Source organism: Thermobia domestica, chromosome 11, assembly GCF_964235325.1.
Source record: "Thermobia domestica chromosome 11, izTheDome1.hap1.1, whole genome shotgun sequence".
Classification (NCBI taxonomy): domain Eukaryota; kingdom Metazoa; phylum Arthropoda; class Insecta; order Zygentoma; family Lepismatidae; genus Thermobia; species Thermobia domestica.
Genome location: NC_137464.1, coordinates 17,699,002 through 17,917,370, shown reverse-complemented (window position 1 = coordinate 17,917,370; position 218,369 = coordinate 17,699,002). Strand labels below are relative to the sequence as shown.

Below are 218,369 nucleotides of genomic sequence, written 5' to 3'. Positions count from 1 at the left end.
TTGACTATCCTTAGCCGTGTATTTAAAAAAAGAGAGAGAGAGAGAGAGAGAAAGAAATACATTTAAATCTGCTTTACAAAAGAAGATAATATTCAGTTTTTATAAACAAATGTGATATAGTAATATATTAAAATGATATTCTTAGGACAAACGTTCTTGGGATTGAATTTCAATAGTACTTAAATATGTTTCGGATGCAAATTTAAGTCTACTATCTTGTGATAATAGCACTGACTTCGTTTTAATATATATAAAAAAATAAGTAAGAAATAAAACAATGAAAGAAAGCTGTTCGCTTCCTTCCATTGCAACAGGGAAAAGTTTAGCCCGTGTAAACTAGAATTTCCGAAGCGAAAGTTCTATAGTTGTATGCTCACGAATAAAGCAATTTTTAATTTTGCATTGTAGCATTATATCGCATCTATATAAACACACCTCGTGATTAACTATTAAGAAAATGCCGTCTGTTAGCGCTTGCCTTAGCTTTTTTATTTCGTTATTGAAGGAAAGCTTGTAACTGCTGCCATCTCGTAGGTGTAAACAAAATTGTAAAGAAGACTTTGAAAAAGAAGATATTTTATCATCCATTGAGTGCAAATAGCAGTGTGTTATGCATTTGTGAATGATAATTTCTGCGTAAGTTTTGCATGTTGCCTTGTTTTGTTATTTGTTGTGATTGTTGTGTGGAACCGTGCATGATACATCGGCCTACTGATGGCCCCCACAATTCAATCCAAGGTCTAGATCATGAGTGTACGCCCACCGGCGGGATCGTAGTTATTGTAGTAGGGTATTACGTAAATGACATAAAAAATACATAATGTAGAGTATTATATTTTTTGCGTAATACCTCCGTATTATGAAGAAACAAAATTAGAAGCTTATCTTCGTTAATTAAACATGTGTATAAATATAGTACAAGAAAATGTAATCGTAATAGCTTAAAAACAATAATTACGCTTGTTTATGAAGAAATCTTAGAAGTTGGCCAACGATCGAGAATTTAATTTTCAGCCGAAACAGAACAGAAGGTTAATTAATACAATTAACAGACGTCTTTGGAAGAATGATTTATGCATGGTACATAAAAAAGGATAAAGTTGTTGGCAAATTTCTATAGTTGACATCTTAAAATATCTCTGATCAAAACTGCATTTATGCTATGCAGTATTTTTTGTGCAAATTGAGGATATCCAGGCTGCAAAAACGGGAAATTTACAAAAGCAAATAAATGACCCTCAGAATGAAAGTATTCAATTGAAATTATTTTAGAATTTTGGGTGTAGCTTCCGCAGATGTGAGTCAAAACTAAAAGAAAAATTACACGAGAAACGGAGTAGTGGATCAATTTCGGATATTAGCTACATCAGTTTGTTGTTGTTCACCATGGGGTATCTAAATTCAAAATTACTCTTTTGCAACATCCTCTTTCATGCGCATACTCGTCGTTGCTTACGCGCCTGATCTCAACGTCAACCCCCAGCGCGTGCCCACTTTCTACGCCCCTGCGCTGACTAGGTTAGATGCTATTCGTGCTTTATAGTGTCATACAAATTGATCGGTGTTTTTGTACTAGATTTTACAGTGTATGTTCTGACACTGCATTTACACACAGAACTGTTAAGCCCTCCTAAAGTGAATCTGAACAGGGTATGCAGGATAGCAACTTCCCCAAAAAGAAATAATTTATAATATATTAGATGTGCATTTTCTCGTCAAAGAAGTAGCTGTATAGATCATGAATTCATGAATGGCTCACATCTCCATTCTCAATTTGCACATTAATTCATCATACGTCCGATGAAGTTATGCTTTTACAAATCATTTAACAGTAATATAGTCTGATGCCATGTAGGGCTGCCATTCGTCCGGCTTTTGCCGGACATGTCTTAATTTTATAATTTTTCACCACGTCTGGTAGGCGTTTAAACTATTCGTGAATTGTGCAGCGTTATAATAACAAAACGATGTAAGGTCCCACTACTCCTTTCTCCCATAAAATTTTCATTAAAAAAAATAGTACTTCTGGCTCATATCTGTGGAAACTAATCCGGGCTTTTCAGTAGTATACCTGAAGGTGTAAACATAGACACAAACCACAGTGTTTGTGCCGCAGAGTAAGTCCTAAATATTAAGACTTAGGTTTGTTATTTCTGAACCTACTCTCCTTTTCTTAATCCGACATTACTATGGTGTAAGGGGAATTGGCATCTGAACTGCTTGGGAATGTTCTAGAACACATGTCCCTCCGCCCCATATCGATTAGTAGCTAGGTTGGTTCCTTTCTGTACCAAAGTTTAATATTTAATTCACATAGTATTGCCGAGCGAGCGTTAGCAAGAACGGTGGGTCAGATTCCCGCAGGGCTCGGTGTTTTCTGTCTTTAGTACAATTAAATGAGAAGGGGGATGTGTTCTAGAACCTTGCCGAACTGTTTTAATCGATTAACTGCACATACTGCAAGTGCACCAGAGTCTGTTAAATTACGTGACTGTAAATGGCATCCCTCTTTGCGTTTTGGAATCTCCATCCATATACAAGGGTTTGTGTTCCAACATTTCCCGTTGGTTCTCAATAGTGTTGTAAGGGGTCGGGGTGAAACCAAAAAAATTTTTTAAAAAGTTTTTTTTTTTTTTTTTTTTTTTTTAAATATTTTTAGCAGTTCTTTGTTGCACACTCGTTGCGAAACTAAATGTGAGTAGCAAATTTGATATCCTGTATTTATTGTACACTTATTGCTGCCAGGTGTGGAATTCATTCTGAGTGTGCACATGTTAACAAGATGAACAAATAATTTGTAATTTACACGAAAATCGGTCAGACAGTTATAAGGTAATAACATTTTGCCATTACTAGGCATATATTCGTTGTGTACGACACACCAGAATTACTTAACTCTAGAAAGTCATTGCTCGCATCTTCTACATGAACGACCAGAGGGGAAGGGGGTCAGATTTGCCCGCGCTGGTTTTAAGTAGCTTTCATAGTATATTTGTTCAATTTGAGTTAACGTGTTAAACTAAAATTCAAAAAGGAAACTTTTCAAGGAATTGTGCCTTTTATTTGTAAAAAACGGGCTCAATACAATGCGTAAAACTGTTTATATATTATACCGAATTTCTTATAATACTATGCAGAAAACCAGTATTATAATTAACACTCGGGAAGTTCTATAGAAGCCTAAGTGTTTATATACAGGAGAAAAGTAACATTTTTAAAAGGTAATACGTTTTAGATATATATACATATATAATAAAAAAACAAATTAAAGGAATTTTGGGAAAACAAAAATGGGTAGCACCTATTACCAACGCGGGGTCAAAACTGCCCGCACATGTTAAAAAAAAAAAAAAAAAAAAAAAAAAAAAACAGGAGATGCAGTATATTCCAGTTGAAAAAAAAGCGAAAATGAACCTTTCATCAAAAGGAACAATAACGAACAGAAAAAAGAAAACAATCCTGAATACATATTAATCCATATAAACTAAATAAAAAAGAACTCGCGGGCAAAATTGAATGCACCCCTCCCTGGTGTTAGTAGCGTTAACTTTAGAAGTCAAGTCTTCTTCAAAAATTCAGCACCCACCTCTAGTTTTTTTCTTTTTTTATGTACTGTCATCATTTCAGACAAAAATACTATAATAACTCTATATACGGCTCTGAGAACAAGCCCTTTAAAGAGAAATGCGTGGCTACTTTTTATTTGAATAAGATTGTAAATAATCTCTGCAGTTATGCGAAGAATCTGGATTTTCACAATATTCTCCTTTCCACTCCCCATAACATACACATTCCACTTGGTTAAGCTAGATATAAACCATCTCCGTTTTCTAGCTACCATAGACTAAAACATCAAACTACATGTAAAACTAACTGGAAGCCGGCAAAACTTATTCCGCATCTGTGTTCTTGCAACAAATGCTTATCCTAAGCAATAGCTTGTGTGCAGTACCTTCAGTGCAGATTATTTCTTTTAGCCTTCCATTTGTCATTGTTGAGGATACAGTGTCTTAGTAGTAAAGCATTCACCTCAGGTACATCGAGTCCCTGATTCAATCCCATCTCGTGAAAACGGGCTTTGTGGTGGCCATGTGCGTGATATTTTTTCCAAGTTCTTCCCTTTCTCCCCACTTTCTACATTCCATTACCTCATTCATTCACATCATCGTCTCTTTTAGCCTGCAATAGCGTATTCGTGGAATGTAAAACTGAAACATTTCGTTTCATTTTCATTTAGCATTACTTTAATAACTATTAGGGGTCGTCCACATACTACGTAACGCGGCAGAGGGGGGCGGGGGGTAGTTCGGCCTTGTGTTACGAAGTGTGACTTCGAAAATTGCGAACATATATCCTATATACATTGAATCATACAGAAGGGATTCGAAGATGCTACTAGACACCAGCATGATTGGTGACGAACACTTCCTGAATTAAGGGGCCGCGGTGGCTCAGTGGTAGAGCGTTCACCCTGGTACTTGGGGTCCCGGGTTCGATCCCAGCCTCCGCCAAGTGAACTTTGTGGTGAACAAACACCGTGTGCGTGGGTTTTCTCGGGGTTCTCCCGTTTCCTCCCACTTTCTTCATTCCACCATTTCATTCATTACTTATCACCACCGTCTCCTTTAGCCTAGCCGGCATAGCCGTGGGACGTTAAACTGAAAGATTTCATTTCATTTACTTCCTGAATTAAATTACAATAAAACTCCGTTTTGTGGCTATTGAAGCATTGCATTTACGGCACACGCTTTTGTGGAGTTAGTTGTTAGTGATAGTAGCCACCACTTGAAAATGACCTCGCGTTCCCACTGGTATCGCTGTTTCTGAGAATATTATTTAAAACTCAGATTTGAATCAGTATCCCACTCTATTCTTCTAACGGGTTTTGTATGTGAATCAAAAGAAACTCTTTTTCGTGAAATAATACTTTCTGCAACGGAACGATCCACGATTTGGAGCAAAATAAGATATTAGAAACCTAATTCGTCAGATATTCATCTCATACTTTTTTTTTTTTTTTTTTTTTTTTTTTTTTTTTTTTTACTGTTAGATTTGAATATTTCTTTTGGAATCGGGTTTATTTAAATTCTGACACTGATTTTGGACAAGAATAATTTAGAAAGGGGTAAACTGAAGTCCAAAATCCAAAGAAGATGCTCGAAAGCTTCTCAGATGTTCCTTCACGTGTGCAGTCACTTCGAATGTGGAAGAGAATTACTGTGCATCGTCGACACTGGCGAAATTCAAATACACGAAGCATCCTGGATCCCAGAAAATGAGATCGATGTCAGTTATTTAGATCCTGTTTCACCTGCATTTACCTGCAATATTTTCTCTTTGCCAATCATCGATGACCTAATAGGATGGTACGATCTCCTTAGAAAAACGACAGTATGCAATTTTGAAGAATTAAAACGTTAATTAAACAACTTTATGGACTTAATAAAGCATTTTGTAAAAATAAGTTTTGCCATTAAATGTAGTTTTTTTTTCTTTCTTTTTGGTAATAACTCGCAAAATAAGCAAAATTGTTGAAAAAACAAAAATCGAAAAGTGTTACGTAACAACAGGGGAGATTCCGCCCTGCGTTATGAAGTGTGACAAGGGGGGGGGAGGGGGTAAAAATTGGTCAAAGATTTCGTCACGTAATATGTTTACGGCCCCTTAGGCCTAATTATTTTCCCGACTGCGGAAAATATGTGCTTTTTATTCATTTTAGCAAATCTTACTTTCAAGTAAATACGGGCTGTTGTAGCAAAATGCCATAAATGACATACTTCGAACTTTTTACAAGAAATTGTGTGGATAACTGCCATTTATTGTACACATTGGCAATATTTGCGATTTTCTTCGTAAGTAATGTTGACCTTTCTATCTGAAATTCGTCACATTACGTGGCATTATTGTGGAATGCATGTCACCTGTGAGATATGAAATTTAACGCTCCTGTCCGGATAAATCATTGTTAGTCAAACAAATGCATACAAAGCACAGTTTATGTGTTGATATCAATTCCAAGGTTGTGGCTAGTTTCAAATATACTGATAGATGTTGAACGATCATTTTTCTGGCCTGAAACGCATCTTGACGGGCTTATCAACATGGACACCCTGAAGAAAATGCTATTATAATATGATGCAGAAGTGGACTAGATGTTGAATGACATGTCTGCTTGATTAGCTGTCAATGTATGATTCACCTAATATCAAGAGAATATTTTTTAAACGCTGTATTTGGTCATGATATTCACTTGTATATTTTCTCTGCAGTTTCATAGGGTGGGGGGGTTCACAGTGGCTCAGTGGTTGAGACCTTACCTTTGATGCGTGAGGTCCTTGGTTCGATCCCCGGCCAAGTAAATTTATGGTGGACAACATCGTGTCCGTGGGTTTTCTCAGAGTACCCTCATTTCATCTTACATTCTCATACCACCATTTTGTCCATTACCATTCTCTTACCTTAATCATCTGTCTCTCTTAGCCTAAAGGACATCATCGTTTACACTGGAAGATTTTGTGGTTTTATGTTTGATATTAACTTCTACGGTTAATATATTTCTCTCTCTCTATCTATCTATCTATTACGATGCATTTTGGTTATTAGTACTTTCAAAGTCATAGTATTAACTAGTTCTTTTAATAACCCCTAATGTAAATTAACGCATGTAATGGGAGCTTTTAGCAACTTGGAGGCTTAAAAATTCGATGAATATATCCATTTTTGCAATATAGCCTAACTAACTAACTCTTTAGCGTATGAAACTCGGAGGTTTAATGTCGCGTTCACAAAAGCTCTCTATTAACTTCTAGCCTTAGCCAACTGAATCCAGTTTCTACTTTGTATTCGTATTTCTGCGAGATATATCTTAATATTGTCCTCTCATCTAGGTCTTCCTAATGGTTGTTTTCGGATTTGACTTTCAGTTAAAACTTTGAAAGCATTCCTACTTTCTTCCATTCTGGTTACATGATCTGCCCACCTGAGCCTTCTAGATTTGATGATAAATTTAATTTAAAATCTGAAAGTTATAAAATACTGCGGATAATATTTGTCATATTGAGTGTGGTAAATGATGAAAACACTTCGATATAAGGTGAACAATCTATTTGTTCCAGAATAATGTTTACATCTATTGCAAATCATAAATAACAAGCAGAATGTCCAATCTCTATATGGGAAGAATAAGATTTATTGAAAGTATTTCAGGGATATATATATATACTTTTTTTTTTTTTTTTTTTTTGTGAAGTTTTCATAATAGTTTATGCAAATTCAATTTTATAGGAGTTTGGCTACGGACATATAATTTGAAGTACTCACAAACTACTTCTATAAAAAATGTTGCAGGATTCTGAAACGGATATTTGGATAGGGCACATACTAGTTCCTAAAGTGAAGTCTTGGCCCGACTACGGTAGGTCCCATAGTTTTGGAGCTATGGGCCTTTAAACTTAATTTTTTCATGTTTTGGCCAGCCTATAACTCCGAAAGGAAGCATTTGTGCACCCAAGTTGTCTATACTCTTTGTCTTATCTTAGTTTCAGAAATCACCTCTCAAACGTTGTCGGTGTTGTTTTGAAACACTCTGTTTAAATGCTAAGGCTTGCGGTCGTTACGCGCGATGCTGTAGATTTATTAGATAAATGTGACTGACGCAGGAAACACAACGCAGAACTTCTCTCTGGGAACGGCAGATCCGCTATCATAGTGAAGTCTCCATCGATGGAAAAGCAAATTAGAAATCTACGTTTTACTCTAAAAAGATGTTTCAGACACATCACTCTTTTGAATATTATGATTTGTTGTTTCTTTCGCTTTATATCGCAGATACACAATGCACATAACAGCAGTAACAACAGCTTTAGAAATGCCAACATTGAATCATGTCGACAAACAGAACTCAGTTTCTTGATAGTAAAATATTATATCTACTAGTGAGGCCTTAAGAAAACTGTTATCATTAGAGTTCACAACCATTAAAGGTTGAAGCTTCAATATCTGCGTAACACTATGTACAGAAATCATTTAACTTTTTCCAGCAATGACATTTTAAAAAGAAAAAAGGGGAAGAAATAGCAGTTGTTTGTGTTTTTGCTTAAACTGTGTTCCGTATAAATATAACAGATGTACTAGAATAGTGTTGTTGTTGAATAGGTTGAATATCCGATGGCAGAACTTTCTTTGTCTTTCTGCAGTAAGCTTTTGTAAGTCAAAGAATTTCTGCAGAAGAAACAATTGTGATTGTTAAAAATACTCTTTATGCGACGTAAAAAACAGTTCAAACTATATTTATGCGAGTAGTCCGTCCATTTAAGACATCTACACATGGTAGGCACGGTTTTATACATTTTTGTTGGCTATTTTTTTCTCCTCTGGCAGATTTTCTGTGATCACATCGCAGATCGCGGCATGTTCTGCTATAGGTATTGAATATAGCCGATTTTCGAAAAAGCAGAATGCTTGAAGAGCCTCTAAAAAATTTAAAAAAAGAAAAATGAGAACCAGGTATCAAACTGCTTTAGGAAAGTAGTATACCACGAAACTATACCTAGAAAAATCATTAACGGTGAGAGTTATTTTTTCCTTGAAATTTTTAATTTCTAAAACGACAAATTACTTTTTCTTGTAACTTTTAACAAGTTTTTAAAGGTATTTGCAGTGCAGTGCACACAAAAATTTATTATAGGTTGGTCATAAAAATAGTGCATCTAATTCTCTTTAAAGTGGTCTTTGTTTAAAATCAATATATTCAAAAGGAATGGTGCTACAAGGTGTACAGGACACTTTTGTAAACTGCAAAATATGCTGCCATACAAAATGACCACTCAAAAGAAAGCTGAGCATTAAAAAAAAAAAAAGTGTTTTTTCAACTCAAAAAAAAAAAAAAAATCATGAGCAACCTTTTAATCTGAAATTGGTGATTTCAAATGGATTGATCCCTAAAGAAGAAAGTAAATGATTGTGAAATTAAATTGTTTGTGTTCCTCCACCGGTATCATGTGGACCAAAGGTGTATGCGGAAGCCAGTAGGTAAGCGGGACCGTGAATCGAATCCGGAATCACATACGCTGGGAGCGCAAGTTCTAGCCACTAGAGCAGCGAGAAGGTCTACTATAATTACTGGGCAAGGACCTTCTATAAGTACAACTATCTGATGAAATACTGTGCGTAAGACAATTACTTGAATTTATATGTCAACAAGTCTGAAGACGCGTTTTATTGACGCACGACATAGGAGATCTTATTTACATCTTGGAAGGATCAGTAAAAATCAAATTTCTGTTTATAGTAATACCTCGACTTTACCCTGCTGTAGTCTTTTTCTTTAACTTGGATAAACGAATTTATCCTTTTAAGCAAAATCAAAGGCAACAACAATAATCTAAAGAGAAACACTTTCCATAATTGTAAGAGAATTGAGGACTTTTCGGAACCCGACTGTAGTTTAAAAAATAATAATAATAATAATAATAAAAAGACGCGAATTCGAAAGAAAGTGACTAATCCAGACGTCTCGTACCATTATATAGCATAATCTTTTATGAGAGACACTTATTGATATAGACTTCTCACAAGACTTCGTCAAAATAAAGTTCCATTATGTACGAACTGGTTGGTGTTTATGATAGGTATACAATTCTCAGAAGTCTTTCACATGTTACAAAATATTTCTTCTCTTAAAAAGTTGTGTTTTATTGCTGATTGATGCTAAAAGACGCATTTCAATATTTAAAAAGACCAAGACACCTTAACGACCCTGTACTATTGTGTGTTTCAAATGAGAAACGACATGGCCTTGAGTTGGCTTCACACGGCGTCCAATTGGCTTTGAGCGGTGTTGACAGTTCGCGACAAGCAGTTCTGCACGCTGACTTCTCGCGCTACTGCGAATCTTGACAATATCAGAAGCACTACTTACAAATATTGTATTAGCACATTAACTGCTCACTTTAGAAAGTAGAGAAAAGAATTACGAACACATACGTGAAAACTACATCTTTCTATGTCAACTGGTTGTCATGATACACGCTTTGAAATGTTTCCATATAAAACAATTAGTAAAACGAGCGTTGAGTCCCAGTGGATTTTGAGTCTAATTTCCAGTGGATTTTGTTTCGATTTGCAAATAGAACTCACAACTTTTGTTAGAGGATAATCAGGAGTGTAGCCAGCAGGTTGTTCTAGGGGAACATTACTTTCAGGGGGAGGCAAGGTTTTCACATATTAAAAGCAGAACAAATTACTTCTTTCATAACATGAAAGCATTTTAACTCACCATGCATACATACTATACACATATTATATTTTCACAATGCTACCTTATCAAAAGACGGATCTTGACAGTACTGAAGTTAAAAACCGGATTGTAAGAGATGAATCAATAAGCTGTTCATAAGAAAACAAATACTGTTTATGGCAATCTGTTTATGTGACTTTGTGTTTATGTGGGTTAAAATAGTAAAGAAAAAAACTCGAAAAAAATATCAACTCAGATATTATTATGTAATAATATAAAATTCACACGGTGTGCACCCATGGGAAATGAAAATGTAAAACACATGATTAATTTTAGCTGTTTTAATTAGGTACAGAAACCGTACTGATGATTTCTTTTTTTCAATTTTCATGTTTTATAATAAACGTCCCTCATTTACATTAACTATTAAGTAAGTTTATTAAGCATATACCAGACGAACCTCATTTCGGAGTTGGAAATAGTTTGGAAAGACAGGGCCCCGTTTTCCCCCGTGGCTACTCCTGAGAATAGTAAGCGAGCGAATTAAATAATATCAAGCCTCTCTGATTTATATATATGAGAATCTCTTCATATATGAATGTTAGGCATATATATGTTTAGCATCGTAAGAACAAAGTATGGGAAGTTCGTAGTATTGGTTTCAAGTTCACTTCCAGGTAGATTCTTCCTTATTCGACAGAAAACAAAGCAGTATGCTTTGTTTAATTTTTTCCCTCCACGTTTCACTGCGTTACATATGTGCGACCACTTATACCCTCTTTTCCCCTCCAGCAGGGATTCAAAAGCACCAGGTGTCTGAATGGTGTCGTAACTTATCGTAACCCAAAACAAACTCGATCATATGGACTGGCTGAGGAATTAGACGGATTGTTTTTGTGAGACCTAGACCAAGGCCAAGAGTGTTAATTGTTATGAAAACTGATAAGGAACAAAGGGGCTAGTTGTGTAGGAACGCAACTTCTCTTCTAGTATAAACAGAATTCATCAGTATCTGGGTTGCTTTCTTTCGTGGTAGTTCGTTTGTTCTCCGAAAACTAGAATTGACAATGTCTTTAAGCAAACCGAGTTCAAATGCGGGGTTTTCTAAAAAGGAAGTGCTTCGAAGTCAAGCTCGGAGAATTATTTTTTGTGTTTACAATTTTTTTAAGAAGTACTCGTCACAAGAAGAAAGAGAGAAACTTAACTTCAAAAAGGGGGAAAGCCTAATATCACGAGCTTGCGGGATAAATCGAGCCACAGGGTCACGAATCTGCGTGGAGGCAAGAAAGCTGCCTGCCAATAATATTCCAATTTTTCTGTCTTCTAGAAAACACAAAGGACCTCCCAAAAGGCTCACAAACCTTAATGACTTTGACAAGGGCGTAGTACGCAGGACTGTTTTTGACTTTTATGACCAAGGCGAATTTCCAACTTTGCAAAAAATCACAAATGCTTTGAAAAGTAAAATTTCCTTTACAGGTTCCAAATCATCCACTTACAGAATACTCCGGGCTTTAGGTTTCAGGTATAAGAAAACAACCAATGGACGTAAGTTTAGTGGTGAGGAGTTATATTGTGGCGGCAAGACTAAAATTTCTTCGGAAAATGCATGAAATTCGGACTTCTGGCGACACAAGACCAATATTTTACTTGGATGAGACTTGGGTAAATCAAAGTCGTTCACATAAGTCGGTTTGGCAAGATTCCACAAAAAACGGTGGATTAAAGGTGCCTCCGGGAAAAGGAAGCAGACTAATTGTCATGTGGGATCTGCAAAAACTGGATTTATACCTGAAAGTAAGTGGATATTTCGGTCTAAATCAACTTCCGACTATCACGAAGTAATGACAAGTGCTACATTTTAGGATTGGTTTTTGAACAGATTTATAAATTATTTAGAGGAGGGTAGCATTATAATAATGGATAATGCCCCATATAATTCGGTCGTCACAAATAAAATTCCAAATTCTTTAACTAGAAAAGATGCTATTGTTGAATGGTTACAACAAAAAGGTGTCGAATTTTCGCCAACAGAAACTAAGGTTGAGCTATTGCAGCGCGTAATACCGTTCAAAAACCAATCTAAAATGTACGAACTAAACGAAAATGGACACGAGATAGTACGGTTAGCATCGTATCACAGTTAATACAGCCCGATCGAGCTTATATGAGCTCAAGTAAAGAGAGGAGTTGCAACAGGAAATAAGACATTCAAGTTGACAGACATTGAAAAACTGATAAACGAAGAAATTGATAGCATAATGCAAAACTACTGGCAATCTTGTGTAGAACATACGGACAAATTACAAGAAGATGACTTCATGAAAGAAATAGGTCGTGACAAAATTTTGGAACCCATAATAGTAAATTTACAAGACTCAGATTCAGACAATGACGAAATATTAAGTAACATAGACGATAGTGAAAGCAGTGGAGAAGACGTGTCTTTAGCAGCTCCACTGGAGTAAGTTAACAGTTAAGTAATTTAGTTGCTATATATACTTCTAGGATGCACAGTCAAAATTGTAGATTTTGCTGGAATAATATTGTTACATTGTGAATAATGTTGCAAATTTATGTGTTATAATCTCAGCTGGAGGAAGAGCGAGAAGGGAAAGAGGAGTTCGCAATCCGGCAACTCCGCGCGAAATATCGGGCAGCGTTGGCTACTGCCCGTGATGCTTTACATCTGAAACACACAGTAGTTTTAGTACAGACAGTTTCAAGACTTCTCGGGCCCTTCTTTAGTGTGTAGTGTTTCGCTTCTATAGTGCTAAACTTCAGATATGATGAATGGGTTTTTCCTCTGGAGGATTCCATAATTCGAATAAAATGAAAAAAAATACCATTACATTCCACACCTCTATGTTGTGTATGACAAAAATTGATGAAATATTCTTTCTGAAATCTTTACTGAGTTGTTCTGTTTTCGTCTTTTTGCGAGGAATAATAATTATTATAAGTCGCGGCTTAAGTAAGCTAAGTTGACTATATCGCTAAAGATTGTTATAATTTAAAATAGGTTTTACTACACACTTGAGGAAGGGTCCCAAGAAGCCATGAAACTGTTTCTGTTTAAAATTAATACAAGGATGTATTATATTAATACAAGGATGTTTTTAAATATTATATTTTATGTTTAGAAAATGAGGGCACGTTTGTGCTCAACTTACACATTTATGCAGTTCGTAAATAATACTTACACTTCCGAGCTTTCTGCTCTCTCCTGGGAGTAAAAACAGAAAGAAAAATAAAAGAATCAGGAACATAAATGAGATGAACTTAACAGAGTAGAACAGTGCTGGAGACACTTTTGCATTTAAACGAATTCAACACAGGACAGAACATTTAAAAAAATATTAGGAGTTGAGAATGAAGTTAAATACGCTCTTTTTTGAATACTTGTTTATTCATTAAGAAAAAAAAAAAAAAAACGGACACAAGATAATTAAGTTTTGAATAGGGATGAATAATATCAAAATTTGTACAGCATTGGCATAGCACTAAAAATACCAACATTAGTAGAGAAGCTTCCATCAACGAACAAAAGAATGCGCAAAGTAACTTATCAATATTGCAGTCCGCGTTTGCATTGCTTGACGTGAACCTTTGGTTTTGCCGAAGTGTTTCTAGCATTGCTCCATCTTTGTTTCTTTTTTTTTTTTTTTTTCTCTTCTTGATGATTTTATTTTTTTTTCCTGTTTTTATCTTCCGCGACTAAGGTTCCGAGAGAGTCGAAAGCTCGGAAGTGCAGTTATTATTTAGAAATTGCATAGATCTGTAAGTAGAGTGATAACACTGGCCAACAGTGAAAATGCAACTGGAATGAAATAAATGTTTTTTAACTATATCGACCACGCTGATAACGAAAACGGCAATGAAAAACTCGAATTAGCTCTCGTTTGCACGTTAAAGAGGGGGTGCATTTAATTATAAGTTATATATTATTAACATTCGTTGTAAATCCCTTCCCATATAGACTTCGATATCCCGTTGATGGTAGACATAATGATTAAGTTTCCTGCAGGCAACTATAGCTATGTGTATTTTGTCGCTATTTTTAGCCTGGGCTTATAGCAACAAGAGGGAGTGGAAGGGGAATAGGCAGGGAGGAACGGAGCATGTTTCGTTTAAGCATAGTTTCATTTTGTTACAAGCTATATTCTGTTCTTGTGCTGGAAGCACGTGTTATTGAAGTGTAGTTAGTACATGTGGTCATTGTAATTCTTGTGATTCAATATGCCTTGCAAATGCTTAAACAGTGCTGACAACTTTTGCTACATTTGCGGACAGGCTACATTAAAATCACGAAGGAGGCCAATATATATGTTAAAAAAGGCGTACAGACTGTACTTTGGATGTGGAATCGGGGACCAGTACAAGCTCTGGCCTCCTCATGTATGTTGCTTATCTTGTGACTCGAGTCTTCGTTTGTGGTGGAAATGTAAAGGATCTTCCATGGACTTTGCTATACCCATGATCTGGCGAAAACTATCAAACCATGTGCATTATTGTTACTTTTGTATGACAACTCCATTAACTCATGGTATTTCCAAGAAGAAAAAGTCTTCCTTGACATACCGTTGGCCATCTGACTAGTGCCTCACGGAGACGGACTGCCTGTTCCTGTCCCACCTTTCTTTGTTCAAATGTCAACGAACTTTTTAGAAAATAAGAGGGCAGAAAACTAAAAGGATCTTGTTAGTGTAATCTTCTGCATTGCTACGATAGATTATGGTGTAACATGTCCTTAAAGTTACATTTCTTAGATTCCCACTTTTACTTCTTTCTTGACAACTGTGGTGTTGTAAGCGACGAGCACGGGGAACTCTTCCACCAGCAAATTTCGGACATGAAAATGAGACACCAGGGAAAGTGATGTGCATCAATGTTATTCGATTACTGATGGACATTAATCAGGGAATCACTAGCAGTAAACTACAAACGCCAGGCAAAGAGGTTGCGCCTTCACTGACCTTTCTCCGAGGAAAAACAACAAAATAAGTACATGTAGAAGCTTATATAGGCTGTACAGTAAAGTTGTCATAACTTCAAAACGAGAGCTAATCTTGCATTTTCATTAACATTTTCGTTTTCAGCATAACCATAAACATAAAGATTAGCTGTTTTCATGCCAGTTACAGAAAAAAAGTAAAATTTTGTTGGCTAGTGTAAATAGAATGAGCGTGTCATTAGAATGTCTTAGGGCAGGTCATTTAAATAAATGTAGGTAACAAATTTTTGTTGATTTTTAACAATTTTGGCACTTAGTAAATACTTATGTGTCCATATACATGTCAGTAGAAATAAATTGGGGAATTTCCCGTGTCAGTTGTTTTCAGAAGAAAAAGAAAGTTGGAAAAGTAAGAGGTTAAAACGGAAGTGTATTCTGATTACTTCCTAATTTCAATGCAGTACCTATGATTTACACAGTTTGGTTGGATTATAAATTCATCGCTAACGACACGTTCTCTACAAATCAGTGTTTTTGCTGTATATATATATATATATATATATATATATATATATATATATATATATATATATATATATATATATATATATATATATATATTCAAGTTTAAGATAAATTACTACGTTTGAGGTAATAAAATATAATTAGTTCTTATTTAAAAATCACATTTGCTTCTTTTATGAAATATTATACAAAATAGTAATAAAAAAAATACAAAACTAGCAAATGACCTGCGCATTATCGTGGAAAATACTTGGCCACATTTTTATAGTACACATTTTTCACGCGCGTTATTCATATATTTTTCACGTGCGTCCGTGTAAGTGAATATTATTCGTATTATCTGAAACATAAAGCTTCCAAGTACCGAATTTTGTCTCTTTATGTTCAACTGTTCGAAACCTGTAATATTTCTAAAAGGAACTTACAGAATTCCGTACAGTTAAAGTTTAATTTATTTATTACAAGTTAAGACACATCTATATCGCAGTAGCTTTATTGTATACGTAAACGTAGTCACTGCAATTGATGCTGTAAAATCACCGCGTTTCATGGAAATCGTGAGGTCACACATTTTATACTTGGTCAGGTCTTCGGTCGCAAAAAGAGTCATTATAGGCAAATTACTTCCCAGTTATGAGTAGTTGTTCAAATTAGTTCAGTAGTTTGGAGAGTTCTTCAGTTTCACGTTTGGAGAGTTCTTCAGTTTCACAAATTTAGCTTTACCATATTAGTGTAAAGCCACCGTGTCATAGATATCTTTCTGCAAAATGTGGACTAGTTAAATTTACCACTTTCGTGTCATGCTGTAATTTTCCTAGACAGTTTCCGCAAATTCACCTGCCATTGTCGGTAGGTTAAGAGTCCTTTATTGGAAAATTACCTATATCATAAAAGGAAATGTCATCTTGTATGTACAGAATTGATGATGAAGGATGAGATAAGAAATCTTAATAAACAAGGTTATTGTTATAACAGTAGAGATTGCGAGCAGTGATAATAATCACCATAATAAACAAAAGAAAATTCGTCATACACACCGCATTGATTCTGAAGACTAAGGAACGTTTTCGAGCGTCACGGGCCTCATCATCAGCGTATTTTCAAGTTTGAAGAAATTTAAAAAACGGGAAGAAAGAAAAAAAAAATGGAAAAGGTGAAGGGATAAAATAAGGTAAACTCGAAGCAACTATACAACTTCACCTCATGGAACACTACGGCAAAGTAATCTGACATGAAGTGATCTTTTTACTACATACCGTCACTATTTGTAAAGAAAGAACAATAACAACAATGAACAGTGACTAACTGTACAGTAATCAATGATGGTTCATTTGCTGTAAGATTCTGTGACGCGAAGTTATCTAATTGCTTCGAATTACCTTTTTTGTTCCTTCATCTTTTCCACGTACTTTTTTTTAGTTTTTAAAGCTTTTTTCAGACTAAAAGTAAGTTCATAATGAGGACCATGATTCTCGAAAATATTCCTTAATTTTCACATCATTGCGGAGAGTATGAGGCATTTTCTTTTGTTTATTATTAGGGTATTATTCTTCAAAAACTTTTGAAGTGGAGTACGGCTTCCTGTAAAAACTTAAGAAATCAGAATGTTATAAAACTCAGAGAAACATCACTTCTGTTTTCACAACTCAGATGTACTACTTGTAAAATCTTGCAATTGCGAATACCGCACTTTTACTATTGCATGTAGCTAGAAGTATACAACTATATTTGTTTCGTACGCTTTTCTTTTCTCCAAACACTTGAATCTCTTCCAACGATTCCTATCCAACCTTGTGCAAACATCAATATTCATCCCTCGCTAGATAACATTTTCACATATATTATAACCACGTGAAGGAAGCATGTATAGGTTCCGATACCTTTAAGCGTGAGACAAAATCTAAACACACAACTGGAATAAAAATTCAGCGTGGAACATAATAAATATCAAAAGCCTGTTTGTGAAGTTACAGAAAATAATTATACAATAACACTTATATACGTGCAAATCCAGAATAACGTAAAAATACAATGAAGTTTTGATCTAGAATCCCGCCAGGCAGCTATAGAAGTATTAAACCTTCAAACATTGCACCAATTTCTATGTAAATACAAAAACACAATAGAAAAACTAACATAAAACTGGAATAAAGAAAACAGATTTGGCACAGAAGAATTTTATTGGGACATGTCATAAATTACAAATCTCAAGTTGTGGGGTAAACTTCAAATTTCGAAAAATACACAGTATATATATATAAAATTTTAAATCGCATAATTAATTAGGTTAAAACTGTACAGAGTTATTTCCAGCAACACTCTTTAAAGCACACCTCAGGACAGCCCGGTGTGTTGGTATAAAGAGAAAACATATTATATTTGAATGTAACTTATCAATAAATTATCGAGATAAACTGTTATCGACTTCATATAATGTACAAGGACCCATACTCTACAGAAAACATATCAGCAATAAATAATGAAGAAAGGAAAAGAAAATATAAAAAATGAATGAAGAACAAACACAAAATTACACAAGTTCGAAGAAAGAAAAAAAAAGCAAATTGCGTCACGAACAGAAATTCGCGTTAGTAAAAGCTTTTTCTAGGTTCCAGAAGAAAAGAAGTTGTTATAAAGGCCCAAAACCTCCATATTTATACAATTAATATTCATTTCCTTAAACCTTTTACCTTGGGTACCTCACCCAAACCTTCATAGAAATTAAATAAATATCCTTATAGATTCTTCAACAATAGGCATAGGCCAAATCATTTTCTTTGTTAATTTCAACTGAGGTTTTATATCTAAGGGCTGGACGCTTCGACCGCAGTGATTCCTGCAGTCTGTCTAGCTGTTGACAGAAGTTCGCATTAATGATCTGATTAAATTCAAGAACCTCACAATGAGTTATGCCTTGAACATCCTACCACACACTCAACAACATGGATGAAGTTCTTGTTTGGATGTCGATGCAACACACAGTCCTGCGACGCTTCACGTTCCAGTACATAACTCGCTTCTCATCTCTCGTGACATCCGTGTCAAGAAGGAATCATTTTTGTACCGGGAATGCAAGGAAACACATACAGTGATTCACCCCTCTGGTCGAGTTGCACTTATCTGACATGGATCGAACTTAGTGATGAAACCCAGCGCCACAAGCCTTCTTTCTACAGTTGTCATGTATACCTGCAAGGTTTCTGCCAATTCCTCTACAGTTGGATTCAGACTGATTGTTATGGCTTGATCCAGATCCTCTTCGGGAAACACTAATGGGTACCAAGAACGTGGTTGATTTTGAAAGCTTTTGTCGCCGTCCCTGAATTTTCGAAACTAGCGACGACATGTGCTTTCGCCAAATACATGCTCATCATACACTTCCCTAATGTTGTTACAGGCCAAAGCGCACTGCTGTCCTCGAACTCAAATAGTAAACAGCAGGGTTGGCAAAAACCATGGTTTTTATTGAAAAAAAAAAAGTTTTTTTTGGTTTAAACCAAGTTTTTTTGGTTTAAACCAGGTTTATTTGGTTTAAATAATTTGCTCTATATATTCATATCATATATGGACAGAAATAAGTTTGTTTCGCCTTGATGTTATTATGCAACAGCCGGGTTATGCTGGAAGGGGTCACATAAGCTTAAAGCGGAATAAAAACTGCTTCTCGAGTTACATCCGAGAGAAATTGTCCTCCATTTGAACTCGGAACCAGGACTAATTGGCCACAAATGCGATACGTCTGCCGACTCACTCACGAAGAAATCCTGATAAAAATACGTTGTACTGATCTTTACATGCTTCTTATTATAGCTCTCAAGAGTCATTTCAGAAGGACAAAAAGATAAATAGTCGCACAAGTGAAACCATTATACTGAATTACATATGGACAATTTCAAAGTATTACGGAGAACAGAAGAACTAATTTAATTCAAGTTAGTTAACAACGACTTTTATTGGTCCAAATTAAAGGAATACAACGACTTAATTTGCATATCACAAAGATACGAATTATTTGAGTCCACTTTGGCTCAGACTCATTTATACATAAATAGATATCGAAGATACTTCTCATTTCACTAAATGCCTCTTGTGGGGTCTGTATGACCCTCCCCCCCCCCACACACAAAGTACGGCATTTCGATGTATTTTATCAATAGTAAACATTGAAACAAAACAATATTTAGAATGTTTCTTTGATTGCAATTACATAACAGTAATAACTACAAAAAAAATCACAAAACAAACATTTATAAACTTACATAAAAAAAGTAGCTTTTGTAGTATAATCTTTTTGAGTAATGAATGGGGAATTTAGGTCTGAATATAATACGAATAATATACGGGAGTGAAACGTGACAACCCACAAATGTGTGTTCATTAAGATTTTACAAACATTAACATTTATTGAACATTTTCGTTTTTGGTTTAAACCAGTTGGTTTTTTTGGGAAAAAAAAAAAAAAAAAAAGCTGGTTTAAACCTTGGTTTAAACCAGCCAACCCTGGTAAACAGTGTCTCATTTGTTTCTTATTGATCTCCGCTTGATCGGTACAACATTCTCCAGTTACGAGTCTTTAGTGCACACTCACTATCTCCTCCTGCGGTAATGTTCTCCCGATAACATAACCACTGATTCCAGCTCTTGATGCGCCATCTCTTTCACCAGCGACCTATCACAAACGGGTAGGACTTTTGCACGTACTCCATAACTTTTAGCAACTAATTGGATCTCGGTTTTGTTTTTTTGAAAATTATAGCGAGATGTGAACTACTTTTTAAATAACAGTTGTATTTAGTTTGTAATAAACAAAATAGTTTTAACATACAGTGATTAAAACTAAATAATAATGTTAATTAAAAAGTAGTTCACAAGAAACCAAAACAACATGATACGTAATCAAATGCAGTTGAGTTCGTTCCTCTACTCGCTGCATTAACTTAGATTTTAGGGAAATTGTTTTTCTGGCAACACTGTAATTTCTATGGATGGCAACACTGAACATTCTTCAGGTTCATATTTTCTGTTGTAGAATAACATTATCTATGATTGTGGTAAGTTGCATTTCATTCTCTCCTTTCACTGATGAATAAACAAGCAAAAGAAAAATGGTAACTTTTGTATTATTTTTAGTAAGGCAGGCTCTTAAGTGGTAAGTTTAACTATTTGTGTAATGTCTTGTCGTTTGGCAAGTATTGTATGGAATAATTAAATAGTAAATAATGCATAAAAACTAACGAATATAAATTACTTATTTCTCGCTTTTGACCAGCTTCCTACTTTCAAAATGCATGATGATAGGAAGCTTATAATACAACAGTGAGGGCAAAAGACATGCTTTGGAGTGATTAAAGAATTATCCTAATCAATCTAATAGTTTTGAAGATTGTCTGAAGCAAGCTGTTTGTGTATTACATTACTATAAATATTTACACTTTTTTGTTTATTAATTTAGTAAGTCTCACAGATAGAGCTGGAGAGCTATTTGACAATATAGATAAATATGTTACGGTTGTTCCATTACAAATATTTATTCAGGAATCTACTGCACGTAAACAAGAGTATTTACTACGGTGCCGCACATTCACCGGTTGCCAAATTGGTGATTGAAAGGAACAGGAGTCTACATATTATATTTAGTTTTAAACTTAGATGGCGGCTATCAGAGATTATGATATGTTGCAAGTAGTATCCGGTAATAAATCAATGAGTCGCGCACGACCTTTCAATGGTTTCCAATTTTCAAACTAGAATAATGTATATGGAGGAATATCCCGTTTCTCAGTCTGAATGAGAAGGTCAGTGCTCTTGTGAGATCCTACCGTAGACTGAAAGTCTGTGAAATTGCTGGGACTTCATCGACTTACGTCAGCAAACCTTACACAAACATTAGGGATGCGGCAGTTCATGCCAAGGTTTTCATAAAAGAGCAGAAAGAAACTCATGTCACCATCAGCAGGAAACTGTGGAGACAGCTATCAACTTTCCGACATACCTGGCCAGTATTATAACAGAGGATGATTCATGGATACAACCCCGAAACCAAGGTAATGTCATCCCATTGGAAGTCAGCTGGATCTCTTATGACCCTAAGAACCCAGACAAATCCAATCTGGAGCAAAAGTGCTACTGTTTTTAATTTTGACATGTTCAAAATCATGCGTCACCAATTTGTTCCATGTGGCTAAACTGTCAATAAAGAGGTCTGCACGGCTGTTCTGTGATTCCGTTGGTCGTGAACGGCCGGATAAATGGGCATTTGGACGGTGAACACTTCAGGGATGGTGTCCGACTTCTTGGGCAAAAATAATATCCCCGTCGTACACTACCCCCTCTACTCGCCAACTTTAGTTCCCTTTGACTGTTTCCTGTTCTTTACGCTGAAATGTATTTTAAAAGGGAAATGATTTGACACCATCCAGGAAACCCAAGCTAACACGGCAGAGGAACTCCGGTGCATGCCGCAACAGGTTGGAGGACCGTTTCCGTGATGGTGACAACGTTGAAATCGGTGTATAGATGCAGCAGGAAACTACGTTGAAATGTTCAAGCATTAATAGATGGTAAGTCGTAGCCAAGATTTTGTCTAGTACCTACCACTCCGGGAATTAAATGAACAATCTTGCAAAAAATAAAAAAATAATCTTGCACTAATTTTATCACGGTCTTAAAATCGAAGCACCTGCTTGGTTACAGCGAAATAATACATATTTTATATGCAAATTCTCTAATACTCAAATTGCTGGTCATGTTTGGGCTAAGCACCATAATAATAAGTGTACATATAACTGAAGTTAGACTATAAATACAGACCTAAATCGCACTGTTTTCTTGCTTGTTTTTTTTTTTTATTTTCTTTTTTTGTAAAGTTCCACAATTATGCTCGGAGGCCGCGGTGGCTCAGTGATAGAGCATTCACCTCTGGTGCATGGGGTCCCGGGTTCAAACCCTGCTCCCGCCAAGTGAACTTTCTGGTGGACAAATACCGTGTGCGTGGGTTTCCTCGGGGTTCTCCCGTTTCCCCCACTTTCTTCATTCCACCATGTGATTCATTTCTCATAACCATCGTCTCCTTTAGCCTATCCGGCATATTCGTGGGACGTGAAATTCCAAAATTTCATTTCATTTTTCATTTCACAATTATGCTCCGAGTCTGGTGGTGATAAGAATGAAATGGTGGAATGAAGCAAATGAGAAAGGGAGAACTTACCCCGCGTATAGCTTATCCAGACTTTAAGAGTGGACTGTTGGTCTTATGGAAACAGCGATGCCAAGTTGAGCATTAAAAACAAATGCAGAACAGATTACACTTCTATTATACTGCCGATTGATGTTGCCAACTCACGTAATAATAATAATAATAATAATAATAATAATAAAAAAGTCCACCACCACGACGATTAATAAATTGATTCAATCGCACTCCAAGCGATCAATTCCTTCCATATCATCATCATCATCGAAAATTTCAGACGATTCTTCTTCAGAGGAGTCTTTACCCAAATGAATAATTAACGGCTCAACGTCATCTTGCAGCTCATTTGCTTTCCAGATATCACTTTCGATGTTCATCACATTGCCTCACGTACTTCTGCCAATTTTCTGTTGTTACATGCTCAAACGCCTCATGAATTATATTGTCAACGTCTTAACTTTGAATGTTGTATTATTTGCCCCAACGTATTGTTTTACTTGACCACACGAGTTCAATAGGGTTAGCTCACAGTGATAAGAGGGTAATCGGAGAACACTATGTCCTAGTTCTTAAGTCCATTCGTCAGTCTTGTATTTTTCATATTTAGGACGATGAATGCTTATTAGATCCATCAGATCTTTCTTTAACATATCCTCATCATACTCAATATTATGCAAGGTTAACCACTGCCGCATGTTGTTTTTCTTCCAAGATTTGGTTGGCAGTGGCTCCTTGCGGCGACTATGATAAGATGCATTGTCCATTACGATAACTGACCCTGGAGGAAGATTTGTGAGTAACTGATTTCGGAAGTATTCCTCAAACAAATCTCCATCCATTTCATCATGAGCGTTAGCCGTATTTTTCTTAAGAAAACCAATTTTGCCCCAGCTATTATGCCATCCTGTTCGTTGTCAGCATGAACCAAGGTATATCGCGGTCCACGACCTGTTGGATGTTTAAGTCCGCAAGAAAGTCTATACAGAAAAGCTTGTCTTGCTGTTTTAATTGTTTTGTCTTTCCACTCTTTATCCACGGCTATCCCAATATTAACCCACGATTCGTCCATGTATACTAGTTTCTATTTTAATTTCGGAATTTTCTTATTTACCGCAGATATTTGTGACGCAACGACACAATATCCTCTCTCTATATAAGCATGGCTTTACTTTGTCTTTTCTCGTAAATAAATTCAAGTTCTTTTAGAAGTACGTTGAACGTGGATCTTTTAGATTTCGGCAAATCAGGATCTGAATTTACCTGTTTGAGAACGGAATTGAGTGTTGATGGCAAATTTGTAAAGAAGAACTCATGGACCTTTTGTCTTATCACACTCCTAACAAATTCATTATATTTTACAAATCGACTGTTCTTTGCAATTTTCTTTCTTAATCGCTTCTTGTTCGGTATTACTAAAGGTCCACGTGATAACTCGCTTCAAATTTTAAAAACAATTGTCCTAGAAATTTTCGTGGCTTCAGCTGTTTCACTCGCGACCCAACTTATACTTTTACCCGGGTTTTTCTGCTTTAAGTAATTAAACATGTTCATGACAATTGCCCTTTCTTTGCTCTTCAACACTTGACCACTCTTACGCTTTAAAAGAAGTGCTGGCTATAACTTCTTCCATTTTAATATATTAACGCACACGCACGCACCTATGAACACACAGACACACGCGATTTTGTTCCCAGAACAGCACAGTACGCAAATGAACACCATGAACAAAATGCCTAGACCACACTCTGCACAACAGCAAAGACAAAACAGAGAATTTTGTCTGGGGTTTAACCTGAGTCATCAAGCGCGACAATAGACGATACAGTAGGTAAGCTATTGGCCCCACCCACCGCACCAAACTGTCGCCCTATTTCCTGGTGTAGTTTTAGAAACCAATTCTATTATGAAACACAACAGAAATCACAGTCAGTTATGAACTCCCAAAGAAATTTCAATGCACGAAAGATAAAAGAAATGTGAAATGTGTCCTGTAGCAATTCTCGCTGAAATTTCCTTCCCGACCAAGGGCGCACATGTTGTGGTTTCCAAGGAGGGGAGGCAAGTATAAGCAACGCTTCAAATATAGTTTCAAATTTTGCTGTAACTAATGTAAAAATTCTATTGGGTTTTCGATATTTCCAAGTACAATTTCCTCTTGCTCCACCTTGCCCCCCCTGATGGGCGCCCTTGTTCCCGACGAGGAATATATCTAATTAAATAATCGAACTCAGTTATATCGAGAAAAATTTCGTGAATCAGTGTTTGGCCTAAGCAGTTTTACACTTAGCGTTTATTTTTAATACAAATAAGTCAATAGTTTTGGAGAGATATGGCTGTAGCTTGGTTAAATAATAATAATATACCTAATAAAACTGAACTACTTGAGATGGTAATTTCATACTTGAAAAATCATCCCGCAGACCATCCCTTGAAATTATTACTGCCTTTTTATTCACAGTGCCCCCCTCCCCGTGAATGAGTGGTTACGCACGTTGCGTTGTAATCAAAGGGTCCTGGGTTCGATTCCCTATGGGGGCACAAGTTCGGATCTCACGTTAAGCTGCAACCACTTTTCTGCTCTCTTTCCTTTTTTGATTAAATTTTTTTGGGGTTAAGATAGAAAAAAAGATGGAAAGATTTTTTAAAATTTTTTTTTTCCAAAAATCAGAAAGATTTCATTCATTTCTTTCTGGCCGTACTTCTATTCATTTTTAGCTACCTTTTTTCGTACTTGAAATCAGTGGAAGTGACAATACTAATAAGCTTACGGATGTAAGTTGACACTACGGTAAAATTGGTCGGCAGTTGGCAATGCTATCTTTTAGCAGACAATTTTAGTCACGTACAAATGCAACGGCAACCAAGGATGTTATAAAATAGGCCCTTACAACAAAATCTTGAAGCCATAGGTCACAGTTTCGCCACCCCTACTCTGCCCAATAACATAGTAATGTTTTGAGCCAACAATCATGGCGGAAACGGAAGTAGCCAATCAGACGTTCCGATGCTCGGTTGTTTTTTTGGAGTAATAGGATGAAGATACTTATGGGCAGATCCTCTATTTTATAACATCCTTGACGGCAACGTTCTACGCTCATCATGTCTTCCTCCTCCAAGTTCAAAAAACAAAAAAAAAAAGCTGTTAAAAGCTAATTAAATACTTTATAAGGAAAGGAGACGTTATAAAAATCATTTTTGTATCGTCGGTAAATATTTAACATTTTCAAATATAAACTACAGTAGTGAGATCTGTTCTGTTTTAGGGGGTAAGTACGCTGAAGTAATAGTGCATAAGCAGCCACAGTTCAGACCAAACTCTGGACGAGCAATCACTAACGCTTTCACCTTTGATGTGAGCGGTCCGGGTTCGATTTCCGGTGGCAACAATTGGTCGAAAAATTGTAAAAGCTTTTTCAGGCCACCTGTCCTGAGTAAGGTTTTCCTCATTCACACTAGGGTAATGCCGGGAAGGTACTTACTGTTAATAATAGTCTCACGTCGCTTCCTTCCTTCCCCATTCCTTTCTTCCTATTCAATTCCCTGGGTAGTGTGATCGCCGAGGGACGTCGTCCTTCACACGTGACGAGGTAACATTGTTATAGAAACATTCCTAATCCTAGTACTAAGAAACTGAAAACTATGAGAAGACTCACGCACACGGTGTTTATCCACCAGAAAGACCATTTGGCGAGAGCTGGGATCGAACTAGGGGCCCCACGCACCGCTTGAGGCCTGCGCAACCCAGCTATCGCTGTTCGTTTTAAAATTCACTCATGAGATGTAAAAAAAAAAAAAAAAAAAAAAATCGAATATTTATTATTTACCAGCATCGATTAGCCGCTTCGCTGTTAAAATAAAATTTTACTTGCACAACTCCTTACCTCATATGTTTGGTATCCGTGAAGTATGCTGTTTTTGTTTTTAGTGATATGGATTTAAACGACATCGGAAAGATCACTGTTCATCTCAGCGACCCCGAAGACTTGATTCGATACTAGTGTTGGTCATCTTTGATCATTTTTACATATATCCTCTTCCTCAAGTTGTCTGAGTTTGGATTTAAACAGCATCGTAAGTGGCGCTGTTCTCAGTGACCCCGAAAACTATGGATTCGACACTAATATCGGCCATTTTCGATCATTTTAAAATATCTCCCCTCTCCCAAGTTGCACTGTCAAAATAATATGATAAAAACCATCCCAGGTCCGAATCTCATCTATGTAGAAAATTTGATCGAGATTGGTCGGGTGGTTCAAGAGTTATTAGGTCACAAAGACAATCACTCTCATTTTCATTTTTTTTTTTAAATATATCTGTCCTTTTCCCCTCCCCTAAGTTCTACCGTCAAAGTGAAATGATAAAAGACTTCCCAGGCCCGAAACTGATCTATGTTAGAAATTTAATTAAGATCGGTCGACTTCATGAAATATAACTTAAATCATAAACACTACAAATTACTATTCTTACAGTTTACATTATGGGTAAAATGTACAGAATAAATAGGCCTACACTGTTTCACTTTCACATCACGCACGCGTTTTAAGTTCGAAATATATGCAAAATTTATATGGTGAGTTCTCGTGGAATCATCCTAAGTTACAAATTAAACTAACATAATTTGTTCTTAATTAACCTACCTATTGCTAGACAGATTCGAAAAGAAAATGAATTCTTTCAGTTTTATGTCCTACGGTTATGCCGTGCAAGCTAAAGTGAACAGTAACGATGAGGATGAATGAAATAGTGGAATAAAGAAAGTGGAATGAAACGGGAGAACCCCGAGAAAACTCACGCGCGCGGTGTTTGTCTACCACAAAACTTACTTGGCGCGAGCTGGAATCGTAGCATGAACCTCACTCACCAGAGCTCAGGGTTGGCAAAAACCATGGTTTTTATTTAAAAAAAAAAACAAATAAACCGGTTTTTTTGGTTTAAACCAGGTTTTTATGGTTTAAATAATTTGCTCTATATATTCATATCATATATGGACAGAAATAAGTTTGTTTCGCCTTGATGTTATTATGCGACAACCGAGTTATGCTGGAAGGGGTCACATAAGCTTAAAGCGGAATAAAAACCGCTTCTCGAGTTACATCCGAGAGAAATTGTCCTCCATTTGAACTCGGAACCAGGACTAATTGGCCACAAATGCGATACGTCTGCCGACTCACTCACGAAGGAATCCTGATTAAAAAACGTTGTACTGATCTTTACATGCTTCTTAATATAACTGTCAAGAGTCATTTCAGAAGGACAAAAAGATAAACAGTTGCACAAGTGAAACCATTACACAGAATTACGTATGAACAATTTCAAAGTAGTACGGAGTACAGAAGAACTAATTTAGTTCAAATTAGTTAATAACGACTTTTATTGGTCCAAATTAAAGAAATACACCGACTTAATATGCTTATCAATAAGAAAAGTGAATAAAGATACGAATTATTTGAGTCCACTTTGGCTCAGACTCATTTATACATAAATAGATACCAAAGATACTTATTTCACTAAAGGCCTCTAGTGAGGTCTGTATGACCCCCCCCACACACACACACATAAAAAAGTACGGCATTTTCTATGTATTTTATCAATAGTAAACTTTGAAACGAAACAATATTTAGAATTTTTCTTCGACTGCAATTACATAACAATAATAACTACAAAAAATCACAAAATAAACATTTATAAACTTATAAAAAAAAAAAAAGTTGCTTTTGTAGTATTATCTTTTTGAGTAATGAATGGGGAATTTAGGTCTGGATATAATACGAATAATATACGGGAGTGAAACGTGATAACCCACAAATGTGTGTTCATCAAGATTTTACAAACACTTACACTTTTACGAACATTTTTTTGTTTTTTGGTTTAAACCAGTTGGTTTTTTTGAAAAAACCAGTTGGTTTAAACCTTGGTTTAAACCATGGTTTAAACCACCTTGGTTTAAACCAGCCAACCCTGCCAGAGCTAAACGCTCTACTACTGAGCCACCACGGTTCCCTACAGAGATTCGAAATAAATAAGATCAAAGATTAAATACTAACATGAATTTGATATTGTCTTTGAACAAAGCCTTTTACACCTCTTCGTAAAAAAGTGAAATTAAACTTTTTAGTTTGTCTGCTGAAGATATACCCTTTAGGCTAAAGCAGACGGATGCTGAATGATGATGAAATTAAATTTTATGTCCTAAGCGGAATCGAACCCAGGACCACGTGCACTAGAAGGAACACGCGCTAACTACTAAACAAACGGTGAGGGCTTACTTCTTTCAGTTCAATGCATTCCCTCTCATTATGAGAAGTTCTTGATGTGGGTAAAGCACCCAATATAAAACTTTTCATATTTTCCTCCTTTTATTCAGTTTTTAGAAATCCCCACCCAATATAGACAGCGTCGATCCAAATCAGTGGCGTAGGGAAGGGAGGGGCCAGGGGAGCCGAGCCCTCCAAATGGTTCCGATAACTTATTTTGGTACTTGGATGCTTGTAATTTTGTTTCGAAACAGACAACAGTTGCCTTATATGTACTCTATTTCAATACAAAATATGTCACTAAGCAATTCCTAGACAAGCTCTGTTCCCCAACGTTGTCTTTATTATTTAAATATGTCTAAATTTTGGCCTGTCAGTTCAGATTTATTTGAGTTAGACGTGTTTAGGATGTCGAAATAAGACACAATTGCAATCGCGAAATGTCGGAAAATGTTTCACAAAAGTGGTTAAAAGCAACAACAAGAAAAAAAAAAAAAGACATTTGTTCTAATTTCGGTGAGGAAAATGTGCAAACAAAAAACCAGAAAGCAATGAAGGAAAATCTAAACAATATATTAATTCAGATAATGGCTCGAAAAACGTTTTAGAAAGATGGGTAGAAAAAAAAAAAGTAGTGGTGTTAATTTTGGCGAAGAAAATGTGCAGAAACAGCAATCGAGAAACAACAAAGAAATATTTAAAAAGCCAGCACTTCAGAAAAAAATGTAAGCATTATTATTATTAAAAGTAAATCTTCCGCGGCAAGGCCCCTCTAAACAAATATTCTGGCTACGCTACTGATCCAAATGATGTATGTGCTAGACTAAATAAAGGCGTCCTTTACACTGAGGGTTTGAGTGGTATGATATACTCTCCGGTAAAAGCGGAGACCCTCTTCCTGATTTTTTAAAAAAACAAAATCAATAGTGGTAGTTGTTGACTTGATTTTAATTTCCGTTTGAGCACCGAGGCTATATGAGACGGGACCTACTGATTAACGTGGAATCCGAACTACATGAGCTCCCGCCGGGAATCAAACCATGATCTCCCACGCCGAAGACGCGTACGCTAACCGCTTATCCACGAAGGAGCTCTAGTGGAAACTAGCATTTCAGAGCTATCTGGACGTAAAACAAAGTAAAATAACGCAGTAAAATCACATTTGTTTAGACGAATATTTCTTCCCGATATGCAAGTAGAAAAGATTTATTGCATCGTCGTTTGAACTACCTTGCTCAAAATAAACAAAGTGATCTTCCGTAAAATCAAATTTAGTATTATTCTTTCTCTTTATTTAAATAATTTTCTATAGTCAAACTTTAAACTTTAAGAAAGAAGGGTATATCAATACCGACTAAATTAGCTCGACATATTTCATTTCTTCTTTTTATACGGTGATATTCCCCCGGGATCCTTAAGGCACTGAATTACAAACGACAAACGCAAGTATACTCTCTGAGGTTCCAGGAAGTTTTGTTCGAGATGGAGAAAATGAAGAAATGAGGGGGCTTCACTGGGCTACTTTACAATGTGCCCTGCGCTAGAATGACTGTTACGTAAATGGCACTTTATTTTATCTTCGGTAAATTCCCCAGGAGCTGTAGCATCATTTCAATTTTTGCCAGGGACGGGGCAAGATTGAAAATTAAAATAAACGTTTTACGTTTTTTTTTAAAAAAATAATGTACAATTAATTAAAAAAAATATGAGTTTCTCAAACCTCCTACCATCCCCAAATGACGCACTTGCCAAGGAGATCTAAAAATAAAAAAAAAAAAAAAAATGCTGTAACAAACGTCAATAGCATTTGAAAAATGTCAAAACGCAAAGTTCTGACAACTCATAGAAAAGTAGTTTAGGAATTGGATTCCTAGTGCTTAGATATTCAGTTTTAGCATAATGTATTCACTTGTTTGACTAAATTCTTAAATTAACTTCATGATAACTTGTATTCTGAGTAACAACTTTCTTTTGTGCATGTTGTAACGTAAGTAAAATGATATATCAATTCTATTGAACTTCACAGTCTATGACCTGTAGGCTAAAAGAGAAGGTTGAATAATAACAATTAATGAATGTGAAAGAATAAGTGGAATTAAAATGTGGGAGGAAACGGAAGAACGCCAGTAAAACTCGTGGACTCAATGTTCTCCACAAATTCACTTGACTTCGGATCGAACTAGTGACCCCTTACAGCAAAAGTGTTCATTCTACCACTAAGCCAAAGTGATTCCATGTAGTGATGATTTCAGAAGCTTCCCCGGGGGGAGTTAAAGTACTACTGCAAGAATATTAGTAGCTCATGTTGAGCAGGTTCGGAGATATGACTTGGGGGAATTCAGCTCTGTAAGAAAATTTCCCACGGAAAATTACCCAAATTGTCACTACCCCCGTATCGATTCGAGTAATAGTATAGTCGCTTACTCACAAGACATAGAGTTGAAAAATGTCTTACAACAGTAGCTATTATCACAGCCAGCGGCGCAAATCTGTCTTCAACATTGGGGGGGGACGAGTATATATATATATATAGCGATGTTCAAAATATTTATGAAGTTGAAAGACAAACACAATGCTGTGGAGGATCAGGGGAGCAGAGTTGCCTTCAACATTGGGAGACTGACAGATTTGAGGCTTATTCTGGGGGACATCACTTTCATCTCTTTTCCCTTTGTGGCAATCGCTCACAAATCATCACATTTCTTCCCCCCCCAAGAAAAACATTTCAATTCGGATTATTGGGGGGACAGTCCCAAGACTGGAGGTTACATGTCCCCCTCATCCCCCCGGGATTTGCTCCAGTGATCACTGCAAATTTTACGTTTTAAAGTGCGATATTCGATATACCGTATCATACTGATTTTGCGATATGATGTTAGTGATTGTAATTTAGAGTTTTAACATCATTATCCAGTGTTTTATTAACACATACCATCATAAGGTTTTAACACATTCAGAACTCAGTCCAACGCACATTATGCGTATAGATTTTTTTAAGACAAGTCTATGGCGAAAATAGTGAAGGATAGATAATTCCAGAACTGAAGATTTGCCATATTGACTCTACGTCGTATCATTGTGTGAAATCGAATATAGCAAATTTTGTGTATCCTTTATGTCGATATCGATATGGAATGAGGCACCTCCTTGTGAGAAACGAATGAGCGTATGATTCAAGGGCCTGGCAACTCTGTGATCGTTCTTCATCTGTCTAAGGGATCGTTAGCGGCGACACGGCTAGCACGTTAATAGTTTAGGATTGCTGATTTAAACTTAGTTACCTACCGGTACTTCAGTAATAATGGCGTGGTTACCACCGCTTGAATCTAATCCTGATGTTATGAATAAGTATCTTCAGAATCTTGGAGTTCCGTCAAAATGGCAAATGGTTGATGTATTTGGTTTAGATCCGGACTTACTGGTAACTGTACCTCAACCCGTTCTAGCTGTTCTATTGCTTTACCCAATAAGTGAAAAAACCGAGGCTGCTGAAAAAGCACAACAAGCTGAACTTAGCGAAAAGGGACAAAAAGTAACAGACAGCATATTTTTTCTGAAACAATATGTAAGTAATGCGTGTGGAACAGTGGCCCTTGTGCATAGTGTTGCCAATAATACTGACCAAATTGAGCTGGGTGATGGCGATCTGAAGCAGTTTATTAAAGATGGATTATCTTTGTCTCCAGAAGATAGGGGTAATTTGTTGATGAAAGCAGAGGGCATCATCAATGCTCACAAAGAGTTTGCTCAGGAGGGACAGACTGAAACTCCAGATGCTAGCCAACCAGTCAATCATCACTTTATCGCCTTTGTACACAAGGACGGTTCATTGTACGAACTAGATGGGAGGAAGTCATTCCCTATAAACCATGGTCCAACATCACCTGAGACATTGCTTGAGGATGCTGCTAAAGTATGCAAAAATTACATATCTCGTGATCCAGAAGAACTTCGTTTCACAGTGGTGGCTTTGGCAGCTGCTGAATAAAGAAGAAAAATTGGAAATTTCCCGGTGCCTCGTTGTTCCCTGGCATGTGTTTACATTTGTTTGAAAATCACGAACTAAATAAATATGTTCTATATTCACAATTTCTTTTGTCACTTTGTGTGCGTGTAATCGGTTTTTGTGTGGTAAGCTGTTCCGAACTTTCTGTTTCATGTGACTGTATTTGCTTAAATTTGTACCATTTTGCTTACGAATATCGTGTACTCATTTCTTTCTTGCTCTCTTTGAAATTAAGGTGATACTTTACAAATAATTTAGTGTGTTTCGTGTGTACATTGTGTTTTGAAAACACTGAAAGCTGTGTGAACGATAATGTACCGAGAGTTTTGAGTTAAAATTGTAGGCCTATGTCTGCTTAACCGTGTGCCTTCATCGAATTAAAAATATCCGGTTCAGTGAGTTGTATATGTGCTAGAAGAAAATTGCAAGGCTACTCGTATTTGCTTTGCATTGTGATTCGTGACAACTTTTTCCTTTCTATAAATATATGATAGGTGATTGTTATTCAAAAGATGTTCGTATACTGATGCTGATACTTAAGATATTTGAGTGTGCTTGCAGTCGGCAATTTTGTGAAGCTGTCAGATTTTTAATGTAAAGTAGATAGTAGATGCGAGAAACAGTCTGTGATTACATTCATTGCATTTCTGTATGTCGAGTTGTACACTGAAATTCAATAAATAATTGTGAACATATAACAAATATTATATTAGTGCTAGAGTATAAATTTAGTAACGGGTAAGGATAAGAGTGGATTTATGCAAATCATACATATGTACCAATACACTAAATAGAAATACTAGCAATTACACTCTATTAATTTCAACAAAATGGATCCCTATCACTAAGCTAACCCGACCCTACATAAAGTGCACTCTTGCCAAGAGAAGGGTGCAGTTTGATTGTACGGATCCAGGGTTTGTAAAGTTTACAGAAGAAATTTGTAATAATATTTCAATAGAGTGCTGCAAATAATCAAAATATAATGTATTCTTATCGTGAAATACGTATGTATGTGAAAATACGTTAATTGAAGTAGAGCCTGGTATGCACGTATTTGTACATAACGTTAAGAGGTGATGTATGCACAATTTCTGAAATTTATAGAATAAGTTAGTAATAATATTGTAATAGAACAGTATGCGAATAATCGAAGTACGTTGTGTCTTATGTCCGACAGTTTGCACGTAGAACGAGAGAAATCGAAATGTAATGCACAAACATTCTCCTTTATGTATCTATAGAGCACAGTGTGTAAAGTGAATGAAGGTGGTGCACGGTATACGAAGGTGAAAAGAATCGAAACCATTGAGGTGTTCGTGAAGTTCTGATAAATTTCTGAAGTTGTTACAAATCGTCAACACGAAATAGTGCTAAAATGTGATGTATAGTAGAGTGGAAGGTAAGTTTTTATTTGTAAGGAACTGTAAATGAATGGACCAATCATACATCTTCCTATCGGGAAAGCAGTGGATTTCAACAATTCTTGTTTACGCTATACCCACCATCGCTGACACAAATCCCTACGGATTGGCTACCGCTCGTGCCCCCTGCTGTGCTCCTGCCCTGATTCAGATAACATTCGTGCTATTTAGTAGCTATCTAGCATGGGTTGGTGTTTTTGTAACTTTTAAAGTATCTCTGCACCGGGGAATGCGTGTACACACCTCAAAATGATCGCTGAAGGTCCAAGACGTGAATGCAGACAGGATGAAGTATATATTTCATTAATTTATGTTTGTATACGTACAGTCAATTTGCGCGGTGAAAAGTTAATTTGATAAGTGTACGTAATTCCGTAGGAGTATATTGCAGGTCTTCGTACATAAAGGAAGTGGATATTTTTTCTAAGTATTTCAGGGTATTAATTACTTCGGGTTTTATGTTACTTTTCAACAAGAATTTTTGACAGAAAGTGTGCAATATCCTGAAGTGTACAGTTGGAGCATTTGATTTTCTGAAGCAGTATAATATAGCTAAACTTAATTTTTAATTAGTAATAGCTACATTTTCTAGTTTTTGTTTGTTAGACATTTACTCTAAAGGTACCACCAAAATTTACGTATATTCTAAAAAAAATACAGTAATGCCCGGTACGACGTCACATTTTTGTAAAGTATACTTGTACACTATATTTTGTCGCCTTAGTATTCTAATGGAGGACACAGTGGGTCAATGGTAGAGAACTTACCTGTGGTGTGAAGGAGCCCAAGTTCGATCCCCGCTCAAGTTTGTGGTGGACGACATCATGTCCGTGGGTTTTTTCGGGTATTCCCATTTCCTTTAACATTCTCATTCCACTAATTCTTCCATCATCACTTAAACATCCATAGACTTTTTTTTTTTTTTTTTTTTTTTTTTTTCAACTAATGTCTCTTGCTAGGGAGAAGGTTCTAGAACACAGGTCCCTCGTTATAAAACTAATGAAATGTATTGTACGTGCCTTGTTTTTGTTCCTTTTCGTTCCTTATTCTCTTCCGTGTTCTTTTCTTCCAGTTTTTGGACTTTTTTTTTTTTCGTTTCAGTATATTATTATCGAAACTAAGAACACTGAACTTCAATCTTTGCACAGTGCACTACCATGTTGGTTTACTTAACCACACTAGTGATATGTCGGCTTGTTGTATTATACATAAAGTGATAATAATGTTTTAATTAATTATAATTTTAGATAAGTGAAGTTTTTTTTGAGTTTACATGCATAAATTTTATTTTAGTATGTCTTTTATTTTATTCGAAATTCCATTCAGTTTCGTTTTCGTATTCGGAGTAGATGTTGAATTGTTCATTGGCGCCTTGGCGGTAGACGACGTGGTATGTCATTGTATTGTGTGAATGTGTCGAAGTATTTATATGTTACAATATATTGCTTCACACCTCGTGTGTTCTGTGTACATTTTATACTTTCTTTTAATGTTTTATTTCTTACTTTTTTGTAAGTCCAAGATGGGTGAGTTTTGAAAAAATAAGTTATTCGGATTTATTAATTTACCGAAATTCACTTGCATTGAAGAATTTCTTCTAATAACATATGTTGTAAGGTTGTTATTTTATAATGTAGATTATTGGAAGGAATCCCTGTATGCAAGTGGTATGTTGAATAGGTAACCATTTATTTTGTCGTAATTCACCTACCTTGGACTCTTGTAGTTGCCCTGAAGGCGGACCTGTGTTCTAGAACCTTGCTAATGCTATGTTCCGTGAAAAATGAAAAGATTGGTACCACCTTTGATAGTGTTTACTCTGCGGTTAGGAATACGTCGTTTAGTTTTTTTTTTAATACTTAATCGGCAACAATTGCTTTCGTTGCAGTAGAAGTTCAGTAGATCCGATTGTAGTATTGTATCATATTGGTACTTTGTAGGTGCAGGCTTTAAGTTTAAGAACATCACATTTTGCAAAATTTGCGGAGAGAATTGAACATTGCGTGTAATGACACATTTCTGAATGTGGCAGATTTAAGTAATAATCTAGCTGTTTTACTTGTTCAAGTGTAGGGTTATTAGTAAGTCCGTGTGAAAAGGAGGTATTGAATTTTTTGTCGGTGTACTATTTCTGGACTGTATAGAGGCTTTATTTTATTTTACAAGCATAGCATGAATAGTTTGATACTAATACAAGTGCTGTAAGAGCTCTTATCACTGCCAAAACCTACATTAAGATACTTTCAAATGCGTCATACAAGTAGTAGCCTACCATCCGTAACGATAGAACTGTCCGACAAGTAAGGCATCTAGTAACATGAGAATATTTTGTGTTTACACTAATCTTGCTTACGTGCCTATCCACTCGCTGACACGCCTGCTCACTACCGACGCATCCTCGTGCCCGTCAGCTTCGTTCTACCCTGTCTATATGTTTTATGTATTCTAGATTTGATGTATAAAATATGAAAACATGAAGCCTGCTTAATATAAGTAGTGGTAGTGAAAAAAAAGTTTTCATTTCTGGCTTCTGATTTCTTATATACATTAACGCACAAGTGGTGATCAATAAAAACAGCATGTTTTATAAATAAAGTTAAGGTGATGTAAAAACAGAATAGAATACGAGAGTATTGAAACAGTCAGAGGAAATCAGAACTTTTGTAGGTGAAATACAGCTGAAAGAAAGAATATAGTTACACCACTAAGGCAACACACTTGATTTTTACTGACGTTATGTAGAGTGAGCGTAAAGGTACAGACGTTAACGTATTTAGAATGTTTGAATGGTGAATGTGCAGAAATACAAAATTATCTCAGTCTAGCAATTAAACTTTCCTCGCCATACACACAATGCAAATAATTCATTCTTGAACAATTGGCTGTACTGACGACATGCCTTAATGGCACTTACGTATAAGGATGGAGATCGAGCTTAAATACAATAGTCAGTACCATAAAGAGACGCGTAATTTACCAATCTCTTATTGGTAGTTTTTGTGTCTTTTCGCAGAAATGAATTGTTTGACAGAAATATGTTTATCTGAATTTAATATTCTTTCAATGAACATTTAGGAAATCTAGTGTTTCGTGTTGTGTAGTGAATTTATGTATGTGAGGAACACATTTGCCTCACTAATCTGCTGTTGATAGTGTAGATCTTCTCTGTAAGCCTGAAAACTTTTTGTTCTTGTATATCGATGCATGAGATAAACACGAAGTTCACTGGATTCACTACTATCCAGTACAACTTTAGAATCATAATAAATTATAGTTGAAGAGTTAAGGCGTTGGTCTGCTAGTTACGGGTGACTATAATAGAGACCGAATTATGAAAACTCGGAAGTCTTCAATTTATGTACCACGAAAGATATCGCGCTGAAAAGAATGTGCTTTCAGACATAGAATTTCTGTCCCTTATGCTCGGTGCATAATCGTTGGACGTGAAACTTGAGTAAAAAGAATTTCCTCAAAAGCTAGGAAAATAACAGAAAGGTAATATCTTTTCTAAACGACGCAATTGTATCACAACCAGTTGCGGTATGGAAGAAAAGAATATTAGAAATGACTTCTCCCGAGGCCAGCTTGAAGTTCTTAATGTTGTAAAGTTTGTGAGAATTATCTTTTTTCATGCATTAGCGTCCGAAATAGATATCTATATCACCATGTGAAGGGAAGAGGACTAACAAATTAGTATCCTGTCTCAGAAGATCTGGCAATACTTCTATTCTCACTGCAGTTATTGATGTTGAAACCACCAAGTATGTTAACACACGCTGATTAAAGATGATTGGTTAAAAAGTCTATAAATGTGATTTTGTTGGAAATGTGTGCTGAAATAGTCTGTGGGGTACAATCGATGGTTTGAGATCGTTGATTATTGTCTTCATCTTTGATTCTTTACTCCTTCGCCTCTCGTTCTTGGATTGGAGTAAGCATCGAAGATGACAGTGTCCATGATGTTGCTAATGTACGTGATCACTGCTACCTCGACATAAACTTGACTAGTTCCGTTTGTTTTAGAGATACAACAATGGATTTGGGCATGTTGGAAAGCTTAACGAATATTTCAAGACTTTCCGCATATATTTAATCGTTTCAAAGTTATGTATAGTTAAATCTTAAACCTCCACTTGAGAATACATATTCGTGTCACTTTAAAGTGCTATATTAATGGTAGCGATAGTTTGTAACAAATGTTTTTATACATATGAATGTCTAATGTATTCTCTGTCAAATGGCGTTTCTATCTTGAATTGTTGAGAAGATATGGTGTTTTAAAATTGAAGTGATATATTCTTTCGGTGGTTGGCTTAAAGACGTCATATCTCGATTTCCCCAAGCGGGATTTCTTCGGACTTGAATATGTTGTTCAACACAACATTCGGAACATTTCTATCAATTTTCAGCGAATTATTGTAAAATTCCAGGTTTGAACGACAGTTTATCTAATTGAATTGGTGTAGATGCCAAGACGACTTACAGCAGTTTGTAGTTAACACCTGTTTGGCTTTTGCCCCAAATCATACGTATGAGCAACATGGATTCATATTCAGATGTTGGCAACGCACTAACGATGCTAACTCGTATGGGAAGTGAGTAATATAGAAAATGGACGTTAATCAGACTTCCGCAAGTTCTGGGTTCAACAGGCGAGATCCCGTATAGACATGAGCGTGTTGCTACATCAGGAGTTATTTATAGATAATCATTAAATAGGAAGAACAGAAATACTTGTGGAGTAAGATTATTTATTGTTTCTTTTCATCAGATAAAGATAATCAGGTAACTTCAGGAGTACAGGCAGGTACAAGAACGCATACGACATTGTTTATAATGTTCCTAGAAGGTAACAGCGTACGGAAACGATGTATCTCAGTAATTTCCATTTTCAATTAAAAAAAAAAAAAATAAGTAGTGTTTAATTTATTCGCAGTATCAGAACGTACGATGGAGTATCAGAAAGTTCGTCAATCACCTAGAAGGTGAAGAACTATGAACCCCCGTCGAACATGCGTCTTGTAGCCAGGTCCTTGTATGCTAATCATGCAAATTCTAGAACTTTTTGTTTTGTGTGTGTGTATGTGTAAATCACTGAAGGTGCGATGGTTGATAAGCATGAAGCTTCATTAAGTTCCTCCATCATTAGGGGAAATCAAAACCAGGCCCACGAAAAGATTAATGTCATGTATGGGAACAAAAGCCCATCTTATGAGATAGTATCCAAGTGGAAACGGAAATTCCAAACTGAACACATGACCGCTGGGAACGCCTCGAGAAGACCATCTTTCACTGATGATACCGCCTTAAGGGAGAAAATTCTTAATGTAAGATAGGAGAATAACAATTGAAAGTATTGTGTGGAATAGGTGTGAGCTATGGAGCGTCCTGGAATACTATTCAGAAAGTGTCAGCTCGGTAGGTGCCACGACTGGTACACCTTTCCAGAAGAGAAATCACAAGGACGTTGCAGCAAGAGAAATGTTGCATCGCTATGGGATGGGTGAAAGTTGGGTTTATCTTTATGACCCAGAAACAAACAAACAAACAAACAAAAAAAAAAAAAAGCAAATAATGTAAACGCCCCTCCTTCCTACCCCTAAAAAGGCACGAGTGCAGAAGTTTGCTACCAACGTGATGCTTTTCTGGGACTGTGAGGGCCTCATCATGACAGATTACCTACCACAGGAGCAAACTATTACTAGTACATATTATTCCCATCTCCAACTGAGCTATGAGAGAAACTGAAGAAGAAACGTCGTGGATTGGTCACAAATGGGGTGCTGATATTGTCAGACAATACATCTCATTCCGCCCATGCATCCATGATTAAAGCAGTGGAATTAGGATATGAAATATTGCCCTACCCCCATACACACCAGACCTAGCATCAAGTGGTTTCTTTGTCTTCCGGAAATGAAGCGTCCACTCAGAGGACACCATTTTGACAGTAGGAGTGACGTCATTTCTGAGCTTGAACTGTGGATTCAAATCCAAACTGCAGACTTTCACAAAACTGGCTTATGGAAAGGGAAGAATAATATAATGGCAAAAATGTATCGTTAGGTACGATGACTAAAGAACTACGTAGAGAAGAACTAATACCATCATGGTGCGTGAGTTCTCCAGACTGGATTTCTTCCAGGGAATTGCACGAACTTTTTAATATCCTGGATTTATTTAATCATTCAGTAGTTCGATTCAGCATTGATGTTTAGTTCACTAGAACTAACTAATGACATTGACGATATGTCGACCATAGTCACATTACAACCAGTTGAGTGCCTTAACAACATGTAAACAGAGTACCATAACTATCTTGATTCTATGCACAATTTTGTGAGAGGTAAGCCTAAATAATTCTTGTTACGATTATATTGACATTCCGAAGGAAGAATGAAATATGTTTGCATACAAATTCTCCTTAAACAAATAATATAAATTCACCTTCGATTACATTTGTTTAAATATCACGAACGATGACAACTGTATTAACGGCAAAGCTAAAACTGATTCAAAATTAAACTAAATCACTCGACATTAACTTTTAAACTATTTCAGTATTAAATTCTATAATATTGCAACGATAATGTAAATAATATATCAGAAAGAAAAGAGAAAAAAATATGAAAGTATGAGTATCATGCGAACTAATCTTGAGTTGATAGGTGTCGGTGCGGTACAGCTATACCACAAGGCAACTAATAGACTGAAATAGTGATGTCGTCATTTTTTCCCGTTACCATGGTGATCGCCATGCTTTTTCTATACAAACGCGTGAAGCTAATGGAGCTAAAGAGCTTATTTCAAAAAGCTCCACATCCCTAAGTAATAAAGTAGAAATCGAATAGTTAATGTAAGCACAATTATCATGTAATCCACCATAAGAAGCATTTGTACGCAACATAAACTCCCTAACGTGTAGATTGACAAACTGTCGGCAGAGAGAAAGATGTAAAAATATATGATTTTTTAAAAAGAAGAAAGTCTTTTAGAATAATGTTAATTCTATTGGGGCATTTACACTTCTAATGTCTGCTGTTTATAATGGAAGTGCACAATATTATTTCAAAGTATAGTCTACATTACAAAAGAAAGAAAAGGCTATCCTTTAGAAATATTCAATCCAGACCATCAGTGGATATAGGTAACATCTTTTCTTATATTCTCTATCGACTTAAAAAAAAAAAAAAAAAAAAAAAAAAGCATTTAGAAAACGTACAATAATTACGCATTCAATTATGAATGGTTCAGTATATATTTTAAACAACTCTTAAACAATAATCCTGTTCAAATTTGCAATAGTATATCATACTCATATTACTGAATCAAAAATTTTCCGGAATTATTTAAAGTTAATATCTGATTATGAACAGGGTGAGTACACTTAAGGTTTAATTTAACCTGAAAATATAGAAATTCTCAAAATATACATCAGAGGGAAAATTTCACAAGACATGTGAACTCGCTGATTTAAGTTTCAATGCTTGTCATGCACATAACATTATTTAACATATTTTTTTTTTCTAATTACCTTTTCTACCCTATTTTTCAGTTTCAGTCATTAGATATATTTAAAAAGAAGCATAAGTATTTGTTCCAATCTAATGTTTGCAGTTTCGAAATACTTCATCACTGTTTTCGTTTTGCACATAGGTTCTTTAGGTATTTAGGGTACTTGTTTAGAAAATAAAATGGCGATCACCATGGCAACGAGAAGGATGTGACGTCACACTATTTCAGTCTATTAGAAACATTACAAACAACACAACACAAAGAAAAGAAACGAACAAAATTAAGAATCTGTTACGATCGGTTTAGAAGAACGGAAAGTATCGCACAAAATATTTGCACAGAAATGGTATAAAATGTGTTTTTAATGGTCAGAATGACTTCAGATTTGAACGGAATATACCGGTACTTGAAGAAGGGGAAACAGTATGGTATAAGAACAAAAAAGTTCCAAAGTGATGGCGTTGTAAGAGGCATAACGAAAGTGGATTCGGCTACAAGTGACATTTTGAATCGAAATACGACGGCTTTGGCATGAGTTGCACTTTAAACCAACTGTACTGTTCAACGTGCATGATTGTTTCTGCTTTGGGACGGAAAAAATGACTTCAAGTCATTCAACAGTTGCGGCACTGTTAGTGGAAAGCTCATCCATTTGGTTTTAAATTAATTGGATTTTTTTTTTTTTAAATATATAAATGACTATTTTCGCGTTGAATTACTTTTACATTCAAAGCTAAATTACAGTAGTATCACTAGTGATAGTTATATGTTACGGTTCAAATGTCATGTGGAAAATGGGAATAAATATAAGGAACGAAAAAGAATCAAAATTATGTAGATGATAAAAGTACTATGTTAAGCAAATTTGTTCAGAATAGCTGAGGTCCGACCATAAGAGAGTGAAAGTGTATCTGGATTGGAAACGGACTGGGTAGCGTTAGCACATAGATACGCTAAACCGAAGATGCAGGTGTGCTTCGCAGCCAAGTCATGCTCCTTCAGCCTTAATTCATTGCATTTGTACCTTTAAAGAATGTGATATATATGGTGCAGGTGCAGGTCTACCATAAGAGATATTCAATTCATTGGCAATGTCCTGCAACCGCACTCTTCTGTCTTCACGAATCATGGCATCGACGACAGCCACATTCGTGTCGGTGATGGACGTTGATGGTCTGCCATCATCTGTGACAGTACTCCTACCACTTGCAAATGCGTTACACCACACGTACACTTGTTTCAGCGACATAACACTATCTCCGTAGACCTGCACCAATTCTCGATGAATGTCACATGGTTTTGTTCCCTTGGCCCAGAAAAAACGAATGACACCGCGCACTTCCTCCTTGGTGTAATGTTCCAGTCGTTGCGCCATCTTTGAGTTGCTCTCAGCACCAGACGGCTGGACATAGAATGTTGTACAAGCCGTCACACTTCTATTACCAGATTGCCTGTAACATGGAAAAGAATTAATTAGCTACACACAATACTATGGGTTTGACAGGCAATTTCACCTTACTTTTTGATTTATCCTTGTATATATATATATATGTAATATAGTCTTACCATAAATACTGTTCCAAAGTTTTAAATACATTCATACAAAATGGTTAGACATATTTTAATATTCTAATAACCTGAATTGCTGGCATGATGCATTATAAACCAAAATCACAAATAATTATTCAAAATTGCCACCATTAGCATGCACATAGTTCTTAAGACTGTGTGGCCACTCATCAACTGCATTATGTAAGACATCAACTGGAAAATCTGCAGCTGGCTTCCGAAGAGTCCGTTTCAAACTTTCAGTATTGGCGTCTCTTCGTGCAAGCCGTCTCCTGAAGCTTAGACCACAATTTGTAGTCCAAAGGGGTTAGGTCCGGACTTGTAGAAGGTCAGTCTGAAGTGGAAATGAAGTCCAGGACATTTGCCTCGACTCACTGGTGGGTTCTTCGTGTCTTGTGTACTGGGACTGAGTCCTGCTGGAAGCTCCAGTTCTGTTCATGGAAGAGGGTGTTGTTGAGACTCTTGACTAGGCTCTCAAGCATTGTCTCCTGCTGGCTTTCGTTTTGACTCGCTTTTCACAGAAATGGAGCTCCGTTTTACCTTTGTAGCTCACACTCCACCACACCATGACTGAGGCAGGATGCTGACCTCTCTGCATCCTTGGAGCCTTTTCACCAGATTCTCCAGAGAATGTGACATATATCCTGTCTTTTAGGGCATTGAAAGTCTCCTCAACACTGAAAAATCTTTTCATCAGTGAAAAGGATTCGATGGTGCCCATTTGCTGCGTAACGTTTAAGTAAGAGCTTTGCTTTCAGGAGCGTCTGAAGCTTCAATTTCTTTGTCAGGAGATGTCCTTTGCTTTGTTTGTAAGCATGGAGTCCCAGGTCACTGCTTAATGTGCGAGACAGACATGTTCTATATCTTTAGTTTATGAGCCGTAACTGACTGTTTCTTAACTGGATTTTGTCGGACACGCGCGCCACTTCTTTCACAAGTTTCGGTGTTCGTACTGTGCGTGGTCTTCCTTGCTGCGGGCGATCTTTCGCAGTTCCAGTCTGAACAAAGTGTTGGATAGTGTAGTAAACTTTTTACTAATTTGCAACTTCTGGAGGGTTTTGAAAATGTCCCGTGATGATTTGCCTACCTTCTGCAACGTTATTATGGCCACACTATTTTCATACTCGCCCCATTCCATCTTGAACACTTATAACTGACACCTTTAAACTTCTTCAGCTCATCCACCAATGATTCACGCTTGACGATACCGCTCTTTATGTCGCTCGCTTGTACGGACGGGAGTACAGCCACCCTCAAAAATTGGAACAGTATCTATGATAGAATTACGTATATAGATATATATATATATATTCCACACACACACACAAAATATATGCAAGAGGAAAGGAAAAGAATACTGATGTGTAAGTAGAGGATTCTGTTCTGAGGAACGCCACCCTAGAGGAGGTGGCTGAGATGATCGTTGGAAAATTGGGAACGGAATTAAGCAAAAATGGATGAAAAATTAGCGGTAAATTTAGTAATGGAAAATGAGGTGATATACAGTAACAAATTGCTGAAAATATGATGAGTGAGAGTATTCCTAAGTACTCACTGATCAGATTAAAATTCGAGCCCATCCTTAAATCCGGGAAAAATTTTAAGCGCGAGGAATGTAAATGACAATAATGAAAATACATTTTAATATTCCGTGATTTACCCAGTTTACTACCTTTTGACTGTTAAGTGATACATACATAAAAACATCAATACAAAAAATTTAAGTAGAAAATCGGGAAAATATATAGAAGGAAAATACACACACACATTGGTATATACAATTAGACATCGGCAGCCATCTAATTATATAAATTGTGAGAAACTGAGGCAAGGAACTCGAACAGTGTCTTTTGTCCATTCAACAACGTGGCACTAAGCTTTTCAGTCTCTCTTCCTAAGCATTTTTATATAATATACAGTATGGCGCTAAATTCGTTGTACAAAGGCAGAGGAGTGATTCCTGAGAGTAAAACAAGCAAAAACGTTCCTATAAACATAGGACGAAAACCCCCATCGTTTACGTGTTATAGGCTGCCGAAAACATGAAAAAATGAACTCTAAAGGTCCATAACTCCAAAACTATGGGATGTACTGTAGTCGGGTCAAGACTTCACTTAGGAACTAGTATGTGCTCTATCCAAAAATACATCTTTTAGGATCCTAAGGTACTCACGCAACAATTTGTGTAGAAGTAGTTGGAGAGTATTTTATATCATAGACCCGTGGTCAAACTCCCTCTATAAAAAGTGTTGTGGAAGTAATTCAACGCATATATATTGCTATCCAACGTGGCAACGTGTCGTCGGTTCTTGGCACCTTACCACATGGAAAGGACACTTCTCTAACACAAAGGACAACACTGAACATTTATACAACTGGACGGCATACTATACAAATAAGGTCAATATGGTAATTGGAAAGTAAATGATTGTAACATAGGGAAACACATATGCTTGAGTGTATGTGAGTGTGGTAAATAGCTCTTTGCAAAGGAGTGAATGTAAAGAACATGTAAATTAGTTATAAAAAAAAAAAAAATAAAAAATATACTGAAAATATATTGAAGGAAACAATACTAAAGTCCATTCAACGAACCTTCTGATCCAGAAGTAAACATTGCAGAATGGTATTACTCCGCCAGTCATCGGATGATTGGGTATCGGTCAGCACTCCTTTCGAGAAGCACGTGCTTGTATCCTGTCCGTGTTTTACATACTTCCCTCACGCGGCGCTATTGTGAACTGTGATTCGTGCGTAAGATTGGTCAAAGCCACCTTCTACGCATGCGTATTCTCTTTTATTGCATTAATTCAATTTTGTTCTTAGATACAATGTTGTTTCTGTTATTTAACTGCAAGGAAATTGCATTTCTGATAATGGGCCTTATAAGCAACAAAAACATTAAAAAACAGCTTACTTAACAGTGGACTATTTTCTTCTGCCGCATGGATGTTCCAAGGCTCTTTAACCAATAAAATGAAACTATCACCACGTGTATTTGTTTACATGAGGTACTGAACGTTCCTTGAATAAACTTTATATAAATTGTGTATAATGCTCACATTCATTATTGACGCTTTCAACTCCAAGCAATTAGACATTCGGAAATCGTTAGAAAAATTGCCATATTTGACCAAACTCTACTTTTCTACGAGCATTATCATAGAATGTTAAAAGCCGAATAGACTGTTAAAACAATGAATGATTACGAAGCTTCAAAAATTAACAAACGCCATATTTGAAAATCTATAAAAAAAAAAAAAAATTAATGTGATCAAGAACTGGTGTTAAAAATGGGAGTTTTGACACTTCTTTGTTCATACAAATAAGCACTTACCATATTCCTGGGAAATTGTACTGTATTGATTGTACAGCCTTTCTTTGCCAATTATAACAGTAATATACATTATACAGAACCTGTTTTACATTTCACGTTACTTCCCAAGTTCATACCATTCTTAGTTACATAAAAAATTAGCTCATTTCGTGAGCAGTAATTTTGCCATCTGAAGTCTGGAAATAAGATTCTGCAATGTCAGCATAGAACTGCCAAAAGACGTTGCAGAGAGTTAAATGAAACTGCTACTAAAGGTAGCAGTAACTGACAGAAGTTATATAAGTAACGAATACAGTAGAAACTTACAATGTTTTTACATTCATGTGTCGATTATGTTACATAATGCAAGACGAACCGTGTTCTTTTCAGGCATGAATGAATTAGGCTCCTGAATCGGAAGATGTTTATAACTAAATGGAAAAACTTATTATTCCTTCCTTCCCAGTAATTATTTGTTTGAGTTCGCAGTTAATGCGGCACCATTTAAACTCCAAACATCTGAGGAAAAGATGGAAGAATTCCTTGGTAGTCCAAAACCTTGGCACAAACCGCCCCTAAAATTTCCAGAAACAAAAGTAGCCAATATAATATAAAAAGTCTGTAGCTGCTTCTGACATAACTTCCAGCAAATAATTCGTATCGTTAGTAACTTCTTTTAATGCCAGAAACACTAAACCCTGTCATTTGCAGCAGAATAATCCAAATTATTATTCACTTCTGTATTTTGTTGCAATTTTTTTTTTTTTTTAACATAAACTTTGACTTAAATGGTAAAATTATCTCTGTATTTGAACGTTATTTCGGAGAATGTTCCTAACAGAATTAATAACTGCTCCTTTAGAATCACAGATTGTTCTTCTAGGAGTAGGAAAATAGTTCTTTCTGCTGCATTTCGCCATCAGAACCTGCGAAAGCAAGCAGATGTAAAAAATCAGTTAAATAACATCAATAGTAGAGGCACTAACTAAATACTATATACTACAAATACATACTTTAGATAATAGATCAAATGCCAAGGAGCACACACAAAAGGACACGAAATTTAACTTATAATTTCGCTAGTAATAAAATAAATTTCATTAACTTACTTGTAAGTTGTTGATTCTTTCTCTGCAGATTTGCGAAAACGGCGCAAATAGCTGTTTCATGCACTGAAATGCGAATTACATGGGCATGGTAAACTGTCGTGGCGTCACACTAAAATTTCCATCTATTTATCACTCTTCTGCTGAACTTAGTTGATTTAAGCTAACGTTGGTCAAACATATATGATTATGCTATTTTCTGCCTGCGAACCATCATCGTATAGCAAGAATCATCGGATTGAGCGTTAACAGTTTGTGTTCAATTTCTTGAGGGGGAAAAAATGTAAATACGTAATTAAAACGGTGGTTTTACATGAAGACATTATATGTAATCAAGAAAGATGCAACTTGAGTTGCAAATAAGTATTTCAGCCTCCTGAGGACTATTTATTAATTAATTTTGTAAGAGCTGGACCTAATTTATAGTCAGAGAAAATTTGGTAAAATCAAAATTATGGCCTCTAACCACGGTAATGTTATTCTGATACCAATCGAAATAAAAAGCATTTCAGCAAATTTTATACGAAAGCGTGTTACTAAATAATATGGGTATACCTTCAATCTACCAAAGACGTAGGTTCAGGTGGACGCTTTGATGACTACTGATATCAAATCGTCCTTTTGCAGGATTCTCCTGAAGTCAGAATTGCATTAGCTTCTTCATTAAGATGACAAACAGCCAGTGATCATATGAAGTTGAACTGGATGAGTTTTGTGTGTAAACTTCATTTTCATTTTATTCTTCACACATTCGACTTGACCTCGGTTTAAAGGATGATTATGTTCCTTAGTAAGTTTCGAATTTTCATTAATATTACTTGTAGTCGAAATTGCTTTACGGGTATAACTGTCTCTACACGCATTCAATGTTTTGACAGATAACCGTGTACATTTAATTTTGTGTCGCCTAATTTTCCGCTAATGCTGTGTCACCTAATTTTCGGTCGTCTATCTCGTATACCTATTGAAATATTGATCAATTAGTTAATCACACAAAAATCCATGTAACAAGTTTATTATTTCCGATTTTGCTCATAATGTGTTTTGCAAGTGAAAAGTAGCTGCAGATTTAAAGTTATTAAGTTTCTCTTGGTCTCTCGAGAGTTTTAAACTATAATAGTGAGTTTACTATTCCTTCTATTAAAACAACACTTCCACAGCTAGAAATTTGCTTCTTCAGTCATAGTCAGTAATATCACTAATCAGTGCTTATTGTGATTTCGGTAAATGGAAAGAATGCTTGTCTAAATTATACAGGACCATTAGAAGTAAAATTATCGCACGGTATTAAAATTATACACTTAAGACGCTTCTCAGCAATATCAATCTAACATATTTTAGTTTGCATCATCTTCATCCGTTGATCGCTGACGTATTTTACAATGCGTTTCCGTACAACACAGCTCTTCCCTTGGTAAGTCCGTTCCAATTTTTATTCTTTGATGTTTCTATTCTTTTTCTTTCTATTTTTAACTCCGTGACCAAGACTTCAGAGGGAGAGTCGAAAACTTCGAAGCTGAAAGGAAATTCAGGAATTACAGAAATCTCTAAGTAAAATGTGACAGAATTTCATTTTACATTGAGTGTGGTTTCACATTATCGGAACTGAGTTCCTTTGTGTACCGGCTTTTGTTAAAATTTGTCAGTGAAAAGACATGAAGTCTTGAAATCTAGAAGAAAGAAGCTTAAACTGCTCTTTTAACCCTATGTACGTTTATTTGAAGTCGATAAGTCAAATACTTACCGACATATTCGGAATTTTGTAAAAGCTGAGAATTTTGCGCTGTAGAAGTTGGTAACGCTGTCAGCTTTTACAAAATTCCGAATATCTCGGTAAGTACTTGACTTATCGACTTCAAATAAACGTGAGAATGCCTCTTATGACATACCAAATTGTTCTATAAATTTTAAACCGTAATGTACTTATGGCCTTTTTCGAGTTGTTGCACCATATCCAAACTCGACTTTTGTCTTTTCTGTTATGTCAACACTGTTTAACGGACCCATCTAAACTTGGTGTCAATTTAGACCGTTCTGGCTAATATTTAAATTATTGTGCAAAACTAGTGTGTTCCTCACTTCCTGTGTGTGCAAAAGGCGTTTAAATGTGACTCATATTTAACGTTATTTCTCGAGAAGTTTGTAACACTGACCTGCGCGTGGCATATCTTTCGTCTTCCTTTCTAGTGTTGAATTCAATTATGAAATACAATTTAGGTCGTTCCATTAAAAAAAATCATAACTTTATATAGGGTTGGCAACACTGTTCATCCGGTGATGTCAAATAATACGTGTACCAATGTGCCCCTTTGTATAGTTGCTTCGTGCAAAGTGCAAAGTTTTGCTTCTCCCTCTCTTTTGGTTTCTCCGTCATCAAGGTTTGACATTATAAATGACGCACCCGGTATATATATATATATATATATATATATATATATATATATATATATATATATATATATATAATATAATATAAAAAATATTTTATTGCCAAAGACCCAACTTAGATGTTCATTTTCTGAATATTGAAACCATTTCTATTAGTGAAACTTTGCTTTTATTGTGCATCATAACGTAATTTGCAGAGAAGGAAGAAAAGAGTCATTTGGAACAATGGGCGGCCTATGAAAATGCTTTTTTTAACTATGCGGAACAGGAAGAATTTAGCTGACCATCATAATATATCTAAGTCAGTTAGCCCTTTGGTTATCGAGCACATTCTGCAAGGTAAGGCTGTTGGTGTGAGGCCGACTTTTATAAAAGTACAATTTCATCGAGTTGTTTTCAGATGTTCATTGCTCAGGGCCTAATTGGCCTAAATACACAAAACAAGAAACAGGATAAAGCAGACACTCAGAAAAAGTATAGCCTACGCACATTCAGTGAATTGTAGCCTCTGGTGACAAAGAAAATGGAAAATGACCCCCAAGTATTGTACTTATTTTATCCTGGTCTGGACAGTGCATTATATGTTGACAAAGTTCTTAAAAATCTGGGAATTCTGAAAAGTCAGGGAAAACGAAATGAAGAAGATAGGGAAAGTGATACTTAACCTGAAAATCAGGGAAAATTGGAGATTTTGATAAGGAAATGTTTTTTTCGTTTTTCCTATATTTGTTGAAATGAGCCGATAATTCAAACAGGAGAGCCTTATAAAGCAAATGAAGTTAGTTTGAAGTAGTCAGTCTCAGTAATTGTATTACTCAATATCATTTAATATTATTTAACATAATATCATTTAACGTTCCTCCTACATTTTAATGTTATGTACAATATCACTTTTTTTTCCCATTTAACAAATTTGTAACAAAAGTATTACAGTAAGAAATTGAATAATTTGATGCGAGATGCGGTGTTAGGAAAGTGTGTAATGCTGGTTCGTTTCCTGATTTTCTGCTATCAGGGTCGAAATTTCTTAACAATTGTGTGTATGGAAACTCAATGAATAAATTCTAAAATCATGTAACTATAATTATGAAAGTACTCATTTTATACATCCCATTTTAAACCTACCTTCACGTCTCTAATGCTAAGAACATACCTGCAATTACGTTATGATTTCATGCCATATGATTTGATCATTTTTGTAATCTGTCGCCTGATTAAGAACTTTATTTTGAGATTTTGTTTTTAAATAGAAGTATGTCTCATGTTATAAAGTTAGCTGTATTAATTAAATGAAGATTCCTTTTCATTTCAGGCTGGGATCGAAAACAAACAACGACTTTAAGCGAGTAGAATGTATGCCATGTAACAGTCGCAGTATTGAAGCGAGCAGGTAGGTATTGCCATAGACTTATAACTAACTCTTAACCCTTAGGGCTATGGAACCCGGGGGTTCAATGTTGCGTTCACAAAAGCTCTCCATTAACTTCTATCCTTAGCCAGCTGGATTCAGTTTCTACTTTGTATTCCTATTTCTGCGAGATGCATCTTAATATTATCGTCCATCTGCGTCTAGGTCTTCCTAATGGTCTTTCTCTGATTGCATTTTCAGTTAAAATTTTGAAATCGTTCATACTATCTTCCATTCTGGCTACACGACTTGCCTACCTAAGCCTCCTAGACTTGATGATCCTAACAATGTTTAGTAAACAATAAAAATTATGTGGTTCCTCGTTATGAACCTTCGCCTTTCCCCACTCCCGTTCCTTTCGAGTCCGAATATTCGTCTCAGGATCTTGTTCTCAAATACTTTCAGTCTACGTTCTTCCCTCAGAGTAAGCGACCATGTTTCGTAACCATACAGAACAACAGGCATGATAATCGTTTTTATCGTATTTTATAAAAAATGGTTAACCTCTGTTTTACAATGCTTTGAAGAGGACTGATTGAACTTCTTCATGTTTCATTAATACAATACAAAAGTATCCAGATTCTTACCTTATGAAAAGGTAACAAGCGAAAACAAATTTGAATGAAAAAACGTTCTCCCCTACCTTGTCAAAACTTGAAAGACAAAGAAAACGTTTGCATAAACCAGTGGGTATGAAGTGTATATCTTACAACATTTAACTCTTTTTATTTTGATGAGGACAGGGTGAGGGGGGGGGGGGTTGATATTTAGACGGACACCACCGTTCGTGAAAAGATTATTTAAGGTTTTTATTTTCATATCCATGATACACTTTTCTTCTAACATAGTCTAAATCTTTATGAATACGCGTGGTCACAGTGGCTCAGTTGTAGATCGCTAGAGGCTTCTGGTTCGATCTCAGGTCAATTGAGTGGTGAACAATATAAAGTTGATACTTGTATGATTATCTAAGAGTACTTACACGTTAAAAGCTCAACACAAGTACGGGACCTTCTAGCTGGAATGGCTGCGGTAGGAATGTAGAGATGGGAAACTTGATAAATGAACAAAGCGTTTTATCATGTAATTGCTCATTAACATTGAACATTTGGTGATGTCTTCATTTCTTTGTGCTCACGAAGAGCAACTCTTTCTTTATGTTCCGACGGAGAGCCTCTCTGGCTAGAAAGGTCTGTGCTTTTGTTGGATATATGTGTTAAAGAAAGTTTTTGAAGTTACTTATTTTTAATTTTACTTCCCTCGGTACTGCCAGTTAGGATAAAGGAGACGATAAAAATAGAATGTGATAATGAAATAGATGGTGAAAGTACGATATAATATATATAACAACCATGCCTAAACATAAATCAAATTCCCAACAAATACGTTTCACAAATGAAGGAACCATATGTACAGACATCTAGTTTTGATGCAGAACGATTTTCTTATTTTCCTTTATATTTTATGATTTATTTTAAGAGCTGTCTCCTAACTTTCTGTACCCCACCATGTTTGAACTTTTTTTCACCACTACTCCATCTCACCTTTTCCTTTATCTGGCTGTCTGCATAATCTTTACTATGTTATAATACTGTTGTTATTTCTGAGCACATGTACATGAGAGTTAATACACCTGAACTTTTATTTTTTCCGACGACGAACCATTCAGTCTTGAAAGCAAAGTGTGTATTTATTTTCTTCAGTGTTCATATCTTGTAAGAACCTACATACATGAGACATATATTACGAAAAATATAGTTACTTTGATGCAATTACATCCACTTCTATTAATATATGAATTTTGTCTTAAAATTGACAAAAATGGAATAATAATAATAATAATAATAATAATAATAATAATAATAATAATAATTTGATGTAACCTTCTGAGTGGGCTTTGCTTCAAACCATTTAAGAAAATTCTCATAACGTGTCGAGTGTTGGTCGTCAGGCAAGAAGTAAGAAATTAACAGAAAGATGAGTGAGGGGTCTTCTTGCAATTTGGTTCAGACGATATTCTTGTCACAGTCTTGAAGTTGACTTATTAAAAGCTTGTTTCATGCCTATATATATATATATGGTAGACCTTGTATTGTGATATAAAAGACCTTGATATTATGTTATTGGTATTTATATTTATTGTTATTTCGTATGATTTTATTTCTTTAATTTTCTAATTGTTGTAAGTGGGCTGTGTTGCAAATTTGCGTTGTTATAGTGGGAATCATGGTTTTTGAATATTCAGAGTTCATTGAATTACAAAACGTAGCTATAATTTATTTAATCACTGTAACTTTTCGTTACATGATAATTACCTAAATTCATTTCTACAAAAACATTAAATTTGCATTAAAATAATGGTGTATTATTTTATAATTATCTTTTTTTCTTTCATTGTATCCTTTTTAGATATTTAATAGAGAACTCCAACCATGACAGAATTTTGGTATATATATATATATCCATCAAAATTCTGGAAATAAATTTGATGATTGTACAAAATTGACAAGTGTACCGGTATACTCCAAATGATGCGCAGTATCTAAATTACTTGAAATATTAAACCGGTTTTCCTACTCTAATATATTTGACTACTTTCGAAAGCTATTTTACATATTCAAACGTGTACTAAACTATTTATGAAGTAGGTTTTCTGACTATAAGACCTAATCAATGCGCAAAGCTTCAATGCCGCATTCAGAAAAGCTGTCCATTGATTTCTGTCCGTAACTAACTGGATCCATTGTCTACTTGTATTCCTATTTCTACGAGACGAGATTAATATTGTCCTTTCTTCTACATTTAAGTGTTGTTAATGGTCTTTTTCCAAATGGGTTTCCAGTTAAAATTTTGAAAGCGTTCCTACTTTCTTCCATTCTGGCTACATGACCTACCCATTTAAGCCTCGTAGACTTAATGACGCTAACAATGTAGATAAACAGTATAAATTATGCAGTCCCTGCCATTTCCCATTTCCGTTATTCTTGGGTCCAAATATTCGCTTAAGGGTTTTATTTTCAAATATTTTTAGTCTGCGTTCTTCCCTCAAAGTAAGGCAACAGGCATAATTATGTATTTATATGTTTTAAGCTTCGCATTTTTCGAATTCAAAATTATAAAAAGCGTTTGGACTGAATATAATCACAAATTCCCTGCTTTCAATCGACATTTAATTTCTTCGTGAGCATTGTTTTGGTCTGTTAACGTTGGTTCTAGATATTTGAAAGTGTCCACTTTGTCAAAAGTATTACATGAGTGAAGTAGGTTTCCAGTGTCATAAAATACATATTTGTGACTAAACACACTATTCATTCAGAGTAGAGAAACATATATTTTTCACTTTCATTTTTTTTTAAGTTACCTTTAATTTGTTAGTTGCTGTTGAATTTTCGGTAATCAGAGATCCCACCATCTTCGGAATTTGAACTAGGAGTAGATTAAGGGTTTGGCAAGTTTGAGGTAGTAATGAAAATACCATAATCTAAGCTCTATGTACGATAAATATCTTTTATAAGTCAGCATTCTGATTGGGCAAACAATCACAGAGCTTAGAGCTTGTCTTCATTGTATACACCTTAAATATACGTCAAATTCTAATTCACCGCAGTTAAAAGGTGGTAGCCCCGACTATTAAAATATATATATATATATATATATATATATATATATATATATATATATATATATATATATATATATATATATATATATATATAACAATAATAACTGCTAACTTTGTAAGGATGAGACTTTGTAACAATAATACAAAACACATTAGATAAATTTTGAAACATATAGTGGGAAGTGAAAACGAATTTTGAATAAGGATATCAACCAGAATATATGTTGTACATACCAGATATTCACCTAGTGGTTAAACCCCAGTCAAGCTGGCGGGGCGAGAGTCTAACCCTAGACTTTTTTTTACGTTACCGCATGGTTGACCTGTTCAAGAAACCTGGCGATCGATGTGACGCCCGCTTCTTTTCAAAAGATCGACGATAGAAAGATGAGTATTATACATTTCTAAAGAAGGTTGTATATAAATTCTTCGAGGGAATCAGTTCAGTCAACAACCTTGGTTGTCCATGTATCAATGTGTAGTAGCCATTGCATCGTAAGACTTTGTATTATCGTCTTGGAAATAACACTAATACGTCTAATATATTGTTGGAGGAATTTTATTATCTAGGATGATACAGTAGGCATTTATCGTCTTTTAAAATGAGTACGTGTATATGTGTCTCTGTAGTTAACGCTGCACAAGTCATGTTCCACACTACGAATGTTTTGCTACTTTATCGAAAGATGTGCAATTATTTAGTTAGCATGCTTTCTGCGTAATTCTTGAACCTGTACATTATGATAGATTCCGAAAATGAATGACAAAATAAAATAAAATAAAATAAAAGGTGAATATTGGTCGATGCTGTATAAAATAATGAATATAAAAGAACGTAGATTCGAAAACTGTGAATCATAGAAGGTAATTCAGAATATTGTATTATAAATTAGTGTAAGTACACGACCATCCTTAATGAGGTTTTGTAGCGGTTTTTATTCAATTCCAGCTGACGAATGCCTATTGGCTAAGTATTATTTTGCAGTTTTAACAGTTTTCCGAACCGAAACTGTATAATAACTAATTTGCAGCTGAATTTCAGATTGAAACTAACTGAGCTTCTTCAAAAATCCCCACCAAATTTGTAAAGATTAAATCGATATCGACGTTTTTCTTATAAATACATATTCTCTTTCCGATTTCTATCTTTAAAAAAAAAAAAAAATGTTCTTTATATAAAGAAATAAAATGACTGATACAAGCACAAAGCAAAAATCTACCATTTATTTAAGCATCTATTTCAGCTTCAAGAGAATACTTATCGAGAAGTCTCTGAGATGGTGTTTTCGTTTGAAAATAGTGGTGCAAATATGTATATCTAATGTATTTAGCCTGTTTTTCTAAAATTCATTTTCGTTAAAATATTGAAATATTTAGCAATGTTAAGTACTTTCTAACAAGAATTTGATTATGAGCTTCTAGAACCTCCTTAAGGAAGAATGAAATTGACTGGAAATTTTGTATTGCCAATTATCTTACATAGATCAGTGATCATATAGATCGTTGATTATTTCAGTCACTGGCTGGAACAATTATTCTACACGTATATTAAATTATTTTACATTTCCACAATAGATCGCGTATGAAATTGTTAAGAAACTAAAACCTGATCTTTGGAGTTAGGTACTGGTAATCCCAGCTTTCTGTGCTAAGTCATAGCTCGCTTCTGGCAGCTATTTTGCGGAGCAACGAACTATTACAGGGATACTTTTAGAGAATTTTTCTGTTTTAAATGTGCAATACGAAGAAACGTAAATAATAATTTAAATTTTAAATTATTTCCTTTTCACCTAATGCCATGAAACTCGGTGTTGGAAAAAATGACATCACATGTTTCAGTTGTAGAGCAACCTCAATCTAATGAGAGACTTCGGGGCAATCCTTCAGTTGTCAGATATTTCTTTTCCTTGTACTTATATAGTTTCACAATAATTTAAATAGCAAATGTTTGCTTCTATTAAACAATTAGTATCATTTATATTTTAGAGATAAATTATGGTTGTATTCTCTATGACTTTTTTTTTTTTTAAATAAAGGACTCTTCAGAAGGAAAATGTCATTATACCGCATAACAACGTCACCAAACTACATTAAATGATTTCTGTTATCAAAACCCCTTATTTGAAAATAAAATTTAATATTATTTATGCTTTCACAACGTTTAGAAACAATATTTGGTGTCACATGAAATTGAATAGTAGCAATCAATAGTTCCAACGCTCAATGATAAAGAACGCTCAAAAGTTATCTACTGTACTTGAAAGTTACCACTTATGTCTAACAAGTATATAAAAATGAGTCTTCATACTATGACACGATATTCTTCATAAAATTTGTTGCGCAGTTACCACAGACTCTCGAACATAGACGTTTGGATGCAACTTACACTAGTTTCTAGATAACGCTTTGAACCGGTTGTAATGTGCCCCATAGGTTTTGAGTTATGTTGCTCCTGCGTCAAAAAATAACACCGAAAAGACGAATCTTCTGGTTTTTCATTTTTTTTTTTTTTTATTTTTTTTTCAAATTTCTTTAAATGATGGTTATTTCAGCGTTCCCCATTGTTCAGTGTCGTATAGACAACCGCTCCATTAAAAACGTTAGACTTTATTATCGTATGAAGCATATTTTAAAATTGACAAAAATGAAGATATTATTTGGAGCTAATATTCCAAGTAGACTTCGCTTCTTCGTCAGAAAGAAGAAAGTGTGGTAAAAAGAAATAAACAGAAAGGACGAAATTGTAGCACCATGTGAAGTGCATTTTATATCAAGCAATCATAGGTGAAACGATCTCATGGTATTTATCAAATCATGAGAGATACACATATAATAGCTATGTAAGAAATTATTGCCCATGATAAGTGTTATGTCGATTTAAAATGTCAGTAAGTCTGAAACGAACGCTTTTAGCCTACCACACTTACACTTCTTTGTTTCTGTATTACGGGCAACTTGACTGAGGCAATTTTTTTTTATTATTTTATTTATTTTTTATGGCAAAGAAAATCATACAATGCATCATACCTCATGCAGGAACGCTTCTATTTCTGCTGTTTAAATTTTCAATAGCGTATTAGTCAAAATATTAAGATTTATCTGGCTGATTTTAATATCTGAATAAATTTACATAGTTAAAATACAGTGCTAAAAGCAAACTTGCATGTGTCTTGAATAAAGTAATTTAAGACCCAAAGAAGTTACCAGTATACTGACATAAGATCTAATATCGTTTATTGTTACCTAAATCTGTAAGAAAGAAGCTATTCTTAAAAAATATATGAAATTTTACAAAATGTTTACCACTGGTCTTCAGCTAGTAATTAGTAGACGACGACGACGACTACTACTACTACTACTTATTATTATTATTATTATTATTATTATTATTATTATTATTATTATTATTATTAAAAACTAATGCTATTTTTCAAGAAAATCTAAAGCAATCTGGATATTGGTGCCGCTGCCTAGTATGGTTGACAAGTTTTTTTGTGTATAGAGAGAGTGACACGAAGCTAGATACGTGAAATTATTATTATTATTATTTTTCTGATCTTTAGAACATATACTTGTGCACGATAATGCGGCTACAATACCGTTTTTTTTTTTTTTTTTTTTTTTTTAAATTACTACAGCATTATTTTAGTTATTATGCTTGTAAATATATGTTAAATGTGGACATAAAGTTGTAGTTTCTCGAATTTGGTTATAATTTAAATATAGACCTTTAAGTCATAGTTGTATATCTGTGTAGGCCTAATAGGAAGATTCAGATTAGTCACGTTTTAATTAATTAATTAGTTACCACCGTACCTGTGTACATTAAGAGGTGGAAATTTTGTGCGGAAACCACTGTCCCCCACTTGGGAAGAACAGGTTAATCAGGTTATATACTTGAAAATCGGTTGAGAGAACTTCTTTGATATTTCTGTTGCAATGTTTGAAGGACGTACTAAGACTACAGATGTCGTCAAAGGGCAAAAGTTTGTATTTGCAGATTTAGCCGAAATTGATTTGTTAACGGCAATAAATCACATGACCATGGATCATTAACTGATAAAAGCAGAAAGCTGTGTCTATGGTAGTGACGCCATTATTATGCTAGGCATGAGACTTACCGTGTTCGTAAGTTTGCGGCTTTTAGCTAACAGAAAACTGGGATGTTCTGAAGACCAGTTTTTCAACAGATACAGACTTTTGCATTTGATCAGGTGAAGAAACTAAAAAAAAAATTGCTGTATCTTTTATTTTCGTTTTTAATGGTAAAAGTCAAGACAGAGACATTTCAAATTGTGTTAACTATATTAATGATTTTTGTTAAGTAATACCAGAACTATTTAATTATTCTTATGATGATTTTTTTTTTTTTAATCATCGTATCGTCCAAAGTCCTCTTTCCTTGATTTCGACTAGTCAGGGTTGTTTTAAACGAATACTGAGAATTTATCAATAATGTGACATCACATTAAATGAAAAGAACGAAGAAAATATTGAAAATAAAATACAGACATGTCCTTTTATACAATTTCTGTGCAGTTGAACGAATGCTTGTTAGCACTTGGTATATAATATATATTAATTGCTGGGATCAAATTTGGAATATAGAACTTTTGAGATGTTTGAAATAAAAAGACTCAGTTTTATATAAGGTATGGAGGTGTTACGCAAATATAAAGTAGTCAAGAAAAAAAAGTTATGCGAAACAACAACGGTAGCAGTTAAAAGAATTTTAACTTTGGTCTGATAATTATGCTGACGGACATAGTTTTTTTTCTTTTTTTTTAATTAATTTGATTTTTTTTACGACAGTTCAAGGGCTCGCTCGTGAAAGAAGGGTATATTCTACATTTACAACTTTGTAAAAGAAAAACAGAAGTTCCCCAGTAAGGTAACAATACATGATTCTGCAAATATTAGATAGTAAATTAGACAATGTTTGGCATATCCCATTGCAAAGAAGTTCAAACAACAGATAATAGATGGCACCAGCTTTCACTTAATGCACGGAAAACAATTTCTGTGGAGACCCTTTCTTCACCAAGCCCTTCTATTTGTAATAATTTCAGCAGATGCTCTGGCGAAAGAAAATAACGGAAATTTTCCTTAAAATGTCTATAACTGCTTCATAATCACTTCTTAATAGTTAACTTTTTGTATACTCTTGATCAATGCCCGTGCAATCTTTTTCATATTTTATAGTAATTCAATATTTGTCTTCCCTTTCTTTTACCTTCTCGCTGTCACGACCCTCAAAATACAACCTCTATGTCCTAAAAACTGTTTTTTTCACCTTTAAATCTTCATCCCCTCCTCTTATATCAACATTTTTTTTATTGTTTTTCTTTTCATTCGGTAAATTTTATTAAAAAACTCCTCCATACCTACATTTGAAAGCTGAAAGTTACAACATTACGGATAGATTTATTCATTTTGTATCTTTTTTTTTTTATGTAGTTCCGGGCTCTTGTGTGTTGTATTAATATCACGGGATCATGTTAATATTTTCATAATTCTCATCTGAATTCGGATTTTCTATACTTTTTGGGTTTAAAAACACAGTCACTGAGCTAGGGTATTTATCGTTCATTCTGTTTGAACTGCATCTTGTATGAAATTTTAGTGAAATGAATTGAACGGGAAATACCTCTGTAAGGAATGATGTTCAAAACTTGTAGTGTTGATGTAATTTTCTTTCTCAATAACCTCTTAATTAAATGGCAGGTTAGCGTATAGTGGTGTCTGTTATTTAATAATTAGTTTTTTCTTTCATTGATACAAAGTAATTACGATATACTCCATTCTTCAGAAGTGATTTAAATAAATAACGTTTTGTAGAGAGAATAGACTTGAATTTCACCCACAGGGAATAAAATTAAAAGTGAAGTTTTCGATGTTAGTTCTTATCTGATGTTAATAGGTTTCTCGTAAATAGTACATACATGTGTAGTGACAATTGAGATTTTAAAGCAAGAAAATACATGTGTTATAAAATAGAGACACACATTCTGTTATAGAATTTGCTTTATATGCGTGTTTCAGTGTTTCGGTTGTCTATTTAAACTTTAATCTATAGGTGAGCCCACCTTCAATTTTAGACTTGGCGTCGCCATTGTGCGTAGGAAACAAAAACTTTAGCGGACGTTATATAAGCAAGCTAGCAGTCATTTCCCTAGGCTTGCTATTTCCAGTGTAGTGTTGAAGAAACAGTCGAGGTGAGGAGAGACGGGAGCATGTGACTTCATGTATAATATATACTCAAGGCTAGTGACGTGGCAATTTAATCTCACGTGGTTCACATTCTGTTGTGATATGAAATGTATATGTTGCTATTACTGTTTCTGCATTGAAACTAATTAAGACTATATATAAAAAGAATCACGTTAGATATTGATAAATGATGGAAATTGCATCACTGCTGGGAATAAATTTTACGGTGTTAGCGAAGATGGTAATTATAATGTTACGTTTCATCTAATGATGATTGTATGATTTGTTGGTTCTTTTAAGTACTATAATACCCTGAAAGAAATAGAAGTCTGCCAAGGTTCTGTAAAGAAAATATTTTCATTACGTGGAAGAACTTATATCGTCTATTCTAAAACAATAGTGCTCGACAGCTTGCAAGGTACATGTTGCTCCGTTCCTTCAGATTAACAACACGTTACAAAAGTGTGATATGACTCTGTTGCTTAGAGCAGGGTTCTTAAAACAGAACAAAATTTGTCTACTTTTTTTTTTCTAGAGCAGTGGTTCTCAACTGATGTGTTGCGACACACTGGTGTGTCGCGAAATTTTAGAATTTAAAAATCATTAATTTAATAATAGTTAAAATCGAGACAGATTGTATCGATCAACACCTCCAGCGCAGCAATAATATTTAGTGCTTTATAGAGTCATTATAAAAACTAATTGGTTTCACTATTATAATAGTTAATAATAATAATAATAATAAATATCGAACTAATTTGTCGCGAGGTCTGGACGTTCAGTAAAGTATGTCGTCAGTCAAAAAAGGTTGAGAACCACTGTTCTAGAGAGTACAGTAGTGGTTCGTATTTAATTCTTTCCAAAAACCCAATTGAACTTCGAATTAGCTTTACATGAGAAATCAGGTGATGAATATAATCCATTTTCCTATTTACAATAAATAAATAAATAAATAAATATTATTTAGAAAAAAATATGTACAGTATTTTATTTATTATTATGATACAGGTAATTTAAAACGTTTTCAGTTTTATTATTGAACAACAATGACAATACAAAAATAACATTTATTTATTTATGCGTAAATACCTATATCCGTAAGTATACCATTTACAGAGACAAAAAAAAAAAAAAAAAGGATTCATTGCTAACTACCTTTCGTTTGCTTCTGAGCTTGAGTTGGAGCGTAAGCCTACTTCCATGTTCTCTTTCTTACATGGAGCAGTTTCGTAGGTTTCGTGACAAAATTTTTCTCGGCTGGCACAAAAGTTTCCCTTTTCTTATCAAAATTTCTGTAGTTTGTTGACTGTCCAATTTCTATGACAGAAATGATGTGATCAGATTAATTTAGCTATATTAAAGAAAGTGGCAACTATATTTGTTTTGTTCATTTGCTTGTTGCTTCTATTTTTTTTACTCTTTTTAACTTTTTTGTTACAAAAAGATACACACGAATATACTCAGCCAACAATGGGTGCAATTATGCTACTTTGAGCACACACACCAGAAACTGTTGCTACTGTTTGGTTTATTTCTGAAGTACAAAGAAAAATTTAAGCATTCATATTGGTCAATCAGTCACCGCAAGAATTTCCCTGGGTTTTCACGTTTTATAAAAAATTTCCCATTTTCCCCTTTGCAAAATTTACCTACTAACTTTCCCTAGATTGGGGAAATTTCCCTCTAACTACGAACACTGATACGGAGAAGAACCTGTAGTGTTCGGCACTAACATCGTCATTATTATTATTATTATTATTATTATTATTATTATTATTATTATTATTATTATTATTATTATTATTGGTCACCATTGTCTCATCAGTTTGTCATTGTTTGGTCCCGGCGTAGCCACATTAAAGCTTATAGTTTCACTTCATATATATGTGTGTATGTTGTACTTAATTCCTCGGAAACTACTGCCCGGATCTAAACCAAATTTGGTGGACAAGTAGCCCATAATCGAAGGAGTAAAGATCTCTGTATTAGGTGACCAGGCTCGGCTCGGTCGCCTTATATGTGGTATTTTATTTCTCGGTAACTACATACCGGATCTGAATCAAATTTGGTGGACAAGTAGCCCATTGTATAAGGAATAAATATCCCTGTATTTGGTGGACTAACTCGGTCAGGGATAAGCTTTGCTTGGCTCAGCTTGGCCACAACTTTGCACGCCTGGAGCTTTTAAGTTCGGTTTACCGACTGTGCCAACCACTTGTTATACAATAGCTTGTGTTCTGGCGTAAGTAGATAATATTTTAAGCTTACCATTGGATATGTACCCCTTGGCTCTCTCCTCTCCTGCATAAATTACTAATTTTTCTATCTTTCACACTAAATTGGGTCTTTCTTTACTCTTTCCGGGATATATATTAATCTCCGGCAGAAGATTAATATATATCCCACTGTGTTATTAGTTTTACCCTGAGTGTTTGTATCACTGTATTTGCGTTATTTCTGTCTTGTATTTTCTTTCGTGGCAGACTTGTTACTGAATTTTAGACATTGACGGGTGCAAGTACACCTGTGCAATACAAACCCACCCACGCTCAATCTCTTACTCTACAGAAATTCCTGTAGTCCTGAATGATATAAAATAATAATAAATTAATGTAAAGGTAACTTAATATTTTCATTTCCTGTTAAACTCTAAACATTAATCGGTCCGCGGTGGCTCAGTGGTAGAGCGTTCACCTCTGGTGTATGGGGTCCTCGGTTTGATCCCAGCTCGCGCCAAATAAACTTTGGTTTCTCTCTCTCCCTTCTACACATTGTAGGGTCGCTGTCAGCTCCCCTTACTTTAAAGGGACGTCCAAATATTATCTTTTTTATTAGTTCATTATAGTGTTAAAAAGATTTGGGGGCTCTCACAAACAAACAAAAAAAAAAAATCCGGAGGTTCATGAAATATATGAATGGTGGACGGTCCTGTTGCCAAGTATAAACCCTATTAATAAGACCATCCCATTGTTGAATGTATGACAACCTGCAATTTGTTGCTTGATATAGTCATTTCTTCACTTGTACACTGCACCTGTAGTCATTACTTGTATTTAACAGAAGTTTTTTTTTTTTTTTTCGTCGGAATTTGTGTATTAGCAAAATATTCTTAATTTTGGTGTTGCATGTATATTGCGTTAACTGTTCAGTGAAAGGATGAGAAAAAAAAGTATTTTGAATGTTAACACAGCAAAATTGATATAAATACAATGGGTCTTATGCAGAGCCATTCTGACATGTGATTAGTGCCATACTAAAGAAATCGACTAACATATGTTTCCTGCATAGTCTGGCCTTTAGTATGACGCTAATCATACGTCAAAACGACTCTTCGTAAGGCCTAATATTTTAAGTTGAAACGTAATTTTACTATGATCCTATCGCACAGACGTATCGAAATATCTGATTGGGGATATATCAAAAATATAATAATAATCTCACCTTCTTATTGTATTTCATATTCACTTTATTATTTGACAATGCTCCTCTCCCCATAAATATGCCCTCCTTCGTACATCTTTAGATTCCAAAAGATCTTGGTATCCCGCCTCCTCACTACTCGACCATTTCACTGGAATACGCCAGTTTGATTGTATGTATTGTTGATTTCCATTTTAACATAAAAAATAATAATGGGTGCGATTTTACCCCCTTCCCCTCCACACTTAAAGGATTATCTCCTTATCGCTGGAAAACCGTGAAAATGTATGTGTAAAAAATATTATCTGTGTTCCGTCCAATGCAGTTATGCTGTACTGCTTCATTTTCTTCCAGCTTCGGTTACCTTTCCACGATTAGACAACACTTAAATCGCCAGAAATACCATATGATTACCGTTAATTTCAATAAATAAATAAATAAATAAATAAAATATTCCTTTATCTGCTTGCCTTTCCTGGATATACTCTACCATGGCTGGCCATGACTACCCATTCACGTCTTCTAACCTCTTAAAACCGTCTCCTTTAGCCTAACCGGCATAACCATGGGACGTAAAACTCAAAGATTTCATTTCATTTCATTTCTAAACACTTGAAATTATGTATTACAGTTTAAATGAACGCTTCTCCATACATAAAATGTTATAGTTCCAGGATTTAAGAAAGTTGAAATATTTTCAATTTCAATATTATGTAAAATACTCAAAAGGGCTGCTCCTCTTTCGCTTGGTCATGTCACTGTCGTTATGCAACTGTCGGGTCTAAAACAAATTTCCTGAAGAAAGAGGTAGCGGAAAATGTGAAAACTGCTTCATAAAAATATTTGTTCAATATCCATCTTGAAAAAAGAAAGTGAAAATGTGGCAACTATTTATGTATGTATGCAGTTTGATTCAATAAATACTGTAAAGTGTAATGCTAAGTTAAGTCTGTAAAAAGCAGATCTGTTTGGCCAGTGCTAATTTGAAAAATTCTATTTTAAATAGCTTTTCATGATGGCTACACCATTGTCCTTAGTATATTAGTGTAACTAATATCGTTATAATTTCTTGTATTATTACGCATTCCGTACGGGGCAGAACTATAATTAATACTCTAATGATTTTGTGACCGGGTGCAATCCATCTTAAAGTTGATCCATCTACAATGTTTTGGGGTAGGAATGCAGTATAACAAGTAATTTCTGTTGTCCTTTCTTGAACTTCTCATTTCAAACAGTTCACGCAATAAGAGTTAGGTATGGTAATAAATACTCAAACATACGCAGTTTGTATAAACTGTTCTTAAAATATGAAAGTATTTTATGGGAAAGTGTTGTGGTTGAAAAGCGTTTCTCTGTAATGTAAACAGTGAGTGTAAATTGAAGAAAGCTCGAGAGTCGAGCAGCAATGTAAGTGGCGACACAGGCGGCTAGTGGGTGAACGAGGCAGCAGGATCAAGGCCAAACTCTTGACGGTCAAGTTCAGGGCCACGCAATACAACTTCCTTCTCTTCTCTTTCCTTCGCCATGCTCGAATGCCAACGATGCAGTTGCTGAAGAAGTTTTGTGCCTACGCAAAAAGGAAAAACCACTCGAATTGTTTTCATAAAGGCTAATGTAATGCATTTCGTTCCCTTCCACATCATAGAGCGACGACAATTTTGAATGACATATCTTAGTATCAGAAGATGTTTTAAGTTAATGAATGTAATTTACGTGCTTTAATAATCCAGTTCTCAAACTAGGCAATATTGGGAACTTGCCATTTTATGATTGAATGTTTTTAACATTCCAAATATACGATCTCTTTCTTCCTTTCTTCTAGAAACGTAAATTCCAAATTGCTCATAATTTATTTGCATTTTTGTGTGAATTTTTACTTTTTATAGCCTATTTCCAGATTACATTTCTGAGTTGTCAGAAATTAAAATTTTATATTTTGCATAAGCATGTAATGGTTCAATTGTTGTTTGTGTGCTTTAGTCTTTTATAAAATATTTTTTTGGTGGAAGTTATTCCAACGCGCTTCTGATTAATTATTCTTCAACTTTTCAAGTTCAAAATAATCAAATGAGCTGCAGATAATAAGATAAGTACTGATATGTGATGGTATGTTGCTTATTAACTAGTTTAAGATAAAGAGATTAATTCGACATATTGTTTGTTAAAAAAATTGTCATGTTAGATATAACAAGAATATTAGGAAAACTAAAGATGGATCAAATGATTGAGGTCTCGGGCAATAATTAGTTTTTGGATCAGGGGTCACAAAATTTTTGAACGGCCCTTAAATCGAGTTTTCGTGTTTTCTACGGAATAAGCACATACATCATACTAAGTTAAGCGATAGTTTGGGTTTGGCTACACTATATGTAGTTCTCCAAATATGAGGCCTACAAAAAGAAATTCAATTGAAATATATTGAACTTTTGATCCAATTGGATCAGGTGCCATAAAATTTTTGAACAGAAAATCGAGTTTTCGTATTTTCTACGGATGGGTTTGGCTACACTATATGTAGTTCTCCAGATGTAACGCCTTTTGATTGAAATATATTGGATCTTTTGATCCAAAAATGAGTGATGTAGCCTGTAAGAGAGAAAGATGAGAGCTACGAACACATATGCTGTGCATTGTTTCTGAATCAGATTAATTTTAAATTTATAGAAATTGTTTAAGAATTAATTTTAACCGAAGAAACTTGGAATTCATTGCCGCAGAAATTAAAAAAAAACCCTATTGGATTCCATCTTAGGAGGAACCAATCTAATCATAGTTGTTCTCGTTGAGATTCTGCTTTATTAACCTCTCACTTTACTTATGTACTGAAAAGTTTCTTTCTCATCGGCTTTCCATGTATTCTGTTGGGTATTTCCATATGCGAGCAACGCATCTCTTTCATCTTTATAAGTTCGTGTTCTTCGATCTTCGTTTTGTTACATGGTGGTTTGTAGATAGTGTAAAATACCGTATTGTGTAACGTGTCCCATTCGCTTTTGAACCAAATATTTTTCTTTAAAACAAAAATAATTCGGAAACCCTATTTTACCTGTACAAGTGCTAAATAATAGTTAAAATCTAGGTGGTAATAAATGTAATCAAACAACCTTGAAACAGGATGAGAAGCCTCTATTGATTGTTTGTCCACGTGTCACAGTGTATGTGCCAATCATGTACGGTAGTTAATATATTTTTTTTTAATTTTACGCTGATTCACCTACTTTATTTTGATTTTTTTTTTTTTCGTTAAAGTGGTGGTTATTTCGAAGAAAGTTAACGGACAATATATTTACATATGATGGGAAACAATCAGGATTATGTGATGATCCATCCCGATTTAGACACACAAAGTTCAGTGTGGCCAAGGTCGAGGGACATGTCTTGAAAAAGAAAAAACGAACAAAACAACTAACCATTTTATCCTGGGTAAATTTTCCGGTGGAATTTCTATATATGCAACTTACGGCCTTGAATGTTTCGGTAAATTCTCCTTCGATACATGATTTTTTGACTTTACTTTGAAAATTAGATTTTTCAGCTCCAATTTGCTTTCACGGTAGATCAGCGTTTCTTAACTGTGGTCCTTGAGGTATCCTCATATTGTGCACTTAGATTGAATATTAGTTTAAAAAAAAAAAATTAAAAATGGAAAATAAAATTCAAATGACTTGTTTACCAAACACTGTAATTGAGAATCTCGAACAGGTGCACGTTATACAATTGATTAAGGTAAAGATGATTCAAATTCTAGTAGATTATATAATGTATTATTACAAAATATTCGTGATAACACGAAGTCATTTTAATGTGCATTTTCTTATAATACCAATATAAAATTAAGAATTTTGATTTTTTTTTTAAATATAAATGTATTAGTATAAGCTCCAAACATTGTCCTCACTTTAAAAAAGTTTGAGAAACACTGTGATAGATGATGTCAGGAAATCACGAGTTCTGAAGTTCCTGTGGTTATTTCAAACATGGAAAATGTAATGAAAAAATAGCATAATATTTATACATTTTTTTAAATGTTAAATACCATAATGAGGCCGCGGTGGCTCAGTAGTAGAGCGTTCATCTCTAGTGCATGGGGTCTTTAGTTCGATCCCAGCTTGCACCAAATGAGCCTTTATGGTGGGCGAATACCGTGTGCGTGCGTTTTATCGGGTTTCTTCCTTTCACTTTCTTCATTCCACCATTTCATTCATTTCTCATCATCGTCTCCTTTAGCTTAGCCGGCATAACCGGGGGACGTAAAACTTAAAAGATTTCATTTCATTTTATTTCATTTCAAATACTGTAATAACTAAATCCTAAATGCTTGTATTTATGTAAATCCTAAATTTTCAACTTTGCCGTTCATTACTTAAAGAAAAACTCTGTTTCATGTTGTGTTATAATTTTTAACAGTATATACTCTGTCAGCTTTTATCGTACTTATGAATCAGTGACGTAATGCTAGAACTCGTGGTAGGTATACGTTCGGTCATTTTCAAAAATATAGTGTATACGCACCCCGTACATGGTCGTTCTTTAGTAAGTTTAAGGTGAGTATACGCTGGATTATATAGAATATTAGTTGGATATATGTCGTATATTTCTCATATACGCCCCACTATATCCCTGTTTATAATGCAAAAGCATATCAGTCTATGAGTAACAGCAGTATGCAAAGCTTAAAACATTTAAGAGTTACGTATTGCATAAAAACATGCAAAAATGTTCACAATTTCTTAATCCTTATTATAACGCAAGATTCTGTCAGTCAATTAAGTAGTTCACAGTCTGGCTAATAGTTGTCACTGTCTGGATTGCCTCCTATCTGACACAAAGAAATATCCTAGCGTGCAGACAAGCCGAAGGTTCGGAAGGAATAACTAGCTTGTATTAACTGGAAAAGCATTTTAATCTTCAGATGAGAAGACCATAATGGCAGATAATGTATAGTTGAAACTAAATGGCAGGCAGTATATAGTTAACCGTTTAAACAAATGTACTATATGTAGCCATTACAAACTGTATTCAAAATACGTAATTGGATTTGATTTTCAGCTATAACTTAGCGTTCAGAATCTTTCTCTCTGTTTTAAGCAGGGTGGGAAAAAATCATTTTTTAAAAAATAATTTTTGTTGATTTTTTTTATTCAAATTGATTTTTTGATTTAAATCAAATCTTTCTCTTCGTACAATACAAGTCGCAAATTGAAGAAAAACATTAGGAATTATTATTAAATGTTAATTACGTCATTTAAGTGAAAGTATTGGTTTTTAATTTTGAATTAAACCCCAATTCTTAACCTATTTCATCCCAAACAATGTTTCTTAAGCATTAAGGAAAAAACGTACAGCAACGTTTATCAACATGACACTTTTCCTTTCACTAAAGTTACTGATATTTCGCAGGCGCATATTTTTAAAAAATCGGAACTAGCTAGCGGCACGAAATACATATAAAGTACATGAATTTCGCCTAAAATTAACTACCTAACTCTATGGCTTATGGAACTCGGAGATTCACTGCTGCGTTTACAAAAGCACTCCATTGACTTCTCTCCTTAGTCAACTGGATCCAGTTTCTACTTTGTATTCCTATTTCTGCAAGATGCATCTTAATATTATCCTCTCATCTGCGCCTAGGTCTTCCTAATGGTCGTTTTCCGATTGGTCTTGCAGTTAAGACTTTAAAAACGTTCCTACTTTCTTCCATCCTGGCTACATATCTGCCAATCTGAGCCTCCTAGACTTGGTGATCCTAACGATGTTTGGTAAATCGTATAAATTATGTAGTTCGTCGCTATGAAGTTTCCGCCATTGCCCATTCCCGTTGCTCTTCGGTCCGAATATTCGTCTCAGAATCTTGTTCTCAAATACTTTCAGTCTACGTTCTTCCCTCAGAGTAAGCGACCATGTTTCACAACCATACAGAACAACAGGCATGGTTATCGTTTTATATATTTTAAGATTCAAATACAAAAACAAAACATAACAAATACAAAACATTTGGCTCTCATACGAGAATACGAAAGACTTAAGAAAAGTAACAAAACGTATTCGCGTGGCCAAGATACGCTGGTAAATTTATCATTATCATCATAGGATAAACATTGTTTCAATGCGGCCAACTTCCAAGATCTACAGGTGGCCAACTTACAGAGTAATAAGTAACGAATGTCTTATGGGAAAATGCAGGTTCAAGACGAACCAGGCCAAGATAAGCAGGTGGCCAAGGTGACAGATTTTACTCTAGTAGCGTTCATCCAAAATAACATACAGGGAAGTCAAAGTGATAGAAATATTGTTGTACTATTTGTCATAAATCTTTCTGAACCACAAGAGAAAAGATCTGGCCACCCTACCTCTGTTTGGTGGCTTTTTGATTCAATTAGTTTTATTAGGTAGGTAGACTAGAATCTAAGCATAACACCCAGGCAAAGCAAGACAAGACAGATCAATAACGTTTTGTTGAGTGCTACGTTGTTTTTTGTGAAGGTTTGAACTTCATTGCGTACGATTTTCTGTGTCTGATGGAGTATTTTGAGACATGCCATCACTAAATAAAGCATGGCTAGCGTTCTTTTTTCTGTTCTAAATTAATGAATGAATTATAACCAGATATAATATTTTTTTAATAAAACAATTTACTACAAAACTTGTAATGTACGATATAGATAATTGAGATGAACATCTCCACTTCTACAAAATTAATATCAAGTTATAAAAATACAACTACGAAAATTAAATTTTATGGGCATAGTGATTTTAGCCAGTTTCTTAAGCAGATGACATTAGTGACTAAATCAAAACAAATGAAAAGTGTATATGGCAGCCAAACGAAATATGATTGAACGCACCTGATTATACTGGAAATATTGTGTCCATTTGCTATATTTTCTGCATCATTCGCAGTAACTAGTGCACAAAATTAGTTATATGTTTGTGTGTTTTTTTCATGTGCATGACAGGATCAAATTCCTTTGGTAGGTTATCACCTGTAGGGTGAGCTCCTCTTTCTTAGTAAAAATAAATAAATAAATACTCTACAACCAGATTGTTCGTACAGAAATTTTAATTCCATTATTGTGTTTTATGTTCCTTACATGTTCCGTTTGGTTTGTCCTTTGTATTTTCCATCACACGAATAAGTCACTCCATATACATCTGGATTTTCAGCTGAGGAAACTTTTGGTGTTCTAGGAATAATTTATGCAATATTAGCAATTGGATTCTTAGGATTTATTGGTATATAGCGAATGCTGAAGCTAGTTTTATTTGGAAACTGAAAGATCTGAATTTCGATGGTAAACACTTTACATACGGTACTACATTCCATTTTTATTTTCTTATTCTGATGTTTATTATTATTTTCAGTTACGACAGGGAATTCAGTGACAGTGATGCTGGTGACAATTGCTGAATAGTCTTGAGTTTTCCACTTCGAACTACGAAGTATAATCCAACGGGGTTCCAATCCCTCTGAAGAGCGCCTTCATGTTCATGTTCGTGTCCCTTTCGAGTCTGTAGTCATGAAAACTACAACTAGAGTAAGGAAACAGTTTTCATAATAAGAAAAAAAAACAGAGTGGGAGCTCACTTGTGGGTGAGGGGTTTCTTGTTCGATACTGGGCTACGTGGATTTGCGTGAATTTTCTTAGGGTTCTGCTGTCGTCTCTCACATTACCATTCCACCAATTCGTTCACGATCTTTCATTTTCTTCAATAATCAGTTTTTTTTTAACCTACATGGTATAAAGGTTAAATTTAATTTTATTTTTTTAGTTGGCAATATCACCTTCATTTCATTACTGTCGGTTTTAGTTCTCATATAGATTGTCCTTTTTGTGTGTTACGAGTTTATGACAATGTTGAATTCTAGCTGTTTCTTTATTTTCTTTTCATTTCTTTTATATCCGGTTTTCTTGTTAGTGAGCGTAATACGCTTAGTTCATTTAATACTCTTAGCGTAGAGTATACTCGTAGGTTCTTCTATATTTAAACCCACTGATGTGACAGCCCACGAGAAGCTGTATCCGGTCAGGTGGTTTGTAGCTGGACGATGAATTATCAAAACATGAGTTTCATCACTGGAATTTCTGGCTTTCTATACATGATTTCGCTTCCTCTTAATCCTAATAACAAATGCCAAACGTCTCAGTCTTGCGGGTCACGATAATCCTAATAATAGACAGTGGCACTAATAGATGCTACCTACACTGTTGCTTACCTGCCTTACACTAATAGATTTTGCTACGTTTGCTTGCCTGGATAACGAAGTCCTTAATAACTGGGTATAGACTTAGGGGTTAGTGGGCAAATTCTGAAAATAAATAAATAAATTTGATAAATGTAAGCAAATAGAGTTTTAAATTAAGCAGAATTTTAACTTTAGTGTTGTCCAAAGGCTCGGAGGTAAATATTAGTTTAATTAAATTTCCAATTGCCTTACGGTGTTGTTTTGAAACATCCGATATATATATATATATATAAAGTGAAAATCATATTTGAATTTCTTTTTACATGTTTGAATTTCAATAAATTTGAACGAAGAGAATGAATTCGCTTTCGTTACTGATGGAGTTAATGTATATTTGTAAGTATCGGTGTACGGTATATGTGAAATTGTGTTCTTTAATACTATATTTTGCTAATAGACTTACGTTCATACCGTTATTGAGGTGGACGGCATTGAATTGCTCTGTCCCCTTTAAAAGCTGAAAGATCGATGCGTAATAGCAGTGAGTGAAGATGAAGGCCAAGCAAGGCTTTTGTGGTGGTGCCAGCAAGCGGGAAGCGCGCATATCTTGTTTTATGTGTGGAATCTGGAATGTGGTGTTACGATGATTTCGAGAGCAATGTTTTGTTTAATATTATATTAAACTAGCTGTAATGCCCGTTCTTCGCACGGGGAGAATAGCTTTATGGGAAATATTTGAGTCCCTTTACCTCTTACGTTAGAATTATTTATTTCAATGAAAGTTAATTGTAAAAATATAGATGATATTCTACTTCTCGCAATAGCTCATGTGGTTCGGATTCCACGTTAATCAGTAGGTCCACGTCTCATATAGCCTAGCTGCTGAACGGGACGTTAAACTCAAAATCAACTCAACTCAACTCTACTTCTGGCAAGTTATATGTTAAAAAAAAAAAAAAAAAACAGCTTGAAGGGAGTACTGTCCATCTTCCGAAAGTAACTTCAAACAGGTTAGACATTTCCCGACACCGGAAATTATGAATTTGACACAAATCTCAGTTTTTTTTAAACATTTTATTTTTCACCTCCCCCACCCTCTGCCGATTGGGATGAGCTTGGACTTAAAACGGCATTGGAAGCATTTCTGTTCATTTCAGTGACCCCGAAAACTACGGATTTGACACTAATATTGGTTGTTTTCGGTAATTTTTATATACCACCTCTCCTACTCCCCTAGCTGTGCTAGGGGGTCTTCCCTCACTGTAGAGCTGAACTTGAGAGCTACAAAACTGTCACCAGTCAGCGTAGGAACACCGGACACTATGGATTTCATACTAATATGGTCGTCTTCGGTCATTTTTATATCTCCCCCTTTCCACTTCCCATTGGGTGCGCTAAGGAGGTCTTTTTTAGACTGTAAGTAATATGTATAACAAGTTTGGTATAAGTTTCAAAACAACACCGACAACGTTTGGGAGGTGATTCCTGACACCAAGATAAGACAGAAAGTATAGACCAACCCGAGTGCACAAATGCTTCCTTTCGGAATTACGGGCTGCCGAAAACATGAAAAAATGAATTTTAAAGATCCGTAGCTCCAATACTATGGAACCTACCGTAGTCGGATCAAGACTTCACTTAGGAAGTAATATGTGCCCTATCCAAAAAATACACGTTTCAGAATCCTAAGGTATTCACGCAACAATTTTTATAAAGGGAGTTTGGCTACGGGCATATAATTTGAAGTACTCACCAAATACCTCTATAAAAATTGTCGCGGAAGTACCTTAAGATTCTGAAACTTGGATATTTGGATAGGGCACTATTAGTTCTCAAGTGAAGTCTTGATCTGACTACGGTAGGTCCCATAATTTTGGAGCTATGGATCTTTAAAGTTCATTTTTTCATGTTTTCGGCAGCCCATAACTCCGAAAGGAAGCATTTGTGCACCTAGGTTGGTCTATACTTTTTGTCTTATCTTTGTGTCAGGAATCACCTCCCAAACGTTGTCGGTGTTGTTTTGAAACACCCTGTATATTACTACCTGTGTCTTTTAATTGGTCTAAAATTTTGTAATGGGTGCACGATTTCTCAGTTACGAGTGGTACGAAGATTCATAGTGCGTATCATTGAGTTTAGTCTGGACTCATCAAGTTGTAAATTTTGTTGGAATGTTTGTTGTCTCTCGTTGTTTTAATTCCAATAACTCTTATCATTCACTTGAAATGTATTTTACTAGCCTTCGGCTAGTTGGGGGCTTCGCCTCCAGGCCCCCGATGCTGTTCGGCTATGGCTTCGCACTTGTCATAACCCTAATGTATCACTAATCTTAATGGGATTTCGAGATATAGTCATTTTATTTTAACAGTTACTACCCTGACGGTTTTTCTTCCTATCTTTTTCTACCCTTGTAGGAGGAAACATTTAAAAAATACTGCTGAAACGTCTATAATTATTTTAAATTAAAAGCCTAAAGATCAATTATCATGCCTCTAACCTTAAGGGGTTTCAAGCAGGCCCGTATCCAGGGGGGTCTGGGGGGGGCTAAATTTTTGCTGGCCCCTTTGAAAATTTTACAGTAGGCTTGCAAAAGAACTGTAATATGGTGATGAACTTTCATATGGTAGGATCGGCCCCCTAATTTCAGCCGGCCTCCCCCCCTACATTTTGGGCTGGCTACGGGCCTGGTTTCAAGATATGGACATCTTATTTTAACAACTGTATCTCCCCTCTTTTTTCCTTCACGTCTGTTTTCTTCCGAAGTAGGGAGAATAGCAAAAAAAATTGCTGTATGACGTACCTAATTATTTTAAATTAGAAATTTATATTCCAAATTTCATGTGTCTAACATGCAGGGATTTCGAGATATGGACATTTTAAGGCAATAATTGACACCCATTTTTTCTCTCTTCTCCATCGAATTTCCGTAAATTCTTCCTTAATGGGACATTGCAAATCCTATGTCCTGTCCAAATTTCAATTTTGCTTGGCCTCTGCGTTGATCAGCCAGTCAGTCAGAAATTTCTTTTATATAGAAAATATAGAATTTTTGTATATAGAAATTTCTTTTAGCTTACAGGTCTAAATAGGTTTTTTTACTTGTTTGTGTAAGTTCAGCATTCCTCTTCAGCACCGAGTCTACACGAAACGTGGACCTACATTTAAAGTAGATCACTGTAATGTATTCAAGTTATTAATGCTTTCCTACCGGGAATTGAACCCGGGCGAGCGCTCTAGCCACTGGATCAACGAAGAGAGCTTACGTAGATAAGCGACGTAAGCTTCATTTCGGTTTCAGAAAATAGAAATTTGTGTTCCCAGTTCTTGCTTTCGAATGTGTTCTGAACATTCATCATAGAATAAATTGAAAGTGGTATGCCAATAAGCATGATGTCAGAATGTGTTCTGTTTATATGAAGATTTTTCAGCAGTTCTAATAAACATTTTTTTTTTAAATCAATGAATCTTAAATAAACTGGAAAAATAATTAGTAAGTGTTGGCAGATATTCAGAATTTTCTTTCTGTTGATGAAGTGTGAAGCGTTAAAAGTTGAGATACGCGTTGCTAATAGTGGATGCTATTTAAAAGATCTAAGGGACGGATTGGAATAAGTTTCGATGTTGAAATTTGATTTGCATAAAGTACATTCCATCTTATATCTATATAAGAGCGTGCCTGTGTCAAGCGAAAATAAGCAGTCAGTTCTTGACATTACTAATTTTAGGATATATCATTAGATATGATACTACATAGTCCTCTCATAAATTAGTAGTTGCCATTGTCGTCTTTGATGTGGGAGAATCGGGTTCGATCTTAAATGGGAGCACTTGTGATAGTTTCAAGCATCAATCTTCTTTTACCTCCATGAAGATTGAGTCAATACTAAACCAAGTCTTAATACCATACATGGTTCGGTATAGAGGAGAACTGCTTTGAAAGTTAGCTCGATTTTGGAGGGTATGAAATCGCTTTTAAAAGACCCCCGATGTTTAATAACTTCTTTTTGTTGTTTTGGTAAATTTCTTAGATGTGGTATATAGAGTGTCGCTCAGTTTCAGTTCCGATAATGAAGCCAAGTTAGTTGTACGCACCGCATATATGGCTATACTTCCAAAAGACGGACTTCTATAAACAAGGTCTTTTGAAACTATGGCCACGATTAGAGAAATATGTTGAGAAGTTTCAGGCATATGTTGAGAAATAGCTTTAATATGATCTTTTACTTTTCATATATTCTTGACGTGTTACCTATTATGCTTTTTTCTACTTGAATTGTTGTTCGTTACTTATTGACACTTCCTCGTATTATTTCCTTACTAAGGATCTTCGTTCTTGTAGCGCCTACGGAATCCCCTCCCAATTTTGGCCTGTTGATTGGGAGTGTAGTGTCCAATTCAGCACCGAGACTATAAGAGATGTAAACCTACTTCTCAGCGTAGAATCCAAACCACATGAGCTCTGACCGTAAATTGAGCTCTGGTCTCCCGTGCGCGTTCACTATATAACCATATAGCCGCGACGTGGTTTTCCGACCTGGTATTTGATATATCGAAACAGTAGTAGGCTTTGTAGTTTGTTTCTATAAAATACTATTAACTAACTAACTCTATGGCTTATGGAACCCGGAGGTTCAATACCGCGTTCACAAAAGCTCTCCACTGACTTCTATCCTTAGCCGACTGGATCCAGTTTCTATTTTGTATTTCTATCTCGCGAGATCGATCTTAATATTGTCCTCCCATCTGCGCCTAGGTCTTCCTAATGATCGTTTTCCGATGGGTCTTCCAGTCAAGACTTTGAAAGCGTTTCTACTTTCTTCCATCCTAGCTACATGACCTCCCCACCTAAGCCTCCTAGACTTGGTGATCCTAACAATGTTTGGTAAACCGTATAAATTATGTAGTTCGTCGTTATGAAGTTTCCGCCATTCCCCATTCCCGTTCCTCGTAGGTCCGAATGTTCGTCTCAGGATCTTGTTCTCAAATACTTCCAGTCTATGTTCTTCTCTCAGAGTAAGCGACCACGTTTCGCAGCCATACAGAACAACAGGCATGATTATCGTTTTATATATTTTAAGCTTCAAATTCCTCGACAGAATTCGCGACAAGAGATTTTTAGCTGAATAATAACACGAATTCCATGCTTTTAGTCGACATTTAATTTCTTTGTGAATATGATTTTCGTCTGTTAATATTGATCCTAAATATTTGAAAGTATCCACTTCATCAAAAGCATTATTTAATATTTTAACGCATCTATAATTTGCCGTATTACGGTCCCGACGCACTTCCATGTATTTAGTTTTCTCTGCATTTACTTCTAAACCCATGTCCCTGCAAGCGTTTAATAAGATCTCTGCATTTATTTCTATTGTTCTCCTGTCATCCTCTATTAAATTTATATAATCAGCATATGCCATAACCTGGTGAATACCGTTCAACTCTAGGCCCTTGTTGCTATCTTTTATTTTCCTTATAGCGTATTCCAGAACAAAGTTGAATAATAATGGCGACAACGCATCTCCTTGTTTCAGGCCATTTTCGACGTGAAAGCTCGTAGACACACACACACACACACAAAAAAAAAAAAATATCCTACCCGGTCTTTACTTTGGGATTAATTTAAATATATCTTAATTAATCTAATTAGCTTTCTCGGTATTCCAAGTTGTGTAAGAACGTTGTATAATGTTTCTTTCCTAACTGAGTCGTAAGTCTTTCTAAAATCAATAAATAGTTGATGTACCGGGGTATTGTATTCCCACTTCTTTTCGAGTATTTGGCGAATGGTAAATATCTGGTCGATAGTTAATCGCTTTCGTCTAAATCCGCGCTGATAATCTCCAATAATTTTATCAGCGTATGAAGTCAATCTTGCTAATAGAATATTTGAAAGGATTTTATAGGACGTTGATAGAAGAGAAACGCCTCGATAATTATTAAATCAATTTTTGTCGCCTTTCTTGTGAATTGGAACAATGATTGATTCTTTCCACTCTTGTAGCAGTTCTTCCTTGTTCCAGATAAGGAGAATGAGTTTATGTATCTTGTTCCACAATTTTTCGCCTCCAACTAAAATTAACTCAGCCGGAATTTCGTCTACACCCGAAGATTTGTGTTTCTTTAATTTCTTTATAGCGGTTTCTACTTCTATTTTTCTATTGCTGAACTTTTAATGCTATCTCTAATTTCAATCTAAGTATCCTCAACACTAGTGCACTCCGAGTCTTCTAAGACCCAGAATCTATTCGAAACTTCAATCTGATATTCCTCTCTTCCCTGGCTCTCTTCTAATTTCTTTAAATTAAATCTCTCCGTTTTCGGACATTGAATATTTCCTTTATTCAATGATAATATCTCTTATTATCGCTGCTACCAAGTAGTGATCAGTGTCACAATCAGCCCCTCTAAACGACCGGACATCAATTATGCTAGATTGTCTTCTTCTATCCACTAAAACGTGATCAACTTGATTATGTATTTTTCCATCTGGTGAAGTCCAAATGTATTTATGAGCATCGCGATGTGGGAATTATGTACTCTTCACGATTAGGTTTTTGGATGTTGCAAAGTTCACGAGTTTAACACCGTTGTCATTACTTTCCTTATGCAGACTTTCGTTACCTATAATCGGTTTGAAAATATCCTCTCGTCCTACCTTCGCATTGAAATCCCCTAATAGAATTTTCATATGGTATTGCGGGAGTTGGTCGAATATCCGTTCCACTTCTTCGTAAAAACTGTCTTTTATATCGTCATCCTTATCTTCAGTTGGGGCATGTACATTTAAAACAATAATATAACACCACCGTCCATTAAGAGTAATAAAAGAAAGTCTGTCAGTAACAAATTCAACCCGATTAATTGCTGGTAATATTCGCTGACAAAAGGCAATTACTCGATTAAAAGTATTTCCTGAAATTAGGACATTGTGTTATATTTTAGTATAATTCTAGCGCTCTGATATTAGTTGGATAAATTCCAAAAGCAATGATACCAAGCATATATATGTAGAATTTAAAATAAGCCAGGTTTAGAGCGTGACATAGAAACATTTCAATTTTTTGCTTATTTCATATGTATACGGAGTAGATAATTATTAACCATGAGTGTAAATATTTATTGTAATTAGTAGCGTATGGCACCGTGCATTTCGATCGAAGTATTACTTGTTTGCACATTAAAAAGAAAATAAGAAACGAACAAAAAATACAATAATTAAAAAATAAAGGAATAAATAAAAATATATAAAATAAATGAAGTTCCTTTGCTCAACTAGTCACCAAAATTATTTTTATAATGCACCATCTCTCCGATTTATTACGTACATCCGAGTGTTTCACAATTTTTCTCTCGTTTTATCTACCAACCTAGTTAGTGTGTAAATGTCTCCATATTTTTTTTGTTTAAAATGCCTGATTAAGAATTATTATTTATTAAAAACTGCGTAAGTTTCCACTAGTTATTTAACTCATTAATCCTAATAGAAATCTCTAAATTATTTTATTATATAAGAAATTCACGGTTTTCTTGCTGTGAAAAGTACAGTGAAAACAATACGATTCATTTATTGGAAAAATTTGTAAGCATTGTTACCACGAATATGAGAGACCGTTAAAAGCAACAACATGAACTAGGGTATTAAATGTCAAATCTCTTATAAAACAAATAGGGATGCGCACGAGACGAGACAAGTGATAATTTTCCAGACTAAATTCGAGTTGAGACACAGCTCTTCCAATAGAGAAATATACATTTTTTCGAGTCGAGACATCACTTTTACAGCACATTTTCGAGACGAGACAGCCTCATATGTTGTCTCGTGCGCATCCCTAAAAACAACGTGGCGTGGCTAACGTTCTCGCCTTCGATGCGAGCGGTCCCGGGTTCGATTCCTGATGGGGACACTCGGTCGAAAAAGTGTAGACAGCTTCATCCTTTTCCTGGGTTTTCCTCATTCACACCAGGCAAATGCCGGGGTGGTACCTAACGTCCCAGGACACTTCTTTCCTTCCCCAATCGTTCCTTCCTTCCTTTTCCCCGGATAGTGTGCTCGCCGAGGGATCATCCCTCATACGCGACGAGCTAAATGGCCATAGATGCCGAAAGCCCAGAAATCTAAATCCTAAATCCTTAAAACAGACGATATTGTAGTACATACTCGTCTATCTGAGTCTGAAACATGGATGTTTTTTGTTAAGTACAACCATCCAGTTAACTTTTGTTTGTACAACCATCAAGTTTTGTCAAGTTTTTTAAGTACAACCATTGTTCGAAAGAAAAAAGAAAGCAGTATCCGTTGAAAGAAGATATTTAACTTGTTGTCTTCCAGGTTCATTTCTTCCTTTGGCTTTTCCAGACTTCATCCATTCTCAATTTCATATTAAATGCCACTCATGATATTTTTTTTTTTGTGTAACGTAACACAAATGCATCCGTTTCATTTACTTCTTTTAATGTATCTCTGTTACTTTTCTGTCTGTCGCTTTATTTTTTTTACACATTACATTTCAATTGCCTCCAGCGTTCTTTTTTCTTTAAAAAAATCAATATATAGTACACTCCACATAAAACGATTAATGAATCTTGAATACATTTTAAAACAGAGTTCTAAGAAAATAAGTTTTGTCCACTTGCTTATGTATTTGCTAGGTGATGGCATTCGAATTGCAAAATTGAGCTGAGTCAATCCAACAGAGCACGTGTGTAATACATAATTAAGGTAGCTATATATATATTTAAAAAAAAAATCTGTGGATGGAGTTTTCTGCCTTGCCGAAAGAGGCGCCGATAATCAAGAGTTTGCTAGGAACCATAGTCAGTAGATTTAGCATAGTGTATCTCAGTTGAAAATGTTTTAAAATTTATATGTAAGTCAGTTAAGGTTTAGTTTGTAAACAAAATCTTGTTTCCGTTTGGGAAAGTATCATTTTCTAAAGAAATATTGAAATAATAAGTTAAAAAAAACTTCTATCACACGAATTGTCAAATACATAACATAGTTTAAAAAAACGTTGACTACAGCGTAACCCAACGCTGGGTCACTCGACTTCCCCGTTTGTGGCCACGTTTCACGGGTGGGTCATATTTTCTCCAGTTTTATATGGTAATATAATCTTCGCCGACCTGTAAATTAGTCTGCCCAGATTTGTTTCCGAATTAAACATGTATTTCTTTATTAATCTAAACATAAACATAAATATTTGCGTTCTGCTCATGTGAGGCACGCTTATGTCGGCAGGCAAAGTGTTAATGTGGTTTCTCCTAGTACGAATTAGTTTGTGCATTAACTGAACACATTGTGCTGGTATTAATCATTCTTGATACATCATTCATTGCTTGTTATAGACGTTGCTGATATTACTTATGGAGATATATATTTTATTATTATTATTATTATTAAAGAGTTAATATGCGAGGAAAAAGCGAGAGTTTTTAACATGCTGTCACTCTTGCATAAGAAACATTGCGTGACGCTCTGACCTATCTCTTCTTTCCTTTCTTCTTCAGATGTCCTGGTAGTCTTTTACGCTTGCTCTCCTTTGGCTTGGTTTTAGGATGGCTGTGCCGTAACTGTTGCTTAATAGCAAAAGCCATTTTTATTATTATTATTTTTTATATATGAAGTCTTTTACACGTGGTGTATCTGTGTTATTTACAGATCGCTAATTTATATAATTAGTATAGCTCGTGTTGTTTTGGCCCAAGTATATATATATATATATATATATATATATATATATATATATATATATATATATATATATATATATATATACATACATAATATGACAATAAAATAAAGTTTACATTGATATTTCGTGAAGCTTCTTGAATTTTGTTGTTGGATAAAAGGAAAGACAAAAAGTAATAATTCAAGTTCAAAGAAAGCGTACTTTTAACTATGCTAACTTTACTTTTACACTCAGTTTTTCATAATACCAGGGGCATAGAGAGTCCTTAAGGTTCGGTTGGACTATCCTGGAAATATATAAAGATCATTCAAATTAATATATTTCCAGGATAGTCACTAATAAAATAAATATACTTACATTTTAATATTCTTCACCGTTGGTAACACGCTTTCGCAGCTCATATTGACGAACGTTTTTGTTGAAGGATTATTGTAGCTGTGTTAAATGGTGCTAGTGTTGCATGTACTAGGTCCTTTTAAAAACCGGGAAATCGTATAGAAATAAGTCAGAGCTGTAGGCTGGGTAGACCAAGACCTAGCAATAGAATTTTCGGAGTGTGGCTTGCGTTGTGTTGAATTTATGGCTGTTGCGAAGGAAACAATACCTCTTGGTTTTGATTTATCTCAACGTTGCAAAAATATTAATAGATCGATTGGTTTTGAGGCCTAACTTCATCGAAGAATCCTGTAAGTATAAGTTCACGCAGGTCCGTATTAGGGGGTGGGTGGGCAGGGTCTCAGCTCCTTAAAACTTTCAGTTGTTTAGAAAATATAATGTTCAAGCAGTAAAGAATGTGAGGTGAATTCCTTCCGGGTAAATCTTTCCCTTCCGTGTTAGTGCTCTGACTGTGGACCTGCTACCGTGGTAATCTGTATTCAGTATTTATGTTATCTGCTGATCCATGAATCAAAGTGGTATGAAAGAACCATTCAATTCCGTTACAGAATCCTATTTTAATTGTTTTAATTTGTGTGGTTCGTTTTTCAAAATAACACAAGAACTAGAACAGTTTTACTATTAATTTTAGTTTAATCTCCATCTCCAAAGTGAGGTTTCGGCAGACATTTCAGCACCAGTCGTTGAAGATTATTGAAACGTTCCAATTCTTCGGCTTGGGGAAAAAAGAAAAAGAAAAAAAAAACCTAATGTGAAGACTGTCGGAAAGATAATGACTTCAGTTTTCAGGAATGCGAAAGGTAGCTTCAATTTTCAGAAATGCAAAAGGTACCCCTCTTATTGGCTGTCAATAAAACCATCACTGGTGAATACTATACAAATCTTTTGGACCAACTACAGGAAAAGAACAACTGTAAAAAGGCCGAGTTTATCAAAGAAGAAATTCGTTTTGGATTACTTACAATACCAGCCCCCGATAAAGATAATGAGCTCGGGTATGATTTGGCGCCACATCGACTTCTTCAGCAGATTTAGCTCCATCGGTTTTCCTCTTCTTCCCAAAGCTGAAAAAAATACCTTGATGAACTTCGATTTATTTAACCGAAAGGTTTAAAGTACCAGCGAGGAAGTGTTTAGCTTGAATTAAGGGACATGGTTTGCATAATGACACAAACGCTTTAGAATAAAAGATTGCGTCAATTGCATTAGTGTCAGAGAAGACTATGTTAAAAATAAACACAATTTTTAAGCGGTAAACCAATGTTCTGTACGTTATTCCGAGAATTTTTCAAATGGCTCTCGTATTATCATAAAACACTTGGGTAATGCTGGTAATCATAACAGTCGCCAACATTATTTGGTAACTAATATTTTAAGGTAATACAGTGCATTCCACTTTATATGGCCATGTTCAGACATGAAGCTCGGTCCTAGCAACCAATGGTCCCATTAACCGGAATGGTTCATATTTTGAATACAATGAGAGTAATTTTATAAAGAATCTTGGAATTTGGGGGAAGGTTTAGGCCCGAAACCAGCCACAGGAGTTTGGGGTTGCATAAATATGTTAGGGACAGGGGCGGATCCAGGGGGGGGGGGCGATCGGGGCGATCGCCCCCCCCAGAAGAGGAAACTTTCTTATTTTATATATATAAGTAAAACCCATCCCAAAGTATGGAGCCCTTAAAAGTAGCAGTATGGCAACCCACCGCCCTCCCCCCCAGAAGTCGGTCCTGGATCCGCCCCTGGTTAGGGAGCCCAAGTTTTACGGGCCCAAGTCATTAAGACTTCTCTTACAGATATCTAAATTTATTATTTTTGCATTAATAATAGCATTTTGAAGAAAGTTTGTAAAGTAACGTTTCAAACTAACAGAAATGCGCGGCTTCGTATGGGAGTAATAATGTTTATGCACACTATTTGAAATAAAGAGCTGAATAGAATTCATAATGATAAGCAGTACCTTTGGCGTTGCTCCAGTCAATTCATGGGCCAGTAGACCTACACATTCTTGATTAAACTTAGGTTCAAGTATTATTGGGACTGTCACCAAACAATTCAGCGATCTCCGAAACTATGAATTCGACACTAATCTCCGTCATTTTGGACATTTATTTTTTCATTCCTTCCCACGTCCTATGCCGATGACAAGGACTGAATTTGGATTTACACTGAAGGTCCCACAAGTTGTCGCTAAAATCTGATTTCCACATAGCACATCTGATAGAGCATCATAAGAATTGAAAATGAGCAAATTTAAGGTGCTATGGACCAGAAGGACAGGGGCTACAGGAGTTTAAAATTTGAATATCCAAAAATATTACATCATGGAATTATGTAAGTTTAAAGTAAATATCTTGAAAACTCAATCAAAACAAAAGTTGCACAATATAATGAGAACAAAGTACCCTATCGAAAACCAAACAGTGTTGCCATAGGTGAATCAGTGTTGCCAACTCAGAATTTTTGTTTGTTTGAAATAGCACCATATACAAGTGTGCACAGATTTAAAATGCACTATTATCATTAAACATAACAGTGAAGTGTAGTGGTACAGTGTTGCACACTATTGTAGCTACGTGTACTGAAAATGCTCAATGGAGAAGTCTGATATGTGGCGACAGATGGTAATAAAGGAATGCATTAGAAAAAAAGTGAGGGTTTTGCATTATAGCTACTTCTGTAGCCCCGGTGAATAAGCAGACAACTCGCTAAAACAAAATGATACACGCGAGGAAAGAAACACGTGTTTTCTGATTGTGTAAACTGGTTCTCCAGAGGCAACACTGATTCACCTATGGCAACACTGTTTGGTTTTCGATAGGGTACTTTGTTCTTATTATATTGTGCAACTTTTGTTTTGATTGAGTTTTCAAGATATTTACTTTAAACTTACATAATTCCATGATGTAATATTTTTGGATATTCAAATTTTAAACTCCTGAGCCCTTGGAAGACATCCAAATATATTTTTAGTGAGTTCAGTGACATATTATTTTACTTTCTCTCCTACATACCATGTGATTATGTTTGTACTGTAATATTACCATATTCACTTGGAAATATAATTATTTTATTACTATCTCATTTCGTTTTTAGCCGGCCCGGATAGTCGTGTGGTGTAGAAGACTAGACAACCGACATAGTAGGGATCGCGGGTTTCCATCCCTACTCGGACATGTTTTTATTGTACTTTTCACATTACATTTTATTGTTATCTTTCTCTTTCATAGTGGTTCGAATCCCAAGGTTATGTGAACTTTTTCAAGGTTATGCCATATGTGTATGCCAAGTTGCTTTTAAAAAATGGGTTTACATACTAGTTTCATCTTCCTAATATTAGTAGTTAGTTCGTGAGATACTCTATTGTTGACATTAAACCACCCCTCCTTTGAACCACCTGTTTTCCTAAAGATACACATCAAAAATATTCTAAATAGCCTCCGGTCCTTTCGATGTAGGTTACTTAGAAATAACTGCCTACAGTTACTTCTGAAAGTACATCTACAGTTTGCAAACCAATGATTTAAATTTGTATATCGGACATATATACATACATTCGTTTTTATATATAATATTGTTTTTCTGCACGTTTCTTTTTAACATTTTCTGGAATGTGCTTTCATGCATGGAAGGTTATTAAAATTTGTACCAGCGGAAGGTAATTTCATTGTGTTGAAGGTACCAGCAGTACATACAGATTTTGCAGCTAGATCCTATACTTCATTGGATTCCATGCTAATGCAGGTCATTGTAAATAGCTCGTGTTGTTTCCAGGGAGTTCATAATTGCTGAGGTGTTCGTTGCGATGTCGTCTGATTTCGCAATTAAGTTAAGAGGCTGCTTAATGAAGAACTACTTGAAAATAGTAATTATTTTTAATTGTAGCATTTTGTAATTAAGAAGTAACGTTGTCTTTTAGTTCTCGCAGACTGTTAACTGAAAAAGTAACAAATTTCTTTAAAAGGCTTCCACTAAATTGATTGATTTCAGTTATAAAATATTTATGTACTTTGTTAGCAGCAAGGCTACTAAAAAACAAAGCAAGGCTATTAAAATGGGATCTGAACCACTTTAGTTCGGTTCGGTTCTGTTCCCTTGGGAATCGAACTCTGAATATCCTGCACCAAAGGTACACATGATGGCCGGCAAATCAGCGAGAATAGCTCTCCACTAAACTGAACTCCTTGGCGTAGCCCATAAGGAGCTGTTTGTATTGGAGTAATACGTAGTTGGAGTAACAGTTATATATGGATTTTTGAACAAAAATTCGATGTCTCTTAATTCATTGCTTCCTTTAATTACCTTGCGATGCTGGAGTAATACGAAAGCTACCGTATGATTTTTTAGAAATCAACTGTAGGGCTAAAGTACCTGTAAATATCAATATATTAAAATACTAGGTTTATATGTTTGTGGTCAAGAAAAGTTTATTAGTCCACTCAAATTAGACACACACACACACACACACACACACACACACACACATACATACATACATACACAAAGGGCTAAACCCGAAAAAAAATCATAAGCCGAAATTTGTACATACCTTTGGAAAGGTGCATATAATGACATACTAAAAGTCCGGAAATATCCGGTGATGGGTTTGGCCACCATATTGGAAAATGCCCGACAAAGTGTGGTTTTTCAACGTAAAGACTGATTCTCACTTTAATAGCTTTAATAGTTATAGAACTTTCTTGGTTACTTTTATCTTTCCTCACTTCCTAATGAGGCCAAAAGAACAAGCAGTTCAATATCTTCCCCAATAAAATTTATACTGGATGTGGCTGTTTGAGAGAGAGTTCTATTGCTGTACGCAAATCTGCTGTATGTGCATCTCCAGAGGCTTGAAGAACACTGGTGGCAGCAGCCGTGAGATGATTAGAAAGTATTCCAATAGATCTAGATTTGCTCTTCAGATTCACGAAGAACTTCTCTGGAGATGTGACAGCTAGCGTTGAAGAAGTAAACATAACAGTTGGGGAATGTAGCGTGACAAAATGCCTTATTCGCTCTATGCGTAGTCAAGGAGTAGTACTTAACGAAGTTTTATATGTTGTTATTCCGATTCTATTACTATGATTTAAATGAAACTTAGATGTTATATTGTGTTTATAATGTAAGATTAATTGCTACTCTCAGAGGACGAGATTGTTAACTGATTAAGAAAAAGGAATCTGAAGAAGAAAAGTTTAGGGATTTAAAAAAAAAAATCCTCCGCAACTTCCCTCGTGCGTGGTAGACTGGTAAGTGTCTGTAACCGTAGTCCTTTATTATTAGAATGGACTTAAAGTAACATCAATAGTGCAAATACAATGTAAGTTATAGCTATTAAAGTGAGAATCAGTCATTACGTTGAAAAAACACACTTTGTCAGACATTTTCCAATATGGCGTCCAAACTCTTCACCGAATATTTCAGGACTTTTAGTATGATGTTATATACACCTTCTCAAAGGCATGTACAAAGTTTTAGATTGTTATGCTTTTTTCCTGAGACAATGTGCAAGAAAAATTATAGAAAGAAGGGGAATTTTTTAAAAAGAAACCCCTCTTTTACTTCCCGCATGTATAGTAAATTGGTAAGTGTAATGCATGGTCTGTAAGCGTTGTCCTTTGTTATTCGAAAGAAGTAAAAATAACATCAATAGTGGAAATACAACATGAGTTATAGCTTTTAAAGTGAGAACCAGTAATTACTTTAAAAAAAAAAAACGGTTTGGCGACCATTTTCCAATAAGGCGACCAAACCCGTCACTGGATATTTCCGGACTTTTAGTATGTTGTTATGTACACGTTCCCAAAAGTATGTACAAAATTTCAGCTCATGATTTATTCCCCCGGTTAATGTATATATTAACTGGACTATGTATGTTTGTGGCCAATCCTTTCGACAATGAGATCTCGAAAACTACAAGTGCTGAAAACGTGCCATTTTCGCTTGTCGATTCCAAATTTTTTGTAGATTTGCCAGTTCTCATTCAGTTTTTTTTTAAACTTTATTTTTCTATTCCACGTTTTAGGCGTAGTTTTGGCTCTATTAGTTTAATATTGTCACTAGGACGTTAAGGTTGATACCCTTGTGAAAGGCAACCAGTAGAGGAGCTACGTATAGCGGGTTGATGGACATTTCAGGCGCTTTGCTTTAATATGAATGACCCACAATGAGGCGTACTCGGATATGGAAGTATAAGAAAAATATTTGCATTTGCTATGATCTATCACTTATCCAAATCTTCCACAAACTAACTCCAATATTCTATATATTAAAATACAACATTTATATGTTTGTCTATAGCAATTCACTCCCTTTGAGAATCTTCCTGTCATATACTTGTGTTCGTAAAGGGACTTGCACAGATATAGTGAGAAGTGGGAAGGAGATTGACGCTCATATTAGAACTGTTATGTGCACTGTAGTGCAGATTCAGGTTATAGGAATTGAATTCTATCATTGCTGAGTAGTCAAATACAACGAGAGAAGACAAAATGTCTTTATTTCTCTCTAACTTTGATGATGTGGCATATTGTGACAGAGCTATCAACATTATTAACATTCATTTTTCTTCGTTATGTTTTCCTTGTCTCGCAATTTTCAGAATAACGAACAACAAAGAACAATATCAAAAATTCCTGTGGCTCGATGGGCTCGCGTGAGAGACCTGGGTTCGATTCTCAGGAAGTATAAATATGCTCCTGATTCTACGTTAAGCTCTACGTAAATTTACACTCCATAGAGCGGTAGTGAGAAATGTTGAACGCTAAGAAATCAATATCAATATTGCAAAGTGTAATACTTTACATAAGTGGTTTTCAAGCTAATTCCTATCACGAACCAACTTTATCACATCTTCTTGCCAGTGACCCCCTTTATAATATCTAGTTTGTAAAAAGCTTTTAATATACCTAGTGCGGGGATCTCACGATATCCATCTATTTCTATAACATTCGAATCCATTTCTTGTATACAGCAATGGATACAGTAACTTCCCTAAAACGAAATGAATTAAAACCAAATTTGGTCAGTTCATTCGTCTTCCCTTATCTTCGCGACCTCCTTGAAACCCTCTCGCGACTCCCCTACGGGTCGCGATCCCGAGGTTGAGAAACCCTGCTTTACATAATGCTGTTATCAGTGAGTAATTTATCGTCCAGTAAAATATGAGATCACATAGACTGGGATTACGATCTCCCATTATTTCTTTGTTTCCGAGTATTTTCTAAGCACTAGAGAGTTTCTCAAAATTTCAATTGTCGAATTTGTTGCTAAGTAGTTTTGAAAACTATTATAAATACGCTTAATAGAGTGCGATTTTCTCTCGATATTTCAGTTCAGGGTTAAAAAAAAAAAAAATGCTAAACCTTATTTGTTTGAGTTAACAATACCAAAATATAGATCTGAAAAAGTAGTTTAAGATGGTGTTTGTGTGAAAGAAAATGTGCAAATAGCTGAGAAAGAGAGAGAGAGAGAGAGAGAGAGAGAGAGAGAGAGAGAGAGAGAGAGAGAGAGAGAGAGAGAACCGATACAGGAGAACATGACAGGTATTTATTTGAAATCATTTTCATGCAGAAACTGAAAAAAGCTTGACTGTATATTCTTTCTTTGGATCTTTCAGGCATTAAACAATGTGTGAGGTACACTTGAAGTTTCATTTTATGCTTGAAAGTTGTAATAAACAGGGGTGCCCACAAGGGGGGCTATGACGCAAACTGCGTCATTGAAATATTTGGGAGGGGGTAAAGATCTATATAAATATGTTTGAGGGAGTAAAAATTAATCGAAAAGATTTTTTTTTTTCATGGAAGAACACCTACGGATAGACAATTGAGGGGGGTGCGTCATGGACATGAGGGGGGGGCACCACTGTAATAAAGATGGTATATTTTGTTTGAAAGAATTCTATCAGATCCTAGATACAAGCGACATCAATCAATCAATCAGTAATAATAATAATAATAATAATAATACTTTATATACTGATTACATATGAAATATGTTTTGTTTTATTGACAGCTGTATTCACCGACTTGTCCGGTATGTTGGACGAAAATTTCCATTCAAAATGATCGGCTACGAAATTTAAACATGAGATATTATGACGAGGTGGAAACGTTAACCACCTATCTACGCCACCTCACTTACTATATCATATGTAATATAGAAATTAAATTTCATTTCATTTCATTTCAATGAAGCTTTTATTTATACGAGTGAAAAGTTACATTTTTCTGTGTAATGAATCGTTTGTATCGTCAGACCAATATGGAAGAACGACTTGAGTGGGTAACTTCTATTGCCTTGCCTACATCATTACATGTGGCTCTACATCTCGTTCAGTTCCCTCTCTCTTTTTCTTTCCAGAGAAAAATTAAAAGAATAAAAAAAAAGTCCATGAATGTGACAGCGTAGTATAGTGAATATTGTGAACGAACGTGTACATGTACAGATGGAAACATCAGCTGTTATGGTATGTTGGCTGTTTTCGTTAGTGTTTTGTTGCGGAGGGCGTGGCGCAGGCTCGTCGCCACGGGCGAGCCGAGTTAAGTTGCGCTGCGGTCTGCTGGCGAAGCGGCACAAAAAACAGTCAAGTTCAAGGCCAGCTGAATATAGGTTCGTGCTCACGGAAGCAGAAAGGGATCTAGGTATTCCGCATAAAGAAGAAGCACTAGCTTACTTTATGGAGGCACAATACACGTACAAATACGAAAGCGAAAGTAAATCTAACAGTTTGCAAACCACTTTTCAGGTGTAGAGTATGGCCTTGGGCGTATATAGTACGTAATATAATATGAGTGAAAGTAAAACTAAAATAGCTTTATTTCGAGTATCTTCCGAATTATTTGTTTAAAATTATGTAAATTATTATTCAATGCGTCACATTCAATAATGAGCAATATCAATGTGCAAAGTTCCTTCAAGTTCTGACATTTCACACTACTGTAAGTAAAAAATGTTGTTCAAACTTCAAAAAAAAAAAATATTTAAAGTATTACCCTTTAACCTTTTATCAATATTATAATCCTGATTATATTTATTCCATGATAAGGGAAAGTCTACCTTCTAAATAACCAGAATGCAATACTTAGTTTATGTTGGTGGTAATGTGGTTGCATACCACGTTAAAGTGTAGACTCGTGTCTCAAGTTGGTATGGTGCTCAAATATTTAAACAGCAAATCATAATTGCTCAACTCTGATTACAAACATTATATTGTAAAGGATCGCACTATTCTTAGACCCCCGTCCCGTTGATTTGCGGGGTTAATGATATATTTGAAAATTTCATAATTGTTTAAGTAAATTAGTAACATGCTCCAACTTTGACATTTTCATATCAATGATAATAATATTTCATTGTGAGTTCATTTCGTCATATCAATATTATACAGTGATAAACACACGGGCAGATCCAAGACGGACTCTTAGGGGAGGGGTGGTGAAAGATTTTGAGTTCTCGACCTTTCGGCCCCCCTCTCCAGCTTTTATCCGCCTATGGGTAAAATTGTCTTACAGAATGATTCACCCCCAGATACTTTGAATTTCAAGATGTATTTAGGAATAATGTCTGCTGTGGTCTGGGACCTTTCCAGCTAGGCCTGTAGTTACAGGTTGACCAGGGAAGCTGAATCCCTCTCCGACCACCTTCAGCTGTCTGAAACTTTAAGTTCAGATTTGATTTGAGTTCAGCATTCCTTCCAGCAGAGAGGCTATATGAAACATGGACCAACAGTTTAACTTGGGATCCGAATTACGAGCTCCCGTCGTGAATTGAAGCCGGCACTTTTACCCCAAAGATGTGCACGCTAATCACATAACCCGAAGAGTCCCGGAACTTGGTATGTTGGTGTATATGTATGTACGTGTGAATGAAAAGTGAACTCAATGTAGCCAACTTCTCACTCAGTAAAAGGTATCCCACTCACCCTCGTCCTCTGTTTTAATGTTCTGACCACGAACCTGTCTCCAGCGCAGGGCCTTGGACGACGTCTCCACTTATTCTTCTTTCCTTCGTGTAGATCAGTGATCATTCAGTCAAGATGCTATCCTGAGTTGTCTCTAATGAGAGTGCACAGTCCATTTGTCATACGAAATATACGAAGTACATTTGAGTGGTAGAAATATATCGTGGGCCCTTCTTAAGACGCTCGTGGCTAAATTTTTAGTATTATCGGTTTTGGAATGGTTCGGTTCCTGCTGCGGAGGCTTCAAAATGATATGTACGCATCGAATCACAATTTGAACTTAGTTTAAAAAGACATTAAGACTCTATTTCTACCTTTTAATACAAGGTGACGCAAAAGTAGGTATACAATACCGTACGGATCAGCTCATTGCATTTTATATCATTTCTTATTGTTATCCATCAGGGAGACTTAGTTTCTTTATTATTTGCTTTTCATGTGTTTTACTTATATCTTAAACTCAGAACAGCCGAAACAAATAGACCCATAAACTAGAATGTTATACTTGATCAATGCAGGGATGTATAGCTAATTTTGGGCCACCCTGTATAAAAACTGTCTATGTTAATGTGAGAAGTAAGTCATAACCTTATGTAGTGCTGTAGAAGTAGAAGTGATGTCCTGATATATTCCTATAAATAGAAGTAGGTAGTGGAAGAGCGCTCAGCTCTAGTGGAAGGAGTCTTTGGTTCGATCCTAGATCACTCCAGGTGGGATTAGTGGTGGACAAACATCGTCTGCGTGAGTTTTTCTGAATTCTGTTTCTCCCACTTTCTTCATTCCAGAATTTTTATATATTATCATCATCGTCGTCTCCCTTATCCCCCAAGCATAATTATGACACCTTAAGCTAAACAAATCAAAATATATTGCGAAGAGTATTTTTTAGAAAATAGGCTAAGCAAAAAGAACTATTATTATATAATTCTAATAATCTATAATATGTAAAAGTAGATTTGGCAACTTTCGTTTATGATCTGTCAGTATCTTACTTCCCTCTTCAATGTAGTGTACTGTTTAATATTGTAATTTTCTAAAGTTTAACTTAATAAAAATTGTTTTTGAGATACTACGTATTGTTCATGTATTATATCAGATTATCGTATTTGCCTTCAAATTCTACAGTATTATTGCCGTTTAACGGAAACACAATATCCAAAAGGGAAACAAATACCAATTGATAGAGCTCGTTGCGCTGAACAGAATGATATGATAAGTGCAAAACCTCAAGCGTAATTTTCGAGAAAATGTAGAAAAATCATTAATTTGTAAACCTAAAAATTGATTATGCTGTACATGATTGGTAACCATGTCACTTATTGAGATGAAACTGATGCTGAAATATACCCTTAATTAAGCTACTTATTAGGATACTAGCAAGATGACAGCACATAACCTAAATTTTCAAAACCTTAGTTAAAATAGGAGTAGGGTGATAGTGAGAAGGCGAGTATAGAATGTTCGAAAGATAGATGCTTCAAATATTCGAACAGTGTTCGTTGTCGAATAATCATTTGAACAGTTGTTCCAATAACGAATATGGGAATAATTTGACCAGCGCTACTCTAACTATAACCAGTCCGGGAATACCCGTTTAGATCTTTAAAGTTAGAAGCATTACATTTCGTATTTAGACTTTTCTTTAACATGACGAAACACTTATTTCAGGTTTTCGGCGTTTGACTTAAGAAATGACAAGAAACAGGAGTAGGATTTGCAGTCATTATATATTGAAACTAGCGCACAGTTCTGATATGAGCGTGAATCTCCCTGTCACTTCTCAATATATCTGGCAAAGTCTCTTTACGAACACAAGTAAAGGACAGGAAGCCTCTCAAAGGAAGTGAATTGCTGTAGACAAACATATAAATGTAGTATTTTAAATATGTAGAATATTGGAAGAGTTTGTGGCAAATTTGGATAAGTGATAGATGATAGCAAATGCAAATATTTTTATTTTCTTATAATTCCATATCCGAGTACGTCTTATTGTGGGTCCATAAGCCTTCAAAGTTGCCAGCTTGCAATAGGTTTTGTCATTCAGATTAAAGCAAAGCGCCTGAAATATCCATTAACCCGCCATACATAGCTCCTCTACTGGTTGCCTTTTACAAGGGTACCAACCTTAACGTCGTAGTGATAATATTAAACTAATAGAGCCAAAACGACGCCTAAAACGTGGAATAGAAAAATAAACTTTTTTTTTTTTTTTTTTTGAAAAATTTGAATGAGAAGTGGCATATCTACGTAAATATTCGGAATCGACCAGCTTGTTTCTAGCATTTGTGGTTTTACTGATCTTATTGTCGAAAGGATTGGCCACAAACATATAAACTTTTCTAGCATTTTAATATAGAGATTATTTAAAACACAACACACACTGAGCAAGGCTATGTGAGAATATGTAAAAGAACACAATCACGTAACAGTTTCAACAAAATAACTGTGTCTTCATCAGACTTCCACTCCTTCTCAGCGTGTTGTTGTGTCTTAGTACAAAATGAAAACAAGGCCTGATAGAATAGTTAGGGATTATTTATGGTTAGAGACCTGCAATATTGATATTCGTACTTTTCATTTGTATCTGCATTTGATTGATCTTGATCTAGAGGGGGAGTAAATGGGGCGGGAGCTGATTCGCTAAGATGCCCAGACGAGTTGTTCGAATTTCACTCGAGACCTCGAGTAAAGATAAATTATGTATGAAAGATGCATAAGGAACAACGCAAATATTCGTGAAGACATATGCTCGGAAAGCAATAATGGCTCAGTACTTAATATTCCTTAATATTCTACGTAATATTCCTTATCGTAAATCACAAACGATACTATTCCAAGCCTTTTAATTTGCAGTTTTCTGTGTGCGTTTTTAAATTCACAGATAAAGAAACTGGTAGCCCTATTCATGCTCTATTGGTTTGAATGGCCCCTCTTAGTTACAGTAGATATGCGTTAGTTACTGTATAGTTTGATACATAAATGTCTATCTTAAAATATTCTCGGCAAACGTATTGAATACAAAAACAAAAAAGTTACTTTTTTCAATTTCATTGTGTTATTAACAACGACAAAGAGAGAGAGAGAGTCCCGTCTATTACATAACGTCCACGTCGCTGTAGTAACCCCTGGGAATTTGTCGGAGTCTGCAAAAGCCACGTGACTTAATGGAAGATACGAGAAAGGGGGTTGGCGGGAAGGGAAAGTCTGCTTGCGCATGGCTATTTTTCCTTTGAAGTCACATGTTTATTTCATATTTTGATTGCTTTGGTTGGTTACAGACTGAAAGAGAGAATGATCGAGTTTTGAGAGAATGATGGAAGAGCATCCTTTTTCTTGAGGTGTTTTTTATGGGTAGAATCAACCAAGCACTTGTTATATAAATGATATAAACTATTAATAGCATAAGTTCATCTTCTGAGAACCCTTGAAGGATTGAGGCAACGTTTCTGAAACATATAAAAGTAAGGTTCACTTTTATGTCAGAATGATAACTCTACTCATGTTCTCTTCGAAGAGAAAATTATAATTTTCTTTTTATGTTAATATCAATATATTTGTATTTTTAAAGTAGATTAATTGAAATTCCTTTAATTTTATGTTTTCATTAATAGAAGAAAAGAAATATTTTTTTCTTATAAATAAATAAATAAATAAATAAATAAATGAGGCGTTTTGGTTAGGAAGGGCGTCTCAGCAAAGACTTGTTTTGGAGTCCGGGCAAAATATTTTTGTAACGTAGACGGGCAATTGGGCCTTACCAACTCTTATTAGCCTTACCAACTCGATATGCTCATCACTTTAATTTCGACTAACGATAGAAGAAGTCAGAATTTTATGTCATCGAAATATTTATGGTTATTGAGAAATTCAAAAAAAAAAAAAAAAAAAATGAAGCTACTGGGCCTGGGAGGCCCCGCTTGCCCGGATAAGGGTTAAATCTTTTTCATAAGGGTGAACTCAAACAGAACGTTCCCCTATCAACAGGGCTGTCCCTAGTCAATTTGCCGCTTCGTGCAGTGGCATCATTTGCTGCCCCATTTCTCCAGACAAAAACAGATCTTAAAAGCTACGATTTTAAATATATTATCCAATCATGAACAAGAAGGAGAGGGCGCACTCAGAAAGGCCTAAACACTACAAATACAATCTTGTTGTGTATGATTTTTTTTTCTTTAAATAATAATCTATTATGTTAGTGAAAGATGAAGCAAACACACCTGCAGAGGAAAGATGGTAATCCTTTTTATAGAATTCAATATCGAGCTTCGATCTCAGTATATAAGTTTCCAATTCCAGTGCATTTAGCTCTTTTGTCTTTATTTCTTAATTTTCCTTCTACATCTGTTAATATTATATATAAAAATATATTTTAAAAACTTGTTTCCACCTTCAATCATAAGGAGCTTGTTTATGACAAAATAAGACTACTTTTCATATCAAAACTGTGATAACTAACTAAATGGAACGGGTGTTTGCTATTGTTCGAGAATTGAGTTCTTGCATTTGACAACAATCAAGCATTTCATGCTGGGATTTGTTTCAACATTTGCTTTAGCACTGTCCTTGTGACCTTAAACTAATGCGACTTAAACATGATTTATGAATATAATATTCAAATAGAAGATCAGCTTAGTAAACTTAGCTACCATCATCATGAAGTCTGTTTCCAACAATAAATATTTATTTTAAATAATATAGTTATGGCAGATGTTACCACCCCTCGAAACTTACCGCCCCGTGCATAAGTATGTGTTGCACATATGGTAGAGCCGGCTCTGCATATCAACTAGATGTCTTGAGGAAGATAATGGAATACATGTGCTTATGCAGTTTCAAAACTCTGAGAGTTTCAACTGTAGTGTGTAATACGAAATTCGCGAATTCTATTTATTTATGTATTTATTTATTTATTTTGTCAGTTTTTTACTAATGTTCGATCTAAGAGGATCACAATGGCAGACCTCTAGAACCGTTTATGGTTCACGGATCTTAATTTGAGAAACACCTATCCTGTCTCAGAACGTTTGTTGTGCGTAGGAAGTGACGCATATAAGTATTCTACCATCGCAGGCAGATCACTTGCCATAAATTCTGAAGCTTTCATTTATTACTTGGATAGGACTTGTGCTAGTCTTACGCTTTTCCTGGTATCCTTTCTTTCTTAAAATAATAATAATAATTTCTTCTCAAATATTGTTGTGACAAGAACTAATTCCAGTGCTGATATTCTCTTTCTTAGATTTCCGCATCTAGTTAATATTCTCAATTCTTCTTCATACCCACATCTAAAACATTTACAGTTGTTTCATTTTTTTTTTTTTTTTTTTGTAATCTCTACGTTAATAGGAGATAGTTAGATGGAAAGTTTTGTCCACTTATAGTGTGCCCGGAAAGTTTTTGAGCACAGAAATTAACACCATTTTGAAATGCTTCGTGTACAAAATGTTAAAAACGGATCTCTTTATACGTACAAACAAACCTGTCTGTGTTCATACACTTCTGCGTTTTAGTGTAGCGAAATATCAAATTTGGTTTGCAGAACCACACATAAATTACATAGAAGCATGCATTGATGGTCCATAGTCCTACTTTACAGACACCCTGTATTATGAATGAGGTAGAGTTACATATAAAGAGAGATAACTGACTTATAATGAGAAATAAAGCATTAGATAAAATGTATACTAGTACTGTACCTTGTTTCGAAAAGTATATGTGCAAAATGAACGTCTATTCATCATGAGCACCCGAAGGAAGGGGGGTCAGGGGGCACGGCCCCCCTGGCTCACAGAAATGTATACGTAATATAGCAAACCACATATATTAAACTGACAACACATCATTTCTGCACGACTTGCAAATAAGAACAGAAATAAAACACTGAACTGCTGAACAAGACTGTGCTATTCATAAAAATAAATAGGGATGCGCACGAGACAAGATTTGTGGCTGTCTCGTCTCGAAAATGTGCTTTAAAAGTGATGTCTCGATTCGAAAAAATGTATATTTCTCTATTGGAAGAGCCGTGTCTCGACTCGAATTTTGTCAGGAAATTCCTATCTCGACTCGTCTCGTGCGCATCCCTAAAAATAAATACTTTACATGTTACGTTTCGATCTTCTAACCAAGATCCTCATTAGAGTATATGTCAGATTAATATTAATATTTGACAATTTACTGTATATTTTGTGCTAAAATAACGGAAGTTTTAGTACTGACTTTAACCAGTACTCTGTAGTAATTTTAACCACTAAGATGCCCCATACACTATCAGTTTTAACAGATCAGCCCAACTGAGCTAGAAACTGACTTAACCGATCGTACGATGAACTGAACTGAATATTGTGTGGAGTACCTTCAGTTAATCGAGTTCAGTCCATCAGTTCCTTCAGTTTCATAAGATGTTCTGTGGAGTGCACTTGTAAGTTTCTTGAAATACCAAAGCTTTGGAACGCACACTTCCTCACCTCCAGTCCCCGATTTCTTGGATTCATTTACTTTCCGCAGTTCTTTTCTAAATGCCGACCGTAGGTTGTTTATTTTTTAATAACAGTATCGCGTGTCGCCTGAGGTTCCAACTCTCTTAATTTTGTAAGTAACACATCATACGCCTCCCCTCTTTTATACCTATTCGCATAATGCACGTGTTGCGTGTCCCAAAGTTCGAAATGAGCACGGTAGGCTTCAGTAAGAGCCAGCAATACCTCACCGTTACTAGCAGCAACAGGGCTTGAACTGAGGCAACTGTAAGTTTCTTTCAGTTAATAGCCCAGTTATCGTAGCAAAGACAGTTTGTTTGTTCAGTCTAAAATAACCCATCTTCAGTCCAAATAACCGCATAAAGAACTGACTGAACTGAACGAATGCCTTCAGTTCATACAATTTTTCCTTCAGTTGTGACGTCACGATGAGGTTTCCCTTCAGTTAAACTGATAGTGTATGGGTCCCTTTAATGACTGCGATGATGAGATAGATGATAATGGTGAAACGACGAAAGTGGGAGGAAATGGGAGAATCTCGAGAAAACCCACACATGGCGTTTGTTTACCATGAAGCCTACTTGGCAGGAGCTGGGACCGAACTGGGACCCACGCCCCAGAACTGAGCGCTCTTACCACTGAGCCACCGTGACCCAACCTTATTATTGTCACAGCCCAAAGAAAGGTGTTTCGATAGTAGCTGTAGTGGACAAATAAATAGAAAATTAGGATAAAGGACATCATTGATAATCAAGATCTGAGTGATTATGGTTTCATTGTACAGATATTCACTTGTTCACGTGAATTAATATACATGTGGGTGTGGAGAAGAAGGAGAAAATTATCAAGATCGAACGAAAAACTAATGAGGAGATGTTAGAAATAATAGAGGAGAAAGGAACAATTTTAGATGTAACTGGAGAAAGGAAGAGACACTAGTTGGAAGATTGACTCAGAAGGAACTGTATCATGCTAAAAGGTTTGGTGACAGGGTGAACACGGAGGAGGCGAAAGAGACTCTAGGTCATGGACGGCGTTACTTGAAAGAGGAAATTCCTATGTGAGGACAGAGAGGTTAGCTGTAAACTGTGTTGCATGGAAGCTTCTCATCATGCGGCAGATGCAAGTAACTATGAATAATGGAAGAATACCGATTACTTCTCTATTAACCTTGACTGATTGTGATCATCATTATTGAGATAACTGTTTTACCCAATTTATGAAATATCTAGATCCTTTACAGATCCAAACTGAAATCGTTCTTTGGAAACTAGAGTTAACACAAAAATGCAGAGAGGGAAATCCCAGCTACGTGCTTCCTCTAGATCGAATCCTGGTTTTACCTGCTAATTATTCTACATTTTTTTCCGTTACACAAATGAAATATATATAATATGAAGTTTTGCAAAATTATACAGTGTGCCTGGCTTGTTGCCAGAATAGCGGATGCATTTACCTTCATCAGAAATCTAAGAGTTTAATTTTTGGAAAATCTAAACGTACTTTAAATCTTGCCGCAAATAATTTCATAATCAATGTTGAAAACATTAGACGCATGTAAAATACGACTTCAAACATCCCTACCTGTCCCGGAAGATTAATAAAAAAATATTGATAGAATAGGTTGGTAGCAGTCCTTTCCTGCTCGAAAGTGATACCACATCAATTAATAGTGCTGCGTACTCAAGGTAATTCTCGCTTTTTTTTTTTTTTTTTTTTTTTTTTTCGAAACTGTAAGAACTAAGTTTCTTTTCGTGTAGAGTTGAATTCACAAACTGAGGAGACGACAGCGTTATACTACCTATTCTGTACATACTTCGTTATTTTCGGTAAGGTAAGGAATGACTTAATATCTTCCTTAGGACACACTCGTGTCTAGAGTAACAGTATAGAGTGATTTTTTAACTTTAATATTAATAAATAGAATAATGATCGCTCTCGAGATGAACAGAGTTTTGCCACAGGAATAGTCGTATATGTAATATACTTAGTTGAGAAGATAATACTTACTAAAGAATTTTGCAGATATTTCCCAATTTCTTTGATATTATTTTGTTCCAGATATCTACGAAGCAACAGCTTGTAGTACTGTTAGATTCTACAGTTAATTATTGTAAGAAAAAGAGAAACAGTAAGAATGAATAAAGATGTTAATTATAATAGACTCCATTAAAGATTTTTATACCGTGAAAAAAAAAATTCGAAACATGCTACATGTGTCTCTCTTTGTCAGGTGTAAAACAGCAGGATGTATCTATTTTTAATGAATAAGGTTGGTCAGACGTTAATTAAAGTTTGTATTTTCGTTATTGCATTTGAAAAGACTCCAAAACTTTTATTTTTCGTTTCTTCTTTTGGATATAAATTGTATGTAATCCAAAAGCATAGCATTTCAGACATTTGGTTGCTAACCTGAAAATGGTGTCTGGTCGTGATAAGGAGTAATTTTAAAAACATAACTCTAAGAAATAAAACAATTGTTCCATAATTAATTAATTGTTCAAGAAGTTCAAACCAAGAATGATATTTATAAGCAGTGACCAATTGATACCCATTCGGGATCCCAGGTAGGAACAGTTCATGACCTAAAACTTGATTGTTAAAATGGTGTGCAGTAGCATATACTTACAAATCAAAATACGGGGACGTAAGTTCATGTTTTAATGCTTTGTATTTTTAAATTTACATTAGAAGTTAATCTGAGTACATTCTAAACAACATTTTGTTTTCTGTTTGTTTTTACAGACATTTTTCTTTCATGTATAAAAAACTATTTTTTTTCAAAAAGTGAAACTGCGACACGTGAAATTTTTCTTTTTCTTTCTTTTTTAAAAACGTTTGTTTTTGTAAAAAGAAATATACCTGTTTTTCTATTTACAATTTTAGCCATAACCTATGAGATTTACTGCTTATAGATCAAAATGACGCGAATTTCGCATACTTTAAATTTTTACTTACATGCTTTACTTCGTTTTATCTTTTTCTCGTTCGAAATTCGAAATGAGATTACAAAATTCCTCGAGACGAGACATACTTATGTATATATTTTCGGGACGAGATACACTTATGTGTATATTTTCGAGACGAACACTTATGTATATATTTTCGAGACGAGATGTATATATTTTCAAGATGAGACATGTATATATATTTTGAGACGAGACATACGTATATATTTTCGAGATGAGACACTTATGTACATATTTTTCGAGACGAGACATACCTGTATATTTTCAAGATTCATATTTGTGTATATATTTCGAGACGAGACATATTTATATATTTTTGAGACGAGACACCCTTAAGATCCTCTCATCTTGTGCATCATTCCTATTTTAGACCTGCAGAAGATTTTTTTCTGAGTGTTCAAAAGACAGTTAAAGTGACAATGTTAGGTATGTCATCTTATGTATGTCTATAATCTACGTATTTAGATCAAGCACATTATTGAACATTATAATTGAGCAGTAGCATGCTGTATTTTTCTTCCATCAATAAATAAGCAAATTTAAAATAAATCAATACTGTGTTTTCACTCAATTTATATTGCTGTTCTATTCACAATTTATTTCCATAGTAATATATATTTCATACTGCTCTTATTTATAGCATAATAAAAAAATCAATTTTACAATTTTTTTTTATTTGCTCAGTAGAACATTTAACGTGTATTTCAGCTACAGTGCAAAATGTTTATAATAGGCCTATAATACGGCAGTATGTCAATGCTACGGAAACTCTAGATTAAAGAGGGCTGAGTGAACCGGGTTGCCTGTAGCACAAATCTTGTGAAATTTGTAAATCATTTCCACAATAGTATGTGTCTAAATCTGTTAGGAAAATATCGATTTATTTATGTTAGTACGGTATAATGGTTTTCTACGTTATAAAATTTTAATTGAAAATATAAAAAAAGATGTTTGTAAGATTCTAACAGTTGTATTGAGTAGTGTATATGTTATTAAAAAGAAAAAAGAAAAAATAGTGGAGTGTAGAATGTTATCCATAACCATTGGTCGTTGTGATTACGTTGACAGTTCTTTTTTTCTTTCCTTTTTTTTTTAAACAGCGTTGTTTACTAAGTGCTATGTGTAAATACTGAAGGTTTTGAGAAGCACTCGTTGATCAAGGTCAATCTAAAATAAAAAGCTTCAGATAATTATTTTCCTTCGTGTTACATATTTAATTCTAAATTGATGTGTTTCGAAACAATCCACATTTAGACAAGAATAATTTCGATATATTTTAGTAGTAACAGTAGTAGTAGTATTTTTTATGTTGACTTGTGTAATGGGATGGTTGATTTTTTTAAAGACCCTAGATCCGTCTCCTTAGCGCGTATCGTGTTTGAAATGCTTGTAGACCACGTGGTTCGAATGCTGGCCAGAGTGTTGCTGTGCAGTGTTAGTGCTGGTAGTGTTGTGTACGTGTTATAGTTCGTGGATAGAACAGAGATGTGATGAAGGATGGACACTTGGATGGACGATGTGGTATGTATTTGATGGTGTCCTTCCTCAATCAAGCACTTTGTTTCGAAAAAAAAAGAATGTATCACATCCAATCATGAAAACACATTGTTTGCGGATGATATTTAATATTAAAATACTTCACATAGCCGGTAAGAACTCGGCAGCTGCGATCCTTCCTTTCTTCACAGTCATGTGTTATAAACGAAAGCAAATGGAAATCAGGATTAACAGTTACAACACTCTCTTCTCTTTCAACAATCAACAGAAATCAATGTCACTTTCAATCAACAGCTGAGGACTGAAAAGCGAAAGTGAAAGTAATATAGCACTTCTGCTTCCTATGCAGACTATACTCTATATAAACAACACTGCAGATGTTACGTACTAATTGCAGCTGCTAATTACACTGATATTTGTAAAATTGTAAGCAGACATTTAAACACAAGCATAATTTAATTTTAAAATGAACACAATTTTAAAGTTTTTGAACAATATATCAAACATACAATAAAAAGTTAAGACAAATCATGTACAATCTTGCACACTATGAAATTTTATCATAGTAAATGAAGATATGGTGGCATTTAAACGAAATATAGGACGAATTTTCGGTTCGTTGCAAGAACACTATAACAATTCGCCTCAATGAGAAAGGGGTTAGGGTTAAAATTATTTCCGTACTCAAAGTTCGTTATCGAAGTCCATGGATGTACGTTGCTTTGCTTTGCTCACTGTCAGATAGGATTCGATTGTAGTAGCTTTCGTATGTAACAGTAATAGGTAATCGAGCATTTCAATGAACGCGTGATATTATTTGATTTTGAATTCCACTTCTTTTTTTGCTATCGATTGAGTCTTTATACAAGATAGGCCTATTTTAAGTTTAGGTGCGATTGCGTGTTGGGTTCTTTCTGTGAGAAAAACTTTGATTAATTTATTTTGACTTCTCGATAATCATCTTCCAATACTTTTAAAGCGAGTAGACACTGAACGAGAAACAACTGGTAGCCCTTTTTACTAGAGTTTTCGTCGGTCTCTTTGATGTGGTTTTTTTCTCCCATCTTCGTTTGAAGTCTTTTTGTTAATAAACTTCGGATGCTGGCATCACCGCTCTGCTGAATGTTGGATCTACGTATAAACATCCCACATTAAGTGTTCAATGTAATGGAAATGTTTTGTAAGGAACGAGTTTCTTCATATCAGTCTGCTTTATTGTTATTTTAGACAACCAAAATAATACAGAATTTTAATAACATGGTTCAGAAACGAATGTGCATCAGAAAATTGTATTGAATTTAAGAAATAATTCTGTTTTTGTTGCTACACTTACTTGAGGACATTCCTCGTACTTGTAAGTTCATACAAAAGAAATAAATACAATACAATACAATATTCCACAAGAACGGCCCATATTTATTTATAAATTAGTTTTCGTTAAAGGAATTTAACTATCTAATGGCTTTATTAGAAAAAATCACAAAGTTCATCGCCGCAGTAACAATATTAAATTTTATCCTGTGCCAGTCCAATTCATTGAAGATCGTTGTACACCTCCTGAATGTTCAACCGTATACGCAATGGCGGCGGTAATGGCTTCGCAGATCCCGAGGTGCGGGAAACCAGAATTTTAGGGATTCCTTCAAGTAATGAAATTCAGCTTACATAGGGGGGGACGCGGTGGCTTAGCGGTAGAGCGCAAACCTCTGGTGCATGGGGCCCTGGGTTCGATCCCAGCTCGCGCCAAATGAACTTTATGATGGACAAACACCGTGTGCGTGGGTTTCCTCGGGGTTCTGTTTCCTTCCACTTCCTTCACTCTATCATTTCATTCATTTGTCATCATCACCGTCTCTTTTAGTCTGGCCGACATATTCATGGGACGTAAAACTCTAAGATTTTTCAATTTAGATAGCACTCTTTTTTTAGTTCCGCAAGGAAAAAGTGGGCAAATCCAGTGCGCTGCCATTATGATGCTGTCCTTCCATCTTGTTGGTCCATTTAAAAGATCTTTTTTTCGGGAGTTTCTTACTATCAATTGTGCTTCGAATAATTCATTTTTCGAATAAATCTATTTGCTAACAGCACTAGTATGGACCATATACTATTTACCAAACGAGTGACATGTGTTGCACATCTTAAGAGGCCTCACCCCGGCGAAATTAATATACCGCTAATTTTTCAGTAATTAAGTGATATTTCCCAATAGATAAAAGATAGTTGAAATGTGAAACAAGAGCGCCCTAGACAATATTATTTTGCGTGAGGTACCGTTATTACAAGTCACCTAGTGGCTTTCTGTTTTCAGCCGTTTAGAAACACGAAAATAAATGCCAATTTTCATAATGGCTCGAAATCGAAAGCAGATAAGTGAGTCGTGATAATGTCTAGGGCGCTCTTGTTCCACATTTCGATTGTCTTTTATCTATTGGGAAATATCACTTAATTACTGTAAAATTAGTGGTATATTAATTTCGCCGGGATGAAGCCTCTTAAGTCTCTCACTTTAAGGCGAGAAGCAAGGGCGGACCAAGGCAAAATTTTCACCCGGGCAAAGTGACTTTCTGACGCCCCCTAGTCCTAGCCTATATTTAACATTTTATTACAGTAATTTTAATATTTTAAAATTATTTTTCAAAAAGAAAAAAATAATACATGATGTAGGTATATTCAATGCAGTAGTCCGAAAATTTTCAGAAGGTATACGCTGATTTGTGATCATCTATCATTGTCATAAGACACTGAAGGCATTTTTAATGAACAATGTAAATTGTATGTATTAATTAATTCAATATAAAGAATACGTTATTGTTTTATAGTCTAAAAACATTTCATGCTATTTTCTTGATGACATTCCTTACATAAATCACAGAATCAATAACAAAAATGGGTGTAGATATGGAGAAGGAACCAACTCCCTCCGAGAAGCAACAGAAAAAATCTTGCAGGATGCTTTTTTTTTTTTCATGACTCATATATTTAAACACCTGCTAAAATACAAGAGAAAAAAGGTGATATAGTCACTTTATAATTGGAATAATGGCCCAATGAAATAAATAAATAAATATAAACGAAACTATACACTGAAGCAGAAGGTACACTCTCATGACTAAGATTAAGCAGAGGGTATACGGCGTGTACCGCCGTGTACCCTCGACTACAGCCCTTGATATATTTAGTACTTAAAAAATATATACATGGTATAAATTACATTGTGTTTTTATTAATATTATTTATGTACCGATAAACAAAAGCAATATCGAACAGCATTTTTCGAATACTATTAATGGTGACATGATTACTAGTATATTGTAAATTGTTTTGTAATATCAGTAACATTAGAAGTCATTCTACCATATATCCAACTATGTAACAATCTATTCTAATGACGTGAAATACCAATAAATATATTTCACATATGCTGAACGTGTTTTACGCACAGCAACATAAATAGCTTTTTTATGTAGGTCCTAAAGTCCATAGCATTCATAAAACGTATCTTATGAATTTATGCAAAAGCTGAACACTTACAAGACAAAAGCTTAATAATAGGTTTTATCAAGTATTAGAAATCCTTTAACTTTCGTAAGTTTGATAAGTAACCCATATCAGAGTCAATTTAGGGAACTTTATGAGAAAGCGTCCATATCTTTTTCTTTCATAGAAACAGTACCTTAAAACATAGAATAAGAAATTGTTTTTCTAATTTTGCAACCTTTGGCCTCAGGCGTGATAATTAACAGCATAACAAAACTGAAGAAAGACTAAATAGAAAGTTAAATTCCACTGTTACTGAAAATTAGCAACATTTTTTTTTTTCAGCACCTCACAACAATTAATATATCCCTCCGAGCTTTTTTGTCTGCAAAATCTCTGACAATGACATCTACAATGCCCATTTCTTGAAGAATGGGGGCGCGGTGGCTCAGTGGTAGAGCGTTCACCTCTGGTGCTTGGGGTCCCGGGTTCGATCCCAGCTCCCGCCAAGTGAACTTTGTGGTGGACAAACACCGTGCTCGTGGGTTTTCTCGGGGCCCTCACTTTCTTCATTCCACCATTTCACTCATCTCTCATCATCACCGTCTCCTTTAGCCTAACCGGCATAACCGTGGGACGTAAAACTCAAAGATTTCATTTCATTTCTTGAAGAATGTCGAACTCAATAGACATTATGGCGAATCCCACGAGGCACTCCTGGCACATGGAAGATCTCAAATCATTAAATATGAAAATAAAAAATACTTTTGAAAGAAATTTTAAAATCCGCAATGCGCTCATCAGGGTTCTCATATTCAAACTGACGTTTGGTCTCCCGTGGTCGTAGTTGTAACTCACTTGGAAATAGGGGGGTCGATTTTGAGTTCTGCCATTTCTCTTGCATCCACTAGTAGCTCTTCAAAGCCTCTATCGGTTCGCATTGCTTCAAAATGACTTTTCACTTTTGTGATCATTTCAACTGCTTTTGAAATGTCCATTTCTTCTTTTTGAGGGGGGCGCGGTGGCTCAGTGGTAAAGCGTTCACCTCTGGTGCTTGGGGTCCCGGGTTCGATCCCAGCCCCCGCCAAGTAAACTTTGTGGTGGACAAACACCGTGCTCGTGGGTTTTCTCGGGGTTCTCCCGTTTCCTCCCACTTTCTTCATTCCACCATTTTCACTCATATCTCATTATCACCGTCTCCTTTAGCCTAACTGGCATAACCGTGGGACGTAAAACTTAAGGATTTTTTTCTTCTTTTTGAAGCATTTTGCGTACAAGATTGATTCTGAATATAACTGTATGTCAAAGTACGACACAGTAAATGAACTTGAAACTCTTAATCTTGTGGACTAGACTATTAGCTTTGCTTTTTCCAAACATGTCACTTCTGGGATCAATAGAGAGTGGATATAATGCATCGATATTTCCCCCGCTTGATACCGAATAGCAGTCATTGTATCAATATGACTCCCACCGCGTTTCACTTAAGGGTTTCACCATTAAAGAACTGACATATTCTGTCAGTACTAGTCCACCTATGTGTCGAAGTAGAGAAAAAATATAAATTTTGTGTATAGTGCTGAAGAAGTCAAGAGCATCAGTGCAAGATAAGGCAGCGTCATTTACGACAAGATTAAGAGAATGTGAGCTACACGGTACGAAAAATGCTCGAGGGTTCATGTCCAATTATCCTTTTTTGAAGAACTTGAATATTAGTTCTTCAATACTTTATGATATAAAACAAGTGAATATCCTTTCAGAGTAATAAGATCAAAGATAGAACCTGTTTCTCGGACGCTAAATCTATGTTAAAAAAAATAGCTATCATGCATCCCTTAACTATTTTTTTCTATGGTGTTAAAGGTTAAAATCAAAATTCGTTTATTTCAACCACTTCCGGTTTGAATAGAGGATTAAGGAAGGAGATAAAACACTCTTGAAACGCTTCTCCATATCTCGTACAGTTTTTGTTCTATGAAAATTTGAAACCGGAAATACTATCAGCCATTTCCGGTTTCAATATAGTGTTGTAATGATACTTGAGACGCTGTATCGATTCCAAAAAGCAGCTTGTTGCTTTCTATTACCATTTGTGTTCAATGGTGATAAATTTTGGAATCGGGAAAGGTTAATTTGAAGCTGTAATTCTTCTACCGCTTTTGCTCTATGGAAATCAATTTTGAAACCGGAAGTAATAGTAAATTTGAATAACTTATGGTTTTAGTAAGGTGTGGGTACTCATATGTTGTCTTGTGACGCTGAATCGTTTGCAAAAATCCGCTTCTCGCTATCTGTTACCATTTTCGTTTTATAGAGAGAAACGTTGAAACCAGAAATGGCCAATAATTTATCATACAATTATCCACCAGTTCAGAATGTGCGTAAACACACAAAAAACATATTTCAATCGTTTTAATTTTTATCTGTTTTATCTACAAATTAGATTCGTTTTAAGAAACAAAGGCACTCGCATTAAAGCCTAACACATTGCCTTTGCTGTGAATAAATGTTTCCTTTCTGCTCGCACATTTCCTCCTCGAAAACTGTGTACCTTTCATTCACCCAAAATGCTCTCCCTAATAATATAAAAATGAAGATACGTTCTAGGTTGCAGGTACGGAAACCTCATCTAGACAAGAACGTTCAATGTGCGCTGTGCCCTGAGACCAGGTAAGACTCAGGAGCTTATTCACACAACGATATTTAAGAGGGAATCATGCTGGAGCAAAGATGCAAGCACTGCCAATTTCTTGTTCAACTGTAGGCGCCATTTTTCATCACAGTGCGCTAAAGATCAACATCTCGAAAGTATCCAATCAGACAGGAAAAATCTTCACGTGTATGGCACAAAAGGGTAGGGATTTCCTACGAGATACGTCGTAACATTTATCCTAAGATATTTTCTAGGATTTATCTCATAGTGTATAGCTGGCCTAACAGACTCAACGGGGAGTAAGAAATTGAAGAACAGTGGTTAGTCCTTTAAACCAACTATGATTGCGCTTTTATTTTATTTTATTTTATTTTATTTTATTTATTTATTTATTTATTTTTCTTTTTTGTAACTCCCCAATCTCGAACAAGATCTTGTTTGAGGAAATAAAAAGAACGGGCCTTTCAAATTCGTAGCTCCAGTTCCTTAAACTAAATCTTGTTGTGCTATATTTATTAATGTAATATTTTCTTGTGAAATTCGAACACAATTGCAAGCCGTTGTCGGAGAATCTCGGCCATAGAAAACTGCTCAGGCTCACCAAAAATAAATTACCACCATTTTATTTTCATAAAATGATGATTTTTCCAAAAGAAATTGTTATGCCATATGAGGCGTTGAGAGCACAAGAGTCACAAGTCCAATTACCAAGGATGTGAGAAAAAAAAAGACAAGTTTTTGCTCCGTTTAAATCAGGGATAAAAGTAAGGGGGAACGCGAGAGGACGTCGTCTTCCCACTTCCATAAAATATCTATAGCGGCCTCCCACTTCCTAAAAAACTTACCATGGGCAAAGATAGGCATGGGGGGCGGTGTAACTTCATCCGTCCCTTTACCTTTTCAGATCCACTTTTACCCCTGGTTTCCTCGCTTAGTGGAAAAATGAACACTGTTTCTTGCTTTATAAAATTTATTTACAATATTTAGACATGAATGTTTTAAGTACCGAAAGGAGTTTTAGGGACAGATCTTATTATCTTTATCGTTTACTGTTTAACTGAATATAAACAAACACTAATTATTAACCTTCAGTAATTGGAGTTTTATACTCTGTTGTGTACAAATAAATAAATAAATTAAATATGAAATATGTCAAACAGTGATAATTTCAAGGAATAGCCCTGGGCAAGTCTGCCCGGAACTGCGAAATACACCCTGGAACAATCCTCGGATCGCGCTCAACAAAGGTACCAGTATTTTCGCAAAACTTCTTTAACTCCCTGTATATATTAAAAGCCTTCCTCCGGAGGGAAATCGTCTGTAGTCATCACTGATGGCAAAAAAGGACTTGAATTCCTTCCGCAGTGATCATTCCATATGTTAGGGTTATTAATGAAAGATTTGTTTATAAAATAAGGACCAAAAAAAAAAAAAAACTGTCAGTAAAACTCATCTTCAAGAGTACCCCTGTGGATATTCTCGTGGAAATGATTTGTGCGACATCATAGGAATACGAGTATTAACTATCCCTACTCGATTTCTTCCAGAGGAATAACGTATATCATAGTATGTAGTTATTATTGAAAAACTGATTTATGAAGAATAAAGAAAATCGTTACAACCGTTTTTGAGAAAATAGCAATGTTTGATTTTCACTCTTCAGAAAACAACTTTATTCTTAGAGGTAGGAAAAACATTGGAGAAACCCCTCTGGAGAATCGCATAAAAACGGTTGAGATACAATTGAATGGTATGGCCACTAAGCGAGTGGAATATCAGGACAAACAGACAGACAGATGTCTTGAAATCACTTTTTCGTTATCTATGGACCATGAAACATGTAAATCCGTTGAAATATTGAATTCAATTTATTTATTTATTTTCATGATCACCTTTCTTTCTTTTCTCCTTTTGTCGCTCGAAAGTAAAAAGGGAACTGGATAAAACTGTCTAATCCAGCTTAAAGAAGCTTGATAATAATCTACTTATTTTATCCAGAGTAAAATTAAGAACTTCCGGGAGACGGAGGTTTATGCTCCCTCGTAAGCCTTGGTCTCTAACCACTTCATTTTTTAAAAATAATTAATTAGATATCTTCTCTCTCTTTCAAAAATTGGTGGTTTTAATTGTAGAGCTTGCAGTTAACGTCATTTATAGTTTCAATAAATTCAGTCCCGCGTCAGCTATGTTACTCCATTGTATTTTGTAAAATGGAAAATATATTATACTTCCTTGCTTCCTCTTCCCAGTATTAAATGGGATCTTTCACTAGGGCAACGTTTCTTGTCACAAGGCCAACGTTGTATTGCCAATGGTTGGGGTAATACAATGTTGCATTTCAATTGCTGCAGTGGCCGCCAGACTCACCCGATCTCAACCTAATTGAACACTTTTGGGATGTCATTGAACGTCAGATCCGAGCTCATCGCTCCTTTCCGCGGAATTTACAGAAATAAGTGACTTATATGCGCAGATGTGGTGCACCATTCATCCAGGCACCTACCAAGACCTCATTGCTTCCAATCCAAACCGTATTGCTGTTTGGTGTTCGATAGCTGGTCATAATGATTTGGAGTCATGTATTATATTCACCATATATTATATATGTGATATATAAAATATACCCACTATGTATTATGAGAGTGAGTGAGAGGCCAAACTGCTTGAGCTAGAAACTTGAAATAGTGCCAGTACGTAGGATTTGTAATGTAAGGTACCACTAAGAAAGGATTTTTAGAATTTTTGACGGGGAAGAGGAAAATGGAGGTGGCAATTATTATAGTAAAGTGTCCATATTTCCGAATCTGAAGGGTAAAAACATGAAATTTGGTATATAGACTCCCATTTAAAATAGAAACGAGTTTTGTCATTTCTTGATATTTTCCCTGGAAGGGAAGAAAAAGAGGCGGCAAGGAAAAAGATGAGGCTACAACTGTTGTAACAAGTTGACCGCATCTCCAAGTCCCTTAAGGTAAGGGACATTAAATTTGGCATTTAGATCTTTTATCTTAAATAATTAAAGACATGTTTAAGCGTTTTTTAATGTTTCCTTTAGAAGAAAAAAAGCAGGATAAAAAAGGGTGGAAATCGCAGTTATTATAAGATGGCCATATCGAAATTCCTTAAGGGCTGCGGTTGCTCAGTGGTAGAGCGTTCATCTCTGGTGCATGGGGTCCCGGGTTCAAATCCTGCTCCCATTAAGTGAACTTTGTGGTGGACAAACACTTTGTGCGTGGGTTTCCTCGGGGTTCTCCCGTTTCCTCCCACTTTCTTCATTCCACCATTTCATTTATTGCTCATACATCGTCTCCTTTAGCCTAGCCGACATAACCATGGGACGTAAAACTCCATTATTTTTTTTGAAATCCCTTAAAATTCGAAACATGTTAGGGATAGAAACTCTGTATATATAAACTCTTTATTCAAAACAAGTGCGTATATGTCAAAGAATTTCCGCAAATTCTGCTTTTAGCGAGCGAAGAGGGACAATTTCTGATTTTCTTTCTCAATATATTAAAATGACTTCGAAATGAAATGAAATGAAATCTGGAAGTTTTACGTCCCACGGTTATGCCGGTTAGGCTAAAGGAGACGGTGAAGATGAGAAATGAATGAAATGGTGAAATGAAGAAAGTGGGAGGAAACGGGAGAACCCCGAGAAAACCCACGAGCACGGTGTTCGTCCGCCACAAAGTCCATACGGCGCGAGCTGGAATCGAACCAGGGACCCCAAGCACCGGATGTGAACGCTCTACCACTGAGCCACCGCACCCCCCAAAATGGCTTCGAAGTTGCCAGTTTTATGATCATGGGAAAAGGTGGGGGTAAACCATTTGAAATTTATTTTTGAACACAGCACTTGGGCCGACATGGAAAGCTCTGCATTACATCCTGTCCAAAATTGATGGTGATCTACCAAGTAGTTTTTGAGATTTTTTGTCTCCCAGACGACAGAAAAAAAATATAAAGGAGTTTTGGTAACTCCTTAGTTAATTAATATAACTGAAAATCCGTTAGCAGTGATAACCTCGTTTACATACTTTATTGATCCGATTATCGCGGATTAGATTATTGTGGTAATTTTTGTGGCAACACTAAAATCGATAATTAGGGTATTACTGAATTTCAGCTTCATATTAAAAAAAAAAAAAAATCTTCTGTTAAAATTCACCCCGAAAAGTGAAATTTCTTGTTTAATATTTCATGATTATGCCATGAAAGGAAATGTAGAAAACCCATGGACACGATGCTGTCAACTATAAGCTGAGATGGGCTCGAATTGAATGAGGGACCCTTGCATTAGAGATCAGCGCTCTAGCGCATAGCCAGTTCAACCCGAAGTATTGTTGACTATTGATGATGCATTTACTTATTAAAAGACTTGTTCATTAAAATGGAACCTGTCTAAGTTTGCACTTACGCTTGCAGAGAATATGCACCATTTGTACGAGAAGTAGTCTATGAATGTAGTAATATTAGAGCGGGCTTTAGATTCTGTATCTCCACAGATATGTGCCGGGGCTGGTGGCATGTTGCAGTGACCCAGCTCTTTTGGAGACGAGATAATATGGTGAGGAACGGTCTGTTCTGCTTGATAGTCTGTGCACCAGCTAACTGCACCGGATTCAAGGCCTAGTAGTGGTTCGGAGAGCTCATAACCTTGATGTTGAATTAAGACGCAAAAGACAGAAAAAAATCTTCATAAATACTATATATAGCACAATTAAACAGATTTCCAGATCAGAAAGAGGTCCATCTGAAATAAGATTTTACAACTCTAGTATTGAAATTCATTAGTGATAATTGTAGCTGAGTTTTTCAAGATTTTCAATGAACTTAAAAAAAGTTCGTTACTGAATCCACTACCGCATGTCTGTATGTGTGTCTGTTGTTTGCGATGTTTTCAATTTTGAGCCCTCCTTTCGATAGAGCTTCAGAAACTATCTAAAAGAAGTGATGGAATTTTTAGCTTCACTCTTACCGTTCCCGAGATATTGACCAAAAAATGTCCAATTTCGGGAGATTTAAGGAGCCATATCTCGGGAACCATTAGTTATAGAGAGATTATATTGACGTTGATCAATGCATAAGAGGATGGTGAACATTTTGGTACCAAATAGTACCCAGTGACCACTGTCCAATTGACCACTGGTTTGGCCAGTGGCCACCAGTTACTATTGGTACCAAGATGTTTACCATGCTCTTAGGTATTGATCAACACCAATATCATCTCTCTGTGACTTACCGTTCAACAGATATTGGCCAAAAAATGTTCCGAATGCGAGAGATTTAAGGAGCCATATCTCAAGAACGTTACTCATAGAGAGATTATATTGGTGTTGATTCAGTTTTGAGCTCTCCATTCGATAGAGCCTGAAAAGCTGTTTCAAAGAAGTGATGGAATTTTTCACGTCATTCTTACAATTCCGAGATATTGGCCCAAAAACTTCCGATTTCAGGAGATTTAAGGAGCCATATTTCGGTAACGTAAATCATAGAGAGATGGTATTGAATTTGAATCAATACCAATTATTGAATCAATAATTAATGCGTCATTAGTTGTTTATTCAATAATTGTTGCAGTAGTTAATCAAATAAATTTAATATACAATTTCATATAAATGTCGAATAATGTTCGTTCTGGCAATGCTCTTGGAGAATTTTTTTTTTTAAACCTTTCAAGTAATCTTAAAGTTCAGGGTCCGTTTGTATTAAAACCCATGTATCGTTAGCATGAACAGTTAGTGAATACAATCCAGTATTGATTAATCTCTGTCTGTTTTGTATAGAGAATAATACTATTCAACTTGTGTTAAGAATCGTGTGCTTGTATCAGCAGGTAAAGGAAAAATAGTTTACAAAGTGTAGTTAAATATTTATTTAAGAAAGACAAAAGAAAATCAGCAGTAAAATTTGTAGTTTTGTATATGGATCTTTGTCTCTCTTTCTTTCTTAAAAAAATAAGATCCTTAGAGTCGCAAAATAAAAATTAGTATACGTCATTCATCTGAAAATATTTCATTAAACCATACAATTTATTTTGAAGGCGGTGTAATGGTAACAAGTTATACATGTTTCAATGTACTTTTCGTATCCTTTTACTTTTGTCCTCTGTGTAATACTTTTTGATGTAAGTATTAATACACAATAAAGTAGTTAGATATATTTTCTGGGTTAAAAGTGCTTTTTAGATTCCTTATTATTTATTTATTTATTTATTCAGTCGTACGTTCAACATGCCCGGACATTTTTTTTATATAGTTTTCTCAAAAGCAGCGTTTTTATTAATACTTATTCCAGAATTGCAAAAGCAACCCTGCGATATAGGATAAGAATTTCAGAAGATGTAATTCGCTCTTCGGGGTGATTTTCGCGTTTTCAACCTTTGATAAACGACTAAGACGATTTAATTCTTATTTCATGAATAAATAAATACCTCAACACCAGCTCTATAATGTGGCATAAGTAATTGGTCATGAAGCGTGTGGTCCCAGGCTCGATCCCCGACCAGGGTTAGTTTGTGGTGGACAACATCGTGCCCGTGGGTTTTGTCGGGATACTCCCATTTCCTCCCACTTTCTCATTGTACCAGTTCTTCCATTATCATTCACTTGCCTTAATCATAATCTCCCGTAGCCTAAAAGAGCATAATCGTGGGACGTTAAACTGAAAGATTTAATTTCATTTGTCATGTAAAATTCCACAAGGGATAGTTCACTCTTTGGAATAAGTTTTTCCGCACAGTTTTCTCGTATGTTATAGTGCTGCCGAAATGTCTTGAGCCGTGGCAAAAATGCGAACTAAAACTCACACCCACACACGCCCACGCGTTTAACCAATGAGAGTCCAGCTGTTGCTAAGCGAGAGAGCGGATGACGAAAGGGAGTGGAATTCCTTCAGCCGATAGCAGCGCTTTTAACGGAAGACTAGGCGTCAAGTCAATGTGGTATATCTTTAGGTAATTTTGTTCATATTTCAGAAATTCGTATTCCATTAACAATCTACTTTATAACATAAGTCATTCTTATGAAAGCATCTACAAGAGGTTATTTATGGCAGAATTTGAGCGAATTTTGTTCTCTGACGATTTTCGTTAAAACTAAGCCCATGATGTTACTGTTTTATAAGTATTTATAAAATATTTTATAAGTATAACGTAAATCATGACTTAATTAAAAAAAAAATGAACGTCAGGAAGTTTAGTAACGTGGTTTGTGACTTTTAGTGTAATATATTCCGAAGTATTGATTCCTAACTTCGCTGAAAAGGGGAGAAAATAATGCGTATTAGCACGAGATATTTTCACGCACATTTGTATTTATAGTATGATTGTTTTGCAGATGTATATCCCCTTTCCCCGAATCGTATGTACGCAACTGCATGAGATCCACTGATTCACTTTATTGATTAGAGTCGACCAATGAATGGCTTACGTTAAGTTACCAAATTTATGTTTATGAAATGCGTATTTCAAAACAAGTTCGTAAATAGAAAATTAAAAAAAAAAAAAATAAAATAAAAATATATATCTAGATGAAATGTATTCATTTGATTTAACTGAAGTAATGTATATTTGTTTTATACTTGTAAGGCTGTGCCATTACGCTTGTCTCTTAAAACAAGTAAACAAATAAATAAATAAATAAATAAGGATATGGCAGTTTTTGGAAATTCCAAGATCATTGAATACTAATTAAATATTGCTAAATGATTGATTTGAGTTGATTTCCAGTTTAGCGTCTCTTTCAGCAGCGAGGCTATATGAGACGTGGCCCTACAGCTTACGTTTTATCCTAATCACATGGGCTCCCTGCGGAAAAAAAATCTGCTAAATGAACTAATACTTGTGTTGAAGACCTTAGTGCAGCCGATGTGAATGATACGTAATTTGTAAATGGAGGGCTTATTCTCTGAAACTAATGTTGTCTTTTCATTATCCGCAAAATTAAAACTACAGATAAATGAATAAATAATTTAAAAAAAAAGTTGTGGAACATACGAAATAAACTTAAGTAAAACAATCTAAAATAGCGATTCTTAAATTCGTGAGTCCGTCAGTTAATATAATACAAATCATGTGTAATATAAAATATAATTAACTTTTATCTTAATAATGAAATTTGTTTGTTCAATCTTTGTGATGTTAAGATTGAACCTAAGGTTGTAACAATTTGTATAGTGGAAAAGACATGTGTAAAATAAATGTTATACATGAAAATATTTCATCTTTTATTAAAGCAATGAATAGAAGTACTGGCGTAAATCCCGGGGGGGGGGTATGAGGGGAGCATGTCCCACAATCTTGAAACTGGGGACTGTCCCTCAATAATCGGGTTTGAAATGTGTGTTTTTTTTAGGTTTTTTTGGGGGGAGGGGAGAAATGTGATAATTTATGTCCGATTGCTACAAAGGAAAGTGACATGAAATTGATGTCCCTTGCTGTATAATATACAACAAGTTCATCTCAGAAATCAGATTAATCTACCTCAATATGAATCTCATCTCTCCCCGCCCCCAGAATAAGCCTCAATTCTGCCCGTCTCCCAATGTTGAAGACAACTCTGCTCCCCTGATCTGCCACAGCATTGTTTTTCTACTATCTTGAACATCGGTTTTAAAAAATGGGAACGATCTTATCCGTCTCCCCCATTATTGAAGACAGATTTGCGCCGATGGCACTGGAAAAGTGCACATCATGTGAAAGAGGTCCTCAAAATTACGTAATTTAATATGTGTGTATTAATCAACTGCATCACCATCTTGAACGAGCCTCTTATTTAGATGATGTGATTTTAAAGTTAAGTTTGTCCAGTAAAATAACTTGCAGTTTTACCCTTACAGGGCACTTGTCTTTAATTTACGAGTTAATGCGTTCAAGCCTTCGGTACTCTGTACATTATAGGTTCAAATCGTAATTATTAGAAGCTCTGATCATTTATATTTAACAAATTTATTTTTTGAGCTTGCCCGTCAATTGCCCCAAACCCCGTAACATATTTCTATGTAATTATTTAAGAATTTAGTTATACACAACAGTTCCTCAGGTAGCGATAACTCTTAACGTCAGGAAGCAAGTAGCGACTAGGAATTAGTAGGAGACATGGATATACTTACATTCATTGTAAGGAATTGTTATGTTCCTTGCCTTTTCACAACCAACATTACACGTCCCTTAAGAAGATTGTATAACATTTCAGGATATTAACATTCATCTGATGAGCATACTTTTATTATTATGAATAAGATAAGCCTTTCGATGTTGGAATTGCACGCTTTAATACGATCCATTGATTGCATTTCCTTACTTCTTCTCTTGTTAGTTTCTATTCTTCTACCTACCATCCTTTCCTATCTTACTTTTTATCGCTCGCTTTTTAACACAGTTTTCTTCTCAAATAATCTCCTAACGAGTTTTATATTTTACGTGTCCATTATATTAGTCAATTTTTATTGGGCATTATACGACAAAGGATGACATATTTAGAATCAGATTCAGGACTGAGAGAATAGGAAAGGAAAAGGAAGAAGAAGGAGGTTGGGAAATAGAATAAAGCAAATTTGATAGTGTACGATTGGACAGGGTTCCACGGGTAGTGTATCTGCAAAACCACCAACTACGCTTTTTTTTTATCAGCACTACATTTCATATGTACTCCTTATTCTCTGTGTGAATTACTGGGAATGGAAGCAGGAGACTGTGACGTCTCAGAGCATTCAGTTGGAAATATAGTGTTCTTTCACTAACTCAAACTAATAGTTGATGATAGGTTTACCATTCCACAAACATAATTTTCACCATTCTTACCCACACGTACAGTTCGAATGCTTCCCTCACTCACTCTTCATCACTCGTAATGTCCACGTTTCTGTTCCGTACAGCACAGTACGTCACATGAATAATTTGATAACTCTTTTTCGTAACTCTCTATTTAAGGACCCGCAAAGTACTTCTTCCTAAAGGCTTCTTTCACAATTTGCAGATCTTATACTCATGTTATTTTTGTCCCCACGGTTGTGTATTTCATGGATTTGTGTATTGACTAACATTACTATATAGCGTTTGAAAGAGTAGTTGGATTATTGTACAGTGTTTTATTTGGCATTTTCATAGAGAGGAAGAAATATGCAAAGCCTATAAATAGTCAAGTTTGTGAATTTCTTAAAACAATATTTTCCAAGATACTACCAATCACCATATAATAATAATAATAATAATAATAATAATAATAATAATAATAATAATAATAATAATAATAATAATAATAATAATAATAATAATAATAATAATAATAATATTATTATTATTATTATTATTATTATTATTATTATTATTATTATTATTATTATTATTATTATTATTATTATTATTATTATTATTATTATTATAACGAAACCAAGTTTTTTTTTTTTTAAACCAAAAGGCTTTATCAACTAATAATAAAGCCTAAGTTCTCGAAATATTGATATTATGTCGAACTCGAAAGAGATATCGTAAAATTATTTAAGAAGACGAATTATTTGTCAAGTTCAGAAGACAGGATTAAACCGAGTCAGGGACAGAAGTGTTGAGAAGCGAAAATCTTTGAGGTTTGTTCTCACCCTTCAAATAAATCCCTGGGGAAGGCTTCCTAAAACCTTCTTTGAGTAGTATGTATAATAATGTTCAAGAAAATCTATCCACCCCACCTGCCTAAAGGACATTTTAATACTATTTAGGCTTGGAAAAAAAAATCCCCATCAGCCAAAGAAGATACTCGTATGTTTGGTTTATTTCCACCTACGATTAAAAATACAAGTTTTCCACAGAGAAGTAGGTGTCATTTTTTTTAAAAATAAGATTATACAAGTAGTGTTGCCAACAAAGTTTGACAACTTCTCGATAGATCAGGACAAAAAATCACCAGAATCTCATTAGATACAGATGAACACCTACTATAATCTCTGTAAAAAGAAATACACTCTTTTATTTAAGATTTTATTTGGTTTTATTACTATAAAAATTAATTAAATTTGTACAGTCAGCGACATTTCTTTCCGTTTGGTAAAATTTATTTTTGGAATGACGGTTGTAGGGCTAAGTAGAACGTACAACGAGGGTATGGCCGGAACGTACAGAGGATTCTTAATTTACTGAAAACTAGTCAAATTTTCCTTCCATTCTGAAGTTATTTATGAAGCTAATTTTATCAAACGGAAAGAACTTTTGTCACTTAGTGTACTTACATCTAGATCGGGGCTGGGGAATCTGCGGTCTTCTGGACCTGTTCTGCACAATGTTAAATTATGTAAGAAAATATGAAAAAAAAGGAGAAATATAATTCTGAAGTGAGTATTATATAATATAGTTTTTCCTACACTTTCATGTATATTATTAATTTAACTAATAACTGTAAAATCGGTTCAAAATCTCTTATCGTCGCGAATTCTGTGGAGGAATTTGAAGCTTAAAATATATAAAACGATAATCATGCCTGTTGTTCTGTATGGTTGCGAAACATGGTCGCTTACTCTAAGGGAAGAACATAGACTGACAGTATTTGAGAACAAGATCCTGAGACGAGTATTGGGACCCAAGAGGAAGGGGAATGGGGAAGGGTTAGGGGCGTCAAGTCTAGGAGGCTTAGGTGGGGAGATCATGTAACTAGAATGGAAGAAAGTAGAAACACTTTCAAAGTCTTGACTGGAAGACCAATCGGAAAACGATCATTAGGAAGACCTAGGCGCAGATGGGAGGACAATATTAAGGTGGATCTCGCAAAAATAGGAATACAAAGTAGAAACTGGGTCCAATCGGCTAAGGATAGAAGTCAGTGGAGAGCTTTTGTGAACGCGACGTTGAACCTCCGGGTTCCATAGGCCATAGAGTTAGTTAATAACTGTAAAATAATCACAACAATTATATATGTCCAAAAGTATTATCTGCGGTTTTCTTGGAAAATAGGCAGCTTTTAAAACAAATAAGGTTCCCTACCCTTATCTAGGTATTCACATTACTCGGTTAAATTAATAATGCTGTAATGCTGTGTCCGGCCGTGCAGTCCAATCATATTGTGGAGTTTAACGGTCTTTAACTTTCTGCATTCACTTGTTTGGACATCTCTTTGTACATCTGTTGTTATAAAAAGGGAACATCAATAATTTTTGTCCAGATGAGTGACATTGAAGTCGAGTTTATGTGAAAGTGAGATTCTTTCCGTGTTTTATTACTTCGCTAGGGTTTATTATTGAATCAAAAGATCCAATAGATTTCAATCAAAAATTTTCTTGTACCCCTTATGTCTGGAGAACTACATATAGTGTAGCCGAATAGAAAATACAAAAACTCGATCTAAAGGCTGTTCAAAAATTTTGTGGCCCCCGAACCAAAAACTAATTATTGGCCAAGATCGCAATCTTTGGAGCTTTTTTTTTTATCATTCCTAAAATTCTAGTTATTATGAATTTTTATATTTGTTCGAACCAAAGTATTGGAGTATATTTGGAATTATGCTAGGGATAAGAAAGGTTTATAGCTCAGCTGTATTTGTTTACACTTAATAAACTCATAACACAACAATATTTTGTTTCAGCCTATATACTTCACTTGCAGATTACCTTAACTAGTTTCGAGAGAACCCGCTTACCATTAAAATTTTAAAGGAGAGGCAAGGTCTGTGTATTTGAAATATTACAAAATATATAATTAACATGTACGACCGAATATGCTTTAAAACCTAAGGCAATAAGAAGAGGGTTCGGAAATAGTGTTCAGAATTTATTTTTGATGGAAGATACTCTATAAATATTGTCGGTACTGTTCTGGTTTCGCCGCAAAATTTCGAAACTCTGTAGCGATGTAGACTCGACTTAAGAGAATAGTTTGAAATGTCCATTTAACTTTTACACAGAAAGATGCACATTTCTTCTTTCTTTCTTTTTATTTTTAATTTTTTTACACAACTTTTTTAAAGTGCTGTTAGATAAAAGAATGACGCGAATTGTGAAGCATAAAAATGAATAGAGTACAATCCAGGGGGCGGGGGCGATCGTGCCCCCACAGAGGAACTTTCTTATTTTATATATACATAAAACCCATCCCAGAGTTTGGAGCTCTTAAAAGTAGCTTTAAGTAGCAGTATTACAGCCCCCTTCCCCCCCAGAAGTCTGTCCTGGATCCGCCCCTGGTACACTCACATTGAATGTAAATATTGTCATTCATAAACCTTCGTAAAAAGATAATGGAACGTAGATAGTCGATGTACCTTAGAGAAATTAGTAACGTGTTATTTACGATACTAACTGTAATGACTTTTGAAATACCCAAAGCTGAATCCAGTAGTGAAGAGCTTTACTTTTACCGTTAAAATTCCAATAATCACATAGAATATTCAAATATTTGAAAGAAATAATTATTTATGTCATTATAATTTGAACGTAAGAAATATTATCCAAACATACAGACTTTCTTTGGTATGAATATCAACATTGAAAAAAAATATGTATATATATTTTATTTACGTATAAGTGGAATTAAGCGAGGTAGTGAGACAAATAAATGCGTATATAGATAGCTATAACATATCTAAGAGTATGTTCAATAATAATTACTTAAGGGTCGCGGTGACCCACGGGTAGAGCGCTCACCTGTGGTGATTGAGATCCCTAGTTCGATCCCAGCTTACGCCAAGTGGACTTTGTGGTGGACAAACGTCGATTTTCTTCCGGTTCTGTCTTAGCGTCGGAGCTTAATTGTTGGATATTAAACTAAAGAAGAAGAAGAAGAAGAAGTTACTTTATTACTCATATTCGTAACACTATTATTAGAAGTAGTGTTCGAAGCAAATTAAACTTTTAGATGTGAGGAGAATGTATTTTGTTTCTCGATTAAAGATATTACTGTGCTTGATACGTTTTGGTTGTTCACGGATACACACATTTAATTTCGTTTTATTTTACTCTGATAATATTCATTAAATACGTAGAGCTTGAAGGATCTCATATCGAGTTGCATGTTATAGAGATGTAGAAATATTGTTCTGCCTCTTGGATTTAAAATGTAGTGAACTCTAATGCGATGAAAATCCTTTTTTAGAGCAGAGAAAGAAAGATAATTGGTGGGAGTGTTGTTCCTGGATATTCGTACAGGGGCTTCCGAAAACAGGTTTTGAAGCCTTTTGAATAATGAAAGCAGTGATTTATTAATTAAAATTTCGGGATGTTGAGACATATTTGTGTCTAGGTGCTTTCTCGATGTTTTGACCACAGAATCTACGTAACTAACGAGAGAGGTGAGTTTATCATAGTTATCACCGGGAATCGGTAATTGTTATAAATAAACCTATTTCAATAATAATTTTAACAGTGATTTGACAAGAGAATTTTCTTTTAAACCTAGATATAACTTGTAATCTAAACACTAATTTCCCAATCTGAATTCCTGTTGACACTACTGCCAGGTAGATAGATTATTTCTGTCATTCAAATCAGAAGTTACCACGAAAGAGAAAAATCCACCCATGTTTCGAACCCTGATTATTGAGACATGCTGTATTGCAGTACTATACATGAGAATTATTGTTTGTAAATGACTATCAGGGGGTTGTTTGGTTGACAAGGTAGAAATGTTGACTGTGACTGTACACTTCATATTTATCTAGTGAAAGTGCTATAGCATTTTAAAGACACCGATGGTTTTCAATCAGGTTTTCCTTGCTAATGATTCCTCCTTCCCCTTGAACTTGAAAAACTCAGCGATGCAGAGTGATAGTACAACATTTCTTTCGACGGGAAAGCGAAGACTCAAAAGCAGCGAGTAATTAATAAAACGTTCGTTATGTGTCCGACCTTGGCTTCGCATCAGGGGATGTGCAACAACCTGTGTGAGCAATGTTGCCACGTTGGACAACCTATGTGGATTAAGCACTTACATACAGTATGTGGTATAGTAATGAGAAAGAAATTGCCTGGAAGTATTCATTGTTAACACGAGCATTGTTTCAGTGAAGTTTTGGTCCAGATGATAACGTTTGTAGTTATGTTGTGTTGTGTATCTTTATATGGTTGTTATCGCAGGCAGCTTTCGTGTCCTCCGCATATCTTAATTGCACATGTGAACACGAGCCCAGTGTTGACAATTCTCCTAATCTTCCACTGCATGGCGTGAGTCATAGATCAATCAGATGTGTTTGCTAAGTCTGATTCCCCCCTCCACTCCTTGCCATTACTCTCATACTTTTACACATATAAGTGCATTGTTACTATCTCTTGTTTTATGTCGATGTATTTCTCAGGTATTGTGCATACGTAGATACGGATTTTTGGACGTGAGGCACGGAAAATCAAATTACTTACGTGAATCCACGGCATTGTTTGAACAATTCTACGCATTCTGTTCTTTTTATACTGTCTTTTGTTCCTGAGATAACGCTGCTGGGATTCTTTCAATCATAAGTTAAAATAAGAAGGAAGATGTGACGTGTTTAACCAGATGATGGTGATGATTTGCATTATTTGAACAGAAGAGTTCAAAGATGATGCAGTAGTGTCTCGATTTTATATTTGCTCAGGATGTTTGTATGTAGGGTAGCCCTATGTATGCAGTGATTCCAGATTATTTCCTCCTGGGGAGACTCAGTACAAAGTGGTGAAAATAGTGCTGCGAAAATACTGGTCACCCACGTTAAACATGATCGGACATATTCCTCTCAGAGAAGAAGATTTGGTAGCTCCGGAAGGGAAATCTTTCTTGCCCCTCTTGAAATAATCATTGTATGTATGAGTGTTCTGTCCGTAGACAGATTCTATAGCACACTTACCCTAACTTAGGTAGACGGGGCCAGAGATGGCGTGGGTCAATGAAAGCTTGGCCTATGACCCAGTGACTGACCCACCACCCACCAACCTGTTGTGATTGCCACTGTTTATCGCAACGACCCTGAAAACTACGATTCGACATTAATCCTGGTCAATTTGAATATTTTACTTTTCATCTCTGTCCTTCCCTCTTTCATGCCGATAGGGGCTAAACTTGCACTTGAACGACTTTGGGATTGTTACTTATGCATCTCAGCGAACCCAAGAACTATGGATTCAATAATATCAAATCGTTTTCGATTATTTTTACATATCAACCCACTATCAATTTCCCACATATAAAAAGTGCCTCCCCTCCATAAAAGATAATTTTGAAAAGTGCTAGGACACGTTTTGTTTATTTTTATAAAGAGTTAATGCACTGAATTTCAGTTCCCTAAGTTGAACGGCTTATGAGATACTCAACATTCCTTTAAAAAATCCCATCTTCTTGCAGTTGGGATTGGGGCCTAACTATATACCAAATATCATTTCACTCGGCTTTGCCATTTGGCCATGATGATCACACACACAGAGTTACATATATTACATTTGATTCAAAAAAATATTTTTTTTAGTAGTCTGCTCTAAAAATGCACAGGTTATGTTACGTAAGCCTAGTAGTTAGCCGCTCTTGCTATTATTACAATTACAAATATCAATATCCAAAATAGCATAAAGTTCTTTTTTACTTAGATATACTCATCTCAGGTAAGCAGATAGAAACAAATGAAAAGGGAAGAAAAATGGAGGCTTTTGGGTCACGTCCTTTTGCTCCACGATCCACACACCTATCACAAATCTTTAGAACACATTAAACAAAAAGTAGAGAATTGAATGTGTGAGATTTCATTAAACAAAAAGTAAAGTTAATATTTGAAAGTGTGAGATCTCATTAAACAGAAAGTAAAGAATTGAAAGTGTGAGATCTCATTAACCAAAAAGTATTGTTGAGATCTCATTAAACAAAAAGTAGTTAGGAATTAAAAGTGTGAGATCTCATTAAACAAAAAGTAAAGTTAAGAATTGAATGTGTGATATCTCGTTAAACAAAAAGTAAAGTTAAAAATTGAAGATGTAAGATCCATTAAACAGAAAGTAAAATTAAAAATTGAATGTATAAGATCTCATTAAACAAAAAGTAAAGAATTGAATGTGTGAGATTTCATTAAACAAAAAGTAAAGTTAATATTTGAAAATGTGGGATCTCGTTAAACAGAAAGTAAAGTTAAGAATTGAAAGTGTGAGAATCATTAAACAAAGCAAAATTAGGAATTGAAAGTGTGAGATCCATTATACAGAAAGCAGTGGCGTATTTACGATTTTGCTTCGGGGGGCTGTGCCTGAAAATGTGAAAATTCTGCAAGATATTTCATATACTGTATTATAGTAAGTAAGATTTCGGGGGGCGTAAGCCCGGAAGCCCTCCCTAAATACGCCACTGACAGAAAGAAAGAATTGAAAGTATAAGATACTTTAAACAAAAAGTAAAATTAAGAATTGAAAGTGTGAGATCCATTAAACAGAAAGAAAAGAATTGAAAGTGTGAGATCCATTAAACAAAAAGTAAAGAATTGAAAGTGTGAAATCCTTTAAACAGAAAATAAAGTTAAGAATTGAAAGTGTGAGATCCATTAAACAGAAAGTAAAAAATTAAAAGTGTGAGATCCATTAAACACAAAGTAAAGTTAAGAATTGAAAGTGTGAGATCCATTAAACACAAAGTAAAGTTAAGAATTGAAAGTGTGAGATCCATTAAACAGAAAGAAAAGAATTGAAAGTGTGAGACCCATTAAACACAAAGTAAAGTTAAGAATTGAAAGTGTGAGATCCATTAAACAGAAAGTAAAGAATTGAAAGTGTGAGATCCATTAAACAGAAAGAAAAGAATTGAAAGTGTGAGATCCATTAAACAGAAAGTAAAAAATTGAAAGTGTGAGATGCATTAAACAGAAAGTAAAGAATTGAAAGTGTGTGATCCATTAAACACAAAGTAAAGTTAAGAATTGAAAGTGTGAGATCCATTAAACAGAAAGTAAAGAATTGAAAGTGAGAGATCCATTAAACACAAAGTAAAGTAAAGAATTGAAAGTGTGTGATCCATTAAACACAAAGTAAAGTAAAGAATTGAAAGTGTGTGATCCATTAAACACAAAGTAAAGTTAAGAATTGAAAGTGTAAGATCCATTAAACAGAAAGTAAAGAATTGAAAGTGTGAGATCCATTAAACAGAAAGTAAAGAATTGAAAGTGTGAAATCTATTAAACACAAAGTAAAGAATTGTAAGTGTGAGATCCATTAAACACAAAGTAAAGAATTGAAATGTGAGATCCATTAAACACAAAGTAAAGAATTGAAAGCGTGAGATCCATTAAACAGAAAGTAAAGTTGAGAATTGAAAATGTGAAATCTCATTAAAAAAGAATATAAAGTTAGGATTGGAAAGTGCGAGATCACATTTAACAAAAAGAAAGAATTGAAAATGTGAGATATTATTAACCCCACCGTGTGTTGTCTTGCTAGTATCATAACCAAAAGTTTGGTAAAGGTATGTCTTATTGTAAGATTGATAGCATACAGCTTCTACTTTTTCCTTACAAATTTTTTTCTCGAAAAGTACGCATGATGATTTATACTTTCCGTTACCATTTTGTTCAGCGCGATGAGATCTTCCGATTGGTGTGTGTCTCATCTGTGGACAGACTTTAGTATGGTTTTGAGAAATAGAAAATTTAAATCCAACTACTACGAAATATTTATTTTTTCTAAGGCGTGGAAAATACGTCTATGACTTTTCCACCTTGCTACTATCATTGTGTCCGTTAATGAGTTCTAATCATTGGATGACAATTGAATAATTGATTCTGAAAATGTTTCAGACTAGTAATTAACGAATGTTATAAGCAATTATACGACTCAGTCTTCTGTAAAACACGAATCTATGCTTCTAATATTATCATAAATTATATTATCATGTTGCTTTGTTATTCTCGTATTTCTGTTCTAATGCGACTCTATTTCTTTAATTATCCATTCATTTTTATTAGATGTCTTACAATTCTCATGAAGAGATCTTCACAAAATGACGAGAAATTAGTTAGAAAGATATTCGTCACACACAGTAAATCTATGAAACACGTTAATAAAGGGAAAAACAATTTCAAAGTGATTTACTTGAGATTTTCTGAAGCGAACTTAAGCTTTACATATGCTCTAGAACTGGTTCCAAAACTTTCCTATGACGCAGACCCCTTGTTCATTTGGAAAGTGATCTGGAGACCCCCTTGCAATGCCATCTGAAATTTCAAATGGTATTAAAAAATATACTAATTAAAATTACCACTGACAAGAAAAAGATCAAGAAAAATAATGCAATAAGCAATTTATTCTAAAGATAAATGATTGTTCCCTACTGAACGAAATTTCAGTTCAAATACAATAACTTTCAAGACTAAAAATCAATGTATTATTTTTATTTTTTAAAATTAAATCTGCTTGATAAACAATGTTCTTAAATATGGGATCACTAATGTAAGGAACGAAATTCTTTGTGTTTTTCCATAATTGCATTGAAATCTGGAATAAGTTTTGTCACCATCAATTTTAGGTCCTATTTCACATTAAGACGATTTCGCTTTATGGTTTTAATACTACAAAGAGCAGAAAAAGGTCTGCTCACATAAGTAAGTAGTAGGAAAAGCCATCAAATGTTGCAAAGTCTTTTTAGACAACTCTTCACACAGCACACACGCAACCAAAAGCTACAGAGTTCATTTTCTTGAAAACGTTTTTCCATGAAGTATAGTTCCAATAGCAGTTCTGTGTTCGAGAGATTCATACCTTGTATGTAATGGATTTCTACATCAGTGAAAGAATTTTAAATCCAAATATTACCAGGTTGTGGGACAGGGAAATATTCTCGAAAACTTGCAGCTAATGCTTTCAATTGTCCTCCAAGTGGGTTGTGCATTTCAGCAGAGTTTTTCACCTGAAGAATCAATGAAATCCTTAAGCACTGGAAATGATTAATAGTTACCGTATTGTTTTGTACTTGTATTGCCCACAGCTGCAGGTTCTTAATCTTAAAAATACTTCTAGCATAACACCTGTGAGTTCCATTTTATTACAACATACTTCAAATTTTGGTCCTCGCAGAACCCCTGGCTAGGTCCCACAGACCTCCAGGAGTCCGCGAACCCCAATTTGAGAACCACTGCTCTAGAATATAAAACTACTCGCATCGAGAGGCTATTCATAGAACAGAAAACTAGTGCATTTGAAAGCAATAATTAATATTTATAGACAATCTTTATAGTGTTCTATGGTTTCTAAGTAGGTTGTTTAATTTCTATGTATGAGTTTATGGTTTATTAATCGTTGAATGATGGAAGTTGTGGTTTCGACGGAAATATTACACCAAGTCTAAAGACTTCTTTCTCATGCACTTCTTTCGTAATCTGTGAACAGACTGACAGTGTGATTTCTTGCAGAGCTCTGTGGTTCGACCTCGCGAAATTTGGTCTTGTTGACGACACCGCTTCTATGCATTTCTGGTATCTTTTATTATCTACATTTTATCAATTTTTATTGCCATTGCCTTGCATTTTTCATCCTTTAGTCTAAAGCAGGGTTTCTCAACTTGCGGGTCGCAACCGCCTAGGGCGGTCGCAAGAGGGTTTCGTGGGGGTTGCGTAGATAAGCAGAAGAGAGAAATATAATTAAAATCTAATACTGGAAAATATTTCTAAATATTATTTTTAATTTTGTTCTGATAGGCATATTTTTTAAAAAAATTTTTATACATACTGTTAAGAACAACAAAAAAATAGGTTACTAAACATTTTCAACAGGTGCAGAGTTGTTTAAAAATCAATTTAAATGAAAGAGGTACGATATGAAACTAATGAGAACTGCATATTTGAATATAATTAAAATTGAAAGCTAATGATGTACACTCATGTCCAAAATTATTGTCACATGCCTATAAATATGTTGTTGTAGGAATATAATTTGATAACGAATTCTCCCAGTATTTCTTATAATGTTAGTATGTTTATAATCGGCAAAGACATGTATGTGGCAAATTTCATGTCAAAAGAGCAGTAAATAAGAACAATAAAACGAAAATAACAGTTTCTTGTCTATTTAGCAACATTTTGTTTTACTCATTCTAATTTTCGTACTTATAACTCTTTTCCTATGAAATTTACCACAAATATACATTTCCCGATTATACACATAGTATCAGTATTAAAAGTACCCTGCAAAATCATTATCAACTTACATTCTTACAAGAAGACAGTTATAGATATGCGACAATCATTTTGGACATGACTGTACCTGAGCATGATGTGATTTCACTAGTGTGGTAACTTAAAGTGGCGGTCTCTCGAAAATTAAAATTCTTAGTAACTTTTTTTAACCATTGTCCAAGTTTTTTTTAAAACCAAAATTAGAAAATACTGTAATTTGTTATCATATAACCCAGAAATAAGGGAGTTATGAAGTTTTAAAATTTTCAAACGTCATCCATTTTGAAACAGTATGACAGATCGGGTTCGATATTTGTAACATGAATGAACTGACCGAATTTGGTTTTAACCCATTCTCTTTTAGGGAAGTTACTGTATTCACTATATTACAAGAAATGGATTCTGTACTATTATAGAAATAGATGGATATCGTGAGATCTCCGCAATAGATATATTAAAAATCCCACACAAGCTTATTACAAACCAAAAATTATAAGGGGTCGTGATACAGGTGGTGAACAGTTTAAAAAAAAAAAAAGCCTAACCCACCTGGACCCATGTGGATTTTTTCTTGTATTTTCGGGTTTAATTGTTTTTTTTTTTTTTTCGAAATATTTCAATCTTTTGGGGGTAAAAGTGTTAAAATGTAATTTATATTTCAAGATTATCATTGTTACAACTTGCAACAATTTTCTATTCGCTGCTGTTTTGAAAAACGTTTGCCATTTTGAAATTTTTCATTGGATCACCGAGAAAATCTATACAGCAAATTCAGAATGTCTCATGCTTCTACCCTCAAAATTTTAACTTTCTGAAAATTGCACCCTGTACCGTGGATACTCGTTATTTTGGAAAAAAAAAAGCCGTCATTTTGAAATTTTATGTTGGTATGCCGCCAAAATCTATAGAGGAAATTTAGAGTATTTCGTGCTTATACCCAGAAAATTTAAACTTAAAAGACCGAAAGCAGTATCCTGTAGTATATATTGTAACAAACAAAACCTTTTTCGATACAAACGGTACAAATGATTTGCTTTCGAATGATGCATTTCAATTTTCTGTGCTGTGATACCGGGGGGGAAGATAGCTCCTCAAATGTCCCCCCCCTCTTTCTCGAAAACTATCAGGGTACAAACAAAACTTTTTTTCTGTACAAACGGTACAAACGATTTGCTTTCGAATGGTGTATTTCAATTTTTTGTGCTGTGATACGAGGGGCTATCTTGGCGCCAAGATAGCCCCTTCCAATTGACCTCTCAAGTAATCCTATAAGGAAAATTGTACATACGAAATTATTTTCGGTACAAACGAATTACCTAGTCATTGTTTCAATTTGCTAATTATTTTTGGGGGGCTATCTTGCCAGACGTGCGTCATTGCGTCTCTTGAGGCGTTTGAAGTTGCCAGCATGCAATAGGTTTTTTCATCAAGATTTAAGCAATGTGCCTGCAATATCCGTCAACCCGCCATACATAGCTTCTCTCCTGGTTGCCTAAAACCGTAGTTTTGGCCTGTAACAATTTTAATCTTACGGGCTCAAAAGGGTCCCTAAAATGTTGAATAGAACAACAACAACACAGTTTTTGAAAATTTGAATGAGAACTGGATAATCTACCGAAATGGACTAGTGTAAACGGCACGTTTCTAGCACTTGTGGCTTTCGAGATCTCATCGAAAGGATTGGGGGAAAACATATAACCGTAGCATTTTAATATATAGATTATTTAAATTCATCACTCTAGGAGTCGCGATAAGGGATTTTTTTTTCTTCTGGTTTGTCAGTATCGTCCTACCTTGCTGGAATAAATTATCTTTGTACAGTAATTGACAGCGGAGCGACACCTTAACAGAGTTTCTATAACTTCTCACATTTTGGTCATGTTTTTTAAAAGAAGATAGAAATGCTTATATTACGAAATTAAATCGTGTACAATTTCTCGGGAAATAACACAGTGCGAATTATTTTATGTCTAAGTATCGCAGGAACCTCCTCTCAAATATTTGCACAATACAAGATAGTGAGAATTAAAAAAAAAAATGAAGACAAAAAAGCAATGTACACGGAGTTTGCAGGGTTGTTTTTATCATGTGTGCCCCAGTTAATAAGACAAGAATGTTTACCATTCTTTCGTTACACAACAACAGCACGAACATTTCCATTCTGAGATAATGACAATTAAGTGAATGTTGTATTTACCGAAATGGCACGGAAGGATGCGCCAACAACCTCCAGAGGATCAGAGAAAACGGAAACACGCAGAATGCCTCCAGCATTCACGTGAGCCCGAGAAAGAAAAAGCAAAAGTTCTTTAACGTCCGCTGGCAATGGAAACCTGCTGAACCACATTGTCCATCGTTGTATGGTATTACATTACGCTCGCTCATACGAATACAATGCGATCCAAGGAATCTCAACCACAAGAAGTACAAAGGGATATATGTTTTCCATACACATCATTAACAATGCTTAAGTTAGATGATTAAATATTATGCATTGAACAACTTGATTAATTTTCCTACATCTGCATGGAATGTGACACTTTTCATAACATATTCATAGTACTAGTTATTACTTAAACAAACAATTTATATTGGAACCTCGCCACTTGAGGTATCCAAATGTAATGAAATTCCTAAACTGTATTAGCTTCCTAGATTCAAAAGTTAGTTTACGTATATCTGGCATGTTCCACGAAATTAAACAGTTAAAATCCTAGTCGTAAAGAAATTAAAACATCACCTGATAAATGTGGGTTGGAAACGTTGCTTTTAGAAGATAAAGATATAGCAAATACTGGTATCCTTTAATATCGAAACACGTAAATGAGATTGTGAGGCCATTCCTTATTCTAACGCTTGTTACCTCAGTATTAAAATTTGTAAATTTCATCTGCCTCTCCCTTTTATAATGAAATAACTTGTATAGGTAATTACACTAAACTTTATCGCTCCTATTAAAATGAAATCATGTGAGTCTGCAGTTGTTAGTGATACATTTACTTAAAAGTATGAAAAAATTATGCTAGGTTTTTTTCGGAAGACTTCGTTGAAAGAAAACTCACCTCTAAGAGTGCACTATTTGTTGTGGATTTTTCATGAGAGGTGATTTGTAACATATTGTACGATAGTTAATGAAATTGAACAAAACCTCCTGAACAGTATGTCACAATAAGAGAGGTTCCGGAAACTTGCCGATTTTTACAAATAGTGATAGGAATAAGCTATTACTTGTGAAGCCGGATGACATCTAACCTCCCTTAATTGTTTGGGTAGGAAGATTTCTTGAATCTTCCCGTATATTATCCCGGCTTCGTTCCAGAAGGGTTTAGAGAGTAACAAGTTTCGACAGCAAGTTTTAGATGTCGTTTAGGTGTAACTTCTTAACATGTTTTAGGTGTTGTTTAGGTGTAAATTCTTACATGTTTTAGGTGTTGTTTAGGTGTAACTTCTTACATGTTTTAGGTGTTGTTTAGGTGTAACTTCTTACATGTTTTAGGTGTTGTTTAGGTGTAACTTCTTACATGTTTTAGGTGTTGTTTAGGTGTAACTTCTTACATGTTTTAGGTGTTGTTTAGGTGTAACTTCTTACATGTTTTAGGTGTCGTTTAGGTGTAACTTCTTACATGTTTTAGGTGTAACTTCTTACATGTTTTAGGTGTCGTTTAGGTGTAACTTCTTACATGTTTTCTCTCACACTCGAATGAAGCAACTGGAAGGTGGAAATGTAGAATACAATATAACCTTGGGGAAGGTTCACAGCGAGCTGTATACGGAATGAAAAGTAATTTGTGCAGAATGAATACGGATTGGGAGAAAAAAGGCAAAATGTCTACACGTGAAAAAGTAGACAAAAGCAAGAGGAACAGTTGCTATATTGGTGGTGTGGCTGAGTGGTAAAAGCAGTCAACTCCGGAGAGTGGGATCATGGATTCAAATCTCAGCATCAACTAATTTTTTTCTGTGGAAAAACCAATTATGATATGACACTGTATATCCATCGTACTGGAAATCGGTAAGTATTGTGAAAAAGGTGAAAACACAGTGATATATACAGGCTATACAGGACATACACACAGTGATATACAGAATACAGGCTATTTGGTTAACGGCTATCAGCTCGCATACAAAACTGTTTCAGCCAACACAAGAAAATGGAAGCCGACTTGACGTTGGAATTTGAACCCGTGACCCCACGCTCCAGAATCGACTGCCTTTACTAATAGGTCACCCTACCACAACCAGTACAGCAGCTGTTACTCTTCCTCTCGTCTATTTTTTTTTTCACTCGTAGACATTTTGCCTTTTTTTTCACAATCCGTATTCATCAGCACACATTATCGTATACACCTCTCTGAATCCTCCCAAACGTTATACATTGTGTTCTCGATTTCCACCTCCCAGTGACTTCATTCCTGTCTCAGGGGTATAATCATAAAAAATAAACACGGAGTAATCCTTGGGAACAATTTTTTGCTGATTGAAAAGGAGAATTTCATTGTTAAATACTGTGAAAAAAAAATTCTGTATATTTGAGTAACTGGATTCCTTCGTTACGTTGCCATGAAAATGTCTTGCACAGACATTAAGGGGGAAATACAGATACATCAGATACAATTTTTATAGACATTAAAGGGGGATCCCAGAGTTCTAAGCAAATAAGCATCGTAAATCATGTAACAAATAAATTAAACATGACTTGCTTGCAAAGGTGTTTCAGCTAGGAGACTATTTTTCTATTCGCAGTTCAGCAACACTTTTACAAACGTACTAACACGTATGCGTAACTTAAGTTACGTTTCTACCACTTCAAACTTTGCAGTCTGCAAAAATAACTGGCATCAAGTCGCAATAAAGGCAGTTGAATCTTAACCATAATAATAATAATAATAATAATAATAATAATAATAATAATAATAATAATAATAATAATAATAATAACTTCATACGAAGCGCAAGACAAAAAGCAATATTTCAATTGTTATGTTATATGAAAGAACTTTTTTTGTAGTAGCTGCAGACTGATAATCAGCTGAAGATAAGACATTATATTAGCTGACAATGTAACAAAATGAATACATCCCGGCGGATTCCACGTTAATCAGTAGGTCCCGTCTCATATAGGCTCGCTGCTGTAAGGGACGTCAAACTCAAAATTAACTCTACTTTGATAATCTCTTAAAATGGTGTTAACGTTTTGTGAAGATGAAATTAATAGAAAGAGCCTACCGATTAGTTGCATAGAAGTATGAGTGTACAAAGGTTCAGAAAGTAAGGAATCGTTAAATTAAACAAAGAAATCAGGAAAGATGCTCCTCCCTCTCAGTTAAATTTCTAGTTTCGCCCGAAGTAGAGTTCCATTCAAAATTTGTTTTTGTCAGTCGGTTAGTCAATACCTGGAGCATATGCAACCAAATACACACACTGCTTTTTGGGTTGCATAACCTGCGGGGTAGAATGATTTAAAAGAAAGTTCTTTATATTCTTTTTCTTTATGGTTGGAGAAAAATTCCAAACTTTCTGATTCTACTATGGCATTTATCTAAACGAGAGAACCACGAGAAAACCCGTGGATACGATGCAGTTCACCACAAACTCGCACGGACGAGAATCAAATCAAGGACCTGTCGCACCGGAGGAGGGAGTGCTCTACCTAATGTAGCAAGAGCACTACATTTTGAATTCGAAAGAATTAGCGAAAATTCTCTGCGGTGCAAATACAGTAATATTATAGTATTATATTTCACATAATTTACAAGCACTACAAGTGTTATATAAGTAATAAGTATTTTGAGGTAGAAACAACATAATACCTAAGTAATAATAAAAGTCAAGTACTATTATCTCAAATTTGTCATGATTTTATGATACACATAGTCTACAATTGTAAAAATTTGATTTTTTTAACTGTTCTGTACTAGTATTACAAGACTAGTATTTTCGTGAATTACTCAGGGATTGCTGTTGAGCCGATTTCTGAGTTTAAGGCTTTTCGTAACAGTCAAGATGCATAGTTTAGAGATATTAGAGTTGTCATTCCAGTGTAAAGTCGCTGCAAGTAGTTGTTTTGTTCATTAGAATAGTAGCCCCGCTGCCGGTTATTTTGAACAGTGTTTTCCTTAGTACGGCCAAAGACCTGGATGGTGCCGATATTTAAGAAAAAAAAATGGTCTTGGAAGAAGGTAATATGGAACGTTTTATTCCATTTACCTATTATATCTATAATTTCAACAATTATTTTAGATATTGATATAAATAAATACATATCTTTAGCGTGTAGCACAACCAGATCATTTTTAAGAACGTCCATATTCTCAGGTTTCGGTGTCGACAATCCGGACTAACATTACTCGTGCATAATGAAGCACAATGTGTGTATTCTTTCCACATCTGACTAGAAACAAACCTAACCACGGACTGCATGTCTTCTATAGTTTTGCTTTGTTATTGTACCGGAAGGAAGATCCTAGTTCACTTACCCAACAACTGTGTGGGGCCACAAAGCCAGTAGAGCAGGTTAGGGTAATTAGTTTCTTCCCCATGTGTGAATCATAAAAATGAATGAACAATTGAAAATTCAGAAGCTGGAGTGGAGACACCTAGGATTAGGGATACCACATATACATGAACTATGTAATTATGGCTTCATGTCACTTGCACACAATTGATATTTCTCTGATAATGGAATTCAGACTTCCTGTGGTGATAAGAAACCAGTACTTCACAGAGAGCGTTTGGTATATAACAGGAATATTAATTGATGTGCGCAAATGTATATGTCCTAAGTAATGAAGCTGTTCACAGTTAAGTGAACAACAATAGATAGAACATACTTTCAAGTTAACAGTTTATCTTTTTTCTAATGTAATGCATATTAATAAATGCTGCTCTTCACTGGTTAATAAAATATAAATTTCATTTTTATTCTGTGCTATTGTTCAGTATAGAACTATAAAAAATGTATGTGTATATTGGCTTAACATGGACATTACGCAAAAATGACTAGAAACGACCGGAAGCTTTCAAAATGTGGGCATGAAGAAGAATGGAACGAATTAGCTCGGTCGAGCGGAAAGCGAATGAGGAGAGGTTGGAAATGGTAGGGGAGAAAAGAACAATTTTAGGTATTATTAAGAAGAGGAAGAGAAACTGTTTGGAACACTGGATAGAAGGAACTGTGTCATGAGGGATGCTAGAGGGTATGGTGGTAGGAAAGAGAGGGAGGGGGCGAAGGAGACCAATTAATGAACGATATCAAAACAGAAAAATCGTACGTGAAGACAAAGAGGTTAGCGGAAGACGATGGAGCATGGAAGCTTCTCAGTTGCAGCAAGTGACCTGCCAATAATGACAGAATACCTGTGATAATGGTGATATTGGCTTAAAAACTGATTTATTAATTTCAGTAGAATCGTTACCGTTTTCTTCAATGGTATCTCGGATTGGATGTAGACTGCTTATAATCATATTAAGACTGTAATAGCGCGAAAAAGTGGGACGAAATATGTGTAAAATAATTGAATAGTTTATTTTGATTTTTAAAAATAAGCTGTCTTCCATTTTCAAATTTGCGAGAAAGTGATTTAGTTAGTTCTCTACTTTGGAAATGCTTAGGGCTAGGGGTAAAAGTGGGGTGAATCGCAGGGGGACGCCGTTTCCCACTTGCAAAAAATATGCATGGCGTCCCCCTAGTTCCTAAACAAATCATAGTGCGCAAAGATAGGCAGGGGGACGGTGTGATGTCATGCCGCTACCTACCGTCCCCCTACCTTTTCAGATCCACTTTTACCCCCGCTTAGGGGTAACCTCAGGAGAATCGTTTCGTAGGACCTAACTTATTTATGATCGTCTGACAATCATTTCGAATGGCATAAAGCTACTAGTTTCGTGTGCAGTGATAGCTTCGGGAATACTTAAGGAAAACTTCAGAAGAATCGTTTCGTAGGGCGTAACGATTTTGTTTGGTTCTGAAATTGCGTGAATCCATTATTGTCGAATGTGGGAAAGCGATTCAGCTGCGTCTCAATTAGGGAACACTTAATGACAATTCAGTAGAATTATTTCATAGGATGGAACGATTTTGTCTGACAGTCGTTGTGAAATGAGATAAATCCATTATTTTGGGGTGTGAGAAAGCAATTATGCTGGTTTCAACTTCAGAAAACTTTTAATGCAACTTCAGAAAAAGTGTTTCATTGGATGTAACAATTTTGTCTTGCAATCGTCATGGAATGGGAGAAATTCACTAGTCTCGAGTGCCAGAAAGTCTTTTAGCTGGGTCTCAACTTCGGAAATACTTGAGACCAAGTTCAGGAGAATCGTTTCGTAGGGCTTAAAACGATTTTGTCTACGGTATGAAAAAAATCCACAATCTTTTGAAATGAGAAAACAATTTACCACATTCTGACTCACAAAAATCCATTTGGAAGGAATGATAGTTCGATATTTCAGTAAATCTAAATTTTCGCTAACAAATTTCATACCCATATTCTTTTCGGAGAAAAAATTAGGGATGGGCACGAGTCGAAGGTAATTTTCTCGAGTCGAGTTCCGAGTCGAGTCACTGTTTTTGAGGTCGAGTTTCGAGTTGAGTCGAGTTTGATAAATGACTCACTCGTTCAGCCCGTTTTAGCACGTTTTGAAATCATTGGCTGATTAGACTGGAAAGCGAAAGCTATGAGAAAAGTAAACAGTAATGTGGAATACTTTTAGTGTTGCTCACGAGAGGGGACATTGCTCGTCTCGTCTCGTGTCGGTAGCGAAACGACAATAAATGTTTATAACAAGACAGCCTCAAATCTCATGAGCACGAATATAAATATATACTGTAGTTCTTACCATCAAGGCTGAGACCTGCACGGTCGAATTTTTGAGCGCAATCAGAAGTCCAACCCAGGTACTGATGTCAACTGTCTCGGCTAAGTCCAACTGAGCGAACTGCTCAAACCGGCTCGGTTGAGGTGAGCTATTGGCTTGGCTCAATTGAGTCGATAGCTCGAGACGGTTCGGTTGGGATGAGTCACCGACTCGGCTCATGTGAGCCATCGGCTCGAGCCAGCTCTGTTGAAACGAGTCCATTGGCTCGGTTCGACTCGGATCAACTGAGCCAATGGCTCGAACCGGCTCGGATAGGTAAGCTGTTGGTTCGGCTCGATAGTGAATGATCTGGGATCCGAGCTTCTCGAGCCATTGACAACTTAACCCAGGTCGAGCAGTTTTAAACATGATTGGCCGGCGCCCTATAACTTTTAACAATTTTTGGCTCGAGCCCGAATACTTGCTCCTCCGGAAATTAAACCCAGAACCTAGTGAATGATATCCTTGTCTCCTGAAGTCTTCTCGATGACCGAGATCTGCAATCAACTACTTTGTAGTATTCAGACACAAACCGTCTATCTTTCATGGTTATAGACAATGTTGTTATAAAAATTAAATGAACTGAAATATTTAAGTTTTACTCCCCACAATTATGACGGCTAAGCTAAATGAGATGGTGATGATGAGAAATTAACGAAATGGTAGAATGAAGAAAGTGTGACGAAACGGGAGAACCCCGAGAAAACCCACGCACACGGTGTTTCTCCATCACAAAGCTCACTTAGCACGAGCTGTGATCAAACCAAGAACTCCTGCACCGAAGATGAACGCTCTACCACTGAGGCACCGCGGCCCCACGCTCTTGTTATAATAACAGTGATACGTAATAATAATAATAAGTTGTAGTAATAGTAGTCGCTGTAGTATCATTGATAATTATATTGTCTATGTAGGATACTTGAAGAGAGTACTTGAAACTACACACAGGATTTGGCTCGTTTTGGCTCGACTCGACTCGACTCGAAACTCGACCCAAATTCCAGTCGAGCTCAAAGATGTCTGTTTCTAGTCGAGTTGAGTTTCAAAGAAAACTCGCTCGTGCCCATCCCTAAGAAATATGGGCTTCATTTAGTATCTAATGATGTACATTATTTTTCAGGGAGTTTTTAAATTTTATTTTATTTTTATTTATTTAACGAAACATATAAATGAACATCTCTATTTCTAAAATATATAGAGTATCCTGTCACAAGGTGTTGCAACTCGCATTTTCAGGAAGCGAACTTGAATTACATTTTCCACTCACAGAAGCTTCGATACTTATAACTAGTGATGCAAGGGCTCGGAAAAAAACCGGCTTTTTTGGAAAAAAACTCGGTTTTTTCTGCTTTGCTTTTTTGCTTCGGAAATTTTGGGCTTTTTTCAAAATACTGCTTTAAATTGATAAAACAGACTTTGTATCGCTTCTCTATAACACAAAAAATAATTTAATTAGTGGTTGATGCTGATAATAATATAAAACATCGAAAATAAACTATGAATTTCGAAAAAATATTTCAAACAATTTTTCTTCAACATATTTACATTATGAATTCCACAGGATTAACCAATGTATATAATAAGAATTTTTTAACCTCCTATATACAAAAGTAAGCAGAGTTGGCAAGAACCGTGGTTGTTTTTGAAAATGCCAAAAACCCGTTTTTGGGGGGATGTTTAAACCAGGCTTTTTTGACAGATTTTTTGCTTTATGTATTTATATTACATATTCACAGAAATAGCCTAAGTTTGTTTCGCCTTGATGTTATTATGCAACAGCGGGGTTATGCCGGAAGAACTCCCATAAGCTTAAAGAAGTGCGGTCAGTAAATTTCTTAATTTGAGAATCTCCCGCCCTAGCCATTGGGAAAATCCCGTCATTACTTGAAATGTAAGACAATAACGGGAAAATCCTGTTATTGCTTTGCAAGTAAAATTTAAAGGTCAACTTACCATAATCAGTACGCTAAAACTGAGGTATTAAATTACAAATTTAGTACCGGTACGTAGATATCATTGAAAGTCCAATCCAAGCTAATGTTGGAAGCTACGTAGGCAATCGATAAATTTTGCCAATTTCTATCAATATATTTAAGCAATATTGGCTTCTTTATAAAACAACACGCATTTAGGCATGTAGAAATATACAATTTGGTTTGTTTCGTATATTTAGGCTTAACATCCTTACGAAATACCGAGGTTATCAAGGAGAAGACTTTCGCTTAAACTGACATCCGAACCGCTACTTGGGTTACGCATGAAAGAAGGATTGTGGTTCGACCGAGAATTGAACATGGGACACCTTGATTAAAAGGTGAAAGGGAAATAAAACTATCGCAGGTAGTTTGATATCTGGAAACGTCACCATGAAGTTCACACGATTCGCATTTTTCATTCTTTTTATTTTTGTGGTTTAAACCAGTTATTAAAAAAAAAAAAAAAAAAAAAAGTTGGTGTAAACCAGCCAACCCTAAAAGTAAACACTTCTTTTTAAAGAATACACAAATAACTAGCAAAATAGTATGTAGTATTTTTACTTCAAAATATTCCATACCCTTTTTTTGAAACAAAATAAAATTAAAATAAAACATAAGAGAAATACTTAGATTTATATGATACACTTAAAGGCTGCACATCTAGAGCTTTTGGTTCTGTATATTCTTGAAATTCTACAGTTAAGTTTTATAGAACCACCATCACAGTTTACCCAATCCTCAAGTTTTCTGAATTTTTAACAAGAGGGATTCAACATATCATTACGGAACTCCCCTCCCCCCCCCCAAAAAAAAAGACTATGGAATATATTTAAGTTAAGCTAAATACAACTGCACAACAAACATGACTGAGTGATTAGCTTTTGCGCTTCTATCGGGAAGTCCGGGATTCAACCAGCATTCGACCATTCTGACAAAGCTTTTCTTCATTCCATCTGTGAATGTAGAAATAGTGCGTGTACTGTGAGTTGGGCGACTTCCTTTTTTATTGTTTTTAAATCGTTATTATTACTAATTATCAGCAGTGACGGTTTTGCGAAGGTTAGGGGGGCGGTCTTTCGGACTGAAGCCCGTTCCCCAAAGTTACGGAATGTCTGCAACAAACGAAATATCTATTATTTATGCCTTTACTCATAAACTTTAAGCTCCCGTCAAATAAAAATTACGAATGTTTAAAAAAAAACTAAACATTAGTAAGAAATCCTTCCCAAAATACTTTTCTAAATCCGTACTGATTCTCAGTATAAAATGATTTTTAAAGTTGTATCCGGAAGATTATTGCTAAACATATAAACGAAACGAAATATTAGTTATGCCTGTACTCATAAACTTCAAGCACTTCCCAAATAAAATTAGGACTTTTTAGGAAACGAAACAATCAGAAAAAAACCCTCCTAAAGTACTTTTCTAAATCCGCTACTGATTATTTGTATAAATTGGTATTCAAGGTTGTGTCCGGAAAATTATTGCTAAATCACTTCACAGCTACAGTATAACAGAAATGTGGAAGTACGGTTTGACGGATATATTGAAAAACGTACGCTTTGACGGATAAATAGAAAAACGGGCAAGTTTAACTTTTGCGCTAGAAGCTAGAGTACTAAAAGCTCTTAGAAATGAAACACGGATGACAAACTAGAGAAGAAAAAAGATGTCGATAACTCAAAAGTTAAAATAAAGTAAAATAGCCTCTAAAATTACCCTCAAATACTACATTCTTCATGTTAGCTTTAATTCGTAAAACATGTGCTGCATCCATCTTGATGGTGAATTTCAGAGCGAAATATCACATTCAGGTCATGGAATTTTTATTTAACTATAGAATATACTATAAGAAAGCTATTTAGATAGAAAAATCATGAAGTTGAAAAAAGCCAAAATTTCCAAAATTCTCGTTTTTTTCCCAAAAAAGCCGGCTTTTTATGTGAAAAAAACCATCGATTCAAAAAAGCCGGCTTTTTTGCATCTCTACTTATAACACTCATAATTTCACGTTGTAATTCAGGATCTGGGTGTCAGAAATAGACCTGAGTGATCGCTACTGGTATACAAATATATAGTAAGAAAGATGGCGACTTTTAAAATAAATATATTTCCATCAATCATCATACAGTGGGAACGAAAGGAATTGATTTTCGCTAGAAATTTAATTTATCATACACTTTTTTCTCTCTCTAAATCCATTTCTTTTGAAGTTTAAAATTGCTCTCTGTAATACGTTGTTCAAACAGCAATGGATGAAGACTATTATGCATGATTACAACAGCTGTTTTACTTGTTACTGGAAGTTTCGTTTTCTACCGATAGATGGCAACTGCAGCAAGTAAGTATATGTAGTCAGCAAAACTTCTCTAACCACTAATGATTTCAACGTGGAGCATCTGAAAAACATTTACTTTTCCGTCCGTAATCTACGAAAGTTTACAGGAAGTAGTATATTACAATTAAATATCTGTTATTTGATAATTACTTTTTTAACCGACTTAAAAAAAGAGGTGGTTCTTAATTCAACCTCTTTATATAATAAATATGTCTTGTGTGGGCATATTCACACTTCGACAAAGGTGGACCGTTTTCTTATTTATTTATTTATTTATTTGAAAGAGTAGACTTTTTGGTGTTCCCATGTAAGTTTCTTTAAGATCTGTTGGTAATCTTTGGAGCTAGAAGTCAATGAAAAACTCTTGTTAACGGGTGTTGTAAAGTCGGTTAAGATTTTTGTTGAAAACAGTTTTATAATTATTTAATGGCAAATTGTATAGCTACGTGAAAAGAAAAATGTTATCAGGGTTGGATCCAGGATTATGTGAGAGGGGTGCACCAATAACTACCAGCACATTTGAATTGAATTGGAATTTTTTAAATGCCTGTAGGCATCTGTGGTGTGAATGAGGAACTGCCCTGGAATTGCTAAGTGTCTTTTCTCGGTGAATCCTTTTCTTTTAGAAAATTGACTTAAACTATCGATTTTACAAAACTTCCCTTTGTTTTAAGCCCAAACGGAAACATGACAGCAGAAATTTTCCAAAAGAGTTGCTACTTTCACTGCTATCTTCTTACTTTAGGTAGTGTATATTTACAACGAAGGGTGTGCACGTGCACCTTTGCATCCCTTCCTAAATCCGGCCCTGGTTGTTATTACCAATTTTATCTCGTTTCCAGCAAACCAACAACTATTACTGTTACAGCTTATTATTATTTTTCTATTTGCTCACGTTTTTTTCGGTAACAATCTACGCTTGTTTTTCTATCTTTTATTTTGCAAATAAAATCGATCTTTCACTACGCAATAGTGCTGCTATGTGCTAACTTAATTTTCTAATTTCAGTTGATCCATTTCTGAAACACGCCACTCTGTTCATTCTGTAATCCAAGATTCTTCTAATAGCTGTGTATTTTGACGAACTTACACAGCTTTTTCTGATTTTTTTAAATTTTTCTAAACCAAAAACTTATCACAGAGTTCTCTCGTGGTGGTTATAAGGTTTGTGTATGGAATACCTGGGTTTGATTTCCGGTGGAAGCTCATGTGGTTCAGATCCCACGTTAAGTTGTAGGTCCATGTCTTGTATAGCGTAGTTGCTGAAAATAGATGTTCAACTTGACAATAACCAACCATCGGCTTTAGCACATTCCACGATTGGCACACATTAAAACTGTACGTGGAATATGTGTAATAGGACATATTTTTTTATTTTAATTTTAGTTTTCACTCTGGTTGACTTGTTACTTAAACCAGTACAAACAAAACGGATGGTAGGGGTTGGGGGGATATATATATATATAATATAGTGGCGGATCCAGGATATGATCAAGGGAGGAGCTAAACCATAGTTTGCCGCTTTATCCAGTGTAAAGCAGGATTGAAGCCCATTTTATCCAGTGTATACCTGAGCGTTAAGGGGGGTTATAGCCCCCTTGGATCCGCCCATATATATATATATATATATATATATATATATATATATATATATATATATATATATATTAAAGAACTATCGTAGTGTGACAGTTTTGGAGCTTATATAGCTCCTATATTTACCCTGAAAATGCAACTACGAAATAATCATTTAAAAAATATATGGACTATAGGGTAAAACCTTAGTAATATCGTGATATAGATAATGCTGTGGTATAATAACTACAAAATAACTGTGCGTGAAGCTGAAAGATTTACATACTGTCTACAGGGTGGTTATAAAGTCAGTACCTGTTTCAACAATGAATATTTCAAAAGGTAAACAACCTATTACAGTTTTATTTTCATTGAATACATTATTAGGGTGTACCATTAGTAATTAAGTTACAGTTCAACGTATGCACCCGCATTTTTCCACATACTTCTGGAATCTTCTAGGAACAGAATCCACGGCATTTTTTAGCATCTCAACTGGAACATTTGCAAACACTTCACAGAAATTTTGTTCAAGACTGTCAATTTTCCTTGGTTTTAACGTGTACTCTTGTTCTTTAGCCCAGCTCCTAAAAAAGAAGTCCATGGGGTTAGGTCGGGGCTGTGTGCAGGCCATTCTGTCGCTTCCCGGCAGCCAGTCCATCTGCCAGGGGGATTGTCATCAAGCCATGCTGTCACTGGAATTGCGTAGTGGGGCGAAGCTCCGTCTTGCATGAACAGCAATTCCCTTCCATTTTCCCATTCTTCAATCACAGGCCATACATACGCTCGAAGCATGTCTTAAGTTTCGTTCATCATTCATGGTGTTGCGTAGCACGTATGGACTAATAAATCTGGTTGACGTCATTCCACACCAGGCAGTTCTTTTATTGTTTGAAGGTGAAGCGTTGCATTCCTACGTCGCTGTTGAATGCACCATCGACCTCCTGGCGGCAGTCTTAGCTCTGTCTTCTACGCTGTATACACCAGCCATTTTGTGGTTTTCACTGGATCTACGTCGGAAATCGTAAATGGTAAATCTCACATTAGTAAACATTATTACACGCCAGCTAGAGTTGATGTCAGTTTCTAGGACACTCTAAATTAAAAATAGGTATTGAATTTACAATACCTTGTAGAAGGTACGTGTAAACGTTCCAACTGCACGTACGGTTATGTCGCGGCAGCTGCTATTATAATATATTGCTGTATTACCTATATCAGGATGGTCTGTAACTATTGTTGGATCCTACATCTAATGCATTTATTTACCAAAATTGTATGGTTTATACTCACGTACTGCGCATGACCTAAACTTGAGTCATAAATATTGTGTGTGTAACGTAAGTTTGTTCTTTTGTTTGGAATACAGTATCCCTTTTCAGCGCCAAGACTACGTTTAAGTGAAGTTACAGTTTGCCGCTGGACCCAGATCACGAAATCATTAAATATCGAACCCGGGTTTCATCTGTACAAAACGAGAACACTAACCAGTTAGTAAAGAAGATTATTTCGTTGTTTTTGAAGCTGTTATGTTAATAGATACAATTCGATACATTACTGAAAGATGCAGCAAGGAAGATGAGTCTTGGTGTAATATCACGGCCCTTTATTTTTAAAATACTAGCTTCAATTACCTGCTTCACCGAGTTAAAATAATAAAAATTAGTAATATGTTCCGTTAGTCACTTTTTGCTATTACTTAATCGCTCTCAAATCGATAGAAACAAAGAAATTATAATGAGAAATCAGAAGTAATGTATATGGCCTATGTAGATGTAGACATTATACGACACATTTTAGTTTTGACATGAAGCCTTTAACCCCTTTCTGCATGATTTTTTTCCTTTTAGCGAAAAAAAATCAGTATTGGAAATCCTCATATGGGAACTTGACAAATGAATTAAAACTTAAATTTTAGATTTTTAACTTAATTCCGACGAGAAATAAGTAAGTGTCATATATGACACACTTGCAACTCTCAAAGAACATCCCAGATGACACCAAAAATCTCTTATTCATACACGTCAATATCTCACACAGCAGACAAAACAGTCATTTGGTGCCTTTGATAAATCACACAAAAGCTAAAGTGATAAAAGGGTATGTGTCATATATGGCACGGCATGCGGTAAGGGGTTAATAATAAGAGGTGTATTCAGAAAAAGACCGAACTTTTGCTCTTCTTGCTTTATTGCTCATTCTGCAAACTTTCAATCATTTCTTCCGTCAGAGTATTCTCCTCTACTCTCAATACATCGTTACCATGGTTTCTTCCAATTTTGAAACGCTTGCTGGGAGTAATTTTTTTTTCGATGGTGTGACGTGAAGTACTGTCGTCTCATTTTCCTGAATTTCCTCTGTGAATTGAGTACGTGGTTTTGAGTTTAGGAAATATAAAAAGGCCTGCCGGGACCGAATCTGAAGAATAGGGTGCGTGGGGCACAACGGAAGTGTGATATTTTGCCCGGTAATTTGAACGTTGGGAAGGAAATTTCGTGTATTGATGCTCGGGTGTTTTAGACTGGGACCAATTATACATAAAAGCAGATTATTGATACTCTATTGTATATGATTTTAAATATTTTGCACTTTAAAAATCTTCTTTTTAAAGTTTAACGTCCCACGACTATGTACCGAGGGTAAGGGAGACAGTGATGATGAGATGGATTATAATAGCTAAATGAAATTGGAAAGAAACGGGAGAACTCCGAGAAAACCCAGCACATGATGTTCGTCCATCTCAAAGATCATTTGGCGGTAACTGGAATCGAACTAGTGACCCCACACGCGAGAGGTAAGCTCTGTAACATTGATCAACCACGGTCCCTTAAATCAGTGTTCAAGTTTACATTTATAATTATATAAAAAAAATAATAACATAATTCCCTGTACATTGTAACAAAAAAAAATATTAGTAAGCTTGGTAGTTATGGGACCATAATAAGTAAAATTTCTGTCAAGTGAAACATGAAGAATACGATCAATTTTAAAATAATTAATGGTGAATTATTTTTACAAAAGATCGACTAATTTTGTTGCACTAACATCATGTCAGCATATTTGACAGTCTTTCGTTGTAATTTTACTACAAAATCGTTCATATATACTCAATATGTACTATAAAATATTCGTAATGAATGTATGCTAATGTTCTTTAGTTGTGTATAATTGAGATTTAACATGTGAGTATTTTACTTTACTTGGCAATTTGCCGCCTTATCTCCCATGGGATAAAAGAATTAAAAAAATAGCTTGTTTTGACATTCAAAGTTGTAATTCGCAAAGTGTACTTACGCACAAAATATAATTTTCGTTATCAGATCAGAAGCTGATGAGGTTATGGGTGAAAAATAAAACCTAATCTGTTTCTTAAAACAAGTGAACTCTCCCTGATTCTCTAAGGAGTCCAGTCGCCAATAGATGGCAGCACCATTTTTTTTTTTTTTTTTTTTTTTGTAATTTTACAATGCATTTTGTAAAAGATGTCAGTATTCAAAATAATTCAATCCAATTCAAGAGATGATTTAGGATTTTAGGGTTTTAGATGTCTGGGCTTTCGGCATCTATAGCTATGTTAGCCCGTCACGTATAAGGGATGACGTCCCTGGCGATCACACTATCCGAGGAAAGGAAGGAAGCGGCCTGGGACTTACAAGTTATGTACCACCCCAGCATTTACCTGGTGTGAATGACGAAAACCTCATTCAGGAAAAGCTTTTTATACTTTTTCGACCGAGTGCCTCCACCGAAAATCGAACCCGAAACCGCTCGCACCGAAGGCAGTTCAAGAGACGAATAATCAGTTTTGTCCAAATGCAACTTTAAACTAATATACTCAGAAGATAATTCATGCACTTTTAAATTATTTTGTTCTATTTGTAGAGATCATTTAATTTTACTCTTCAGAAACATACTCTCAATCATGAAACCCTCTACAATCAAAGAAATGTCATCATTATCATAATGAAGGTAGTATTCCATTATTGGCAGGTCACTTATCCCAGCTGATAAGCTTCCATACCCCATAGTCTTCAGTTAACCTCTGGTCTTCACATATGATTTTTCTGTTTTGATACCGTCTGTCAGTTGTAGCCTCCTTCGCCTCCTCCCTCTCTTTCCTTCCACTATATCCTCTAGTAGGTCCCTCATGATACAATTCCTTTTTTGCCAGTACCCCAACCAGTTTCTCTTCCTCTTTCGAATTACATCTAAAATAGTTCTATTCTCTCCCACTATTTCTAAGACCCTCTCATTCGTTTTCAGCTCTACCCGGCTAATTCTCTTCATTCTTCCCCACACCCATATTTCGAAAGCTTCTGATCTATCACTTTTGCGTAATATCCATGTTTCTGTGTGGGTCATGTATGGGCGACTCGTTACAGTCACTACAGTACAATTCTCCATACGAAACATTTTATAAGACTTTTTTCTGAACTCTTTTCTCAAGAACCGACAAAATAAACTTTTTTTCTTCCTAGAGGCTTCTTTCACCATTCCTATCCTCGGTTTTATTTCACGTTCTTACTTCATATCATCACTAATAATGCTACCCAGTTATCAAAAACTAGTCACGTATTCTGTTTTCTCCTCTCCTAATTCCATATTTGACGGTGTCCCGACAAAACGTACCACTTGAATTTTCGCGACAAAACGTACCACTTTTGACGACCTGTCATGGATTAATTAAAGCATTTCTGATATTTATTCCACGACAAAACGTACCACTTATATAAATTACAACCTGTCTTGGACTAATTAAAACATTTCGGATATTTAATCCGCGACAAAACGTACCACTTCAAGCTTCTTTTTTTTCCAGCGTGTTCACAGATTATTCTCCAGATCGAACAAACTTCTCTTAAAGGTTCTGTACGTGACAAACGTAACATTAAACACGTTTATCAGCGAGTAAGAGAACACGAGTCTTCCAAAATACATTAGACCAATGTGGGTGCTTACATATCTAACAAAAGAGAACATAATGTTAAGAAACTACTTTCTCATGAACAGATAAAACAACGACAGTATAAGGTTGACAAGAACAGACAGGCAATGTATCGAGTTGTCAAAGTGTAGAAACTCATTGGTAAAAGAGGGCTCATTTACAGAGGAAATGTAGCAGCCTATAAACTGAAAGACACAGCTATAGATCATGGAAACTTTTTGGGTATTATTCCTTTCTTAAGCAAATTTGATCTTCCGCTTAAAAGTAATTTAGATAAGGTCACCGAGAAGAGTCATATACGAGGAAGTAAGCAGGATAGTTGTCGCATAACTTTTACTAAACACGGTGAATTTTGTTTTGAATGCTAAAATGGTTGTTAAACAAAGTATTGTTGTCATTGTAAAATGCATATCTACCACAGGCCAGTTTCCTTGCGGTTTACTGCAGGAAATTCTGCAGAAGTTGAACCTTGATATTAAGAAGTGTATTGGAAATTCAACCGATGGCTCAAGTAACATGGAAGGACAATATTCGGATTTTTTCAATTCACCTATGATCAGTTACACTGTGATTCAGTTGATTTTGAGTTTAACGGCGCTTTTAGCAGCGAGGCTATATGAGACGGGACATACTGATTTACGGGAAATCCGAAGCACATGAATTCCTGCCAGGAATCGAACCCAGGTCTCCCACGACAAAGGCACATACGCTAACCGCTTAACCACTAAGAAACTCAGTTACACGTGTGGTGTTACGCTCATATACTCAATCATGGCATATGTGATCTGACAAAAAATTGCATTGATTCTGTGTCATTGTTCTGCTGAATGACTGTGCTGAATATTTATGCGTGAGTCTTATCAGCGAATGGACATTTGGAAGATCAAATGTTAACAAAGGCGTCTTACAGTTATTGCGGAAACAAGATGGTAGAAAACACACTGTTTTTCAGAAAAAGTTTGGTCATTTTTCGAACCCAGAAAGTGCTTTGTATATAGAGTTGACCATAATAATTAAGAAAATTGCTTCTACAGAAAATATCAAACCAAAGGCTAGGTGTAAAGCGAAAGGATATATAAAAGATCTTCTCAAGTTCAAAACAACTCGGACAGCACAAATGTTCCTTAAGATATTTCAAGTGACGACCTCTCTGTCAACCTATCTCCAAATAGAGGATGCTGCTAGTGTAGTCCTATCGGATGGTGCAGACTACTCTGTTCCAAGTGAAATAGTAGAGAGATGATTTTGAATCCGTTAAGAATGCAGCATTAAGCTTTGCAGAATGGACCAATAACAAATTTGAAGACTTAGAACGTGATTTCTTTCTTTTTTTTTTTTTTTTTCTATTGACCTGTCGACAATTCGCCTTCAGAGATGGACAAAGATTTTCTCGTAAATATGAAGATGAAGCTGCTTCTATCCAATGACCAGGAATTGCATCGAAGCATTCAATACAATATTGGACATGGTAGTTTCGAGTATTTCTTCAAGATTCAAGAAGCAATGTACTTTATGAATTATTTGGACCCTAGCCACTTCAACCAAGTAACAGAACTTCCAGACGTGCCTTTCGATAAACTTACATATTTTCTGAAAAACTTCAGTAAAGAAGTTTCCAAGGATACTATAAATGTATTCTCTTGGACTTTTGAAGGACGTGGATATCCTTGAAAGTCAGTCTTGATGACGAGCACAACCGAGAAAAAATGACTGTCCTGATGGTGCAAGTGATTCAGAATGAGGAGAAAATACATTTATTTACAAGGAAAGCGAATGCAAAACGTGTTGCAAAATTGTCCAATGTGCTGCTTTTTAATTTTGCAGAATTGTATATTTTGCAGTAATACTTATCCAGGTTTCCAGCATACAAATTTTTATTGACTTTGCCCGTAACTCAGGTAACATGTAAAAGAAATTTTTCAAAACTTAAATAAACTGAAATACATTAAAAATAGGATAACGAGTACCATGTGTCAGGAACATTTGAAAACATTTATGTTGATGTCTATTGAAAAAGATTTATTAAAAAATATTTCGAATACAAAAGTGATAGATACAGTAGCATCAAAAACTAGTACACTAAAACATCTGCTAATTTTTTAATATAGTATACGGTCTCCTTGAACTTCATATAATATTTTGAACAATTCAGAATAATATACTGATGAAAGAATACCAGGTTTTAATTGTCAATTGTTAATACTATTGATTTACTGTAGAAAGAAAACTGCAATTGATTTGTGACATTGAGATGCTGGTGGCCCTTGTGGGAGAAAGCGCCCGCGTCCCTCTAATAATGCCTATCCGTCTCTGGTCCAAAGCCTTTATATAGTGTGATGGAAATCAGCAAATATTCAAATATTGCATATGCAAGATTCTTGCTGGTCTTGGTCTGGCGAGAATCTTGCAGATATTGTCTTGGTGTTGCGAGAATCTTGCAGGCATGGTCTTAGTCTTAGTCTTGGTCTTGCATCGGTACTTTTCTCACCAGCAATCTGTTCAACTTTTAACCTTATTTTAGCCTGTATGTATATACTTATATACCGTCCTATCAAGTGGCACGTTTTGTCGCCTGTCATTATTTGATGACTGATTAGAAGACTCTTCACAAGTAGCCCTTCAGGCAAGTGGTACGTTTTGTCGCTTGTCATTATTTCAGGTGTTTTTAGAAAACCTTTCACAAGCATCCCTCAGGGTAAGTGGTACGTTTTGTCGGTGGTACGTTTTGTCGCTAGTACGTTTTGTCGCGTATTCATATTTGACGCCTACCGCTTCTTCCAATCACAATGGCTTTTGTCTTTCTAATATTTGTTTTCATTCCACATTCTTTACAGCTCTTCCTCAAGTATTCTAACATCTTATTTATTTTCTTTTGAGATTCCGCAACAAGCGCCATATCATCATCTACCAATCGTATACACCTAATAAGTTTACCTCATACTAAAAGAAACAAAAAATCAGAAAATTGGATACACTATTCTCTGATTATTGATTCAGTTTGTTTTGGGATGGAATTGTTGCATTTATTGTCGTTCCCTACAGAATTCATTGGAAAGATAGGAAGAAATGCCCTGCCATCTGTTGGGGATTAGCGCTTATTTGAACTCATCTTAATCATAATACGAAACTTTTGAATGAAATCTTTGTTTTACGTCCCACGAATATGCCGGGCAGGCTATAGAGGAGACGGTGATGATGAGAAATGAATGAAAATTGTGGAATGAAAGAATTGGGAGAAAAGAACTCCAAGAAAACCCACGCGAACACGGCGTTTGTCCAGCACAATGTTCACTTGGCCCGAGCTGGGATCGACCCAGGGACCACTTTTGAATGAAGTGTATTTGAATTACTGTTCTCTAAGTATTATTTGTCACAATTAAAGATGCATGTTTTTCGCGAAATAGTATATTTTGCCCTTTGAAGCAATGGAAAATATGAGAAAATATGTCCACTTAATCATTTATTTGACCTTATTAATTAAATTTTTTAAAGCTGTCAATCTTGGTAAAACAAAAAATATATTACGTTTGGCAGTTTTCGCAACACATAACACAAATAGTGGAGCAAGCAGGAAAGCAAACAAAATGTTCCATGCAATAGAAAAATAAAAATCACTTTAATGTTTAAAATTTATTAGGAATGCAGCATGTTAATGTTAGCGTAGTGAGTAATGTTCTTACTTATCAATCAACTGATCCATGTTCGAATCTTCATCAAGTACACTTTTTTTTTTTCCCTTGAAGGAAGAACTGTTTAATGTAGTATTAGAATATTAAGTCTGTTTTCATCCTGTTAGATTTTTTTTTCTAAAATGGTAGTGTAAGGTTACAAGTATAATTCTAGATCAAAAGTAAGGGTCTTCTAGATTTTTATTCCATTAATAAAATATAGTAATAAGCTTACATTCGAAACTAAATATACACGTAATTGAAACGAACATAGCAAGTTTCTACCATTTCTCACAACTACCATTTGGTCTATTGTCCGTCTGTCTGTCTGTTTCACTATAACTCTCATAGATCTTTTTTCGATTTTAATAAAACTTGGAATCTATCTATCTTCAATCTTCTTCTTCTCTTGGTTTATTGAGAAGAGGGCAGCAAACCGTGACGTAACAGACCATTTAGTGGGAAATGCATTCGTATTATTTAGTCTAAAGTGCATTATATTAAAAAATTCGTTTTCACTTTCTTTAGTTGCAGACTGACAAGGGAACATCTTATATTGAAAGTAGCATTGCCCAATCACACAATGCGCAATCGATAGAGAAGTGAAGAAAAATGAGAAATCCAAAGTTTTACGGCCCGACACCCAGAAACACAAGAGATACAGAGGATATAAGGATCTAGAATTAAGTGAAGATAGCAATGCAAAAGATACACTGACACAGAAAGAACTTCAAAATGATTAAAGTAATCAAAATGTCATTTACACAACGGTATAGTAAGCAAACATTGTACCTACAGACATGCTCAATAACATCATATGTAATGCAGTGTTGCCAACGGAGTACAAAATGAATTTTTGTTAAATGTCACGGAACACAAATTATAATATCTAGCAAATCTAATTATGAGTAGAACCATACCTGTGAAGTCTTGATGTACAGTGTTGCCAACGTTTGAGGATAGGCCTATATGAATACCTATATAAATCTTGGATGCAGAAGAGTACATACAGTCAGTGGCGTAGGGAAGGGGGGGCCCGAAGGGGCCGGCCCCCCCCCCCCAAAGAGGTCTGACAATGTACTTTGGTACTTTGATCTTTGTAATTTTTTATATATTTTTATGTTTATATATTTTTTTTGTTTGTAATTTTTCTATATGTGCCTATAACAGCACTTGCCCCCCCCAACACACATCCTGGCTACGCTACTGCATACAGTACACGATTCGAACTAGTTAAAACCAAAATATGAGACCACAAACAAGGATATGATCACTGAAGTATGAAATAAAGGACGAACCACAGTGTCGAAGCAGTTTTGTCCAAGTGAAAAATCAGAATAGTATCAAACACAACACATAAAACTGAAATGATGCATGCGCTTGGATTCACAATTGGTTAGCAGGCTCACTTTTCTGATGCACAATATGTTGTATCACCTCACACATTATTGGTAGTCAGTTTGGCACGCTCCGCAGTATGTTGATCCCTATGAGGAGAGGGTCGCTTGAGAACTTCATTTTGTGCTCAGTTGGCAACATTGCATTACATAAGATGTTATTGAGCATGTCTGTGGGTACAATGTTTGCTTACTATACTGTTATGTAAATGTCATTTTAATTATTTTAATCATCTTGAAGTTCTTTCTGTACCAGTGTATCTTTTGCATTGCTATCTTCACATGATTCTAGATCCTTCTTTCCTCTCTATCTCCTGTGTTTCTGGGTGTCGGCCCGTAAAACTTTCGATTTCTCACTTTTCTTCACTCCTCTATCGATTGAACATTGTTTGATTGGGCAATGCTACTATCAATATAAGATGTTCCCTTGTGAGTCAAGTGGTGCTAAAAATCATAAACTTTAAGCAATATAGGAACATAATGAGAAGGTACTCACATGTATTGGTCCCTCTGAAAGTTTCCATGTCATGACATGGAATCAAATTATTAACTCTTGTTCTAACCGTAGTATAAATTGGTAATAATGTTCTGTTTTGTTGTAGGTGTCCATGATGTCCGGGGATGGCTCGGTGGTGGTGCCGCATATCAAGAAGGAAGACGACACGGCTTTCCAACAGGCGTGCTCCTGTTCTCCTTCCAACAGCAACATTTATTCACCCACCACCACCACCGCCCTCCACAATGATGTGAGTAACAATTTCTCGATAGGGCTTCTTCTTCTTTTTTTAACAATGCTTTGTTTTGTATTAGGATGCTTTTCTATTTGTTGGCTTGATAAATATATAGGAACTTAAATTTCATTCGCTTCCAATCTAACTAGAGCCGTGGGGCCTTACTCAAAGTTATTATTATTATGTAATTACCGTCATACTAGGAGTTTGATCCTACAGTAGTCAGACCCTTAGTATGGCGTTAATCACATGTAAAAACGACTCTGAAAAGCCCCCTTGAAATTTTGTACAGGCACGTAAACCCGAAGTCAATACAATATTTTCACGTAATTTTCGCTGCAACTTATCGTATTACTATAAAATTAAGTTATTAATTGTCGTCTACCAAGTATATATATCCGTTATGCAATCAAAAATAATTTGGAGTTGGCATGTACAGTATAACAGCCAAGAGATCTTCGTGATTTAGCTTTCTCTAACCTTCAATAACTTTTTTTTTTTTAAGTTTAACGTCTCACCATTATGCACCGAGGCTAAGGAAAATGGAGGAACTCATTGAATGTGGCAACACACACACATACACATAAGTATATATATATGTATATATATTAGAGTTTATTTGCTTCGACTGTTATAAGCTTAAGGCATAAGTAAAAAGATACTAGGAACAAGTAATAAAGAAGCTAAATCTGCCTAATAGATAACAAAAAGAAATTATATGAAATACAGTGAGCTGATCAGTACGGGACCTTGTAACTACTCATGGGCCACCCTGTATAAATGCACTAAAAGAAGAAAATGTTTATTTAGGGAAATTAAAATGAAATAACAATAAGACTAAAAGCATTGGGCGCGATTTAATGTTTAATTGACGTCGTTAATATGCATAGAAACTTTTGTAACTTTTACCCCGCTAAAACAATTATTTTCCTTTTTTTAGTGCATTTGATTAAAAAACATCGTTTTAGCATTATTGTTCAAACTGTTGCAGATATAAAAAATATATTAAAATGCCTCAACTTAATTTTCTAGGAAGTACAAACTGATAAGTGTTGTTGCCTAGTTCATTCTCTAATTCTCTAACGTGATTATTTATATGAAGACGTAATAGTCTTCAAGAATGAGGAACGTTTCGACGGAAGTATTTCCAAGCTTCAGAGTACAACTAACTACGTGTCAGTGTCTCTCTCAGGTTCACCGGTGGTATTTCTACCTCTACTTGCATACCTTGCGCTGCGCTATAGTGGGTCACTCGAATATTTCCGAAACGGTGCGATATCAATGATGGACAAACCATGGGAGACACATTGATATGGTAGAAACAATGGAAGCAGTAATCAATATACCGTAAGCGTAGTTAAGGGGACGATGATAATTACTACTAGAAGCACCACTTGATTATTGCAATCTTGGGAGTGTCACATGCCACTCAAGAAAGGGTGCGCAACATTATTAGAGGAAATTCTCAAAATTCGAACGAAAACATTAATTTTCATTGCATGATGAGCATCCTGTCATCTAGTTGAGTATCTTTACGAACATCCTGTATATCTCTGGAGCGATGCAGTATCACCTATATATAGTCATAGATTTTTTTGTTTCCTGTTCTTAGAGAAATCGCCTACTGAGATTCAAGCATAATTAAATGTGAGTCGTTGCAATTTCTGTGAACACTCTGAACAGGATGGCAATAGACCTGTACTGGAAGGTCTGCTGGATGTATATGCTGGAATGTCTGCACTGGGAGACCAATGACAACGAAGCATCGAAAAATATGAGTTTCGTTTCACTTGTGAAACGTTGATAGATTTCCAGTGTTGGAGCTGGAACGTCTGCCACTTCAGATGTCAATAAAGAAACATGGGCGAACACAGAACGCTCAATTGATTTTAAATTAAAGTAATATCTCTATCTCTTGTCGTTTTTGCTCTGATACTTGTCAAAGACTGGCGGACAGAGTCATTCAATAAGACGATGAACATTGATCCTGGAGGGGGGGGGGGGCATCTCCGAAATTAGCTTAAGACCCCGTATTTGTATTAAAATCATTATTGTTGTCTTGTCAGACGCATTTTAGACCTCGCGTAGCGTAGTCGCTAACGCTCTTATCTTTGGTATGAACGGTCCTGGGTTCGATTCCCGGTGGGGACACTCTGTCGAAGAAGCGTAAAAGCATTTTCAAACCTGAGTAAGGTTTTCCCCCATTCACACCAGGCAAATGTCGGGATGGTACCTAACATATAGGTCCCAGGTCGCTTCCTTCCTTCCCTTTCATCGGATAGTGTGATCATCGAGGGTCGTCATCCCTCATACGTGACGAGCTAACATGACTATAGATGCCGAAAGTCGAGAAATCTAATTCCTAAATCTTGTTAGACGATTTCTTCAATGGGCCTTCCTGAAGCTATACTGAAATCGATGCCACATACTGACTTCTCATACTAGCATAGTTGGGACTGATGTTTCAATGCACTTTCTATGACTATTGTCTGTAAATGATTCTTTCATCTCTTCATTAATTGGATGATCATTGCTATTCATACACACCATAAATATGACAAATATGATATGACATCTATAATAAATAAGGGATTTATTAATTCAATGAATATACCGACAAAATAACTATGTATATTTGGCATGCACACACCACACCTAACCTTTCTGAACGTGTTTAAATGTTGTACTCACTCTTGTGTCCGTAGCTCTCTAAAGTTTATTTACTTAATAATTTGGCCCGAGGGATAGCCATAATCACAAGCATAAGTTAATATTTCCACTCATAATTGAAATCTTCCACTTCGCGTTATTACACACAACCTTACGAAAGAAAACCTAGGCCTACTTCAGTGTTACGAAAACCGCTAAAATTATCAGTTAAACCGGACTTTTTTTTTTTAACTACGTATCATACGAAAAATGGATTGTTGCTAGTCCCGATTTCTGGCATCAAGGTCAAATCGAAGGCCAAATAATTAAAAACTTTCAATTCAAATTTCGAGCTTTCGCTTCTACTTCTCGCTAATGCTGCACTCTCTATGTTTTTGTTTTTTCTCAAATATCGGTTCTATGACGGAGCTCAGGAAATCAATACTTACAATTACTTTACTGTTAGGTTACAGATGAGTTGATTCACTATGTGCTACGTTATCAAATGGAGTATAAACATTACATTGAAGTTTTTCAGACAACATTATTGGCGTGGACAGCAAACTGTACAGCGTAAAGAAAGGTGGAAAGTCAATGGTTAACTTTAAAAAGCCCGCTCCAGTTGAAGTGCTTATACAGACACCGGCAATGAATGACACGGAAAATCAGTCGTATTAGCAAATGCTGAAACAAATCTTATGCAGTTACTCCCCTTCACTAACGTGTCTGCTCACTACTAACGTATCCTCAGCATGTTCTTTAACATGTACCCACGAGAAAATATATAATTCAGATTTTGAGTACAGTTTCAAAAGTTGATTTCCGTAAATTGTAAAAGGCAGTGATTTTCATACAATAATTGTCCATTTATGTTCTATTAAGTCCACTTGTTCTATTTATTGGATATTACTAAACTAAAATGAAATATAACAAAAATTAAAACAAGATGATAATCGATACAAATGTAGAGGATGGATATGACATGCCCGAGTATGATGGAAAAAGCCATTTGTTTACTTCTTGGCCAACCGCTAAGAGCATTTATAAATCCATATGCTATTTTGTTACGCGCAATTAGTACATTCAAATTGACGAACGACGACGAACTGAAGGGTATGAGGCTACCGTTGCAAGTAACAACTGTAGTCATAATAATATAGTTCAACTAAGCAACGGTAAAAATAGTGGGGGAATTAGAAATGACTTTCCTAATCGTTTCCTTTATACCCCATCTCACCTTTCACTGAATGTTTATGATAAACGGAGACCGAGAAATAGGTTGTTGTTTCTGTCAGAAACCTTCTCAAGCACCAGTGCAAGGGTAATCACACTAAGAGCTTGGCAGGTATCTTTACTATGAATAAAACTGTGGTGTACGAATACTTTTTTTTCGGTGGGGGTAAGACGTGAAATCAGCAAACTACGGCGCAACTGGTGAACTAATGGTGCAATGTAGTGTGGACGTAAATGCATAGGGTTTATAGATATGACATAAGGTAAATAGGGGGAATACAGGCATCGGGGAATATGGGCGGAAATAAGCACAACACCGCAAGTATAAGATGAAATTTCTTGATGCGTGGGTTGGAAGCACTGTTGGAGTCTTGATTGCGACTGTAAGTTTTATGAAACGTGGAAGCAGAAATTTAAGAGAATATTAACGGTTTGAAGATAAGTGATGTACAATTTTCTTGCCCCATAAAATGCCTGTTGTTATTCTGCGCCTGTAAAACGTAAGATATTGTCCGGATATATAAAACAATTACAAAAACTTGGTTATCTATGTGTAGAGCCCAAGGTGTTTCCCTTTGTTCGCAAGGCACTGCGCGCGTTGCAGAATCGTGTACGAACAGTGTTGCAAACCTAAGTAAAGTATAGCAAGATGGGGGTAATATGAGATGAGGGATTCGGGGAAATATGAGTACGTGAATTTACGTGGGGTAAATATGTGTACGTGAGTAATATGGTCAAGAGACAAAAGGTCTCGTGAAAGCGACACAGGGTACGTTTCAAATACAGGGCTCAATAGGTTAAGCCTCGCAAGTATGAGTCCTGTCCCATCGCGTGAAAAATAGTAAATAAAAAATAAAAAGACATTCAAAGTTGGGAAATGTCCTGTTATACATAAAACAAATATAATGTTTCACGTAAATTTTAGGTACAGTAGGCAGTTCCAAAGAATTGACAGAAGTCGAAAATATTCTGATATTGGAAAAAGAGAAGGAAGTCTACAACGACAAAGAAAGGTAAAATGACGATGAATACCAAAGTTTCTGAGAATGACACTGACTCTCAATGTTCAGTGTGCCAAGGGTGGTACCATGTTGATTACAATGGAGAAGAGTGGGTCAAGTGTACCCGATGTTTGATGTGGTATCATTTTGCGTGTGTTCATTTTGAAACCAAGAAGTTCATCTGTCCTCAGTGTCCTTAAGCCGAATTCTTAACTTCATTACTTTTATGTAATGTTTTTCGTTTATAAGTTCATTTTTCGTAATATTGAGTTCCTAATATTGTCTATAAGAGTATGTTTGTCACTACTTCTTGTTCTAAAGCTTATTATTATAGAATTTATGTGTACTGTGAGATGGTTAGTTAATGTATTTCTATTGCTCATATTCTCTACACTCTAACCCATATTACCCTTAATTTTATGTTTAATATGGGTTATTTCACATGTGTCGCAATTATGCGTGTAGTACTAAACAGTAAGCGTAATGTACTAATGTTTGCTAATATTTCTATGACGTAATGCTCAAGCTTTGTTAGTACCAAATGTCGATTCACTTGTTTAATAAATTAACTGAAATACAGAGTTTTATTTCAGAAACTTCCCATATTCCCCCTATGTACCCTATATCAGTTTAGTTTACTTATTAAACAATCGTGAACAGGCGTTCATTTTTTAAAAATAATAACTGTACGAATACTTTTTCGAGTCACTGTATGTTTCTGATCGTCACTAGACTTCGTCCTTAATGGATAGGCATATTGGATTGTACTACTGAAATCAAAGAAACAATGCATTATTTCCATAGATTCGTTGAATTAGGTACAAACCATAATCTGAGTAGAATACACGTGTTCTACATTTAAAAAATAATAATAATAGAAAATCAATAATACATAAGATTGTGCAAAAATTATGTGAAATGTGTAAAATACATCTTCAAGATATTAACAAATACCTCAAGATATCAACTTACGCAGTTTTTTTTCTGTAAGTTTCGCGTCCCATTTCAGCGCCAAGATTATTGAGGCGTTAACCTATAGCTTAAGGTGGAATCCGAACCATTGTAATGGGTTCACATTTTAAACTCTCTGCTCTGCTACTGGGAATTGAACCTTGGGCTACCACCAAAAGCTCACGCGCTTGCCACTAGACCAACGGGGAGAGTTTATGCGTTCGATGTATCATTATGAGTGTATCATGTTTGATGCATTAGAATAGGTAATTTGATCTACTTCGAACTAATGGAACTGTGAAGTGTTTAAAAATTCATATGGATGCATTTCTAGTATTCCCTTAGCGGATGTCGAAGATTGTCATCAAATGTGTTACGGAGATTCTTGGTTTGTATTGGTTTGCATGTATAGTTATTTTCTGTGTGTTAGCAAAGTGAAGGCTTCATTCATTGATACTGTCATATCACGTTTAAGATTGATATTTTTTTAAAGTTAGAATTAAAAAATAAAAAATATTTTGGTTTTCGCGATAATCATTGTACTATATACCATTGCATTGTTTATTTCTGTTTGATTTGTTTTACTTTTAAAATAGCATTGTAAACTGATATGCTGTAAAACAGTGTTTCTCAAACATATTTATTTTAGTTTTGACATTCCACATTATGCGCCGAGGCTGAGAGAATCGGTGGTGATGATGATAAACGAAATGAGGGTATGAAGAAATTGGAAGAAACGGGACAATCCCGAGAAAAAACTATGTACATTATTTTTGTTCATTGCAAAGCACATTTGGGGACCTGGAATCGAACCCAGGCCCCCCACGCATCACAGGTGAGCGCTTGGCGCTCTATTTTAGCTAGACAGCATTGTGGGCTATCGCTGTCCCTCAAACCCTTTTAAAATGGGGAATACCTTTATTAGTCAGAATGTGTATGGAACACCTTACTCTTTCTCCCTTTGAGTTGTGTGTTTGTTCAATATTTGTTGACACGGTATACTTAAAGCTTAAAAAGTAGTATTGGATTGAGGAATGATTAATGGACATTTTTTTTTAAAATTTAAAAATGCGCCTAGAAATAAGAAGAAGGTTTTATATTATTTAAAAGAGAATTGTTGTTTATACAAGATAGTGCGTTTTGATTTTAAAAAAAAATCATTGATTTTTGCCTTTTCAGAGCAGGGGCGTTATTTAGGGGGGGCAGGGAGGGGAATTTGCCGCCCCCTGAGTTTGAGATGTATATAGATTTTATCAATAGACTAGTAGTAAATCAGTGAGAAACGCGAAATTTTACTAATATCAAGGGGTCTTGCCCCCCCAAGCAAAATCTGAAATGGCGCTCCTGTTTCAGATCATTAAAATGAAATGTCAAAATTGCATTTTCGACACAATTCACTTTTTGCAAGTAATCGAGGTGCTAAGGCCGCCTAAGCTACTCGTGATATTTGTGCTGTGTATGGAGAAGGAACAATGCCTCAAATTACTGCTCACTGTACTTCAAAATTGGGAATTGTTGTTGGGAGTTCTAAAGAAGATTGGGTTGAAATGGAAAAATCAAAGACTCATAAGAAACTTACACATGAACCAACAAGTAAGTGTTAGGATAGGGGAAGAACTGACGGAGGAGAGTGCAGTTCGACAAGGATACTGTCTCTCGCCAACACTATTTAATATCTATCTAGAAAAGATAGTGAAAAAGAGCCTACATGATGAAGACGGCAGTTCAGTAGGAGGTAGAATGATTAGATGCATAAAATTTGCAGACGATATGGCGCTTGTTGCAGAATCTGAAAAGAAAATAAGATGTTAGAAAGACAAAAGCCATGGTGATTGGAACGAAGCGGTCTGTGTCAAATATAAAAGTGGGAGGGAAGAAAATAGAACAAGTGAATAGTTTTCGATATCTAGGTAGTATTCTTAGTAATGACACGAAGTGCGAAGGTGAAATAAAAGCAAGAATAGGAATGGTGAAAGAAGCCTTTAGGAGGAAGAAAAGTCTGTTGTGTGGAACTTTGAATGAAGATTTGAGCAAAAGACTCATAAAACGCTTCGTGTGGAATATTGTACTGTATGGGGCGGAAACATGGATATTAGTTAAAAGTGATTAAAAACGACAGGAAGCCTTCGAAATGTGGGTGTGGAGAAGAATGGAAAGAATTAGTTGGGTCGAGCGGAAAACGAATGAGAGGGTGTTAGAAATGGTGGGGAAGAAAAGAACACTTTCAGATATCATTGAAAAGAGGAAGAGAAACTGGTTGGGACATTGCCTGAGAAGAAATTGTATCATGACAGACGTGCTAGAAGGTATGGTGACAGGGAAGAGAAGGAGAGGACGAAGGAGGTGACAATTAAACAAAGAAAAACATAATGAACCATCTTCACTCAATTTGCAAGGTTCAGAAACTCGGCGCTAGGCCAGATACTTTAAGCGAAAACAGCAAAAATCGACACTCCGCAATCGCCCATATTTGTTTGCTCGCTCGATATCACTCAACAATGATCACACACAACATTTTCTTTACCACAGTGTTATACTGGCGATGAAAAATGGCGTCTTTACAGCAATAGGCTATGAGCTAGCGCTACTTTACGATGCTTTAGAGTGGTTGTTCACATACACAGTGGCAGTGATTGTTTAAGGAACTTGCGTTAATTACCTCTGACCTTACCCGCTCAGACATGTCGTCACTTATGGATTTGATCAACTTCAAATTTCAGTTTTTTGGTTGTTTTTTACAGTTAGATTGGCATTTTGTCCTAGTATGCAGCGAAAAGAATGGCTGAGTCCTGAATGCGATGTTATTCACCACACGCTTAAGTAATCTGGAATTGAACGGGGGATCACACAGGTGACATGCTCTATTAGGAATTTAAAGAAAAACTAACTAAGTGCCATTTTTTAAAAATCGTACAGTGGGGTTACAACTAAAGCATCGAATTATTCTGATCGACTAAACTGTCCACAGATTTGAACGTTAACTTGTAGGCCAGTGGTTCTCAAACTTGTTGTTAACGAGACCCACGTTAAACATTAAAATGTACTTTGTGGCCCACCTACTTTTATTACGAAATAGTGGTATTTCAAACCAATTAAATTTTGTAAATCATATTTCTAATTTTTCCATAGAAAGGTAACACAGAGCTACAGTATTCTCAATGCAATGCCTTACCCCATAACAGATTTTGACTCCCCATTATCTTTCCATCCTAACCCAGCATCTCTACTGATAGTACTTTCTTTACAACATATGTTTCTGCATCAAAATACAATTTTCACAATTCAATAGAAACGGCCCACGACCCACTAATGAGTCGCGACTCACACTTTGAGAAACATTGTTGTAGGCTACGATCAGTTTATACATTAATATAAATAGCTTATAGGCTACGATCAGTTTATACATCAATATAAATAGCTTATAGGCTACGATCAGTTTATACATCAATATAAATAGCTTATAGGCTACGATCAGTTTATACATCAATATAAATAGCTTATAGGCTACGATCAGTTTATACATCAATATAAATAGCTTATAGGCTACGATCAGTTTATACATCAATATAAATGCCTTATAGGCTACGATCAGTTTATACATCAATATAAATAGCTCTCCCCCCTCATACTCTCCCGAACATCATATAAGATAGTTATTAGCATAATTTGAATTTGTGCTAACTTCCTAGCAGTGGCAACTCTTGAGGGAAGCCACATCGGTAAAAAATTAATTGATTGTTACCGGTATAAATTAGGGGAGAAAGAATCTTACCTACCTTAAACAGCTTTCTCAAACTGTATGGAGCTTTCTTCCCTTAGCTTCTAGCGATATATATATATAGTAGCGGATCCAGGATATGATCAAGGGAAGGGCTAAACCATAATTTGCCGTTTTATCCAGTGTAAAGCAGAATTGAAGCCCATTTTATCCAGTGTAAACCTGAGCGTCAAGGGGAGGCTATAGCCCCTTAGCCCCCCTTGGATCCGCTCTTGTATATATATATAATATTATCAATGTGACTTCCCTGGAAGAGTGGTCATTACATAATAGTAGATATCAGTGTGAAAGGCACGGTAGTTCACCTCTGGTGTTAAGGGTTCCTGGTTCGATCCCTGCCATGTGTGTTGGTGGAGGACAACATCGTGTTTACGGGTCTCTCGTGTTTCCTTCCACATTCTCATTTCAACAATTATTTCACCATCATACACTTTTATGAATCATCCGTTTGCTTTAGCTTAAAGGGCTTAAATGTCGACGTTAAACTAGAATTTTAATTTAATTCTCTCATTTAGTATCGCTGTATTCTCAGCTCATTTATTTTTTAAATTTTACTTGCTAAAAGTTTATATTTAACTAGTAGAATGCCCGTTTTTCGCACGGGGAGAATACTTTTCATTTTGCGGCATCGGAAGTGTCACTGTTCGTCTCAGTGACCCCGAAAACTAAGGATTCGTCACTAATCAGTCATTTTCGATCATATATACAAGGTGCGGAAATAGTCCAGGAACGGTTCAATATCTCGCGAAGTATAAAGATCAGCAAAACAAAAATAGCATGTGTTTAAATAGTTTTGAAATAGCTATCCAATCGTACCAAACGCAACCCCCTATCCCCATCCCCTTTGGGGTAGGAGTAACTTTAAAATTTTAAATGGAAACCCCTGTTTCTTACTGCACATTTGGATTCTCCATAAAAAGTGACAGTGATTTGACCCAAAATTGAAAACAGTGTTATCGCAGATGGCGCTTCAATCGACATACAAAAAAAGCGGTGCACCAAAACATTACGAAAATGGTAGTTGACAGGCCCATGCTCTATGGCCGTACTTTTAGCGTGTTGGATTGCGGAGTCCGAGGTCCTGAGTTCGATCCCCGTTCAAGGCAATCTTTTTTTCCTTTATTTCCCCTAATAAATTCCATACATTTTAACTTCAATTTGTCCTTTTTTGAAATTACATCGAATACAAATTTCGATAATTGTTTTGCAAACTAGCTTTATGAAGTAGTTCTTAGGGGATACGGACAAAATCTCGCGGCCGAAACATCGCCGTCCAAAACCTCGCGGGACAAATCTCGCCGGGCCAAAACCTCGCCGCCCCAAACCTCGCTGGACAAAATCTCGCCGGGCCAAAACCTTGCCGCCCAAGACCTCGCGGGACAAAATCTCGTCGGGTCAAAACCTCGCCACCCAAAACATCACGTGGCCAAAACCTCGCCGCGAATGAAACTTTTCTTTAAAATTTACCCAATGAGTTTCTTAATATGCAATTCCACATTACAAATAATAATAATAATAATAATAATAATAAGAAGAAGAAGAAGAAGAAGAAGAAAATACAAAACATCGTGTGCGTGGGCTTTCTCGGGTTATTCCAGTTTCCTACCAGTTTCTTTATTCGATCATTTCCTTCATCCTGGTCATCTACGTCTCCTTTAACCTACAGGACATAATCAAGGGACGTCGTAAAAACTCATATATTATTTCATACTTTCATAAATATTATTAGGTTTTTGTTAAAATTTTAAGATTTTGGATGTTCCAAAGTTCACGAAACTAACCCCGTTAGTTGTCATTACTTTCCTTATGCAGACTTTCTTTCCCTAAAACCAGTTTAAAAACATCCTGTCGCCCTACCTTCACATTGAAATCCTCTAATACAGAAATAGAATTTTCATATGGTATCGCAGGACTTGGTCAAATACCCGTGATACTTCTTCTGAAACAGCGTCTTTTATACCGTCATCCTTATCATCTGTTGGAACATTTACATTTTGGCCAGGCGAGGTTTTTTGGGTATGGCGATATTTTGGGGCTCGAGGTTTTGGAAGATGAAGTATTGGCAAAGCGAGGTTTTGGCCTGCTACGTTTTGGGCGGCGAGGTTTCGGCCCGGCGAGATTTTGGGCCGCGAGGTTTTGTACCCAAACCAGTTCTTAGTAATAGCGGTATTAGGTGTAGAGTTCATAGGGTTATTTACAACCAAAATAAACAATTTTTGTCGCCATTTATATTTTCTTGCAAATTAATAAATATGTTCAAATACATTATTTTTATCGAAGTTAAAATGTATGAATTCATTATTTGGATATAAAAATCACATAAAAATATTACTCTGAGTGGGAATCGAACTTACGACCTCTGATTCCGTAATCCAGTCCGCTAACCGTATGGCCACATATTACGACACTGACAGGCTATATTTTTATAATGTTTTGCCGCCTCTTTTTTCTGTGTGTCAATTCAAGTGCCATCCGTGAAAACACCGTTTTCAATTTTAGGTCAAATCACTGTCACTTTTTGTGGAGAATCCAAATGTGCAATAAAAATGGGGGTTTCCATTTAAAATTTTAAAGTTACCCCTGTACCCTCCGAAGGGGGTGGGGATAGCGGATTGCGTTTTGTATCATTGGATAGCTTTTTCAAAACTATTTAACACGTGTTATTTTTGTTTTGCTGATCTGCATATTTCGCGAGATTTTGGACTGTTCCGGGACTTTTTCTGCACCATATATATATATATATATATATATATATATATATATATATATATATATATATATATATATATATACCAAGTTGCGGGGCTGACTTTGAATTTAAACGGTATCGGAATTGTCACAGTTCATCTCAGCGACTCCGGAAACTATGAACTTGACACTAATATCAGTGAGTTTCGATCATCGTTATATATCTCCCCCTTCCCATCCCCTAAATTGCACCGTCAACGTGAAATGATACAACCCATCCCAGGCCCGAACCTCATCTATGTTGAAAATTTGATCGAGATCGGTCGGGTGATTCAAGAGTTATTAAGTTACATAGTTTCATTTGAGATATAGTCTTGGATTTATATTTTTTTAATCGTATGAAAAATGGCTGTTTAAATAGTAATTTGTTATAGTGACCACATTCTGTACCTGGCTGATTTAAACTAAAACTAACAAAACAGCGGGAAAAACCAGTTTTATGTGTAAATCTTAGCGCGGATCAGAAAGAAAGCGAGCAGGTTATTGGAAAACTACAGAGAAATGATCATCGTGTATAGTCTACTTTGATGCATGGCTATGTTTAAGAATCAAATTAAATCGATTTTTTGTAAACTAGCTGACTCAGCGACTTGATAAAACGTATTTTGGTCCAGCCAAAATCATTGCTTCTTTTGATTATTTCAGTAAAATGAAGAAAGAGTTTCGTAAAATATATATATATATATATATATATTCTCAAGTGCTAAGTGTGCTATACTGCTTCCAGTTAGTCTCCTGTCTGTTCCAGCGCAAAATGCTGAATCTTTGGAGGACAGGTGTCGATTGACGAGATTGATTTCATTTGTTGTGATGCATTTATTCTTCTTTTGTCCTGAATGACCTTTTTATGCATCCTCAGTCACGTGTGCTCGTTTTTCATTTATACAAATTTCCTCTCCAGCATCTCATCACAGTTTCAGAATTAAATGCATATTTAACAAAGAGAAAGGAGCTGGTTTTGCTAAACCAAAATACCGTAACTAGACTACATTGCACACGATCCGGATAGTTCTAGTGAACACTTATCCGATGTCTAAATGCTTTAGGAATATCTAGATTTTTCTTTCCATAAATGATAGATAAGCTCTTCTCCATAATCATTAGATACCATTTGTTGATATTTATCAAGACTTATAAATGTTTTATTGGAACCTTGCGTATTGTATTACAGTAGTATCAACTCTGTGGTCCAGTAGATTGACCAAACGTTTGTAAAATTAAATTTCAAATTACGAATGTTATATGCGTAGAGAGAGAGAGAGAGAGAGAGAGAGAGAGAGAGTGTGTGTGTGTGTGTGTGTCAACGTTAGGAAATGATAAAACAGTGATATGATAGTTAACAGTGTATTTTGCTATAAAGTATATACAACGCATAAATAGATATTGATAAATAACAATCTCTTCCAACAAAATTTAAAAAGAAAAAATCTCAGTTGACAACTAACAGCATACTTTTCAGCCCCACAAAAGATAATTTTTCTCGATTTTCTCGTAAACTGCACATAAAAAGTTCGTTTTCTTAATTTTATTGTAAATTACGTATGAGAAGTGTTTTTTTTTTATTTTCTCGTGAACTACACGTTTTTTTTTCGATTTTCTCGTAAACTACACATGAGAAGTTCGTTTTTCAACTTTTTCGTGAACTATACATGAGAAGTTCGATTTTCGATTTTCTCGTAAAATACGCATCACAAGTTCGTTTTTGTTTTGTTTTGTTTTGTTTTCCCGAAAACTACACATGAAAAGTTACCCTTAAGTATGTCCCCGATGTGATCTATCATCTGATACATGTTTTATATTTGGACGATATTTTAATTAAAGAGAAATCATACTTTTAAGAGTTGACGATAAGTTTATGCTATATCTCATTAGCCATGCAATGTACTGTCATCTTGCTAATGTCACAGGTATAAGTTAGTATAGGTCTTATCTTAGTTAAATGCTAGTAATGTTGAATTTGTAGTCATTTTTTTTTTTTTTTTTTAACGTGTGATTCTAGGTTACATTCAGGTTAGACGGGCTCTAAATAAGGTCTTAAGGTGCACCATAACTTTTTTGTTTGTCATTAAGTTATTTACCAGGAAACAAACGTTTTCTGCAATGCTTAATTATTTTATTTATTATTTTATTTATTATTTAATATAATACATAACTTTGAAAGTGACTATGTTTGTGGATTCATATCTCTTGAACCACCCGACCGATCTCGATCAAATTTTCAACATAGATAAGGTTCGGATCTTTTTTTTTTTTTTTTTTTCACTTTGACGGTAGAACTTAGGGGAGAGAAAGAGGCGGGAGATACATACAAATAAATAAAACTTAATAACTCTTGAAGCATGCACCCGATCTCAGTCAACTTTTCAACATAGACGAGGTTCAGGCCTGCAACTTAGGGGAGGGGGAAGATATTTAAAAATGATCGATATTAGTGCAGAATCCACAGTTTTCGGGGTCGCTGGGATGAACAGTGACATTTCCGATGCCGTTTATATCCAAACTGAGGAGCCCTACAACTTGGGAGAGGGGAGATACGATCGAAAATGGCCGATATTAATGTCGATTGCATAGTTTTCGGGGTAATTTCGACAACCGTGACACTTTCCATGCTGTTTAAATCCAAATTCAGCCACATTGCCCTTTATGTCCAAAATGAAACGCATTTCCCCTTGCGAACAACGGACAATCTATTATTATTATTATTATTATTATTATTATTATTGTAAACAAAAAATATAAGCCATATTTTTGTTCAATATATATGTTTTTAACTTGATGGGGCGTATTCAGAGACAATTTGACGTGTGGCTAGCGTCCTACTAAGACTTTGGCTAACGTGTGGTTATAATTTCTGTATTCAGAAGCACATTGGTCACTGCCTTTTTCGCAGGGGTGTCCAAATACATTATGAAAAAGTAAGGGAGAGTTTTATATACAGTTCTACCTTTTTCTTCTAATATGTTCGGACAACCCTGCGGAGAAGTCGTGACTTGCTTCTTTCAATATAAATCGTGAATAACATAATCAAAATGTTGCGCAGTACGGAAATATGACAACGCTTAGTACGACTGTAATCACCTATAAAATCGTCTCTGAATATGTCCCTATGAGTTCTTGAATGTAAATGTATTTTTGTAGGTTTATTCCGTTTTGCGGAATGTGATCTCATTGTTATTCCTCCCAGATACTGTAATTTAATAAACATGGCTTAAATGTGTTGTGTAAAATGAGATATTTGTTTAGCTGTCATTGCTACTGGCTTCTAATATGCTTTAACGATAGAAAATTTGAACAATAGCTTTATTTATTTCAGCGAAAGCTTGTACATATTATTTGTTGAGACTAACGAAAGAAAATAATTATTCATTACTAACTACTTTGTTATTATTTATGTATTTTTCAGTTGGATTTGTGCGAAGGCCAGGAGGCTGGCTCTCCTAAGAGGCTCCGATTGTACGAGCGCTCATCGCCTGGAAGTCCCGATCAGCAACATTGCTCCTCGACGACTCACACAATCGGAGATCAAGCCATCGGTAGGACAGAGGTAAACAACATAATAGTTGTAATTTTCTCTGTAATTCCTTTCCCCTTAATGTCTGTTTTGTTATGTTTTCAACTGTCTTGAACATCTTGTACTTATTTGATAGGAACAAAACTAATCAGAAACTGTAATCTACATTCGTACTCTTTTTATAGGTATGTTACGAGATGAAACATAAACGTGTGTGAAGAGTTTGTATGAGTTCAGCCTTTCATATTATTATGTAGGCCTATATTCTCACAAAACACAATTAAACGTTTATTTCACGTTTGCCCACAGCCCAAAAAATTGCATGTATAGTTTGTTTTTTCAACAGGAGTGCAGTTTGTATGTAAAGAATACCAGCTTCTACGTGTGGTAGCTCGATCCATAAATAAGTCACTGTCCGAAGGATCTTGCGGACCCCCCCCCCCCCAATAACCAAATGACCAACCAGAACCCTCATTTAAAACAATTGACAGTTGCTTGTCAACTCCACGTGGAGCCATAGTTGCCACAGTTCCAAGTGTTGTCCTTCACGTTAGTGCTCTACTCCCTGCTACCAAGACCAGCTTCCTTGTTCTTACATTGACTGACATCTGTTTCATATTAGCCATAATATTGGGAAGAAAGAATAGACATAATGGGTGCTAAGACGTTGCAACCTCGCAAATGCAGTCACAAAAGGGAGGAAGAGATACTGTTGTAAAATTCAGCATGGGAATTTGAAAGACATTTGCCGAACTGCTCTCCTATTGAGTGAACACACTATACTCAATTCTCATGCTTGATTCGGTTCACAGTTTTTTTTTCTTTCTTCCTAACTTTCGTGTAACAATTGTACATTCAGTTGCTTCACTAACTTTTATACAGCAAACACAGAATATCACAGAATTTGGTTTCTTTGGAAGTTTGTACAGGTTTATCTGTATTTATTTCTTACAAATGTTTCAAATACAGTGTTATTTAGTTAATCTGTATTCTAAAGATCTTTTTGAACAAAAATTATCAATTTTGATTATTGATAGTACAGCAATACTAATCTAAAAAGAACACTGAGCACGTAACAACCGAAAGTCGGGTATATGGGTGATGATTAACTAAGTTTTATCTTCCTAACTTGAGAAGCTCTTGCGATACACTATTTAGCATTAATTTCGAACCTCCTTCTCTTAAGGTATGAGTTGTTTTTAAACTGATATGATAAAAACCCAATTTGTGGTAGGAAGTAACTATATTCAGAAATTAATTTCAAATAGGTCAGCCGTTTTTCTCTGACGCGATCACAACAAGGTCACTTTTCATCTTTATTTATAGAAATTAAGATACATAGATTACAAGGAAAAGCAATAAGGTAAATCTATACTTTGGCATCAGAGGTAACTAATAGTGATGATTTTCCTGTTATTGTGCAAGATTTCTCTTCAAACTTCCTGCGTTGCAGTTGTAGTCATGGTATGTTTAAGAAGTTAGTACGTTTGCGATCATGCAAATAAAAATAAAGCTTAAAATAATTAATGTTACTGATCTTTAATATTGTAAAATTTCTGGTAGGTAGAGCTAGGTTTAATAAAATGAAAGTCCGGAATCGACTCCCACTTTCTCTTATTGTAAGGTAGAAGTTAAATAGCCCAAGACCGCGCGGTCGTGGACAGGATCTTGAAAGAGCCACGAAGCAGGCTAAGCAGACTGGTGTAGGGAACTCCAATGCTCCGAAGCAAGCAGTGAGAGGGAGGGGGGTAAAAGTCTCAGAGCCCCGAAGTAGACTAGAGGCTTTGAGGTAGGGTTCTAGTGCTCCAGGCAAGCAAGAGGAGGGAGATCAGAAAACTGGTACCTGTCCACTGGTTGCTGTCCAATATATAGGCGTCCTAGAGTGGCGATGGCACTGCTGCCATCCTGTCGTCATGTGACTTGTAGGAGATGCTGGATGTTTGTCGTCTGCTAGTTGTAGTAATCCCACGTAGTGTGTAGTACTCTGACGTGAATACATGTGGTGATTTTTACAAACAGGACCATATAACATTGTTTGTACACGGAAGCACGTGGTAAATTACAATATTTTGTTTCTTCGCTTCTTTCCCTTGAAGCTCTAAAGCAGATTTCAAGTATTGGAGTTGCTAAAAACTTTTTAGTTTCATTTTCTGTGAAATGTAATCTCTTGACTTCAGTTGATTCTTCTCGTTAAGATTTGACCAGTTCGGATATGATCGGAAGTTCTGTAAAATTAATCTCCACATACCTTGCTCATAATAGATGCGAATAGGGTATTATGCAAGAAGGTAATAAGAACCGAAAGTGAGCATGCTGTAGCAGCATTTAGGATTTACATTTTAACAAAATGGTCAAGCAGGAAATATCAAATACTGTTGCAGAATATTTTAGTTCCGCTTGAGCATTAGTGCCAAAAAATTTAAATTTATAATTATTCAGTGCATAAATTAAGAAAAGTAAATTGATATGTTGATTGAATGATTTTCTTTATACGTCTGTATGCAACGTGAAGGTCACAAAGGGGAGTGGGACTTCTGTGTAAGTGAGGTCGAACCAAACCGGGACTTGAAACTGGAGAAGTTGCTGAGCGGACAGATTATTATGCAAACCGCTTTGCACAGAGCATGCCATTTTCCAGCATACTCTCTCGCGTCCAACCTGGATTTCAGGATCACGCCGGAAATCTCGGCTTACAAAAGTAAAGAAACCAGACATGTTTCTATCTGTTTAATTTACATTTCTGGACAGATTCAACGCACAACTTTTGAATAAGTATCTCTTACAAAATAACGTTGAAAGCTTCTGTATTATTACAACGCCTTCGTTAGACTCATTATCTTGAGCTGTATACGAATAAGAATGTACTCAAAGCTAATATACAAATTTGCAATCTAAAATAGCTGCAAGTTCGAAGAGGAGATATTTAGAAAAGAGACTTAGGAGAATATGACGTTATTTAAGAAAGAGGTAGTGAAGTCCTAAGACATGATAAAGAAACGGAGCAAGAACAAGCGTGATGAATAATAAGAAAGAAAGGCGAAGTGAAGAGAATTAAAGCTAAGAGAATAATAGTGTTCATAGACGACCAGTTAAGTATCTTTGTGAGGCAAAGAGTAACAATGAACATGGACATTTTGAAGGGAAGGAACATTTGAAAGAAAATAAAACAAATAAAGTAGATTGATGACAAGGGGCCAGACGTTGGAATGGGAAGAAGAAAAGTCACAGCAAAAGTACTTGGGAAACTAGTGTATCGGGAGAAGAAACTTAAATTTAGGACACAAATGTAAAATTAATAACGGGATGGTGGACGCTAGGGAATTTGGGTCACGTGTAGCACAGTTTAACAGTACACTTATTACACTGTAATACCGTATTCATCGTAATTACAGACTTGACTGAGAGACGTACTCAGAGAACTATATCAATTTTTATTATTGATCTTTAGAACTAGCCAAAATCCATTAAAACAATGCTTTTAATAGACCACCATTATTATTCTATTTATAGTGTATTCTTTTTTATTCATATAAATTTCATTTTTGTTTTATTTTGCTTGATAATGAAAAAGAAAAATAGAAGCTCGAAATGGAAAACAGGTACCGAGGTGACGATCCATCACATTTCGAATGCGAACTTTTCTTTTCTTTTCTTGTGTGGCTGCTGTGCATACACAAGAAAGCATTACCATCGAATTCGAGTCCACCGAGTACTGTATAATGCAGTTGTTTGTGTGATGAGGCATCAGTCCTCTTCCCCAGAGACAACAGGCCGCCACTCATGAAGAGCTGTTGCCACTTCATGCAGGTGAGTGAGTTAACGTTGTTTTTCGAAGACTCATTAAAGTAAGCTCATCAGCTGTGCTGTCTCAGTTAATTGTTGCACATTTCCACAATGTATGGCCATCTGTTTCCGATTGCAATATTTTCTAGTAAACTCATATTTACCGATTTTCTGTGAACTCACTGATGGCCATCCAACAAATGAAGACATACTGCGAGCGATATACACACAAGTCTCGAAACTATTTCAGAATGATTAAAAGTTCCTGTTTCAGCTTGAGCTACTTGTAATAGTGGTGATGCATTTTTTTTTCTTGTTTATTTGTTTGTTTAAATAGGAAATTACGTAAAAGTCTGAATGTTCTTTTTATATACTATTAAGACTGTAAGTTCCGTTTATTTGTATGATTAAATTATACATTGTTATATAGTAGAAAAGGCTTTACTATCCCAGCTTAAGCATGAGATACAAGACATAAGTACGGTAAATAAACAATTTTGGAAGGTGTAGCTACTTCGTAGATGCGAGATAAATTCATTAAACTTGAGACACGATATCATTCACTGTGTATTGTATTGAAAATCAGTTTCTTAAAAGAAAGAAAGAAAAAAAAACTTTAATGGAAGGGAACTCTTCATTACAACAAAATTTGCCAATTAGATGTTAATTAGGGACTTGAAGTATTAAGAAAAATTTTGGAAAGCGGAATCCCAACCTTTATCTCCCTGTCTTTTAGAAATTGAACACTGGCGAAAAGCGGACGAACTGTTGAATAGTTGTATGTCTTGAGTTTTTGTTGGAATATGTAATGGTATGAACGTTGAAATTAGAAAATGTAACTTAGTAATTCTAATAAGTTGTTCGTACTCAGACGTTGGTCTAAAATGTTTAAACTAGTGAGCTGCAAAATTCGGCCGTGTACCTCCATTCCGGAAACTGAAATGAGATTTATTATTTACTGTAGTGGTTGTAGAATTATAGCTATGGTGATATTGCATAGTTTTCTGTTACTTAATCACGCATTAAACAATGATGAAAAAGCTACCATCTTGTGTACCAGATGACCTCTTTATCGATTCTGAATTTAACATTTGTTGGTGTTGTATTGTTTGTTGAAGAAGAGTTGGGGGCAGTGCTTCAGACGTGATCATTATGATAGATCTTGAACGTATTACGAACACTTCTCGTCCTATGAAAATATTTACTTGTGAAGTTTAATAGATACAGAAGACTCCTACGGGGCCTCTCTCCCGACAGAATATTTTTAGCAAAACCTGTTCAATTCATGTATTAAATAACAGCTTCCAGAATTTCAGCGTTACCTCTCACCAATAGTTAAAGAAAATGTTTACAACAGACATGTATTATATGGTTTTTAACACTTGAAGCATCTTTATGAAACAAGAAGTAATTTTTTGTAACGATGTTTGATAGAGAGATAAAATTTTAAGGATGCGTAAGTACAATTTCAAATTTCCGGTAAAGTTGTCGATAGGTATTTAATTTTAATTTCCGGCAAAGATATTGGTAGTTAGATTAAATGTTAATATCCAATAAAGATGCTTGATAGATAGGTTAACTTTTAATTTCTGGTAAATATATTGATAGATAGATAACATTCTAACTTCCGGTAAGGATGCTTGATGGATATATTAAATTTTAATTTCCGTTAAAAATGCTTCATAGATAAATTAAATTTTAGTTTCCGGTAAAGGTGCTTGATGGAAAGATCCCGGTAAAGATGCTTGATGTGGAGATTAAATTTTAATTTCAGTTAGGGATGCTTGATAGATAGATTAAATTTTAGTTTCCGGTAAAGATGCTTGATGGGAAAATTCCGCTAAAGATGCTTGATGGGTATATTAATGTTAATCCAGTAAAGATGCTTAATAGATAGATTAAATTGTAGTTTCCGGTAAAGATGCTTGATGGATAGATTAAATTTTAATTTTAGTTAAAGATGTTTGATAGATATATTAAATGTTAATCCGGTAAAGATGCTTGATGGATAAATATTTTTTTTTCCACGTAGGGAAATTCTGACAGCTGGACTATATCTGTTTGGACAACCTATGTATATTTTGGGACTGAAACATGTTTCCTAATGTGTTTTATTTTGTTTTCTTTTAGGAGAGCATGAAGGAGGAGGAGTCGCCGCGGAGATTATGCTTAGTTTGTGGTGATGTTGCTTCTGGTTTCCATTATGGAGTAGCATCGTGTGAAGCTTGTAAAGCATTCTTTAAGAGAACAATTCAGGGTAAGAACAGTCCCATTGAGTAAAATAAAAATATATTTTATTTTGTAGGAAAAGTTAAAGAGGTAGTCGGTTTAGTTTTTTCTTGATTTATCGGTCTTAATTTATTTTTTGATATTCAAAGGCGTAGTTTTCTGTGTGTTTTTGCGATTATGTCTTTTTGCAATACCCAGGTTGACAGAATCTCGACTAAAGTAGGATAGGAACAACTCGGAGCCATAAGCGAAGCGTTGTCCTTTCAGTAGGACGTGAACCTACAGTAATGGCAATCGAAAACGAGTATTCTAGTTTTGTAACTATAGATGAGCTCTAATAGATCTTAGTAAAATACTACTTTGCACTAATTCTACAATAAATAGAAGTTTTCCCCCTCTCCAATTTGAGAATTAATTTTCCAGATATTCGAAAAATGTTAATACAGTATAACTGGGAAGTCTCATTTATCAGGGTCGATTCTTTTTTCCTCTAAAACATTTAATATTTTAAAAATCTCTTAAAACTATATTCCATGTATTTTAGGGCCTGATATTTTGAGCTAACCATATTCAGCCAGGAGTGTCACCAGAAGGGATAGCTGGAAAAACTCAAAAAAGTTTTAAATAACGGAGAGAGTCGGGTAATGTATCATTTGAAATTTTTTGCGAGACATACATTTTGATTCAACTTCAACGTTTCTGCCGACTTTCCGAAATGAAAGATGTACAGATCGATTTCTGAAATTTCGGACCTTGTTTACTATTTAAAAATTTTTCCTACTCCTTGTGGCGACGCTCCTGGGCGAATTTCGTTGGTTGATAATTTCTCCTATCATATTAATGCATGCGAGTTTCAGTTTTTTATTTTTTGTTTTGTTTTGTTTTGTTTTTAAATATTTGAATGCAGTCAGAATTTACAGACAGTGAAACTAGACTTAAAAGTCAAATCCTTAAGTGTGCTTGTTCATTGTTTTGAATAAACAAACACATATATTTGTATCAATTTGTTTTCGTGAAACGGTATATTACGATATTACGATATCCCCTTTTCTTTTTTCTAATTGAGTTCTCTCCTTTCCACCGTCTCTCTTGTAGAATTTTAATAGCTTATTTTTTTCTTTCTTTTTCTCCTCTCTTAATTCAACACACTGAGCTGTTTATTCTTACAAGGGAGGATCACTAACTGGCTCCGTTGAGATCCGAACAATACAGTTGTGTTTGCATTTGATAGGTTATAACTAGACGGATCCCAAAGTTATACGTGTCACCGGGCGGAATATCGTGAGTTACAACGTATTTTGTAATGTAAAAGGTACAAAAAATTCCAAGCAAAATAGTTTGAACCGAGTCATTTGTTCGGAAATGGTTGGGTAAATGGGAAACTCGGTGAACAGGTATTCCATTATTTTCAGGTGCATATTTTTCAAAAAAAAAAAAAAAAAAAAAAAAAAGGTTTGCCTCAGGGTCCCCCGCAGGGTCCCAGATGAGGTCCAACTCAAAAGTTTCTAATGGTAAAGGGGTTAAGTGGCCCATCTTTTGAAAACTGTTGTTAAATGAAAGAAGATGAGCAAATCTTGACTTTCTACGACAACTCTGTGCAAAATGGCGGCGGGTCAAAATGTAAACCAAAAATTAATTGAAAAGTCCATGATCACCCCTATAAATCGGAAACGGTGATACAAATGTGAAAACAGAAAAGGACGTGTGGCATTTATTTTCAAAGTACAACAATTTAAGTTAAAGCGTCTTGTCCCAGGGTCCCAGGTGGTCCAACTCAAAAGTTTCAGATAGCAAGGGGTTAAGTAGCGCATCGTTTGAAAGCTGTTGTTAAATGAAAGAAGACGGAACAAGTCTCGACTATCTACGACAACCCTGTGCAAAATAGCGGCACGTCAAAATGTAAACAAAAGCTTAATTGAAAACTATGGCCTTGAATCCAAGATGGCCGCTTAAAATCTATGTCGAAAGGATAGGCATACCAAACTGCTGACGCTAGGAAAATCAAATTTGGCATGAATGTTGATCAGTAGGTGACGAAAAGATGCGAAATGTCCAAAAACGCGACATCTTGAATTCAAAATACCGCACTATGTATCGAACGCATGTCCAGCTCAAGCCACTGGTGTTGGAGAAGCGAAATGTAGTATTTACGATTATGGTCAATAGTAGATACCCACAAAATATCAAAGAGTATCATCTTTAATCCAATATAGCTGCCAGCGTGGAAAATGCGTTTGTATATAAATAAGCTATTTCTTGGAATATTGTGACCAAACCAACAAAGTTTGACGCAGCTCGATGTACTGAAATGATTTACACGTGGTTTGGTACTGCTTGCCAATCTTGTACATGAACGTTTTTTTGTATATTTGGAATTCTTGAAATATTGCGATCAAACCGACGAATGGAATACATATGTAACCATCACGAATACGTTACAATAGAGTCCCCAACCTGACTGGTGCAGCAAGTCCTTTATGTATGAACTACGTATGATAAAATTAGAAAAATATCCGAAGGTATTCAACTTTTGTTTATCAGTATGAACAGGAAGTTAGAGTTGTGTGGTCATCGAGAGAACCGTGACCACAGACTTTCAATTAAGTTTGAGTTTACACTTTGACCTACCGCCATTTTGCACAGGATTATCATAGAGAGTCGAGAATTGCTTCATTTTCTTTCATTTTGCAACAGCTTTCAAACGATGTGCTACTTAACCCCTTTTACCATTTGAAAATTTTGAGTTCCACCCCGTTTGGGACCCTGGGGCAAACTTTTTATCCCAAAAAGTGTGCCGTTGAAAATGATAGGATACGTGTTCGCCGAACTTTCCAGTTACCCAACCGTTTCAGAACAAATTACACGGTTAAAAATACTCTGCCAGCTTTGTACCTTTTACATTACAAAATATGTTGTAACTCACGATATTCCGCCCGGTGGCACGTATAACTTTGGGATTCGTCTAGTCATAACATATCAAATGCAAACGCAATTGTCTCGTTCGGATCTCAAAGGAGCCACTTCGTGACCCTCCCTTGTTTGTTACTCGTTATAAATGTTTCGTTCTGGCGGTACATAATCGCACGACGTATCAGAGCTCTTCAGAGTTTTTTATATTCTATTAAAAAATAATTTTAAGACGACGTTTATTTTATGTCCCCACTAAGAAATTTTAATATCTTGATTTCGATTATATTTAGTCAACTATTTACGTAGGGTATATTGTAAAACATAGTATAAACTTGTTTGTAAGTTTGAACAATAGCGTACTGGAACATTGAACTTTATATAAATCAGAAATATATGGTGTACTTTATGTATATAATGTACAATTTAATTTTGGGTTGGCAATTTGATATCGATTATATCCGTGTTTGAATTTCGAGAGGTAGTTGTAGTAGCATAATATAACGCAGCTCAAGTGAATGTTAGATCCGAAACACTCTGCGATATTGGTTCGAATTTGAATGATGCTTGAACAAACAGAGGTTAAAATTTTTAATTTAATGCATAATTTTAGTTGAAGTTAATTTTACACATCTTTCTGCCAGTCGCATATAGCATGTAATGTCTGTTGTTACACGAGATACATGTTTGTAAACGTGTGAAATAACATTACATTTGTGTGTGTGTGTTTTAATTATTATTATGAGTTTATATCTAAGTAAACTACCACTTAATTTTCTGTATGATCAGTTTCCACTATTCCCGACTCAAAAACACAAAAAAATTAGACGTAGACACATCACTCGAAACCTGAACAGTTGGACATAAATAAACTTTTAACAGTTTGACAAAAATAAACTTTTTTTGTGACCATTGTTAGATTTAGAATTCCAGAGTTACATGATCACTCGAGACAGGAACTAATGTCTTTAATGAACTTATGTACCCCTGACAGATGACGCCGTGCTGCTGATTTAATTTACCTATATAAGATTATCAGTGGTGAAATAGATTCTGAATTCTTGCTATCGCTGATTAACTTTAGTGTTCCTCCACGACGAACTCGCTCTTTTAATTTGGTAACGTTCGAGACACCTAGGTTATCAATTATTAAGCGCTACTTGTATTTCATACTAGTACATGATTACAATACAGTTTCAGTAGGTTTTGACATTTTTACTTCTGAACGAAACTTTAGAATTTAACTAAAGAGAATATTGTAATTTAAGAGATGTACATTCATGTCCAAAATTATTGTCGCATATCTATAATTATCTTCTTATAAGAATATTATTTAATAATGATTTTGCAGGGTACTTTTAATACTGATATCATGTGTATAATCGGGAAATGTATATTTGTGGTAAATTTCATAGGAAAAGAATTGTAAATACGAAAATTATAATGAGTAAAATGAAATGTTGCTGAATGAACAAGAAAATTCTATTATCGTTTTATTGTTCTTATTTACTGCTCTTTTGACATGAAATTTGTCACATACGTGTCTTTGCCGATTATACACGTACTAATATTATAAGAAGTACCGGGCGAATTCGTTATCAAATTTTATTCGTACAAAAACATATTTATAGACATGCAACAATGATTTTGGACATGAGTGTACTTTTTTTTTTTTTTTTTTTTTTTTTACATTGTTGTGTTTCAGCCAAATGTCCTTGTGCTGTATGAAACTTAGTGAATAAATTAATAATAATAAAAAAAAGTTTCGTAAAATTACAAGAGCCCACTTAACTGTTTCATTCGTTGGCTGAGGCAACAACAGAGAACTTGATAGGAGAAGATAAGAGAGTGTGCCAACTTTAGTCTGGGAACTGATCACTGTGATTCTGACTTGGGGATCTTCCCTTTCGTTACACCCTTGTACTTGAAATTAAAATTAAATGAAATATTTAACATCGTATGGTTATGACTACTTGATTTAATGAAATACATATTCAGTATTAATTAAAACTCTACTTACCCCAAAACACAGTAATTATAATTCAATTTTGAACGTTTCGGCAAAAATTTCGTGCCATTTTCGTCACAAATCTTTCCAGAAAACTAACCTTTCTCGTAGCATTACATTCTATTGATTACTTTACTCTGTATATTATAACTCATTTAATTCTTGTAATCTTTCAACGAAATTTCCCTTGTACCTATATACACGTTTCTTTCTGTGTACTAATCGGTATCATATAAATCTGGCGATTAATAATTAATGAAACATTGCTTCGGATATTCACTGGTTCCACCTATGTTTTATTTCATTTCATTAGCAAAAATCAAAGACAACTGACAAAACTTAAACTGTACCTAAAGTAGAAAACGTAGGTATCTTTTAACCTATAAATTTAAAATGTGTGTGCATTAGCTTCAGAAGTAAAGGAAACACAGATAAAACTAATAAGACTCTAAAGCAATTCTTGTTATTTATTAATCGGCAGGTAGTGTATAGAAAGAGGAATACAAAAGTTCTTTTTGTTTGGCAAAATTTATTTTGGGAATAACGGTGGAATGTAACACCGAGTTTCAAGGCTGGAATGTACAGAATATTACATTCTTTTTAATTTACTGAAAACTGTACTCAAATTGTCCTTCCATTCTGAAGTTATTTACGAAACTAATTTCATCAAATGGAAAGAACTTTTCTCGCTGACTGTGCAAGGGAAATTTTATCGAAAAACTATAGAAATTGTATGAGTTATGATATACAGAGGAAGGTAATCAATGAGATATACTGCTACAAGCAATATCAGTTTTCTGGAAGGATTTTTGCTGAGGGTGGCATGACTTTTTCTTTTTTTCTTTTTCTTCTTCTTCTTTTTTTTCAAAACGTTCACAGTTTAATTTTAATTTAGGCATTTTGCGTAAGTATAGTTTTAAGAAATTCTACAGTTATGCCGTGGGTGCTAAAGAAGCACATAATAAGAGAAAATGAATGATAGTGAAAAAATGGTGCAATGGTAAGGATCTCGAGAAAAAATGGTGCAATGGTAAGGATCTCGATTAAACAATCTCTCATGGACACGATATTTCATAAGATGGCCAACCAGGGATTTCTGAACTGAGGGGAGCACTTACCATTGAACCATTATGTTTTTTGTGTCTGTGATTATATTAAGCATGTGATAACTAAATCTTCCTACCGTAATAATTGGTAACCTTGCTAATATTACATTCTTTGTTTTAGGAAATATAGAATACACGTGTCCCGCGTCGAATGACTGTGAAATAAATAAGAGGCGGCGAAAGGCGTGTCAAGCGTGTAGGTTTCAAAAGTGTCTACGGATGGGAATGCTCAAAGAAGGAGTGAGGCTGGACCGAGTACGAGGAGGAAGACAAAAGTATCGCCGGAATCCTGATGTGCCGTACCAGATTCAGTCACTTCTTCCTACAAAAACCTCTCTTGAAGGTAATCAACATATATATATATATATATATAGTACACTACAGTCCCGCTTAACCGCATTAACTGAAAATCGGAATACCAACAATGAGTACGGTATTTGTTTTGGTCTAACAATTACTTATCAAAGAGTAAGTTGTAAGTTCATTGTTACGATGCATGCATTGGCTATACTCACCCATCTCCGTCTATTTTTAGCACGCATACTGTATGGTACTGCAAAGGTCTAAAGACACCTGCCAGTTGAGATTTGTATGCAGATGTACAGTACTGTATATCGATTACCTTTATTCCGGTTTAACCGAAGCACCATCGGCACCGGTTGAACGGGGCTGTAGCGTATAGAGAAATTTATATCATCATAGGTATAGTGGTATAGTATTCTTTTAGATATGTAAGAATGAACAGTTCAGAATGCCCCAAGAGCATTGCCAGAACGAACTTAAAAAGAATGGAGCGGGAAAGATAACAGTGATTGTTTATATATGTAAAAGAAAATTTTTTTTATCTACATCTTCTGTTTCCCGCAAAAATTCGCAAAAATCATCTCTCTATGACTTGCGGTTCCCGAGATATGACTTCTTAAATCTCCCGAAATCGAACTCTTTTGGTCAATATCTCGGGAACGGCAAGTCAAAGAGAGATATTGGTGTTAATCAATACCTAAGAGGATAGTAAACATTTTGGTACCAATATTAACTGGTAACCACTGGCCAAACCAGTTGCCAGTTGAACAGTGGCGACCGTTACTATTCGGTACCAAAATATTCACCATTCTTTTACGTATTGATCAACATCAATATGATCTCTCTATAACTTTATATATATATATACACGATGGGGAACCCAAAAGAAACCGGATTGAAAGAGCGCTGCCGTCCCTGGGCGTAGTAGAGAGTCCTCCTGCTAGGTGGGTCTAGTAGAGACCTTCCCAGATCAGTTGGCCAAGCGGCGTCTGCGTAGGAGGTTTACGTTTGATCGTATTATTGTTTTTCTCAACTGTTCTCGTTTGCCGCCTGCGAAATCGTTATGGCATATTCAAAGGAACAAGAAGTGTGTTTGCTTCCTACTTGGAAAATTGGAAACGAAAACTTGCCAAATGCTTCAACAGGCTTTCAAGAAGGATACTATGAACCGCACACAATTTTTTGAGTGGTTTGGGCGCTTTAAGTGTGGTGAGATGAGTGTTGAAGATCATGCTCGTTCTGGGTACTCTTCATCATTTCGAAACGACGAAAACATCGAAAAATCTGCCCCAAAATCAGCGAGGATCGTCGTTTCATGATATTTCTAAACAGGCAGGACTGAGTTGGAGCTCGTGCCAGCGTGAGGTTTTGCAAATGAGACATGTTGCCGCTAAGTTTGTTTCTCGCAGGATCAAATCATTCGTCTGAGTTTGAGCCAGGACTTGAAAAATCAGATTGAAAGTGATCCAAACTTTTTGACAAACATGATGACATTTTCCGAGAATTAAACAAAATCTAAAAGGAAAATGTTTTGATGGTGTAGAGGCTGTAAAAAGAACTTCGCAGAGCGCATTGGACGATATAAAAGTTCCAGAGTTCCAGATGTGTTTCAAACAGTGGGAAAGAAGATGGGAGAAATGAATCGCATTTAATGGAGAGTACTTTGAAAGAGACTGAAAGAATTTTGTAAAAAATGTAATAAATTATTTTTTTAGAACGAAAGTCCGGTTTCTTTTGGGTATATATATATAGAGAGAGAGAATGAGAGAATTCAGTAACGAACTTTCTAAGTTCGTTGAATATGTGTACATATATAATGCTGACCGTGAAAAACTCCGACCATTCTTGCGAATAAAAGTAATGTGTATAACTTCTACTTGAATCCTTAGAGTATGTTAAGGAAATAAAAGATGAGGATCAAGATGATACTTAAAGGAGCAGTTCGACTTAGAAATGCATTTTTTACAATTTATTTCCATTTGTAGAGTTGAAAATTCTAAAAGGAATGGTGTTTGTTTGATCGCGATACGTTCAGTCGTTAGCGAGTAACAGAGGAAGAAAGATTTTGTGATGACGTCATAGGTGGGCAAGGAGCGAGAGCAGGCTTACATACTACACAGTGCCAAGCATTTCGTTTGTGAGAGGTGCGGTGGCACGTTCTAAGTGCGTTTTCTTTTTCCAGAACTGATTGCAAAGACTTACAAATATTATCTACATGTAGAAAATGATATTTGATGGTGGACTGTACAAACGTTTTTATAATATTATAAAACGTATCCTATAAAGCATGAGTTCAGCGTTAAAAAAAAAATCGAAACCAATATGTAAATAGATGGCGGACGAGGTTGCTGCAACACCTAAGTACCTTCTCTTTAATCATTCTTCCGATTCCCAAACATATGTATGTTCATTTTCACGTTTTGTTGCAATTTTTAACGCTGACCCTATAATTTTGTGCTTCAAGGTATGTACAGGAGCGTAACATATGAGGCAAAAATGAAGTAACATCTGTAAAGTTTGCCAGAATACGAAAAACACTTCACCGGTTATATTTCTTTTATTCTCATAGCTGTCCGCGGAACAACTCTCATCACCTGTTTCATCATCATTGTCACATGATACAGAGAAATTAAACGATGGATCAATGTCTTGAGGAACAGTCATCGTCACTGATTCCTTCTACAAGCCGGTATATTTCACTCCCTAATTCACATTGTATAGCTTATTTCTAAAGCAGTATCTTCAGAATCATGAGTGACATCGTCTCTATTACCCTCTAATGCCTCGTCTTGACTACAACCATCAAGTACGATATTTGTACGTTGGTAACTGGACATAGATCGGTGCTTGTTCAATGGCTCGGATTTTAAACCTTTCAATAATATACTTGGAACAGCATTCTTTCTCAGTTTGCGTGTAAATAATTCCCCTGGCATTAGCCAGAAGTGGATCTAGACGGTAAAAACTCAGGGGGGGAGTCAGAACCCAGACTATGATATGTATATCATGTTTACTAAAAACTTTCAAAAATATCTAAATAATAACTTAAATCAATTTTGTCACTCAAAAACTGGGGGCCTAGGCCCCCGGCCCCAGCCTAGATCCGCCACTGGCATTAACTTTTCTTTCAGTAAACTTGACTTCTCGAAGGCAGGCTCTTCAAGATGTTTGGAACACGAGTGATTTTATTTGGTACATTTTTTTTCCTATTGATTTTCTTGGGCCATAATTTATATCAATCTGGTGATTTCTCACGACTTAGAAACGTAAGAAAAGATACTTTACGTCCTCAGCTTCAATTGCACAAGAATTACAACCGAAAACACAGCAGGTGTTAGGCATTTCTACTTCACTTCACAGACACAGCACGCGCTGTACTAACACGTGTTTTCTACTTCGCACTAGTGTTTCTTTCAGGGAAAAAATCCGGGGGGAGGGGGGAAGAGACACTTAGTATTCGGAGAGGCACATTATTTTTACACAGTACTATTATATTTATTACATTATAGACGTATTATTTTGGTCTCCTCCGGGGAAATCTCTGAGAGCTCCGGGAGACAGTGCCACCCTAAAAACATGTCTGGAAGAAACACTGTTTCGCACAACAAACGTAATTACTGCTCTCTCTCTACTCTTTTTTATACTAATGCTATAGGAAAAACAACTAACAAAAACTTCCCTCAAGAATTCAACAGAGCAAGACTGCTAACAACCAAAACACAGTCTATTACATCCAATGCACTATTAAAGGTTTATCAACTGCGTACAAGGGACTGGTTGCTGACTCACATTGAGTTTCTCGCGTATCCCACCCATGACGTCACCATTTACGATTCATCAAAAACAAATGCCTGTAGAAGCTGAACGAGACGGCCTATCAAGCTATAAAAAAATACGGATCTCTTATTTTTTGTTTCTCTTTCTATTGCACCAAACTTGTTTTTAACTCGAACTGCTCCTTTAAGCGGAAGCTAAAGCAATGTAATTGTATAGGGGATAATTCATTTATATAAAGACGGTGTTGTATGTAAAAGCTAGTCCATAAATAATTTTGAATCTGGTAGGTTAATATCTAAGCTATATTTGGTAATAAGTAGATTTTATCTTTTAGGAAGTAATAAAAAAAAAATAATAATAACATTATAGTTAGGGTTGCACAACTCTGGTGCCAAGTAGTATGAAATGTACTGAATTGTTCCTAGTTTCATTAAAAACAGACAATTTAGTTACACTTTTATTTAAATATTGCGAATAACATGCACTGACTGTAGTGTGGGTGGCTTACGTCAATGCTAATGAAAGATTTCCCTTCTAAGGAAAAATAATATCCTAGAAAGTATCTGTTGAGGTCCTATTTAGGGTGCTTACTAAAATTGTTGATCTTCTTAATGGTGAAGTTATGGAAACTGGAAACGATCTGTAACAAAAATATAAATAATGTAATAAAATATAAATAAACTTTGTCCATTAATTTTAATGTTTGCTTGAGATGTTGATTATATTGCTCTATCTGTGATCCAGGGTGCCCTTATCTAAGTTCAATTTAAGCCCTTTGGTCCTGTTAAAAAGGGACTCAAAGACATTTCTTTATTTATTTACAGAAATACTGTATTTTCACAAGTATTGTTATGCTGTAGCATGATAAAATAATTGAAGTTTAAGTTGGTGATAGATGTAAAACTCATAACGAGTAACAAACGTGAACAGTCTTGCGTTGTATTACGATTTAGTTGAACTGCAGTTTAAAATTTTCTCGCGCTGACATCTTGTCGATGATATTTAAGTGCTAAACTGGATACGTGTGAGGAGGTTTCTCCTCCTTACCTGTGGAACCTTTCTGAAATAATAACCAAATAAATATACAACTTCACTTCTCAAAACCTAACGAACTAGAGCTCTTAGAAAAATAGTGCGATTCACAGTTTATAGGCGTATTTCTGTTTTAATTTATTGTTCTTCCTGTGAGTAGAAATTGAAATGAATTTTCTGATAGCTGATTCACTTTTATGCTACTCATCATCATCAACATAGATATTCTGCCATTATTGGCAGGTCACTTGCTACAATTGAGAAGCTTCCATGCTCCACGGTCTTCCGCTAACCTCTTCGTCTTCACGTACGATTTTTCTGATTTGATATCGTCCATTAATTGTGGTCTTCTTCGCCCTCTCCCTGTCTTTCCTCCCACCATACCCTCTAAAACTTCTCTCATGTTACACTTCCTTCTTAGCCAATGTCCCAAACAGTTCATCTTCCTCTTCTTAATAATATTTAGAATATTTCTTTTCTCCCCCGCCATTTCATTCGTTTTCCGCTCGACCCAGTTAATTCTCTCCATTCTTCTCCACACCCACATTTCGAAACTTCTTCCAGTCTTTGCGTAATATCCATGTAATAAAATATATATGAAAGTGCTTAATTGAAGTTCAGCTACATCAGGGCACAAGGCAAGACTGTTCATATCTATGTTAAAGTGGTTTAAGTTATTTCTACTGCTTGCAATTGCTTAGACTTTTTGTTTTATGTAATCCACATAGTATGTAGTATATGAAATGTTGTATATTGTAGAGAACAAGATGCTGGAAGTGCTATCTAGCTGTGAGCCAGAGATGCTTCTTGCCTTGCCAGACTCCAATGTAGGAGATCCTGATTATCAGATTGTGAATACTCTCAGTGATCTCTACGACAGGGAGCTTGTAGGAATCATTGGATGGGCCAAGCAAATTCCAGGTTATTTCTTATTCATATACATCTACTATATGCTAAACTTTGAGTTTATTTCGATTATTATAATTTTAATGCTTCTTTTTCTTTCTTTTTAATACTATTTATTTAGTGTTTTTCTGTTAAGGACGCAATATCAAGTCTGAAAGAATTGTAATCTCTGGGGGCAAAGTAATTGCTAATTTGACTTCAAAGCGTGAAAGATGGGGTATTAGGAAATATAAGATGTTACATGTAAGACAATAGAATGTAGTTTCCTCAGTTCATTATTTTAAGGAAAAAAGAAAAAAATCTTCCGTCAATCAATAGAAAATGTAAACAATGCATGCTTAGTTTTCGACAATAAATTTATTATTATAATTCAAAGGATTTTTATCAAAAAGAATACATAATCGTCTTTTTCCTCTTACTCGAGATTCTCTCTGTACTTTTCGTGTTTCTAAATTCAATCTTTAAGAATATTAAAATATTACAATATATTGAGGTTATGCTGTGAATTGGCTATGATTAACATATAAAGCAGCATACGCAAGAGATATCGTAGTCATAGCTTGGTATCATGACTAGCTATTGTTTGACAAACATGAAATGAGTACGTACCTTTGACATATTGATGTTAGTATAATAGAATTCCTGTAGATCTTACATTTCAGTGTAACTGTAATGTTCAGGGATCCACTGTTGGATACGGAGTCCTCTTCTTTCTGTAGTCTAGCGTCGCAGTGCCGCGGCTTAGGGAATTCAAGTCGTTTTCTTCGTCAACTAATGCCGAGGTCATGCACTTACTGAACTCGTGATGAAATAATAGGTACGTGTGTACCTACAGGACTATACGTTCATCATGTTTGTCAATGCATGGACTTACACGATGACTTATTTAAGGTAGTTGACTTCGATACGTGGAAACAAATCCATAGACAGAATTACAAGGCAATTTCACAGATAAAGAATTCTTCAGTTAATCATAAAATGAGTTTTCAATATACAAAGTTTTCTTTCTCTATTTTTATAAGTCGGTTTGAAGAGTAATGAACTAAAAGTACTGTCACGGACAAAAGTTTAATAAATGAGTTTACCGTAGTCCGTGACAGTATTATGGAAAGTACATTCTTTAAAAGAGCTGGAAATGTAAAATAACTTTTCTAGGACTAAGAAAAAAAATTACTCTTAATAACCGCATGAACAGAATATGAAGACGGTACCCGTGTTCAGAAATTGTAGTAGTTCTTTCTATCGCAATTAATGCCTCTTTTTTGGTTAGAAATGCTACGAAACAAAATATAAAACTCAGTTTATTGAGAGAAAACTATTCCACATAATATTTATTTCTATTTAAATATACAGAATAAACCAAATTGACTATCTGATTAATTTCGCTATATAAGTTATACAGAGAGTTATGTAGATGCAAACGAGCACTATTCTTGCTTCGTAAATTGTGTAAAAGAAAAAGTTGGACTCCTGCAGAACAGTTTATCTCTAATCATCTTTCATCGCTTGTCACTGACTGACAGGAGTGTTTATTGCAGGTAGCATGTATTTTTTTTTTTAACCCAAAACCCACCATTTTTTCTTTTGTACCCTACCCCATTTTCTGTCAACACCTGCAAACAAAAGGTTGTAACGCAATGTTGTCAAGTTTGTATCGAACAATTTCTTTTTAACATATTATAAGTTGCTTTAGAATAGATGCTTCCCCATTGCATAGCTTTCCAGAATAGATACAACGTCAGGGTGTGAATAACTGCATTCCGAACAAGAACTAAAGGAAATGATGCGTGGAAGCAAACATGTTTCTTTTCTCTTTCTTCTTTTTTAATCAGATGACAAGTCTCAGATGTAAGATACTTACATAGATAGAGATAAGAGGGACAATATACAGCAGGACAGCTATACCAACATAAATCGGTTTCACTTAGAATCAACAAATACAAGAGTCATATCATGTTTGGAATTGTGAAGAAATGAAATTAAATGAAGTTTTTTTAGTTGTACATTCCACGGTTATAGCCTTCAGATCAAAGAGAACGAATCGTTAATGAAAGTAAATGATTGTGAAGAATTGGTGGAATGAGAATATGGGAGGAAGCGCGAGAATCCCTAGAAAACCTACGGACATGCTGTTGTCTACGACTAATTCATATCTCCTGGGATCGAACCAGGGATTCCTCGCACTGAGAGTAAGTTCTCTATCACTTAAGCACCGTTCCCCCCCCCCCTGGAATTTTAAAGGAGTGAATTGGTTAGTATTCCTTCCTCCTATGCGGGGAACCTGGGATTTATTCCAGCTCACCATATTAAACTGTAGCGCAACGTCTCAACTTTCTATTGTGCTTAATTCCATATGAATGAAGGAAAGAATAAATAACAGCGGCAAACACTCTTTTTGTGTTATTTTAACTTGAAGCATCTACCTTATTGATCCCATGCGTTTTACACAAGTTTTATTCACAACTCTAGCAGACGAACAGTCGGAAAAAAGAAAATGCTACGTGTGCGACAGTTTGTTTCTTTTTTTCCTTTCAATTGTAGTAAGATAACAGCAGTAATGATAGTAATTTGTTCCAGGATTCACCGAGCTTTCTTTGAATGACCAAATGCGACTTCTACAGACAACCTGGGCGGAAATTCTTACTCTGACTCTTACGTATCGATCACTGCCATCAACAGGAAAATTAAGGTTCGCTTCGGATTTCACGTTGGATGAGAAGCAAGCGAGAGATTGTGGGGCCATTGAGTTGTATCAACACGTAAGTAGTCTATAATCCTAATTAAATACACAGAATTAGTGCATATCACATATACATTATACCACTATGTTTCCCATTGACTTTCATATCACAAACGTCAACGGAAATCATAGTATATTAATATCGTAGAGTTATAAAATAAGCACTAGAGCTCGTAGAAGCTTAAAACACTACACTTATAAGTATGTTGAGAACTTGGAGAATGAATTCCATATTTCTTTGTTGAGACTGAATTCCATATTTCACAATAAATTTTCAAAAGTACCTTTCCAGTAACGTTATGCACCTTACGGATTTTATATTTTCAAACTAATTTCTTGAATATAGTTTGTTCTATTTGTGGAATGATTCCCAAATTACACATAGAAGAATTTTGATGTAATACGAGTAAAATCCTACTGTTTCGTTTGTTTTCGTCCCTCTGTTGACTGCAGTAAGTCTTGTACCATTTCCAGAATAATTTTGATTGATAATCTTCGCTAGGCAGAACATTTAAGATAAGTGTGGCACTAACCTAGTCTTAAATTTCATTTTTTTAAATTTACTTTCTTTGTCCTTATATTATGACGAACTTCCCATAGTTAAATCTAATCCTTTGTCCAGAATGGTTACTTTTGCCAGTCTCAAAGGAGATTCATTTCACATGTTTTTTTTTATTTATTTATTTATAATTTTTGCGATAAGGGCTGTCCGAGATACCAATAAAGCTCCATAAGGCATTCAAATAAAGTTCGATTCTGTTAATATTTGAAGTGATATATAGTGTAAGGTGACTAGACGTACTGATTTTCACAGTACAATACTGTTTTTTAAAGAGCAGTCCTGCGTGTTGCGAAGACGCCTAGAAAATTGAGAAATGTCCTTCTTTTTTAAAATGTCCAGCGAAATGTCCTGAGTTACAGTAACTCATTTGCAATATTTTAATGTTTTATTCTTTATTTTCCTGAATGATGAACCGCTGTTTTATAACACTCCTCGAAGGATTAGGAAAACAGAACAATCAACAAACTATTGTTTTGCAATACGTTGTTTTTATTGAGAAAAGCTTGTTGAGATATTGGTATGGTAGGAAAGATTTCTACTTAAGTTACGACAATGATAAGTAGACATTTCCTCGTGCCGATCTAAATTTTCCCTCATTCCTTAAAATAATCCCACGCTCCGAAAATCGATTTTAAAAAATCTTTAGCCTTGCACGAAGTTTCACTGTACGTTCATTAAAAAAAAAAAAAAAAAAAATCACTGTCATTCATCAAAATATTTAGAGTTGTGTTGAATTCCTTCAATACTTTTGTTCAGTGCTTTTCTTTGTAACGAAAATGAATAATTAACTTTAGGTTAACGTTAAGTGAAATAAGGACATACGTACTGCCGACGCAGTAAACTATTGTATATTATTATATTTATGTTCTACTTTTCGCTTGTCAGAATCTGGTCACCTTAGTATAGTATGATCATATCTTTTAAAGAAAGTGGTGGCAGTGGCTAATAAATCTCCATTAAAATTCATTTTTTCTTTTTTTTTTTCTTTCTTCCTTTCAATAATGTCTATGCATTTAAAAATATTCCTGCAGGTAAATTGTTGAACGGTTTATTTTTTCTAAGTCGATTAAATTCGAAGTTTGGCAACAACATGAAAAAAAAAAAAAAAAGAACTACACAAGCATATCATTGTAGTTTGAAATAATATATTACAGGTTTCTGTTGTCGTCTCAAACGATACCTATTTTGATTTATTGATACAAAATCCATTTTACTTGGAAAAGACAGCAATGAATAAAGGAACATAAAAATTACCACGGTTATTGTATAAATATCTGTTATTAGCCATATAAAACAAAAATGTCATTGATAGTCAAATGTTGAAGCAAGTCTTGTTTTTGTTTCTCTGTTCGCAGAATGTATACCTATATTTAACATAGTTGATTTCTTTCTCTGTGTTGTAATTGAAGTACTTGTATCATTTCGTGTGAAATTTCTGTTCATTAAAAGTATTCAAATTTCGTGATGACAGTGTAGTGCTAACTTCGTTTAAGCTGGGTTCAAGTATTTCATTGCAAAATATAAAACTAGAATTTATGCAACCATTCGTCAGATTTTGTTTCTTTTCTTATTTTAATTCATAATGTTAAGACGACGTACTGAATTAATTTCTCAATTGGTTTCAACTGTTCCAAACACATTACAACTTTACAAAAAATTGAATATGATTAGGTGTTTACGTTTCAGTTAAAATTTTGTTTTTCCTCTTAAATTTAATGGCTGAAAGAATTGACATTCCAGACGTTAATTTAATTTTCGTTGTGTGTTTTACATGAGTGTGTTGGAATGAGGTCTGTATTTTCATTGTTAATAGACAGACTTTAAGGGACTTTAAGAATTAATTGAAGGCAGCAGTAGTAAAGTCGAGTATGGGAAGGAAATTTGTTGGCAGGATATTAGTGATGCGTTTTCTTGAAATAGTCTAACAAATAGCGTAGCAGCAGTTTTTCTTTCTACTGTAATATGGCTCTAATATTAGTGCAGCGTGCGCCAAACAATGAAGGATGGTATGGATATTATACACTCGATAAGGAACCTCGAAACTCTGGAAAGTTCAATAGCTTGTTTATAGATTACGCACTGTATTTATTGTATGTAAGGGGGCTCCGTAGTATTCTGGTAGAGGGCTTAGCTGGTTAATATTTTATTTATTTATTTAACAACCACCAGACACAGCTAAGAGGCCATTTTATACTGGATATCTAACAACAACAACAACAATGGAAAGGATTTGGGAAGGTGTCGGCCAGGGCCTGTTTAGTAGGTACCATCCCGGCATTTGCCTGGTAGAACTGAGGAAAACCCTGGAAAACACCAGTCAGGATAGTCGGCAGCGGGATTCGAACCCGCGACCTCCCGAATGCGAAGCCAACGCTCTACCACTTGAGCTACTTCGCTTGGTTAAAGCGTTGGTAGGTTAGAGCGTTGGACTCACGTCCATGCTCCCGGGTTTGATTCCTAGGCGGTGCACCCAAATATCAACATCCACTTAGTATCGTGAGTCGAACTGGTGAGCCACGAAAATAAAAGACATAACGGCCACTAGTTCCAGAAAGCTCTTGATACGCCTGTTAGAGACAGAGAGACGCAACGCGCTTATCACGTGTTTGTCATTAGCCTGGACGTAGTTCGCTGGTCGCTAACAGATAGCGTTTGAGCAGGCTCAGGTCCGCGAAAGACTGTCACGTCAGTGATTGTATTATGTTATTTATTGTATCCATCCTACCGCTGTCTTGTTGTAAAAAATAAAATTTAATACGCAATGTAAGCTACTTCTTTGAGCTTTTGTTTCATTGTAGGCTTTTAAAAAGTCTTTCGCGCGTTATTAAATTTTGGAGATCTGTCTATTACAACATTGTTAATTTCAGTGCAGAGGTAGAGAGTGTGTGTTGGGTTTGTATTATATTAAATAAGAGAACGTCAGGAGATTTATATTAATATTATTTGCGTTGTTAAATTCCGTTAAATTCAAAGAACAACTGTAAATAAACTTGTACGTTCTGTATTGCAGTGCATACAAATAGTTGAAAGAATGGAGAGGTTGTCTATTGCGAAAGAAGAGTACTACATCCTAAAAGCTTTAGTGTTAGCTAATTCTGATGCGAAGGTGGATGAGTATTCGTCTCTTAAAAAGCTTCGAGATAGCATCATATCAGCACTTTCAGACTGTGTAGCAGTTATCAGGTAAGCAAAAAGTTATAACTTCTTAATACATTTAGAGATTAATGGTCTATTAGTATAAAAAACTATATATCGTACTCAATTTGTTTTTACGAAATTTTTAAATGGCACTAGGCCTTCTCTCATACTAAACCCTAGGTTAAATTAGTATGTAAATATCTCTTTATGCTTATGAAATGCAAATTAGGTAAAATAGTCTTTAGCCAGAGGATTGTGGAAAGACCGACCATCTATTTTGGAAGCTTTATCAATATTCTTGTATATTACTCCACTTTCTGTTTATTACAATCCTTACATTTCTCGTGAGCAACCAAAAGAACACCTAACTTACTCATTATCCTCCAAGATAAGGATGTGAAACATTTTCTTTCAATTTTAGGCGACTTAGTTTCAAAGTTAAGTAGTCTTGTAATCGTGTAAAGACAATGCAAGAACTGCAACTAGTAAGAAGTGATATGATGTCTAAATACACTGTACATTTTCAGCCCCAATGGCTGAGTAGGATCGTAGATCTTGCATCCAGTAAAAAAAAAAAAAAAAAAAAAAAAAAAAAAAAAAAAAAAAAAAAAACGTAGGACGAAGGCTTGTTTGGGTACGTCTCTTCCTCTAAGGTACGAATGTTCGTTAGGATACTAAGTATCCCATTCCGGACCCAAGAGCACCACGAAAACGGTCTTTGATGGCTGTGACTGCATTATCCTTTCCCTCCCTACTGGGCACACAAACTACACCTCTTTCATACATGTTGGGGTATCACATAGTCTTTTCTCCCGGACCCAGGGGCACGAGTTAGTCGTCCATTTCGAAGGATAGCCGAAGCCTCACCTCCGCCGGGGGGTTGTTGTTCTGACTTGTCTGGTAAATACAATATGGGAAGTACCAAAGTGGCAACAGGACATACAAGGCAATAACATGTTTCTACGTTAATTCCCTAATCCGATGTCCCCCCTTCAGATAATCCCGGACATCACAGTGTGTGTGAACCAGGGAACGAGGAAGGGGTTCCTCTCCCTTTCTGAGCACAAGTTTGGAACCGGCCATGGTGGGGTTATATATATATCTGCATTCCTGTGTGCATAGCAATTACTAGCCCCGCCATGTTTCTCTTGCTACACCACCATTTATTCTAAGAACATTCAGTGATTTGGTATGTATACCATGCTACACTAACCTCAAACGCATATTAATTTGTATATATATATATATATATATATATATATATATATATATATATATATATATATATATATATATATATATATATATACAGTATGGCGCTAAATTCGTTGTACAAAAGCAGAGGAGTGATTCCTGGGAGTAAAACAAACAAAAAATTTCCAATAAACATAGGGCGAAAACCCCATCGTTTACGTGTTATAGGCTGCCGAAAACATGAAAAAATGAATTTTAAAGGTTCATTGCTCCAAAACTATGAGACCTACCTTGGTCGGGTCAAGACTTCACTTAGGAACTAGTATGTGCCCCATCCAAAAATGCGTATTTCAGAATCCTGAGGTGCTTCCACAACAATTTTTATAGAGGGAGTTTGACTACGGGTCTGTGATACAAAGTACTCTCCAACTACCTGCATAAAAATTGTTGCGTGAGTACCTTAGGATTCTAAAACGTGTATTTTTGGATAGAGCACATACTAGTTCCTAAGTGAAGTTTTGACCCGACTACAGTAGGTCCCATAGTTTTGGAGCTATAAACCTTTAGAATTCATTTTTTCATGTTTTCGGCAGCCTATAACACGTAAACGATGGGGTTTTCGCCCTGTTTATTAGAACTTTTTTGTTTGTTTTACTCCCAGGAATCACTCCTCTGCTTTTGTACAACGAATTTAGCGCCATACTGTATATATATATATATATATATATATATATATATATATATATATATATATATATGGTGTTTCAAAACAACACCGACAACGCTTGGGAGGTGATTTCTGAGTTGAGTTGAGTTGATTTTGGATTTAACGTCCCGTTCAGCAGCGAGGCTATATGAGACGTGGACCTACTGATTAACGTGGAATCCGAACCACATGAGTTCCCGCCGGGAATCGAACCCGGGTTTCCCACGCCGAAGGCGCGTACGCTAACCGCTTAGCCACGAAGGAGCTCGAGGTGATTTCTGATACCAAGATAAGACAAAATGTATAGATCAACCTGGGTGCATAAATGCTTCCTTTCGGAGTTATAGGCTGCCGAAAACGTGAAAAAATGTACTTTAAGGGTCCATATCTCCAAAACTATTGGACGTACCGTAGTCGGGTCGAGACTTTATTAAGGCACTAATATGTGCTCTGTCCAAAAATACATGCTTCAGAATCCTGCAGTAGTTCCGCAACAATTTTTATAGAGGTAGTTAGTGAGTACTTCAGATTATATGCCCGTAACCAAACTGCCTGTACAAAAATTGTTGTGTGAGTACCTTAGGATTCTGAAACATGTATTTTTGGATAGAGCACATATTAGTTCCTAAGTAAAGTCTTGACCCGACTACGGTAGGTCTCATAGTTTTGGAGCTATGGACCTTTAAAGTTCATTTTTTCATGTTTTCGGCAATCTGTAACTCCGAAAGGAAGCATTTCTGCATCCAGGTTGGTCTATACTTTTCGTCTTATTTTGGTGTCAGGAATCACCTCCCAAATGTTGTTGGTGTTGTTTTGAAACACCCTATATATATATATATATAACATCGCATCCTTCTAACTCACATAGACGAGGTAAAAAAAAAAAAAGTAACGAAAACTATTCCAATCCAAAATCCGGATTTTATTCAAGATCCAGATTGCTCCGAAATCCGGAAAGTAAAAAATCCGGTTTCGGAAAATAAAATCTCCGGTTTCCGGATTTTTTACTATCTCTAATATATATATATATATATATATATATATATATATATATATATATATATATATATATATATATTATTTTAATCCTAATATAATATTTTAAAAAGAGATTGCTATTTAGATGACATCTGGAAAAAGCATCATAATCATGTGCCAATTGAGTTCTTTTATATTTCTTATGAGTTTTTTGTTAAGTAACCTAATTAGAGTGCGAGAATACCATCTACGATACTTAGAATGTGTTTTAACGGCTATCGAAATATTATTGTTAATTGCATCCACGACAATATGTCTTTATTCAGGAAAATGTTAGTCCATGCCGCTTTGAGTTTCTCTCTATAAAGAAGTATTAGCATACCTATAACAAACATTAATCTCTCAATATCTCTTGTACTCTAGATGGACATTTTAACAGATATAGCAATGAGATCATGACATTGATCAGGAGAGATTATGGGCAGAACATTTTTACTAGGTTTAAAGTTTAATGTGTTGTGTAAAATGAGATTGAGATTTGAGAGCGTATATTCCACATTTAAGTTGAATAAAAATCCTTGCTTTGGATTTTGAATAATAATTTATGTACAGAAAAGTTTCTATTAGTTCAGTCAACTGTGGATTGCTAAGATCACCAATAATCACTGTCATAGTTCAGAAAATTCACTTTAAAAGCAATAAAATTTCAATAACCTATGAAATTTATAACAGAATACATTGGGTCAAAGTAACGACATCCAATCAGTAAATTCTTTCCATTTACTATATCAATTTCAATCTTTCTACATTCAGTCTCAATTTTTAAATCGTATCTCTGGTGACAACTTATATTTGTTTTGACAGCAAGTAAAATACACCTCCACGACTACACTGCATAGAAAAATAATTTTTGAGAGCGAAAACATTCATATTCTTGAGGTACAGTAAATAATCATAGGAATGTTGATTATCACTGTAGTTCTGTTACATCTATATCAAATGAACAAACAGCAACAGCAGTATAAAATATATTACTTTTGCTTCTCGAGCCTGGAATATTTTGATACTAATTATGCATCCTCATTACAGACTAGTTATTATTATTCTCATTGTTAACCTGTTTTTCAGCATTAGTTGTTAAAAGTCTCCCATAATAAGAACCATTTAGCATACCATTATGCCAGATCGAAGGGTCATTGATGATTCCAAAATCTGTATCAAATCTCCAACATGAAAGGACGCATAAGTATCATATTTAGTTTTTATAATCTCTTTTCTTTTATTCACAATATTCTTTATATCACTTTCTTTAACAGTAGAATCAAATCCTATTACAAAAAGATCTCTTTTCCTGCTAAATCAATCTTTGCTATACCACAACCTGAAACCAGTTTATGTTAGCTTTATGTACACTCATGTCCAAAATTATTGTCGCATGTCTATAAATATGTTGTTGTAGGAGTATAATTTGATAAGGAATTCGGCCGATATTTCGTATAATTTTAATATCTGTATAATCGGCGAAGACATGCATGTGGAAAATTTCATGTCAAAAGAGCAGTAAATAAGAACAATAAAACGAAAATAAAACTTTCGTGTCCATTTAGCAACATTTTGTTTTATTCATTCTAATTTTCGTATTTATAACTCTTTTCCTATGAAATTTACCACAAATATATATTTCCCGATTATACACATAGTATCAGTGTTAAAAGTACCCTGCAAAATCATTATCAAATTATATTCTTACAAGAAAACAGTTATAGATATGCGACAATCATTTTGGACATGAATGTACATTTGAACTCATACTAGGATTTCTTTTGTTACCTACCTCTCTTAATTTTTGATTTTCTGTTCTCTTTTTGTTTGAACTTGACCCACTGCTCTTTGTCTTTGTCATATGCAATATCTTAAATTGATTTCACTAAAACAAACATTCTAGTTTTTGCTTTAAACCTTTACATTTTTTTTTTTTTTTAATAAGTAAATCCTTATTTTCTTTATTCTGAGATTTTAATTAAGCAATTTCTTCTTTCAGAATTTCAGGTTCATTAAAAAAAAAAAAAAAAACTCTTAAAATCATTCAATTTACTACCAGCAAAGTTTTTGAAAAGATCTTCAACAGATAACCCACCTAGAATATTACTATTTTTTCCTTATGCAAAGATATAATATTTGTATCCTGTGATCTTTTAGCTTCAGAAATTCCATCTCCAGCAAGAGTCACATAAAAATTCAGAGTTGAAAAGAATTACTATCCATTTTAGAACGAGATTCGACACAGTTAAAGTGACATTTCATTAAACAACTGTTAACACTTGATTGCTTATTGCCTTCCATAAATAGGTGAGTTACAAAATGGAGAGTGCTCTGGAGTCAGAGCCATAGTATGTTTGAACTACAATAAAGTAACTCATAGCATGTATACATAATTACGGGACGTACATTACAATACAATTTTTCACACTATTGGCGTTAGTATGAGAACTAAATTCAAAAACAAACAACAGACAATTTAGATCTCAGCCTGCATTAAGATTTAAAATAGAAGACGTAATAATAATAATAATGTCAACCTGGGTTGGTATTCTTTTGAGTTTGGAATGTAGCCTTATTATGAATAGAGCACTTTGGGTAAACCTAGATTGTTTTTATTAGCTTAAGGTACATTTTAAATTACCTATTTTCCTAAGGTTTGATAAACGCACCTATGATGTGCTTTGAGATACTTTTGTGGATTTTCTACCACTGTTTTGAGTCGGCAAAACAGAACTGTATGTATAAATGAGAGATACCATTAGAGTAGTAGTTAACATGTATTTTGTATTATAATTAATGTGTAAAAGTGTATGTTCGTGTAGCGAAATGTTAGATATGTAAGTCAAAGTGTATGACAATTTTTAAATGTAAAAGACGAAAGGTAAACTGGATTATACTTGAAATGCAGATGATGATGACAACCAAGTTTAAGAAGTTCCACTAAGCAAAATACAGCAGTTTTTAAAGTATTTACTACTACTAACAATTTATGTGAATATTTTTTATGAGTACATGATTATCAATAACTAACTGGCGATGTACTGAAGATTGTTATTAACAACATTGTTACTTAAACTGTTACTTTGACGTTGACTTCAACTTCAACGTTTGTTTTTCAACTTTAACTGTACTTCCACTCTAACTAATTCTGACAAAATAGACTGAGGTATTTATATAACAAAGATGCTTGCATTACAGCACGTGGCTCCCAAAATTTGGATTAAAATCATACACGTGTGTATGAGATTTCTCGGAAGAAATCTTACTTAACCAGTTCTTAAAATTGAGCGTTATGTCAGCATTTTGGATTTTACATAACTTACATAACACTATTTGTTGCAATGTGCTTGTATTAACATAGAACTACAAAAATACTTACATTCACATAACATCATTTTAAACAATTTACAACATTAACAATATTTGCAGACTGTTTTATAAAATTACAAATACCAAAACCAAAACAAATAAATTTTAATATTTTTTTACAACTGAAAATTAAAATGCACAATATTTCTAATTAATAAGAATAAAATATTAAAATCCCTTGAAAAATAATAATACAAAATTAAAAAAAAAAACAAATTGAGTGCAAAATCATTGTGTAATATGCCTAATGGTGTGTCTTTTGTGAATTCTTCCAATGTAGTTCTCTTTCGTTGCAGGACAAATAATGCTTCATCTCACCTTCATCATTTACTCCTTTGTTTGCCTTCTTTACGGCAAGCAGATCAGGTTGTGCGGAAATTCTGGATGGGCGTTCGCAGGGAAGGAAGGGTCCATATGAACAAACTGTTCTTGGAGATGTTGGAAGCATGTTTCCGGTAGACTCCTGGGGTTGTTAGAAACCCGCTAGAATAAGACTGAACGGATGAAGCGCTGCTTCTCTGGGGCTTTGTATAAGAGAGACACTGCACACACACAGATGGTCCACTGACATATATCGGTTGTGTTGTTAATATATATATATATAAATATATGCATTGAACAGTAAATTTTCGAAAAGTTGTAACGTTTGTTAAGCAGATGAACACTTATTTGAATTATCTTTGAAAAGAGGATTGTTTTAAATCTTATTGGAGCTAAATCACAGCTTTGTATGTGATATAAATTGTTGAGATCTTAGTAATATTATATGACCAATATGAAATAAGGGGGGGAAAATAGGTACGATACAATACATAATGTGTGTATAAGTGTAAAGCGTGTGTGATTAGAAATGTCTGTCATACCACATGCAATATATATGAATATATATATGTATGTTATATAATATTGGATGCCCCACCTATTTTAACATGCCATATTGTTATGTCTGTAAAGCTCACTCTCTCCACTCCAGTTTTTAGTGTCCGTGGTGTATGATGAGCATCACTTTTTTTTTTTTTTAATTCATGAAACTGGTAATTGACTAGCTAGAAAATTCAAATAAATACATGGAATGTGGGAAGTAGTTTATATGGCTTTTCTTGGGAATGAAACATTCTTTCATTCGATCGGCGCTCAATTTCAACGGACAGTTTCCCAAATATTAATACGGGAATAAATTATTTTTTAGTGTCTGTTGACTAGAGAGAGGAAGTATTTTATATTTTTGTTTTTATTATTATTATTTTAAAATTATTTTTGCAATATTCATTGAATGATGTAATTGATATACCATTTGAGATTTCTTTTGAATCTCAATTTTGAAAAGTGAATACAGAACGTTAAGTTGAAGCGATTTTTTTTTTTTTAATGTACTATTATAGTTGATATAACAACCGAATTGGTGTATTTTCAAACACTAAGCATAGGAGATAGTGCTAATCACAATTTTAAATGCAATTACCTATGTTCTGTATGTTTCCTTTATAGGCAATTTTTGGTCTATTTAACACATTGTTCGCGTTTTTGTGCTTGCTTGGTTTGGAGGAGAGATTTGGTAAGTAAACTTATTAGGTCAAGCGAATAGGATGCTTGGTACTTTATCGGAATAAAACTTTTTTAAAAGTCGAATTCGAGAACGGAAACGAAACACAATATCAATACCCGAATTAAAGAACATATTAGAGAATCAAAAAAGCCACAAGAAGAGGGCATGTCAGGATTGGCGCTATACTTAAAACAACATAAACACAATATAAAGCAGGTTAATGTAATAGATTCAGCAAAACCAAAGAAACAATGGGAGATTGAAGAATCTTTTTTTATTCATAAATATAAACCAGCTTTAAATGTGGATTTTGGCAATATTGATACAACCTGGTTACCTACCTTTGATGTGTATCTTGGATCTGGCAATACTGACGTAACATAAGACTTCACGCTTCCTTCAACTCAGCTCATTCTTTCGCACTGTGCTCTGCTCGTGGTATTTTAATATCCTTTATGTTATATTTATCCATTCTGTTGTATGTATTCCTTTCTCTACACTTTTTTTTTTTTCTCTCAACCATTATTATCCTTGTTACCTTACCACTTAAGACGGAACTAGTTTGCTGTTCCGACACGTATGAAAAGTTTCTAATTTCTTCACGGAAGGATTTATTGGTAAGTAACTAATTCTTTATTAATTCGAATTCGAGAAGTTTCTTGGCAGAAGGCGCTATGGGTTCTTGGAGACTTTTCGCATTCATTTTTCAAACTGCAATTCTGGTAAAGTGTACGACCCTCGCTTGGCCTTGTAGCTAGCACGCTTGCCTTTGGTGTGCGTGATCCCGGGTTCGCTTTCCGGGTGGGGGTACAATTGAACGAAAAAAAAAAAGTGGTTCGGATTCCACTATAATGAGTAGGTCCATGTCTCGCGTAGCCACCCATGCATAATCGTAGAACCAAAATCTGGTAAAGTGTTCAATATCGTGTTGATTGAACCTAAACGTAAATTCTTACCAAAGCAATCTGACTCGAAATATTACTTATAAAGGAACATACAGACTATGTAACTAGACGTAGTCAACGTTACCGCAATTGGCCGTAATCAAAGAAATTTAATTATTGTTTTGTACTTTTTTCGTGCTCTTTTGTGTCTTTAGTAATTGCAATAGGTAATGTACTATCAATGACCAGTTCTTAACCAACGTAATTGATTTGTAACAGCACGGTGTAGTTATTTAAAATTCGAGAAGAATATAAGAGTACGAAGGGAAAGTAAGACAAAAGGGCCTTACATATCTGTTAATAGGTATTCATTTTGTCTTTTATTCGACTGACATTTTAAATGTATTTTGTTGATTTTTCTTTCCCATACCGTCGGTTAATTACACACACCAGTTACGATGTTTCAGAGCAGCTATCATGCGGTTTATTATTATTATTACTGTTGTTATTAGGAAAGGGATAAATCAAGACATTATTATTATTTTTTTTTTTTATTATTATTTTTCAAGTGAGCCATCAATCTAAGAGATCTGCATAAAGGTGTGGAGGAGTGTGCTTTTAATTATTATTATTATTATTATATTATTATTATGAAGTTTCAGTTGTTATTATAGGGTCAACAAACAATACTCATTGTGTTGATCTTATGATTGACAGTGTTAGAAGTTCCTTAAGGATCTTGACTTAAAAGACTGATTTCACAAGATCACATACGATGAATGGTTACAAATAAAGCTAAAGATAAGTCTGTGGTATATTTTTGTTCTAAAGACTGTATAAATGTATTAGGCGTGTGGATGTTGCCGTTCCATGTTGCTGTAGATATTTGTGTAGAGAATACAGTGCATGGCAGCTTTTATTGTTTAAATAAATGAATAAATAAATAAACTGTAGATGTGATCACAAAGTTGGCACCGGTCTCTGTACAGAGGAGCTATGCATTAGTACAGATTTTTTTTTTTTTTTTAAGTAAATTGTTTTCTCATGTTTTATGTGTTACCACAAATTAAGTTATGGGTGTGTGTTTCTCTATTGTGTATGTGAATCACTCTTTATCTGGGTGAAGTGATTAGTGATATAAGTATTCAATTATTTACTGTATAAAAGAAATCATACCTGTACACAGATACACACATTTTTAGAAGGAGAAAAATATCTTGTGGATGTTCTTTTGTGACGATATGTATAACCCAACTCTGACACTCAAGTACAAAAAGCATAATAAATAATTACTGTAATGAATGCCATCTAAACAGCCAGTCGAGCTGTCAAAGCGGTAGAATGCAGGAAAAAAATGCTTTATTATGGTTGTATATATATATATATTTAGTATTTATGGGGCTATGTAACGGAAGTCAATAGTAGTTAATGAAAGCTCAAAAGGAAAGTGGTCAAATAATAATTTGTCAATCTTTTTACATATGTTTTGCTCCTGTATGTTGTAATTTTTGTGAAGTTTATCGTGAATGCCTTTGGTGCTTATTTTCTTTATGCTAGTGTAACTGTATTGGAGAATGATGGTTTAGCAAAACATTAAAATGTGTCTTGTAAAGCATAATTTCTCTGTAATTAGTCTGTGTACTATTAGTGATTTTTAAAGTTTATTATATGTTAGTTGTCGTTAAGACATTATTATTATTATTTCTTTTGTTTTTTCGGTAAATCTGTTTGTTCTTTATCTTTTTATAATGTTAATTTATTTGTTGACTTCTTTTTTTTTCCCCTTTATCTTGAACTATCGCTTTCTTTCCTAACTTTTCGTGTGCGATATATTTCTTTGTATATTATTTGTATTTGTACAGATAAAGTAATTTCTATCTATTTTGTTTACAAATTTGTGTGTGCGCTTTGTTCTAAAACAACTCATTTAAATACCTAATGTACTGTATTTTTTTTTATTTAGAGACTTTGAATTCATTCAGGTAAGTTGGATATATATATATTTGTATAAACAGATTGAATTTCATGTATCTCCAAATGTTAGCTTAAGTAATTAAGGAAACTTATATTGAGATGTAGTGTGTTAACACTTAAATTATGACATTTCATTAGTACATGTAAATACTTCAAATATTTGGATTTTATTGCAGTATACTTTCAAACTGGTAAATTTCTTAACAACGTAAACAAACTTTAATTGAAAAAGCATGTACAGGAAATCTAAATTAGAAATTAAAAAAAAAAAACTGTGTAAGATATTTTTGTATAGGAACATAGTTTCTTTTTTGAGTCGAAACAGACAAATGAAACAAATGACTTACTGACAGGTAGTTAAAAGCATTATCATAAAACTCAAATAAAACTCCGTTGCATTATAAGAGATGCAGCCGACACTTCGTCAAACAATGAGGAAAAACTAAAAGAAAAAAGTATAAAATGAGATTTATAATTAAGCAATGTGAAGTTTGACGCCACATTGGCATCCAGAGACTCTTTATATACTTCTTTCTTCCTTTATTTTCCCCCTGTTTGATGAAGTGTCAGTGCATTCTTGCTTTTTCATTTGCGTCCTATTATAGTGTTTCAATCTGTTTTGGTTATATATATTTTGATGAAACAACGTAAAACTCAAAATGTGTATCAAAGAGTTTAATTTTGCTTATTGTTTTGTGGTTGAAGATGAGACAATTTGGAAAACTTAATTTTAGAAGTTACTTGTATTGTAAATGCTATTTGTTTCCTAAGATCTAAACAATACATTAGTTGTGTTATTCTTTTACGTACATTTTTTAAGTCAGTGGTCTTAAGTCGGAAGAGAAATCAACAAGAAATAATATCGAAGAATTATTTCGTTGTAGGATTTTTTTTTAAATTAAACCTTCTTCTTTCACTTGCTTAAATTCACTCTATTAAATGAAAACTTTGAAAGGTAATACGCACTATAGTTCTAAATTAATTAATCCCTTAAGGACTCAATTATCAGGAGATTTTGTAGCAAAAAATATCCATATTTTTTATTGCTTGTTTGAATTGTTTGAATGTAGAAGAGTACATAATAGAAATATCTCTTCATAATTTTTTTTCAGTGCGTAAAAAAATGAAGCTAAAATACTTGCAGATTTTTATCCCAAGTTATCTCAGGGCTATAAGAACGTGGGACGTATAAGTATAGGTGAAATATTCGTCAGGGACGATATTTATTGCTAAATGATATACATAGTGTGTTGTGGAATACATAATAAAAATAATGTTTCAAATTTCCTACTTGGTATCATGTTTTTTATCCCGAATGATATAGAGAACAACTACATAAAATTCAACACTGATACACTAGTGGCGCTGCATTACAAAGGTGCTAGACACTCTACATTACCCCTAGGGACATCTGTTGCGCAAAATAAGTACTTCGAATACTAATAGACGGCTTCTTTCGTGATAAGTACAAAGGAATAAGAAAATTACAAACGCAACGAGTTAACTCGAGGAAAAAATAATTACAATTAAAAAAAAAAAAAAAAAAAACTAGGTAACTCGTGATACGTCCTTAAGGGGTTAATACTGACAGATTCGTTATTAAAATGTAAATGTCTTTGCATAACAAGCATCTGTCTGAAACTTTATGACAACTTTTTGTTCGATTTTTTTCTCTCTGAAAATGTAATTTGTTTTATATGTGTTTGATTTGATACTGCAATAGACACCTTGTGATTTCATCCAAATGGTTTAAAAAGAACACGTGTCAGAGTGGGTTAGTAATATTAATCAACTTTCAAACATGTTTCGCCGTTTACTAGGCTGTCAAAAACCTTCGGAAAAGTAGTTTTATTGCAGTATGATAAAAGAAAGTGAAAATAAAATTTAAGGAGAAGCAATAATTCAAATAAATATCGTGATACATCGTTTTACTTTATGGATAAAAGTTAAGCTACTTACGAAATAAAATGTGCGAGTACTAATAATGAATAATACATAATCACAGCTGTGATATAACATGCTTAACATGTTTTTCGACGTTCTCGTTGTAATCGAAAATATTTAAAAGTTTGGGAAACGGAAATCAGGTAACTTTGTAATCCAATGTTAAAATTTCGAATTGTCAGACGACAGCTAAGGGGAAAAATCTGCTGATAACTTCGTTACGTGCATTTTACATCAGTTGTAAATATTTCAGAGATAAAATAAATGGAGTGAAGAAACATACCACCGATTGTTAGCAATGTAAACTATTTACTTAATCGTCATGGTTATATGGGTTTCTGTAAGTTTGAAGAAGCAAATTTGAATGTTATATCCGGAGATTATTTTTAATAAATTTGATAAATGATAGACATTGAAAAAAAGGAAGAAACTGCTCAGTGCACCTCTGATAAACAAGCTATCTGTCGTGACTAAGTACCTGATTACACAAAAACTCAATTGGTAACAAAAGTGCAATTTTGTCATAATTTTGAGTTTTCATATTCAAAGAAAGAGAATATATTGTTGCGTAATAATGCCTTTGCAGTAACTTTTTTGTCTGTTGTGTTCCTTCTTCAAAGATTATATATATAGTACTTTCTTTCTTACTGTAAATTTTACTATATATATTTAAACATCGTATTCATTAGGTTTTTATAAATGTTTTCGTTATCGTCCTGCTATTATGTACTGTGTTCTAAGACTAGTGATTATTTTTCGTTCTTTTTGTCTCTTACCTAGTGCATATTTCCTAACAATGGCTTTAGTTTGACTTAACCTTTCTATGTAATAGTTTGTATTCATTGTTCTTAAAACACTCTTCATCATTAGGTTTATAGAATTCTTCAAGATAGAACTGATCTAATGTGTAAAAATTATGGATGGAAAATATTTCAGTTTATGCCCATATTAGGATTTCGGGAGCAATTTAATACATAATACACGTTCACAATTTGAACACTTAAAAAGTAGAGAATTGCTGTGAAAAAGTCTCGCGTAGATAATCTAAATGTACAGGGTTAGCATAAATGTTTAATTCGTTTTGAAAAGGCTATATTTTCAAACGTATTACACGTGTACACATGAAAGATATATGAAAAGAACAACAAACTCACCAAGTTTGTACTGTGTAGCAGCACGAGTTCATTATCTTTCCGATCGGCTGTGACAGTGTGGTAGTACGAGGTTAGTACGTGTCGAAAATGGAGGGAAAGTAAGGAAAAAGTTTTTGTGTGCTTGGATTATACCAGATGTTCGTCTATTATAGCTGTACACCGCGCTTTCAGAAGAGAGTATGGCAAAGAACCGCCATGTAAACAAAGCATTTTGCGATGGTATAGGCAATTCAAGGACACTGGTTGCTTGTGTAAAGTGAAAAGCACCTGGCCTCCCAGGTCTCCTGATTTAACACCCTGCGACTTCTTCCTGTGGGGTTTGTTAAGAACCTTGTTTACGTACCCCCACTACCACAATCCTTAGTCGAGCTCAAAGAACGCATCATTGCTGCAGTGCAGACAATTGACAGGACTATGCTACAAAATGTATGGAATGAGCTCGAGTATCGTCTGAACGTGTGTCGTGTCACCAAAGGGGCACATATTGGACATTGGTAGAGGTTGTATAAACTTGTGAGTTTGTGGTTCTTTTCATGTATTTTTCACATGTGTACGTGTAATAGTTTTGAAAATATAGCCTTTTCAAAATGAATGAATCATTTATGCTAGCCCTGTATTAATCAGAGTACAACACATTAAACGCTACAACGACAATAAAAAGTAGTGCATGAGCGCTTGATAATTGTCAGTACTGCTGCCCGATCATTTTATGCCGAAATATCGCTGTAGTAGCTCACTTAGTGCTACATTTGCATGGCTGAATTAGTCTGCTCTCAGCACCAGGAAGCGCAAGTGGTGTCTTCAAAGAGTGACAATATGATTGTTTATTTAACTTGGGTTAAAAGAGTTAGAAACTTAAAATATGTATATGTTAGTTGACAAATTGCATATGTGAATTAATACCCGTGAATCTAATACGATACATTGTCATTCTGTTTGACAATGTTTGTATCTACTTTGGACAGCTTTCCCACAATTGTGCATTAACAATAATCACGTTTTCTTTAGAAGGACTAACATGTAGAATTGCATGAAATATAAATATATCGAGCAAACAAGAGTAACCAATCCTACAATTTACGATATCCAGAATCTTCATTCACACTTTACTGTCCGCTTGTAAATTCCATATACATTGTGGAAGAGTTTATTTCACTTCGAGTAAGAAGTAGCATGTTGCCTGTACTATTGTCAAAACTATTAAAGAGCTAGTTTCGATAGGACTGGATTCGTGCTATAATAGCATTCTTATTGAGTAATGAAAATTATATAACAGTTCACATTTTTAAATTGATGTTGATTAGTCTTAACATTGTAAAGGACTAAATACAAGGATATATTGTGTAATTGCTTTGCAGTACTGCGTTAGTAATATATCTGTTCGAATAAGAAAGTTATCTTTATCCTTCTAAAGAGTCCATATATATATATACCATTAATGTGCACATGGGTCATTGAATGATTTCTGTAGTTATTTGCCGAATTTCTTTTCGTAGCTTCCACAACAAGCTCTTTTTCCGTAAAAAGTTTATTTGAGAGAGTAGACAATTTTTTTAAAGGAAAAAAAAAAATATGATCAGTTGAGATGTTCATTTTGTTACTAATATCAGCGTTGTAAGCTCGTGTCTTGTATTAATTAATAATAAACGTTACTAGTGTGACTAACGAAGTACAAAATTCAACCTCGTGTTTTAATGACATCCAACGTGTTTTAAGAACAATGTTTAGAAAGTAGATTTCGTGTTTTATTTTCAACATGGAGAACTGTGACAATTTTGAAACTCGGTATGTAATCCCACACTGTACAAGTCATTCTTTCCAGGAAGTTGTGGTAAATTAAATATGTTAGTATTTTTTTTAAAAAGTAGTGTTTTGTATTCTTTAAAAGTACTCATTGTTAATTTTGTACAATATAAACACTTTTTACTGAATACATTAAACTGTTACATGTTACAAAGAAAGATTTAATTTTCCAACATTACTGAAATACCATTCTTACTTTAGAATAAAGAAAATAAATATTTTTCGCATTAAAATCTTGAAATATTTTCAAATGGTACACAAGAACACATTTTGTAGTACTAGAGGGCTCTATTGTAGTATTTAGATTTATATTTCTGGCTAGACAAACTGTTGTAATGAAATTGTGACGTATTTAATAACATTGTTTAGATGAATGAAACAGTGTTTTGCAAGTTATCTAACAATAAAGCAGTAGTTGCACATGTCAGAGCAAGATAAAAAAAAAAAATACATAAAAATGGTTGTCGTTATTAAAATTGTATGCTAAACTGATGATAGTGTAATAGAAATGAAAGTTAGAAATAATTCAGTAACAGTGTAGCAAGAATCATCGAATCAATGTATATTTGTGTGTAACATATCTAATATCAATCTGTAAATGATAATCCATAGTATAATTCTTTGTCTATTCCGAAGTTACTGAACGGAGCATTAACGTCGCGAGTGTAAGTGGCATGGTTGTGTTTATGTTGTTACTTGATGTGCAAGAACGCTGCCAATTAGCGTAGTTCTAATAGAGTAAGCTAGTTTTTTTGTTGAAGTTCATATTAACATACAAATGATCATCAGGATGAGTTATGAGCAAGAACTATCATATGACGTGTACTTTGAATTATAATTAATACATTAGCACAGGCTTTTTTCTTAAAAGAGTATTATGTTTTCAAGTGCTCCAAATTTCTGTTAAATTCCTTTCAACGATCTAGTTCTTTATTCAAAAACATTTTTTCATACCGGGAACCGTATTCAGAATTTCTTTGATGGAGAAGGCGAACTTTTTTCGACTTCGTTATCGAAGAAACTGAGAATTATTTTACAATGTATATTGGTACATAATTGTAAACGAAAGATTTTTCAATACTTTTATGTTTATATATATAATGATACAGTTTTAATTCCTTGCGTTCCAGATGTCATTTTGCTATGTGTGCGCTGTAATACCAGGTTTTCATGTACTGTTAATAGACTGTCTAGATCGTTATATAGGGCACAGTTATTGTGCAAGCGCGAGGATATCATTCACATTACTGATTTTTAAAAAAACGCATTGCGGAACATTTGGACCGAAAAAGGGAAATTTTGATGTCCTGAAGGGATTATGTGCTGATTCAGGTTGGCAACACTGATGGGAGATCAAAGACTAAGTTTTTTTTCTTTTTTTCGATCTCGAAATACAATATCGAAGTTGCCAATTGTTCATCGTCAAAACAAACACGTGTATGTCGTAATTGAACGCATGTGATGCCAGTTGTTTATCTTGAAAACAAACGTGGCTCCCTAAAGCCTGACATCTATGAGACAAAACATTTTTTTGTCAGTAAGGTGCTGTCACTTAAGGAGAAATAGTAGAATTAACTCTTCCTTTGCATTCACTAAAAAATTTCATCATCTCCAGGATTAATACGACCTTAAAAAAAGAATAACGTTTTCATGACATTCACCTGGATGTCACTTGTGTTTTGCAAGGGAGTATTTTATGACATCACATGGATGTCACGGGAACGCAAGGGGTTAAATCGTGCGATTTTTCTTGTTATTAGCAGGATTTATTTGTAACAATTTAATCTTCATTGCTGACCAGAATAAAAAAAAAAAAAGCGAGAAAACTCTTGCTTAGTCATAACATCCTTTTGATCACATTTTATTTTGTACACAATCAAATGGAATGAACTACAAATCCAAGGTATGCAATAAGTGTTACGTTCTAACAAAACGAATGTGCATAAGCAGCAACAGAAAAGCAGTAAAATTATAACCATGAAAACAACCGGAGCCTCCATACTGGAAATACCAGTACATAAATAAGAATATTTCTTACACATGTATTCTATTTAAACTGATTTTCTTTTTTATTACACTTTTTTAAATTCCTACTAGCGTTTGTGGGTGGTTAGCGTATGCATTTCGTAATCGAGAGGTCTACTTTCGAATAGCGGGTGAGCTTTTCCAAGGATTTTTCAGTTCCATGAGATGGATATGGTTATCGCACCTTTAAAATTCCCAAGTTTTCTTTCACTTATTAATGTTTCAGTGTAAAATTGCGTGTCGGTCGTATTTAAATTTTTGTTAATAAATAAATAAATTGAATACTTACTTTTTAACACCTTCAGCCATATTATGTACCCTTGGAATTCGTGTCCTTGTCCATGGAGTGGTGGTACAAAAACATACAATTTTATCTTTATTTTAGGTGCGAGCACGGTCACATAATCGATTACATCTTATATTCGTTCCCACATTCCCGGATATTATCTGAAGAGCGGTTGATTTCAATAGAGTTATCTCAGTCTTAAAGATAAAATACTTTTGTAGTTCAGTTCATACACAAAGTAATTTACAAGAGAACAGCTGTATTTTGAACGGTGCTATTGTCTCAAAATTGTTCATTGTAACTATTTGTAAAATGTTTGCGGAAAAACAGCTCCGGAAAACTACCGTAACCTCTCCATTATGAGGTGAATTCGCTACTTTACTCATTCTTTTGATTAGATAAGCGTGACAATTACTCCTCTCCATTTTGACAAATCAGTGATGTTATTACGGTTATTTACTACTCAATAAATATCTCATGTACCCAAAATTTCCTCAGTGATAAAAGAAAGGAAGGATATCTTCAAAAAAATATTTACATATGTTTATGTTGAAAATTCACATACTATGTCATTAGGTCTTAAGTATCTTAAACCATGTTTCGAATTCGAAAGTTTCTAGTAAACATTTAATTACTGCGTATTAAGAGTTCACTTAAAAAAATATGGTTAAAATTGATCGGAACCGTTACCTTAATATGAACATTAAAATAATGATTGTTACGCTTATGTAATTTTGTGAATAGAGTACTTTGATATCCGTGCAAGAAATATATTATTTACTAGTTTCCGTAACAGTTCTCGCTGCTTTAACTGTAACTATTTGTCTGATTTGAACTTTAAAAATATCTAGGATTAGGAAACTGAAAAATAGAACAGTTTGTCATAAATTTATGTCCTTTTATATCTATTTTGTGATGTTATGTTCAGACTACTAATTGATTTTTTTTCTGTTAATTTATTGATATTTATTGTGACTTCCTTTCTTATGGACTGTTCAAGTCATGATAATCACTTTCTGTCTGTTATTATAGTAATGATCCTTGTTTTGAGTCTATCTCACAGTAACCAAATTAAGGCAAATATTTCAGTGAACCTTCTTTTATTTCCTGAGTCATGCGCAACAAAAGTGTTCTGTATTGTTGTATGATTTATATCTATTTTATGTAGTGAACCTAATCTAGCGTCTTTGGTATCTTTCAATGAGGCTTCAGACTTTCAGCCAGATGCGCATAACCAGTTAGACACAAACCATGGCCTTTGCTATGACAACAGAGTAGAGATAACTGACATAAGCATAAGCTTTGATTTCTTTTTAATCAGCTATCAGGAGCAAAATGTGTAAACAGTATTCTTAATTAGAATTTAAATATAAAGCTTAGTGTGACATAGGATGCATGAAAAGATCATATAAATTATTTATAATGCCGCTGTTTAAGAATTGCAAATCAATAATAATAATAATAATACTGTACAGTATGTTTAAGGTATTTTTTTGTTTTCTTCGTCGGGTCTTTTTATTATTAAATTTGAGAACGTGGTTATTATACAGTTACATGAAAATAGGCTATAAGTATCCATAAGGGTTGACATGGTGTTAGGATACCTGTTATATTTAAATAAATTTGTAAATTTTACTACGTATTATAGTCTTGCTGTTAGATATGCATGTAATGTGTTAGCTCATGGGAGAGGCCCTGGGTATTGCAACATAAACATTTTATTCCAACAAGTAAATAAAAAAAAGTAAAGTATTCTACTTGTGACATTCATATGCCATCAAATCAGTAATTTTGACATCCATTTTCTTTGTAATAAGATTGTGTAAGACTGATTGTAGGTGCCTTTCTCCCTGTGGATAAATTCGGCCTTGTGTGGGTTTGAATTGCCTAGTGCGCATACCTTTCGTATATGTAGGAGGAAAAAAAGTAAAAATTTCGATGTTCGTGTGCATAAGTAGGCAGAGCAAGCCCTCTGTTGTGCAGAGAGTTTAGTCACGGCCACCAATTGTTGGGTTTTTCTGTGAATAAAACAAAAAAATGTTGAAAAAATGAATGTATTTGTGTTGTAGCAGGGAGTAACGTAGTTCTCTATTATGACCTGTCCTTTTCTGTTGACATGGGGGCCAACAACCTGTGTTGACAATTGTGTAAAAGTGCTGTTAACTGTTTTAGATGAAAATGTGATTGTATGTAAATAAATATATTTTTGTTTTACAGAACTTTTTCTTTTTTTTTCAATTAGTTGTTAGTAGTAGTGCTAGTAATTCCAAGGTTTTTTGTTAATTTTATACCCCCTCATTATGATGATCAACTGTACCCTTCGGCTTCATTACATTGAGGTTGAAACGTTGAATATTAACAGTGGAAGCTTTATGAGTTCCAGTAGCGGCTCTTGAAGGAAGTCACGTCGGTAAAAATTTAAATTTAGCATATCTAATGTACAATTTCTTGTATACAGCTGCCAGAAATTGTATGAAGCTTTCTTCTCTTAACGTGTAGTAATTAAATTTAAATTTATCTAGTGTGACTTCCCTCTAGAGCTGCCATTGGCTGAATTCATTTATCTATATCACTAGGATTAATTACCTGCTTCGCAGGGTTAAAATAAGAAAAAAAAATAGTAATCTGTTCCGTCAGTCAGTCACTTTTTACTATTACTGAAGCGCTTTCTGATATAAATCATTTTCGATTATTTTTATGTTTCTTCCCCTCCCCCAAATTGTGGGGGTCGAATTTGCATTTAAACGGTATCGGAAGTGTCACTGTTCATCTTAGCAAGCCCGAAAATTATGGATTCGACACTAATATCGGTCATTTTCGATCATTTGTATATATTTCCCCTCCCCTAACTTGCACCGTCAAAGTGAAATGATAAAAACCATCCCAGGCCCGAACATCATCTATGTTGAAAATTTTATCGAGATCGATTAGGTGGTTCAAGAGTTATTAAGTCACAAACATAATCATTTTTTTATTTTATACATTACTGTGCTCCGTTTTTTATATTTGCATCTTTCTATTGACATAAATCACCTGCAAAAAGGCTAAATCTTTAGTCAAATTCTG

At 35.1% G+C, this 218,369-nt stretch overlaps 2 protein-coding genes across 4 annotated transcripts; both read left to right on the top strand.

The window, feature by feature from the left end:
- Positions 1-482: 482 nt before the first annotated feature.
- On the top strand, positions 483-217,522 carry ERR (estrogen-related receptor). Of its 3 annotated transcripts, none has more exons than XM_081730137.1 (10): positions 483-636; positions 51,799-51,876; positions 156,908-157,051; positions 172,800-172,940; positions 178,821-178,947; positions 185,062-185,283; positions 190,812-190,973; positions 193,536-193,717; positions 197,271-197,443; positions 203,984-217,522. In XM_081730137.1, the coding sequence occupies exons 3-10, from the start codon at positions 156,914-156,916 to the stop codon at positions 204,144-204,146; spliced, it is 1,308 nt and encodes a 435-aa protein (XP_081586263.1). In that variant the 5' UTR covers positions 483-636; positions 51,799-51,876; positions 156,908-156,913; the 3' UTR covers positions 204,147-217,522. The 3 variants fall into 3 exon arrangements, with proteins under 3 accessions (XP_081586263.1, XP_081586264.1, XP_081586262.1); XM_081730138.1 differs by lacking the exon at positions 483-636 and adding an exon at positions 34,012-36,118; XM_081730136.1 differs by lacking the exons at positions 483-636; positions 51,799-51,876 and adding an exon at positions 104,250-104,364.
- Positions 32,361-33,870, top strand: Uch (Ubiquitin carboxyl-terminal hydrolase). The gene has a single exon (XM_081730139.1). It carries the CDS (start codon positions 32,464-32,466, stop codon positions 33,148-33,150), a length of 687 nt encoding a protein of 228 aa, XP_081586265.1. The 5' UTR covers positions 32,361-32,463; the 3' UTR covers positions 33,151-33,870.
- Positions 217,523-218,369: the final 847 nt, after the last annotated feature.

Excerpts from the sequence above, each read along its gene's own strand:
- Uch (XM_081730139.1), top strand. The coding sequence starts at position 32,464 with ATGGCGTGGTTACCACCGCTTGAATCTAATCCTGATGTTATGAATAAG.
- ERR (XM_081730136.1), top strand. The coding sequence starts at position 104,341 with ATGGACACTTGGATGGACGATGTG. Across the intron at positions 185,284-190,811 it reads TACAAAAACCTCTCTTGAAG|AGAACAAGATGCTGGAAGTG; the intron begins GTAATCAACATA and ends TGTATATTGTAG. Across the intron at positions 197,444-203,983 it reads GACTGTGTAGCAGTTATCAG|GACAAATAATGCTTCATCTC; the intron begins GTAAGCAAAAAG and ends CTTTCGTTGCAG.